General features: G+C 29.0%; 30 protein-coding genes across 37 annotated transcripts; 23 read left to right on the plus strand and 7 right to left on the minus strand.

Annotated features, from left to right (window-relative positions):
* Nucleotides 1-1,090: 1,090 nt before the first annotated feature.
* Nucleotides 1,091-64,003, plus strand: LOC130663554 (unconventional myosin-XV). Of its 2 annotated transcripts, XM_057462833.1 has the most exons (29): nt 1,091-1,435; nt 7,801-7,892; nt 13,493-13,603; nt 17,596-17,684; nt 17,765-17,828; nt 19,519-19,628; nt 19,706-19,990; nt 20,085-20,262; nt 20,349-20,627; nt 20,707-21,036; nt 21,787-22,610; nt 22,715-23,058; nt 24,445-24,913; nt 25,001-25,203; nt 27,137-27,408; nt 27,553-27,735; nt 27,838-29,774; nt 31,034-31,245; nt 31,383-31,581; nt 31,730-32,693; nt 36,197-36,439; nt 52,709-53,121; nt 57,151-57,454; nt 59,248-59,643; nt 59,726-59,910; nt 61,040-61,172; nt 61,245-61,449; nt 61,519-61,658; nt 63,033-64,003. In XM_057462833.1, the coding sequence occupies exons 2-29, from the start codon at nt 7,872-7,874 to the stop codon at nt 63,261-63,263; spliced, it is 9,324 nt and encodes a 3,107-aa protein (XP_057318816.1). In that variant the 5' UTR covers nt 1,091-1,435; nt 7,801-7,871; the 3' UTR covers nt 63,264-64,003. The 2 variants fall into 2 exon arrangements, with proteins under 2 accessions (XP_057318816.1, XP_057318817.1); XM_057462834.1 differs by lacking the exons at nt 1,091-1,435; nt 7,801-7,892; nt 13,493-13,603 and adding an exon at nt 16,615-16,660.
* Nucleotides 64,004-64,021: 18 nt separating this feature from the next.
* Nucleotides 64,022-70,961, minus strand: LOC130663558 (uncharacterized). The gene is made up of 6 exons (XM_057462840.1): nt 70,557-70,961; nt 69,334-69,460; nt 69,119-69,216; nt 67,146-67,365; nt 66,368-66,935; nt 64,022-64,394 (listed from the first exon to the last, which is right to left on the minus strand). The coding sequence occupies exons 1-6, from the start codon at nt 70,593-70,595 to the stop codon at nt 64,076-64,078; spliced, it is 1,371 nt and encodes a 456-aa protein (XP_057318823.1). The 5' UTR covers nt 70,596-70,961; the 3' UTR covers nt 64,022-64,075.
* A 2,695-nt stretch (nt 70,962-73,656) lies between these two features.
* Nucleotides 73,657-81,233, plus strand: LOC130663556 (uncharacterized). Its single transcript, XM_057462838.1, has 4 exons — nt 73,657-73,911; nt 73,995-74,503; nt 75,270-75,476; nt 80,034-81,233. The coding sequence occupies exons 1-4, from the start codon at nt 73,803-73,805 to the stop codon at nt 81,081-81,083; spliced, it is 1,875 nt and encodes a 624-aa protein (XP_057318821.1). The 5' UTR covers nt 73,657-73,802; the 3' UTR covers nt 81,084-81,233.
* On the plus strand, nt 77,941-129,391 carry LOC130663557 (adenylosuccinate lyase). The gene is made up of 5 exons (XM_057462839.1): nt 77,941-78,187; nt 115,557-115,760; nt 122,719-123,001; nt 124,781-124,932; nt 125,014-129,391. The coding sequence occupies exons 1-5, from the start codon at nt 78,044-78,046 to the stop codon at nt 125,674-125,676; spliced, it is 1,446 nt and encodes a 481-aa protein (XP_057318822.1). The 5' UTR covers nt 77,941-78,043; the 3' UTR covers nt 125,677-129,391.
* LOC130663555 (uncharacterized) lies at nt 82,468-90,143 on the minus strand. 2 transcript variants are annotated; one of them, XM_057462835.1, is made up of 11 exons: nt 89,456-90,143; nt 89,216-89,358; nt 88,956-89,126; nt 87,241-87,398; nt 87,069-87,174; nt 85,871-86,071; nt 85,375-85,802; nt 85,108-85,286; nt 84,961-85,020; nt 83,184-83,352; nt 82,468-83,110 (listed from the first exon to the last, which is right to left on the minus strand). In XM_057462835.1, exons 1-11 carry the CDS (start codon nt 89,466-89,468, stop codon nt 82,558-82,560), a joined length of 2,181 nt encoding a protein of 726 aa, XP_057318818.1. In that variant the 5' UTR covers nt 89,469-90,143; the 3' UTR covers nt 82,468-82,557. The 2 variants fall into 2 exon arrangements, with proteins under 2 accessions (XP_057318818.1, XP_057318819.1); XM_057462836.1 differs by having other exon boundaries at nt 82,960-83,110; nt 83,228-83,352.
* LOC130663559 (uncharacterized) lies at nt 92,230-95,503 on the minus strand. The gene is made up of 4 exons (XM_057462841.1): nt 95,197-95,503; nt 94,887-95,090; nt 93,802-93,990; nt 92,230-92,764 (listed from the first exon to the last, which is right to left on the minus strand). The coding sequence occupies exons 2-4, from the start codon at nt 94,974-94,976 to the stop codon at nt 92,543-92,545; spliced, it is 501 nt and encodes a 166-aa protein (XP_057318824.1). The 5' UTR covers nt 94,977-95,090; nt 95,197-95,503; the 3' UTR covers nt 92,230-92,542.
* On the minus strand, nt 97,692-100,869 carry LOC130663560 (uncharacterized). Of its 2 annotated transcripts, XM_057462842.1 has the most exons (6): nt 100,676-100,869; nt 100,300-100,594; nt 99,874-100,228; nt 99,620-99,784; nt 99,437-99,555; nt 97,692-98,324 (listed from the first exon to the last, which is right to left on the minus strand). In XM_057462842.1, exons 3-6 carry the CDS (start codon nt 99,967-99,969, stop codon nt 98,207-98,209), a joined length of 498 nt encoding a protein of 165 aa, XP_057318825.1. In that variant the 5' UTR covers nt 99,970-100,228; nt 100,300-100,594; nt 100,676-100,869; the 3' UTR covers nt 97,692-98,206. The 2 variants fall into 2 exon arrangements, with proteins under 2 accessions (XP_057318825.1, XP_057318826.1); XM_057462843.1 differs by lacking the exon at nt 100,676-100,869 and having other exon boundaries at nt 100,300-100,634.
* LOC130663563 (protein snakeskin) lies at nt 113,031-114,875 on the minus strand. The gene is made up of 4 exons (XM_057462845.1): nt 114,699-114,875; nt 114,045-114,251; nt 113,424-113,543; nt 113,031-113,344 (listed from the first exon to the last, which is right to left on the minus strand). Exons 1-4 carry the CDS (start codon nt 114,747-114,749, stop codon nt 113,243-113,245), a joined length of 480 nt encoding a protein of 159 aa, XP_057318828.1. The 5' UTR covers nt 114,750-114,875; the 3' UTR covers nt 113,031-113,242.
* LOC130663561 (uncharacterized) lies at nt 128,678-134,362 on the minus strand. The gene is made up of 3 exons (XM_057462844.1): nt 134,202-134,362; nt 129,613-129,778; nt 128,678-129,531 (listed from the first exon to the last, which is right to left on the minus strand). Coding segments are annotated over exons 1-3 (489 nt in total). The 5' UTR covers nt 134,204-134,362; the 3' UTR covers nt 128,678-129,210.
* Nucleotides 134,363-144,352: 9,990 nt separating this feature from the next.
* On the minus strand, nt 144,353-167,315 carry LOC130663092 (uncharacterized). 2 transcript variants are annotated; one of them, XM_057462161.1, is made up of 11 exons: nt 167,208-167,315; nt 166,956-167,036; nt 166,207-166,350; nt 161,666-161,811; nt 159,426-159,598; nt 156,931-157,324; nt 155,252-155,422; nt 155,026-155,186; nt 154,696-154,946; nt 150,091-154,178; nt 144,353-146,301 (listed from the first exon to the last, which is right to left on the minus strand). In XM_057462161.1, exons 2-11 carry the CDS (start codon nt 167,011-167,013, stop codon nt 144,919-144,921), a joined length of 6,969 nt encoding a protein of 2,322 aa, XP_057318144.1. In that variant the 5' UTR covers nt 167,014-167,036; nt 167,208-167,315; the 3' UTR covers nt 144,353-144,918. The 2 variants fall into 2 exon arrangements, with proteins under 2 accessions (XP_057318144.1, XP_057318143.1); XM_057462160.1 differs by lacking the exon at nt 167,208-167,315 and having other exon boundaries at nt 166,956-167,170.
* Nucleotides 167,316-183,178: 15,863 nt separating this feature from the next.
* Nucleotides 183,179-185,044, plus strand: LOC130663163 (speckle-type POZ protein B-like). The gene is made up of 2 exons (XM_057462272.1): nt 183,179-184,642; nt 184,715-185,044. Exons 1-2 carry the CDS (start codon nt 183,619-183,621, stop codon nt 184,732-184,734), a joined length of 1,044 nt encoding a protein of 347 aa, XP_057318255.1. The 5' UTR covers nt 183,179-183,618; the 3' UTR covers nt 184,735-185,044.
* A 1,288-nt stretch (nt 185,045-186,332) lies between these two features.
* LOC130663172 (speckle-type POZ protein B-like) lies at nt 186,333-188,166 on the plus strand. Its single transcript, XM_057462289.1, has 2 exons — nt 186,333-187,627; nt 187,699-188,166. Exons 1-2 carry the CDS (start codon nt 186,607-186,609, stop codon nt 187,716-187,718), a joined length of 1,041 nt encoding a protein of 346 aa, XP_057318272.1. The 5' UTR covers nt 186,333-186,606; the 3' UTR covers nt 187,719-188,166.
* An 894-nt stretch (nt 188,167-189,060) lies between these two features.
* LOC130663404 (speckle-type POZ protein B-like) lies at nt 189,061-191,102 on the plus strand. The gene is made up of 2 exons (XM_057462605.1): nt 189,061-190,234; nt 190,312-191,102. The coding sequence occupies exon 1, from the start codon at nt 189,354-189,356 to the stop codon at nt 190,230-190,232; it is 879 nt and encodes a 292-aa protein (XP_057318588.1). The 5' UTR covers nt 189,061-189,353; the 3' UTR covers nt 190,233-190,234; nt 190,312-191,102.
* A 340-nt stretch (nt 191,103-191,442) lies between these two features.
* Nucleotides 191,443-193,028, plus strand: LOC130663208 (speckle-type POZ protein-like A). The gene is made up of 2 exons (XM_057462328.1): nt 191,443-191,456; nt 192,533-193,028. Exons 1-2 carry the CDS (start codon nt 191,443-191,445, stop codon nt 193,026-193,028), a joined length of 510 nt encoding a protein of 169 aa, XP_057318311.1.
* On the plus strand, nt 192,065-194,172 carry LOC130663363 (speckle-type POZ protein B-like). The gene is made up of 2 exons (XM_057462537.1): nt 192,065-193,452; nt 193,521-194,172. The coding sequence occupies exons 1-2, from the start codon at nt 193,053-193,055 to the stop codon at nt 193,538-193,540; spliced, it is 420 nt and encodes a 139-aa protein (XP_057318520.1). The 5' UTR covers nt 192,065-193,052; the 3' UTR covers nt 193,541-194,172.
* A 528-nt stretch (nt 194,173-194,700) lies between these two features.
* LOC130663270 (speckle-type POZ protein B-like) lies at nt 194,701-196,575 on the plus strand. The gene is made up of 2 exons (XM_057462397.1): nt 194,701-196,139; nt 196,207-196,575. The coding sequence occupies exons 1-2, from the start codon at nt 195,116-195,118 to the stop codon at nt 196,224-196,226; spliced, it is 1,044 nt and encodes a 347-aa protein (XP_057318380.1). The 5' UTR covers nt 194,701-195,115; the 3' UTR covers nt 196,227-196,575.
* Nucleotides 196,576-197,857: 1,282 nt separating this feature from the next.
* LOC130663353 (speckle-type POZ protein B-like) lies at nt 197,858-199,522 on the plus strand. 2 transcript variants are annotated; one of them, XM_057462524.1, is made up of 3 exons: nt 197,929-197,962; nt 198,104-199,117; nt 199,195-199,522. In XM_057462524.1, the coding sequence occupies exon 2, from the start codon at nt 198,277-198,279 to the stop codon at nt 199,087-199,089; it is 813 nt and encodes a 270-aa protein (XP_057318507.1). In that variant the 5' UTR covers nt 197,929-197,962; nt 198,104-198,276; the 3' UTR covers nt 199,090-199,117; nt 199,195-199,522. The 2 variants fall into 2 exon arrangements, with proteins under 2 accessions (XP_057318506.1, XP_057318507.1); XM_057462523.1 differs by having other exon boundaries at nt 197,858-199,117.
* Nucleotides 199,523-202,507: 2,985 nt separating this feature from the next.
* LOC130663102 (speckle-type POZ protein B-like) lies at nt 202,508-204,652 on the plus strand. Its single transcript, XM_057462173.1, has 2 exons — nt 202,508-203,759; nt 203,839-204,652. The coding sequence occupies exons 1-2, from the start codon at nt 202,738-202,740 to the stop codon at nt 203,939-203,941; spliced, it is 1,125 nt and encodes a 374-aa protein (XP_057318156.1). The 5' UTR covers nt 202,508-202,737; the 3' UTR covers nt 203,942-204,652.
* A 7,022-nt stretch (nt 204,653-211,674) lies between these two features.
* On the plus strand, nt 211,675-212,500 carry LOC130663209 (speckle-type POZ protein B-like). Its single transcript, XM_057462329.1, has 2 exons — nt 211,675-211,693; nt 211,806-212,500. The coding sequence occupies exons 1-2, from the start codon at nt 211,675-211,677 to the stop codon at nt 212,498-212,500; spliced, it is 714 nt and encodes a 237-aa protein (XP_057318312.1).
* A 9,862-nt stretch (nt 212,501-222,362) lies between these two features.
* On the plus strand, nt 222,363-223,526 carry LOC130663763 (speckle-type POZ protein B-like). The gene is made up of 2 exons (XM_057463202.1): nt 222,363-223,338; nt 223,411-223,526. Exons 1-2 carry the CDS (start codon nt 222,783-222,785, stop codon nt 223,428-223,430), a joined length of 576 nt encoding a protein of 191 aa, XP_057319185.1. The 5' UTR covers nt 222,363-222,782; the 3' UTR covers nt 223,431-223,526.
* Nucleotides 223,527-226,610: 3,084 nt separating this feature from the next.
* Nucleotides 226,611-228,387, plus strand: LOC130663171 (speckle-type POZ protein B-like). Its single transcript, XM_057462288.1, has 2 exons — nt 226,611-227,841; nt 227,913-228,387. Exons 1-2 carry the CDS (start codon nt 226,821-226,823, stop codon nt 227,954-227,956), a joined length of 1,065 nt encoding a protein of 354 aa, XP_057318271.1. The 5' UTR covers nt 226,611-226,820; the 3' UTR covers nt 227,957-228,387.
* Nucleotides 228,388-229,049: 662 nt separating this feature from the next.
* Nucleotides 229,050-230,892, plus strand: LOC130663312 (speckle-type POZ protein-like). The gene is made up of 2 exons (XM_057462456.1): nt 229,050-230,439; nt 230,517-230,892. Exon 1 carries the CDS (start codon nt 229,421-229,423, stop codon nt 230,435-230,437), a length of 1,017 nt encoding a protein of 338 aa, XP_057318439.1. The 5' UTR covers nt 229,050-229,420; the 3' UTR covers nt 230,438-230,439; nt 230,517-230,892.
* Nucleotides 230,893-231,193: 301 nt separating this feature from the next.
* Nucleotides 231,194-233,466, plus strand: LOC130662934 (speckle-type POZ protein B-like). 2 transcript variants are annotated; one of them, XM_057461915.1, is made up of 3 exons: nt 231,195-231,694; nt 231,778-232,788; nt 232,857-233,466. In XM_057461915.1, exons 2-3 carry the CDS (start codon nt 231,948-231,950, stop codon nt 232,874-232,876), a joined length of 861 nt encoding a protein of 286 aa, XP_057317898.1. In that variant the 5' UTR covers nt 231,195-231,694; nt 231,778-231,947; the 3' UTR covers nt 232,877-233,466. The 2 variants fall into 2 exon arrangements, with proteins under 2 accessions (XP_057317897.1, XP_057317898.1); XM_057461914.1 differs by having other exon boundaries at nt 231,194-232,788.
* A 506-nt stretch (nt 233,467-233,972) lies between these two features.
* On the plus strand, nt 233,973-235,892 carry LOC130662935 (speckle-type POZ protein B-like). The gene is made up of 2 exons (XM_057461916.1): nt 233,973-235,405; nt 235,471-235,892. Exons 1-2 carry the CDS (start codon nt 234,382-234,384, stop codon nt 235,488-235,490), a joined length of 1,044 nt encoding a protein of 347 aa, XP_057317899.1. The 5' UTR covers nt 233,973-234,381; the 3' UTR covers nt 235,491-235,892.
* Nucleotides 235,893-242,626: 6,734 nt separating this feature from the next.
* LOC130663149 (speckle-type POZ protein B-like) lies at nt 242,627-244,775 on the plus strand. The gene is made up of 2 exons (XM_057462250.1): nt 242,627-243,878; nt 243,958-244,775. The coding sequence occupies exons 1-2, from the start codon at nt 242,857-242,859 to the stop codon at nt 244,058-244,060; spliced, it is 1,125 nt and encodes a 374-aa protein (XP_057318233.1). The 5' UTR covers nt 242,627-242,856; the 3' UTR covers nt 244,061-244,775.
* A 7,761-nt stretch (nt 244,776-252,536) lies between these two features.
* LOC130663210 (speckle-type POZ protein B-like) lies at nt 252,537-253,295 on the plus strand. Its single transcript, XM_057462330.1, has 2 exons — nt 252,537-252,857; nt 253,191-253,295. The coding sequence occupies exons 1-2, from the start codon at nt 252,537-252,539 to the stop codon at nt 253,293-253,295; spliced, it is 426 nt and encodes a 141-aa protein (XP_057318313.1).
* Nucleotides 253,296-254,155: 860 nt separating this feature from the next.
* Nucleotides 254,156-255,821, plus strand: LOC130663480 (speckle-type POZ protein B-like). Its single transcript, XM_057462725.1, has 3 exons — nt 254,156-254,275; nt 254,358-255,411; nt 255,492-255,821. Exon 2 carries the CDS (start codon nt 254,386-254,388, stop codon nt 255,319-255,321), a length of 936 nt encoding a protein of 311 aa, XP_057318708.1. The 5' UTR covers nt 254,156-254,275; nt 254,358-254,385; the 3' UTR covers nt 255,322-255,411; nt 255,492-255,821.
* Nucleotides 255,822-259,196: 3,375 nt separating this feature from the next.
* On the plus strand, nt 259,197-260,715 carry LOC130663674 (speckle-type POZ protein B-like). Its single transcript, XM_057463039.1, has 2 exons — nt 259,197-260,489; nt 260,570-260,715. Exon 1 carries the CDS (start codon nt 259,453-259,455, stop codon nt 260,485-260,487), a length of 1,035 nt encoding a protein of 344 aa, XP_057319022.1. The 5' UTR covers nt 259,197-259,452; the 3' UTR covers nt 260,488-260,489; nt 260,570-260,715.
* A 1,329-nt stretch (nt 260,716-262,044) lies between these two features.
* On the plus strand, nt 262,045-264,418 carry LOC130663343 (speckle-type POZ protein B-like). Of its 2 annotated transcripts, XM_057462512.1 has the most exons (3): nt 262,045-262,421; nt 262,490-263,734; nt 264,037-264,418. In XM_057462512.1, the coding sequence occupies exons 2-3, from the start codon at nt 262,714-262,716 to the stop codon at nt 264,054-264,056; spliced, it is 1,041 nt and encodes a 346-aa protein (XP_057318495.1). In that variant the 5' UTR covers nt 262,045-262,421; nt 262,490-262,713; the 3' UTR covers nt 264,057-264,418. The 2 variants fall into 2 exon arrangements, with proteins under 2 accessions (XP_057318495.1, XP_057318494.1); XM_057462511.1 differs by having other exon boundaries at nt 262,045-263,734.
* A 1,335-nt stretch (nt 264,419-265,753) lies between these two features.
* Nucleotides 265,754-267,550, plus strand: LOC130662904 (uncharacterized). Its single transcript, XM_057461860.1, has 4 exons — nt 265,754-266,030; nt 266,289-266,552; nt 266,616-266,775; nt 267,124-267,550. Exons 2-4 carry the CDS (start codon nt 266,457-266,459, stop codon nt 267,264-267,266), a joined length of 399 nt encoding a protein of 132 aa, XP_057317843.1. The 5' UTR covers nt 265,754-266,030; nt 266,289-266,456; the 3' UTR covers nt 267,267-267,550.
* The last annotated feature ends 3,337 nt before the right edge of the window (nt 267,551-270,887 follow it).

Genomic DNA, 270,887 nt, shown 5'->3' on the forward strand with positions numbered 1-270,887 from the left:
GACGCAGTTTTTTAACAACTAACGTTAAAATAAACTGTCATCAATCAGTTCAGTGATTTAAATTTTATTAGAAAAAAACACTTTTTCGAAATTTTTTTCCCGGGTCAAAAATAAAACTTGATTCAGGCTCGCTTCACCTTATTTTCTTTTGAAGTTATCGATTTGCCGACGATTTTTCAATAAGATCTTGACTGTTTCGACTTAAATTCAATTTTTTTCAACTTTTTGAACTTTTTTCATCTTAGTTTCAACTTATTCGTCTTTACTTCGAGCACGATGGTCATTTACCTTACTTGGTAAACCAAGTCTAAATCAAGTTTTATTTTTGACCCGGGTTGATAACGATCTTTTTCTGAACAAATAATCCGATTTTGATGGTGGAGGCAGCATTCGGCACGACTTATAACGTTTTACAGCTGATTAGATTTTGGAATCAATCCATCGAGTACATTACAAGTTATAAAAAAAAAACATTTTTGAGAAAGTTTTATTTTTAGAATATCTCCGAATATATTGTGCTGATTATGCTCAATTTCTCAAAAAATTTTGGGATTAGGAAGCCGCTTTAAACGCCATCTCAAAAGACCAAATCGGTTCATTCATTCAAAAGTTACAGAATATTATACACTCGGACATCATCTCGAAATTAGAATAAGTTTCTCGGACCTCAAAACGTCACCTGTTGAAAACTCGGTTATCGAAAATCAGATCGAAGCCAATAACTTCCCTTTTTTTTTTAATTTTCAATTTTCTAAGCGGGAATTTAAAAAAAGTGTGTGATTTAAATTCTTTGAATTTACACAGATTAATCAGTAGTAGACTGGTACACGGGTACAGATTTATTCATAAAGTTATTGACGATTTCTGGTGATCGCACAGCACGTCAACAACCAAAGATCCTAGAGTAAGAGTAAATTTACTGATGATCGTACAGGTACACCAGATACCAGCCACCTGTAATATACTTTTATAACGGTACCAACGCGGACAGTGGCGCCTTGTGGTGGTAAACAAAACTATCTACGAGGCGAGGTCGACTGCATACCTCAAAGTGATCCGTATCCAAGAGGTAGACAGTCGTCGCAAGTCTTTCGATAATTAAAATCGTTACTCGCTGTGCTTAAGTCGCGCTGTGAACTTTTTAAAACTTTTGAGTTTTTTACATTTTATCTTATTCTTTTTAATATATTTAATTTATATTTAACAATTAGTTCAGTGAAGATACAAAGTTTATTTTAAAAAATAAATAAAAAAGTAAAGTGATTTCAAGTGACAGTACTGTGGTCTTACAGTCAAATTTAAAAAAACTTTCGTTTAAAAATAATATTTTACTGTTCTCATATATTTTTATTTCTCTGTCGGTTCTCAAACTGAGTTTGCTTAGTCAGTTGTTACCAGTGGGCAAATTATAAAACGTGCTGGGTAAATCAGCAAGGTAAATAAGATAATAATATATTGCAATAAATTAATTATATATTATTTATTATTTTATGCAAGTGTGCAATTTTAAAAAAAAATATTTAAATTTGTTTTATATTTTGAAGTGAAGTTTTATATGATTATTATTATAAATATTTATATTGATAAGTGATTATAAGGGTGAGTGAAAAATTCACAAGAGACTAAGGTTGGAGACTTCGATGCCACAGTGCTCCCACGAACAAGATCGTCCCACGGAAACTGAATAACTTCCAACGGGAATACCGGTTCTCTCATATTCTTAGTTGATTTCATCGTAAACGATATCGGAATTTCGTTGAGAATTACTTTTACCACCTATCCACTCATTATTATTGTTGTTATTACTCTCGATTTTTTAAAATATTATTTATATTTATATTAATCTATATATTTTTTAAACAAAATATTTAATTCAACCGATTTTACTTTCAACTCAGATCGTTTGTAAAATGGCGTGTTACACGCAAACAGGTCTAGACTATTTTATATATATATATATATATATATATATATATATACATTGTTTAATTTATTTTCTAATATATCACAGATAATTACAATCCACTGTAAAAAATTGGGAGTGAATTCGGAGTGATTACGGATTTTATTTAAATTCGAATTCACTCAGAGTTCCGGAGTTTAAAAAAAAATCACTCCGTATACGGAGTAAATAGAGAGTTTATTTTTCCAGCGGAGTGATCTGGATTTTATTTAAATCCGCATTCATTCCGCTTCGGAGTTTTAATATTTAAATAAAGTGATCCTGAAGCTAACAGACAATTGAAAATTTTTGGATTTTTTTTCCAACAAATCAATTGCAAAAAAGATGAAAACTAAAAATATGCACATGTAGAAAGTTTAAAAAAACTATAGGTGCAATTTTTTCAAATATTTTCTATTTATAATTTATCGCTTTTAAAAAGGTTAAAAAATTATTAGACGTCTGCTAATTTCAGTATCATAAAATAAAATCCCTATAGGAATTAATTTTACTCCGAACCGGAATTTAAATATTAAAATAAACTTCCCTTTAGAGTTAATTTTACTCCAAAGGGATTAAATAATTACATAGTCATCCACTCCGGATTTAATCTGTGTTCACTCCGCAAATTTTTTACGGTGTGCTCAATAATATACTAATTAAATAGAGCTATTGGTTCATTTAAATTGAAAATTTAATAATCAATTACACAAAAAAGAAGGATTTCTTGGCGCGAAAAATTTTTACTCGCGCCAAGAAATTTTTTGCATCATGAATTGAAAACGAAAATTATTTTGATCTCAGATTTTTTAGTTGTCTATAAACTTTCTGAGCTTGATAATATAAAAAATATATATTATTTAAATTTTTGAAAATATTTCATTTTTCATGTGAAATTTTATATAAAATTTATTTAGAGTTAAAATAAATCCAAAAAAATATTTTCCTTCGTTTATAATCTCACTTAAATAAATTGGTCTTTTAAATTAAAAGGTTCATTGATCTTTGAAAGTGGTTAGATTTTAACATCATTCAGTCAAGTAGTCAATGAATTAATGACAATATAAATTTCAAAAAATTTTTTCATGTTTCATTCAAAACGACAATCGATCGTAAATATTTTAAACAATCATTCAAATTTATTTAAAAATCTTTGGATACTCATATGATCTCGCAACGTGCAAATTTATTGAGAAAGTGATTTTGATAAATTGGATCGATGACAATATTAATTTTCTCGATAATTTTGACCGGGAAATTTAAATATCTTACAATAATTTGTTAGTCAGATATTAAATTTTCGAATTGTGGCTTAACATTTTCATCACTATCACAATATAAAATAATTTCCAATATAGTTAAGAAGTTGTTGCGCCTGATGATGAGATGATCGCCTTGAATGCCTTTCTCCATCGACCGCGAGTCTGTCCTTATGACTCTTCTTCTCTTACCGTCATCGTCATTTTGGAATTCTCATAGTCACGTTGTCATTAACTTACAACTATTTTAAAACACTTAGTGTTGTGTAATAAAACATTATAAATCATAATATGCCGTAAAAAAACATCCGCATTTTTTTTATTTTTATTTATTTATTAAACTTTAATAATATCTTGTAACTTTAAATTGTCTTGACAAATAATTAATTCAAACAATTGAAATTTATAAGTTTTTTTAATTAACTTTAATACACAAAATACCAAAGCAGCAAATTGAATTAATAGCTGGATTTAAAAGTCATAATACAAATTATTTAACTGTAGAAAAATTCTCACAGAAAAATTAACGTGACTTTAAATCTTTTATTAACAATGAGAAAATGATAAAATACAAAAAAAACCGTTACTAAAATTATATATTTTTCTATGTAGAATGTACTTGTAGTTTAACGTAACATCAATAATATTTATTATTACTTTTGTAAATAATATTTTTTTTTAATAAAATAATTAATGAAAAGAAAAATTTCCGGGTCAAAAAATTAATTTTATTTTGACGTAATTTTAATATTTGAAAATAGAGCAAGTCTAGATAGACAAAAGTAAGTCAAGCTTAAGTTCTTTCCCAAGTAACACATAGACAACTTTAAGATGTTTTAAAGAAGTCTTTTAAAGGGATAACACAATTTTTTTTTTCTCAGTCACCTTTCTTGGTATAAATACGACATGCAAATGTTGGTTCCGGAGACATAGAAAATTTGTGTTGTTTTTCCTGTCTGATGTCAATTAAAAAATCGTTTAGATGACTTCCCTGATTGAAAATACTCTTTGAAAAGTATTGAAAAAGATGAGAATTGAATAATTTTGAATAAATCCTATTCCACAATCTTTTCATCTGGACATAAAATTAATACTTTTCAATTATATTGAATCTAAAAATAATATAAGAATTTCTAAACTTCCAAAGAATTAAAAAAGATTCGAATGAATTGATATTTTTAATCTTTCTGAATCCTCGTCAATAACAAAAAAGTTTCGAATTTTCGGGTTACGAGTAGCATTGAAAAAAATTCTAATAAATTGACAGTTTTCAATCTTTCTGAATCTTCCTCAATATCAAAATAGTTCCGTATTTCGGGTTAAGAGTTGGATTGAAAAAGATTCAAATGAATTGACATTTTCAATCTTTCTAAATACTTCTCAATAACAAAATAATTTCACATTTCGGGTCACGTGTAGGATTGAAAAAAATTCAAATGAATTGACAGTTTATAATCTTTCTGAATTTCCTTCAATACCAAAATAGTTCCATATTTCCAATTATGACTTGAATTAAAATAAATTAAAATGAATTCACATTTTCGAATCTTTCTGAATCTTTTTCTAAAATGATAGAAGATTGAATTCTTTTCAATACTTTTGAATTCCATTATAAGAATTAGAAAGTATTCAAATAATCGAAATTTCAATTCCGTTTAATATTTTTCAAAATCTCCGTATGGATTGAAAAGAATTGAAATAATTTTCAATACTTTTTAATGAGTATTTATAATCAGGGATTATTTTACCACTATTTGTAATTTACTTTTCGTCGTAACTTGAGTCAAGTCTTTTAAGTATATATTTTTTCGGTGACGTAAATTTCCGATCGTTTTGTCAACATATTGGTGCCTTATCGATATGTCATAAAATAGCCTATAGTAGTCCCGGTGAAAAGTCGTCTTAAAATGAATAGTGGGGGTATAGGTAATACGTGCTGACTAATAGTAGTGGGAGAACAACTTTTTCGCCGGAACTAGTATAAAAACATATGATAATGAAAAACAAATTTTAAGATATGAAAACACATCCGATTAATCGAAAATTTTGGCTAGGTTGTCTTACTTAGTATCAATTTACGCCAACTAAGTCAAATTCAAGTAAAGTTTGACTTATATTTGACTTAAATTTAAGTCATTGAAGTCAAGTCCAAGTCGACGTGACTTTAATTTGACTTACATTTTTTAGTCAAATTCGAATTAGTTGGCTTTAAATTTTTAAGTTAAAGAATTTATACTGACGTTAATTAAAGTAGGTGCAGCCAAAATTAAGTTAATTAAGTCAAAAAAATTATAGCAGTCAAAATCAAGTTAATTAAGTCAAAAAAATCAAAATCAAGTTATATTTTTTGACCCGAGTTTACTCAACATTTTCTATTCTCCGGAAATTAAATATACGTGCGGTTCATTAGTTTTCCGGTATTTGTATACTCGATATATATTTAAATTTTAATATATTAATATAAGAAGGCAATTATGAATTACGTAATGAGTCTTGTATCACCGCAACTAAATTGCTGCTTTCTCTGTCTGACCTCAATATCTGCTCGAGGAAACCCTGATTCTCGTGTTGGACTGCTGCTGCTGCAGCAGCTCCTGCAACGACCACAAACTGTCTAGATTCATCAGGATACCTCGAAGGCGAGTTCTGTCATACTACTGTCGGCCATTCACTAACATAAATTCTCACGTGAGAATTGTGTGCTCATACAAGGCCACTTAAATGTACATAATATTTAATAATTTAACAATAACCATATCTATGAATCATGCAGAGTGTTTTTTTATAATATAAATATAAATAATTACTTATATAATTATAATTAAAATTAAATTGTTACCATTATTATATTTTATCTTTAATTAATCGCGAGTATATTAAGAGTAATTGTAAAACTATTAAATTATATAAATATTAATTTTTCATACATATATAAGTAAAAATAGAAAATATATTAATTACTTAATTTGTCAGAGAAATAAATCAATTTTATTTTATTTTTATTTTTTACTTTCCAATCGAATTGCTATCATGACTTTGAACTTTTCTTCATAAAATACAATTTAGTGTAAATTCATTGTCATAAACTTTCCCTAGATATACTAGACAACAATGAAAAGAAAAAAAAAAGGTTTTTAAGTCAAGATAGCAGAGAAAATAAATTTAAAAAAGGTATTTCTCTATTTGGTTGTTTTAACATGTCGAAGAAATAGTTTCTATATATATTTATATATATAACTGAAAGAATCTTCACTTTCAAAGGTACAATGCACAATCGTGTTGTCGTGACGAAACGACCGGCGATCCAGTGGGGTCTTTTATATATATTTTTATATACTATAGGTACTTATATATAAGGTATCTTAAACCCACTTCAAGACCCATTGTTCTCTGCGTTGATTTTTCAATCTCCGCACTCGTTATATTAACTGCGGCTGCACCTACGTGCCGATCAAGGGTGACCAACCCGAATCACCATAATGTTGTGAAATATTCACTCACTCACTCGCTTGCCTGTTTGCTTGTTGTTGCAATATAAGATTGAGAATGACATTATATTAGTTTATTATATACTCTCACTTAGTACAACTTTGTATAGTAATTAATCATTAAGGCCAAGAATTTGGTTTTTTTGAAAGGGAGAGATAAAAGATGGGAGGAGCTGAATTTCTGATTAGTTGAATTTTTATAGATTTGTATGTGTTTATTTGAATGGAGTGAAAAGAGCGATGAAACAAAAATAAGTTTAATCAATGCAAAACATATATACTAGTCATAGAACCATGTATATTTGTAATCTTGATGTGGAACTTCGTTGGTTGAAACTCTAAAATATACAGTCAACTACATTTTGAATGAATAGAAGCTGTCCAGCATGCAAATGATGTTCCAATTAAGGAAAAATTTTGTAATCCGTCGGCTAAAGTAATATCATCTAAAATATTTGCAAAATAATACCCTTAGTTTAAATTCATTCAAAATATAGTTGGGTGCATATTTTAGAGTTTCAACCAATGAAGTTCCACATCAAGATTACAAATATATATGCTTATGTGACTAGTATATTTGTTTTGCATTGATTAAACTTATTTTTGTTTCATCGCTCTTTTCACTCCATTCAAATAAGCAAATACAAATCTATAAAAATTCAACCAATCAGAAATTCAGCTCCTCCCATCTTTTATCTCTCGCTTTTAAAAAAACCAAATTCTTGGCCTTAATAATCATATAAAAAAAAATAAAAAGAAATTATTTCAAACGAATTTTTTTTATCATATTTTTATTTACGATTAATAGATTTTACACTCTGTCTTATTATAGAATTCAGTATTTTTTACCTTCTCTAGATAAAATTATAAAAACTAAAAACTTTATTTATACACTTTTTCCATTAATTTTTTCACACTTAACAATTGATTTAATAATGCAAAATAATTATGCTTCATAAAAAATTTCTTTTTACAATATCATTGAAGTTCTTTTTTTTTTTTTTTTACTAATAACCGATTTCTATTGTGTCTATAATTATCAAGTACTGGAAAATAATTTTCATCTGTTTTAGAAAACAGAATTTAAATTAACTAATTAATTTTTTTTTAGGCTTCAAAGAAATCGGAAGACTTTTGAACAAAATGAAATTTGACCAACCGGATTTATAATTATCTCCAAAGATGTACAACGAGTGGCAAGTGGTAAGGATACTCTTTATATAGATTTTAATAGACACAAGAACCCTACGTACGTTCCGCAATTAAATAGTTTCCGGCAAATGATTCACAATTGTGTATATAATAGATTGATGAAAGATCTTTAAGAGTTTGTGGACATAAAAAGACTGCATCAATGATTACGCGTGGTATAATAACACTTACTGGAGTCAGAAGTCAATGATCTGTGTAAGGAATTGCACGTCGTTCGCACGTGCCCACTACTTTCCAATGACATTCAGCAATTCTCTTTTTTTTTTCACCGTAGGCGATTATTTTATTTTAATCGATGTAAAAAAATATATAATACACGGAGAAAATTTTATTATATTATCTACGATACTAAATTTTAAATTTAAACTATTTGACAATTAATCGTAATAACGATTACTATCGAAAATGCTTATGGCAACTATTAAGGGGGACCACTGGTATGACCACCTAAAAAAAAGATGATTTTTCAGAATTTTTTAAAAGAAAACTACAACACGGAATGTTTTAATGTTTTAAGGATATATAATGAGTACAAGATTAAATTTTTGGACCAAAAAATTCAAAATTCAGTGAGTTATTCACAATCTTTCGACGGTCAAAAAAAAAAGTCCCCTCACTGCAGTGATAGCGACCTTCGCAGTGCATGAAATCGAAAAGACCAAAAAGTTTATTGAACTAGAAGGTATTTCCCGTACGATGACCCTCGGGCTAAGAAAAAAATTTTAATTTAACACAATGGCGGAGTTTTTAAAAAAAATTTCAAATTTTGCGCGAAAATTTGATGATTTTTGGCCTGTCAAAATTACATTTTTGATTCGATTGGAAAACTAGAGGTTCTTGGTATGTAGAAACATTTATAAAAGAAGCTGCAATTCGAATCAAATCGATCGGATGATTTGTCTTCGAGTTATAACTGCAGCAGTTTTGAAAAGTGTATTTTTGAGAACCGATAAGCGACTGCTCTTCAAAGGGCTGTAACTCAAAAACTATTTGAGATATGCACTTTAAATTTTAGTATGTTATTTTTGAATCTATAGACTATCGAAATATGCAAAAACAAATCGATTTTTTCAAAATTTCACCCTAGTGGTCCCCCTTATAGACAACAATATTACAATCGAAGATAGTAACCGTTATCATTCAAGGTTGTAAAAATTCGGAAAAAAGAAATAAGATAAATTTATGTAAATTTAAATCCTTTATTTACATCCATATTTTAGCTATGAACAGTTCGTCCTTTTAATAATCAAAATACGTAACAATACAATAGTTCAAGTCCGAATATAATAAAAATTTCCAAATATCGGAGCTGTTATTGATAACTTTAAATGATTGTGTATGATTGTCAATGTAACAATCATCCAAATATTGAATGACAAAGAAAACTTTATGGTCATCAATAATCACTATTTTTTTTACAACACAAAATAATGGACTGTCATTTGATCTGTAACGCAGATATTTATATTATTTATTAGTTTAGAGAGTAATTACTTCTTGGGCTGATGGTAACCATTACCATCAGGTCATTAAGAACTACGATGTTGACAATAGTTATAATTAGTTAAGATAAAAGTTGTAATTTCTGATTATCATCAATTGTAGATTTTACCATATAGTCAATAGATACTACAGTCCAATTGCTTATTTAATAATTTAAATGATATTCTCTACTATCGAATTTAGTTTAAAAATTTCACTGTAACTGATAACTTTTACTAAAAAATACTCTCCGTGTACGTGCATAAAAAAAAATAGCAATAATCAAAGAATTTTTTAAAATTTTAATTATTATTTTTTCTTACAACATGAGTAGGGAAATTGGTATATTCTTCAGTTCACTCACTATCATAGGTTTGCATTATAAAATTTCCCGTTCTAATGCACTTGCTGCCCATATGCGTGGTTATTTAGCGCATAATTTATATAAGAGAACAAGTACGCTTGGTTTCACCCCAAAGCACTTCGATCCATTGGCGCCAACAATTATTTTCTTATTTATTTATAATAATATAAATAAAAAAAAAATATATATATATATGTACATATAAGGAAATTATATGTAGTGACATAAGTTTTAATTTATATAGAATTTAGCTTTTATAACCTTTTTAGAAAATAGAAAAGCATAACATTCTGTGCGTTAAACTAGCGAACGAGCTTATGTAGGTGGACATAACTTCTTACGAAGATCCAACGCCTCGATGAACGGCCAATTAACTTTAAGAATTAATTAAACCCATCTACGCCACTGTACAACAGGAGCAATCGTTGTAAGAAAGACTTCGGGCCTCCAGTTGCGTATCGAACATCCTCAAGACTGGATCTTTTAATTTATTTTAATCCATCGATATTTAAAAACCATACTTTCTTTTTTTATTCCTTTACTTCACAGTTTTTATTTCCTAAAAAAGTTATTGTTCATCGATCTAATGGGATAAGATTTAATCGAGTTATAAATTTGAATTCAAGTTCAAAATTTGAATGTGACCGTTATCAAATAGTACGTGATTGGTGTCGAGACCGTGAATTTTTCGAACTAGTGACCCATTGAACCCGATAATCTTTAGTAGTTCATGGTCTCCTAACTCTCGTTGTAAAGTTAATTTGTTGGAGACAGAAAGTATAATATTCCGAATGCGTTATGCGGTTGACAGAACTTACGGCCCAAATCGGTTTGCTCGTGTCTCGTTTATCAAGTGAGTCTAGCTGGTAGCCAAGTTTGTCCATAGACGACGACTCTTTTACTTGCGGGTTTCCGGGGTGCGATGACCCTGATAAAGTGTCATGAGCAGTGCATCGTCCTATTGATGTATTATTATTACTCAACATTTTCAAACCGCAATTATTACTGGTTATTCCATTGTTAACATATATAACACTGTAGGAATAATCTTTGTTATTATGATTACCTCAGATGATGTATGCATGAATCATGTAACTGATAGAGTTGAATTATCAGTGGAAAATAACAAACGATGAATTAATATAAAAAAATAAATAAATAAATGAAACAACAACAAGTTAGTGGAGAGTTGTCGGATTAGCTAGTGGAAAACGCGAAAGAGAACTTCTCTACAAAGAGGCCACTGGTACGGCAATCCCGGTACCAGCTCGTGCAATGACCTCAAAGTGAGCGGAAGTGAGTTGGCTCTCGAGAGTCGTAGCTCGTTTCGATCAAGAAAACATCTCGGCTGCGCCTAGATGTGGAATGTACGCATGTGATACGCAAGTTTACGCACAATATACTAAATGTCAATTTTGGTGAAAGGCCACTTGGTCATTTGACTTTCGCGAGGATTTTTTAGTTATTTCGTTACCAAGAAACTGAGCAATGATCTTCATCACTGTTAAATATTTTTATTTACATTATCATTATGGAATCAACATTAAAGAGAACAAAAATAGAACGTGGAACCAGCAAAAGTTTATCAACAAGAGCAAGAATTCCTCCGCATCTTAAATCCGGTGAATTGAATACTCAGTACGCGGCAACTGCTGGCGGAAAGCCGTTACCGTACATACGTGGATTGCATAATTCTCCTGGCCCAGACCTAGATACAGACGCTCTTAATCTACCACTGGTGAGTTTAAGAGTGACATCAGGTGCCTTGAAGAAACATGATGAGGTCGCCAGGGCTTGTGCTGGTCGTCAAGTTGTTAAACGTTTCAGTAACCCGGAAGCGTTTCGGTCGAATGCCCGAGTTACTTCTGCCGCTGCTACTAATGCTAGCATATCTCGCCGAGAGATCATTGAAAGACGGTTTGAAAATGTAGATGGAAGACTTGCTCAAACTCTCCAGCATCATTGGAAACCATCAGCGGCCGCTATTGAAAATGAACGAATGCGTAGTTCTTATCTTGATTCGCGGCCGCAAACTCTGCCGTCAATTGGTAGAAAATCGAAGAAATTTGCTGATAATTCTTCCGGTTTTCCACCGCTTGAAAATCGTAGAATTTCTCGACAAGATATTTTAAACCGTAGAACTAGTTTCGAAGCACCAAAAACACCCGTACAAGTTGCGATAAGAAAAAAAAGCAACAGTTTACTCGAACCGCCAAGTAGAATAATTATTAATTCAGAGAGAAAGGATGATACAAGACGGATAGAAGGATTTACCAAATCATCCTCCGCGTATCTTAAGAATGCTACTACAAGTACTTGCAATACCGGAAAGAGGAGAGAGGGTTCACTTGATAGAAGAGAAGGTGCCAGATCGGTTGCTGATTTTCTTACAGTTTCCAATCGACTTCGAGACATCACACGTGGTTTAGTACCCAGGCCATCGACTTTACCCAAAATAATTCATACTAGTAAAAATTTAACCTCTGAGTCTCATTACAATATTGGATTTAAACAACCGAGAGAATCAGCAAGCAGAGAAGCTCCAATTTATGGTAAAATTCGCCGGAGAAAATTATCATTACCAGCCATTTCAAGAGAATCTATTTTACGAAAATCAACTAGCAGTCTTCAGTACTATCGTGAATTTGATACCGATTCAGTGGATGAAGAAATACCGATAAGAAATTATCCAAGAAATTTGACACCTAGAAGCAGTGAAATGAAACTTGACTGCAAAAAAATATCCGGGACAATTTTAAGAAAATCTTCTTCATCAAAATTACCACCGACAGTTTGTCAAGATTTCAAGTCTGATAAAAGTTTAATTAATTTATCTGGTGATAAAAAAAGTAAAGATGTGATTAAAGATTTACGCGCTGTTTCAAGAAGACGAATTATAAGCAGCGTTGAAGAACCCAAGGAAATTAAAGATATCGTTCATCATAAATTAAAGAGAACTAAAGACAAGGATTACGTGATGACAGATTTCGCTTCGGGAGTTAAACAGACTCACAGTCCTCAGGAATCGGCCGTGACTAAACGAAGTGTCAATGATAGTGAAAACACAGTTGTCGGTGGTATTAAAAAAACTAAAAATTCAAACTTAAGAGTGTCTACTTGGCATAATGTTAAATCAAGATCTAATGACGGCGTTAGTCAACAGCGAAATAAAACAGAACAGAAAACAAATCCCAGTTCAAAACAACAAACTCATGTTTCTACGACTTTGCCGCTTTATATGAAAAGTGTTCGGAAAACTTCGAGCTGCACAAGCTCAAGTATTCCTTTGAAAATAGCGTCAAGATCAGCAGAAAATCGACAGTCTGATACTAAAACTTCACGACTGTCATCTAAATTAATAAAAGAACGCGCTAATGCTGCTAATAAATCTGTAAATACTCATGCGAGATCATTAAGTGACATCAATAGTACAAGATCAATATCACCAGCAACTACGTCATCAATATTTGGCTTCTGTACTGGAAGAAGAAAAGTTCCGGTTGCAGTAAAAAAAAAAAATGACTCGATAGCGGATAAACCATCTGTAGAATGTGTTGCAACTTTATCAGGAAATTTGAAATTAATAAAAGTGCGAATTATATGATTGAAATCTTATTAATTATAAGTATATGCAATAACTAAAAGAAAAAATTATTTTAATTATTTTTATGATTGAATTTAAATTAAGTGTTGATATATAATTATTAAATGATTGTTAATTAAATTATATAAATAATTTTTATAGGGTGAATTAGTGTGGTTTGACCCAGGTGTCGGTCATGTGCTACCAGGTGAGGTGTTGGAATATCACCGAGCTGCTAATGTACTCTCAGTTCAGGCTGTCATCGCTGGCAAGGTACGATTATTTTTATTTCTTATATATTTTAATTTATTGAGTAGAGTCGACTGTTCGTCATAAGCCTGGTCTTTTATTATTGCCTTTATTTAGACCCAACAGCAAAATTTGCCAATAACAGGGTCACTTCATAGTGATACATTTAAAATACAAAGATGACTTAAAATAAGAATGATATACAATAACTAGTAACTTATGATTACCATCAACTAATAAACATAAGAAAGTCGATTTAAATTATAAATCATTAAGTTTGAATTAACTAACTTAGTTTGAATGATATTATGTGTAGTGAATTTATCGTAGCGAGATCAAAATGGATGCAATTTTGCTAGCTGATAGAGGCTGATTATAGCCTAAAATATCAAGTAGACAATCAGAATTACTCAAAATGAAATTGCATATAGATGTGAGCCTATAAAGCGGTGAGGACTGCGCAAAAGCCGATCTAGCTGTCGAAACGTAAAACAAGTTCGCAGACTTAGTATTACATGGAGGTACACGAAACGGTAATAGAGCCAGAAAACGCATACAATAAACTACGGAAAATAGGGGAAATTTTTATTGGAATTTCAGTCTCCCTGTTACCGTGCGTTTAGTTTTGTTCTAGACTATCCGTCATAAGCCTGTTCTATTTTATATCGTGTCGCTACTTCCAAGAGAACTTATATTATTATACGCTCTTTTGAGTTAATCACTAATTTTAAAACCAAAAGGGCATATAATTTTGTTTTTATTCCTAATCATACGCGGAGAAAAGTGAGCTTAAGAAATTTACGAATTTTTATTATGCTGTCGACGAAACTTGTAACAGGAAGTTGAGTCGCCAAAAAATTATTATGCTATACTACAAAAAATATTATACACTTAAAACTTATTGATAAATTCTAATGAATATTATTGGTCTAAATTAGAAACTATAAAAAAATAAAAAATTTCTAGAGGATCACAATAATAACTATAGTGCAGCAGAATAATTTTTGGTGACTCAACTTCCTGTTTCAAGTTTAGTCGACAAATTCGTACATTTTTTGTCTCTATTTTCTCTGTGTATTGTAAACTTATTCTAAAGTCGAAAATTGAAAAGAAAAGTTTTTCGGACTCAGTAACTGCCGATTGAGGGGAAGAGGCTGATTATGGGCTTATTTACTAACTCAGATAGTTAGTCTACGGAGGAACGGAAATTTCCTGGATATTCCGACTTATCGAATGCCCCTTCTCCTTTATAGAGTAAACTACACGCATGCGCTGTTACATCTACATAAATGATGTAAATATAAATATACACAGACACATACAAATGTATAGCATCGGGTGGGAGACAGCGTAGCTCGTAGTGGGGGTCAAGATTAAGGGGAAGTTCCGAATTAATGAAATTCGACTAATTAATTTTTATTTTTTATTAAGTAAATTATCTAAAATGTTTTATAGTCACTACTGTAATATTCTCACATTCTTTACAAGATTGATATCTTATAGACTTCGATTAGTTAACAACAATTCAGTTGATCTCTGATCTTAAATTCCGAGTGATCATATCCCAGAACAATCGGCAAAAAGTCTGCAATTAAATTTTAAAGATTAATTTAATTTATTCAAATAAATTAAAGAGATAAAAAATCATTAAGTAATTCATTAATAAATATATACATTACACAATACTGAACAATTGATACTAATTTTTATTAATGAATTCTTAGCGATACAACAGACAGTAAATTTTAATAATAAGTTTAATTTTAATTACTTCGTATATTTATTTACTTTAAAAAAAGAGAAACTGCAATTTTTATAAGGACACAACTGTCGTATTTATTACACTAAATTAAAATACCTAGAGAAGATGTAATACATATATAGAAAGTCGAATTTACGGATAAATTATTGAGATACTTTGCGTGCCTCATTAAATATACTTGGACACTTCCGCGAAAGTGATCACTCAGTCATTACTGCAATAAAAAAAAGAAATGTATATTTTAATTACAGCCAATACTTTTAAATATCCATTTAAATTTATCGATTTCTATTGTTACAATTACCATAGTATTATATCAAGTAAATAAATACGACGCAATAATTATAGGAAATAAAACTGCAGTACAATGAGGAATAAGAACTACAATATAAGTTTGATTAAATATTTTTAATTAAATTATACAGCGTTGTAAATTTATACTCAGCGTTTTATTAGTGTCCTATTGTAGATGACGATGCACGTCCAGGATAAAGTGTAATAGTTGCGTGACAGATAAGAAGACTTGTTTAATTGCATGTTGGTACAAAGTTGCATAGTATGAACATAACTTGTAGTACTTTGAATTTTTTTATTTCAATTTTTTTTAATTATACAAGTACAGAAAAAAAAGATTTCTTAGCGGAAGAAATATTTTACTTTAGAAAATGAAAACAAAAATTTTCTTATTTCTAGAAAAAATTTCTCCATACAAAAAATTTTTTTTGCTCTAAGAAAACTTTTTACTGCTCCAAGAAAATTTGTATTTAATATTTCTTTTTATACACAAGCACAGAAAAAAAGTGATTTCTTGGCACCAGAAATATTTTGCATTAGGAAATGAAAACAAAAATTTTCTTATGACTAGAAAACTTTTTATTGCTCAAAGAAAATTTTGGTTTTTAATTTTCTTTAATATACAAACAGAAAAAAGGGTTCTTTGGCGCGAGAAATTTTTTTTGCTCTAAGAAAACTTTTTACTGCTTCAAGAAAAATTTTTTTTCAATTTTATTTAATATACAAGCCCAGAAAAAAGTGATTTCTTGGCGCGAGAAATGAAAACAAAAATTTTCTTATTACTAAACAAAATTTTTTAATACAAGAAATTTTTTCTTGCCCTAAGAAAATTTTTGTTTTTAATTTATAATCTAAAAACTTTATTGGGGCAAGTAAACAATTTTCGCGCCAAGAAATTTTTGTTTTCTATAAGAAATTAAAAGTTAAAAAAAAATATTAATAATAATAAAAACAAGTAAAATAAAATAGAAAAGTGTTTCTACACATGAGTGGCTGCGCCTATGTGTCCGTCGTTGCAAAGTCAGGTAAGCCGGTGCATCCGGTTAAGTTTCACGAGAACGACTCTCGAGTAAGTCTTGTGAATTTAAAAGAACCGTTAATTTTTTTTTGCTATAATTTATATCTTTTTATATTTATTTTATGTACGGAATGAGATGCAAGGATAAAAAATTATGTGTTGAAATAATTGATAAAAAAAAAGAAGCTTGACACGCATGTGTGCATATAAATAAGATTGATTACTCCAAAAAAGTACACGCGATATTAAGATTCGTGTTTCTGGTAATTTATTTACAGTATGCGAGTTACACACTTGTAATAATAGTACTTGATTTCGGTCTATACAAAAGAAAAAAATAATAATTTAAATAAATACTAAAGTTATTATTGTTATACAATTTAAGAAAGTGCGTGAAAGAGTGACACGTAAGGAAAAAAAAGTAGATCAAATCGTGTAAAGCGATGAGGACATTGAGATTGGGAAATATTTGATTACTAGTGTGTTTGGATAATGACTGATAAAAATACTACGTGTCGATTGAATAAAAAATACCATACGTTTAATTGTAAATAATAAAAAATTCAGATGTAATAGAGTATAAATTTAAAGAGGTAAAAATTTACTATTGTTCCCCGTGTGTGCTCGACCTTGGACAACGACACGACTTGCGTGTTTCGTTAAAAGAATTTAAAGTCTCAAATTTTTTAACATAAATGTAATTTAATTTTGTCGGAGTTTTTATTTTTTGTGAAAGCAAAACACGTTTTAAAAATAAATAAATCTAAGTTACGGACATTTAAAATCCATGTCAATGAAAAAACATTTAAGTCATATCGTTTATCTTATTTATTATTGTTGTCTTTGTTATCGTGATAAATGTGATCCGATACAATAAAGCTTTAAGTGAAATCCTTTTAAATTTTATTATAAAGATCTTTAAAGACAACTTTTTTTTTTCAGCCGCAAACTTTTACGCTTACAAACCTGACTGGAGTACGGCCTAGACAAGATCTTGGACAGAATGGAGTTGAGGATATGATTCAATTGAAGTAATAATCATAATAATTATACTGTAAATAATATTTATTATTATTTACATAAGAAATTTTATTATTTATTTTTTTTTTAGTGATTTAAATGAAGCATCTTTACTTTGGAATCTTAAAATACGATATGATAAAGAGCTTATCTATGTAAGTTATTAATATATTTTAAACAATATTTCGCGTTGCAAGTGTCATAAAAGTGTATAGATAATTTACGCCCTTATCGTCCTCATTCTGGGTAAACCTCGTAACTGCAAAATTATAATTTTTTCAGGAATCGATTAAAACTTCTATTCTGTTACACGTGCGTTAATGGAAATATTAAAATTCAAAAGTATCTCAAACATAATTATTAAGACTTGAAGTTTTTTTTAACCAACAGCAGTACTAAAAAATGTTTTTCACCCATAATTTTAATTATGAAAAAAAGTAGTTACGAGGTTTACTCAGAAAGGGGACGTTATTGTACCGGAAAATCTTAAGTACGTGTAGAAAATTTTTTGATAATATATGTACATAATTTTCGTCTATAAGTTTAAAATTAATTAAACAGGTTTTAATTTTTTTATACGCTTTTATAGTTCCTGAGAAAAGGGCCTAAAAAGTTTTTTCATTTTCATACTTCTAGAAAAAAAAATACATCGATTAGAGAAAAAATTTTTGTGTGCCCTTTTGGTTCCCGGTCTCTAATAAGGGCCGGGAACCATAAGAGCGTATAAAAAATTTAAAAATAAGTAGACTGTGTATATTTTTAGATTTTTAGATTAAAAATACAAGGATTAAAAAAAAGTATTCACTCTGCCCGTGCAAAAAAAATTCAGTTCAAAAAGATTTCAAAAAAATTTGAATTGTGAAACTTCTAAACTTGAGACAGATTAGAACTTTTTTTGAACTTCTGTAATTTTAAAAGTAAAAAAAAACAGTATGTAGGACTTTATATGAGTGAATTTTGAGTAAAAAAAGAACCTACCCTCGTTTCGAAAAAATTCAAAAATCTCAAATCTGGAACTTCTTATTAACGTTTTTTGATTCTTTTGGGACTATTGGTTTCTAATGGAAACTTTTTCGGAACGAGGGTACAATAAAGTAATACTACGTTTTAAAAAGGTTCTTTTTTTACTCAAGATTCGCTTATATAAAGTCCTAGATACTTTTTTTTTACTATCAAAATTACAAAAGTTCCACTCAAAGTTCTAATCTGTCTCAAGTTTAGAAGTTCCACATATCGAACTTTTTTGGAATCTTTCTGGAATTACTTTTTTTTACACGGGTAAAATCCGGAGTAAATGTAGAGTGGATAATTTTCTATCCATATCATCCCCTCACCCCTCGGTATGAAATTCACTCCGAAGAGTTTATTTTAACCCTTAAATGCCACACGTCTACAAAATGTCGTATGTGTCACCCAGTGACATTTTGACCCTACCGTAAAAAACGATCAAGAATTTTAAAAATTTCTCTTTGAATAAATTTTGCAAGATATTTATTATCTTTACAAAGAAACTTCAATCTAAAGTATATATTAATTTTATTAAAAAGTCAAAAAAATTTGAAAATGATCTAGGGTCAAAATGGCACTCGGTGTCATTTAAAGGTCAACATTAAAACTTCGGATGCGGATTGAAATGAAATTCATGTCACTCCGAACTCACTTCGCTAAAAAAAAATCTTACTTACTCCGTACGCGGAGTGATTAAAATAGAATCCATATTCACTCCCGATTTTTTACAGTCTGCTTTTTCAGTAGGACAATTTGCTAGGATACGCCCTTATGACATCTGTAACGATACATATTTTTAAATACCCAGTTACTTAACGTTGCTGCTTTTAATTACAGACATATACCGGCAGTATTCTCGTGGCCGTTAATCCGTATAAAATGTTTGACATTTATGGGCTGGACCAAGTTAAATTATATGAAGGAAGAATCCTCGGTACTTTACCACCGTGAGTTTGAATTAAAAATACAAAATAAAGTTTACCTGATATCGCAATAAAAATATTTAAATATTTATTCCAAATAGACATCTTTTTGCCATGGGTTCATCAGCTTACAGTCAAGTTTCAGCCGCGAATAATTCAACCGCAAATCAAGTCGTAGTAATTTCCGGTGAATCAGGATCCGGTAAAACAGAATCAACAAAATTGGTAATGCAATATCTAGCTGCTGTAAATCGAGCACCGAGTAATCTTGTTACCGAACAAATTTTGGAAGCTGCACCACTTTTAGAAAGTTTCGGTAACGCCAAGACACCGCGCAATAATAATAGTAGTCGATTTGGAAAATATCTTGAAGTCCATTTCAGAGAGTGAGTGATTGATTTTTCAAATTGCCGCTTAATTTTTTTTAATCAGAACAATTAGTGACGTGTGATGTTTAATTATTTCCTCATATATTTATAGCGGAGTGATAGTTGGTGGGCGAGTAACGCAATATTTATTAGAGAAGAGTAGAATAGTAACACAGGCATCAGACGAGAGAAACTATCATGTATTTTACGAACTTCTCGCTGGCCTTGATCAACAACTAAGAGACAAATACGGTCTTCTTACTCCCGACAAGTATTTTTACCTTAACCAGGTACACTCTTTTAATAGAAACTCGTAAAAAATATCAACAAGTAACTTGTTAATAATTAATTCCAACAAATAACAAAAAAATTACAGGGCGGGAGCTGTCAAATTGACGGAAAAAATGACACACAAGATTTCAAAGCTCTGCTATCAGCAATGCAAGTTCTTGGATTTACTTCCGAAGAACAAGACACTATCTTTAGAATTTTAGCTAGTGTTCTTCATCTTGGTAACGTGTATTTTCATAGAAAGCAAATGAGACACGGGCAAGAAGGAGTTGAAGTTGGTTCGGACGCTGAAATACGTTGGGCTGCTCATCTTCTTCAGATAAATGTCGACGGTATAATTCGGGCGCTCACGACAAAAACTACCGTACGTTTTAGATGTTTTTTATTTGGCAAGTGTTAAAATTTATGTTACAGTGGATAAAAATATAATTTTATGTATTTAGGAAGCGAGAAATGAAAGAGTGTTAACAGCTTTAAATATTGACCAAGCCTTAGACGCGCGAGATGCCTTTGCAAAGGCTCTTTACAGTTCACTCTTTTCTTGGCTTGTCGCTCGTGTTAATCATATTGTCTATAAAGGAACGAAACAGACATCAGCAATATCGATTCTTGATATATTTGGCTTTGAAAATTTTACAGAGAATAGTTTTGAACAATTGTGTATTAATTACGCAAATGAAAATCTTCATTTTTATTTTAATAAACATATATTCAAATTGGAACAGCAGGAGTATGCGAAAGAAAAAATTGATTGGACGACCATTAATTATACTGTGAGTTATTTAATTTATCATTAAAAAGTTACTGTAGGTGTGCGCTTCAAACACGAGGATTTTGAACAATAAAAAATAAACAAAAACAAAACTATCAAAAATTTTATTTTTTTTTAAATTAAAAAAATTTTTTTTTTGACTAATTTATTACAAAAAAAAATAAAATAAAAATATGCACGTGTAGGAAATTAAAAAAACTATGGGTGCAATTATTTGAAATATTTTTTTTTTTTATAATTTATCGTTTAGAAAAGAATTCAAAAATTATTAAGCGGCTAAATTCAGTGTTATAAATTTTTGGTGACTGGCAACTGGCATAAGTTTTTCAAAATTCATTTGGAGTAAAAAAATTTAAAAAACTCGCAAACTGTATGTTCGACGAAACGCAAGAGTTTATTGTATTTTTTTTTAATACAAAGCGGTGGAGGCTTAAACCCAAAGTATTTTTTAGCAAAAAAAAACCGAGTATATTTTCATTTGAAAATTACAAATAAATAGAAACCTCGCGCCATTTTAAATATATGACTAAAAATTATCTCGTAAAAATTTAAGATTAATTGATTAATTAGAACGTGAAATATGCGAGCTGCCAATACCCGAAAAAGTTTTTAAAAAAATAATTTGTGTCATTAAATTTAATTTTGTTTTCAATCACTTATTTCCAAAACTCGTTTTCGACGCGCGCACTAGAGTAACTTAAATTGAATATCAATAATTTTTATTTTAATTAACTAAATAATTAAACTACAGGATAATCTGCCGGTAATTCATTTGATTGCTAAAAAACCAGTAGGAATTCTCCATCTTCTCGATGACGAGAGTAATTTTCCAAAAGCTACCGATCTATCATTCCTCGAAAAATGTCACTACAATCACGCCCTGAGTGAATTATACTCGCGACCGCGAATGAATTCAGCTGAATTCGCAATAAAACATTACGCTGGTCAAGTCTGGTACAACGTCGACGGTTTTCTCGATAAAAATCGTGACACACTGAGATCAGATGTAGTCGAGCTTCTTATCAGTAGTAAAATTCAAATGGTCAGTAAAATGTTCCAACACGTAAGATCTGCGCACGAGGCAAATAAAACAGTTAATAAACCAAACGGAAGATTTGTCACAATGAAACCAAGAACGCCTACTGTGTCAGCTCGTTTTCACGACAGTCTTCAGCAGCTATTGGAGTCAATGTCTCAATGTAATCCGTGGTTTGTACGTTGCATTAAACCAAACAACGATAAATCCCCAATGAAATTCGACATGCCTTGTGTTCTTGAACAACTTCGTTACACGGGAATGTTGGAGACGATACGAATCAGAAAGACCGGTTACCCTGTACGTCTTCTCTTTGGTCAGTTTGTAGATAGATATCGATACTTGATATCAACGCGGTTACCTAGAGGCGCACCCAATAAGGAACTTTGTCGCATAATCTTAGACAAAGCTGCTCCAGCAGACGCTCATGATCAATATCAATTAGGTTTGACCCGCGTATTTCTACGTGAATCACTTGAAAGAAACCTGGAGTATAATCGGGCATTAATTCTCGAGCGTGCAGCCATTACTGTTCAACGGTAAGTTTATTTAATAATCTTTTCTATAATAAAGAAGAACCTTTTTATTATTTCGCGTTAACTTTATAACTGTTATTATATATTATTAATATTTATTTTGTTAGATATACACGAGGTTTTCTTGCACGACGAAGATTCTTAAACATATCCCGCAGTACAGTATTTCTTCAAGCTGTTTATCGAGGGTATCGTGAAAGAAAAAACTTCCGTGCTTTGAAAAAAGGTGCTATAATGGCACAAAAGTTATATCGCGGTAAAAAAGAACGAGAAAATTTCAAAGTATTGAAAGAAGAAATGGCTAAACGCGCTGAAATTGAAAGGGCAAGTAGAGAGCGCGCTAAAGCTAAACAACAACGAGAAGAACAGGAAAGAACTTCGAGAGCTGTTGCCGGTGTTAATCATCTTGAAATTCCAGCGGAGCTGGCATTTATTTACAGTAAACTTGATGGTAAAATATTTATTATTCTTTTTTATATTTAATTATCTTATAGAAATATGCGATGCACAGTAAAAAAGGATTCGTCACAGTGTAAAAAACCGAGTGTTAACAATTCAAGTGTTGAATTTTTAACACTTTAGAGTGTTATTCAACACACTGTTATTATTTTGCTTGACCAACTTTAATCGATTGATTTTTTTAGCACACAAAAATTTTATTTTAGTTGAAAGTAACACCTTTTAAATGTTACTCTCAAATCAACACACGATATTTGTTAAAAATACTCTTGTTCATCACAAAATAATTCTTAGAAAATTTTTACTGTTAACATATACGCACAGAAAAAAAATTTGAGTCGTAAATATTTTGGAAGACAAACGTTTTTGGGAACCAAGTCAAGATTTTCTCGAGCCAAGAGAAAACTGTTTATTTTACACACGATATGTGAAGATTTTGACGAATTCTTTTTTACTGTGTGGCGCGATTTTTACAAAATTTTATATTCCTGAAGATCGGAACGTGAAATGTAAAAAATCTACTGAATCTAGATTTCTGAAATGTTTCTCATAGGCACTAGTATGTTAGCCGAAAATTGTAGCCACCCCCAATTACCACTCAAGTCACCCTTAAGTAGTAGAATTTCATAAATTTTTTCATTTTCATTGCGCGAAAAACGTTCCGATCTTCAGGTACATAAAATTTTGCCATAATATGTCACTTTGTTGGGTGGTCAAAATTTACCATCCGCTCAAAACTTTATATGTGTCTGCGATATAATGCTTCTTGTTATGGCGATAGTGCCCACGATTCTTAACGGATCGTAACTAAATTTCATACACTTATTCTTTGATTGAATACCTTGATCAAGTTCAAAGATTAACAAAAAACAAAAGCAAATTTTTGTTACACGCATTTCAAAGCTCGTGCGATTAATTTTAATTTCTATTATCCAGTCATTTTTCAAAATTTTTTAAACGTTCTATGGACACAAAAAAAAGGACTTCTTAGCGCAAGGAATTTTTTGCATCATGAATTGAAAATAAAAATTTTCTTAACACAAGAAAAAATGTTTTTCCCGCTCCCAGAAAATTTTTATTTTTAATTCATGATGCAGAGTTTCTTAGGGCGGGTAAAAATTTCTTGCGCCACAGAATCCTTTTTTTTTGTGTATCGTTTTAAAAAATATTTTTTAAATAAGAAGCCTTAAAAATTTTATAAAATATAAAAAAAAAAAGCGAATTTATCTTCTGATAACTTTGGAATATCGCACCATACTACTGCATTTTTTTAAAAATCGTTTCTTTTATTTTTAATGATCTCAATTATGCCCAAATAATAATTGTCACAATATAAAAAATTTAATTTTTATGATAAAATAATAAATATTTATTGTAGATTGGCAACCCGTACATACCGAGAGGAATTTATTAAAAGTAGTTGGTTCAGTTACTCCACTTCCTATAACTTACAGTCTGCCATCAGATATTGATCAACATCAATTTTCAAAATTCACAAACATATATTTCAAAAGTCATATTTTTGGTATGAAACGTGAGCCAATAAAAACACCTTTCTTGGCAAAAGCACGTGATCAAGATTACACAGACTCGTTGATGATATTTAAGTTGATTTTACGATTTATGAATGAAAATAATCTCAGTGGTAAACGAGAACACGCCTTAGGAGATTATATTGTCAACAAAGGAATCGTAAACGAAAAATTACGTGATGAAATACTTTGTCAGCTAGCAAATCAAACATGGAAAAATGATAATGATCCCAATAAAGAACGTGGATGGTTACTTTTAGCCAATTGCTTATCAGCATTTCAGCCTAGTCCAACACTATTCAAATACTTTTTAAAGTAAGTTAAGTCATTAAAACATTTATTTTATTGTAAGATTATAAACAAGTAATAACATTACTTATTTTTTTATTATTATTACAAAAGATATGTCTCGGATCATGCGCATAATGGTTACAAGGCTTATTGTCAACGCAAACTCTTGCAAGGCGAACGTACAGTGATACGAATAATGAACAATAATCAATTGACAGCTCATCATGTGCCTAGAAGTTATCCGCCGTGTGTTCTTGAATGGAGGGCAAATAGAAATCGAGTTAATATGGCTCTCAATGTTGGATTTTATGATGGTAATTAATTTTATTTCATTTCATTTAATTAATTTGGTAGTTATGCCGCTTAACGGCTGCACTAAAATTCAAAGTTTAAAAATATTAGTTACTACTTATAAGAGAAATCCATATGGAAATCCAGCCTAGAGTCCTATACTATGTGGGTTCCCACATGGCGTTCTCAGATAGATCCCCATATGGTTCCCTATAGGAATATTAATCTGTTTTTTATTTATACGCGTATCAATAGACAGTAGACATAGAAATCCAGATACCCCGGATTCTATAGATAATACTTATATGAAAACCCAGATTTCTATATGAATTTCCCATAAAGAAATCCATGTCTAAGTTCCTGTGTCAAGTTCCTATACGGGAATCCCAATAGCCAATTTCCTATGTGGGTTTCCTGCATGGGAATCCAGGTACCCAGTTTTCTATGTAGATTTCCTACATAGGAATCCAGGTACCCACAATTTCCTAAGTGGATCTCCCATATGGGAGTCCAAATACCCATGATTTCCTACATGGATTCTTATATAAATCCATACACTCCTATACTAATTCCTATGGATTCTTATATAAATCCATACACTCCTATACTAATTCCTATGGATTCTTACATAAATCTATACTTTTCTATATAGATTTCTATGGGTTCCCATACGATTTTTTTTTGATAGGGTACAAAATCTAGGGTAAAAAAAAAATTAGTTCAGTTTGACAGCCACATGTCAGTCAATTTTCAATCATATCAATTTATGTTTCATATTTTTAGTATCGACTCAAATGGCTAAAGTAGTATTTTACCTCATCATTGGCAGATTAATAAAAACTTAGTTTTTTATATCAAAATTACGAGCTGTGGCTGTGTTTTTAGAATTATCGATTATATAATAGTCAAGTTGTCATTTTTTTTTTTAACAAAAATAATATTATATAATTTATTTGATCATCCAACGTCGCATCTCAGGTTACCCTTGCAAACGTCGTCGAGACCTGGGTCTCATGTCTCGTCGGTGTTCGCGGAAATCGCTTATCTGCTTTAGTTACTCTGTTGAATAATTTTTCTTCATCAGCCTTACTGATGTCCGTTGGCGTACTCGGCACGAAACCACTGATTTAAAAAGAGTATTTATGGCACAAAATAACATTTTTATGTTTAACTTCTCAATCAATTCATTATAAATTTAAATTCTATCAAAAAAATCCATGTGGGATTGCATGGGAACCATAGGAATCCATATAGACAAGTATGAATTTATGTAAGAATCCATGTAGGAAACCATGGGTATCTGGATTCTCATATGGGAAATCCACATAGGAAACTGGGTACCTAGGTTCCTATGTAGGAATTTGATACTTTTTATGGTATTTGTATCAATAACGTGGCGCTTTTTGTTAATTTTTTAAATTCCTAGCCCACACAAAATTCCCATATGAACTTTGACATGGTGCAGATTCCCATGGGAAATCGAAGTGAAAATTTACATGGAAATCCATACTAGATTCCCATATAGATTTGGCATGGTTTGGATTCCCATAGGAACCCATTTGCGAATCTATATCGCTATCTATATTGGAGTCCTACAGGAAACCATATGGGAATCCATCCGAAAACGCCATATGGGAACCCACATAGAAACCTAGGCTAGATTCCCATATAGATTTTTTTGATAGGGAATTCTATGTCATTTGGCGCATCTTGAAATTCATAAACTTTAAAAATGAATGGACATTTCAAAAAGTGTGGATACTAACATAGAAATAGACCATAAATTTATGCCTAAAAATAATTTCGCCTGAATGAAATTTATTATCCATAAAAGCAAATTTTATAACAAATCCGCTGCTACGCACTTGCTAATGTAATTTATCTAAAAACGATACGTAAAAATTTAATAATTGCTCGAGATCTAAGCAGATAATTGATAACAAATTTGACTGATAGGTGAAACGACAACGTGCGCCATTGATTCTTGGACAACTTGTGAAGAATTAGCAAACCTCGCAATCCAAAATCACGGAGTCGATAATTCCGGTTGGACAATTACACTGTGGAATCAATTCGGAAGTCCAGATACGATGGTCACCGAGACAAATGGCTTTGATTATGTACTTGATTTAATATCAGAAATGGAATTAGCCCCGGCATTCCCAGCAGCCAAGCATATGTTCCTCGAACAGCGAAAGAACAACTTCCCGCCAATTAAAAAGAGAGAGGTAAAGTGGGGGATATTTAATATATATAATATGTATTTTAACCGTTACTGGTGAGAGTCAGCAATGGATCAGCATTGTTTATTATCAGCGAAAATGAGAATGCGAGCGTGAGAACTTAACGTCATAATCTGTTTGATTCCTTAGCACACACAAGTCATTCGTGAACTGGAACAAGACTTGGATATACCAGTGCCTGTATTAAAGACCTTCCAGCCGTTGGAAAGAAAACCGGTGACGAAGGTGGTGGATAAGCCTGTTGAACCGGAACTACAAACACCTAGACGACCAGCAGTACCTCCACCTCAGCCACCTGTAGTAAAATCACCTGTTAGTATATTTTATTATTAATTTATTCTAATATTAAATCTTTGATGTTTTAAATCAATTGAATATATTATTATTATTTTTTTTTTTTGCTATTAATTACAGTCAAGAAAGCAGTCCCACGAACCAGTTTTAGAGTCGTCAGGAGAAATGGGACTATCTAGACAATCGGCCTTGAATGATCGTTACTTTGAGAAAGAAAAACAACGGAGTAGAAGTCTAGACAATTTACTTCAATCAGAAATTGTTTCGCCGCCGAGTAAACTCACAAACTTGGGACTTTCTTCATCGAAATTAAATGAAAGATATCACAGTCTTGAAAGAATTGGTGAAGTATCAGCAGTATCTAATTCTGAGTACATGACCCGTTCTGAAGTATCCCAGGAAAGAAAATATAGCAGAATTGGAAGAACTACTGAGCCAAATATTGTTGAAGAAGAAGACTTGACAATAGACTTTGAGTATCCTGATATACAATCAGTCAGCCAAACTGGAAGATCTGAAGATGATAAGAGCAGTTACATAAGATCTCAAACGAGATTTATTAAGTCTCAGTATCCAAGTAAACGAGCGTTGCCTGGTAGTCAGTCTAGTCGAGCGTACATTGAAAAAAGTGAATATGGTGTTAAATCATCGGCTATGTCCGACACCAGCGAAGCGCCATCTCTGGCTTCACATGTAAGGAGAGTAAGAGTTCCAAGTCAAGCTTCAGATGTTGACCAATTTTTGGATGAATTATTCATGCCAGTGTTGGATGGTAATTTGGATGAACTGTCAGACGCAAGAAGTTTGGCCGCAAGTATTAAGGGGACACACACAAATGACAATTCACAAAATCCTGAAACACTTGATGACTTCTTGGATGCCATTACTGATGATCTTGTCATACAAGAATTATCATCAGCTGATTTATCAGCCAAAATTCGTGGTGGAGGAAATATGGATATTCCGAATCAAAATACTGCATTTAATTTTAGTCCGTTGTCACCAGGTATGATGTCACCTCCAATGATGATGCCGATGTTCTCACCACCACCCAGTGCATCACAACAATTGCCAACAGGACAGAATTCAAATTTAAATATGGGGTCAGGGTTTCTTCCAATCCCAATTTACAACATGCAGGGACTTAATTTACCTCAGTATCCAAATTCGCCACCAAATCAAAGTGCTGATATGGTGGCATATCAACAAAATCTTCAACGAGCCTTCTTACAAAGTGCTATGGCACAAAATCTTCAAATTCAACAGCAACTATTGGCTCAAAATCAAGCATTTCAACAGTTACTTGTACAGAATGGTGTCCAACAACAGCCATTAGGATTTACTGATAGTGAACAAACAAATCGTGCCATTTCTTCTCAACCAACGCCAATAAGCCAACGTTTAGAAACAGTAACAGTTAAAGCTCAAGTTCATCGTTCACAAAGTCCACCTAAAAAAAGTGGCCTTGATTTGAATAGAAAAACAAGCGTTGAATATTCAGCCCGTAAAATAAGCGTTGAAAGAAAAATATCAGCAACACCGGAGTTGAAGCGAACAAGTTCGGGTCGAGGTAACATTCAAAGTAACTTTACAAATGTCTTGAGTGAATTGAAAAATCGTAAAAGCAGTACTGAGTGTAGTCCTGGAATAAATAAAGGAGTGCCACCACCACCTCCAATGCCACCACCACTTGACGCTCATGATCCCTCGGAGTCCAGGCCATTTTTGGATCCCTATGGACGCGCCAAAACTGTCCGCATTGGAAAATGGAGATGGCCACCTCCTAGTGATTCAAATGAACAACAAAACCAGGACAGTTTTACTGAATTTAAAATGCGGCAGCATCAACAGCAGCGTAAAATAACTCCTCAGTATCAGGAGTACAATAATACCAATGGGAATATCAATGGCGAGGGTTCGGTTGACTGGGAGGAATTTGAAATAGAAAATGTTATTGCGGAAACTAAAATTGAAAGTCATGCGACCATTCAAACGGCTGTTATTACAAAACATGAAAATCATAAAGAAGAAGGGGAGAAAAAGAAGAAAAAATCAAAGTAAGTTATTTTAGTAAACAAATTTGATGTTAAGGGGGGGGGGGGGGGCTGCTAGCGTGGCCGCCGGAAATAAAAGTGATTTTAGGGAATTTTTTTAATGAAAAAATTGATATTTTTGGAAACTAGAAACAATTCTGAAACTAAATAACAATTAGTATGACATAAGAAATACATGGTAAAATTTTTGGAGTAAAAAATTGAAAATTCAGAAGTTATTCGCAATCTCCCAAAGATTCAAAATAAAAAGTCCCCCTACTGCAGTGATTGTGATTTTTAGTGCATAAAATCAAAAAGACAAAAAAGTTCATTAAACTAGAAGGTATTTCCCGTACCATGACCCTCAGGCTAAAAAAAAAAATTTTAATTTAAAAAAATTGGCGGTTTTTAAAAAAAATTTCAAATTTTGCGCAAAAATTTGATGATTTATGGCCTCCCAAAATTACGTTTTTGATTCGATCGGAAAACTGGAGATTCGTGGTATGAAAAAACATATAAAAGAAGCTGCAATTCGAATCAAATCGATCGGATGATTTGTCTTCGAGTTATAGCTGCAGCAATTTTTAAAAATGTATTTTAGAACGGCCCGTGTAAAAAAATTTTTATTCACAATGAATTTAGATCTAAATTTCATCACGAAACTTAGATCGTGACACAAATATGACTTTCATCATGAATTTGTATCAACAATTTTAATCACAACAAAAATATGACTTAGTCAAATTTTCATCCAAGTGATCCGAAGTTCATTCACTAAATTAATGTTACAATCGAAACTGATTTACGTTAATCGAGTACTTGATAGAAAAAATTTATTGGTAATTTTTGAGTCGATAAACTTGACAAAAGATTTAATTCAGTAAAAATTCAGTCAATTTTCTATCGAAGTCATCCCAAGTCCAATTCAAAAACGTAATAAATTAATTTTATAATTGGTAATGATTTACTAGACGAAAAGTTGGAGTAAATTCGTGATGAAAGTCATATTTGTGTCACGATCTGAGTTTTGTGATGAAATTCAGATCTAAAATCATTAGGAACAAAAATTTTTGTTACACGGGGGCAGTTCTTCAGATGACTGTAACTTAAAAAAAATATTGAGATATCCATTTGAAATTTTAGTTTGTTATTTTTGAAGCTATACACTATCGAAATATGCAAAAAAAATTTGATTTTTTCAAAATTTCGCACTAGTGGTCCCTCTTAATCAAATTGAATGAATGAATGAATAAATAAATTAATAATTATTTAAAAATTTCCAGAGCCGGTTACGAAGTCGGAGCTCAAAGACCATCGCCAGGTAGTATAGGCAAGTTAAAACTCAGCTCGGAGATGCGCCAACGTTTAGAGAAAGTAACCGCAAATCACAGTGTTCGTTCAACCAAGACCACTGAGAAGCCTGCATTGCCTCGTGAAGATGTAAAGGTCAATCGGCTAGAGGACAATCGAAAGCTCCTGCTCCAGCAACAGTTAGGTAATCATTATTAATTTACTTAATAAATCAACTAATTAACTTTTTCTTTTTTTTTTTTTTAATTTATTTCTTCATTAAATTATTAACTGTCTTGCGTTAATTAAATTTGATTTAATGATCTGTTATGATGATGTCAGGCGGAAGATGGGATGATTATGCTTCCACAGCGGACGATACTCAAAGCGTGACCTCTAAAGGTACAACTGAAATGATGACGCAGGTCCATGTTGTGAGAACACAAATTGAGAGAATGGAAAATCGGCCCGTACCTCCGCCGCCCCCCATCTCACCTCCGCAGCCACCAAGTCCACGAGGTGGAAGTATTTACAGTAACAGGTGTGTTTTTTATTTTTTACCTGAAGTTGTCCTACAGGTTTTATTTAATCGCTGATACAAACAACAAAAAAATGATTATCAGTACAACTATGTAAGATAATTTATAAATGTTACTCGTGTCACTTATTTATATATTTTGTTTTTATAGTCAATCCGGTGTACCGCAACCACGTTCTCCACCGGCGCCTGTAGAACCTAAAAATCGAGATAACTTCCGCAATTCACCTGACTCCGATACTCACGATCATTTCTCTAAGAACCAGAACATGTTTAGCCAAAGTAGAGATATTTTTGCTTCTCAAAAACATTTACGTGAAGGTCAAGATCACAGAGAGCAAAACTCAAAAGATTATTACGGCAAAGACAGTACTGATGTCGCAAGTACGACCCGAGGAGATCGAAGTATTGATTTTGATTCTCGTCGCGATATTAATTCCGATATTTTTGATCCTAAATACGCACGTGATTTATATGACAATTCTAAAAGAGATTCTTTTGGTATGATGAGAGATTTGTCACCGAAATCACGTGATAGTTTTGGAATACCGTCGACACGAGAATTTGGAGTCGTTCCTAATACGAGAGAATCATTTGTTGTTGCGAGACAAAGCTTTAAAAAATTAGACCATGATATGGAAAGACGTTCTAGTATAGCTTCGACTCATCAAACTGACAAATTGGAGAGAATTGAAATTGAAGAGTGGCCGGAATTTCTCAAACCTGTTTTGCCGCCACCGGAAAAACCGGAAATTGAAAAAGCACAAGAAATTGTTGATACTAAACTACACCCGCCGACTTCAAATACGCACTTTACTTATAATCGGGTGTCATGGACTCTGAGAGTTAAAAAAGAAGTCTTTGCACCCAATGAAACACTTTCGAGTCCGTTGGCACTTCATCTGGTGTTTTGTCAAGTCGCTTACGATGTCCTGGCAACTTCCAGCATCAGAATCACTAAAGAAGAACGACACAATATGATTAAATTACTTGACAACTACGGAATTACTCTAGATAATCTTCAAAGTACTCAACATAAAATTACGATGAAGAAAAATGTCGTCGATATGGCAAAACAATGGCCTCTGTACTTTGCCCGGATATTTCCTGTATCTGTAAGTTTTTTATTTTTAACAAAAACAAAAAAAATGCACACCTCAAACGCTAATTTAATAATAGTCCAGTCGAGCTAAAGGTTTTTGTTGGTAAAAATTCCTGGCCGACTAATTTTCTCACAGAATGATTCCGAATGTCCTAAAAGTACATCCGAAGGTTTTTTTTATAACAAATTGGTCAAAATTCCGGTTTTACGCAAATATTTAACAAACTACAGCACATAGATAAATGAAACCTTAACAAAATTTAAAGAAACAAAAAATAATTAATAAAAGGAGCCTATTTTTAGGTTCCTACGAGTTGTAATTCGTAAATTATTTAAATTTCAATTAAGCCCGAGTCAAAATTTAAATCGTAGATTGCACGTACTAGACGTTGAAAACGTAAATAGCTGTAAAAACGTATTTTAGACGTAGTTGACGTACGAAAACGTAAATAAGACTTAATAAGGCGTAATCGTAGATACAGCCTTTCGAAACTTTTAATAAAAAATTAAACTTTATGGAAAACATTTCATTGTCAAAAAAACATGCCTAGCAGCCAAAAGACGAGAAATAAAAATTGTTAGCAGCTTTTGAAAATTATTTTGGACCTTGCAGGAGATAAATTTACTGATGGCTCGTGAGTTAGTTTAGAGAGTCTAGAGCTCTCTCTTGCAAAGCTCCAAAATAATTTTCAAAAGCTGCTAAAATTTTTATTTCTTGTTTCCCAGCTTCTAAGTAGTCTGTAAGACCCAATGGAGCATAAGAAATTAGCCATCGGTAGAGTACTGTCTCACAAGGCCCAAAATATACCACAGCTGTTGAGAATTTTTATTTTTGGTCTTCTAGCTACTAGGTAGTCCATAAGACCCGAAATAAAAAATTTCTATTTCTCGACTTCTGACTGCTAACATGTTTTTTTGACAATAAAATGTTTCCGATATAGTTTAATTTTTTTAATTGCAAGTTTTGAAAGGTTGTATCTACGATTACGTATATCTTATTTACGTTTTCGTACGTCAACTACGTCTAAAATACGTTTTTACGGCTATTTACGTCTTCAAAAGTTGAATTTACGTTTTCAACGTCTAGTACATTCAATCTACGATTTAAATTTTGACTCGGGAGATTCTCATCAACTCCAGTTTTTTTTATACATCAATTGTTCTATAATTGAAATTTTTAACCCTTCGTGCGTCACGCTATGAGCGCAGTGCCGCAATTTTTATTACAAGATTGTTTAAAAAGAAAATAAATTTCCTAGTCTTCTGAAATTTTATGAATTCTTCTACTATACTTTTTAGTATCGAATAAATTAATGATAATTATTTTTCCGATACTTAAAATATTTAATAAATAATTTTTTTTGTTGGAAAAACTGAGAAACGCGGCGATTGGCCGCTGACGCGAGTAAACTCGGACGTGTTATTCGAATATTCAGCGCAATGTAGCCAGTTACCATTAGCGACTCATTTCCAGCTCATTTAATTCATTTCTTTCTTTAATATTTTTATTTAATACAAAATTTTAATTTTAATAAAACGAATCCTAAAAAAAGTGGCAATTGTCTAGTCGTATAAACTTGTGTGGTTTTAATTTTGAAAAATCATAATTATGATACTTGGCAACACTGCAATATTAAATACATTGCGGCGCGACAGACGTAGGATTAAATTAAGATCGTGAGAATTTTTAATTTGTTCATTAACTACTTTTTATACTAAAAATAGCAGACATTCAATTTTTTTTTCAATAAACAAATAAAATACTTGAAGAAAAAAATTTTTTAAAATTAATCTCAAGAACTTTTAAAAGTTTTTTTTTTAATCGCCAGCAATTTATTTACAAAAATACAAAAAATTTGCTGTTCGATGAAAATTAATGATTAACTTTGATATGCAAATTAGAAAAATTCTTACTACCCAAGTAGCGCATTTAACTCAAAGATTAAACGATAGTCAACCGAAAGCTACATTTTATTCAAATTTCACAGTTATCAACATTTAATTTAAAAATTATATATCAAAAGACATCTTTCAATTAACATAAATATTATCTGAATCCTGTTCGCTAATTGAGTCGTTTACTTAAATGCAAAGTCTTGCTTTTATATATTTGTCATATTTATTGTCACACTTAATTGCACACCTCGAAAGCGAAGCTCTATTTTGCTCTCTCTGATATTGCTGTCAAGCAGATGATAGTGCTGCCAGTATCCATTAGAAAGCGAAATAAAAAAAAAAATGGCCGATGAATTTTCGATGCTATCGTATTTAAATTTGTTTTTTTATTAATTACAATTAAACAAAAAGGATTCGAATGATAATTTTCACTAGGATTTTATTCCACAAAAATCGATAGCTTATAAAAAAATTAATAGATCAATTAGTCGTTTTTTTTTTTAGATTTATCGAGTCCGCGAATGTTCATACAAACTAATTGACATTCATCGTTTTTTAAATGAAATCAATTTTTTTTTAAGCAGTATATTAATAAATCAACTTGAAATTGTATCAAAATTAATGAGTATACCTTTCTATGATGACATAAATTTTAGCCGATTTAATTGTTTGTGTAAAAAGTATTCGTTCCAAAAAGATTTCAAAAAAGTTCATCATGTGGAACTTTTAAACTTGAGAGAAATTAGAACTTCGAGTGAAACTTTTGAAATTTTTATAGTAAAAAATAAGTTTATCTAGAACTGTATATAAACAAATTTTGAGTAAAAAATAATTGTTTTAACTAGAAAACAAAAAAAAATAAATAAATAAATATTGTAAACAATTTTTTTTTTATTTTGAATTGCGAAAAAAATAAGTCTTTAAAACGTATTTTTACCCTGATTCCGAAAAAGTTCAAAAACGTCTGATTTGGAACTTTTTATTAACGCTTTTTGAATCTTATGGGACTATTGGTTTCTGATGGACACTTTTTCGGAGCGAGGGTACAACGAAGTATTAATACGTTTTAAAAAGGTTCTTTTTTTACTCAAGATTCGCTTACATAAAGTCCTAGATACTTTTTTTTTACTATCAAAATTACAAATGTTCAAAAAAAGTTCCACTCAAAGTTCTAATCTGTCTCAAGTTTAGAAGAAGTTCCACATGTCGAATTTTTTTTGCAATTTTTTTAAAACGAATTTTTTTTTACACGGGAATGTACTATACAGAAAAAAAAGATTTCTAGGCGCAAAAAATTTTTACTCGCCTCAAGAAAATTCCTACTTATCCCAATAAATTTTTTGCATTATAAATTGAAATCAAACATTTTCTTGAAGCGAGAAAAAAATTCTTGCGCCAAGAAATTTTTTCTAGTCCTAAGAAAAATTTTGTCTTCAATTCATAATGCAAAATATTACTTGCGCCAAGAAATCTGTTTCTTCTGTATACAAAACTGTAAAAATGATTAAGCATGAGTGAAGTAGCCGAAAATTTTGACCACTCATTAACATTTGAGGTGCGCAAAAATAAATTTAAATGAATTTTTTATTAATTATCATGATAAATTTTAATATTTTCTAGATCGGGCCACAGCATCCGGAAGCTCAGCATGTGGCAGTATCTCATCACGGTCTCAGATTAATTAAACGAACATCAAACGGTGAATTGGTTATTCTTGAAACTCTACCCCTTGAAGACATTGTCTCTGTTGGTTCTGCCAGATCTGGAGTTTGTACTTTAACGATCTCATCAGGAGTCCGACTTCCTCTTCATACAACTCGTGCTCCACAGCTCGCAGAAATGATCAGCAATTTTATTCGTGTGGTAAGCTATCAATTTCATCAACAATTATATAAATCTATAATTAAATTTGAAAAAAAAAGAAAATAGTATTTTCTCTTAGTACATAGCTGTTGAAACGTATATACAAGAAAATAATTTAAGTACGTTACTCAATTGTTTATGATCTCGCGGTATTTGTGTAATATTTATCGGTTGCTAAAATATAAAAAAACGTCAACAGTTTTACTCGGCAGTAAAACATTTTTAAATTATACTAATAAACGATTACACAATAATGAATTATTGCGCGAGACATTTATACATATATGAGAGACGCATGTCACTTAGAGCGTAGATATTTGTGTCGTGTAAAGTGCTAGTATAAACCTATAACTTCTGGGGAAAATTAACACTGCGTGCCTTCGGTCGCTATTTAGGTGCGCCCGACCTCAAGATGCCTTCTTACGATCGACTGAAGACATTCCCATACTATATATGTATTACTGTATCGTAATTATTATTAAATTTAATTACGATTCATTAGAATGCTATTTAAAATAAAAGAAAAATACAAGTCAGAAATATTTACAGTACAATTACACTGAGCAAAAAAAATATAAAGTAAATATTCCTTTGAATAAATAATTAGTTTTGAATAAATTGTTAAGTAAATTTATATTTTACATAAAATATAGATTTTTTTTAAAAGAAAGTTGGTAATTATTATTACGAATTCAAATAAATGAAGAAATAATGATTTTAAATTGAAAAAAATTTTTTGAATAATGAAAATTCACAACAAATAAGAATTTAAAAAAAATATTTTATTGATCATCAGCAAAAAATTATTTAATAAAGAAAACTCTAGGAGAAGTACCAGTTTTGGACACTTGAAAAATTTAAATAAAATAATTTTTAAAATACGCAATGACATAATTAATTTTCAAAATTTCTTTAGATACCTTTATCCCACTATTAACATGGAAATTTTATTTTGTACTTTTTCATTATTTGAAATAAAGTATCAAATTTCAAAAAATGGAGCAGTAGCCACAAATGGTACTTCTACCCTATTGTTAAAAATATTTTGTTCCTTGACAGCACACGGAGAAAATGGGCTAAAGAAATTGACGAATTTTTATTATACTATCGAAAAAACTTGAAACAGGAAATTGAGTCGTGTAAAAAAAATTCGTTTCAAAAACGTTCCTTAGAATGAACTTCCAAAATTGAGACAATTCTGAACTTTGAGTTGAACATTTTTGTAACTTCAAAATAATTACAAGTGTGAAAAATTTCCAACTACTGTGGACTTTTCTTGCGAGTTTCTATTTTTTTTTTTATTTTGTAAGCAAAAATGATTTGAATTGACAATTTTTTGAGTTCAGAATTAGTTCCAATTACTCATTTCTTGAACTATTTTTTAACAAGTACGAAAAGTTAAAAAAACTGACCTTCCCAAGTTCTAATAAAATTCAAAAAATGTTCATAAATATTTTCAAATCATTTTTATTTTTTTTGCCTCATACCTGAATAATTTTAATAAGAGTCGTAAATCTTCATAATTCCTTTTTTTTCAATATTCTTCAAACCCAAAAAATTTTCAAATCAAATTATTTTTGCTCAAAAAATAAAAGAAAAATAATCCCGCAGGAAAACCTTCACCAGTTGAAAATTCTTCACTTTCTAATTTTTTTAAAGTTCCAAAAATATTCAACTAAAGTTCAGAATTGTCTCAATTTTGGAAATTCTTTGTCTTGAACGTTTTTGGAACAAATTTTTTTGACATGAGCACTACAAAAAAATTATACACTTAAAACTTATTGATAAAATGCAGTAAATATCATTTGTCTAAATTACGACTTATAGTAGAAAATAAAAATTTTCTAGAGAATCACAACAATAATTATAGTGCAGCATAATACTTTTCTGACGACAACTTCCTGTTTCAAATTCGGTCGACAGCATAATAAAAGTTCGTACATTTTTTGTCTCCATCTTTCTCCGTGTATAATTAAAATTTTTTAATTGTTATCTAATGCTAGTAATTCATACATACTGTCGATTGTCAATGACGAAACCTTCTACAAGATAAGGGCGTTGGCAATTGTTCATCCGTGAAAGTTTATTCGCATTTAATGTGCAATTCCGTTGATACTAACGGTCAGATCGCTCGTGCGTACTTAAAGAATCACCGTAATCAACCCTGACGAGTGCCACCGACGTCTTAACCCCCTCAATTAAAATTCATTCAATTGAAAAAATATGTTTAATATAACATACATGTAAGTACATACATAAAAATAAATGGAAAAAGAAAAAAAAATAAAAGCAAGTCGGGCGGGGTTTTACGGACACGATAGTCTATCTCGTCAACAGTCCGTGACCGATAGTCAGGTTGAAGTCAAAGTAACAGACATACAAGTGTATATATATATATATAAATATATATACAAGTGTACATATTGCCCCGTCGATTTATTTAACCGTTACATTCCCATCGAAATCTTTCCGACCTCCCGACCTCGTTATTCGAAACGCCCGAAAATCATGCTAATTCACATCTCACACGCTTTATTATCTACCTCATAAACGGTATGTATATATATATATATATATGTATGTATGCATGTATGTATGTATGTATAAATAAATAACCTGTGGTTGTAATATGTCGTCGATGATGTGTGAGGAGAAATCGAAAAGTTACGTCTATACTTGTGTATATATATATATATATATGTATGTATGTAACATATATATAAAATATTGGACAAATGAACACAGTGATTAGAAGAGGCTATAATAAAACGATAGCTAAGTTTCTTATCTGGGACTTGGACTCGTGTCCGTTCAAGTGCGCTAAATGTACAAGGACTTTTATAATATATAATAAACATATATATGATATATATATGTAAGAAGGAAGTAAAGCGAGTGGAAGTAACGCAAAGATGAAGTCCATCAATATAAGTAGTGGGAAAAGGAAAATAACCGATCAACATATATAACCACTCATTGGAAAGCCAATTTACACCCGGAGTTACCTTGGCTTCTTGTATTATATATGTCCCAATTATAGATCATTAATGTATATCACAACTTTACATCATTACCTGGATCCTCGATATCTCGGGATATCGTACTCGATCATGACAAATTAGAAAATGAAATAGAAAAAAAAATTTAATTTATAAATAGATATATATAATGATAATAGTGTTATTTTTTTCTATCTACGTGCTTGGGATATTTTCTACGTGGCTATACGATTTCATATAAATAATTTCCGGTCTCGTGCACAAAATTCTCTATAAGCGCACGAGACAACGCACAACACAACACAACACAACAAAGTTGATGAGGCATAATTAAGTTCATTAAAGGGCGTTGATGAGAAATAGACATTTTAATTGCTAACTCCTGCACCTGTGTCGTGTCTTAGAGAATAATAACTTGTGGCTTTTATCATTATTATCATCATCATCGTATTATTATGCATTATTTCTTTTTTTAATGATAATCCAACAGTTTAACGTCTTTAATTTAAAATGACTTTCTTTTATATTATAATAGTTTAAACTTTGAGAAATTGTTGTTATTAGTTGTCTATTTATGTCTCTGGTTCTCTTCTCATTTTGAATATGCACTTAACACACTCCGATTTATCATTAATAAATCTGTGTAGCGGTTAGAGTTGTAGAGAGCCAAACTTTCCGGTTTCTCCCGTTAAAAGATGAGAAAATTTTTAAATTACTATACAGACAAATGACAAGATGCCGCGTCAATTTTACTAACATTCAATAAAATATGATAATTCAAATCGTTTAAGTGAAAAAACTCAAGACTTTAAATTTTTATTTTATTTTTCGCTTCCTTGTCATGCATTTGTTTAAATTTATCAATAATAAATTTTATTTTTATCACCTATGGTATTTAGGTTCAGGTAACTCGTGTATACTTGAGCTAGTACATCTTGTTTATACGGTAATGCGTGAAAAATAAATAAATTGAGAATTTACAGACCGGATATACCACATTTGAATTGGTAATTATTCTTTTCTTGGTCTCTCCGCATCACCTGGCCCAAATTTTATTATTTTTTTTTTTATCTAATACTGTTTTAATTTTTTTTTATTTACAAAAAAAAAGTCATTGGAATTTAATGAAATTTATTTATTTTACATGGGTATAAATTTTTCACATAGAAAAAGTTAAGCGTAACCTTTGATTTAAATACTAATTAAAAATTTATGTCCTAGAAAATTAATCAAGTATTTAATTATTCAAGTATTTAATTTGACAATTAATAGTTTTTCAAATGAATATCACATAAAATTTTAATTATTGAAAATTATTTGACTGATGGAAAAAAATCATTGAAATGTAAAAAAATAAAATACAGTAATTAAAATTCTTTTTTTATTCATTAATCTTGGATTTGAAGTGATGCAATAATCAGGTATAAAGTAAATTCATATTTTATATTTCTAACTGATTTTAATTTATTAATGACTTCAAAAAATTATCTTTAAATTTAAACAGTGTAGAGTTATGTCAATCCTTCAATTTCCAAATTTCTGTAACTCATTTTTCAAGTTTTAAATTCTAAATATTTCAATAAATATCAAGTTTTTAAAAAATCTATAAGATACCTTTTTTCTGGAGAATTTAAAACTCTACAAAAGAAGTTTCTTTCTATTTTTCAGATAACTCAATATTTACGTAGATATTTCCAAAAAACCAATCACACTTTTTTTGATAACTTTCAAATTTCCAATGGAAAAAATTTTTCGCTTTTTTTACACATAAAAAATTGATTTTTTGCCGCAAGAAATATTTTGCATTATGAATGGAAAACAAAAATTTTTTTAGTACTATTAGAAAAAAATTTTTCTCGCCTCAAAAAAATCTTTGCATTTAATTCAAATGACAGAAAAAAATTTTTTGCGCCAAAAAGTCCTTATTTTCTGCGTACACTAAAAAATTTTAGGACTCAGTGTAGTGTAAATGACTCGGTGTAAAAATTTTGATGTAAAAATTACGCCAAATATCGTGTCAAATTTTGGCGGTGTAAATTCAAAATTTGTACACCGTCAAGCCTTCAAAATACTGTTTAATATCTAAATAAAATTAATGTACTTATTGATTAAGTAGTTAAAAATTTCTAATGATCATTTGTTGCTCATTAATCAAAATTATAACGAGTAACAGGGAATGGTTTAAAGAAAGTAGATTACACCATGTTAAAATTACACGGATAGATAATTTACACCAGAATTTTTTACACCGTTATTTCCAACTACACGACCGTGTAAAATTCTCAAAGCCATTTTTACACCCAAATTTTTTACAGTGTACTAAAATAAATTTATTTTTTGGAACTTCTTGTGATCTGCCAAATATGACCATTGAGTTTAATAAAATTTTAAAAATGTCATATTTACAACTTAAACTATTAACAAATTCAGCACCTGTTATTTATTACACACCTCACAATATAGCATTATATATCTCGTGAAAACAGAGACACTTTCCTATTTTTTTCTTCCTTATAAATTCACCATGTGCTTACGATTTAAATTCAATGCATAAAAGATAAATTTTTTTTATTATTTTTTATCTCTCTATTCAAAATCTATTGAGTAGTCGAGTATTGACTTTACTATCACGTGCCAAGATTTATATACCTTAAATAAAAAGGCAATTGTACACATATTACACATATAGGAAGAAATAAAAAAGGCAATACTTGAAGCAAGGCCTTCAAGTATTCAATGCATGCTCAGCGAGAGTTTTCTAAGATCGATCAAGGCAGATCGACCGGTCTTACTGGTATGTGCACGATTCACTTACAAACCTTTTATAGACTTTTATTTTATTTAAGTCAACATCATTTAACATGTAACATACCTTTTTCATTAAATTTTATTACACTTCTAACTATTTTTACTTTCAAACTCCTAAAAATATTTTAATGATTTAAATTTCAACAAAAAAAAAGTTATCTATCAATTATTAGCAGCATTTTTTTTTCTTCTCAGTAAAACAAATAGTTACGTGTATTTTGTAAAAAAAAAATTTAACGGAATTCATTTTTACACATGGTAAGCACGCACCTGCCGTAAAACCGGAAATGAGTAGTTGTCGCATAACAAACTTTAAATAAGGGTCTTCCAAATATTACCGTATGCCAGAAAACAATGAAATGTAACTTCTTACAAACGTTCTTGCGTACACGCAGATTATTTTTTAGTAAAAATTATCCACAAAATTTGGTACTGTAAAGACATCTAGCCAGTAACTAAATTTTTACTATGCTGTTAATAGAAATTGCACTTATTTTACATGCTATCGAGTAGTATATTTTACAATGTGCGTGGGAAAAATTTATATATTTTCCACATGTCCCTAGTAGTATATTTTTCGGGTAATTTTTACTAAAAATTTCTCTGCCTGTAAAGATTACTGTTAAATAAAAATTCAAATTTTATATTTTTGGCAAGAATGAATAATTATCGTTCTTGACAATTTCAGAGTATCCCGTGTAAAAAAAATTGTTAAAAAAAGGGTTAAAAAGTGTTGACTCTTCTAAACCAAAAATAGTTAGAAATCCATTTTTTCTGAACGTATTTTGAACTGAAAAATTTTAATTTGTATTATCAAGTCAATTGTTTTTTTCTGTGCATTTTTGGAAGTTTGAAAATTGTTTAAAAAAAGTTGGTCATTGTGTCAAGTTTTGAAGTTTAGAGTAGTCAACACTTTTTTAAGCTTTTTTCAACAATTTTTGTTACATGGGATGGTATCGATAATTTAAAAAAGTTATTAAGGATAGAAAATTAAAGTTTTAACTCAGAGTCTTATAGGAAACTATAACTTTTTATTTTTCAACTTTATAAAAAAAATATTATTGGAATAGACACAGGGATAAATAATATTTCAAAATACACAGTTAAAAAATTTGTATTGAATTTGACACAAATCACATGCCCCAAACGGTCCACTCAATTTGTTGTGTTAATTTAACACATTATACTTGTTTTAAACAATAATACAGGTTTAAAACTTGTTGAGATCAGATAACACGTTCAACTTTAGTCAACTTCACACTTCATGGTGTCAAATAATTGACACTAAATATTTAACCATTGAATTTTTATACACAAGAACACAAAATTTTCAACGGTGTATCTTTAATTTATGCTAATGATATAATTGTTGTAAAAAAATAGTGTTATCGATGCTTTTAATTATTTATTAATAATTACAATTAGTGAAATTTAAATTATGACGTCATGTTGGTGACCATTTGAAAAACCGGCAACAGCGCACGATAAAAAAAAAACGTTTGTAAAAATAGACAAAGGAGATCGTAAAATTATTAGAGGTCATTATGAAACTGTCAAAATATTTAAGTTATTTTTTCAATCACAAGTAATTAAACAATTACTGTTATTGTTATTATTATGATGTGTTTGAATCTTTTATTGACATATATATGTATATGTCGTGATTTTAAAATCGTGATATTGCCGGTATTAGTATGACAAAACAATCTATCAAAGTATTTGCTAATTAAGAAATTCACATTTTTTTAAGTAACTGTCACATAAATATTTTATGAGTGTAAAATGTAGCAGACATAAGACAATTTTCGAATTACATATAAAAAAATTATACAATTAAATTGATATGATAAAAAAAATGCATGTACTGATTTTAGAATTTTCTACAAGCCCATTTTTGAATTTTTTTATTTAAAAATTTTATTTCATTATTTTAAAAATTTAAAAATTGTCTGATGTCCGCCAACTTTACTCTCATAAATATTTTCGATAGTTCAAAAAAATTGATAAATTATTTAAAAATTATTGAGATATTTTCAAAAATTTAAGCCTCGGAATTAAATTTGAAACACTTAGCCCTCATTTGACTCGAGTCGCGCAAGAACGTCCTCAGGTGATAAAAAAAATAAATTTTATTTAACTAACAAACATATGTGTTAATTTTTTAGTGATATTTGTCTTAACATTTAAGATCAAGGACTTAATTTTTCTTAATGACATTAAAATTTTAAAAAGTTTTGTTCCCACATATTTTAAGCATACAAATGACCTCTCACCTTTTTTTTCTTATTTCCGTCTCTCTTATATATTAAAGTTAAAGTATCTCTTGCATTGTCGATCTCGTCAGCGGCTATCTGAACGCAACAGCACAAGACAGCCAATGAAATCATTGCCTTAGCGATTTAGAAATTACTGCGCAAGAATGCCGCAGGATAATGTGTTATTACGAGAACGCGCGAAAGAAGAAACAAAAAAAAAATGATAATAATAATAGCAAAGACTTTGGCAGTGTTATAACTAAACTGTCCATCGACAGAATATATCTTGTAGAAATATCAGACTTTACTCCTTACACCGGAAGTAAATAAAAAAAATAGTTGTAAAAAAAAAAAGTAATAATAAGTAATCATAAGATTGTTGTACGACTTTCTATTAGCAACTGTACGGCTATTAACATACACTATTTGCTACGTTAATCTTAAGTTATCGCGTAATTAATAACAACTAAATATCTCAGATTTTCATATTTTCTTATATATATGATAAAATTATATCTTCTTATATTTACTTTTAATATTATTTATACAGTAATAATTATGTGGGTTTTATATATACGAGGAAGGATATTAATATTTATATTACTAACTAATGAATAATTATTTAAACGTAAAAATATTTATGAATGAAATATCTTAATAGTATTTTATAAGCAATTATATTTTAAATATTTTATCGTAATTAAAGTATACAAGTTATTTAAGTGATGTAATTTTTCTTAATGTTTAAGAAAATAATAAGTAGATAAATTTTATTATTTGTAGGATTATATAAGGGAAGGGGAGGGGGCAAAACGGGTCGTTGAGAAGAAGTTTGGATAGTGGATTTCTTTTATTAGTTTGAATTTTTTTTTATTCACAAATAAATATTCGGTATCGATATGGCTGGGCCATAAAAAACGTAGGGTAAAATGAACCCTATTGAAAATTAAATTTCCACATAAAAAATTTTATGATACTGAAATTAGACGGCATCTAATAATTTTTGGATCTTTTTATAAAAAATATATATTTGAAAATTGCACCTATAGTTTTTTAAATTTTCTACATGTGCATATTTTTAGTTTTTTTTTCTTTTTTAATTAAATTGTTGAAAGAAAAATCCAAAAATTATTAATTGTTTGCTAACTTCAGGATCATGAATTTTTCTCACTCTAAAAAATTTTTTCTTGTCCTAGTAATTTTTGTTTTCAATTCATAATGCAAAAAGTTTCTTGGGACAAATACAAACTATCTTAGGGCGAGTAAAAATTTTTCGTGCCAAAAAACCGTTTTTTTCTGTGTATGGTGTTGAGCTGATCTCTAATCATTTTTAATTTTTTTTCAAAACGATAAATCACAAAAAAAATATTTCAAAAAATTGCATTTTTAGTTTCTTACATTTCTACACGTGCATATTTTTTTTTTTAATTAAATTGTTGAAAAAAAATTGGAAAAGTGTCAATTGTTTACTGACTTCAGTATCATAAATTTTTGCTTAATATTAAACTAAAGTTTTTTCCTCTAGATAAAAATAATGCTCACAAAATTTTGTTTTAAACAATTTTTAAAAATAAATTTTATCTATAATTTGGCTCAATATTATCAATATCATTTTTTTTAAAATCATGAATTGTATATTCTTTGACTTGATTATTATAATAAAAATTTTTCGTGCTGACTTAGATTTAAAAAATTTTCCTGAGTAATTTTGTGTGTCCTAAATTGTCCCATGACATCTACATAAAACTTTGTAACAAAATTCTGGAGGCCCAAGTTCTCTTGTAATTTAAATTTATAAAAAATTTTGTCGGGTCCAATTACCTCCTCTGTCCCTCTTCATCTAAGTATATATTTTATAAACTAATTATTTATTTCGTAATATTATCATTTTATTTCAACATCAAAATTCCTCGTATCTATTATGACGCACATCATTAAATTTTCTTAACTAATTTAAAAAAATACCCATTTAAAATTAATGTTTTAATATTAGAATATATGAAAAAAATAAATAGATATTAACATATATATTTTGCTTAAGCATCTATAATTATAAATAATAATAACTGTTAAGTATCCAAGTTTCAAGTTAAATATATACATTAAAACTTTTTATAGCACATATATATTTAAAAAAATTTTATTTCAATGACTATTATTATAAATACTGTTCTAATTTTCTATAAACATCGCAAATTATATGAAAGAAAAAAAAAGAAACATAATATTTCTTTTGTTCTTACACTTTTAAATCAAATGTTTTTGCTTCCGGTTCTGATTTCTATTTCGTTACAAGTATGACGGCAAAGTAGTGATGATAGTGATGATTTCAATGATAATGAGCTCTATCACGCACATTATCTTTATTGATGAGAAATTTAATACACAACCGTTTATTTATTAAATTTATTATTATGATATAGAATTTTAAATTTTATTTTTTAAATCCACGTTCTCAATCAACTAAAACGATTTGCAAACTTTCACAATATCTACGAGAATTTTTTTATTTTTCAATGTCTTGATGATGAACTGATGAGTTATTAAAAAATTCTCATGACTTATACGGTATTATATATATATACATATATTTATTATATATAAAATAAGTAAAAGAATATATACTGTAAAAAGAGCGGTGTTAAAAATGGGCTCAATTTAATACCACGTGGTGTTAAAATGAAATAACACTAGTGTAGGCGGTGTAATTTGGTGGTGTTAAATCGGTGTACATACGGAGTAAATTAACTCCGATCGGAGTATGCAATGTAAAAAAATCGGTGTTAAAAATGAACTCGATTTTACACTGCGCGATGTTAAAATGAAATAACACTGGTGTAGGTGGTGTTAAATTGGTGTACATACCCCGTAAATTAGCACTGATCAGAGTATGCACGGTAAAAAAAAACAGTGTTAAAAATGCACTCAATTTAACACCGCGTGGTGTTAAAATGGAATAACACCAGTGTAGGTGGTGAAATTCGGCGTTGTTAAATTGGTGTACATACAGAGTAAATAAACTCCGATCGGAGTATGCACTGTAAAAAAACGGTGTTAAAAATGAACTCAATTTAACATCACACAGTGTTAAAATGAAATAACACCGGTGTAGACGGTGTTAAAATACCTGTGTTAATTCGGTGTAAAAAAAAATTCCACGTATAGAAATTAGAAAAAAAAATGTATTGCATATAAAAAAATATAAAAATTTGATAAATATTATCTGGAGGATATTTAAATTTTGCTATGTACTTATTTAAATTAAACGTAATTTATTTAAAATTTTCACAATTTTATGCCGACCACTTCAATCACCAATAATTTAATTAATTAATAAAAACACTAATTAACTGTAGTGTTCGAGTAAGTAAAAATATTCACAAAGTAAAATAATTTAACACTGGGAAATTTTTTTACCACCGGTAAAAAATATTTAGTCCAGCAGCGGTGTTATTTTAACACCGCTCTCAGTGTTTAAATTTAACACCGAAAACTTTAACACCTTTACCGCCGGGATTTACTCCGATTTTTTTTACAGTATAATTATAAATAATTTTTATTAAAAGACTAAATTACATTAACAATTAGAACAATCAGCGAAAGAGAGAGCAAAAGATAAAGATTAATATGTAGGAGAATGGGTTAATTTAACCCATGATCATCTACAATAATAATTCTTTCCTTTCTCTTGTTGATTAACAGCCGTCGTATTAATTCAATTGATTAAAATCAATTCCTACAATTTATATAAATATATAAACAACATATTTATTTAAATAAAACATAAATTCAATGTCATTCATTATTTAAAAACCACTTAGTCAAGGTCAATATTCAAATGATAAATTACTACTAAAATTTTTCATCTTAAAATTACTATTTACATAAACAATATTTTTTAACAAAAACAAAAACAATAATAATAATATATACACATTCTCCCGTGACTTGATTTTACGTACATATGGCATACCAAAGAAACCACCTGGTGGGGTACGACCCAGATAACAGTCATTCGAAGGCTCTACTACTGAACAGCCGCACGATTCGAGCTCACCAGGGTACCGCGGGATCAACAATCGTGAATCCCCACTAGTTTATCGGCTACCGCCGTGCCGACAACACGTATCTTTTAAATTTATTTATCATTTTCATCAAACCCAATAGTTTTATTTTCATTTATCTAATCATTATTTAATTACTTCATTAATTAACTAACTAATTATTTCAAAAAATTGTTTTTAATTTAAGTGTCAGTGGTTCCGTTATTTTATTCAAATAATTATTACTTATAATAATTAAAATAATTAATCATGTGATTCGGTGAATATCTCATTAATTAATAATTAAAATACGAATTATACTGAAGTTAACTGACGTCTAATAATTTTAGAATATTTTTCAAACGATGAACAAAAGAAAAAAAAATATTTGAAAAAATTGCACTTGTAGTTTTTTAAATTTTCTACATGTGCATATTTTTATTTTTTATTTTTTTGTAATCAATTCGTTAAAAAAAATTCGAAAATTTTTACTTATCTGTTAACCCCAGGATCATAAAATATGACTAATAATTTTTGGATTTGTTTCAAAACAAAAAATTATAAATAAAAAAAAAAAATTTTAAATTGCACCCATAGATTTTTTAATTTTCTACATGTGCATATTTTTAGTTTTTAAAATTTTTTTTTCTTCGTTGAAAAAAAATCCAAAAATTTTTTAGTGTCTACTAACTTGCGGAATAAAATATTATAACATTCTAACGCATCTTTGGATAAATTATTAAAAAAAAATTACAATCATATAATTTACGAAGTAATATGAAAATTATACGATTGAATAGTTGATTTGTCAACGCATTGTATGTAATAATTTCACTGCACGCAAATTCATTCATCCGCGTGGAAATAATTATTACCGTATTATTGTAATAATTATAATTTTAGTGAAACGTCAACGTGAAAACTGGCACGCAAAAAGCGTAAGCGACTATTCTTTGTTGATAAAAAATAATATCACATATATATATGTGCATATAAATAAATATACGGTAATTGTATTGATGTACACGTGTTTCATTGTATACCTTTATATTTAATATATATAATATATAGGGGCGTGCAGTAAAGACCGGAATTTTACAAGAAAGTTTATGCCTTTCTCATTGCCGGTGACGAGTTTTAAGAGAGTTTATTAGCGCTAGATAATTATAATTAAATTCAACCAACCAGTCATTGTGTCTAGTCTCAAAAGTCGCTCCCACGACGTCTACTACGACGCGCAGTTTCCTTACTATACTTTTTTCTCACGATGAATGAAGTGCAGTATGTACACGGCTACAATTTAAACTTAAATTGTTAAAGAAAACTACTACTATAGATACTAGGTACAAGGAAGAGGAAGCTGACAGTCGTTTCGCGCGTGGCCGGAAGATACTAAATTTACCTTTATTTTATTTTTTTTATTTTTATTTTATTACATTTCGTTATTTAAATATTTTCTCAATAACAAGTAGAAATTTTTTTTTTATTGACGAGTAGAATTACCGATTAAGGTCATGATTTACGATTACATATCCTCAATTTGTTAGAAAAAAAAAAACTAAACACCGTCGCGCTCTGTCATTTTCATTAAATAAATATCAATCTTATGACTTTCTATTGCCAAAGAAAATAACTTGCGTGAGAATGTTATATTATATATTATTATTGTTATTGATCATTGACATCAAATCATAATTATTCAATATATAAATATTTATTTTGTATATATTATATTTATTTATAGAATTAAATAATACGAATAGGCGATGTCTTGAAGGTGAAGTGAATAATAAACGCGACATAAAAGTGTAAATATATAAAAAAAAAATAAAAAAATGGAGCGTGAAGTGTCCGATGTGGAAGGAGTATTTTCGCGACGTATGTCAAGTAATTGGGCAGAATTACCCCAGACATTACGTCGTAAACAAAAACATCGTCCAGAAATTTTAAATCAATTTACGGATAATTTTGAATCAGAATTTGAATTTCGTAAAATTGATCCCCATCAAACGTCAATGAACGTCCGACGAATAGTAAAAAGATCTGAGTTGTTGCGTAAATTTGAAATGGATGAGTACAAAAAAGATTCGTCTGGTTACGGTTGGGATAAATCACGAGCTGAAAAAAAAATGATGTACAGTAATAATAATAATGATGATTACAAAAAAAATACAGACAATTATGTGTCAAAATTATTTAGCTCACGTGTCAATCCAAATTTTCCGAGCATGATAATTAAAAATGAGTACCGCAGTCTGTCAGATGAGGAACGCAAGACGAATTCACCAGACAGTTTACTAGTTAAGTCATCAGATTCCGACTCCAGTAGCGACGAGTACGGACACACTGACGACTCTGGTGCTTTTCTTGAGAGCCAAATATCTAAATACGACAGTGAAAAAGTTGTGGGTCAAGTGGGTCAAAGAGGCCGAATAGCAAAATTATTTTCACGAGATGTTAACAATAAAAAGAACAAGTGCAATAGCAGCCAGCAGCAACAGAACCGAAAGTCTTCCGGGTGCGAGTCGCGACTGGACGTGACGCGGAAGACCACCAAAGATGTGCAACCGGTCACGAATAAGAGTTCCGATCATCTTGAACGCGTCGAGGAATCTCGCAGAAGTACTTCCTCGATTCCAATGCCCTACGAGTACGAGAACATTCCTCGGATTGATGTATCAAAGGTCTTAGGAGCTGGTGCTGACCAACAGCAACAACATCAGCAAAAGTTAACGCGTAATGTAAATGATCGCACTAATAGACAACCGACTATTGAAGAATTGAGAATGGAGGTCGGATGTCAGTTGAGAAATGGCCGACATTCTTCAGCATCTTCAAATGAAACTCGTGAAGACACGCGGAAAATTAGTGTGCAGAGTTCAACATCACCAGTCTCTCCTTCATCTCTTCATGCCAATAACAATAATAATAATAATATTGTTAATAATAATAATCGATCCTCGATGGAGGATTTGAGGCTTGAAGGTTTTATCCAGGATATGTGTAAGATAGATCAGACAAATGGGAATCGTGTGAATGGTGAGAAAAAAAAATCAAAAATGGAAACAATCACTGAGGAGAAGCAAGACGGAAGTAAACTCAGTGTTAGGGAAATTCTCAAGAGATTTGAGGAACTGAGAATGCAAAATGAAGCTCAGCAACAACAGCAGCAGCAGGCTGAAGAGAAGAGTAACGATAAAACATTGACGACCATTCAAGAAACGCTGCAAAAATTGGACGAAAAGGTCAAGCGATCGAGTAACCAGGTTGAGACGAGTTTTACAGTAATATTTAAAATATATATGTATATATTTATGGATAAATTATTATATCATGTATATAACAAGGTTGAAAAAAGTTAGATATGTAATATTTATAACACTAGTATCAGTCGAGTAGTCATTCGGGCCGGTATTAAATAAATCATAAAAAATTCATACGAATCCGAGCGTTAATTATTTACTGAAGCAAAATTTACTGACTGTAACGAATAGTATGAGAATATATAACGTATATATGGTAATCCTGTAGGATAACTGTATGTTTGCGCACATCGAACTTTACAAGTTACACTCTCTTTCATCCGTCAATGTCTTATTACGGAAAAAAATTTTTTTAATTTTTATTTACTGTAAGATTAATTTGTCTGTTTTTTTTTTTTTTTTTTTTTGGCTAATAAAATATTTATAGACTTGACTTTTTTATATATTTTTTTCTCAGCTAAATGTATATAAGAGAGTAATTTAAAAATTCAATAGAATTTCGATCGATGCATTAATTCCGTGCTCGCGCGCCTTCGAGAATCGCATTCCGCTCTAAATGACTAAGGGAGCTCTGATGCTCGTACACATTTGATTGCGTGGATAACTTGTTTTCTCGTGTGCGACGAGAGATCGAACCTGGTACATAAGCATCAACGTAAGAGAGTTCCTCATAAATTTTTTAAATAAATAAATTATGAAAAAAAAATTAAAAAGTCGAAAGTTTAAGAAATTTAAAAATTTTTTTAAATATATAATTAAGAGACAATTAATAATATAATTAATTTAGGTCACTAACTTTTAATCAGATGTATTTATTTCATTTTATTTAATTAATTGCACTTTTTTTTCTGTGAATTTCATTTATTAAAAAAATTGTTTTTTTTTTTTTTTAATGCTTCAGAATGGACAGAAACCACAACACAAATCAACTCATCATGAGAATCACGTGTCACAGATTACAAAATCAATCCAATCACAATCAAATTACGGAAATACGCATGTAAATCATAATAATCAAATTCACAATCAATCAAATCACGTCAATCGTGAAACAAATCACTCACCAGTTAATCGAGTTACGGGTGGTCATACATCACCGATAATTCAAACAAATGGCGGGAATAATCATCAAAAAAATCAACGCAATACTCAACATCACAGTAACAGTCAAAATCAAGAATGGCGGCAACCACCCGAAGAGACAAATAATAAATCACCTGAAGAAGGTTTTTATGAGTGCGGACCAGTTGTTAATGATGGGAAGCATTCATTACTTCAATATGCCATGTTAAATTTCCGACAGAGCACTGAAAAGTATGTTTTTAATTAATATATAGATATATATTGTAAGGGGGGGGGGGGCAAAACGAGGTACTTGAAAATACAGTTTTCGGAACTCAATTTCCTTAAATATTTATTTTTTTATTTTTAATGATATTCAATGTGAATACAAAAAATTTTCATTTTTTGCGGGCAAAATAGGGCACTCCTTAAGGGGTAACGGTAACCGAATTTCAATTCAATTTAATTCACGGACAACCCTGGTAGAAATTTTTCGAAATTTTCTCTGAAAAACTCAGTTCTAAAGACTGTTTCAAAGTTCTAAAGACTTTTTCAGTGTTATTCAGAGAAAAGTCCGAAAACTTTCCACCAGGGAAACACTGGAAACCTAAAATAGAGAGTCTTTAGCGTTTTTTAAAACCTTAACAGAAGGCTAGGAATTATGTATTTTCAAAAACTCTAATTCGTCTCCGAGAAAAATTGTTTTAAATTCTCATTTACTCTACGAATTCAACAAAGATAGTCCCGTTTATTTTTCTGAGTGTGAGAAAGAGGTCCGGTAGCGTATCCCCCTAAAAAAGGTGGAAAAAAGATTTCTGGAAATTAAATAAATTTGATTAAATTAAATTTTCTTATAAGTAATTTAGATAAATAAAAAATACATTCCACACAATTATTGGATGCAAAGGAAGAAAAAAATTTGTAATAGTTTATATGATTCATAAAACAAAAGTCATTAACATTTTTCGATATTTTCGATTTTTAAACAAAAAAAATTCAAAATAATGCTCAATTATTTTATTAAAACAAATTTTTATAAAATTTTGGGGGTACCCCATTTTCCTCCCACCCCGTCCCCTACTAGTGACGCGAAATGATTGTAATATTTATGTTCAGTCAGATCAGGCGAAATTAACACAATTTGCTCGTCAATTGACGTCAACTTTGGTCAACTTTTTGGACAATTTTTTATAAAAAAATTTCCTGAAAATATTAAATGTACAATTACTTGTAATTGTAAGTAAACTGCAACTCAAATCACTCAACATAACGACCGATTTGTTCATTCAAAAAAATTCGTAAAAAATTTCTCTACACTTTTACTTAGATGTGAAATGACGTTAAAAATTTTTCAGTAAAGTTTTCACTAAATAATATCCTGGGTAAAATTAAATTAGCGCGGGAATTGCCATAAATTCAAAAAATGACTGGTCGATTAATGTGAAGTGTCAGACAATTTCTCTGCCGTACATCACTAATATATATATATATATACATGTATATATGTTTTTAGTTTGTTAATAAATAAAGTAATTAATTAATTGATATTACATGCGCTAATTGTATCAAATTAGTCGCATTAAATATATCATGATGGAAAATCTTAAACATGAAAAATAACTACCACTCTCGACTACTAACAACTTTCACAAGAAAAATGTCAATGACTTGTGCCATGTGGCCACACGCCAACTAAAGCCCCGTAGCACTAAAAAGTAAACGCGGAAATACAGTGAGAACTCAATTGCTCTGTGAATATCAATAAATTAAAAAAAAAAAAAAAGAATTTTTGACGTGTTAATTTATACGTTTCTTAATACTTAAACATTTAAAATAAAAAAAAGTAGCATAAGTAGTAATTACTCTATTATTATGCATATTTATCAAGACGAGTTATCATGAAAAATGATGAGGGGTTTTGATCTCTTGCGAACCCTGTCCCAAATACATTCAACCGGTCGTTCGACTTTCACGCGAAAAATGTCGTCAATTGATGATGATGATGATGATGATGATCGTGTAGTAGTAGCTAAAGAGAAAGATGAAAACGAAAAAGAAGATGAATATGAATATGAATATGAAAAAATGACATCTGGCAGCCAGAATGGAAGAGATTTTTCTAAAGATCTACAAATTTTGAGTTCTCATAAAAGCAGTAAAATTATCAGTCATCAAAATATTTATCTCGAAAAAGAGCAGTTGAAAAATTACAGTTTCTACAGTAAAAACAGGCCTTCGGGAAAAAAATCTTTAAACATTAAAGCTTAAACTGTAATTTTATAAATTTTTTGTAGTAATAAAATTAAAACAATTTTAAGCGGCAAATTTTACAGTTCAAAATTTAATTTTAGTTAAATACTCCTTCAAAGCAATATTTACTTTTTATTTTAAATTCTTGCTTTATTTAAAAATTAATAGTTGATACGTGAAACTGTAAAAATTATGATTTATTGGTGATGTATTTGTCGCTTTCTGAAATAATACCTCTTATTATGTACCTGAAGATCGGAACGTTTTTTGCGCAACGAAAAAAAAACAAAAATTGGAAAGTAAAAAATCTACTGGATAACTAGATTTTTGAAATGTTCGCATATAGATGTTGGTAAGTCAGCCGAAAATCTTGGGCCACCCCGACCACTAGACTACTCCTTAAGTAGTCGAATTACATGAATTTTTTCATTTTCGTTGCGTGAAAAACGTTCCGATCTTCAGGTAGATCTCTTATTACTATAGTAATTTTCCTGACTTTGTTCAAATTTTCAAGGGTATCAAATAATTGGAAAATAAGTCAGGTTAGTTTAAGGAAAAAAATTGAAGCTCATTAAACAAACTTCAAGAAAATTTTCACAGAAATTGTTAATAGAGTTTAGTTTTAAAGTTATATGAACTTGAGCGTGGATAAAAAATGATTTTTTTGAAAAATTGGGAAAATTTCAAACAGCCATAACTTCTAAACTAATCGACCGATTTAGTCCATCTTCTAACTTTATCAAGATAATTACTCATAGAATAAGTGTAGAAAATTTCATTAGCATCCGATAAGAATTTTAGGCACTATCGTGGCGACAAGGCTTGTGATATTATATAAATATGTACATATTAAGATATTAGACGAATTAAAAAAAGTCGACTATTATTTTTTTTAAATCCCGCATTGAAGTATCTTCAGAGTACCAAAAAAAGACACCTGTGAAAACCAGAGCTTTTAATTTTAATATTTAGAGGCCGAGCATCGCATATTTCTATTTTCCATTTAAATAACACAGGAAAAAATCTTTTTTTTTTTTTTAAATTTTCTAGCTCACAAACCAATCAACGGATTTTTGTGTGCGATAAATATTTTCATAGGAAATTGAATGTTCTACAAAAAACGTCTCTTATGATTTTTAGATAAATCCACTAGTTCAAAAGTTATTTGAGCTCGAAATCAAATTTATAGTAAATTCCGAGATCTTTTTACATTTCCGGCGAAACCATCCGACTTATCACAAAATGTCATAAGAACTTTTTTGTAGATAATTTGATTTCCTACAAATTATTACAAAGAAAGTTTTTCGAAATTCCGCATAACTTCCCAGTTATTTTAATTTTAATGCTGCTTTTAAAAAAAATAGTTTTCTGATTAAAAAAAAAATCTGTCTAATAAAAATAAAATCATAAAGACGGTTCTCAGATAAATTTAAAAATTAATGTCATTGACTCTCCCATGTTAGTGTTTCGCAACGACAATAATTTGCGTAACTACAATGTTATTCATCTTTATATTTATATTTTTCTATAAGTAATGTAACGCATGATTGAGAAAATTTATGTGACGGAATGCGCATCTTCTAACATCAGTACGGTCAGGAATTATGTAACGTTCGTGCGTCGACCGCAGAAATAAACCGTGTTGAGAAAGCATAACACAGCTATAGGTAGATATCATCACTGCCGGCTTTTCATAATGCAACCGATCGTTTTCCCCATACGCTCCTCATAATTTTAAAGCTAGACCATGTACTCGCTCGTCTGTTGTCTGCAGTCTAGACATCAGCACAAGACTATTATCAATAAAATAATACTAGTAATAATAAAAACATATATATCATTATTTAGACAATTTTATTTTTAAAAAAACAAGTAAGAATTTTTTTAAAAATTCAAAATAAATATCGATGGCGCCATGGGATCGTTTGTAAGAAAAACTAACGTTACATTGTTGATAAGTTGTAGAGAAAATTACGAAATAACTGGTATTGTGCTGAGGTTTATATTGTTGTTTTATTGTTGTTGTTGCAGATTCGAGATGATGAAGACTGCTGATGGATCGATAAGTGGCTCATTGAAGGTTATCGAGTCCTTAAAAAATAAAAAGAAGAGTAAAAAGAACAAGGGACAGCAGGACGGCGCAGAATGGACATGGAAAGAACAGGTTGATCTTGTTAAATTTTCACCGGTACCTATTGAGCAGAGTCTGCTGCGATTGGATACTGAGTTAAGTTCACTTGCTGTCGAGTGTTTCTTGTGTCTTATGAGGTACATGGGTGATCAACCGTTACCCCCGGATATGAGTGAAGTCAAATGTGTGTATACGATACTGATGGTGAGTGAAACCTTAAACTTTCTACTTATACTTTTTATTATTATTATTATTTCATTTATAATAAATTAACTGGGCCCATTAATCATAAATTATCTATATTATTAAGAGAATAAGGAAATTTTGTTACAGCCGTATCTCTGATAGAATAAGTTAATGTTATTAAATTTGGTATCGTTAGAGGGATCTTGGCTTGAATTTGTGCCTTGTCATGGTTTCAATTCTATTTTATTGCCAAGTATTGAGATAAATCTATTTATCTATAGCGTTCGAATAAATTTTAAATTGCGCGGGAAAAAAGACGATCGTATTTATTTTCTTTAAGGGGGACCACTAGTGTGAAATTTTGAAAAAATCAACTAATTATAACTATTGTCAACATGGTAATTCTTAATAACCTGATGGCAATAGTTACCATCAGCCCAAGAAATAATTACTCTCTAAACTAATAAAGAATTTGAATATCGGCGTTACGGATCAAATGACGGTCCATTATTTTGTGTTGTAAAAAAATAGTGATTATTGATGACGATAAAGTTTTCTTTGTTACTCAGTACTTGGATGATTGTTACTTTGACGATTATACACAATCATTTAAAGTTATCAGTATCAGTTCCGATATTAGGAAATTTTTATTATATTCGGACTTGAACGATTGTATTGTTACTTATTTTGATTATTAAAAGGACAAAATGTTCATAGCTGAAATCTGGATGTAAATAAAGGATTTAAATTTATATAAATTTATCCTATTCCTTGTTTCCGAATTTTTACAACCTTGAATGATAACAGTTACTATCTTCGATTGTAATATTATTGTCTTTGAGGGGGACCACTAGTGTGAAATTTTGAAAAAATCGAATTATTTTTGCATATTTCAATAGTCGATACCTCCGAAAATAACATACTAAAATTTCAAGTCCATATCTCGAATAGTTTCTGAGTTACAGCCATTTGAAGAGCAGCCGCTTATCGGTTCTCAAAAATACATTTTTAAAATTTGCTGCAGTTATAACTCGAAGACAAATCATCCGATCGATTTGATTCGAATTGCAGCTTCTTTTCTACATGTGTCTACGTACCACGAATCTCCAGTTTTCCGATCGAATCAAAAATGTAATTTGAAATTTTTTTTAAAAACTCCGCCATTTTGTTAAATTTAAATTTTTTTCTTAGCCCGAGGGTCATCGTACGGGAAATACTTTCTAGTTAATAAACTTTTTTGTCTTTTTCATTTCCTGCACTGTGAAGGTCGCTATCACTGCAGCAGTGGGGGGACTTTTTTTTTGGAGCCTTGGGAGATTGTGAATAACTCACTCAATTTTGAATTTTTCGGTCCAAAAATTTTATCTTATATTCATTATATATCCACAAATATCTTCTTAAAACATTCCATGCCGTAGTTTTCTTTGAAAAAATTCCCAAAAATCGCCTTTTTTCAGGCGGTTACACTAGATGAAACTGAAGTTAGCCGACGTCTATTAATTTTTGGACTTTTTTAGAAACAATAAATTATTTTTAAAAAATATTTCAAAAAATTGCACTTGTAATATTTTGAATTTTCTACATGTACACATTTTCAATTTTTTTTTTCTTCAAATTTAATTGTTAAAAAAAAAACCCAAAAATTTTTAATTGTCTGCTAACTTCAGGATCGTTTACACTAGTGGTCCCTCTTAGCATTAAATTAATATTTTAATTATTCTGTGACTAAATATAACTGAATATATATATGTGTGACTGTAGTTTGGTTATTTATAGTTAATTAATTTCCATTATCTATTATTACACACCAGCATTGCCACAAGTTTGAGCCACTGAGAGATGAAGTCTTCTGTCAATTAATGAAACAAACGACCAACAATAAAAGTCCAAATCCCGATAGCTGTCAACGCGGCTGGAGATTGTTCAGTATCGTCGCTGCTTACTTCACTTGCAGCGAAGGACTAAGACCATATTTGATTAAATATTTAGAAACGGCGGCTTATGATAAGAGACGAGCATATCATGGTACTGCGACAGTTTGCCTCCAGAATTTAAGAAAAACAGTTAAATATGGCGGTAGAAAAAATGTACCAAGTGTTGAAGAAATAATGGCTATAAGTGCGGGACGAAATGCTAAGAGACAAATATATAGATTACCTGGTGGTACTGAAAGAGTAATAAATACCAAGTGCACTACTGTTGTTCAAGTAAGTCCATGTCATTTATTTTATTTAAACAAAAAATAAATAAATTTGTATTTAATGAACTTTTTTTTTTCTTAATGATTAGGATGTCATTGAAGAAATGTGCAGCGTCATATCCGTGAGAAATCCACACGAAATGGATGAATTCTCATTGTATTGTATTGTCGATGGTGATGCTTTCACGATGCCACTCGCTAGAGATGAGTATGTCCTTGATGTCACCACGGAATTGCAAAAAAATCATCAAGTATTTTATTTGATATTCTGCAGGTATTGTTAATTTATCATATTTATTATATAAATTAGAAGTGTGCGAATCGTTTTTGAATCGAATATAACTATGCGACTTTTTTAAGTAGTCGTCAATTTTTGAATTATTTGTAACTTTTTAAATTACTCGATTTGAATCAAGAAAATTTTAATCAGCTTTCAAATAGTTAATTTTTAATTAATGTATACCCAAGTGGAACAGAGACAATTTTAAAATGTCATAAAGATGTCTTTTAAAAGAACAAGACAATTTTGTTTTGTCTCAAAGTCAAGTTTTTATATATAAATAAGACGTACAGATGTTGGTCCTACGAGCCGTAAAAAATTTGTGTTATTTTCCATGATCCTAAAGTTAGAAAACAATTAAAAATTTTCGGATTTTCTTTTAACAAACAAATTATAAAAAAACTTAATATATACACATGTCGAAAATAAAAAAAAACTGCAAGTGCAATTTTTGAAAATTTTTTTTTTTTTATAATTTATTTCTCAAAAAAATTCAAAAATTATTAGACGTCCGTAAACTTCAGGATCATTATTTTTCTTATTTTAAAAAAAACATTTAAATTAAAAAATCGTTTAAATTACTTAGGGTAGAGGTACCGCTTTTGGCCACTTCGGGGCCAGTTTTAAACACTTAAAAAATTTACATAAATAATTCGTAACCGACGCAATATCATAATTAATTTTTAAGATGTGTACTATACTTTTATCACACTATTGCCATGGAAATTTTATTTTATAATCATCGAGATCATTATTTATACTTAACATTTCGTCGTCACGTGTCAAGTCATTTAAGCAGATATTTTATGAATGACATAAATGTCGGATCGTTTTGTTGCCTTATCGATCTGTCAAAAACTGACATCTTATAGATGCCACAAAGTCAAGGGTTCTATTCGGGAGTAACAAAAAATAATTTTTTTATAAATTCGTGTCTTAGCATTATTTACCTCTGAAAAAAATTTGAATTATTGGAAAAAATATTACAGTTTTAAGTCGTTAAAAAAAAAATTTAGAAATTATTCGAAAAATTTATAAGTTCGAATTATTCGCACACCTCTTTTATAAATATTAAATTAAAAATCAAACAATTAAAAACAAAACTAATTTAAATATTTTATAGATCGGTCTGGTATTATCCGCTTCGACTAGACGCAGCTTTGTACATAGAAGTAGTTTTTAATCAAATAGCACCAGATTACTTGGAAGGACTATTGCTAGTTATTCCTGATGATCATTTACCCCAGGAAGTTATCGTAAGTTTTAATTTATGTAACTTTTTTATTAATTAACATTCATTTGATTGACAAAAATAATTCTATTTCCAGTACGATATGGCTCAAATAGCAGCTTTATTACACCGGGCAGCTGATATGGCACACGATCCATCGACTAAAGAAATAAAATATTTATTACCAAAACCAGCGCTCAGTTTACGAGAACCTAAACCACAACAGTGGGGTAGTATGGTCCAGCAGGCATGGAATAATATTCAGCACAATACTTCTGCTGTTTGTAAAGCTCAAGTACTAGGTAAGTAAATAAAAAATTTTATATTATTAATTAAATGAAAAATAATAATTATTTTTTTTTTTATTGCAGAAATATTATCAAAGTGGCCGTTATTTGGATCAAGTTTCTTTGCTGTAAAAAGAATACCTGAGAATGGTAAAGAGAAAGGTGGAGATCATATTCTAGCCCTCAATAGACACGGTGTTCACTTCATTGATTTAATGACACATGTAAGTTATTATTATTATTATTAATTAACATTAAATATTATAATTTTATTACAGTCGACTGTCCCTAATAAACCTCCTTCCCTCAATCGGCAGTTACTGAGTCCAAAAAACTTCCCCCACTTGACCACTTTTTTGAATTTCAAAATTATAAACTAAGAATAGGAAAAAATGAAAAAATTAATTATGAAAATTTACTATTGATGTTTCGCGGAATATAATTTAATCGATATTATAAAATATAATTTATATTTCATTGTAATCATGGATTACATTTAAAGTTTCTGTTACAATTTATAAGTTTTATTGAGCATTATGTTAATCAATAATATTATTATTATTACTGTAATTAATACCATCATTATAATTTTTTGCATTATAATTATTTGTGTAAAAAGATAAGTATTTATTCTAGCGCATCTGCACTGGAAAAATCGGGATAGTTGCATGTGTAAGAAAAATTTTAATATGACGTTAAAAATCGTATTAAATAAAACAGGCTTATAACAGGTAGTCGAGAAAACTAAACGCACGGTAGTGAAAAGACTGAAATTCCAAGATAAAATTTCCCTACGTCTCCTAGACCTGACTTATGACAGTTGACTGTACAAAAAAAAAAAATTCTTGGTGTCAAAAATTTTTACTCGTTTAAAGAAAATTTTGGTCCCAAAAATTCTTTGCACTATACATTGATAAAGAAAATTTTCTTGGGGCGAGAAAAAATTTCCTTGCGGCAAGTACACGTGCAAACACATGTATATGTATGAAGTGTCATGGCGCGAGCCTACCGTGTATCTATACCGTAGACATAGTGGTTTTTAGCTCTCATCGTTTTATCCCTAATAGCCATTTTATCCAAAAGTTGATGGAAACTTGAAAATCCAATTTCCCCGAAATCTGCTGCTGAAATTTTACGACAAATTTACAGCAAAAATTTAAAATGAAAATTATCGGTTAATTTTCCGACAATTTGTTTTGTATTTTACTTTTATATTGTAGTCAAAAACCAGATTTATAAAAGTTGACGAATACCTGCTATCAAATTGAATGGCAATTTAAAATTCAATTTACTTTAAACTTATTTCCGGAATTTTACGGAAAATTGAAAAGTTAACTTTCGGTAAGCAACCCTGGCTATTAGGGATAACGGAAAATTTTTCATGACACTGAAGTTAAAAGACAGTTAACAATTTTCCGATTTTTTCAACTATTTTTTTTTATAATTTATCGTGTTCTAAAAAAATTCAAAAATTATTAAACGCCGGCTAACTTCAGTATGATAAATTTTTCTTGCGCCAAGAATTTCTCTTCTGTGCCTCTAAAATATTTAAATAATTATATATTTATTATTATTAATAACATGTTATTTAATTGCAGGTAACACTCTATCATTATCCTTACTCTGAAGTAATATCGACTCGCAAAGTTAAATCCGAAGAAGGCGCTCTCTACTTAGATATGAAATGCGGTAATTTAATGCAGCAACGAATAACAAGATTACAAACGGAACAAGCGCATGAAATTTCACGCCTAATCCGCCAGTATATCACAATGGAACAACGAACAACCAACAATCAAACAACCGGTATGACATACGGATGGAAATAATTTATATTTATTTTAATATTTGGTCACTACTATTTTTATTTTTTTATCAAACGATTTTTAAAAATTAAGAAAAACATTTTAAATTTTAAATAAATGCTCAATTATATCGGTTCTGTAAATAATAATAATAACAAGTAGATAAAAAGTGGCAATAAAAAAAGAGGATATGATTACATAAGTAAAAATACTCTGCATTTAATAATAAGTGTTACTTGTAGCTAAACTTTTAAGATTTAATTGTTGTTATGCCCAATTGTTGATAACATTCGGGCATAAGTAACTCGATAATTATAATTTTATATCACTAGATAATAAGAGTCACTTTCTAAAATAATAAAACAATAATATACATAAAAAATATAATACATTTACTTGCTAAGTCCATCTTATAAGTCATAAGTAAATAAATAATTGTTGTTATTATTAAAAATATAATTTTTTTATCACAAATTATATTATTATTGTTAACATGAGAGTTATTTTTTTTTTTTACAATAACTCAAGTCGATTTTAAAAGCGTTTATTTATTAAGTGTATAATAATAATAATAATTAACACCCAGCAATAAAATTAATGGTGAAAAAAAATAAAAACTTAAGTACTAATAACACGATATATAAATAAAAGGTATTAATGTTGACTAACAAATAATATTTTGTTATGAACACATTTATAATGAAAAGACTCAAATTTTTGTATTAAAGAAGTTATACATATTATATATATATTTTAAAAATTAAGATGATTTTATTTTATTAAAAAAAAAAAAAATTAATTTAATTCCCTTCATTTAAAAAAATAATTTGCAATAATTAATGATGAACCTCGCGATTGGGACTTGATCCTGGTGTCTTAAATTTAATTTCCCGAGGCCAGTTGCTGGCAGTGTGTCTTACATATCCTGGGTCATTAGGAGATGACGGCAACGACGATGGCATTGTTGTCTGTGTTCCAGTTGTTGATTTCCTCAGCACACCAACCCACTCATCAAGTATTTCGATCTCATCTTTAGTTCTATCATTGCTGCGATAACTTCTTCCAGAAGAAGCGTGATAAGCATCTCGTCCTCGCTTTAATATTCCAGGCGCTAATCTTGTCGACATCGTATCAAAATGACTGGAATCTAAGTATCTGATAAGTGATGATAAATAAATTAAAATATATCTGTTTACTAGGGACAAGATTTTTGCCTTAATTTCGAATGAATGGTTAGAATGTTTGGTTTTACGGCGAAAATATTGGTCTTATAAAAAAAGTTTTGAAACAAAAGTTGTAGGAAATTTAATTTTCGAAAAAAAATGTCCTTTATGATTTTTTATACGACCCATATTTTCACCGCAATTCCAAAATTAAGATTCATAATGAATAATTCAAATTTTTGATAATTATGAAAATCTTAATTTTGAAATTACGGCTTTCTTATCAGTCTTATGAAAAAATTATAAGGGATAGTTTTTTTATAAAATTAAATTTTGAACAACTTTTATTTGGAAATTTTTTTTACACGACCAATATTTTCACCACAATTCCAAAATTAAGATTCATAATGAATGATTCAAATTTTGATAATTATGAAAATCTTAATTTTGAAATTACGGCTTTCTTATCAGTGCTATGAAAAAATTATAAGAGACATTTTTTCATAAAATTAAATTTCCTACAACTTTTGTTTAAGAAATTTTTTTATACGACCAATATTTCCATTGTAATATCAAAAATTTGACAGCATCAATCATTATTTGCTACTTTTGAATCACAGCAAGATCCCGGCTCTATTTATTACAGTCGAACTCTGTTAACTCGGAACTTCCCCTTAATTTTGACCCCCACTACGAGCTACGCTGTCTCCCACTCGATGCTGTACTGTATGTGTCTGTGTATATTTATATATCCATCATTCATGTGATGTAACAGCGCATGCGTGTAGTTTACTCTTTAAAGGAGAAGGGGCATTCGATAAGTCGGAAATTCAAAGAAATTCCCGCTCCTGCATACACTAATTGTCCGAGTTAATGGAGTTCGACTGCACTATTACATTTAAAGCCGTAAGATGGACGGGGGATTATAAGGTCCACTAAGGTCATGGGGGCCATGGCAAATTGTTCTCGTAGTTTTCTAATGTCACTTGGAAGTCATCTTGAAAGAAGAACTTCTAAGGATGTACTGCTAAGAGATTTAGTTTCAGAATCTAGTGTATTAGAAAATATCAATTTTTTTTTTTTGCATCATACAACGGATTTATTTCAAACATGACCTTTAAAAAAAGACACGTAGGAAAAATGATCCTAAAGTTAGTAGACAATTGAAAATTTTTGGATTTTTTTTTCGCCACATTGATTACAAAAAAAAAACTGAAAGTATGCACATTAGGGTGCTTCGTTTCCGGCGAAAGTATTTTTTTCGTTGCTCATCAAGCAAAATATTGTTTTTCATGCTGAAACAAAAATTCCTGCCAAGTTTGAGCTCTTAATTCCAATCCTAAGTACTTTCCATTTGATTTCAAAGATTTCCCATTTAAAATACACGTAAATTAAATTAATTTTTTTTAACTTTCTAATACTCGGCTGCGTTTTATGATATCGACGCAGTTTTGGTCGCAAATTGTAGGGCATTTGGTGTTCTTCAAAAGTTCCCATAGTTACTTAGCTGTAATTCAGTTGATTCACTTGCGCCCGGCGCCGAAGTCATTTTTCCTATGAAATTGACCTTTATTGGCTTGCAGAACGTAAACCAATGAAAGTACACTAAAAATGTTAATGGAAATTTAACAGGAAATTTTATTCCCTTCAAAAAAAGCCCTATGAGTCAAATCGCTCAAGTCCATAGTTTCCGAGTTATAGTAATTTTAATAATTTGAAAAATAAAATATCAATTGTAATTTTTTTTTTGATATTTTTTATAATTCATCGTTTTAAAAAAAATCCAAAAATTATTAGACGTCGGCTAACTACAGTATCATCCGAAAATATATAAAATAAGACACCGAAAATTTAATGAATAAAATGTCATTTATGCCAAAAATATAAAAACTTCATATTATGATTATGCGCAATACAAAATATAATGAAAAAAATTACTATTATAATTAAATAATAATATTTTACCTTCCATGATTATCAAAATTGTCTTGATCATCGCGAGCGAGCCTCGAACTTTTCACAGTCGAATTAACAACTTTGGGAAATCTTGCTTCACTTAAATTGTCTCTAATAGAAGAAAATCGAGGCGTGTCGACCTCGTCCGAAGGACGAATGTTCATTTCATGGCTGTGGTGATAAAAAGTCCTTCCGTCATCTCTCTCGTCCCTGTATCTATCCCTGGTTGTTGTCTCGACATCTCTATATCCATTGGGTTCTCTAAACTGATTACGAAGACTTGAAAACTCTTTAGTCAGATGCTCATCGTCAATAAATTTAATATCATCGTCACCATAATCCCTATTGGGTTCTGCTAAAATTCCAACTTCCGTTACGCGAAGACGTTGTGCAGTAACTTGACTCTGACCATCTTGGTCTCGTGAATCACCTGTAGGTTCTTGATGACGCTGCTGTTGATTATTGTCCTTAGTTTCATTGACACTTTCATTTATATTCGTATCTACTGTTTTTGTATTCCCATTGGACTTTGAAGGCTTTGACTCCTTCTCAATCATCAAAGTTGCCATTGGTTTCACTAAATTACGATAACATATTCATCCTGATTTATTAATTACTAAAATAATTGTAACATTGTATCGATGATTTTAATTTATATATTTATTACTATAACTAATATTAAGTATTTTAAATATATATGTAAATACAATAGCATTTAATTAATAATAATATTAAGCTGATGTTTCAATACGAATTTGTGAATTAGTCAAATCGCCAGATGACTTGCCTGCATTTTTATTAATCAAAATTTGTGTCCCGTCATTTTTATTTTGTTCGGGTGTTGTCATCAAAATATCGGCGATAAAAACCAAAGCTGTGATAAGACAAAGAGCGCCAAGTACTGCAGCATTGTCGATTAAATCATTAGGTACATTTTCAATTGAAGCTAATGATAGTGCGCCGACTATCCCAAAGAGAATAACTCCAAGTCCAAGTAAAAATATTTCCTATTAATAAAAAAAAAAGTTGTAAAGAAAAATTCTTAATTCATTACACAGGAATTGAGGATTGGCGCAAAAAATTTTTACTCGTCCCAAGAAAACTTTTACTTGGCCCAATAAATTTTCTGCATTGTAAAGAGAAAATAAAAATTTTCTTGGGGCTAGAAAAAAATTTTTAAGGCGAGAGAAAATTTCTTGGGTAAAAAAATTTTTTCTAGTCTTAAGAAAATTTTTGCATTATAAATCGAAAAATTTTCTTGGAGCGAGAAAATATTTTTTGAGGCAAGAAAAAAAATTCTTGAAGCGAGCAATTTTTTCTAGTCCTAAGAAAATATTTTCATTGTAAATTGAAAACAAAAATTTTTTGAGACCAGAAAAAAATTCTTGAGACAAGAAATTGTTTTAAGTTCTAAGAAAATGCTTGCATTATAAATCGAAACCATAATTTTCTTGGAGCGAGAGAAAATTTTTTGAGATGATAAAAAATTATTGTGCCAAGAAGTTTTTTTTAGTCCTCAGAAAATGTTTGCATTATAAATTGAAAACAAAAAATTTTTGAGACCAGAAAAAAATTCTTGAGACAAGAAATTTTTTCTAGTCCTAAGAAAATGTTTGCATTATAAATTGAAAACAAAAATTTTCTTGGAGCGAGAGGAAATTTTTTGAGATAAAAAATTCTTGTGCCAAGAAGTTTTTTCTAGTCTTCAGAAAATTTTTGTCTTCAATTCATAAAACAAAATATTTCTTGCGCCAAGAAAACTTTTTTTTCTGTGTACGTAACATAAACAAAATAAATAAACATTGAAAATAATAACTAAGATATTAATCTAACGTCGGATAAAACGAGTTATGAGTGTACCGGAAGCCAGTACTTATGTTTAAAAAATAATTTTTTAAAACATGTAATTAAGATGTATCCTTTTTTTTTCTTAATTAGCAGTAAGTAATTACATTTTGAGTCATTGAATCTTCTAAAGATCAATTAGTCGATGTATTAAATCTCGAGCCTATCCCAAGTAATAAAAAAAAACTTTAATTACATTACAGGCTCCAGTAATTATATTTAAATTGTCTTTATGTTAAATACCTGAATAATTAGTCAATTAATCTAAGCCTTGTAATCGATATAATATATATGAACAATATACCGTTCGTTCGGATGAACAAGCGAGTTCATCATATTAAATATTTTCCCACGTATTACATTTTGTCTTCATTAAAAAAAAAAAAATATATATATATATATATATTTATGACCGCGATTCCTTGATCACTTCAGGATCAAGGATTGGGCGAGGATTTTACACTAGTATTTAGTATTACGGTTTACTGGCGATCTAGTTATATGACTCATTACAAAGTCATTGTGAAAAAAAAAAAAAAAATAACACATTACGTGTCTTTCTATTATGCTCAAGTTGTGATTACGCGTTTCTGCACCAGCGCCTATATGTATATAAAATAATAATATTATTTCTTTATATTTAAATGATTTACTATATAGCCTTGTCTCTCAATGTCAACATCATAAGACATTTTTATTTATTGTTTATATTTATATTTATACGTTCTCACGATTTTAAATTGAATCTATTTTATTATTATTATATAATATATGTCATATATTAAATATAAATACAAACTGGCAAATTAAACAAAATAATTAATGAGTTTAAGTATTAAAATTTCAAAATACTTGGCGCGTTATATATAATTTAAATAATATGACAATTAATAAAATAAGGATAATGATCCTTACTGTCTTTCTACCGCGCAATTCTCCAGTTGCTACTGCAAGAAGAAGACCTGCAGTGATTATCACGTAACCACCGCACGTTGCTGTCGCCAGAGCTGCACCTGTAACAAAAAAATAGGTCGAGGATTTAAATATAAAAGAAAAAAAAGTTATGGAAAATACATTTCATTTTATTTTCATAAACTTTTTCTTTTAAAATTATGACTTTTTTACAGTACCTATAGTTCCCCAGGTTACATTGTTTAGGAGAGCCCACTCTCTACTACGATATCTGAGAAAATTGAAGACTCTTCTGCTCTCGTCATCAGTCACACGAAGTGCCACCGTGCATGCAATGCATAGAAGCTAAAAAAAAAAAATATATATATATATATACATATATATGTACAAGTAAAGAGAAACTATTACGAATATGAATAATATTGTGATGAATAATAAAGGCGTTTTTTTTTTCTATTCAATGAATAAATCTTAAAGATAAATTACTTAGAATAGTCATTATTAATTTTTAAAAATATAAATGAATATAAAAATTTTATTTATTTATTTATTTATTTCTTCATAGAAAAAAAATATTTCTTGACGCAATAAATATTTTGCATTAGGAATTGAAGACAAAACTTTCTTAAGACGACGAAAATTCTGTTTTCAATTTAAAATGCGAAAAATTTATTGGGACAAGTAAACATATTTTACGCCAAGAAATATTTTTTTTTGTGTTCCCAGATTATTTTTGCATATTAAGGGGAAGGTTGGACAGTGAAACAATAGTAATTTTTATGAGTGAGAATGTAACAGATACTAGACAATTTATGATGTTTATAAATTTATAGTAAATAAATTAATTAATTAAAATAATGCAAAAAAAAAAGGCGCGTACTGTATTTCAATTACCTAAGTACGCATTTTTTAATCTTTATTCACCTACATTTTATTTATTTATTTGAAAATTTAACAAATGACCAGTTCCCTGATTCAGAAATCTAATTTGAAATAATTCAAACATGATCCGAAACAATTCAAAGTTTAGCATGGATTGAATTATTCCAAATTAGATTTCTGAATCAGGGTTGTCAGTTACGTTTACACTCATTAATTTTTTTCTTTTTGAAAAAAATTTTTGAAGTAATTAACTGATTTGTAAAATTATTGATTTTATAAATTTGTTCAATCAATTTAAATATTTAAAAAAAAAAAGAGTAGGGTAGAGGTGCCATTTTAGGGCCAGTTTGGGCCACTTTAAAAATTTTAATAAAATAATTTGTAATGTACGCAATGAAATAATTAATTTTTTTAATTCGTTCAAAGACAATTCAATTACTGTATACTTTTTCATTAATTAAAATGAAATATTGTCCAAAAATCGGGCAGTGACCACAAATGGTACTTCTACCCTATTATGACTCCCTTGCCATAATAAATAAAAAATTAAAAAACTCACCACTTCAATGATTTTAATAAAAACTTTTTTATTCCACATTATGCCCGGATAAATTTCTCTGTTTTCAAATAATTTAGTATTCAATTTACGCGATGAATTATTAGCATTTGCCTTTAATTTTTTCCACCACGTACTTTTGTCTACAAGTAATCACATATTTAACAATTTTTTAAATTTAAAAACGAAAATCAAAATATCAATTGACTATTGTCTTTTAAATTTAAATTTTGAGCAAAATCAATTTTTTTAAGATTCAAATTATTTATATAAAAAATATATATCAGTCGTCAATAAATTATAGGATTTGTAGACAGGTATAAGAGACAACAATTCAAATTTATTATTAAGAAGACAACAGACACCGATAGATCACAGCGACGAGCGCAGACTGAAAGAGATAGTAAAGTTTATGCTCAAGCTGATGCAGGTGGGCCGATGTCACGTAATGAGACTTGCGTATGTATGCCCAGAACTGGAAAAAAACAATGTAATGTAATTCTATTATCACACAACGCAGTGGCGTGGGATAGCACAATACTTTTCATGGGTCACCATAATAAAAAAATTATACAAGTCACTTGTTGTGTCTACTTTTGGATTCTTTTAACAACCGCGTTTGATAATGATTTAATTAAGTGATAACATAATGAATTTGTTATGTTTTATTTATAGTACTTAATATATACACTATATAATACATCAATAAATCAATTAAAAGTCTTAATTATTGATGAGTATCAGTGTAGTAGATATGAGACAATCTATGAAATTTAAATTGATTTATAAATTATAATAATGAAATAGAAAAAATGCGCGTGCTTATTTTTCAATTATCTAAATACGCATTTTCAAATGTTTATTCTACTTACATTTTATTTATTCATTAATTAATTCATTCAAAAATTTTAAAAGTTGTCAGTTGTCAGATATATTCACACTCAAAATTTATGACAGTTGATTTTATTTATTTATTTATTAAGTTTTCTAATAATTTAGTTACAGTAAATTTAAATTTAGAAAAATAAATTTGAATCTAGAAAAAAAAAATCTAGAATAAGAGAATTTAAATCGAGAACTAGAAAATTTGAATCTAGAAAAAAAAACTAAAATTCTAAATATTTTTAATAAACTTCTAGTTTTTTTTTCTTTTTCAAATAAAAAATTTGACAGAAAAAATTTTAATTTCATGACCTCTTTAAGACGGGAACAAAAATTTGAATTTTATAGAAATTATGTGACATATTGATAATTAGTACATTTAAGTTTTTAATTATCATATAAAATGTCAGTCAATTATATAAAAAAATGTCATGAATTAATTTAAAATTGGTAAGAGAGTGAAATAAAAAAATGCGAGTAAAAAAAAAACGGGTATTGTTAATAATAAATATGATGAATAAATAAAAATGGCTAACGTACTTTTTAAAGTGTCAATAATTGAGGCTTTTATTTATTTATTTATTTTTTCTTTATCTGTATTATTAATTTAAATTTATGTAATGTAATGTAATAAAATATGAATATTAAATAGTCGCAGGTATAACTCTTTTATTATTTGTTTTATTTTTCTCTTGAAATGAAAACTCAGAGACAATAATGTCAACACCACCCGGAATTTCTTCGAATAATCAGAGTAAGTGTTTGTTGTATGAGGTATAATATAACAATCACGACTCTCTCTCTCAATATTCAAAGAATCGAATACGCGTTATACGCAAATAAAGTGACAATCGATGTCATTCATTTCAAATAAAAGAGGTATACTTATTTTTTACTTTTTCAAAACAACAATAATAATAATCATCCATTGTTCATTTATTAATTTTTAAAAAATTTTATGATAGTAAAAATAGCAAGAGTACAATTTTGAAATTTTTAAACAAATAAATTCATTATTAATTAAAAAAAATTTTTAAATAAATGAAAAGTAATTTTTTTATTTCTTTTTAAATTAAATTTTTTTTTTTCAAATAATATTGTAATTGTTTATAAAAATTAAAAATTTTGAAGGCTGATACACTAAACATCATATTACAAATGTACATATATATACATACAGTATATATATATATATATATATATATATATATATATATATATATATATATATATATATATATATGTATACTGTTTTTAATTGTTAAAATACTTAATTAAAAAAACAATATTTATTACATTTTTTAAAATAATGAAAAATTTTAAAAATATTTCAAAAATAATTTTGAAATTGACAGGTAATTAAAATAATAAACAATTGATACAAAAAGAGTTTGATTACAATTACAATACCAACAATAATAGTAGACCTATTTATTTATTTAAAATTTTTAATAATTCAAAATTCAAAAAAAATAAATTGAACACTTTTAATTTTTAAATAAATGAAAGTCAATTTTTTTTAAATTAAAAATTTTTTTCCAAATAATATTTCAATTGTTCATAAAAATTCAAAACTCAAAAGGCTGTCACTTTCAGTATCATATTTTATAAATATATATATATATATTTTTTTTAATTGATAAAATACTTGAAATAAAAAAAACGAAGTATTTATTATTCATTTAAATTAATGACCAAATTAAAAAATAATTTTTAAAAGGACAGATAATTAAAATAAAAACAATTTGATCCGATTACAATACTGACAATAACAATAGTCCTATTTATTTATTTAAAATTTTTTATAATTCAAAATTCAAAAAAAAATAATTAAAAATTTTACTAATAATTTACTAAACAAAATTTTTGTTATTAATAATTTTATTTTATTATTTACCAACAAATGAAACTTTTTATGTGTTTTAAAAAAAAAAAATAAAGTAAGGAAGGAATTAAACTAGACAAAGATTTACGTTTACGTTAAAATTCTCCGGATTTCCCACCACCACTTATACTGATCCAATTTAGTGGACGAAATAAGCGGGAACGAGAGCATCGGAGGTTTATGGGGTACGGGACACTACTGAAATCTATTGGCTGGCAAACCAGAGAAAGATACACCACATGCTCTTTGTCTCATATATGTATCCATACATATATATATACATCACACTGTATCACTTTTCGAGTTGTCATCACTCTGCATCAGTTTATTTCGGCAGTCGCATCAGTCCATTTGCGCGGTGCAGTTCTCAGTCGTTTCTTTGTCTCATTGTCAGTTTCTTTGATTTATTTTTCCATTATTGTCAATAATTAATTTTATTAAACAATCAAGTGAATCAATAATTAAAAATCTCAATAAATATAATGCATAATAATTTGAAAAAAAGTAATCTGTGGAAAAACGAAAACAGTGATAACGCAAAACGGTCTTCAAAAAATTATCGTCATGTCTATCATATAAATAATATGTCAAGTAAATATATTTTTAATTTAAAAATTTAAATTTTAATAACAAAAAAAAAAAATTATTATACTTTCTGGTTTTTTTTTCTTTAGATCGTCGGTGGGATCGTTCGAAAAATAATTCTTACGACAATCAAGATCCGGTTAAAAATGAAATAAAAAAAGAAACTATTGAAGAGTCAATAGAAACTAACAAAAAAGTATTAGAACTTCAAACAACTTCTGGGTTGGACATTACACAAATTAATGGACAGCGAAAATTAGGACCGCCAAGAGACTGGGTCGGGGAACCACCGAGTCCTGAGTGCGAAGTCTTTGTAGGAAATCTTCCAAGGAACGTTTACGAGGATGTTTTGTTTCCTATTTTTCAAAAGGTCGGTGATATTTATGAAATACGACTGATGATGGATTTCTCGGGTACCAATCGAGGGTATTGTTTTGTTATGTACACAAAACCTGAATATGCTACCAAAGCAATTGAGGAACTAAACGAATGGCCGATCCAGCACAAAAAAAAAATAGGCGTCGTTGCAAGTGTTAATAATTGTCGTCTTTGTATTGGACATTTGCCTGCTGACTTAGATACGGAAAATTTTACTAAGGTAATTTATTAATTAATGTAAATGTAGCAGACATAAGACAATTTTTTAATTACACATAAAAAAATTAAAGAATTAAATTTATACAACAAAAAAAAAAAAAATGCATGTACTGATAGTAGACTTTTCTAAAAGTCCATTTTCTAATTTTTTTGTCAAAACAATTTCATTTTATTATTTAAAAATTTTTTAAATTATCAGATGTCCACCAACTTTACTCTCACAATTTATTAATGATACTGATGAAGTTATAGATGAGGTTTAATAATTTTTTGATTTTTTTTATGGCAATAAATTATAAAAAAGAAAAAATTGCCCGTGTAGATTTTTAAATTTCCTACACGTGCATATTTTCAGTTTTTTTTTTTTTTTTTGTAATCGATTCATTGAAAAAAAAAAATCCGAAAATTGTTGATTGTTTATTATGATACTGAAGTTAGTCGACGTCTATTAATTTTTTTTTAACGATAAACCAAAAATAAAAAATATTTTTAAAATTTACACCTGTAGTTTTTTTAAATTTCTACATGTGCATATTTTTAGATTTTATATTTTCGGAATTGAATTTTTGAAAAAAAAAAAAAATCCGAAAATAGTTAATTGTCTGTTATCTTCAGAATCATATTGAATTTTTATTTTTATCCCCTCCCGCTTTTTTTTTCTTCTAAGCGACAACATTCATACAGAATAGATATAATGCATGATAAGAAATCATATTTAACTTTCTCTTTTAAAAAATAAAATAACTATTAAATTTAATTGTTTACAGAAAATTTACGACACTACTGAATACGTCAGTAAAGTTTCTGTCTATCGTTCTGTTAACAAGCAACAAAAAACAGCGCTAATTTCTTTCAAAACTCATATCGCTGCAGCGATGGCAAGGCGCAAACTCGTTCCTAAACGAACAGATTTATTTCCAGGTATTGAACTAACAATTGATTGGGCTCATCCCAATGCGTCAATGTACAATGTTGTAAGTAATTATTATTATTATTATTATTATTAAATTAAAAATATAGTAAAGAATTTGTTGTGTTTGCAACAAACGAGGGATAAAAAATATATAAATTTAAAATGAAAAAGACTAGACCGTCAGCATTAAATACTCGACATGACATCTTTTGTCTTGGCCATGAAGAGTAAACAATGAGACTGTATGGTCACTACGACAACGAGTCTCACGCGAAAAATGGAACGTGGTAACTTTCCCTTCTGAGGATTTTTATTTGATGTAATGATATTTACTTTTTTTTTTTTTTTACTTTAATTGTTTGTTATTTTTGTTTTATTTATCGTAAAAAGATAAATTATTATTTAGTTTTTTTGGTAATCCCGCGTAAAAAAAATCGTTGAAAAAGTGAGGACTATTCTAAACTTCAAAATGTTCACAAAGAAGAAAACAAACTTTTGATCATAAATACAAATTTCGATTCTTTTACAAACTTTTTTCGACTTTACATTAAAAGTGATAAATTTAATCATTTTTTTCAGTGCAAAGTACATTCAGAAAAAACTGATTTTGAATGATCTTGAAGTTATCAGACAATTAAAAATTTTCAGATTTATTTAAAAAAAAAGTTAATTACGAAAAAATAAAAACTAAAAATATGCACATGTAGAAAAATAAAAACACTGTAGGCGCAATTTTTCTAAATATTTTGTTAGAAACGATAAATTTCGAAAAAAGAAATATTTCAAAAAATTTCATCTATAGTTTTTTGAATTTTCTACATGTCTATATTTTTAGTTGATTTTTTTTTAATTGATTTGTTGAAAAAAAAATCCAAAAATTGCTAATTGTCTTCTAACTTCAGGATCATGATTTCGAACTATTTCTGAACGTTTTTTTTTTTTGCATATCTTAATAATATTAGAATATTTATTGACTATTTCTTTTGAGTTTTTAAAAGTTTGCAAAACGTTGAAAAAAAGTTTTGAAGTATAGAATACTCAGAGCTTTTTAAACCTTTTTCAAAAATTCTTTTCCGCGGGATTATAATGTCTTATTTTAAAATTTTTTACATCACCTTTCATATTTATGCACTTTATTGAATTAACGGTGAAAGACTGAAGAGTTAAATTTCCACCTTCTTGTACTAGTCGGTCTTATCACCCCTTGAATATTACATTTGCCTTTATCTTCAATACGCCTATACGTAATATACTTTTTATGTTATGGGCTACTTTTTTATCTTTATGAAGAATTATTTGTATTGAGACTTCAGAGGTTCGCATGGTTTTTAAATATTAAATATACATATTTTTATATTTTAAGTTTATAAATAATTTATTGAAAACTTAAAATATTCAACCTTTAGTTTAATTTAAGATTTATTTATTATGCATTAATTATTCTTGATAATGATGTACTTGGATAAGAGTAATTAGTTAATTATCTAGGATTAATTTTTCTTTTCTTCATAAATTATAAACTGATTATTTTTAAAAAATTTATAGTAAGAAAAATCAGTCAAATGTTTAGTATATTATTCAAAGCTTTAATTGCATGCGTTATTTTTAAATTAATACTAATTGATTATTTTTAATAAAATTTTGGGTAAAAATAATCATCAATTTACATGAAAAAAAAAGTATTTAATTAAATACTGCATGTTTTTAGTAAATAATAATTAAAATTACTTATTTATAATAAAATTCTAAGCATACATTTGGTAAAAATCCTAATTATTGACATTATAATTTATTAATTACATTTAACATTAATTATTAAATTTCATTGAATGCTTCAACTTATTTAATCAATTACTCTTTAAATTAATTGATATTAATTATGAATTACAGTTTCCTCAATTTTTATGGAGTTTTAAATAAACAATTTAAAAATTGTTTATTTATTTATAACTTTTGAAAATATTTAAAAAAGTTATGATCCTGAAGTTAGCAGACAGTTACAAATTTTTGGATTTTTTTTCAACAGATAAATTACGAAAAAAAAAAAAAAAATATACACATGTAGAAAATTTAATAAACTATAGGTGCAATTTTTCAAAATATTTTTTTTTTATAGTTAATCGTTTTTAAAAAAATTCAAAAACTGTCAGACGTCTGCTTATTTCAGTATCATAAAAAGTTCAGTGAATAATTAAAGAAAACAAATTGTCAATAATTCGGATTTTTATTTCAGTAAATAAAAAATTTTTTAATTAAAAATAAAAAAAAAAATTATTCCGGATTTAGTCTTTGATACTGAATTTAAATAAAATTTCTAAGGAAATTATTCATTTGATAAATAAAATAATTTAAATATTTGAAAAGAAAAAAAAATCCCGCGTTTTTCAATGTCGTTAAAGTAGGAAATATAAATTACAGTGTCCTGCTATATTGACATTTAAATAACAAAATTGTTACCGCGTACTAAGATAGAGAGCACTCGACTCGTTTTAATTTACTGTAAATGAAAAGAGCAAAAATTGAATTGCTACAGTGTGCTACAGTTAGTCAGCTGATTACATTCGTTAAATTTAGTCATTGTTTTTTAGTGCAGTGTTTTATTTTTAATTTAAAAATAAACCATCAATAATGTCGAACGTAATTGAATATTCGTCTTGGAGAAGTCCTCTATCAACTCGCTATGCGTCAAAAGAAATGCTTTTTAATTTTAGCGATCAAAATAAATTTAGCACGTGGCGCCGGCTCTGGACTTACCTCGCGAAAGCACAAAAGGTTAGTTTATTTTTATTTATTATATTATTATTAATTAATTAATTGATAGATTTTTTTCTCACCTCCCGGCGGAAAGTGCAACTTTCGTCCCGCTGTGCAAAACGAAGTTGCCACTTTCCGCCTCCGTCGAGGAGAAAAATAGTATACACTCCTCGGGAAGTAAATAAGAAAGCCTCAGATCACATGTTTGTTGACCTCGGCTTCGCCTCGGCCAACAATTACATGTGATCTGAGACATTTCTTACTTTACTTCCCTAGGTGTGTAATATACTATTAATTGAAGTGGCAGTGAAAGCAGCAGACGACAACAAATTTTTTTTTTAAATATACGAATAAACAAATTCATTATCAATTTGGAATAAATTTTAAAAAAGCATTCAATTTTTTTTTTTGAATTTTTCGTATAAAACTTTAACAATAATTTTTTTTGATGGCACTAGAGTCAGCGGACGTCTAGTAATTTTTAGATTTTTTTTTAAAACGATAAATTATAAAAAAAACAATTTCTTTAAATTCCACTAGTAGTTTTTTTAATTCTCTACATGTGCATATTTTGAGGGTTTTCTGACGCAACACGTATCTCAAAAACTACTACTTTTCGGGAGGGACGAAAAAACGTTTTATAATAAACTTCGGCCTTTTTTTTAAATTATTTCTACAAATCTATAAACGATATATTATATTGTTTTTAAATTTGTAAAAAGAATTTAAAAAAAAAAGGCATAAGTTCATTATAAAACGTTTTTTTGTCCCTCCTGAAAAGTAGTAGTTTTTGAGATACGGGGTTGCGTCAGAAAACCCTCGATTTTTATTTAATTTTTTTTTTTGAATTGATTTATTTAAAAAAAAATATTATCCTCAATTTAACATGATCCTGAAGTTAGCAGACAATTGACAATTTTCGGATTTTTGTTTCAACAAATCAATTACAAAAAAAATAAAAATATGTACATGTAAAAAATTTTAAAAACTATAGGTGCAATTTTTTCAAATATTTTTTTTTTTTTATAATTTAACGTTTAAAACAAATCCAAAAATTATTAGACGTCGTCTAACTTCAGTTTCGTGAATTTAACTGACAATTAACAAATTTTGGATTTTTTTTTTTTTTTTTTTTTTTTTTTTTCAATAAATCAATTAGGAAAGAAAAAAAAATAGGCGCATGTAGAAAATTTAAAAAATTTTCTTACAGGTGCAATTTTTTTAAATCTTTTTTTTTTATAATTTATCGTTTTTAAAAAAATTGAAAAATTATTAGACGTTGGCTAATTTCTGTATCATCAAAAAATCCAAAAATTACAATTGTCTGCTAACTTCAGGATCATAATAATTTTTTGATTTTTTTAAAGACGATAAATTGTAAAAAAAAATTGCACTTATAATTTTTTTTTATTTTCTACATGTGTATAATCTTAGTTTTTTTTTGCAATTAATTTGTTGAAAAAAAAAAATCCAAAAATTGTTAATTGTTTACTAACTTCAGTATCATTTTTTCCAATGGATAATTTTTTAATAAAAACAAAAAAAATGAACGTCTACCATTTTCACTGCCACGATTTTTAAATTTATTCAAAAATTATTTTTATTAATATCATTAAGAAATTTATTTACTTTAATATAAATTAAATCTTACGAAACAAAAGGTTGAAATGTTATCTCATACTCAAAATATTTACGAAATAAGTAAATAATTTTATCTCTGAAGTCTTAATAAATAATTAATTCATAAACAATCGATACATAAAACCAAACTAACAAACAATAAATCTCCCCCGATTGTTAGCAAACATCAAGTTCTTTAATTTTTCCTCGAAAAAAGTTTCTAATTTCCTTAATAAATTTAAAGATGGAAGAATCCGGTACCATGAATGAGGATGGTGAGATTCAAATAACAAAGACATATATAGGCCCAAGAAAAAGTTATAATAAATTGAATAAAAATTCAAAATTTACCAACGAAAATTCCTGTGACAAAATAAACGAATGGAATCCCGATAAAGTCGATACCTCTATTAATTTAATTGGACATAAAGCAAAACAAATTGTGAAATCAAATGATTATAATCAACGCGTGGCTAGTGATTATAAAAAAAAAATAATGCCGCTTAATCCCATTTCTAAAAGGCCTTTTTCGATGCACAATGAAAATAATAATAGCAGTATTGGGATAATTGGAGACGTTAATAATAAGTTTGATAGATTTGTTAATCCACCAAATAGTATAAGTACAGTAGCTTGTAATTCACAGTCACAATTTATTAGGCCGCCATATGTAATCTGTAGTGATAACAAAGAAAATATTCCCAGCTCTTATCTTATTCCATATTTTCAAAGTTTAAATTTAAAAACAGAAATGACAAATACTATTGGCAATGGAGTGCCACAAAGTTATACATTAAATGGAATAAATTACAATCAGAATCAAAGTCAAACTCAAAATTTTCAAATGTGTAATCAAAAAAATTTAATCATGACATCAAATGTTCTGCCAATTAAACAAAATTATTCCGATGTTAATTTTAATGTTTATCAGGAAAATTTTGGTATTGAACGTAACCAAACAACACTTGGTTTTAATTTTATCAAAACAAATTCAAATTTTTATAATCAACAATTCTGTCCTATGAGATTAGATAATTTAACCTGCCCAGAAATTAGACTTCCATCTCCATTGGGTATTCAATGTAGTCAACGTTTCCCAATGCCCTTGAATATTAAAAATGATAATTTGAATAAATTTGGTAATCATAGTCAAGAATCATTGGTTAAGAATTCAACGGTTTGTTACCGACCTCAGTTTGACACAAAAGCATTTGGGTTAGGTAAACTCAATTCTATTCCAGTAAATTATTCAGAAAATCAAGGTCCCCGCCCTATTTTTAAATCACATTATTAAATATTTTTATTGTATTTAAATCATTTTTTTTATTACTGATTATTTTTTTTTATTGTCATCAAAAAATTTTTTAAATATTTAATCATTCATAATTTAAAGTTCACTACTTTTTAAAAATTTAAATATTCGAAGCTCCTGTAGGAAAAAATGTTTTACACGAATTCTTTTTTTTTTTTTTTTTTTTTTTTATTTTAAAGTAAATTGATGTAGAAAAATAAAATTAATTTTTCGAAGAATTAAAAAAATTTGTGAGTATGAATGTAGCAGAAAAATTTAAAATCATAAATAAATAGAGAAAAATTGAAAAAATAATATTTATAAAAAATACACATTAATTTTTGAATTTTTTAAACGCGCATTTTTTAAAAATTTTATTTTATTAATTATTTACTGTATTATTAATTTTGAATTTGTCTGTCTGCTACATTCACACATACTCATTTTATTTTATCAAAATTTAAGGATTTTTCTTTTTTGTTTTTAAAAATTATTTATATCAATTTTTTCAGTTTTTTTTAAATAATTTGAAGTACAAATTAAATTAAACATTTTTTTCACTAGAGCTTTTTTTTAAATAAATAAGATAATTTTTTTTAAAATAATTGTGTCGTGTTTTGAAAAAAGAAAAAATATTAAATAATTATTTCTATAAATCTGACTATGATAGAGTAATTAAATCATTTTCATTTGTAAGTAACTCATAAATTTTTAATTAAAAAAAAAAATGATGTATTTAATTAAATATTTTATATGCATGCGAGTTAAATTGATTTTATCAAGGAATTGATGACAAAATAATGATTTTTTAAATCCAATGAACATATTTATATAATTTTTTATTAATTACCATTATAATTATTCCCTTTAAAAAATATATCAACATCACAAATTATTGAAAATATATGAGTGTGAATGTAGCAGACAAACAAATTAAAAATTTTTAATGAATAGAGTTAATAATTAATTAAATAAAATTTTTAAAAAATGCGCATTTAAAAAATTTTGAAACTAATAAGTGCATTTTTTATAAACATTTTTTTTTTAATTACTTGCTCTATTTATTTATAATTTTAAATTTTTCTGTCTGCTACATTTACACTCGTAATATGTAGACTATTTAAGTGTTTAAAATTACTCATATGTCAAACAATTATTGTTTTAATAACAACTTTATTTTATTGACACCTCCACTAGAATAATCACATTCAATGTATAATAATTTCTGTCATTAATTTAAATCTTTATTTCTCTAATTTTTATAAATTATAAAAAAAAAAATAACTTATTATTTTTCTTAAATAAACGTACAAAAAAAATTGTTTTTCATTTTATATTTATTATAATTAATTAATAATTATAATTAAAAAAAAAAGCAAATATTAATTAAAAAAAAAAAACGTTCTTATAAGTTTACAGTCTTAAAATAAATATAAATAAATCTTAATAAATATACGTATCATATATTTTAGTTATCTTAAGAATTTTTATCATCGAATAGACTATCGATTTTTTCCTCAATAGTTTCAAATAATTTATTGGCTATGAGTTCTCTGTTACGTAACGACGACCTATTGCTTTGAGTTCCTGATAAAGGATTATTATTATCATAAATTATGTCATCTTCATTTCTCTTTATCTGTTGATTAGACGAAGTTGGTGTCGATACTGGACTTATTGTATTTCTAATTCTCAAGAGTGATTCGTCACTAATGTCTTCTTGGTTTGATTGTGAATTTCTCCTACTTGTTGTATTTAAATCGTCGTTATTATTACTAATATCAATATTCGCTGTCATATCATTTTTTTCAGAAGATTCTCTGTACAAAGGTTTAGTTCTTTTTCGACTATTCGATATCGATTTGTCATCTTTGTCTGTTTCAATTTTAATTTCATGTTCTTCCTCCTTCTCTTGTGTCGGTTTTGTCGTATCATAATTGTCTTCAAAAGTTTCTTGTATTGAATTTATTTTATTTATATCCGTCGACTCACTATTTTTTGATTTACGTTTTGATTTACTATATCTTTTTCTGAAATAAAAATAAAAAAAAATCATTTTAATTTAAATCTATTTTTAAATAAATAATTATTTTATTTATCAACTTTTCATTTTCATCACTGCTTCCTTCAGATACAGATCTATATACTTGTGATTTGGTTTGTGTCCTCTTATTTTTTTGAACATGAAACGATGATGATGAACCGTCACTCAAAGATTTTGGTATTGAACCCACTGTGGTTGACAACTCAGCAGCTTGCATCATTTGTGGACCTTCAATATCAATTTTAAATTACATTTTTTTTTTTTTTAATAACTAGTCGATACATTGCGTCACTAATTACAAAAAGACATATTTTTATACTCCTTTTTGGCTTTAGTTATTAAGTTTAAATCCAAAAAGGCGTTTAATTTTTTTTTATTTCCTAATCATATTGTAGAATTATTTGAAAGTTGAAAATTTTTATTTTCCAATTTTTACCCGGAAAAAAGAATAGTGGAAAAATTAGTTTCAAAAATCAGCAAAGTCCATGTAGCTAAAGATCGGGACGTTTTTTGCGCAACGAAAAAAAACAAAAATTAGAAAGTAAAAATTCCACTGAATAACTAGATTTTTGAAATGTTCGCATATAGATGTTGGTAAGTCAGCCAAAAATCTTGGGCCACCCCGACCACCAGACTACCCCTTAAGTAGTCGAATTACATGAATTTTTTCATTTTCGTTGCGTGAAAAACGTTCCGATCTTCAGGAACATCAAAGTCCTTCTTTGGAACTGTGAAAATTACATTATTTCTGAGACGTTGCAATTAGTTAACAATTATGACAGTTTCATATAAGACTTTTTTCAGTCCTGGATAGCGTTTCATTCGACTAAAAGTACATTAGAAACTGAAACATTTGGTATTTATAATTGTAATTATTTTATTACAAGAAGTAGTCTCGATTATTACAGTACAAGCTATAATACTTGAAATTTTCAATACGAGGGCCCTGTTTTTGTTCTATAAACTGTAATTTTTCCACTGCTGTTTTTTCCGTGTAGCTATAAAATAAGTCTACAAAATGATTGGCAATGAAAAAAACTTGAACGCTTTTTTGGCTTTAAAGAGTTTCCTAAAGCCAAAAATTTGTATGAAAATATGTCTTTTTGGAATTAGTGACGTGACATATTAGACATATTTAGTTAATTATATAAATATGTTATAACTGAAATAATAAAAAAAAAAACAGAGAAGAAGGGAGAGACCAGTTTAAAATTTAAAATAATTTTGAATTATTTTTTTTTCAAAACAAGAAAAAAAAGTTATAATTTTGTCAAACTTTTCATTTATTTTAAATAAATTTTTTTTTATTGAATACTTTCTAAATAATTTAGGTAACAAAATTTTTCAAAATATTTTTTAAAAACGTATTTTGAAAATTTTGAATGACAGGCATGTTGTATTAATTTTTTGAAAAACTTGAAAAAAAAAAATTTTTTTCTTAATCGGTATGAGTGTTAATTATTTTTTTTTTTAATACAAAATGGTGGGCGTTTAAAATTGAAGTACTTAGTATTCAGTAAAAAAGGATTTCTTAAAAATTTCAAATTAATTGAATAATTAAAATTTTAAATATGCGTAGCACCCATCAGACAGAGTTAAAAAAAATTTTAATGATTATAAAATTAAAAAAAAAAAAAAACAATTAAATCCGCCGTGATTTTATTTTTTAAAAATCCTAATTTTTGGTGCGCCACAGACTTGGGCTCTCAAATAAAATTCAAATTATTTTTCCTTCAAACAATTTTACTTTCTACACATTCATTTAAAATAAAAAAAAAACTGTTAATCATTAACATTTTTTAATGATCGTTATTTATTTAAATAAATAAATCTTACGAGTATTGTAGGCCGCGTTATAGCCCATGGTTGGTTTATCACTCGGGTTTAAACCAGTATCTGTAAAACGAATGGTTTAAATACGCTACGACAGTATTAAATTTTAATTATTCATATTATAATTTTTAATTTGCGTTGAAACCCGACCACATCCAAATTGTTTTCCAGTAGCATCAAAAATAGCCGTTTCTGTTCCTGGAGCCGTTGTAAAACATGCCCAATGTAATTGATTAACTTGTGACGGTTGAGATTGTTGTACTTGTTCTTGTGATTTATTGTGCTGTAGTTTATGCACTTTACCGCAAATCGTCGAGGCACAATTACAGCTACAATTAAATAATAATGACAATAATAATGAATTAACCCTCGAAATTGAGTAATAAGTAAGTAAGTAGGCGATGAATATTATTTTACAATTCACAACAGGGACCAGCTCGTGATGTAGGTTGAGTAGGAGCAGGAGTAGGTGAAGTAGTAGTTGTTGTTATTGCAACAGTTGGTGCAGGTGGAGGAGTAGGTGCTGGTTTTACAACAATTGCGTTAGGAATAGTTGTGGTGTAGGTATGCAACCCAGGACGGTGACCTCTAGTATATTGCAGGCTGGATTGAATACTTTGTCGCACTGGAGACGAGATATGAGAACCATGTGGGGGTGTTGATATCGCTCGAGGTGAACTTGAACGATGAGTATATTTTGGTGAACTTGATGCTAATGGAAATTGTGAAGTATCTGCTTGACCAAAAGTTGTCTCTAATGCTCGCGCTATTTCTGGTAATGGTCGTTGGCAAATATCACAGGTTTGATTTCCCGTTTGATCTAGATCTTCGCTGTACTTAACACTCTGTAAAAGAACGTTTAGAAAATTATAATACTTAATAATTATATGAGAGTTTGTTATTTTTTTTTTACTTGTGTCGTATCATCGGGTCGACTCCCAGTCCTAGATTTATGTGCTACTTCAGCTTGGATTTCTGTTTGCTTTTGCAATGATAATTCTGGTACACTGTGGTGTCGCTCGGTGTATTGAGGTCTTTGAAATACTTGATAATTTTTAGATTCATATGGTTCAATTATTTCAGCTGTTATATTTTCCATAGCACAGCTACAATTCTAATAATAAATAAATATTTGTTAAATTTAAGATAATTTTCTGATAATACCCGCCACTTTTTAAAACGACGACTTGAGACTGTCATAAAAATATTGAAATTTTATTAATTAATTAAACAAAAAATTACTTACAACTTTTATTAATTAGGAATTTTTTATACGAAAATTTTTACATGAATTTTAGTAAAATTTTCATGTCAATATTTTTGATTTGAATTTTCAAATTTTTTAAGCTTTAATTTATTTACCAAATTTTATTTAACTCCTAATTGATGACAACTTTAAGTAATTTTTTTTTAAATCTATATCTTGGGAAAATTTTATTTTTTTCAATTAAGGCCATTCTCAAATAGTGTCCCCCACTTTTTTAAAGTATTCAATGACTTTCAATTGTAATGACTGTATTGAAATTTTGATAATTAACTAAAAAAAAGTTTAAGCATTAATTGAAAAAAGGGCAACGCAGTTACAATTTCGCCGGGACATAGATTAAAAAAAAATTATTTATAGTTGATATCAATTAGGAGTTGGACAAAATTTGTTAAATGAATTTCAGTAAAATCTTCATGTCAATATTATAATTTGGAATGTCAAATTTTTTAGGCTAAAATTTATTTAATAAATTTCGTTTAACTCCTTATTGATTTTAACTGTGAGTAATTTTTTTAAAAATCTATATTTCGGCGAAATTGTAACTGCGTTGTCCTTTTTTTCAATTAATGCTTCATTTTTTTTTAAATTAATTAATTAAATTTTAATACTGTCATGACAGTTCAAGGTCATTGAATATTTCAAAAAATGAGGGGCTTTGTCGGAGAATGCCCTTAATGCTTAATTTTTTTTTTAACTTGTTAAAAAAATTTTAGTACGGTTTTGAAAGCTCAAGGTCATTGAATATTTAAAAAAAGTGGAGGCACTATCTAAAAATATCCTCAACATATTTGAATTTTTTTTTTAAATATGCATATAATTATTTATAAAATAATTAGAAATTTACACCGGGGAAAAAAGGACCTCCGTCATTTTTAAAAAATATTTGACCCGATTGACCGTAAGACAATGGGTGGCATTTTTTCATTGAACAAAATCTATGACGCCATATCCTAAAATAATAAAATTAATCATGAACATATAATTTAGTGGTTGTTGATTAATTTACATGAACTTACAGTAATATTATAAGAAATCCAATAGTGTGAACAACACTTATCATAAAACATAACATAAAAGATGTTAAACGTCCCCAAGTTTGTACAGGCGCAGTATAAAGAAGTGCACATCCCGCAGCCAGATAAAAAATTACACCGAGAAAATTAATAAATACCATCTGTAGAAAAATATTTTTTAAAAAATTAATTAGTCATTTTTACATATTGTTTTTTAAATAACTTTGAGTTTAGATAAGATAGTTTAATTATATTCAATATGAGTCATTTTTAAAGAGTTTTTAAAAAAATACACTATCTCATGTACGATTATTTTAACGATAATTTAATAATTTTAATGTTGTAACTGATAAAATTTACTGGACATAGGTAACGGAAGTGTATAATTAAATTTTACCTTTGAATTTAAATGTAAAAAATAATTAATAATTTATATTCTTAGAAAAATAAAAAAAATTTGGTCCGTAATATGTTTCTATAATGAAGCCAATTAAATTGATTTGGTCTTCAACTTTTCATATTTTTTACTGTTAAGATTTTTGAGAAAAAAAAATGAGGTAGAATTCGACAGTAAAAAAGTCGAGCATGTGATGATTTTTTTTAAGCATTTCATGATGACAATTATCAAAATTAAAGACAGATGAAAAGGTCTGTCATATTAAATAATTAATTAATTTATTTATTTTATCATTAGAAGACTGAATAGTCAAAGACCAATGACAGGGTCTCCATAGATTACAATATTATATGACATAGACTTTAAAATTCTTTTAAGTAAACTTATGAACATCAATCAACTTATTAAACTTATCAATATAAATTACAGTCTAATAATTAGTGAGTAGTGACTAGCCGAGCAAAAATTTATAAACTCCAAGGAAAAAAAATAATAAATAAAAATGAATAGTAAAACATTAATACGACGCAAGTTATCTGAGATCAACTTTCCTGGATGTTAGAGTTCCAGCAGTGGTTTGATAATAAGCAAAAAAATCAATTAATTAATTTTTAATGATAATAATTTGAAAAATAAAATCCGGTAGCCGGAAGAGAGGGTGATTTTCTTAAGATATTTTATATTTCTCAAAAACTATCCATTTACTATAAGAAATATTTATTGGTTACTATTTTGGAAAATTTTATCTAGGGGCCATTCATAAAATAGGTCATGCAAAAAATTTTACCTTTTTAGACCCCCTCCCCCTATTTATATCTCGCTGCAAATGATGTACCTCCCCCCCCCCCTCATACATGACATATGACAATTAATAGTATATTTTAAAAAATTTATTATTTGCAATAATAAAATTTGAATTTTAAAAAACCGATAGAATAATTTTCAAAATTGTTTGATGAGCTCCGACCCCTCTTGTCGCAATAAGCGACACCCCCTCCCCAGAAGTGCCAACGTATTTTTTGAACGGCTCCTTAAATAATTCATTTAATACCCAGAAATTTTTTTTCACTTTCCTTAGATGGTACCCCCCTCCCCCCCATCCGTACGCACACATGTAAACTGTGAAAAAATAATAAATATGTAAAGTTTCCATAATTACATGACTTTTTTTCTAAAAATTTATCGTTAACAATCAATGAGTAAGTGATTCAATAGCAATTTAATTTGAATAGATTTAGTAATTATACTTGAGCAGTTACGCAGTGACTTGATTGCTAGCACAACTTCTTATATTAAATATAATATCACGTAAAATAATTACCGGATATTCTGGAAGATCAGATCCAGCAAAATGCGCGATGATTTGAATAGAATCAAAAAATAAGAAAGCAATTGAAATGCCTATTACAAAAATACTTGTAGTTTGACGAAGTCCTGGGTCTGGTAATGTAATTAAATAAACGACTACACCAAATAATAATAATGTTAATACCTGCAAATAATTTATACAATAATTTAAAAATACATACGTCAATTAATATCAATTATCTAGATCATACTTTTTCTTTATCTCAAACTTACAAACTCAGTTATTTTTATCGGATTTGTTAACATTAAAAACCAGGGCTCGTTTGATGAATCAACACATCCAAATTGTACGGTACTTTTTTCAATAAACTTTCTGTACTTACCATTTTGTTTATCGTTATCAGAATAACTTTTATCTATTTAAAATAATAATGTTTTGCTAATAAATCCGTCAATTGATTATTACACTAGTGTCATTAAGATTTTCAGTAATTAATAGTATTTATAAATTACCTCTCGATGTCATAGTTTATTTAAATATATAAATAAAATATTATAAATAATAGTAAATTTATTTTTTTTTAAACTTATACATCAGCAAAAAAGCTTCAGTTTATTTCTTTTGACGTTTTAAGGTTTTGACAGTCAATCAGACTTCATTTATTTTTTTTATTTCATTCAAATAACTTAAAAATAGAACTATATTTTGAATTTCATGCTCGATTAAATTACAATCTCATATAATTCCAAGACCAGGCGCAGTATAGAAATTTTATTATTTATATTTTGACCCTTAACAGTCACCCGGGATAAAAAAATCCGGGCCATTTTCTCGATTCTCTTAATCCAGTAGTAAATTTTTCTATTCTTTTGCAAATATCTCATCAGCTATTCAGTTTTTGAAAAAAATACACGATACCTTTTTTGTAGAGAATTTGAAGCTCTACAAAAAAGCTCTATTACCATTTTTCGTATAACTCAATATTTACAGAAATATTTACAAAAAACCAATCACACTTTTTTTTTCTTAACTTTTAAATTTTCAATGTAAAATTTTTTACTTCGTTTTCTAAAATGAAAATATTTTTTTGAAATTTAAACTTTTTCATAAATTGTACGTCAAAGTCCGTTCATTTCTCAATAATTTCCCGCCATATTTAATTAAAAATATTGAAAATTACTAAAATTATGTTTATTTTTATAAAAAAAGTCATTTTTTGTGATAAAAATTTTTTTAAATTAAAAAATAAAAATTTACGATAAAAATCGATTTTGACGTTTATTGATTTTAGCCGCGATCCTATAGATCCCTTGTGACAGTTCGATTCTTTCCGGAAGTGGAACCTTGAGAGTCATGTAATAAAATAAACATCAAGTTATTTGTTGCAATGTAATTTTTTATTGATGTAAATTTTTGATAAATATAAACTATTGATTAAGAGATAAAAATATAACATACTTAGACGTTGTAAATACATACATGTATAATATACTATAGTAATACATGGATTAATTGATCCTTAGACTTAATAAAGTTTTTAAATACATGTCAAACTTTTTTAATACTAAACTATTCTATAATATCATAACGCTCGATAAATGGACGGAGTAATTACGGGCTTGAAATAATTTATCATTAATGATTAATCTTTATAAATAAATAGTAACTACAGTCATAGTGCATAGTAATAATTTTTTTTTTTTTTTTTTTTTTTTTTCTATTCTATTTTGCTGAAAAATATATTTTAATAAATATGTATATTTATATCGAATAAAAAAATTTTTTTTTCTTTTTTGTAAAAATCTATATACAACTTTGAGTTTAATAATTCTTACATCATATACAAGCTATTGAAAATCAGTATTAAGGTGATTGTTCCATGATAGTCCAATTCAAAAGTATTTTAGGCAAAAATTTTATCTGAGCCTTCCCGTGTAAAGAATCTTCTTTGTAAAAAGATTCCAAAAAAGTCCGACATGTATAATTGCAAAATTTTTTTGGAATCTTTTTAGAAGCATTGTTATTACATGGGTTTACCAATAGATCTGTTACACAGAAAACCTTACATGCATATACACAATACAATAAAACAATATTCACTGCGCCTGCGCGAATATTTTTCTATAGATAGTGAACTATTTTCCAAAAACGAATTGGTAAAAAATTTTTAACTTTGTTTATTACTGTTATATATTAAATATTTTTCAAATTCCTTTGATACGTTTTGATTTTATTAAAATATTAAAACTGAGGTGGTCAATTTTAATCGAAATAAGCTCATATACGGAGAGAAAATTATGGTGGCCGTTCCTAGTACGTTTATGAAATATCAGCCCATAATGTCATGGTAATAATTACGAGGAATTATGGGTAATACGCCCATAGTTTCTAGAAAAAGTTTCCATAACCATGGTAAAAATTCCTATAATTATGGTAATAGTTCCCATATCGTATGGTAACTTAATTGTGGTAATAATTACCATACTCCTGAGAATAGTTTCTATGTTCGCATCGGAATAGATTCGATATTCACATCGTAACGGTTACTAGGTCCGTATGGGATTAAACCCTATACGCCATGATAATTCTCATAAGATTATGGTAATCATTACCATAACATTCGGAAATTCTTCATATTATGAGAACCATTTCCACAATACATAGTAATTGTTACCATACTATTATAATAATCATTACCATACATTTAGATATTTCTCATATGATGGAAACCATTCCCATAATATATACCCATATGAAAAAATATATATCCACGAATATATGCCGATGAAATAGCATACATACGACAATACTAAAGATATAAGCCGGATATATACTATTTTTCCAGGGTATATATTTTTTCATGCGGGTAGTAATTGTTACCATATTATGATGGTAATCATTACCATAAAATTAGAAATTACTCCTACTTACATTACGGGACCATTCCTATAATATATTGTAATTGTTACCATAAATTTCTCTCCGTATATTATTTGTAATTAATTAAAAAACAATCACGTAAAGTCTCGTTAAAATCTTTTAAAAAATCTTTCCACGCAACAACTAAATTAATACACTGAAACAAAAATACGTTCACTAAAAAATATTTATCAGTTAAAAAAAAAATTTATCGACATGATTAAAAATTTTTTTATTTAATTTTAGTTAAATTTATTTATTTGGATCCGTTAAATAATTAATTTTTTTTCTTTTTTTTTTTTTTTTTTAAGTAAAATAATTATTTATAGTTAATTTAAAAAAAAGTAATTATCAGTGTAAGAGATCCTGTATTATATAATTGAATCAATAAATTCTTAATTAATGGACGGATTTAAATATTAACGAGATAAAACTTTGAACTTTGGGTTACAGCGTTGTACATTTAAGCTTTTTAATGTTTTATAAAGCCCGTTAATATTATTACGAGCATTTTAGTTTTATAATTATTTAAATTTTAATATAATTTACTTTTATAAATTATGACACTTAGTATATTAGTAATTAAAATATACTTAAAATTTCGTAATAATAACCGAGTCGTGCGATCAGTACCGGCCTAATTCATCCATAGAGACCTCGTACTGTCGCGAAATAACGGGCTACGAATATTTTATCGTGACAAAAACTTCACCGGCAAATACAGCAGCGTTGATAAATGTAAATACTGATGCTGATATCATCATGTCATTGTACATTTTACTTGAATATATGTTATTATTTTGTATGTCATAATAAGACCCGACGGCTTTTCTCCAGCCGTGAACCATCAGACTTGCGGCAACGATATGCAAAATGGATCCCACTGCCGAAAACATAACAATCTGAAATAAATTTAATATTTATTATTAATTAATTTAATTTTTTTTTAATATTATATTTATAAACTATAGTAATATCCTATTCATAAATCTCATATATAAAACTTATACATATTTTTTTAAAACGTCAACTTTGTCATCCATAAAAACGCGTTACGTCGTAAATGTCTTGTTCATTTTACCGTGACATTATTTTATAAAGTACGATAATTTTTTTTTTTTTTTTCAAATAAAATTTACAAAAAAAATTTTTTTTTCCATAGAATTTTCTTTTTTTTTTAAATTCACTAAAAACAAATTTTTCATTTTCTCTGGGATTGATTTTTTTTTTCACATTAAAATTGAAATTTTTTTATAACTAAAATTTACAAAAAATTTTTTTTTCTTTTATTAAAATTTACTTATAATAAAAATTTTTGTTTTTCGATAGAATTCTCGTTTCTTAAATTTCCTAAACACAATTTTTTTTTTTTAATAGATTTTTTTTAGTATCAAAATTAACTAAAAATAATTTTTTTTTTTCCATAAAAAATTAAAAAAATGTTTTATTAAATATGACAAATTAATTAGCAAATATCATCGAGGCTTTGATGCGACTGATAGTTAATTACACACGCGAATGCCAACATAAACTCATGACTCAGCTGTGCAAATGAGAGTCAAGGCGTAGTCTGGAACGGTATAAAAAAAACTATTTTATATAAATCAACTATCTATTTACATTTAAATCATACTTTTGTCCACAATACAGTCCATAATTACAAATATTACTTAGCCTTCGTAAATCGAAACATATTTTATTTCAAACAATACCGGAAGTTAATGACAATTAATAACAATCGTTTTTTATTTTCTATAAAATAAGGTTTACTTTACCTATATTTTATCTAGATTACACCGTCAACGTACGGAAATGACATATATAACTATTGCCTAACATCAATGCCGTTACGCAATAATTAGCACATTTTTAAGTGACTTTATTAATTATTACAAAGCCATGATAAATAATAATTAACGGAAAAAAAGATAATAATTACCATTCGCTTTGGAATTTTGTCTCCTAGTGCATGTCCAATAATAAAAAGTACATTGATAATTAAATATCCAGCGACGGTGGTGTAAATCAGAGCGACATCGTCTAATTTCGAACGGGGTCGATTGTACATTCGTTGATGATATGAATTCAAAGGATCAACAATCAAACCAATGGTGAATACCGCAAGGATCTTAAATTAAAAACAACAATATATATATATATACATAAAAATAGGATTTCTTGACGCAAAAAATTTTTACTCGCCCCAAGAAAATTTTTGCACCATGAATTGAAAACGAAAATTTTCGTAATACTGAATTTAGCTGACGTTTAATAATTTTAGGATTTTTTTTTAAATGATAAATTATAAAAAAAAAAAAATTTTTCAAAAAATTGCACTTATAGTTTTTTTGACTTTCCACATGTGCATATTTTTAGTTTTTTATTTTTTGTAATCGATTCGTTGAAAGAAAAGTCCGAAAATTTTTGAATTGTCTGTTAACTTCGAGATCATAAATTTTCATGATACTGAAGTTAGCAGACAATTACAAATTTTTGGATTTTTTTTTGAACAATTTTGAACAATTAAATTTAAAGAAAAAAAAAACTAAAAATATGCACATGTAGAAAATTTAAAAGACTACAAGTGCAATTTTTTTTAATATTTTTTTTTTTATAATTTATCGTTTTTTTTTAAATCCAAAAATTATTAGACATTGGCTAATTTCAGTATCATAAATTTTCTTGGTGTGAAAAAAATTTTTCGGTGCAAGAAATGTTTTCTAGTCATCAGAAAATTTTTTTTTCACTATAATAAAAAATTTTTCTTGCGCCAAGAAATCCTTGTTTTCTGTATATATTTATTTTTTTATATATATATATATAAATAGATATATTTATTACATGAGAAGTAAATAATAATTTTATCATAAAAATTAGTGAAAGTAACGAGTTGTTTACAAGGTTACATTACGTCGCATTAAAAATATTATGTTACAAGGAAAAGATGATATGTAATATATCTTATAAAATCTAATATATATTTTATAAAAAAATAAAATAAGTATATAATAAATTAATACGAACCACTTCGGCAATTTTAGCAATAAGTGTTGTCACATGTAAAGATTTTCTTTCCTTTGCCGCAGGAGCCGCGGGTATATTTTCGTCAGCCATCCTGACTCTTTTAGGTCTACCTCTTCCGTCTCCCAGTTTGATAGATTTATTTTCAAACTCAATCCAAAAATTATTTTTATTTACTCTCCAGAGTCGGGCTTCTGGTTTAAATTTCTATGCAAACAATTTTAAAATATTAAAACACCTGGATATTTCACAATTGAGTTCAACGGCCTTGAGCAAATAGAAAAAAAACGTAATAAAAATAAATTATACGTACTTTACTCCAAACCCTAAATTACAGATAATCTTGATGACAATCCAAGCACGGAAATAAATTCTTTCGTTTATCCACTTTGTGATAATCAACAAATTTTTAAAAAATTAATAATTAACACACTAGATATTTCGATTTAAAATCCAAAAATCTGATTTTCAAAGACGGTAACGCGGTACTCGCGATTTGTATCCAACAACAAAAGACTTGTGGACAAACTAAACGTAGTGAGCACGTAACCGTGTCGCGGTCGGAACTTAAACTGGAACGCGGAGCGTGACACGATAGGCGTCTCGACGTCGACGGGGCACGGCAACTTCTGAAAGGCATAGGCTAGTCCCGGTGTATGGAGTACATCGTGCGTACGCTAAAAAATAGTGGAGGGAAAATTTAACTCGTGTAGGAGTACATAAACACAGTATACATGCATGTAACACGTCATTCAATTTAACTAGTGTAAGTGGTAAACATGCCACTGATATATACGTCGATGCAAGTTTAAGTAGGAAAGAATGATGCTTAGGTCTGGGTGCGGTCATTCATTCACTTTTAAATCCATCATATCTTTTACGGATTATTAATTTGAATTTTTTACCAAACTCATGTATGATAAATTTATATTATTATATGATATAGAGAAATCTTTGGCTGATAACGGACCGAGAAATTCCTCAGTGCGAAAGTTGAGTCCGATTGTAAATATAGAGACCGATACGAGATGTGCTGCAGTGCAGATTATGATGTTTAGCTTAAGCTTAAGCGATAAATAGTAACAGCTTACATTATTTTTATGTTAACTTTTATAGGCTGTGTGGCTGGAGAAGTTTATCGATCCATTTAAAAAATACTACAATACAATACAGCAGCTACCATATTTGATATAATAATTTTTTACATGCAAGTGTTGTAAAGATTGTTGAGGATTTTATAAAACAATAGTGTGGCTATTGGGCTGTGCATGGCCTAGAAAATAGGGTCGCCTTGTGTATATAGAAGTTAAACCGTTCTTATGAACATTAAACTGTACAACTTTACTCTATCTGGTATCGGTACTTATATATTACTTAGTTTTCTGTTGGGTATTACATAGTGTGTGTTAAAACTATAGGTAAATGCATCGAGTAACTGTATGAAGAGTACAGGTCGTAGTATAAACCTCCTCTTCAAGGTTCGCTGCGTTTCTATGCGCTTGGAGAAATCGATTTTTCATTATAATGATTCACCAAATTTAGTAAAAACGTAGACGATGTGATGTAAGAATTATAATGAACACCTGTGTACTTTTTTATGGGGTTTTAGTTTTGGTTTAATTATAATTACACATGAAAAAATTATCTATAGAGATCTGAACGCTGGATTTTACTTTAATTGTAGATATTTTTTTTTATTGCGTAGATATAAAAAGATTTGGGTAATTCGAAACAATTTTTTTTTTTTCCGATTTCGTCTTTTGGAAATTAGGATGTGGAAAACGTTTAATTCTTAATGAGTTTGAGCTCAATAATTCCAATTTTTTTTCTTACGAGTTTTGAAAATATTAAAAAATTGAGTTTCTTTTTTAATATTTTTTTTTTTTTGCTTTCGTTTTTCAAAAAATTAAAAGGTGGGAAAAGTTAAATTCTTATTGAGTTCAAGTTCAATAATTTGTTTCAAGGGAATGCTCAAGAATTTTTAAAATATTGAAAAATCGAGTTGTGCTTTTTCAAATTTTTTTTTTCTTACATAAAAAAAAATTATTTGAAATTTTTATCTTCAAATTTTAATTTCATGAGGTCACGAGAATTTTGATTTTTTGATTTTTTGAGCGACTGAAAAATCCAGATTGTAAAATAAAATTTTGAGAAATTGTCTATTTTATAGCAGTTTGTTTAAAAAAAAAACTTTATTTTTAAAATAAAAATTGAATTTTTTGTATTTCTAAGATTTTTAAAATTCTACAGCGACTTTTTAAATTAAAAAGGAAATGTCACTCATCCTTTTTTCGCCCTCAAAGAAATGAACTGAAAATGTCATCGTTTTACTCGTTCGGTAAATGAGAACTTCAAAATAATTATTGTCGAAAACAAATTAAAATTTTTTTGAAAATACAAAATTTTTAGCTCACTATTAAGTTTTTGGAAAACTGAAAACTTTTCATTTGAAGTTTTCAATTTTTATCTATAAGTTGAATTGAATATAAAATTGTTTTTACTCCGCAAGTTTTTGAACTCAAACTGGGTAAGAATTTTATTTTCACTAGATTCTAATTTTTTGAAAAATAATAAAGACAAAAAACAGAAATTTTTTTGTCACCCTAATGTAGATCGTTAGTGATCTAATTCGTAGATAAAAACCAATGAAAGCCAAAATATCAAACTGAAATTTCGAAATTTTGTCTTGAGAAAAAATTTCAGAATTTTATAAAACAAAAACTTCCAAAAAATTCTAGATCCAAAGAGACTTATTGATATCAGTGTAAATCTAAAATTAAAAAAAAAATCTACGCTGATCTAATCAGATCTCGTTAGATTTAAATTATTTTTCCCGAGTATGATTAATATGGATACAGTTTTAATAATTAATACACTTTTCATTAAATAACAAAACGTGTTTGCTGAGACTTAAGAAGTTAATTAATTCTTAAGTTGGTGAGCAATCGCCTGGTTAAGTATCCGGTGAGCGTGGGTGAGGATGCTCAGAGATAGAGAGAGAAAGAGAGAAAGAAAGAGTAAGAGCGAGTGTTGGTGGATGACGACGAAGATCATAAGGTCATATAGATCAATTGGTTCATGTCTTCGTTACTCATATGGGATTATTTTTATCTCATATCATATATATACATACATAATTTTTTTTAAGTTATATTCATATACAAGAATAATTGTCGGTGATATCAGATGCAAGTTTTAGGGCATATATATTTAAAATAATATAAGTACGTTAACTGTCGTAACTAATTTCTATTTTCAATCTTAAATTGAAATAATTAAATAAAGAATGAGGCTTTATGACGTTTATTTAATTACACTTAAGGCTATATTTCTTCTTCAAGAGTAGCATTGATATAAACTTCACGAATGCAGAATATTAATTGTGTTAATGAAACTATAAAATTTAACAGAGCTAATACTGCTAAGACGAAATATTGAAATCTGAAAATATATAAAATTATTTTATTTTATTTATTAATTAGACATGGAGAGAAAATTATGGTAACCGTTAAAGTTCGTTTATGAAATATCAACCCATAACGTTATGGTAATAGTTACTTGGAATTATGGAATATACGCTTATAGTTTTCAAAACTGTGGAATTGTAGTAATAATTACCATAGTTAGAAGACTAGTTCCCATAGTCACATAGTAATAAATCCTATGTTCACATTGGAACGGTTTCTAAGCGTGTATGGAAATAAACTATACGTTATAGTAACCGCTCCCATAACATATGTGAAATATTCCCATAATATTATGGTAATCATTCCTATATTATGGTAACCATTACCACAATATTATAGTAATAATTCCCATAATATGAAGAATTTCTAAATAATACGGTAATACTTACCAGAATATTATGGCATCTTTTACCATAAATTATAGAAATCATTACACGCTGAAAAAAAAATGCTAACTATCACCATCTTGTAATAGGGAATGATTACCATCTGTATGTGATAATCATTATCATGCTTTTATGTTAACTATTTGTTTCTCATACAGTAATAATAACTATTGCCGATAGTAATAGTTACCATCTGGATAGTAATATTTCTTATGTCTGAAAATTTTTTAAATTTTGCCTTCTGAGATAGTAATGATTATCATCACGGATAAGAATGGTTACCATCTCCGATAGTAATAGTTAACATAAAAGCATGACAATGATTATCACATACAGGTGGTAATCATTCCCTATTACAAAATGGTGATAGTTAGCATTTTTTTTTAGCGTGTATCATAATACATGGTAACGATTACCATAATAGTACGGTAACGATTACTATGATAGTATGGTAACCATTACTATAATGACATGGGAACAACTTCCATAATTTTACAGGCACTATTCCGATATCATATAGGAATGAAATCCATAAAGACAAGAATAGTTACCATAATTTGCAGGGAGCCATTCCTATAATTGATATTAAAAAAAAACCTGCTACCATACGATATGGAAACTATTCCCATAATAAATTGTAACTTTTACCGTAAATTTCTCTCCGTGTATGATACAAAAAAAATTTATGGCTAAATCTTACCCATAGTGATGAGCATAATCTGTTCTCATAATTTTAATGTACAATTCACTCCAGTCTAACATTATATAAACTACAAAAAATAAATTTAGACATACACCCAATGTTGAAAACAATATATCCTATTACAATAAATTAATATAAATTTCTTAGTAATCTTATATTGCTGAGAAAAAAAAGACTTACGGCAATTAAATGAAATTCTTGACGAACATAATTCGATAAAAAACCAACGATATTAATAATTAAATAACCCGGTATAAATGTTGGAAATAAAATAGATGTCGCACAGCAAGAAAGAAATGTAGATGGTAATATTATTAAAGTTAACGTACCTGCAAGACAAAAAATCTAAAAGCAAAAAAAAAATTGATTGCAATTAAATTAGTAAATTTTTTTTAAAAACATTAATTAATTTTTATTTATATTAATTATCTTACTGCCCCACAAAGTTTGCATGTTAATAATAAAGAAATAGTGCGATCTTCTAATGGCTCATTAACGGTCGATTGTACAGTTGACACACAGTCATACATTTTCGTTTTATATATTTAAACATCTTGAAGTTGGGAAATTTTATTTCTCTATAAATATAAATATATGTCTATACATTTCAAACAAATGAACTTTTAATTTTTTTCTTATTAATTTTATTTATCGATATATTAACTAATAATTAATTCAATTAATAAATTTACAAATTAATTTTTTTTAATGCGTTAATTTTTCATCATCACTCATTTCTTTCAGCGTAAATTATTAGGGATACATGTCCTATCATATATAATGCGATAACTGTAATGTAAAAAAAAATTTTTGAATTTCTAATTTCTATTTTTCTTTTTTTTTTTTTTAAATTCACTAACCAGAAAATACAGCAGATAAATATAATTGACTCGGTCCATTAGAAGCATCTGAAGGATCAAGTACAGTTTCTTGGATTATACCTCCAATAGCTCCAATTAAATAAATCGGTACACCGATAGCCGTGAAATAAAGATCAAGGACATAACAATTATCTTGAAATATATATGATATTATAGTAACTATTATTATTATTAAATAGGTTGCAGAATCGATGCAGTAAACTATCCATAACCATGATGGTATCTCGTAACTATAATACTGGCTCATTAAACTAAAACTTACGCATACCAAAACCTGAATGTCGTATCATTTAACCTTGTTAATGTTTATTGAAAATTTTTCATTTTTTATTACGTATTTAATAGATAGTCTTACCAATTGAATAACTTTTATTGTTATAGGATATTCTGTTCCTATTCTTATGAAAAAATCTTTCGCATCATCTGTGCACATGTTTCTGTACTTGGTTTTATTTTTTTTATTTTTATTTTTTACTGTCACTTGTATTGAAAATTAATTGGAACCAAAACAAAAGAATTTCATAATTTTATGTTGAATATTTTGTTCGATTGTGAATAATTACAAGTGAATTAAGGGGGATAGCCACTGTGAGGATCGACAAAATAGAGGATTTTCGGAAATTTTTTTGACTGGGATACTAAAGGAATTTGGGGATCGGGTTTTTTTTTTTGTTTCATAAAGTATTCATTGAAGATAATTCTCCTAAATTTTTATTAAAAAATATTATGTTGTTACAAAATTATAAGCATTTTTGTGAAGCACTAAAAAAATTTCTCCCACCGCGGTCTCACCTCTAACTCAAAAACGAATTATCTGAAACAAAAAAACCAAACTGCGTTGTATTCTGTCCGCATGTGGTTATCGTTGCACATAGGAGATTTTGAAAATTTGGATTTGAAAGAAAATGGCGGCATATTAAAAATTTTATCATTTTTTTGGATTCAAACAGCCCTAAAAATTCTTGAAAATCAAAATTTTCAAAGTCCCCTACGTGCAATTTTAGCTACTGAATAGACTAATACGGGGAAAAAAAAGTTGCGAATCGGTTCATATTTATGAAAATTACAGATGCCACCAGTTCAAAAAAAGTAGTTTCGAGAAAAACGCATTTAAAATTTTTAGTCGATGCAACGGTCAGTTGACACGCTGTCACAAAAATGACTATAACTCGAAAAATATTCGGAATTTTCATATAAAACTTTAGATACATATTTTTGAATATATAAACTTTGATTTCATAAAAAAAAAAAATTTTTTTTTTTTGAAATTACACAGTGGTTATCCCCCTTAATCACTACTTAATTGCTCGAGTATAATTACTAAATTTGTTTAAATTAAATTGCTATCGAATTAGTTACTCACTGGTTCTTAACGATAAATTAAATCCTACCAAAAACAGATTCTCTGTATAAAATCGCGCCAAGTACACGTTTAAAATTTTTTACAATTAAGAAAAGATTCTTTTTACAAAAAAAAATAAATCAAATCGAAAAAATACCAAGTACCTAATATAATTCAAAATCATGAAAAACATTTTCATAGAATTGAAAAAATATTGAAAAAAAAAATTTCAATGTACTTGGTGTGCATTACTAAATTTATTCAAGCAAAATTAATTTCTAGAATTGATTCCGCATATAAATTATTTTCCAATAAAATTGAATGATATTCTTTTTTTCCAGTTTATAGGCACACCAAGTACATTGAAATTTTTTTTTTCAATATTTTTTCAATTCTATGAAAATGTTTTTCATGATTTTGAATTATATTAGGTACTTGGTATTTTTTCGATTTGATTTATTTTTTTTGTAAAAAGAATCTTTTCTTAATTGTAAAAAATTTTAAACGTGTACTTGGCGCGATTTTATACAGAGAATCTGTTTTTGGTAGGATTTGTCTTTTTTTTGTCGTGTTGATTGATAATGATTTTAACATACACTATTAGAAATCGATTTATAATTTAAGTCAAGTGAGCCTATATTGTTTATAGTATTATCTTGTAGAAACAATAAAATTGTTTGTTAACAATTGTAGTAATTTTGTACTGCTAAATATCATAACCTGATTAATTAATTTTTATAAGACAAAGAGCTGCAATTGTTTAACGACAGTTCCCTTTAAAGTTAACGTCAAATATATCCGACAACGTCGGACTTTTCTGTCAGTAATTTAAAACATCAAATGGCTTACTAGTTCGACCTCTCAGCACCTTCCACCTATTACAACTAGCATATGATGCTAACTATTTATCCTCCCGCCCCTCTGACCCAATGGAATGCATTTTTTTCAGAATCTCAATGGATTCAAACTAGAAAAGGGTCTATTCATGATTTTTAAGCGTGTTATTTAGGTTTTAGGTATCGGGTGACAGGAAACATTCCAAAATCACTAAAACTATGTTTCTATTTTTCCGAATACAATATAATGATTTATTCATCTATTTATTCCAACTTTCTTATAATCTAAATAAATAATTTAATAAGTATGTAATACATTGATTTATTATTTAAATTATCGACTAATTATTGATAAGATGCAATAAATGTTGTAAGATCTCAATGTGTAAATTTCGAATGGAAGTTAAATGCACGCCTATTTATGATTTTCAAGTTCACTAATTAATTAATAGGTGGAGGCACTTGAGACCACTGAGGACATAACATGAGGAAACTTCCTTTATAGCACAGCATGGGGACTTCTGAAATCTCCATGTAGCACAGTTTGCTTTGACAAAAGTTTACTTACAAAAGTGTCCTTGAATTTTTCGTCAAATGTCCGTCAGCTTCGGACTTTTCCGTTTTTGACGACAACTTATATACAACCTGCTATACAATTTGATGTAAATTTACTACCCGAATTAGAATGCAAATTTACTTCAAAAGTTAACTAGAAAAAATTTATTGTCAATATTCAGGCAAATTTTTACATCAATTTATTGTTGACTCGGAAAATTGTAAAGTATTTTACCGTCATGTAGACATTTTTATGTATAAATTCGCTTATCTTCAGCAATGGTAAGAACGAACATTACAGACTTTTTTTTGTAGTAACAATTAACCTTTAAATTGAGGAAAAATTAACCGCAAATTTTTCTTTCCAACTTTTGTTGTCAAAATGTCGGCAAATTAAGGCAGAAAAATATTTAGGCAATTTCAATGTCAAATTACTGTCAATTTCAAACTAAAGTGGTTATTAGGAAAGTACCCTGATAGCCACCGTAACCGCAAGTGAACTTCAAGACACTGCCGTATTCTGAAGCCAACTTAAAGGAAAATATTGGAGAGCAAACAGTTACGGTTAAAATGTAACTTTAATTCAACTTGACTACAAGTGTTACCGTCAAACAATGACATTAAGTTGATTTTTCCAACTTTTGCTTTCAAATTGTCGGCGTATTTGGGCAGCGAATTTCGGTAATTTCAATTGTCAAATAACTGTCAGTTCCAAGCTAAAGTGGTTATTAGAATATATATATATATATATATATATATATATATATATATATATATATGTATTAGGGTGATTCAAAAAACAAACAAATTTTTTTTTTCTTCCAAACAGGTTCAAAAGTTTCGTATGGATACAAAAAGACGCCTGTGAAAATTAGAGCTCTTAATATTAATATTAACATTGTCCGCATTGCATTTTTCTATTTCCCATAAGAATAACATGGAAAAAATTTTTTTTACGTCTTCTGATTTTTATAAGTAGCTAACGATGCGTCATAGAAATAATTGACAGGCATATTTTTGTAGGGAATTGAATGCTCTACAAAAAAAATTTCTTATCATTTTTTGAGGAATCGCTTTGTTCAAAAGTTATTTGAGGTTGAAGTCGAATTCATATTAAATTTTAAGATTTTCTTACTTTTTCGGCGAAACTATCAGACCTATTACGAAATATCATTGAACCTTATTTGTAGACAATTTTATTCCCTAGAAGTTATTTCCAATAAAGTTTTTTTGAATTCCGCATTGTTTTCTAGTTATTTTTATTTTAATGTCAAGCTCTTAAAATCGATCAGAAGACTATTTTTTTTATGAGCATGACGTTAAAATGAAAATAACTAGAAAACAATGCGGAATTTGAAAAAACTCTATTGAAAATAACTTCTAGGGAATAAAATTGTCTACAAATAAGGTTCAATGATATTTTGTAATAGGTTTGATAATTTCGCCGGAAAAGTAAGAAAATCTCAAAATTTAATATGAATTCGACTTCAACCTCAAATAACTTTTGAACAAATAGATTCCTTAAAAAATGATAAAAATCTTTTTTTGTAGAGCATTCAATTCCCTACAAAAATATGCCTATCAATTATTCCTATGACGCATCGTTAGCTACTTATAAAAATCAGAAGACGTAAAAAAATTTTTTTCTATGATATTCTTATGGGAAATAGAAAAGTGCAATGCGGACAATGTTAATATTAATATTTAGAGCTCTAATTTTCACAGGCGTCTTTTTTTATCCATACGAAACTTCTGAACCTGTTTGGAAGAAAAAAAAAATTTGTTTGTTTTTTGAATCACCCTAATATGTATATCCTTATGCATACCCTAATAGCCACTTTAGCTTAAAATTACCAGTAATTTGATATTAAAATTGCCTGAAATTCGCTGCCTGAATTTGTCGACAATTTGACAGCAAAAGTTAGAAAGAAAAATTTGCGGTTAATTTTTCCTTAATTTAAAGGTAAATTTTTACTATAAAAAAAAAGTCAGTAATGTTTCTTCTGACCATTACAGAAGGTAAGCAAATTGATACATAAAATAAATTGATGTAAAAATTTGCCTGGAAATTGACGAAAAATTTTTTCTAGTCAACTTTTGAAGTGAATTTGAATTCTAATTCGGGTGGTAAATTTACGTCTAATTGTTTAGCAAGTTGTATGCAAATCGTCGTCAAAAACAGAAAAGTCTGAAGTTGACGGATATTTGAAGAAAAATTCAAGGAAATTTTTGCTAAAGCAAACTGTGTTATTAGGGTAGTTCGGCCAACGACAGCCAATGACAACACCCTAATAGCACAGTTTGCTTTAGCAAAAGTTTACTTACAAAAGTTTCGTTGAATTTTTCGTCAAATTTCTGTCAACTTCGGACTTTTCCATATTGGACGACAATTTGTATGCAACTTGCTATTGAATTTGACGTAAATTTACTGCCCGAATTAGAATGCAAATTCACTTCAAAAGTTGACTAGAACAAAGTTGTCATCAATTTTCAGGTAAATTTTATGTCAATTTATTGTTAATTTGACTTGAAAAATTGTTAAGTATTTTTTTACCCTCAAATTGTAGACAATTTTATTTATAAATATGCTTACCTTCTGAAATGGTAAGAATGAACATTACCGAGTTTTTTTTTCGTAAAAAGTTACCTTTAAATTGAGCAAAAATTAACCGCAAATTTTTCTTTTCAACTTTTACTGTCAAATTGACGCTAAATTCGGGCAGCAAATTTTAGGTAATTTCAACATCAAATTACCGTCAATTTCAAGCTAAAGTGGCTATTAGGGCATCTGTATCTGTCATCGTGCTAAATATTATACGATTTTGATACCACCTAGCGGATATAACTAGATAGAACTTAAGAAAATAAAAGAAATATACTTTTTAGCAACCCACAAATAATATTTCTGTGGTACAATATCGGTCATTAATTCTTGAGCGGTAGCATAGCATCGGGAAAAAAAAAACATCTGAAAAAGAAAACATGTATCACTTTTTTATACAAATAAAAAGTATAAAAAAAAAAAGTTGTAAAAAAAAAATACAATATTTAAAAATATATCTATATTAATTAAATGTAAAATTATAAATATGTATTGTAAAATAAGTGAATAAAAAAAAGTCCCTATAAAAAAAATCTCTAGATTTAAAAATCACTAAAAAAAAATTACAATAAAAAAAAAATTCCTACAAAGAAACATTTGCATATCTAAACATCTACTTAAAAAAAATATGTAAAAATGAAAATCTCTACAAATAAAATATCTATAAAAAATCGGCTGTTTTGGAAAATCTCTATAAATCATCACATGTACAAATAAATATCTGAATAAAGTATAACCTCGAAAACTGGAAGCATTGCCACCACGTGCTCATAATCATGAATAAGTTCGTGTTGTAATATATAAGTATAAATAATAATAATAATAAAAATTATGGTTATTATTATGTTATTAAGAAAAATATAATAAATAATTTTAAACTTATAATAAGTGACTTCGAAAAACGTGAAAGATTCAAATCTGATAACTCCAAAGCACTGAGCCTGTAATAATTCATATAATTTTAATTTTTTTAATTTTATTAGTTAAACTTTATTTGAGAATATCATAAAATTATTATTATTTATTTTATAATTTTTAATTTTGTTTGACTATCAAGCCGTATGCCAGGATTCGATGAACGTCCAAAAATCACTTTTCTTTTTTAACTTCCCGCTAAGAGAATCGACGATTTTCGAAAAATTGGGAAGTTATTGTTTTCACCCCGATTTTCGAAAGTCGAGTTTTCATCAGATGTCGACGTTTTGAGGCCCTAGGAAGCTATTCTAACTATTTTCAGAATGATGTCCGAGTGTATGTATATATATATGTATATATATATATATATATATATATATGTATATATATATATATATATATATATATATATATATATATATATGTATACTAATGCAAAAAATTAAAGGAGCAGAAAAATTTAATAAATTTTTTAGTGATTTTTGGAAGGCTGTAACTTGGTGAAAAAAAATCGTATCGAAAATTTAAAAAAAGCATTTTATAGCTTGAAATCTCTAGTTTAGGTGTATTTTTTCAAAATTTTTTAAAAGCTCCGATTATTGCGCAAACATGACTGTAACTCAGCAAATGCAAGGAAATGACAAAAAAAATGAAAAATTTCCAAAAAATGTCAAAAAAAAAAATTTAGAACACAAAAAACAAGTTTCAATTTATTTTTTTTCTTCGATTTTTTTTGACATTTTTTGGAAATTTTTTATTTTTTTTGTCATTTCCTTGCATTTGCTGAGCTACCAACGCAAAAATTTGAGAAAAGTCGAGAAAAAAAAAATTTTTTCATTTTGATTATGATTACACAATTAAAGGAACAAAACTTGCTCCTTTAATTGTTTAGCTAAACTTTGATCGATGATTCCCAAAAAACGGTACGATACATCAATTTAAAAATTTACAGGGGTCTTGGGGGTACATTAAGCTAAAAAAGTCCCTGGCAACATTATTTTTTTTAATGATATATGCAGAGTAGCGGTTGATTTACTAAAAAACCAAAAAAAGTCATTTTTTTGTACTTTCTTCTAATGGATGTTAAAAATAAAAAAAAATTTTTTTTTCAAAAAATGATGACAGGGTCTTGTAGGGAATTTATTCAAGTTTTTAACGCCGCCCTTCAACTTCCTGTGCGATCATTGGTACCTGAAATATCGAAGATCAAAGCCAAAAGGATCACTTTCTATTTGAAGGCTGATATCTCTGCGACAAATCGTCCTACGAGGTTAAAAAAAAACCAAATTGAAGCTGAATAAATTTGCTAAACGATGTATGCATTCGTTTAGTTGAAAGAATTTTTCCGCGGTCCGTGGGCTCTTCGGAAAAAAAAAAAAATTTAGAAATTTTTTGGCTCGCGGTATTTCTCATGTTTGCGCAATAATCGGAGCTTTTAAAAAATTTTGAAAAAATACACCTAAACTAGAGATTTCAAGCTATAAAATGCTTTTTTTAAATTTTCGATACGATTTTTTTTCACCAAGTTACAGCCTTCCAAAAATCACTAAAAAATTTATTAAATTTTTCTGCTCCTTTAATTTATGGCATTAGTATATATATATATATATACATATATATATATACATACACTCGGACATCATTCTGAAAATACTTAGAATAGCTTCCTAGGGCCTCAAAACGTCGACATCTGATGAAAACTCGACTTTCGAAAATCGGGGTGAAAACAATAACTTCCCAATTTTTCGAAAATCGTCGATTCTCTTAGCGGGAAGTTAAAAAAGAAAAGTGATTTTTGGACGTTCATCGAATCCTGGCATACGGCTTGATAGTCAAACAAAATTAAAAATTATAAAATAAATAATAATAATTTTATGATATTCTCAAATAAAGTTTAACTAATAAAATTAAAAAAATTAAAATTATATGAATTATTACAGGCTCAGTGCTTTGGAGTTATCAGATTTGAATCTTTCACGTTTTTCGAAGTCACTTATTATAAGTTTAAAATTATTTATTATATTTTTCTTAATAACATAATAATAACCATAATTTTTATTATTATTATTATTTATACTTATATATTACAACACGAACTTATTCATGATTATGAGCACGTGGTGGCAATGCTTCCAGTTTTCGAGGTTATACTTTATTCAGATATTTATTTGTACATGTGATGATTTATAGAGATTTTCCGAAACAGCCGATTTTTTATAGATATTTTATTTGTAGAGATTTTCATTTTTACATATTTTTTTTAAGTAGATGTTTAGATATGCAAATGTTTCTTTGTAGGAATTTTTTTTTTTATTGTAATTTTTTTTTAGTGATTTTTAAATCTAGAGATTTTTTTTATAGGGACTTTTTTTTATTCACTTATTTTACAATACATATTTATAATTTTACATTTAATTAATATAGATATATTTTTAAATATTGTATTTTTTTTTTACAACTTTTTTTTTTTATACTTTTTATTTGTATAAAAAAGTGATACATGTTTTCTTTTTCAGATGTTTTTTTTTTCCCGATGCTATGCTACCGCTCAAGAATTAATGACCGATATTGTATATATATCTACATATGTATGCAAAATCAGGAAACATTAAAAAAATACAAGTAAACTTTGAATGCGAAATGAATAAAAAAAATGCATCTTAGCCATTAACGAGGATTTATTTATATCATTGAAATCTAAAACGTTCTTATATTCTATTGATCGTCATCTCCTGATATGATATCGATAATTTAAGTAAGGATTGTTTGAATTTTATATCAGAATTTCTATATAACTCAATGAAACTATAGTAAAAAATACAGACTGAAGCACCGCTAGTGGCGCAAAAATGAATCATTGCTTTGAAAAAGTTTCAATGTTTTATTGAATCATGGCATTTCTTACAACTTTTTATTCTCTGGCAGTGCCCTTTTTGCATGAAAAAATTTATAAAAGTGTCTAAATTGGGGGTGCTATAGTATATGCTGGCCTAATTTCATTATTTAAATTAGTTCCCATTACTAAAATGAATAAAGTTTTATAATTTTAAGACGAACAATCAATCATCTTTCGAATGAAGAAGGAATTTTCTGAAAATTTATTATTTTAAAAAAGTTTTAAAAAATGAGAGCTAAAAAGAGCCAAAAACCACTATGTCTACGGAATAGATACACGGCAGGCTCGCGCCATGACACTTCACACATATACATGTGTTTGAACGTGTACTTGGCGCGAGACACTACCGTGTCTCCTGATTGAAAAAAAAAATCCATGATATAATTATGAAAAAAGTTTCTTGTTCCGTATTAATTTGGATGCCCATGGGTTTTTGCAACGGTTTCTTACGTATTTTCGGACAAGGGTCACAAAAATCTAGTCCATTTTGTACAAAACTAGTGCAAACGATTGTTATTTACAATTTTATTGTGTAAATCATTATAAATTCCGAACCGTTGATTGAACGGGTAAGCTTATTTGAAAAAATATCTCAGTATACTATCTTGGCCTTGGCTCTCGCGAGTACTCTCTATCGACTTTTCTATAAACTAAAATTACTCAAACTTACTGTTCGTGCTGTTCTACAAAATTCAATTTTATTGACTATTGTCATTTAAGTGTCCATTCCATGAACTGTTCTTCCGTTGGTTATGTCAGTTTTTATATTGTAACTTCAGCCAATAGATCGAAAACTCTTCCAACACTCTGTTGCTACAACTGATTCTCACTACTTAATGTTATTATACATTAGATAGAAAAATATTTTCACAGATCAAAATATTATAGTCTGTAGAACGAAAAACAATTAATTTTTTTTAGAATTATTTTTCTATAATAGTTTATTAGTTAAAAAAAATATATAAATAATTATTATTTTTAATAAATAATAAGAGTCAAATAAGTTTTTTTGTCTATGGAGGGAGAGGAGGTAACCAGAGTCAAACGGCAGCGGCAGAAGTAATTCGGCGCTCGCCGCAAGATCGCGCTTAATAATAACAGTGTCCCTGGCAAGAAACTTATCTCAGAGTTTTTGTATTCCATAACTGATGATATTTATACAGTGTTGAAAATACCAAGTTCGAATGTATTTCTACTTCATATGACTGAGCGATTAATAACTACTCCAGTGGTTCCATTATAAATCTTACCATACGTTACAGCATCTTTGAGTTATTCGATATGTTCATTACTAAATTATTTCAATTTCATAAATTGAAGAACTTATTTTCAAAGAAAAAATTGTTGTTCTGAAATAGACGAGATCATTCTCATCCTCGGTGAACAAATCAAGCTTGATGGATTTTCCATTAAACTTGATAGTGTTTTCAGAGACGTCGAAATTATCTGTGTTAGAAACCTTCTCTTTCTACCCTTTACAAATGACACAAGTCCCGATTCATGTCTGGATTTCTCAACTCTTGTGCATTGCCATGGCATATTTTTTCACAAAATTTCACACGTACACTAAATTAATATTTGTTTTTTCACTGATTTACATAGAAAATTGTAAGGAGTCATTACGTTGTTTGTATCAAAGAAAGGCACTTGGACAACAATTTTTCAAATAAATCTGGTGGGTAGCATTTCGTGTGCCAAATGCCAAAAGGGCGTATAATTTTTTTTTTGTGCCAATCGTTTTGTAGACATGTTCTAAGTCTAAAAATGAAGAAAAAAATTTCCAAAGTCAAAAAGGCGTACATTTGGCACGCGATTTATCTATCAGATGATTGAGTAGTTTCATGTAACTTTGATCGGCGATGTTATTCTCAGACGCATCGTCAGATCCACCAGTACTTCTAGAATTGTGTTATTAAGCTGAGTTTTTGAGCGAAAAAATGATATTGCGATGTCTATTGCATTTCGGAAATATAGATTTTCTTTATAAATATCAGCTTTTTTTTTCAGCAGCATTTTTATTAAGTCAAGATTCTTATGTTGGATTGCAAACTGACGCGGCGTTTTACGTTATTCATCACAGCGTTATCTAGTGGAACGTTTCTGGCTAACGGAAAATCTATGATTTTATCGTTCTTAGTTTCGACGGCGATGCAAAGTAATTTATATCTGTACATCCATTTTGATAAATCATCAGATAAGTTTAGCGAGTTTAGAATACTCTCTAGTTTGGCTACACCCTGCTTAAAAAATCCGATAGATTCTTATAGCTGTATGTATAAGGCCCTATACTTAACTATAGCACTTCTCATAGAACTCATTCATTCTTATAAAATCTCTATAAGAATCTGTTGGATTCTATGAGATTTTCTAAAGGCACCTTTTTTACCATCAGCTTCGAGAATTAGTCTTTCTTTTTCCATCTGAATAAACAAAAGAAAAAAAATGCACATGTAGAAAATTAAAAAAACTATAGGTGCAATTCTTTAAATTGATCATCTTTAAGAAAATTTACAATTAGACGTCGGCTAATTTCACTATCATAAATTTTTTAGAGGGAACTCTAATATTCAGTTAAGTTAATCTTCATAAATTTAAAAATCTTTCTAAGTTTATAAATTTTTGCTCGGCTAGTCACTACTCACTAATTATTAGATTGTAATTTATATTGATAAGTTTAATGAGCTGATTGATGTTAATAAGTTTATTTTAAATAATTTTAAAGTCTATGTCATATAATATTGTAATCTATGGAGACCCTGTCATTGGTCTTTGATTATTGAGTCTTCTAATGATAAAATAAATAAATTAATTAATACGACAGACCTTCTCATCTGTCCTTAATTTTCTTGATTTTGATAACTGTCATCATGGAACACTTAAAAAAAATCATCACATGCTTGATTTTTTTACTGCCTAATTCTACCTCGGAATTTTTTCTCAAAAATCTTAACAATGAAAAATATAAAAAATTGATAACATTTTTGTTGTTCACTACCCGTGTAAAAAAAATTCGTTCCAAAGAGTCACAAAACATGTGACAGATTGGAACTTCGAATGTTACTTTTTTGGAACCTTAGTCATTTTGATGGTAAAAAAAAGTTTTTATGAATGAATTTAGAGTCAAAAAAGGACGTTCTTGGAACTTTTTTGGAATTTTTTAAGGACATTTTTTTTTGTTCTATAAAAAATTCCAAAAAATTTCCAAGAACGTCCGTTTTTGACTCTAAATTCGCTCATAAAAACTTTTTTTTTACCATCGAAATGACTAATGTTCCTAAAAAGTTCCATTCGAAGCTCTAATCTGTCCCATGTTTAGAAGTTCCACATGTGGAACTTTTTTGGAATCTTTTTGGAACGAATTTTTTTACACGGGTAAAAGGGTGCGTTTGTACTTAATAAAAAAAAATTCAGACTTTAATTTCAAAATATTCAAAATTAAAATCTCTGTAATTTTGGAATATCATTAAAAGAAAAATGCGCTAACATAAATTATCATCTTTTTGCACAAACAATGAATATATTAATTATTTACAAATATATAACAATATAATTAAACATTTTTGTTATTTAAAATCTTTATTAAAATAAAAAATTTTTTATAAATGATAAAAAAATTAATTCGTGATAAATATTTGTTGACAATAATTATGAAATAAATGATACAACATTTGAATGACGCGTTCGTACCTTGAATATATATGACACAATTATAAATATAAAAAATAATGATTAATAATGTTTAATTAATTAATTAAAAAAAATACAAATTAATAATTTTAATTATAGTCACTCTGAGCGAATTCATAAAAACTTAACAAAGTGTCTAGTAGATATGCTGCGCCTTCTAAAACACACAGCGAGCCCACAGCTAAACCGATCTATGAAAAAAAAAATATTACGTGATAAAATAATTTACATACTTGGAATTTAAATAAACAAATTTTAAAAATCAGTCACCTGTCGTTCAGTTGCAACATGAATATATTTATGTTCGGCTTGATAACCATGCCAGTAATGCAATGCCGTTCCTCCAACGGCAATGAACATAAACATTCCCACAAAATTCATAATTATTTCCTTTAAAAAATACAAAAAAATAAATTACTAATTAATGAGGAAAATTCGTATGATTCTAAAGTAAGGAGACAATTAATAATTTTTGGATTTTTTTTTAAACAATAAATTATAAAAAAGAAATATTTGAAAAAATTGCACTTATAGTTTTTAAAATTTCCCACACGGCATTTTTTTAGTTTTTATTTTTTTGTAATTCATATGGTGAAAAAAAAATCCGAAAATTGTTAATTGTCTGTTAACTTCAGCATCATAAAATTTATGAGTGTGAATGTAGCAGACATCAGACAAATTTAAAATTATTAATAAATAGAGTAAATAATTAATAAAATAAAATTTTAAAAAATGCACATTTAAAAAATTCAAAAATGAATTTTTTATAAATATTATTTTTTAAATTATTTACTTTATTTATTTATAATTTAAAATTTGTCTGTCTGCTACATTCACACTCATGAAAATTTTTCTAAAAATAGAGACTTTAAAAATTAATTTAAAACTTACAACAAGACTTTTTTTATGTTCCGTCCCACCGAAACAATAAGTCAATAATACAACACTAGTATAAATGAAAAAACCAACAAAGACACCGGAAGCAACGATCTCCGCGTCGGGATTCTTGTCCTCATTTAGGTTCCATGTTCCACCCACACCTAAAAATTCTCCTCCATACCCCGTTCGATACAGTATAAGAATAATTAAATTTATTATCTGTAATAATTAAATTTATTATCATAATTTATATCAAAATTATCAAAGTAACAAATAAATAAATAAATAATTAATATGTAAAACAATAATTAAAATAATAATATGAGAAAAAAAGGTATCCATGGTCTATCAGTGCATGTGTCACCACAAAATTATCTCTTAACAAATAACACTCGTTATCTTACTCCGATACGCGGTAAGTGATTCAGAAATTCTTTACGTTATTGCTAAATTTTACTACACAATTATTGATTGTAAAAAAAATTTTTTAATAACTTGGTAAATAAAAATCATTGGACGCAAAAACTATCGGTCATTATTCACTTGAGTATTTAAAAAATTAAAAAAAAACTGCTGACTGCAGTTGCAATTAAATTTTTTGCTGAATAAAATATTAATTGACAGTAAATAAAAAAATTAATGAGGATAATTAAACTGTTTTTTTACCAATTTTAACACTTTTATGCTGATGCTGCCAATTGTCACTACGGAAACCATGTTGATGTTGATAATTGTAATTATTAACCTGTTGTGTCTTGGTCTTTTGTCACCGGTTAACTAAAATGGAATCAACTCTTGATGATAATTGTTTCCACGATGAACCAAGCCCTTTCTTATCTTATCAGATAACATTGTAAAGTGAGAGGATGAATTCTAAGCCAAGAAATATGGAGCACCTGCTTTACTTTTTATAATTTAAATAATTATAGTTTTTTATTTATTTTAATTATCAACGATTACACTTCCGGGATTTGTCATGATGGATGTAGAGGATCTATAGGATCGGTGGTTTAAAAAATTTTATGGAATCTGAAGTAATAAATTTTAGTTTTCAATTAAAAAAAAAAATAACTATGACAAAAAAGCGGAAAAAATGACTGCGAAAAAATAAATAGCTTTGGTAATTTTAAATATTTTTTATTAAATTTGGTGCAAAATTACTTGGAAATAAATGGACTTTGACATCTAATTGATAACAAAGTTTTATTTTCCAATAAATTTATTTATTTTAGTGAATGAAGTGAAAAATTATCCACTGAAAATTTGAAAGTTATCAAGAAAAAAAAGTATACTTGGTTTTTTGTAAATATTTATGAAAATATTGAGTTATATGAAAAATTGTAAGAGACATTTTTGGTAGCGCTTAAAATTCTCTACAAAAAAAGGTATCTTATACTTTTTCAAAAAACTGAATAGTTACTGAAATATTTGGAGTGAAAAATTCCCCGCGGTCTTACGGGCTGTTAAGGGCCATTTGAAAATAAATGAAGTATTTAAATTTATTTATTTAACTTTCTATTCCAGGAATTAGGTTTAGATATTAAACCAGAACAGATAGCAGAAATGGAGGCCCATCTAAATGACATAGATTTTGATGCAGCTGCGAAGGAAGAAAAAGTAACAAGACACGATGTCATGGCTCACGTGCACGTGTTCAGTGAGCAATGCCCCAAAGCTGCAGCGATTATTCATCTTGGAGCAACTAGTTGTTATGTTGGTGATAATACCGTACGTACTTTATAAATTTCATTAATTTTCTTTATTTATTTTACATTAAAATTATTAAACTAATTATTAAGTAACTGTTAAGTATTGAAAGACAAAAGTTGTAGTGATAAGTGCCGAGGATGTGAAGGCCATGAATTTGATCTATTTTCTAGAAATCTAGTCAGATATCAAGTTCAATATAATTCCGGAATAAGAATCTAAGGGAAAATCGAATTTTAGACATTCTGCACTCCAATAAGTATTTTATACAAAATGGTCCCAGAAATGTAATTTTTAAATTAATTAATGACTACTCTCGAAAAATGAATCAGTGAAATTCACGTCGAATTAATGAATATTTATTGGAAACCAGCTATAATTATACCACTGGTTGAATTAATGGTATACTTATAGCTGTAGAAATAGTAACTATCCATCGATTCGCAGTGAATTTCACTAATTCATTTTTAGAGGGTACGCAAAATAGGTAAATTTTTTTGGTGGGTCTTTAAATGCATTCATCAAAAAGTGAATTCGAGTGGAAATGGGAAATAGAGTGAAAACTGAGTCCAATAATAGAGAAGTTGCATGTTTTGTAATTAAATTTTTTTTTTAATTTAATTAAAGTTATTGAAAAAAATTTAGGGAAAAGTATTATAATAATTTATTTCTCGGTTAATAGCCCACAGAAATTAATCAGTTTTACCCAGTTTGGCTGTGCCAACTAGAAATTGATCGAAAAATTATAATTTCTTGAAATTTCGATACCAAGTAGGATAATATGAAATTGTAACAAGTATCTAATGGCGGTCTCAATTTGTTTATAAATAATAGGCAAACAAAAAAAATGTAAATTAAAAATTAAATATCTCTGAAACTATCAATCTGGCGGGTTAAGTTTTCACATAAAATTTGTAGAGCTTAATAAAATTTACAGTTTTGCTTTTGGGTAAATCCCCGTCAGACTGATAGTTTATTAGTTATTAACAATCGAAGTTTTATAAACAAATTGAGCTAGCAAGCTGAAAAATCAACCGATTTCATTTTTTCTTTTTTCCACATATTTCTGGTAATAAAGAGAACATTTTTCAAAATTTTTGTCTCAAAAATTTGATTTTTAAAAATAAAAAAACCGCTTTTTCTTTGGAAGTCAATATCTCCGAAACTAAATTTATTACAGCACTCGCACCTATTCTAAAAAATCTAGAATTTCATTGCGAAAAACTTGGCTATTTTGAAAAAAATTAATTTTTGATTGGGGTCAAATAATAGCGAGTTGAACGCGAGCGGATTTTCGACAAAGCGAGCGCGTTCGCTACCCGTACTGATGGTAGAGGGGGAACTCAACAGTAGTGCTCAACTGATATCGGCTCCTCAAGCACGGTACAACTGTTCTAACCTTATTATTGGTTTATTTGTAAATCATATAAATTTTTATAATAATAATTAACTAAAAAAAATTTTTGGAATTTCTGACGATGATATAGAGGAAAATTTTGTCGCTAATAAATACGCGGACTTTTATGAGCGTAGCGAAGAAGAATCTGATGAAGAAGACGAAAAAAACATAGAAAATATGTAGAAAATAAAGTAAAAATATTATTTTTTAAAGTACTTTCAACAAATTAATTTTTCTAATCATAATTAGTGTTAAAAATAAAAAAAAATTTATTCACTTAGTCTAATTTTTTAGAAAACAATTATTAAAAATTTTTTTTAGTTAATTATTATTATAAAAATTTATATGATTTACAAATAAACCAATAGTAAGGTTAGAACAGTTGTACCGTGCTTGAGGAGCCGATATCAGTTGAGCACTACTGTTGAGTTCCCCCTTTACTATCAGTCCGGGTAGCGAACGCGCTCGCTTTATCGAAAATCCGCTCGCGTTCAACTCGCTATTATTTGACCCCAATCAAATATTAATTTTTTTCAAAATAGCCAAGTTTTTCGCAATTAAATTCTAGATTTTTTAGAATAGGTGCGAGTGCTGTAATAAATTTAGTTTCGGAGATATTGGCTTTCAAAGAAAAAGCGGTTTTTTTGATTTTTAAAAATCAAATTTTTGAGACAAAAATTTTGAAAAATGTTAAAAATGTTCTCTTTATAAAAAGCGGCTGAGACAGCCGTTCGGCACGCGCGTGGCTCAGGCGATCACCGAAGTTAAGTAGCATCGAGCATAGCCACTACTTGGCTGGGTGACCGTTTAGCCACACGTCGGGTTCGAACGAAGGTCTCTGACCGTTAGGCGCGGGATGAAGATCCAGTGATCGGTAAAATGGGAATTTTATCGATCACTGGAACTTCACCCAAACCGAAACTGTACTGGCTAGGTTTTCTCTGTGGTTTTCCTACGCCACTACAACTCCATTGCACGAGAGAGGTTGTAGGGCATCACCGTAATGATGCAGTACAGTATACGCACAAGTCGGGCCACAGCCGCACAATGAAAGGCAGAAAGAAAAGTAAAGCAGTTGCGATATAAAGGCAAAAGGTGTAAAAGGCCGTTACTACGGCTATATACTAGAAAACAAATAAAAAAAATGTTCTCTTTATTACCAGAAATATGTGGAAAAAAGAAAAAATGAAATCGGTTGATTTTTCAGCTTGCTAGCTCAATTTGTTTATAAAACTTCGATTGTTAATAACTAATAAACTATCAGTCTGACGGGGATTTACCCAAAAGCAAAATTGTAAATTTTATTAAGCTCTACAAATTTTATGTGAAAACTTGACCCGCCAGATTGATAGTTTCAGAGATATTTAATTTTTAATTTACGTTTTTTTTGTTTGCCTATTATTTATAAACAAATTGAGATCGCCATTAGATACTTGTTAGAATTTCATATTATCCTACTTGGTATCGAAATTTCAAGAAATTATAATTTTTCGATCAATTTCTAGTTGGCACAGCCGATTTGGCTAATTTCTGTGGGCTGTAATTTTTAAATTAAAAACTGTTTTAAAAATTTTAATTCGAAGACTAGTGGCGTCATTATATCGGTGCTGATGCGTCATCACACAGAGAGATGAAAAAATATTCACGTTTACTCTATCAGAATTACAGCAAGGTAGAAGCCCCTATACCCGCTCAGTACCATTACTCGCTCACTTTAACTATTTGAGACGTTTTTTAAAAATTTTTATAAAAAAAAATTACAACTAATAATATTATTATTGATAAATAATTATTTGTGAATCTAAACATATTGTAATTCACGTATGAAATTATTATCTAATAGATTATAAATTTAAATTAAGTGACTGTTTTCAAAATCGCGCTCAGCCGGTCATTTTTTACTTTAATGTTTTTTTTTTTGAACCCCAAAAAACTTTATTCAAATGAACCGGCAATAATTTCCCATCTTCATCATGTTTGTAAACTATTTCGACATCTAAATTTTTTGTAAACCAACGATTACTATTGGTGTTCAAACAATCCAAATTGACATTCCTAATCGTCCCGTATATCTGATTATTGACCTTTTTTATTTCAACGTCCTCTCCGTTAATCCTAGATTGGTCGAACGTTGAAATTACTGGAGGTAAATTATTTCGATATAAATCTAAATAATAATCTATAGCATTTTCTTTACGTGAATCACAAAGATGTTTTGAACAAAATCGGTCATACATGGCATTAACCGATTCATATTCTGCCATTTTGTTTCTATATATTTGTAAAGTGAGCGAATAAACAAAGAGGATCTGGTTTAACAGTGAAGGAATCTTAACAATTAAAAATTACACCAAATTTAATAATAAATAATTTAGATCTTTATTTACCTTTTATACCCTTGGAACTGTGAGAAATTAACAGTAGAGAGCGAATGCGACGATATGAAATTCACTTATATAAAATCGACACTCGGTCGGTAGCGGTTAAACACATACAAAGCACAGCGAAATTATATCTCAAGAATAATTAGAACACAGCACAGTGGTTTGAGAGCACGAGGTTATACGTTGTAATACACGATGTAGATCTTTAAGCACGAGGTGAAGCAGTTGAACGCCAGAAGCCAAAAGCCATGAAAATTGCGGCGTTGGTGGCAGCATAGCTGCATGGCTGCAGTAAAGAATTTTTCCATTGGCTAAAAAGCGCGCCAATAGGAAGTAGTTAACAGCCAACTTCTCTGATTGGCTGCCAAGCACGCCGGTATTCGCTCCGTGCGCGACAGCAGCGCCAAGTAAGTAAGTAGCTGGGTTGTTTCGTATCCACGTTAAGGATACAGCGGAGTCTGTCCACAAGAAAATTGGTATATTTTCAAGACTTTCTTGACGTAGAGTACCAGTTGAGCGAGTAAGACAGCGACATTGAGCTCTATTCCCGAGTAGAATTAAAACTCATAGGTGGCCAGCCCGTAGCTAACAGATTTGAGTCATACCCCATCACTGCCTAATAGAATTGGCCAGTCATAACCTCACTATGTAACGCCATCTTAACCAATGGCTGACTGATCAGAACAAGCCAGTGGATAGATTCAAACATATCCAATAGGTAGGTTAAAACAATGAGGCAGTGAGTGTGCAATTATAAATAGCTAATCGCTAACTCAGAAATATGAGCTAATGACAAGACATGAAAAGTAGCCAGGGGCTAGCTAAAAAATGAGTTCATGATAACTCGAAAATTGAAAAAAAAAAATAATTTTTTTTTTCTACATTGGCCTTACAATTTTTATTTAGATTGAGTTTTTTATGAGTTTATCATCGAATTAACTGTGATGTCCAGTTAAGCGGTGACGAGAGTTGAACCCGGATCCTCGGGATGATGAGTCTCGCGTATTATCCACTAGGCTGCTACTGCTCATTGGAATCGACTACAATTTGATGATCCATATATGTTTTATGTAGTGCTATCTGTAGCTAATAGCGGCTGGACAACCATGAGATGCTGATGAGTTACAATTATATTTTTATATTGCTCCATCTATAACTATTAGCCATGAAATAGCCATGAGATACTGGTAAAGTGAATTTTATTCTTCATACAGCTTCATCTATAACTAAAGCTAACTGGACAACCATGAGATGCTGATGAGTTACATCTCATCTAGCTAGTGACTGGCTTTAAACTCATCTTCGTTAGTCAGGATTCTACTCGGGTTCGTGGTATGGTTATGGGTTTTAGTGGTGCAACTTGTGTTTCGGCACACACTAGCGAAACATTGGAGCTTCCAGTAGCGTCAGTAACTTTTAAGTAGACAACAACAGCCATAGCGAGTTGAGAAGCGTCAGAGAATTCATGTAATTCGATCGATACATCATTTTTTACATGATTTCAGCGAGGTATCTGAATCTTCGAGATCTGATGTAGTTCATCTCGAAATAAATTCCATTCTTGAAGAAGCAACGGTGATAGCGTAGCATCCCAGTCGAAGTTCTGCAGCCAGAGCTTCTGCATGGACATCTTGGCTCTCATGATGATTCGTGCCAAAAAACCCAGTGGGTCGAACAAGCGAGCAATTTTATATAAAATTGTGCGTTTAGTAGTTGGTAATGCTTCTGGAAGCGAATAACCAAACTGGAATTTATCCTGTGTAGAATTCCGGGTTAACCCGAGCACTTTTACTGTAGTATTTCCAAGTTCTCTTGGTGTATCTTATTGGGTTTCCACTGAAGCGACTTGAGAAAGTAATTCTGTTGAATTACTTGCCCACTTTGCAAGCGGAAAACATCCTGTGGCACACATTTTTTTGTGTCGAGAGCAACTTGAATTGCCTCAGCGAGTTCATCTGCGCCTCCATAGATGTCGTAAACATAGCGTGTATTTGTTAGCGGTTCAACAGTTTTTGGAAATTTATTTCCTTCATCTTCAGCGTTGGGAGGTCATGTCGTTTTCGAGGGGTCAATTAGAGCAGGAAGGATGGAAGTCTGGACATCTCGCCTTGGATTTTGGATCACAAGTCCGCAGTAAGATTATATAAGTGTGTTGTGCGCGAAGCAAACCGTTAATTAAAGTATCGTCATTGTAATTAATTTTTCGGGTAAATTTATACGTGTAAGATGTGTGAGAGTGAGTCAGCCACGTGGGTATGAGTTTTAGTATGCCATTTTGGGCACATGTTACATTGAGTGAAGTAGAGCCCGTTTAATATTGTCGGGATTGAATTATTAATATTATAGAGTGACGTAGATTCTATTCAATGTTTAAATTTAATAAAATTAATAGTTAATCACTTGTTTATATTATAACCACTGAGTATAATTGATCAATTTCTTATCCTTCAATTAATTATTCCTAGTGACCAGGAAACGGGTGAATACCTGACCCGGACAGTTTTATTATCCTTAAGCTAGCTTAGTCAGTTGACTCAGTACCAAGAGGCTGGGCTGACTGTTAATAATAAGAAAATCTTTTGGTGGTGCCTAACCCTGATTAAACAAATGAATTCGATCGAATTAAACAGAATTAAATTTTTAATTCTATTTAATTCAGATAAATTCTGTTAATTCGGTCCCTAACTTAAAAATGAATTCTGTCTCATTCGGCAAGAAAACCAGACTTTGTCTAAAATAAAACGAATTTAAACAATTCTATTCGGTTTAATTCTGATTAATTCAAAAATAATTCTCCAATTTCTAGTTCTGAGTCCGAATTAAACTGAATTGAAACAAATTTGAAATTTTTAAATCGGTTTTATTCTGTTTAATTCACATTCAAATTTTCAATTCAGTTGAATTCTGTTTTGCAGAATTCGACAGAATATAACAGAATTAAAATTTTTAATTCGGTTGAATTCAGATGTTTAATCAGGGAACATGTAATCCTTGCCAGTCGCCATTGTGATCGTGACTTGGAGGTGTGGGTCACCTTAGCACATTGAAGGGCCATGGTTATACTTTGTAGTTTTTTTTTTTGTTATTCGCACTGCGGCAACACGAATATACGTTGTAAAATTTTAAAAATTGCGGAAAGCGTTAAATAAATGAATAAATTTTTTTTTCATTATTAAATTATGGATTAATATTTCAGGATCTTATAGTACTGCGAGAAGCTTTTGATATTCTGCTACCAAAACTCGCAGGTGTTATTAAACGATTATCTAAATTTGCTGAAGAGTATCATGACCTTCCGACTCTTGGTTTTACTCATCTCCAGCCGGCCCAACTTACGACAGTTGGTAAGAGAGCAACTCTGTGGTTACATGATTTACTGATGGACGAACGAGCTCTTCGTCGTGCTCGTGATGATTTGAAATTTCGTGGAGTAAAAGGAACAACTGGGACTCAAGCTTCTTTTCTTCAACTATTTAACGGTAATTATTAAGTTTATGTCAATGAAAAAAAAAAAAAGTCGTACTGCAAAACAACACTTTCTATTATTAATTTACATGGTAATAAATAAATAAATTATCATAAATTAAAGTCAGCTGTTGTTAACAATCGTAATTTTCGTTAGTGGCACAAAAATAGTCAACATTTTTTTTTGTTGCCAATTTTGTGACACTGGAAAATAATTAAAAATTTGTTTTTTTTTTATTGTCTTTTTTTACTCCTCTGTATAAATATTTGACAATAGATTCTAACAGAAAATTTTTTATTGGAATTTATAAAAAATTGAAATAGAAATTTGGAAATTTTTTTACTGAAACTCCCAAGTCGGAATTTAAATTCTACATTGGATTTTTTAAGACGTAAATTGTTATTAAAACGTATTTTAAACGTTTTTGGCGTATGAAAACGTAAATAAGACCCATGTAGTTGTAAAACGTAAATGGAATCTTTTAAAATTTGAAGGAAAAAAAAAAAGGAAATTATTTCACGAGCATTTTACTGTTGATAAAAATTATCAAGAAAATTAAAGACAAGAAATGAAAATTTTCAGCAGCTGTGAAAAAATTTCTGGAATTTTATCGCCTTTTTTTTTAGTCTTACAGACTATACATGTAGATCTAGAAATTCTCACATATTTTTCTACTGTAAAGGTAGGTCTGCAAAGTTTGTAAGATTCAAAAAAGCAGGAGAAAGTTCCAGGCATTTTTATACAGCTGCTAAAAATTATAGTTTCTCGTCTTCTATTCTCTAGGTAATTTTTATCAACAGTAAAATGCTCTTGAAATAATTTCCTTTTTAACTTCCCGCTAAGAAAATCGACGATTTTCGAAAAATTGGGAAGTTAATGTTTTCACCCCGATTTGTGAAAATCGAAATTTCATCAGATGTCGACGTTTTGAGGTCCTAGGAAGCTATTCTGACTATTTTCAGAATGATATCCGAGTGTGGGTGTGTGTGTGTGTGTGTAATCTCTGTAACTTTTTAACTAATTAACCGATTTGGATAGTTAAGGTGGCAATCGAAAAAGCTTGTTGGCCGTCAACTTTCCTGAAAATTTCAGATCATTTGATCAAGTAGACTCAAAGAGCTCGAAAATGTATCCACAGCAATGTTTTCGAGCTCCTCGAGCTCGAGAACAGCGGGAAGTTCTGGGGCTGGCCCGCAGGGTCAACCGATAGACAGATTTTTTTTATTTCGAATTTGAACAGGTCCTATCTACGTTTTAGAAATACTTACGTTTTATTTACGTTTTTGAACGTCGAGTTCGTTTAGTAAACGTTTTGATGATAATTTACGTCTTCAAATTATAAATTATGATAATTGAGTCTCATCAGAGCTTATAAAAATTTATACTAAAATATTCAATTTCAATACGAAGACAATCTTCATACGTTCTGATAAATTTTTATATTAACAGTTCTATTAATTAAAAAAAAAATGTATTATTAAATAATAAGTTTAAATTTGTTTTTAATAAAATTAGCAGTTTATTAAAATAATTATACGTCTATTAAAATTCAATTATTAATTATTAGTTAATAATAATAATATTAATTATTAATTATTAATTAACAATAATAATATTAATAATATTAATTATTAATTAATTACTTGATAAATAAAAATTTTATGTTAAAAAAAAAACTTTTAATTACTTAATAAGTGGGAGCATATTAATAAAACTAATAATAAAATTCTGTATTTCAAAAAATTTTTATTTAAATAAATCCAGCATTAATTAATTGAAATAATTATTGCAGGTAATTCGGAAAAAGTTAAGCAACTTGATGCATTAGTCACTGAAATGGCTGGTTTCAAAAAATATTATTCAGTTACTGGTCAAACATACAGCAGAAAAGTTGACATCGAATGTCTAAACACATTAGCATCTCTTGGAGCAACAGTTCACAAAGTAAAATACACTCTCATCAATTCATTTAAACATCATATCAATATATTTATATATTTATAACATTTGAAATTTTTTATTTAGATCTGCAGTGACATTAGAATATTAGCCAACATGAAAGAAATTGAAGAGCCGTTCGAAAGTACGCAAATAGGCTCCAGTGCAATGCCATACAAAAGGAATCCGATGCGTTCTGAGCGTTGCTGTAGTATTGCACGTCATTTAATGACCTTAGTAAACAATACTTTGCAAACTGCTGCGAACCAGTGGATGGAAAGAACGCTTGATGATTCCGCTAACCGTCGCATTACATTAGCAGAAGCGTTTCTGTCAGCCGATGTTATTTTAATGACATTACAAAATATTACCGAAGGTCTTGTTGTCTATCCAAAAGTTATTGCCCGACATGTAGCTCAGGAGTTACCATTTATGGCTACGGAAAATGTTATCATGGCGATGGTCAAAGCTGGTGGTGATCGACAAGTTTGTCATGAGAAGATACGAGTTCTGTCACACGAAGCTGGTGCTCAAGTTAAGCAGCATGGGTTAGACAATGATCTTGTTGACAGAATTAAAAGTGATTCTTATTTCAAGCCTATTTTTAATCAACTTGATAAACTTTTGGATGCTTCAACATTCATTGGACGGTGTCCAGAACAAGTTAAGGAGTTTATTGAAGATGAGGTCCAGCCAATCATGGAACTTTACTCTGGACTTGATCAGGGACGAGTTGAACTTAATATTTAAAATGTTTTGATTATAAATTACGGGGGTAATTTTATAAAAATTGTTGTTTTTTTATGATTGTAAAATATTTTTTTTTTATATAATAAAAATATACTATTATTCTTCTATAACAATTTTTTTAACAACTTTTTTTTTTTAAGATAAAATATATAAATTTTGTTTAAATCTGTGATAGATCCAGAAAGGAAATATAAGAACACATGGAAGTGGATTTAAAAAATAGATAAGAGATAAGAGATAAGAGTGATAGGATAGTAAAGAAGAAATAAAAAGAGAAAGAAAAAGATTTTTATATTTATATTTTATTTATATTTGGAAATTAAAAAGAACAAGTGATAAAAATAGATAAATAAAGTTTAAGTTTTGTACATTTAGATGAAAATATATTGATATATTATTGTAGGAAATAACAGTTGAGTGAATGATTGACAGTAATTGAAAGTAACAGTATTTAAATTAAAATAAACAGATATCGACAATATAGATTTATATAATTAATTAAAGTTAAGTGGAAATAGTAATTGTTGAAAGTTTACTGATAGACTAGAGGAAACGGTGGAATTGATTAGGAAGACGTGTAGAGATAAGTAAAGAAAAATATGAAAAGTACTTGGAAAGTTAGAAAATGTTGTTGTGAATTGTTGGTAAAGAAAAGTAGACAAGAAATTGATAGAAGAAATAGAGAAGAAAATTTTGCAGAGAATTTTTGATAAAGAAAATTAAAGAAATTGATAGAAGAAATAGAGAAGAAAATGTTGCTGGGAATTTTCGATAACGAAAATTAAAGAAATTGATAGAAGAAATAGAGAAGAAAATGTTGCTGGGAATTTTTGATAAAGAAAATTAAAGAAATCGATAGAAGAAATAGAGAAGAAAATTTTGCTGAGAATTTTTGATAAAGAAAATAGACAAGAAATTAAAGGAAGAAATAGAGAAGAAAATGTTGCTAGGAATTTTTGATAAAGAAAACTAAAGATATTGATAGACAAAATAGAGAAGAAAATGTTGAGAATTTTCGACAAAGAAAATTAGAGAAATTGATAGAAAAAATAGAAAAGAAAATGTTGTTGAGAATTTTCGACAAAGAAAATTAGAAAAATTAATAGAAAAAATAGAAAAGAAAGTGTTGTTAAGAATTTTTGATAAAGAAAATTAGATAAGAAATAGAGAAGAAAATTTTGCTGTGAATTTTCGATAAAGAAAATTAGACCAGAAATTGAAAGAAGAAAATTTTGCTGTGAATTTTTGAAAGGAAATGACAAGATTTTAAGAGGAAAAAGTTGCTATGAATTTTTGAGAAAGAAAAGTAGACAAGAAATTGAAAGAAAAAATAGAGAAGAAAATGTTGCTGGGAATTTTTGAAAAATAAAATTAGACAAGAACTTGATAGAAGAAATAGAGAAGAAAATTTTGCGGTGAATTTTTGATAAACAAAAAATTAGACAAGGAATTAATAGAAGAAATAAAGAATACAAAGTAAAAAAGATAAATTTATTCATAGTTGAGATTTTATAGTTTATATATTTTTGAAACTATAGAGAATTTGAAGAAAGAAGTTGAGAATAAAAAAAGGAGGAAAAGAAAAAGATGAAAGAAGTATAAGAAGAAAGGATGAGAAAAAAGTTTAGAAAGAAAAAAAGAAAAATAAAAATTGAAAGGAAATTTTTTTGTAGAAAAGAAAGGCAGGAAAAAAAATTCATAGCATCGTAAAGAAACAATAGAAAATATTTTTATTTCTATAAAGAAATTTGAAAAAATGAAAATAAGAAGTACAGAACAAAATATAGAACAAGTCGACAAAAAGTGTGAAAGTAAAATAGAAATAAGATTGAAAGAAAGTAATAGAAGTTTTTAGAATTTATTTGCGTTGAAAAGTTGACAGTGTAGAGAAAATAAAAGAAGAGTAGAGTAAGTAAAGAATGAAGTAGAGTAGAGAATAATAAGTTGAGTATACAGAATGTAATAGAAAGTCCAGTGTATTGTTTATTATTATTTTTTTCTAAGTACGTGACGGCAAGAGACGGCGTACAATTTCGAGATCATAATACTGGTGGGTAGAGAAAGTTCTTAGAAAATAAACTGAAGGTAAAATATTATTCAAAAAGAAAAAAAGGCTTAGAATAGTTTTGTTAAGAATATTGAGAAATAAGAGAAGTTTAGACGTGGAAAAAAAAGTAGTGAGAATAAATTGAGCAATAGGCGACTAAATAATAGAAGAAAAAATGTAAGTAGATAAGATATAGATTGAAATTTAGAACAGATAAAAGAGGTCATGTAGGAAATAAAAACGTATAGAGAAAATATTTTTAGTGTGAAAACAAATAAGATGGAAGAAAAGTGAAGAATAAGGTAAAGTATAGAAATTTAGAGTAAGGAAGGAAGAAATAAAATTTTAGAGTAAAGAAGACGAAGTATAAAAGTATAGGAAAGAAAACAAGGGTGAAAGTACAGAAGAAGAAAGGAAAGGTATAATGTAGAAGAAGAAAGAAAAGTATGAAGGTATAAGAAAAAAAGATAGAGAGTAAAAGTATAGGAGAAGGAAGAAAAATTTTAAAAAAAGAAAGGAAAAGTATAAAAATATATGAGAAGAAAGAAAAAGTGTGAAAATATAGGAAAGAAGACAAAGAATAAAAGTATAGGAGAAGGAAGAAGAAGTATAAAAGAAGAAAGGAAAAGTAGAAAAATATAGAAGAAAAAAGTATGAAGGTATTGAAGAAGAAAAAAATATGAAGGAATAGGAGAAGAAAGAAATATGAAGGTATAGGAGAAGAAAGAAATAGTATTAAAGTATAGGAGAAGGAAAAAGAAATATAAAGGAAAATAATTGAAGAAATAGAGAATAGGGTAGAAGAACAAGATTGTAGGAAGAATACTATACAATAATGAAGTTTAAAAGTTAAATAAAATTCTATTAAGTATAATTGACGTGTATGAAAGATAAAGAGTAATAGAGTTAAAGTTTAGGAACTATCACAGTGTGTTTTATCAATCGATAGGTCAGTAAAAATAAATTGTGTATTACAGAACTAAAAAAGAAAAAGAAAAAAAAAAAAAAAAAAAAAAAACCAAAGTGTAAACTCTAATTTTTTAAAGCCATATAAAGGTACATCGGGAGTAGTAGTGTAACAAATCCGGAGTTCGGCATGACAAGTTTTACCCTACTTCATGCTTCGCGATTATCGCTGGGCTTGTCATTTTCCAACCCAAAAATATTTTTACAGTTGTGTGTATAATTCCCGTAAAAAAATATTTTTTTTATTGGGTCAGAGTCTCGCTGGTGATGATGAGATGGTTCCCTCGCAGCATCAATGCGGTTAATTTAAAATCTCGTTAGAAATTTAAAATCTCTCCCTATTGATTTCTCAACAATTATTAACAATTGTTTTCTTTTTGTTATTTAATTTAAACGTTTCTTGGTGGGAATGTTCCGATCAGGCTTACGACGGCCTTATTTTAATCCAGTGACCATATAGATAATATTATTTTTTACCGAGTCGTATTTATATTTTCTGTTCATTTCTGTATAAAAAGTCTTCACTTTTTAGCGACTCGGTAACCAGAGAAAGACGTTCCTTCATTTGATTTGCCAGCGTCAATGAAAACAGCAAACTGATCACCGATTTCCGAATCTATTAAAACTAGATTCGAACCACCGCCTGTTCCCGTGGACACAATGGGAATCCAACTGTCAGATTTATTTTCTTTACGTTTTAATGTAAGTTTTAAATCAGCGCTTCCATATCCAGCTGCACTAAATTGATAAAGTCCGGGGCAATGGGTTGTAAATATTCCTGTTTCAGTTACATATCCGACGCCTCTATTGACTAGCGTCTTTGAGAATTTAAGTTGATTATCCTGTTAATTAATTATGAAATTATAAATATTTGTAATTTAAATAATATATTAAGTAAAATAAACAAATAATGAAATACTTACGGTTTTGACTCCCGAAATAGCGGAAAACGCAACTACTCCCGCACAATCTTCGGCATTTGCTAGTTTTAGTGAGCCTACAGTCGTAATACCGGATGCTGGTGGATCTGGTCGTGCTCCATTAACCAAAAGACTCGTTGTTAGTCCCAGCAATAACGTCCACACCAACCTGAACATCAAATTGTAAATTAATTAATTAACTTTTTTAAAAAATAATCAATATTTTTATTTTTAAGCTTAATCCTCTACAAGTTTCATATGATTTAAAAAATTTTTTGAAAGCTATTATTGATTTTTATCATAAATTTTAATTTTTTGAAAACTTTTATGACAAAACGGAAAAATGACTTTTTGTAAAAAAAGTAAATATAACTTTGGTAATTTTTGAAATTTTCAATTAAATTTTACGGGAAATTATTGAAGAATAAATAGACTTTGATACATAGTCGATGAAAAAGTATAATTTTCTAATGAAATCTATTAATTTTAGTAAATAAAGTAAAAAAATTTAATTGAAAATTTTAAAATCAAGAAAAAAAAGTGTGATTGGTTTTTTGTAAATATTGAGTTATACGGAAAATAGTAAGAGATCTTTTTTGTAGCGCTTTAAATTATCTACAAAAAAGGTATCTTGTACTTTTTTGAAAAACTCAAAAGTTACTGATATATTTTGGGTCGAAATATTCGAAAAATTCTATGTAGAAATTTGGAGCTTAGATTTGTTGGGGTCTTCTGGGTCCTACGTGACCATTAGGGCCAGTAATACTTTCACTTGAAGCATTAAATTATATTAAGTACCGTAGTGTTGATGTTAGTAACTGGTTATGCGCAATAGTCGTTAAACTACTGGGAAAACAACATAAAATAAAATATAAAATACTGCAGTAAAAATTTTACTGACTAAAATAATTGAAGTTTTTAGATAAATAAGCAATTAGAAATTTTTTTGTTCATGGAATTTTATTTTTATTTGTTATGACAATGAGTTACGTAATTTTGTTTGTTCATTTTTATTTTTATTGTCTTTTTTTTAATTTTTTTCTAAATTATTAGTCAGATCATTCCACGGACAAGAAGAAAAAATTAAAAAATATTTAAATAAAAATTACGTAACATAAAAAATGGTATGAGATTTCGCGAACAAAATTTTATTTCTTAAGTTTACGCATTTGGTCATATCTTAATTCATTATTCAAGTAATATAAGTAGGAGAATGTAAAAAGGAAGGCTCGTCTCCTTTCACTCGAGGTCAGACCCAGTCAGATAACCATCAGCATTTACTTGGTCATTCAAAAAATAATAAATAACATTTAATGATAAAAAAAAAAATTAAATTTTAATTTATTTCAAATACATACTTTCTAATAAATTTATTTTTTTAAATTCTAATTCAAATTACAAATAAAAATGACCATTTATTTTATGGTAATTAATGGCTACTTTTTTTTTTCGTTTAAAAGAAAAAGAAAATAAAAATAAAGGTACGATTTCTCCGAGAACCGGAATCTTTTAAAAATGAAAAGTGGAACTTGAGCTGGACGAATAGCAAATCAAACGAGAACATGAACTAATAAGGAAACGCGAGTTTGTGGTGAGTTCACGCACCATCGATTTTACCCCACTTTCTAATCGGAACTCAAGAAAAGAAAGTGATAATAACAGTAATTTATTTGACCTTGTTATACCATTTTTTATATTTTATATTTTATAAATGACACTATTAAAATATCAAAATATATTTATTTAAATATTTTATATTAAATAAACGATCGCTTGCTTTAATATCATTTACAAAAGGTCACATTCTAATTGTGTTGCCTGTACCTATTTATCAATTTTATTAGCATATGTGGGTGTTAAATGTTAAAAAAAATAATTGATAAATCCTTTCAGAGACAAACGGGTTGAAATCTAAGACCCTTTCACTTTTCTAAGGGGGTTTCAAGGCAAAATCGTGTCGTGGAATAGATTAACAGTCTTGTCCACTGAAAACTAGATTACTCTAGACCAGACTCTAAACTAAACTATAAACTATAGACTTTGATACGCAGTCATTTTTTTTATAGAAATTTAAATATGAATATTTATATTTTTTACACTCTAGCAGTCAATAAATTTATTATTATTATCTATATGATAGAATTAGTTAATGTTATTAAATTTGGTATCGTTAAAAAGGTCTTGACTAGAATTTGTGTCTTTTTATGGTTTAAAATCTTTTTTATTGCCAAGTATTGAGACAAATCTATTTATCGATAACATTTGAATTACGCGGGAAAAAAAGATCGTATTTATTGTCTTTAAATAAATTGATATTTTAGTTATTGTCACTGATGACTGACTTTATACAATTAAGGAGGATAAGGAAAATTTAGTTTATGCCATGTCTTCTATGATAATAAAAATTTAATTTGGTATCAGTGAAAAAAAAAAAAATATTAGTCGTCTAATAAAAAAATTTGACCGCGTAAATTTTTTCAAAAATCCCATGATTATACAATCATCGAAATCAATAAGTTTGTGAGTTAATGATGAGATTTGTCTCATTAAATTTCAATGGTAATAGAAATAATCGAAAGATTCTAGAGTTAATTTTAGAGTATACCCAAGTCAAAAAACAAATTCGGATTTAAATCTCATTGAGGTTTTTGAGGATCTGTTTAGAATTTGAAGATTGACAACAGTATAGAAAGTTATTGTAGTTCTCTAGTAGTAGTTACGACCAATTTTACCACTTTGAGGACTAAACTGGAGTAACTTAATATGGATTGGAACCTCAAAATACTCAAAACATACAAGAATAATTTGAGCCTCAAAAGTCTCATTCGATGTATTCTCTCCCCTTTCTTACCATCTAAAATTTTTCAAAGTCTGAAGTATAACTTTTCATTCGTTGAGGATTTTGAGGTCTTAGTTATAATTTAAAATCGATAGATTATTCGCATTTAGATCTCATAGTTCTCATTGAGAATTTTTAGTACTAGAGTTACTTTCTGGGCGGCAAATAAAACATCAAAGGAATTGAGGCTTTTGAGGACTAAACTAGAATTTGTTTTTTGACTCGGGCTAGATTTTAATAAACAGTTTAATTCAAATCATATTTAATAAATTTGGCGGTAACACTTGGGCAGTTATATAGTGACTGTAGGTTGCTCGTTATTATTGGTATTGGTATTATTATTATTATTATTATTATTATTATTATTATTATAAAACAAAATGTAAAACTACTTCCGTCTATAGTCACGTAACAGCAATTTAAAAAAAAACTTGTATAAATAAATTCAATTGATTAAATCATTGATATTTATTAAGTATCTAAGTGATACTTTTTGTATTGACTAGTGTCAAGAATGACAGAGAACAATTAGAGGTCACATGAATAGATAAAATAAATTTAAATAAATTTTAAATAAACAAAAAAATAGTAATAATTAATATAAATAAAAAAAAAAAAGTTATAAAACACGTAGTACAACTAATCATCATAATGTTTCATAATCATGCAATACATTAGCGCCGATTTACGGATAAATTATTTTTACGTAACGTAGATTCCAGTCTACACTTTATATCAGAGAGAGTTTAATTTCAAAACATTATTGACCGTAATTATAAATAAATCTCGTTGAGTTTAAATCTTGTTATTAATTATATGTTTTTTTCTATCTGAGAAATTAGAATAATTATTACACCATAAAATATGCATATTTTAATAAATAATTATACTAATTTATTTTCAATTTAAAATAAATTAATTAATCAATTATTTTTATCATATTTTAATATCTCAGAATTGATGTAAATTTTTATAAAAATTATTTTAAAAATGTCATCCATATTAACACTAAGCCTGCAGTAAATTAAAATAATTCTGATAAATAATACAAATTTTAATCAATTAATTAATTGAAATATATACGAACTATCTTTTAATTTATGAGTAGATTAGTGTTATTGTGAATTAATATTAAATATTTAATGCGTACTTAAAAAATGAGTGTGATTGTAGCAGACATGAGACAGTTTATAAATTTTAAATAAATTAATTAAAAAAATAAGATTTAAAAAAATGCGCGCACTGATTTTTTATCTAAATACGCTATTTTTTAATTTTTATTCTTTTCACATTTAATATATTTATTTAAAAATTAAAAAAATCGCCAACTGTCAGTTACATTGACACTCATAAAAAATAAATTCAAATTTTTCATTAATTTTTTTGATGAATTCCTCACATCGTTCTCAGTAAATGCGAAAAAATTTCTGTTTTAATTAATTAGTACACGGTGCAATTAGTAATTATTTAACTAGTAATTTATGTTTTTTTTTCTGTTCTATTCGTTTTTTTTTAAATCAAATTTAAATTTAAATGTAAGGTAAGAGACCCAGTATCCAATCAGGGAATTAGTACCCGATCACTCATATATTTGTATAGAAATAATTAGTGAATTTTACTAAATATAGACATAAAAATACATGGAGTGATCGAGTACTAGTTCTTTGATCGGGTATTAGGTCTTTTACCTTATAATGTTTATGTATACTTCCGATTGGGGTAAAATAAATAAATAATAAAATAAATTGCTTACATGATGGTATAGCGTGGTGTGGCAGGAACAACACCCTGGCCGGGTTAGCCGACAAACTACGATGAACTTGGTTGTTTCCTGTTCGTCGTCCAGGTGCGTTAAGCTCACTTGGTACCACGACACGCCTTTATATCACTTCCGAACTCAACTACCTGCTGATCCACACTCCGTAGTCTCTATTTTCTCTTTCTCCGTTCTGTATATCAACCATCCCCTCTCTACTATAGCTCACATTTATTTTACACCGCGATTCAAATCTACCCCACTCTTTCTATCAACTCACGTTGCCCCACATGAATAGTGACAGTGGATTTTTTTTACTTTTTCTATATAAATTTATTAGTTCTTTCATTCTTTCTCTACCTTTTTCATAATATTTTAAAAATAATATTTATGGAAATAAATTTTACGTAATTTTTATATTTTTATAATTATTCAAGTTCCTTATTTATTAAAATGTATACTTTTATTACTCAATATAACTTTTTACAAACAACTAAATTTTTTGTAAAACTAGTAAATGTAATAGCAAAATATATTTTAAATATTTAAATTTTTACATAAAAAAAAAAAAAAGTGCAATCTTTGAAAAATTTTTTACAATCCATCATTTTTAAAAAAATAAAAAAATTATTAGACTTCAGTGTCGAAGAAAAATTGAGTTGATCTTAAAAAATAAAATTTATTTTTCTACATTTGAATTTTTACAATTTTGAGTGAATTCCCTCAAGCTATACTAATATAGTTCTGTACTCCTTATTTCTAGCGTGTAATTTTCAAAGCAGGAACTGTTCGAGATTTATTAATAGCATGGACCGTATGTCAAATTAATAAATCTACAAGGTTCTGTTCACTGCTACCGTTGTGTGTAACTTGTTCACACTTTCAGATCTATAACACTGTCATGTTGATCTGCATGACGTAACATACAACTCTATACATACATACATATATATATACATTCAATTTAATTAAAATAAAAATAATGTCGTTAAATTTTTAAGGAATTTTTTCAGTAATTTAATTTAAACGAAATGAATTTAGATTTAAAAAAACGCTTGATACTTTAAAAGTAATCAAGACAAAGTCGTGAGCAACCGAGTACTTGTTTCGCAATTGAATTTTTGTCTCTTTTATTTGGCCTCTCTCCTACTTTACAAAGCAACCAAAGCCACTAACAAAATCTCGGATATGTATCACTGGGTCATTCTGAGCGTTCGCTTTTTATGACATACTTTTTAAACCACAAGAGAACCCACAGTAATCTTCTTTCACCTTTACCTCTTCTTATATTTAATTTTATTTCATTTCTTTGTTGACATGAATTGCTGTATAGTGAAGTGACATAAAGTAAATTGTATAGAAGGGAGTAAGTAGTGCGAACCAGGAAGACGTTACTCACTCACTGGTGCCAAGTAAAATATATATCTTGCTACTTTACATGACAAAAATATATGAATTATTGCATATTATAAAGATAGAAGCGGATAAATCTTTAAATATGTGGATAAGAATATAGATTAGTAAACTACTAAACGGTAATTTGAATTTTTTATGATAATGGAGAGAGTTTGTCATCTTTTTGAAGTAAATTTGTCCCATTTAATGTCTTAATAATTAACAGTTTTGTCTAATTATTGTTATTTAACGATAGATGATTATGTGGATATTTTTATAAGCAAATAAATAAATTTTTATTGCAAAATTGTCGGCAGATTCTTAATGATGCTTGACACCGGGCTGCCTGAGGCGATCGTTGACTTGAGACTTCAACCTTTGATTTTTTATCTCAATAATAATATTTACATTACGTTAATGCTAATAAGTATGTGAGGGTGATTGAAAAAAGTTGACTTTTTTTCAATCACGCGTTTAATAATTGCAGTAAAATAAAAAAAATTATGAAAAATAGGAAGTAATTTTTTATCGCAGAAAGTAATTGAAGTAAGAGACTGAAAATTTAAGCGGCTTTAATTTCTAATAGAACCTACTTATCGTTAACCATCAAGACTTACGCAAACCGCAGACTTAAATTAGATTTAATCAAATTATTAAAACAAAATAGAAATTTTTTTAAAAATATTTTCAATGTTAGCAAGCGGTAAAAAATATATTTAATAATTGAGTAAATATTTTTTTAGATTATGAATATAAATAATAATTTAAAAGCAATCGTTTATTAAAATTTTTTTTAAATTCAAGTAAAGTAAATAATATACTTACCCAGGTAGGAATCGCCAAGGCTGACGATAGGCCGAGCCTTGGCCCTGTTGTCACTTGCCAAGCTTCGGCAGCTGACCATTGGCTCAAGCCTCGGCCAGGGCTTGGCCCAATGGTTTGATTACGTTAAGCCAAGTCTTGGCAGCTAACCATTGGCCCAAGTCTAGGCCGAGGCTTGGTCCAATGGTTTCATTAAATTAAGCCGAGCCTTGGGTAGTGACCATTGGCCCGAGCCTCGGCAAGGCCCGGCCCGATAGTTAAATTTTTGTTAAATCGAGGCTTGGCCGCTGACCATTGGCCCGAGGATCGGCCGAGGCTAGGTCCGATAGTTTAATTTTTGTCAAGCCGAGCCTTGGCAGCTGACCATTGGCCAATGCCTCAGCCTGGGTTAAATTTTTATTTAATATTAAAATTATCAACTTTGCATGTATCTATATATATGTATACAGAGAAGACCAGGGCATAACGGTCTACCGAGTATACGATTAATATCAAGAGTTGATATTTTTTAAAAAGTAAAATTATTTGATATACAATAATTTTCATTTAATTAGTTATTGCTATGCACAAAACTTTAGTTAACATGAAATTTTTATTTTTGGCGGTCAAAATGGAGTATCCTTTAAAAAAGTTGAAAAAAAAAATTCTGAAAGTTGATGAAATTTCATTAAATTCAAATTTTTTATATGTAATATACATAAAGAAAAATTACATTTCACATCATTGGTGGATACGAAGGCAAAAAAAAATTTTTTTTTGTGGGGCAGAGAGGCCCCTCTCCAAAAAATGATAATTTTTTTTTTTATTAAATTGTTTTCAACATTAAGAATATATTTCTTTCTCTTGAATATTATTTTTGGTTTTATAATACTCAAAAAAAATTTTTTTAGGTGTAATAAATCGTTTCCCTTCGATTAGCTTAATTACTAATTGTTATTTAATAAAAAATAACAATTCGATATTTTTTATCTGTCATTATTGTGAACCCAAAAAACGTGTTTTTTGATTTTTTAGATTACAGATTATTTTGCATTAAATTATTCATTTATATCAAATCATAAAATTACAAATTGATATAAATATGTCATTACTCATCAGACAATTTTAAGTTCATTAAATAAAACTACATTTCACCCCATGTTTACGATTTAATATTTTTAAATTAAATTGTATTTAAATAATTAACAAGCAAAAAAATCATGATTATTTGGACATCAGATTTAGCAAAGTGGATAGCGTCCCGGCCTAGTAATCAGAAGGATCGCAGTTCGAACCCCGGTAGCCCCCAAATAATTTTATTCGTTATTTCCCATTAATTCAGTAATTAGTTAATTACAATTCAATGTAATGTTGATAAAAGTGTGATCAAACTTTTTTTAAATTATATTTATTAGTTTAAATAATAACATTTTAGATCGAGCATTGGGTGAGCCTTAGATTTTTTGCTTCCCGAGGTTTGGCCGAGGCTTGACTTTTTGTTTCCCAAGCCTTGGCCAAGGCTCAATTTTTCGTTTCCCAAGACTCGGCCGAGGCTTGATATTTTGTTTCCCAAGGCTGGGGACATGGCTATCATCCAAGGCTTGGACCAATCCTTGGCCCAATGCTCAGCCAAGGCACGTGCCAAGCCTTGCATAATCCTAGTGACGCTTGGCCAAGGCTTGGTCCAAACCTTGCCCAGTTGTTCTTTCCTACCTGGGTAATAATTCATAAACTTAACTGCTTACTAAATAAAGTATATTATTTACTTTGCGTTTAGAGTTATTCCAAAATTAAAATTTTTTTAAAATGTTTTTTTTGATAACTCGTATACTTGATGGATTGATTTCAAAATCTAATCAGCTGTAAAGCTTTATAAGCCGTGTCGAATGCTGCTTCAAACGTTAAAATCGGATTAATTGTTCAAGAGATATCGTTGTTAAAAGAATTTCGAAAAAAGTGTTTTTATCTAATACCCAGATAGCAAAATGACGTTTTGATGAGTTCTGAATTAATTCCTATTTATGATTTGGACTTTAAGAAGTTCTCAAGATATCGAATGAGCCACCTAGCGAGCTCAGTAAGACGTCTTTAAAAAGAGTTCTTTTTCTGACTTCGCAAATAAGACTTCAGTATGAATTTACCATGACATCTTTAAGGAGTTCCTAATTTTTACTTCATAAAGAAGTTTCAAAAAGAATACATTTTGTCGTCACAAAACTAACGTCTTATGTATGGAGTCTTCGAGAACTCTCAGTTAAAGGCTAAATAACGGCGTCAAATTCCACCTCAAACATCAAAATCGGTTACCCAAGTGGTGATATTGATCAGTTCTGGAGCAAATCTTGAGCAAAAATCAAGGAGAATACAGCGAAATTTAATTTGATAATTTACTCTAATTTTCATCTGCAATATTATAAATCCGAAAAAATCTAGTTGCTTGATAATAAATAATTTTTCTGAAGCATAAATATTTAGTTGTTACAGCTTAATTTTATGCTATTAAGGCGACATGAAAATCATGTTGCTGCCACATGATTTTTCTCATGCTACCGCAACATGATTGTCATGTAGCCGAAACATGACAAATCATGTTTATTTACCAAGACTGCATGATGTTGCATTTACTATTTATTTTTTTCCGTGCAATCATTTTTTAAAATCACTGTTTTTGACATTTTCTCCCGGATGTTTCATATATTAACCCGCTGGTTTAATTTAAAGTTTACGTAACTTTTCATCTTGATCATTTCTATTAATTTCTAAAAACATCGAATTTATTAAGCGCAATAGTGAGCAAAACTTAAAATGATAATAAAAGAGAAATAAAAAACGATTCTAATTTTTAATTTTTCGAATTCTCGGAGATTAATTTGAAACGTCACTTCTTTCGAGCTCCATGAGTCCGCAGAGTCAACCATTTTTCAGATTTTTTTTTTTTTTCATAGTATTTATTAATTACTATTTCAAAGATGTTTTTATTTTTTTAATGGTAATTAAAAACGTATATATATTAATTGTCTTTGATCGTTTTTTAATTTTACAAAATAATCGTGTGAAAAATAAAGTGTTTTTTTTTAGTGCTTAGATATACAAATACATGAAGTGATCGGGTACAAGTTCCCTGATTGGGTACTAGGTTTTTTACCTCAACTATTATCATATCAGTAGAAAAAATTGTCTGATGTCTGCTATTTTTAGCATCATAATTTTTTTAGACGGTCATCATTTATTTATTTATTTTTTTTTTCGATATTTCAATAATTGCAAGTGCCGCCCCCATGAAACAAAAACAAACAATTTCATAATACTTTTCCCCTTCCCAAAGGTGAGTGGGTAGAAAGTAGAAAGGGTAGAAACCCCTAACCTTTGGAACTCACCACGTTTTCCAATTTCCACGTTCCACATCCGCGTGGTCTAGCCTGTTGATCACAAGCTAAATCATAGTGTTACAGATACCTCACGTGTTCAAGTGCAGTTTAAATAAAAGTTGTTATACATTATATAATAAGTAATAGTATTTTCAGTTGCATATTGGTATACTAAGGTTCGCAAGCCCTAGTGTATTTATTAATTTGAAAAATAATTTCTGTTTAATTAATATTTGGTTTTACCCCAGGTTAGTATCTTAATTTTTCTACAATCATTACATACATAATTAATGATCCTGAAATTAGCATACATATCGCAATGTTCGGTTTTTTTTTTTGTAACAATTTAATTTAAAAAAACCAAATTAAAAATTTAGCCTATCGATAAAATAGCAATTATTTGTGAGTAGAGTTGTAGCTGAGTAAAGATATAACTGAGTAGTTAAGCCTGAGTACCCTGGCGGTTTTGAATCACCCTGGAAACACCCTGGGAGTGGAAACACGGTGGAATCACGGTGTATCCAGGTGGTTACACAGTGTACCCACCCTGATTTCACGTACACCGCGTAATCACCGTGGAATCAGGGTGGGTACACCGTGTAACCACCGTGGAATCAGGTTAATAAAATGGCACAAACACACCGTGTAACCACTCTGGATACACCGTGATTCCACCGTGTTTCCACTCCCAGGGTGTTTCCAGGCTGTTTTCAGGGTGATTCAAAACCGCCAGGGATAAAAAAAACTGTGAGTAGAGTTGAGGCTGAGTAAAGTTGTAAGTGAGCAGAGTTGAAGCTACTTCTCTTAATTAGAGATGTTGTGAGTAGAAGTGTAACACTGCCAGGAAAAATCTTAAATAATTCATAGATCTTCTTTGAACTCTTAACTATGCGATAGATTTGGTGCCAGCCCCGAAAATCCCTTTTTCAATAAACATTTTCATCAAAATTCGGAGGCATTTGGTTTAATTATAATTTATAAGAATCAAAAACTGCAATCCAGGAAAAAAATAGTCGCCATTTTTTTTATCATTACTTCGATTTTTTTTAAAATAGTTTTTTTGTATATAAGAGCGCGATCTATATTAATAACTTTTTGAATGAGCGAGTGAGTTGTGCACGTTTGGTTTTTTCGACTTTTCTAAATTAACAACTGATGAATAATTATTTTTCCAGGAATTGATAAAAAAATAAATAAAAATGTCTATCGACGAAATACCTGCTAAGAAACGACGCCTTAATATCTCATTATCGCAGTCAAAATCTGATAGGTCATTGAACGAAAGTAATCTATCAGTTGGAGGCACTAATGAACAAACAAAAATGTCCGGAATGATTTGCAGCAAATCTTCGCCACCAAACACTGATCTTAAGTATGATGATATGGTTTCATTCTTAGTCGACGAGTGGACGGAAATGGCTCAAGCTAGGACTCGAGAGGAAATAAATTTGCAACGTCTTCAGTCAAGAAAATGATTTTGAAGACAATCATTTTCGGGAACCAAGTCAAGATTTTATTGAGCCAAGAAAATTCGTCTTGGTCAGAGGAGATTTCTACTTTATCATAGAAAATTGAGATTTTCTAAAAAATTTATTGAATCAAGAACATTTACTTTCAGTCCGCCGCTAATAAAATTAAAAATGTTCAAAATTTTAAAAACGCTTGACTCTTAATTTATTTATTTATTTCGAATAGAATAAACGCCGATCGGCTATATACATATAAAGTTTTTACAAAATTAAATGATTAGATAGCATAATTTTTATGCATGTACTTAATAACTATAAAGAAAATTATTGCACAGACTAACACAGATTAATAGAGTAGCGACAAGTTTTTTACATTACATGTAAAGGAGGAGAGTGAACCACCAAAATAATTTAACTCAGTATAACGATTATGAACTAGACTCGCAATCCTGTTTATTGGTCCATAACATACGTAATTTTTTGTTCTTTTTATTGAACACAGCAGCCTTCGCTATTATTGATGAACTTTCGAGCTCAAAAAACGGCTGGACCGAAAATATATCCATTTCGCAGAAAAAGTAGTTTTTGTCCAGCGATATCTTTGGAAAAAATCGACCGATTTGCATGCCGCAGAGGCAATCGAAAGAGCTTGTTGAGACTTAGATTCGATCAAACTTAGAAACAAATCGGTCGAGCGATTAACGAGTTAGACATACGGAAAAAATTGTAGTTGCTACAAGCAGCTGTAGTTGAGGTTACCACAATTTGGAGTAAATAATTACTCACTCCAACTTGGAATAACCTCAGCCACACGTGTAGTAATACCAACTACAATCATCAATGCTTACTACAATATTTAGTTGTCAGTTCTATGTATGTACTATTTTTTACTACTTATCGGAGTAACTGCTACTACAATATTTTACAGTATTATGGTTGGAAGAACCACAATTTCTTTTTCCGGGTCGGAAATAGTCAGCATCGCTTTCTCGGATCTCAAAACATCGAGATCTGATGAAAACTCAATTTTTGATAATCGGACCGAAACCAATAACTTGCCGTTTTTTGAAGATTTTAAATTTTCTTGGCGGGAAGTTCAGTTTAAACGAAATCTTACTTTTTTCGAGCTCGAAAATGTCAAAAGTACTTGAAAGTTGAGTTCAAAAAACTCTAACATGTATTGACAATAATATTTCCAAGCTTCTTGATCTCGAAAACAGCGGAAAGTTTCGAGGCTGGCCCGCAGGGTCAACCGTTTTCCAGATTTTTTTTGTAATGTTTTAATCGACTTACCATTGGCTACTGTTTAGTTTCTCTAGCTCTATACCCGTTATATTAAATTAAGTAGTGTTGCAACCATGACTTTCCATCAATCGAGAGCAATGTTTTAGAAAATTTTTTTTTACTACATACATATTTTTATTTAAATATATTGTAGTTGATTATTGTATTTATCTAACAATTTTATTTATTTCGTTCGAGTTTACTTTCTTTTTTTCTCTAACACAACATTGGAAGTGCATTTTTATTTATCTAACTATAAAATGAAAGGACAAATATCCACATATTTAATAATAAATGTCTTGTATCAACCGACCTGTCGTACATATACATATGAACATTCGTTTTTATTATCTGCTATCCGAGTATGGAATGATCTGCTATCATCTATTGTGTCAATAGGAAATTATAAAGAATTTAAATCAGTGTTATAATTATTTTCTGCAGAAAGACATCACTTAGGTGGACTTTTACGATTATGTATGATTATTGATTACTATTGTGTTATTAATTTAATATGTTTGATTATTATTGTGCAATTTTAATGCTTTGGTACTGGAGTCTACCTACTTAACTTACTTAATTTATTTAATTTACTAAAATTATATTACTAATTGTATGTTTATATTTAAATATTATTATTATACTATACATTGTAAAACTTTTGTATATTGCGGCCTTTAGGAAATCTTGATTCCAGGGTCGAAAAATTATTAATAAATAAATAAATAAAATAAATAAATGTTACTAATTATTATTATTACCTTACTCGGTACTCTTCAATCCTATAAAAGCGCATAGTCACTCAGCTTAGATTGACTAACCAAGAGCCAACAAAAAAAAAAGAAAAAAAATTAATATTTGAAACAATGAATAAGCAATTTGCTACTTTCAAGTACGAAACTTGAACCGTTTACTGACAATGTATGAGGATAAATCGGGATACATCAGGATTTAGATTTCCACTCACCAAGGAGTCTACAAAATAGACCCAAAAAATAACTGCCAGTTCTGTACTCAAAATCACCCCGAGACAGTCGACCATGTTTTGTTTTCATGTGATTTTTATATATAAAAAGGAATGATCCAGCTTTCTTTACCCATGGCTCCTCTTTCTTAAAAAGCAAAACCTCGGAGATTTCTATTTTAGATTTAAAGTGTAAAGAAGTCCTGAAGGATGTTGTTAAATACATGCAATGCTGCTGGCACAAAAGAAACATTTCTTGAAGTCAGCTAATTCAAAATTGAAAAAAAATTAAAATTAAAGAAGATACCTAATTAATTTATTCTTTTCTTTTTTACTACTTGTAATATTTGTAATTTTTCTGCATTTGCAGCCCCTCAGTTTGTAGTAGAGGCAAGATGTATTCTCTTCTATATGCAATAAAGATTATAATTATTATTACAATCGAACTCCATTAACTCGGAACTTCCCCTCAATCTTAACTCCCACTACGAGCTATGCTGTCTCCTACCCGATGCTATACATTTGTATGTGTCTGTGTATATTTATCCATGCATTATTCCTGTAGATGTAAGAGCGCATTCGTATAGTTTATTTTTTAAGGAAGAAGAAGCATCTGTTAACTCAGAAATTCCAAAAAATTTCCGCTCCTCTGTAGATTAACTATCCGAGTTAATGGAGTTCGACTGTATTATTTTTTATAATCATCAAACCGCTTAAAAAAACGGCACTTATACGTAATTAAGTTAATTTGATAAAAGGTTTTGAAATAATTATAAATTAATATAAAAAAATTCAAGTGTAATATTTAAAATAAAATAAATCAATTTTTTTGAAATAAAAATATAATATTAATTTTTTTTTTTTCTTTTAAGAAATATAGAATGGAGAGTATTACAAAAGGCTTATTATTAATTATTCATGATTATAATATTTACGCAATGACATATTTTAATATATAATATCAATGACATTAGAAAAAAAAATAATAGTAATATTTTATTTATTTTTATTTACAAATTTCGAAAATTCAGAATATTAATAATAAAATTTTATTTACATATATAATTTTTAAATTTCAATCAAATGTTATTTATAATTATAGCATTTTAACTTATATGTATATATTTATATTTATTTATAATTTGATCTATAAGGGATCATGTCAATGTGAATTTGGATCGACAACTTCGATCGACTTTCACTCGATGCGGTGACAGTGACGCGCTTTCGCGCTACTTAATATCAGTTCATAATACAATCACTTATTTATTATTTACCATATACTCAAAACCATAATTATTATTCTCTTTGAGTTTTGTAAAAAATTTCTATCATTTAACTGATGATTAAAGAAAACCCGAAATAAAAAATAGAAATTCAGCGCATCAATAAGAATAGAAATTATCAATCAACGTCTACTATTTTTTTTTTTTTTAAATCAGAAGATTGTTATCTTGACAAGCTGGACCTTTTGTTGGCCAATTACACGCAGCAGCTTTATTGTCAAAGGTCAAATGAATCGGGCAATTGAATATATGAAGTGTAAACTTTTTCTTCCAGTTGTCCCAATGACACGCGTAAAATTTATTACAGTATTTCGGATGTCTAAATAATCCAGGTCGCGCACACTCGGCTTTACCTTCAGGATTTAATTCAAGTACACCAACTTCTCCATAATCAATTCTATCATCAGCAGCAGCTGAGGCTATTGATTCAGTAACTTGATCAGGTGAATTGGTTGACCTAAAAGTACCGATACTTTTACCACTACGAGATCTAGCTCGCGTTGAATATTCTATGTCGCTAGCAGAGACTCGTAAAGATGAAGAGGTCGTAGATTGTTGATTATTTGAAGATGAAGACGAAGTGCGATAGGCTGGTAAGTAAGTCGAAGAAGGTCTTCGTAAATTAGCGGACTTTGTTACTCCATTAAATTGAGCAACAACTGGAGTCACTCGGCTAGAAATTTTTTTCAATGGGGATTTTGTAGATGAACTGTAAACAGTAATTGAATCATCATAATTGTCTAATGACGACTCTTTGCTCTTTTCTAACTCGACATAAATATCTGATTCGTCGTAATTACTTAAATCAACTTTCCCGTTAGATGAATCTATCAACAATGGTTTGTTTCCACGAATGGCAAATGGATCAGCTTTACAAGTACACTCGGCACTTAATTTACCCAATAAAAGCGGATGTAGATCACTGAATTTCACGATTACTTTCCCCATCGCTGTTTTGGTTTGAGCAACTTCACTTGATTTTGAAATTAATTCGGATGTTTGTGTTGTTAAACTTTTTCTGTAGTTACCGGAGTACGTTGTAACTGATGGCTGATTTGTTGTGTAGGTATTTTTAGATAAAGTGCCTACGGATTCTGATACTGATGACAATGATGATTTTCTAATTGACGGGAAATTTGTAGACTGGTAACGATTACTTTCCGTTGGAGATCCGTCTTCGGATAAATCATATTTATTGGAGTCATCGTGAGCATTTGTTTCGTATTCGGGAACATTTGGTTGTGTGCCAGATAATCCAGAAGAGTAACGAATTTCGTCATAGTCGGCCGGAGCGTATTTAACGGTACCGCGGTTATAATTTGAGACTAGTTTTTTAATTTGATCGCGAGTAATCATAGGGTTTGATGATGTTGATGGATACTCTGTTGGCTCGAGAGTTGGAGCTTCAGTACTGACAAATTCAATTGGTGGTTTACTATAACTCACGTCACTTGTATCATATGAGTCTTTATTTTCATCAAATTTAGATGATTCTGTGTAGGATATTATGAATGTTGGCCTCTTCGAGTCCTGAAAGATATTATTATAAATAAATTATATACTGTGTAAAAAAAACTCAATACAAAATTTTCATATCAGAGAAATTTGAGACAATTCTGAACTATGAGTTGATCAGTTTTGGAACTTTAATGCAGGTTCATTAATTGATATCTATTATATTTTTGTGTTTGCATAGAGTCAATATTAGGGTGATTCAAAAAAAATTTTTTTTTTCGCTCTTACCCCCTGAAACGTTAGTGGTTGCTGAGAAAAAAATCTTCCCAAAAGACGGGCTCTCTAGCTCTAGTTTAAGAGGTCGCTATTTTAATTTGAATTTCCCATCTAATTAACATTTAAAAATGTATTTTTTCATTAAAAGTTTAATTACTCATAAGCTACTGAATATTTTTCAAATTTATACATAGTTCTTTAAAGCTGATTCCTCAAGCTTTCCAAAACCTTATGAAGAGTCATAATTATTATAATAAAAACGCCAGTTGAAGCTAACGGAAAAGTGTCAATTTTTTATTTCAAAAAGACATTATTCACTTAATTTTATTTTTTTTTTTGCAACTTAATTAAATTAATTGACATGTCTCGGGATGCGTATCAATAGGAATTGCATGCAATTAATTTAATTAAGTTGTAATTAAAATTGATTATGTCTTTTCGAAATCAAAAAATCGATACTTTTCAGATAACTTCAACTGGCGTTTCCATTTTGATAATTTTGACTTTCCATAGAGTTTTGGAAAGCTTGAGGAATCAGTTTTAAAGACCTATGCATATATTTGAAAAATATTCAGTAGCTTACGAGTAATTAAACTTTTCATGGAAAAATAAACTTTTAAATGTTATAATTAGATGGAAAATTAAAATTAAAATAGCGACCTCTTAGAGTTGAGCTAGAGCCCATCTTTTGGGAAGATTTCTTTTCTCGAGAACCACTAACGTTTCAGGGGATAAGAGCGAAAAAAAAAAATTAAAAATGTTTTTTGAATTATCCTAGTCAATATATATATATATAATCAACTGTATTCTTTAAGATTGTATATTTATATATTTTTATGTGCACAATAATTTAAATATTAGTGCACTATTTGTACACTTTTTGTATCTGCGCACCTTAGAGGACATAAATTTTAGGGCCGATAATATAAATTTATTAAATAATAATAAAAAGAGAAAAGCCAGAAAATTTCCAATCTTCTGACCTCATTTTCTTGAATATGATAAGAGCCGAAATTGTTTAAATCGTACTATTTTTATTTAAAAAATTTCAAACAACGTGACTAAAAATGATGACGTGTTCGACTGTTTGCTCTGAGTTGCTCGAAGCAAGCCCGAAAAAATTCGAAAGTGAACGAGATTTTCCTACTAGTATATATTTATATAATTTGAACAGTTGCCGCTTGAATAAAAGCCGATTGACATATTTATCAAAATCTAAATTGTTTAATTAAACATAGGATATTTTTTAACAAATTAATTTAAAAAAAAAAAAATAGTTTTCGATAACGACGATCTGATCATTGTGACAAATGAAGATATTTTCTGTCATTACGTAAAGATAAGGAAACATATAAATTTGTTCGTCAATAAATTTTTATAATAAAATAATTTTTAATTTTTAAATTAACAATCGGATTGCTTCGGTATTCATTGCCCAGTACTCTGGGGAAAATTTTTTTCCCTTTATCGTAAATTCAAAAAATAATAAATAAAGTTCAAAATTGTCTCGATTTTCGAAATTTACTTATGAAATTTTTTGTAATAAATTTTTTCTATATCGGTAGTATCAGTAATTAAAGCTTCCGCTTAAAATTATATACTAATATCAAAATTTTTATCATAAATCTATTAATTTTCTCGATATTCAATTAAAATCTAACGGTTTATTTGTAATTATACATATTTAAATTACTTTTTAATAGATAACGGTTAATATTAGTTCAAATTTATCAGTATACATCAAATGTATGAGTATATATTTTATATATAATTAAAAAAAAATTAATATGAATATAAATAATTATTTAAAATATGCAAAAAAATAATAGTAATTAAAGTAAATTAATTAATTTACTCCCGATAAGGCAAAAACCCCCATTATTGACAGGGTCCCTTTTGACATATTGACATATTGTTTTAATTTATTAATTTTTTAATTAACTGTATGAATAATCACAATGCTCAATACTTTTTATTGTTTTTTCCATATTTTTAAATAGAAAAATAGTTCAATTTTGCTTCGGGGTATAAACTATTCGCTGTAAAAAAAATATATTTTCCCGAGTAGACCACCATCGCTAGAATGTTGGAAATGTCTTAACAATTTCGTTTAGAGAGATCGTATTTTTAGAAGCGGATGTCCCTATACAGTTCTAATGAAAGTGTATCATTAAAAATTATTTCAGGTTATTTTTAGTCTAAATAACCCCAGAATCATCGATTTAGACTGATAAATCTTAATTGTCATTTAAAAACAGCGAGTGTCAATAATCGGTACATAAAAATTCAAGTGTGTCAACTAGCGACAGGCCACAAACTAAAGTAACTTAACATCCTTAACATACATATCGATATATTTATGTTAACAAGCTGTTTAGTAATTTCATAATAAATAAAACATTACACAAAATATTTTCGAAGCGAGAATAGTGTCGTCGAATTTATGAAAAATAAAACTGTGTTCAGATGAATTTTTAATTGTAATTATCGTATTTTGTCGTTTTTAAGGGCATTCTCAGACAGTGCCCCCACTTTTTAAAAATTTTCAATGACTTTCAACTGTCATAACCGTATTCAAATTTGATTAATTAATTAAAAAAAAATTAAAACCTTAATTGAAAAAAAGGCAGCGTAGTCGTAATTTCGCCGATATATAGATTAAAAAAAAAATTATTTACACATGATATCAATTAGGAGTTAAACAAAATTCGTTAAATAAATTTCAGTAAAATCCTCATGTCAATTTTATAATTCTAATTTTTAAATTTTATTGGCTGAAATTTATTCAACAAATTTTGTTTAACTCTCAATTGATATCAATCGTAAGTAATTTTTTTTAAATTCTATATCTCAACGAAATTACGACTACATTGCCCTTTTTTCAATTAAGGTTTTAATTTTTTTTTAATTAATTAATAAAATTTGAATACGGTTGTGACAGTTGAAAGTCATTGAAAATTTTTAAAAAGTGGGGGGGGGGCACTGTCTGAGAATACCCTTAATTAAAATATTTATAATTTATTTGAACCTAATTGACTGTGGTCTTTACTCATTTCTTATAAACTGGCGCGTATGCACATTAGACCTGTCAATAATGGGGTCTATGGTATGTCAATAGTTGGCTCTGATACTATTTTACCCTGTCAATAATACCTATACTCGCCTTGTTAGTTTTAAATTAATATATTTTTTATTGCTATTTAAGTAAATAAATTTAAATATACAAGTATAGACATCAATTAAAGCGTCCAATGCAAACAAAGTTGATATGATACTGAAGTTAGCCGACGTCTAATAATTTTTGAATTCTTTATAAAAACGATTAATTTAAAAAAAAAAAATATTCTAAAAAATTCCACCTAGAGTTTTTTCAATTTTCTACATGTGCATATTTTTTTTTTTTTTTTTTGGCAATTTATTCGGTGAAAAAAAATAAAAAAATAGTTGATTGTCTGGCAACTTCCGGATCCTAAGTTGATTACATTAATTTTAAATACGATAAAAAAATTCAAACAATCACAGAAATTTTTAGTGTCAATAATGGGGGCTGTTACCTTAGAAATTATAAAAAAAAAACTATTAAGTTACCTCAGGATTAGCTGCAGTTCGTTGGTAAGCAACCGCTTCAGTAGTAGATTCTTTATTATAACTCCTGCCTTCAAAATCGCTATCAGTTCGATCGTAGGTATATCCAGCAAATTCATCGCCCGTTTTCGTGACTTCATTATTATAATTATTTTCTTCAGCGAGTGTTGATTGCTGACCATTAGTTTGTTCGAAGGATACCCTGACATTAAGGGAAGAATCATCGTTACCATTAACCGAATTAGTCATAATATTTTTATTATCAAAATTATTTTGATGAGTAGTTGCTACGGTAACTGGAGCCGCTGTCGGGGATATGACAGTTTTAAAACCGGTATCAATAACCGGTCGAACTCTTGAAACAGTCGGAATTCTCGCGGCCTCGAATAACGTCGTCTGATAATCATCAAGAGGGCCGGTTGTGTAACCAACAGTTGGATACTTTCTCTGGGTAGTTTTAGACAGAGACTCTGAGTATTCTCCGGCAGAGGCAGCAGTAGATGTCTTATCATACTGATACATGTTTTCCTGATACTGCGGACCCGTTGATTTAGCGTAGGAGTACGTATTAACAACCGCCGGTGATGATGTTGCAACACCTGGATTGTTGTATACATCGACATTCAAGAAAGGAGTAAGCGTAGGAACAGAATTATCTTGGCCTTGATAAGAAGCAGATTGCGATTTTGTAGAAATAGTATTCAATTGAGCGGTCGGTTTATCGTACGAGTAACCAGATGTTACAGTATTTGAATCCTGTTCAGTTTTAGTCTTTGAAAAATCGACTGTAATTTTTTCACCTGTAGAATATGATTGTGGATTTTCTTTTTCAGGTGATTGACTTACGGTACCGAAAGCATTCGCGCCAATTTGATCTGGTTTAGAAGTCGGTCTATTGTCAAGCTCAGCAGCGACGTAGCTTCCGGTTCCTCCAACCTGGGCAGTAGTAATTCCTGTTTTAGTCGGACCTATTTTGGTAAATCCCCCACGTGTGTAAAGTCCACCGGAACTCAACGTAACCGGATTTGTCTGAGCGTAGTCTGGTGTTGGATTAATAGTAAAAGATGTATGATGCAGACGTATATCATCTTCAGTATACTTGTGCGTAACTAGGCCATTGTTGTAACGAATTGTACCGCGTCCACCGTTGTCGTGATATTCATTAGTTTTGTAACCAGTGCCATCATCAGCTGTCGTTATTGGAATTTCAAGATTTGTTGAAGTTGGATTACCTGCTTGATTGGGGAAAAATTGATTACCGGCCGATGTTACAGACATTTCAGAAGTGAACAGAGTTCCACGGGATGTACTGATATTTTTATTGTATCCTGGTTGAATTGTGTAATAGGGATTTCCTGGATAACTAGTTGCCATTGATGGAGTAAAAGTGGTTTTACGGAAATCAGTTGTTGTGAATTTATTATTAATATCGTTATTATTATTATAGTATTCATTTTCAGTAGCAATAGAAGTAATTGATGGAGTATAACCGTGCGGTATATTTGAATTACCGTTTCCGTTGTATGAATCACTGGCTTTATTTGTGTAATATTCATTTCCAGTGGAAGTAAATGAAGTAAATGGCGTATAAGTTTGTCCTTTAGATCCAGCAGCTCCATTATAATATTCATTTCTAGTAGAAGTAAATGCTGGCGTAAATGTTTGTCCTTTAGATCCAGCAGCTCTATTATAATACTCATTTCCAGTAGAAGTAAATGATGGCGTAAATGTTCGTTCCTTGGATCCAGAACCTCCGGTGTAGTATCCGCTTCCAGTAGAAGCAATCGGTCTGAATGATGGAGTGAACGTTTGTCCTGGAGAACCAGCTCCTGTGCTATATATGTTGGCTTCGTTGGTGTAGAATTGATTGCCGGTGGTTAAAGATGAGCTTGCTGAGGTAAAAGTCCCTTGATTTTTGAAAGTACCACTTGGAGTAAATGATTCTCTGGCTTGATTGGGATAGAATTCGTTACCAAAAGATGTTGGTCTATGGGGAATTATTGTATTGCTGGTATCTAAGACTCCGGGGAATGTTTTACCTGCAGTAAATAGACCTGGAGATGTGGTTCCGTAATCACTTTTGACGTATCCTGTTTGTGAATTTCCGCTTTTGTATACATCAGTTGTGATGGCTTCTGAAGTATGCGTAGCTTTAGTAAATTTACTAGCATCGCCGCGGTATACAGGCCCTTGAGGAGTCGATAAGCTTCCGGTAAAACCGAAATTACCATCATCGTATCCTTGGTTTATTGTGTGTCCTTTATTTTCTGGTTGAGGATAAGTGTAACCAGAAGTAGTAAATTGTGGCTTTTGTGATCCAGCAATGAGAGTCGAGTGTTCAGAGTCTCCAGTTGAGTAGCCTCCTCCAGCTGATGGAGTGTATCCGCTGTGTAATACTGAAGGGTAGCCGGCTTTAGAAGATGTATGACCGCTAATAGTTGTGTATCCTTCATGCCCAGCTTGATTTTCTTGGTCTTTCATGCCGTAATTAATACTGGTAGTACGGGTTCCATAGCCTCCATCATTTTCAGGAGAAGGCTCGTGGTAGCTACCATCATCTTCGGGTTCTTTACTTTCATGAGTATCGTAACCACCTTGAGAAGATTCATCGTAGCTGCCTTGATTTCCCTCATCTTTACCACTGTTACCATCGTAACCATGATCCATACCCTTGCCTTCATAGCCATCTTCACCTTGTGATTCATCATGTCCGGACTGCTCTGTTCCACCATGGCCACCATTGGAAGATTCATCATAACCTCCTTGATTTCCTTGGTCTTTTCCACCGTTATCATGATCCATACCCTTGCCTTCATAAGAGCCGTCTTCGCCGTGTGATTCATCATGCCCAGACGGTTTTGAACCACCATGACCACCTTGATTTCCTTGGTCTTTTCCATCATAGTCGTAATCCATACCTTTGTTTCCATAAGAACCATCTTCACCATGTGATTCATCGTATCCAGAAGGTTTCGATAAACCATGACCACCTTGATTTCCTTGGTCTTTTCCATCATAACCATGATCCATACCTTTGCCTTCATAAGAACCATCTTCCCCATTTGGTTGGTCGTATCCAAAAGGTTTCGACACATCATGACCACCTTGATTTCCTTGGTCTTTTCCACCATAATCATAATCCATACCTTTGCCTCCATAAGAACCATCTTCCCCATTTGGTTTGTCGTATCCAGATGGTTTTGATACACCATTACCACCTTGGTTTCCTTGGTCTTTTCCATCATAATTATGATCCATGCCTTTGCCATCATAAGAGCCATCTTCGCCGTGTGATTCATCATGTCCAGACTGCTTTGTTCCACCATGGCCACCTTGATTTCCATGACCTTTTCCACCATAATCATAATCATAATCCATACCTTTGCCTTCGTAAGAACCATCATCACCATGTGATTCATCATGCCCAGGTCCTGACCCACCGTTGCCTCCTTCTGAAGATCCATCATATCCACCGTCATTCCCATTACCTTTTCCCCCATAACCACCATGACCATAGGAGCCATCCCCTCCACTTGAACCGTCATATCCTGGGTGTCCTGACCCACCATGGCCTCCTTCTGAAGAACCATCATATCCATTACCTTTTCCCCCATAACCACCATGTCCATCTCCTCCATTTGACCCGTCATATCCCGGGTGTCCTGACCCACCATGGCCTCCTTCTGAAGAACCATCATATCCATTACCTTTGCCCCCATAACCACCATGTCCGTAGGACCCATCCTCTCCACTTGATCCGTCATATCCTGGATGCCCTGACCCTCCATAACCCGAATTATCATTGCCTCCATAATAACCACCACCACCTTGAGATGATTCATCGTAACCACCTTCATTACTTCCATGGCCACCATAACTACCTTGATTTCCATCGTAATCATATCCAGGTTGTCCTGATCCTCCATAACCCCCTTGATTATGCCCACCATGCCCACCCCCAAATCCTTTATTTTCATAATTAGTACCAGCGCACTTAGGAACTAGCCATGGCCATTCGCAGGCTAATTTATTTTCATCAAATACTAATCCGTAAGGACACTGGAATTCGTAAGCCAACATTTTATCTCCTCCTAAAAATATTAATGACATCATATATTTGTAATTTAAAATAATATATAGGGGAGACTGGGGCACGACGGACCATTACAAAAATTAGTCATTAAAATTTCTTTTTTATAATCATCATCATCATATTTTATGATCCTGAAGTTAGAAGACAATTAACAATTTTCGGATTTTTTTTTTTGCAATAAATTAATTACAAAAAAAAAAAATAAAAATATGCATATGTAAAAAATTAAAAAAGCTATAGGTGCAATTTTTTGAATATTTTTTTTTTATAATTTATCGCTTCTAAAAGAAATCAAAAAATTGTTAGACGTCTGCTTACTTGAGTATCATCATATTTTTATGAGTTTGATTAACCCCCTGAAAAATTTTGAAAAAAAAAAAAAAAATTTGTTTCATTGTCTATTAAAAATAATTTTTAATTAAAAAAAAAATTTTTGTTTAAAAATAATTAGCGGCTTATATGGGCCATCGTGTCCTGGTCTCTCCTAAATTAATTATTTTTTAAAAATTTATTACCTAGATCCATACAAGCAAAGAACCATTGGCAGTTTTCAGGATCAGCGTAATAACCTTCTTTAGGACAACTAAATCTTCTTGGAGTCGATGGTGCAATTTCAGGACTTCCAGGACATGGTGAACTTTTCGATAGTGACCCAGGCCATACACAGACGTCAGTACTTTCGTCAAAAGCTAAACCAGCAGGACAGTCAAACTCAAAGACACTATAGTTCTCAACTTGTTGATCGAATTTAACACATCGATAAAATCTATACATGAATATCAACAATAAATTTAACACTCATATTGAATATTTATCAACTAATTATTTTTATTTTTAATAAATACCTGTTGCAACTGTGTGGGTGGACAAAGTATCCTTGTCGCGGACATGAAAATTCCGTTTGAATATTTTCACGCACAGCTTTAATTTGTCCCTGAGTATCAACAATTCGGGAAATCCTGAAGTCTGAAGATTTTAAATTTTTCGGGTATAAAGTTTCCGTACTCTATAAAAAAAGGAATTGATAAATTATAAAATGATAAAGTGATGTTTGAAAAATTAATTACTCACATAAATATCATTTTCTAAAGACGTTAAAACTGCTTCTCGAGTTTTTCTTCTGTTATCAGTTATCGAATTATAGACATCTTCAGTAATTGTATTTCCGCAATCATTTTTCAAATCATTTTCAATATCTCTGATAGCTAAACCCGCTAAATCACGAAGTAAAACATATTTTCCCTGAAAATATAATGATTACGATAAATATTAAATTTTACTTTTGTAATTTACGATGTTGAAAGTATCCGACAATTGAAAACTTTAGTGTTTTTAATTACCAAGTTAAGGGCATTTTCAGACAGTGCCTCCCACTTTTTAAAAATATGCAATGACTTTCAACTGTCATAACCGTACTACAATTTTATTCATTAATTAATTTAAAAAAAAAATATATAAAACCTACCGAGTAGAAATCTAAGGCATACTTTGAACCTAAATGAGCATTGAAAACCTACATTGGACTTTTTAGAACATAATCATGTTAAAAGCTTGAAATGAATCAACTTAGACTTACAAAGGCTTGAATTAGACCTACAAAGACATATATCATGAATCGAATGAACTCAGAATTTTTTTAATCGACTCTCTGTTAGTCTCAGGCTGCTTCTAGGTCTTATTCCACTCCAAGGTGTCATTAATCTACTGACAAAATCGCTGGATCACTTACAGCAATTTTTTACTAGCCTTAGAATTTTTTAAATCGACCCTCTGTTAGTCTCGGGCTGCCCGTCAGATCTAATCCACCCTCGGGTGTCATGTCTCTATAACTTTAAGTAGGTTTAATTCAAGCCTTTGTAAGTCTAAGTAGGTCCATTTCAAGCTTTTACAATGATCATGTCCTAAAAAGTCTAAAGTTTTCAATGCTCGTTTAGGTTCAAAGTATGCCTTAGATTTCGATTCGGGTTAATTGATAAAAGGACAACGTAATTGCAATTTCGCCGAGATATTGAATTTTAAAAATATTACTGACAGTTGTTATCAATTAGGAGTTTAACAAAATTCGTTGAATAAATTTTTGTCTAGAAAATTTGAAAATTCGAAGTATAAAATTGACTGGAAGATTTTACTGAAATTTATTTAACAAATTTCGTGTAGCTCCCAATTAATATCAACTGTAAGTAATATTTTTAAAATTCAGTATCTCAGTGAAATTGTAACTACGTTGTTTTTTTTTTCAATTAATGCATTAACTTTTTTTTTAATTAATTAATAAAATTTTGATACAACAGTAAAATTTGCTTATAACAGTTAAAAGTCATTGAAAATTTTTAAAAAATATATACAATAAAACTTTTAAAAATTCTTCACATGCATTTTTTAAATTTTCGCCTGTCAATATTTAATATGTTAATTAAAAATAAATAAAATTTTTTAATGTCTGCGACTTTCAAATGCATTTTAATTTAACCCTTAAAGCTCACACTTCCCTTAGTTTTTTTCAAATATTTCTGTAAATATCGAGCTAAACAAAAAATTGCAAGAAAACTTTTTTGTAGCGTTTTAAATTCCTTACAAAGAAGCTCTCTTGTAGATTTCTCAAAAACTTGATAGCTATTGAGATATTTGCAGTTAAAAATTAAAAAAATTAGTTGATAGAAATTTTGAGTCTAAAACTTTTTGCGCTCTACTGGATTTCATGTGACCGCTAAGGGTTGAATGAAAAAAAAATGATGTCGTTGATAATAAACCTTTATTTTAGCAGATATTTTATCTTCAAACGCAATCCAAGTGTTATTTGTGAATGCATAAGGCGCAGTAAGATCTTCGTCTCGTTCAATAGTCCATTCATCTTGACTAATCGCTTGACAAAGTTGGATCCGATTGATAGACACAGGATTTATTTGCTGAGTTGGTGCTCGCGGTGTGTTGAGATCCTTGATCTTCAGGGTAAATTTATAACCACTTGCTGGTAAGGAAACAAGAATTTTTCTCTTGGTAGCACCAAGGCCGTGAACAAGATCAACCAGGCTGTCGGTATTCAGTAAATCAAAGAGTCCCATAAGACGGGATGGATGAAATGTCTTGTAATTTTCCTCGTCATCAGTTAAATAATGGGTCGGAATAGTAAACAAGTCGACAAATCTATTTAAAGGAATAATAAATACAAATAAGATGAGTAATTAGTAACTAAATAATAAATCATGACGTTATGAGTTAGTTTTATTGCGAGTATTTATCTCTATATTTGGAAAATTAAAAAAAGTATGAAAGACAGCTGATGGAAAATATAAAAAAAAACCGCGCAATCCTTTCCAATTGAAGAACTAGTGCGTCGATTATTGCGACAACTGGTCAACTAAACATCTGGCTCAAGGATATGAAGAGCCAATTAATCCTACTAATTGTTGTTGTTAAATTTAAATTATCAATAAAAATTAATATCGTTGGAGATTTATTACTTTGATGGCTAAGTAATTCGTCTTAAATGGTGAAGAAAAATTACTTGTTATTTTATGTTTCAATCATAATCGATTTCTTGCTAATAAAGTGTGAGTTTAAATTTTCTGAAAATTTATTCAGAAGAAAAAAATATTTTCAAAAGAGTACATGAATAAAATTTATGATACTGAAGTTAGCCGACGTCTAATAATTTTTGAAATTTATTCGAAACGATAAATAATAAAAAAAAAAATATTTGAAAAAATTGCACTTATAGTTTTTTAAATTTTCTATATGTGCATATTTTTAGATTTTTTTTTTTTGTAATTTATTTTTTAAAAAAATAAGTCCGAAAATTTTTAATTGTCGGCTAACTTCAGGATCATAAAAAATTTACGTATTAAATGCGTACTGGGTGTTTTTTTTTCACCCGTTCAGAGTAAAGTTTACGGTCTGTAAAAAAAGAGGGGGCATGTTGATCAGCCTGAGCTGTGCCACCGATTCAAAATTTTGAGTAAAAACAAAAAAATACATTTCTTTTTTCAATTGTTTGCTCTCTGGATTATTAAAATTTTTTATTTATTGTTTTTTTTTTTTCATTCCTTTAGTTGAAGTTCTACGAATCATAACTAAAAATTTTTAAAGAAAAATTCGGATTGAAAGTTCACTCCTGATTTTTTACCTCATAGTAACTCAATTTTTGAGCTAAAAAAATTGTTTTATTAAAAATTTGTAATGAAATCTTTACTTGATACAAAAGTTACTCTTTTGACCAAAGAAAAATCGATTTAGCAATAGAACATTAGTTTAACTAAATAAATTTTTCGATTGTGAAAATTCAAAAATTTGTCAGAATTAGTTTTTTATGAAGTGAAGATAATTGTATAAAAGTAATTAGTATTTTCTTCTTCGCGCTCAAGTCGACGAACAGTATTATCTTTATTGCGCTTGAACACTAAATCAAAATTTTATCTACGTACTTCTTTTCATCAAAAAAAATTTGCAAAAGATAAAAACGTTGATCGCTAGATTATCGAGTATTGCATTGAGCTTCACGTTTCAATTTGCGATTAGAGTTTTTGATTGAGAACAAAGCTTGAAGAAAAATAACTGCAAGCTCGTCGTAAAACAAATTCACCCCCCATTCAATTCATATTTTTTAAAGTACGAAACAAAAAATATTAGCTCAAGTCATTTTTTTTTCTTTTTAAGAAATTTTTTTTCACAGTCTAATGGCCTGTTCGGCTGCTTGCTGTAGGCTGCTCGGGGCAAGCCCGAAAAATTTTGAAAGTGAAAAAGATTTTCCGAACATTACATATCGAGACAAGAAAAAATAATCTTATAAGAATATATTCGGCAATAAATTTCCAGAAAAAAATAATTTTTAATATTTAAATTACCAATCGGATTCTTTCGATATTAATCGGCTCTGCTCCAAGCAACCCAGAACAAGCAACTGAACACACCTTTAATAATTTTTTTTCGTTTATAGTTATCAAATATATTTATCTATCAATAATACTATAAAAATAAATGTAACTGATAGATTTTCATACTGAATCGTTATATAAATAAATTCTTATCATTAAAATGTAGAACGTTGGGATCCTAAGGCAAAATAGAATGCCTCTGAAAAACATAGTTTTATAAATTAAATTGAATTTGATTATCATAGTTTTTTAATGCACTGGCACTATGAATTATTATAGAAAAAAAAAACGATTTCAATCCATTATTCTGCTCTACAATCAATTACATAATTTATGATATAATTAATTACTTAAATAAATAAAATAAATCTTACTTTGAAAGTTCCTTAATGTCAAACTGCTTGGCAAGCTGCTCGGACTTGGTTGGCAAAGCTAAAATAATTCTTTTCTTCAATGACTTTCTTGTGATTTCATTTTTCAACCCTTGAACGAAGTGAACTAATCGTTCTTTAGTTCCCGCCGTCACATTGAGTTCAACGCCATCCACCTCAAGCAATAAAACAAAATAATATTATTATTATTTTAAAACTTATGCCGGAAGTTTGTTGGTATAGTATATGATATTGCCATGAGGTTAGAGAGATTAAAGAAAGTAAGAACATTGAGCGATATCTAACAAGTATAAGTGAACGTTCAAAAGCCTTTATACTTTCGTTCTATTTTTACATTCTCTTAAATCGGTTCTTCAATTTTTCTAACCATCTGTCAAACTTTCATTGTCATTTATTAAATATTAAATAAAACCTTCCCGCTAAAAAATTGAAATTTAAAAAAAAACAGGAAGTTATTGATTTCGGTCCGATTTTCGAAAACCGAATTTTCAACAAATCTTGACGTTTTGAGGTCCTAGGAAGATATTCTGACTAATTTCGAGATGATGTCCGAGAATATGTATGTTCGTGTACGCATGTACTTCTGTACGTATGCATGCATGTAAATATTCTATCTTTTCAACGGATCCACCGATTTAGATCGTTGAGTGGCATTTGAAGCAGCTTATTAATTTCTACAATCTGCGAAGAATTGAGCTTAATCAGCACAGTATGTTCAGAGTTATTTGAAAAATAAAATTTTTGAAAAAATGTTTTTTCAAATAACTTCCAACTTACTCCATGGATTGATTTCAAAATCTATTGGGCTCTGAAACTCTATAATCTGCGTCGATTGCCACCTCAACCATCAAAATTGAATTATTTGCTCAAGAGATATCGTCAACGAAAAAATTTCAAAAAAGTGTCTTTTACGAATATACACGGAAAAAAATTAATCGTGAATGCAACATGATGCAGTCTTGGTGAATAAACATGATGAAATCATGTTGCATTCACATGATTTGTCATGTTTCGGCTACATGATAGTCATGTTGTGGTAACATGAGAAAATCATGTGAATGCAACATGATTTGTCATGTTTCGGCTACATGATAGTCATGTTGCGGTAACATGAGAAAATCATGTTGCATTCACATGATTTGTCATGTTTCGGCTACATGATAATCATGTTGCGGTAACATGAGAAGATCATGTTGCATTCACATGATTTGTCATGTTTCGGCTACATGAAAATCATGTTGCTGCCACATATTGTCATGTAGCCGAAACATGACAAATCATGTTGCTTCCACATGATTATCTCATGTTACCGCAACATGATTATCATGTGAATGCAACATGAAAAATCATGTGAATGCAACATGATTTTTCTCATGTTACCGCAACATGATTATCATGTAGCCGAAACATGACAAATCATGTTGCATTCACATGATTTTCTCATGTTACCGCAACATGATTATCATGTAGCCGAAACATGACAAATCATGTGAATGCAACATGATTTCATCATGTTTATTTACCAAGACTGCATCATGTTGCATTCACGATTAATTTTTTTCCGTGTAGTCGAAAACGTTTGAACGCCTATTTTAAAAAAAATTTCAGTATTAGAGACTAAAATACTGCGTCGAATGTCACCTCAAACGTCAAAATCGGTCAATTAGTTCAAAAGATATCGGCTATGAACTATTTAAAAAATAACAATTGTCCTCATTTTTCTTGGATAACTCGCTATATAAATTATCAAGTGTACCTAAAATTGAACCAAATCTACCATTTTTTAGTCTCTATTCGTCACTACAGATTTTATTGCAATCGTTTCGTTAGTTTAAGTGATATTATCAAAAAAATTTAAGAAAAATAACTGTTTTTTTACACTTTTCTTGGATATTTGATATATTAATGCTCTGATCTGCTTTAAATACTCATTTAACTTTCTATTTTAATCGCATTTATTGTTTTTTATTCGAAATCATTGATTTCGTTAAGCAAAATCATGAACTAGAATTAAAAAACCACTTATTGGAGCTCGAAGAGCTCAAAAATACTAATATAGTAAAACATATTGTCGAGCTCTTGAAGCTCGAATATGTATTTTGACGAGCTCTTCGAGCTCAAAAACAGCGGGAAATTTTGGGCTGACTTGCAAGGTCAGCCGGTTTCCAGATTTCTTACTATTATCTAATTGCTCATTTATAAATAATAAATATTAAAATTACTTGATTTAATATTCTTGCTATTCGAGCAACACCTTCTTGTCGTGCATCAGCTGAAGTCTTTAATCTGCCTCGAGCATCATTTATACTTATAACAAACTGGAGCACAGGATTTAATTGTACCAAGGACTTGTGAAGATCCGCAAGACCTTAAAAATAATTTTTTTTTCATTAATTACAAGCAAGTTAATAAATTATTTAAATATTTACAAAAAAAAGTCATGAATAAATTACTAGACAAACAATTTGTAAGTGACAAATAAATAAATAAATTGAATCATTACAATAACACTTATGTTAAATGTCACGGTGACAATACTTGTCAATATAATTTGAATACATACAATTTTTTTTTTAATATAATAACAATTGTTTAAGATATCTACAACAATTTATATTGTAATGTATATGATATATTTATCTAATACTCTCATCGCGTTGAGTTCAATGCCAACACGTTTATAAATGAAGATAATTGAGAGTAAAAGTGAGTAAGAGAGTACGGTAGGTATTGAAGAATAAAAAAAACATAAAAGAAAGAGATGTCGATTGAATAATATAAGGCGGCGACCTCGTCTTGATAAATTAACATTACATCGTCTCTCGAGAAACTTTTACGTGTACTGAAGTGCATTAAAGTAAATGAAACTGTGATCTAAATTATCACTTAATGATTCGCGCTTAATTATATGTAACATCTATTTAAAATATATCGCGTGTTCAAACATACTTTCAATTTTAAGATCAACACTTCATGTTAAATTAATGAAAATGAAAATTGAATTTCGAAAAATTATCAAACAGTTTTTATTTTTATTCATTGAATGATAAAATCCGGTTTCGCTGAAATGATGTAAAAAAAAACCACGATCTTGATACTTGATCTCAATATCAGTATCTGCTATTTTATGGCCTGTAACATTTAAAAGTTTAACGTAAGTGCACTGGCTATGTATTTAAAATTTTTATTTATCCATTCATTAAAAAGTTAATTGTAGTTTGTTTTGCATTTTGCATAGTCATATTACCGGAGTAAAAAAAATTTTTGGAAAAACGTTGACTATTCCAAACTTCAAAACGTGACGCAACGAGCAACAGTTTTTAATCTTTTGAAAATTTAAGAGAAAAATCAAAGAAAATCTTAATATTATTAAGATATGTTTAAAAAAACGGTCAGTAATAGTTCAAAATCAGCTTTTTATGAACGTATGGCACTGAAAAAAATAATGAAACCTTGTACTTTTAATGGAGAGTCATAAAAGTTTACGAAAGAGTCCAAAAACGTTCATATATAATAAGTATTAAGTCAATTGTTTTTTCTTTGTACCCAAAGTAGCACAGAGGCAACTTTAAAATGCCATAAAGATATCTCTTAAAAGGACAAGACAAATTTTTTTTGTCTCAAAGTCAAGTTTTTTATAAAAATAAGACATACAGATGTTAGTCTTAGGAGCCATAGAAAATTTGTGTTATTTTTCCTCTCTCAAAAAAGACATTTCAATTGAAATATCGTTTAGATGACTTATTTGATTATTATTTGTACTTAACTTTTTGTCGTCGCTTGTGTCAAGTCTTTTAAGCAAATATTTTTTCGGTGACATAAATTTCTGGTCGTTTTGTCAGCATTATGGTGCCTTATTAATATGTCAAAAAACAGCTTCGAAATTGAAGTCTTATAGATGTCACAAAATCGTATGCTACTTGGGTATTTTCAGAAGTTTAAAACTCGTTTTGAAATATTTTGTCATTGTGTCACATTTTGAAAATTAGAATAGTCAACGCTTTTTCAATGATTTTTTTTCTACACGGGTACTCTCTAAAAATGAATCAGTGAATTCACTTCAAATTAGTGAATATTCACTGGGAACTAGCTATAAGTATAGCACTGGTTGAATTAGTGGTATCCCTTATTAAAAGAAACGATTTAAAGCGATTAAAAAAAAAAATTTTAAATACTTTTGAATACTTTGAATACTTTTAAATCATCCTTCTTATGGGTATTGAACATTGCAAATTTTTTCGAACCGTTTCTCTTAATCAGGGATACTTATAACTGCAGAAATAGTGACTATCCACTAATTCGCAGTAAATTTCACTAATTCATTTTTAAAGGGTAGTATGTTATATTTTTCGGTTTAGATGACCTGGTCATTATTATTAAGAAATTTGATGTCTTATTATTATATTGGAAATCACCAGGACCTTCACTAACATAATATATATTACAAGATTTTTCTCCGTTCCTTTCTGTTATATACATTTACTTTATTCATTAAATCTAAAAATTAAACGTTAAATTATCAAATAAATCCAAAACAGTAACAAACGATCGTGTTAATGTTTTATTGTTTTATAAATTAAACAATCAATTACGTTACTTAATTAAGTTTAGTCATGATTAAGCAAAACTTTTGATGTATTGCTATTAAACATCCACTTTGTCAATGTTACGAATAAAACAAGTAGCCCGATCGGCAAGTATAAAAAATATATATATGTATACATATATAAAAAGGGGTGTGGCAAAATTTATTTCGTAAGATTTAACATGTATGTTACATCGTTATATTTAAAAAATGTTTATAAATGTATGAATGTAGAACCAGGCATCAACCGAAAGTCCCTTTGTGAAATATATATATGTCTATTTGGATTTACGCAATTGATCACGATCTCATGTATCTTATGATGCCAACTTACATTATTTGTAGGGGCGGGGCGCGTGAAATTCCTTATATGCGAATCGTTGAGGTTCAACAAGAACAACAACGACAACGACGACGATAAAGACTACAACATAACGGTGAGTACCAAAGTAGCATTAAGATTTAAAAGTTGGAATGAGTTTATGTTTAACTCTTTGATATAATCCCCCGACGAGCAAATACACTTGGTCAACCAAAAGCGAAAGTAAACTTGTAAATCCCTCGGGGAGCTTTACGATCCGTATCGTATATATAATCATAAATAACAATAATAATTATAATTATTATGATGATCAACTGAACCGGTATCGTTTAAATAAGCTTTTAAAGGTTTGATGCACGCTATTTTTATTAACAACAGAAAAAGATGTAGTATGCACGCAAAAATTGAATGGAATATCATTTTTACTTCATGGAGCGTGATTTTTACCAAAAAAAATTTACTATGCACTGGTAATTGATACCGTCTTGGGATTTCTAAGGTCTTTAAACTTTTTCAACGTTTACTTTCGAATTATTGAGCAAATTCAAGTAAACTATTTTCTTCCGTAGTAAATGAATGTGTAGATTGAGATTGTTAATTAATTTATTGTAAATATAAGTAAATAATGCTAAAATATGTTGCTCGGAAGCATGTTTTTACTGTGTAGTAATAAGTTATCATTTTATTACTTGTGATTTAACATTTTTTTTTATTTTCTGGTATTTAGTTGATTAAGGTGTGGACAAATGAATCTCGTAATTGGTTTTTATGATTTTGTACTCTGTAATTTTTAAAATCTTTCACTGTAAAAAATTGGGAGTCAATTCGGAGTGGATATGTATTTTATTTCAATCGGAATTCCCTTTGTATTCGGAGCTCCAGATTTAAAAAAAACCACTCCTCGTACGAAGTGATTAAAGATTTTTTTAAGTGGGTGATTTTGAAGTGATCTGGATTTTATTTTAATCCGCATTCACTTCAATTTAGAGTTTAAATGTTAAAATAAACTCCACTTCGAAGTGAATTTCACTCCGAAGATTTAATAAATAAAAAAATCATCTGCTCCGCATTTACTCCGGAATCGATCCGCGTTTACTTCGCAAATTATATATATAAAAAATATTTTTGATTTTTTTCAAAATAGTGTTAGGTAACGTCAGAAATTTTATTATATATATTTTTTTGGAAAAATTCAAAATTTAAATCACTGAAAATTAAGTTAAAAATTATGATTTTAATTTTTTTTTGAATATTTTATGAAATTCTATGACTGTTAGTTTATTTTATATAAACCTCAGTATATCATACAATTATTTTGATTTTCTGCTAAATCAAATCAGTTATAAAAATTTATCTCTTCTTTTTTTATTTCCTCAAAAACTGGCTAAAAAATAAAAATTTTTAACGTCTTAGTTTTTTGACAGTAAAAAATATGTCCCAAAAACTTAAAAAAATTCCACCGACAAACTCAAAATTTTCCGGATTACCCCTTTGTAATCCGGCCATCTCGCGTTACCTTCTCTAATATATCATATAAATTATTTTAGAAATGTATCAATAAATTCTTGCTTTTGACAATTTTTCCAAATCATTTTCTATCTCAGTAATTTTCTGCTCTCTTCGACGCAATTTAACAAACTCGATATCCGGTTACAAGTGCAAGGACATACCAGCAATTACATAATTTCCTGAGGATATTATTTCACAAGAGTTTTGTATTGTCAATTATAAATAAGATCAAATTTCAATACATTCAATAATAATTAATAAATATTATTTTCACATAATGAAATAATATTACATTTATAAGCTGTAGGTAATCGATAAAATGAGAATGTCAATAGTTAAACACTTACCAGTAGCTGCAAGATCTTGAAGATCATGACCTTGATGAACAAGAGTCGTGCACCTGCATATAGAATCTTCAAGCTGTTTTATATCAAAAGTTGACGTATAGCAAAAAATCTCCCTTCCAGGAGACTGTCTTTGCTCAGGACATTCTGAAAAAAAAAAAAAAAAACTTTGTTTAATTTAAGAATAAGTAAAACATAAATATTTAATATAAGTAAATAAATATCATCAATAATTAATGTATCAGTAGTCAAGACTTTTCTAAAGTTGACATCATCGGCTGCTTTTGACCTATGCAATAACTTCTATAATAATAATTAACATAATCACAGATACTTCCATCATATATAAACAGCAGCGATGGGAAAAAAGCATTAGGTCTTTTAAATATTACCACTAGTTTACATTTAAAATTTTTTATGTTACTTATATTTATTTCTTAATGCAGAGTAATACTGAACGTTGAAATCGCGTTACTGTTATTATTTATATATCATATATTTTACTGTAATTCGAAGTGTGAAATATTTTTGACCCACGAGTTATTTTGGTAAATAAGAAAAAAATTATTCATTTTAATGAAATTTTATTTGCGTTAATTGTCTGATCTACTTGTTAATTGCACAATTCCCTTTAATAATTAAAATCCAATTTAATCTTATCAATAAAAATATTAAAAAGTGTGCGTCATACTGGTTCACCTTTTTATCATCAATTGATTGCGGTAATAAATATTAAAAAAAAAACATCTTACTTGCTGCACATCCAAGGGCGAGTAGTCCCAATAAAGGCAGAATCAAATGTCCTCTCATGGTTAATTGAGAGTCCACACTCTCTGAAATATGAATTTTTTGTCACCAAATTAAAAGAAAAAAGTCACTGCTACGAAAAAAAAAATTAAACACTTATAAAAATATAAACTAATGAGTTAATTAATTTAGATAAAAGTTCTATTGAGTTTGAGAGCACAATCGATACTGGATCCTCGAATGAACAACGTGCTTACCTAGTGTTTGTTAAGTCTTGGTGTGGATGGAACAACGAGCGCCAAAGTAATCCTCCCGTACGTGTCTCTTTGCAACGAGGGGCCGCAAAGAGGGACCGAATGATCGCGATCCAAAGTGGGGTGGGGCCTTTACTTACATTTAAGTCCCCAGATCGTTGATGTCTGTGCCCCAGAATAACTTTTGCCATACTTATTACAGTATTCTTTTTCTTATTTATCTGTAAGTCACCAAATATGTTATACATCTGTATTTGCTACTAAATCAAATGTTTGTATGTCACTTAATAAAATCAGTATATATATATATATACATACATATATGTGCACACACATACATATTTATCTGAATGTAATTTAAAATGTGTGAAGTTGCTTGTGGCGGTTCTCGTGAGTCTGCCACAAAGACTTTTAAACTCAATGACTCTGAGATGGAATGAAAAGAAAAATAAATGTTCCCATACGCCACTTTTGGGCGATGATTTTATGTAATAGGGTGAGGTATATAATAACGATCGAGGTAGAAAGTCAATGAGTAATACCAATAATATATATAATAATAAATATATACTTTTTGATATTTTTAATATAAACTAAATAACAGTTTAAGGGACTGAGTGGGCAAAACGGACTCTAAAAATTTTTTTTATCGTCAATTGCTATTATCGACACGCAAAAAAATGAATTATAAAAATTAGTAATTGATAACTAAATATTTAGAATGTGGTCACAATTTAATATCATTTCAAACAGTAATTTTGTAGTTTTATAGAATCAATTATAATAATCTTAATTTAAATATTGAAATTTAAAGTTTATATGTAAATAAATCATGTTACAAGTAATAGAAATTACTGTTTGGTAGATTAAAAAATGATATCATAATAATTTAACGTTTCAGCTTCAAAATTCGATGTTTGGAACATTTAAGTTTATAGTAAAAAAGTAAAAAAGCATTCAGTATGATAAAAAAAATTTTCAATGTCGAACAATTGATTTTATTTACAACGGTATATAATTATTACTTTCTTCAAATTGTCAAAAAGTATATCGTAAGCGCATCAGTTTTTATAGTTTGAAACAATAAAATTTGACTTGTGTTTGTAAACTTTGAATGTATATGAAAGAATTAACCTAAAGTATTACTGATGCGCGGCTATATCTATATGGCAAGATGACGTATTTTATCATTTCAAACAATAAAATTTAAAGACCAAGAGTGACTATTTTTTTTTCATATCAATATATTTTAGAAAATCATTCTTATACTTTTTCGCTTTCAGTATTATATTATTTATGAATTACCTTCTTTGATGCGGGTTTATTGTTCAAACAATAAAAATCAATTGAAAATCCGAATAAAATTTATCATTAATTTTTTTGCGTTGACTCTTATCATTATTTATTTAGAAATTTTTCAATGAACTATGTTTTGTTGGCCACAAAAAAATACGTACGCTGTTATCTTCGCTGTATTTAAACTTTATTGAAATGATTTATCTTCACTAATTTTGTTTTTTCTGCGTCTTTATTTACTGACAGTATTGCAAATCTTTTTTACTTGGATTAGATATAAGCAATTTTGGTGGTAAAAATTTTTTTTACTGTAGTTTTGGGTGGTCCCTTTTACCCACCCGAAAAAAAATTATTTTTCTGGCAACTGGAAATTTTGTTTAACTTCGAATGGAAGTCAAGAGAAGTATCTTTGGATTCAAATGCACAAAAATCCATTATTTCTTCAGCGATCCCATTTTTCCCACCCACCTTTACATATATTCTTTCTTGTTTTATGATAATGAGTTGATTGAACCCAATACTATTTTTGGATTTATTAGGAAGAAAAAGATATTTCAATTTCATTAATGCTTTCTAATCTTATCAGGAGTAACAAAAAAAAAAAATTTCTAATTATTAATTTTAAATAAATAACGGCCGTAGAGTTACGATAGTCATTAGTTGTAGTTGAATAATTATTTAATAGACTCATAGGAATTATATATATAATTTTAATAAAAATAAATTTTTCACAATGACGTAATTTACCGTGTCTAGTATTGTAAATAACAAGTTATCGAAATAGTATCGGTAACAAGTTACTACCCTTTTTAAATGGCAATTAGACAACAATTTACACCTCATTATAGCGATCATGAAATTCATAAACTTGTGTGTCCAGTTTGATACTCAATCATTTGCTTCAAATGCGTCAAAACAATTTGTCAACGAGTTTTATTATAAACTTCCTTTCTCTGTTTTTAATCTAAAAAAACTCGTTATAATTTATCAGTTATTAGTTTTCAACAACTTAATTTATTGATAATTTATTGTTACATTTTCGTAAGCTTATTAAAAAAAATAAAAAATGTAATTAAACAAACAAAAAAAAAATAAACTTATTTGGTATGATGATTAAATCTTCACGCGTACGTGTAACCCAACCATCCTTTACTTATTTCCTCTCAATTTATACTGATATACTCATGAGCATTCCACATTACAATTAACTATAAAGCCATTAAAGTTTTAAAAAAATTTTATTTGCATGCATTAATACTTAATGTAAGTATGATAACATTAATAATCATTTAATTTATCATAATTCAATGGAATAATTAAGTATTACCATGAAACCATCAGATCATCAGAAATAAATACAAGATTACATGAAAAAACATCAGTGATAACAATCAAAGATGAGATTTTTTTGTAAATTAATTACCATTATGATTATCAATAATTTAATAAAATAAACTTTAAATATGCACTGAGGCTGCATTTTTGAAAAATTGAAAGATTGAGGCCATGCGATCGACACTCAAAAATTAATTGCATAATTTTAATTTTTGAATTAATTGCGAGGATTTTAAAAGTGGGAAAATTTGAAAAAAATTAGCTCGTTAATTTGAGACCTCGATAAATTTTTTTAATTAAAGAAATTTTTTTTTATTGTTCAATTTGCCGCGAAAAAATTTTAAAGCTGAAATAGGTTTTGAAAAATAAATAATTAAGATCTCAAACTTTAGAAAGAGAGACAAAATAAATTATCTTTATTTTATTCGTAAAAAAAATTACCTCATTAAAAAAATAACGATTTATCAAAGCATTGAATTCAATAAAAAAAAAAGACTAATCGATTGGTTCGTAATAAATCTCTTTAAGATTCGTGAGATTAATTATAGATTTCTAGTGGACATTGGACAATAAGTAGTGAAGAAAATATTAACTTGTAATTTAGTTGGGAAGTAAATAAAATAAAATTTTTCATGTATTTATGTTTTTACACCGTGAAAAGAAGTGGTGTTAAAATACACTTACACCGGTGTAGAGGTGCTACAGCGGTGTTAAAACGGTGTACGTGCGGAGTAAATTAACTCCGATCGGAGTATAAATTTTTTCAAATCTACAAACAGAAAGAAATAAAAATAGTAGGATGTTTCGTTTAAATTACGAAATTATCATTAATTGAGATAAAAAAAATTTTATTGCCTACAAAATAAGAAATGTCGCTTTTTTTAAACTGAATAAATTGCATAAATTTTTGATCACTTATCAAATTAAATATTTCGGAACAATATGATAATTATTTTTATTATAACTCTGATGTTTTTCATGAGGTAATAACTGATTTAGAAATGATAAATTAATCATTGATAATTTTAATTTATTTTTACCGCTGATTTAGTTTACAAAGAGACTTTAATCATAAAAATCTGTCATATTTTATACAGTAACATTAAGAATTCGTTTTGCCTTGAGTAAGAAAAATTATTTGAAATGATTCAAAACAATTTGAATCGACTAATATATAGATATACACTTAGCATGGAGATAAATATTCTTTGCATTTTTCAAAATCAATCAAAATTTTTTTTTTGTATTTGAAATACAATTCAACTTCTGATACTTCAAAAATAAAACTACTTTTTTTTCATCACTACTTAACACCGGGAAAAATTTTAACACCCTACCGGTATTATTTTAACACCGATTTCGGTTTTAAATTTAACACTCTGATAGCATGGACACACCGTTTTTTTTTACAGTGTATCTATATGTAGTATAAAATCAAACTGATTGATAAATTAGATAGTAGTGGTTACAGTGATATATATGATGTATCACAAAATGAAAAATATTGAAGAAAAGTCACGATACGTCGGTCATCTGATCGCTGCGGGCAATCTGGTGCAACAGAATTTACAATTATATGATATGATGACCACGCCATTCTCGTGTTCTAAGGGAAAGGAATTTGAAATACGTCACGAAGAAAAATATGGCCTCGTGTACGATTAAGGATTGTATATAGCGTGGGTGAATTTACGAATTTAGATTATAAAAGATTAATGGTTTTAAATTTAATAAAAAAAAAAATAAATAAAATAATGTCTTTAGATCGCGGGAACTTATTGTTGTGAAATATTTAACTATAATTGGTTGGATATTTTACCCTCGTTGATTGCACTTATAGTTTCGATGAGATCTACTTGTACATTTATATAAATACATTAGAGTTTTATAGATTTATATATAATGAAATAAAAGTGTTGATCACAAGAGTACGCAAACGCCAAGTGGATCTCTCTTGTATTTGCCAGCGGCTATTTAGTGACTTAAAAGGAAGTTAAGTCCGTGATCATACTACTTCTTGGACTATTATCACACATTTTATTTAACACAATGGAGGATAAAAAATTGTATTGACTTGTGAGCGTGTATAAAAAAAATATACAATGCTGATGTTTTGTATTTTTTTTTTAAACCTATAACACCTCAACGTGTATTATTAATCATAGATTAATAGCTTTTTTGTAAATGCAGGTATTGAGTAACGCTCTTCAAGGAATTAAATCTTCAGATACGGTAATTAAAGTTTAAAAAAATTAATCTGTCAATTTTTTTTTAGACAACGTGTGACACAAATTTTTGTTTTCTATTTTTAGTATTTTTTTTGTTATTAAAGTGCGCAGTATTCCGTGTGAATGTTTAAATCGTTTATTTATTACATATATCACAATTATATATTTTAAGTGGGTGGAGTTTCACACAAAACACAACGTTCCGCAGGCAATATTAACAATATTACTTTTAAAGACGCACGGAAGCCTGAGGACATGCTTTCCCTTTTGATAACCTACGACGTCAATTTTCTTTCTGTTTATATATAATTCACTGTACACTTTTTTTGCCTCAATTATAACGGATACTTCTGGTTTTATTTATCATCTATTTAATTTTTTTTTAAATTATTGTGTGTAAATAATGAAAAAAAAAATTTGTAATTTTATTGCGGGAAAAAATAAAAAATTCAAAAAAACACTTAATGCAATAAACGATAGAGAATAATGAATAATTACGTTTCATTAACACTTTTGCATTGTCAAGGTTGCTGTACTAAGAAGTTAAATGATGTAATAGAGCATATATTATTATAGCAATTCATCAAATTTCCTTCAGTAGTAATTAATAACCATTAGATTATAGTACTACTATTGAAAAATTACTTGATGATGATAAGATGATAAATATTAAATAAAATTATATATACTTAATTTAAAATTACGGTAATATCCTTTGTAATGATAAATTTATAAATTAATCATAGTCTTTTAAAATTTTAAATATTCAGTTACACGGAAAAAAAATTTTTTGGCGTAAAAAATTTTTATTTGCCCTAAGAAATTTTTTCTAGTCCTAATAAAATTTTTGTTTTCATTTTATAAGGCAAAATTTTTATTACGCCAAGAAATCTTTTTTTTTCTGTGGATGTAAATTTTCAAAACAATTTTTTTTTTAAATTGTCGGGACCTAGAAAAAAATAATTTAGGTCTCCGTTAATTTACTGTAGGTCTACGAAGATTTGTGGAAATTCACGGAAATCTGCGATCTCTGTAGCCCTAATAAGAAGAATTGATTTTTACAACGAAGATCTGCATAAATTTAAGTAGATCTTCATTGGTATTATTGTGAAATCTTTCAAGATTTGCAGAGATCTAAAATTTGAGATCATTAGAGATCTACATATAGGGGAGGGTGGGGCAGAGCGGCCCCCCTAAGCCAATTATTATTTTTTGTGGCTTTCAATCATAAGATCACTTTACTTTTGTCCTATATCGAACAAATTTATGGACATTTTGCCAAAATTCTGAAAAAATTTTTTTTTTTTTTGTGGGGCAGAGCGGCCCCCCTCCAAAAAGTGATAAAAAAAATTTTTTTTTTTCGTTTTTTTTTTTTTAAATTGTTTTCATCATTAAGAATGTATTTCTTTCTTTTGACAACTATTTTTGGTTTTATATTACTCGAAAAAAATTTTTTAAAGCGTAAAAAATCGTTCACTCTCGATTACTAATTGTTATTTAATAAAAAAAAAATCAATTCTATAATTTTACTTTATTTCAAAAATTTATCAACTAAAAAAAAAAAATTTAATTTTTATAAATTTTTAGTGACCAAATTTGCCTCTTACATAGAGAAACGGCCGAAAAAAATGAAAAAATAATTTTTTCGGAAGTTTCGGCTGGTCTATTTTGCCCTAGGTGTTATGCGTAGGGCTAGAAATGTGGAACTATAATCATTTTTTTTTAACTTGACGATAAAAATATGAAAAAATCACTTTTTCAAAATTTTGGGCTTGTCCATTTTGCCCCAAATGTCATGCGTAGGGGTAAAAATGCGCAAACATATCGGATTTATAGTAATTAGGCAAAAAAAAAAAAAATTTTTTTTTGATCAAAATTTCAGGGGGGCCGCTCTGCCCCATGGGGGCCGCTCTGCCCCACCCTCCCCTATTCGATCTAAAATCATTGACAATCTGCCGAAATTATCAGAGATCTTCTGAGATCTATTGTGAATTTTAGATCTAACGAGATCTATATAGTAGTAGATCTACATAAATTCAAATTATTTTTTCCCCGGTAATATATAAAAATAATAAAATTATTTTATAAAAATCGACTCGAAATCCAACAAAATAAATATAAAAAATCAATTGTGGCTTAATAATGATATAATTGAAATATAAATATATATAAATAAGCGTAATAGGTTTAATAATTTATGAAGTAATTAATTCGTTAAAAGATACAGTACTAGCCCTACTTTCCCTTTAGTTGAAAAAAGTAAAATATATAACAATTAAATATATATATAAAGTCCACTAAATAAAGTAAAGTACATATACATTTAACATTATTGCATTATCGACGAATTTTTCATAATTGTTAAACGTTAAGAATCTTAATCGTTAAGACGTGACATGCTTTCGCTTTTCATACCAATCATACGTCCGATTCTCAACTCGTACAATTTTCAAACACACAGCGAGTCATTTAATTATACTTTTTTTTTTATTATTTATTTATCTTTCATTTCTTTCTTTTAAGACATTAAGCCTAATAATAAAAACCGGTATATAAGTCGAAAGACTTATGACTTGAGTGCCGTTAAATTGTACGGATACTCTTTTATTTAACAGATTTATTGCACATTGGTAGTTATTTTGTGTTAAGGCTTTAAGATGCTTATAGATAACATTTAATAGCGTGTATGACCAAATCAATTATGCATTTTACGCAATAATTTTCACCTTGCGCGCTATATGTCTTAAACGTTAACCGAATTGTGACAGGTGAACCCTTTATATTGGACATGAATGACATTATGATGAACACACGTCATCATTTTTAAGTTTTTGTCACATACTAAACAAAGGAACAAAAAAATTATTAAATTTGTGCGTATAAATAAATATGTATACGTATACGTGCAATTTTATTTTAAAATATTATACAGGAAACTTTCTCCGGTAAGAAATTGCATCATTGTAACAAGTACTGTTGCATCCGCCCCATGTAATTTAAGATGCTGCGGTAGGTAGTATTGTAATTCGTTAAAAAAAAAATTAAAATTTAATGGATTTTGTTTGTTGAGTTAATTTTTTTCTCAGAAATTTCAGGGATAAGTGCCGAAGATAAATAAGATCAAATAAAATAGTTAAATTGTTGACTTCGAGGTCACGCCTTTAGAGGAACAAGAACGAGTAGCGCACTTGCCTCAATAATTAACTGGCTCGTCTTGCAGCCTCTTAAAAACCGCAGGAATCTGTACAAGTACGTGACCGCAGTGATGACAAATCGTAAATCTATTTATACGTCATTTCACTGCAAACATGTTCTACCTCATTTTAAAACTCGTTTAAATGATATAACTATTTAAATAGATTTAAATCACATAATTTCATGTATTTCCGTTAAAATAATAAAATTGTTGTTGGGAAAAAAGAAAAAAATAGGTATGTTGAAAATTATAATAAATCTTTCATTTCAATCATTTCCTATTTAAATAATTTTTTATCTGCTCTATTACATCAATTATTGATCATTAATCTTTATAAATAATAAACGATTGTGAATGGTAAAAGTGATTTATTTATATTTAAATACTTATATAAATTATTTTAGAAATCGTGATCACAAATTGTAGAACAAAATGTGGATATTGTTAAATAAAAAATTTATTAATGAGTTCATGTAATATTGCAATTTTATTAATTTAATATTACAATGAATTCATATATATTTATATATATAACGACAGTCTCAGTAGAAAACCGCCTAACTCCACATTTTTGAGACAATGATTTCTTTGCATCTTCTGTTGGCTACCCTGATTAAAAGAAACGATTTAAAACGATTCAGTTTCACGACTATATAGATATAAATTCGTCATTGAGTGAATCGTTTTGATTAATGAGGGAAGTGTCATATAATACACATAATTGATGCTTACCCGGAAAAAACGAATCATATCTGGTTATGTATGACCATATATGTAGATTGGCAATACATGGTCATTTATCGTCATGTATAACAATATATGGTCATTAGGGTACTTCGTTTGAGACGACTATTTTTTTTTTCTAAGTCTAATGTCAAAATATCATTTTACACATTAAAAAAAAAATTCCCACCAGAGATGAGCTCTTAATTTTAACTTTAAGTACTCCTTAAATGAATTTGAAATTTTCCCACTTAATTAACACGTAAATTTTAATTTTTTATTTCAATTATCTATAGCATCGCGGCATTTCAAGATATTTAATTGATCATAGGTGGAAATTACAGAGGAATCTTTCCTCTTTAAAAGTGCTTGTAGCTAATTTATGTTTTGTAACCGGCCTCACCAATAAAAAATCTTAAAGCCAATTTTTTCTCGAATTTCATGGTTTTATCTATTTTACTCGCAAACCACTAACTTTATGACAAAAATGTATGGGACTTTTTTTGTAGGGAATTTGATTTCCTACAAAAGAAATTATGTAAGCCATTACCGTAGAACTAGTAGATTTCGGGATAAAGCCAATTAAACATCTCAAAATTTGAAAAATCGCTGTTTGATCCAAGATTTTAGTACTTTTTTATAAAATTATGGCCGAAGAAATATATAATATATCCTGGTCAATTGGGTGAGAATTTTTTTTTCAACGTGTAAAATGATATTTTGACGTAGGACTTGGAAAAAAAAATATTAATCTCAAATGAAGCACCCTAATGGCTATATATTGTTATACATGACGACATATGACCATATATTGCCAATCTACATATATGGCCATAAATGGTGCATCATATATGGCCATATAATATATGATCATATATGATTCATTTTTCTCGGGCATGGGTTTATATTTTTTTCAAATTTTCAAATTATGGAAGTTGTTAAACGACAACTGCTTAACTCCTACAAAAACTGGGAGAGGGAACTGATTTTTTGAAAAATCAAAATCAAAAATATTTTTCCTATGCTCATTAGCAAAAGAAATCATATCCAGAACAAAAATATCTGCATAGCAGGGTAGCAATACCATTTGTAGCCACTGCTCAAATTTTGGACACTTAATACACCATTTTAATTAATAAAAAAGTATTATATGAACTTTCATTGTACTCGTGTGATAAAACCATCGTCGTACACATTTTAAAAATTAATTACAATCGAACTCCATTAACTCAGATTCCATTATCTCGGAACTTCCCCTCAATCTTGACCCCACTACGAGCTACGCTTCTCCCACCGAACGCAACACGACCCGGTACAAATTAATGTCGCTAATTGTAGACGTAAGAGCGCATGTGTTATAGTATACTTCTTAAGGAAGAAGGGGCATCCGTTAACTCGCTAATTCCAAGAATTTTTCGCTCCTCCATAAACTAACTGTCCAAGTTAATGGAGTTCGACTGTACGTCTTTCTAAAAATTATTTCAAGTGTCCAAAACTGGCCCTAAAGTGACCAAAAATGGTACCTCTATCCTATGAATATTTAAATATTATTTTTTTTCAAGTTGAAAAAATGATTTTTTTACTTTTTTTTTTAGCTCTTATGTATAATTTACAAAAATGGAGTTAAGTGATTGTTTACTAAGAATGAATATATATGTATATATAAGTATAACAGTCAAGGTAAAGTTATAAGATCAATCTTAATGTATAATAAATTTACTCGTATCGAGTGTTGTTACGCTCAAATGATCGTCACGGTCGATCGATACGCTCGACAAGACACCACTGCCAACAAATTTATTATTTAATATATATATTTAATAAACCGCAAATTATCTTACTCTCCACATATAATTTAACTAAACAATTCATCCAAATTGAGTAATTGCCAAAAATAAAAAAAAGTTAATTAATGAAATTGATCATATATTTTTAAAATCAATTGTATGAATATAGTTTTAATTTCGTAATAAATAATGATAATAATAGTAATAATAAAAAAATTAATAGAGAGTAAATTACGAGGGTGATATATCTTCACATGAACAATATCCTCAGGTATAATAAAATTAATAAATTTGGCCCAGAGGCTTTTTGTGTGTTGTCGTCAGGCGAAAGTAAAAGAAACTTTTGATCTCGATCGTTGCCTTAAGGCGAGGCGAAGTTCACAGGACCACACCCCCGCTTTACTTGTTTAATTCTCATGGACGATAGTTCGCGTAATACAACAATCGTCGAGGTCGAGGAAATGTTAAATTATTGCCAGCAGACTCATTATTTTTCCGGTTATTTTGCAACCATTCGGCGGCGCAAGACTCAAGAGTAATAAAAAACGGACTTAACTCGAGATAGATTTCGTGGAAGGGATTAAATGATGGATAGCTAGTTGTTACACTGGTTAACCCTTGGGAAAGAGAGGGTACTTGTGACGTTCACTGATCTCAATCTCTATCTAGCTATCTATATTTATTAGACACGTGCCTGCCTCTATCAGTAGCCATCGTAATAAACAATACCAGTAATTAATTCAAACCTGATTGTTATTTACTTCATCATCAGAAGGCTAAGAAAGCCTGTAATCATAATTGTACTGCAGTGTGTTATTATAACTTTGGAGATATCAAAGAGGCAAGTAATTGAAAAGGTTGATGAGTAGTATGCCTTGCAGAACGTCTTTATTACTACGGTACAATAGAATAGTTTCGACAGTTGCTTTGTTTTTTTTTTTTCTTTATTTTACTTTGGCAAAATTCTTTATACGGAAAAAAATTGTTTGCTATACTACAAGATAAGATAACTTATGATAACAAAGCTTTGCCTTAATAGACAACGAAGTATTCGTTGTGTTGACAATATTTTTGTAATCTCTGATTAAAAATTCCAATTCAATCCGATTGAAACTCAATCGGATTTTTATCGGATTCAGTCATGAAATCAGAGCGTTCTGATTAACTGATTGAATTGCAATCAGATTCGATCGGAAAAAAATGTTTATTATTTTCCAACTAAATCCGATTGAAACATTTTAATCGGATTCAATCGAAAAATGATAATTTTTTATCGAGCATTTTTCCGTTTGAATACGATTTAATCTGATTAGAATTTTTCAATCAGATTCAATCGAAGTTTTTAATCAGTGATGCTAGAAAATTGTTTGTTAGGTCAAGCAATGATTTGAGACTGCAGCAAAACTGTTGTGTTTCAGTAAAAAATTGATTTTTTAAAGTAACAAAATAAATTTGTAGCACTGACAAAAATTTTTTTTAATCATAAGCTAAAATTACTTACGGTTACAGAGGTCTGCTTTAAATTACAACGATGTTGTTATAATGAACATGTGTTTCCATAAAAAATCTACTTCTTAATTACGACACAAGTTCATTTGTTAATCCGCCTTTTGTTATGATGATGAAACTCATTTTTTTCATGTATGCACAGAAAACTCCATAGCATTTCTCTACCTAAAATATTTTTATCGTAAAATAAAACTATTCTTGAACTGATTACTCCAAAACATCTCTATCCAGATCAACTTTCCTCAAGCTCAAACTACTCCGAAACTTTTCTATTCAATGACAATATCCGAAATAACACCAGGTACTATCCATATCCCTGATTAAAAACTCCGATTGAAACCAATGAATTCCGATTGAAAGTCTATCGGATTTCAATCGGAACCAATCGGATTCAATCGGAACTCAGCGGTTTAAATCGGAGTTTTTAATCAGGGATTATTGACTCCGCTAAAAAATCATCGGTAGCTGCGAGAAAACACATTAATTTCCATGTTAACTAACGTGTTTTCTCAGCTACCGATGATTTTCTTATCATTGAATAGAAAAATTTCGGAGTAGAGTTCGAGCTCGAGAGTTGATCTGCATAAAGGTGTTTGGGAGTAATCAATTCAAGTATAGTTCTATTTTACGATGGACATATTTTCGGTAGGAAAATACTATAAACTTGTCTGTACATAAAGAGATTCTGGAGTGACTTATCACAATGCCTTTACTTTAACTTGTAGATAAAAATATGTATCCAGTATATCCTAGAAAAAAAAATATGTCATATGAATAATGTTTATTGAATAGACATGAGCCATAGGCGCAGAGATATAAAGATAATAATTATAGTAATAGGGGGTGGAGTTGTATTATTATTATTACTATTACTATTTTTTTTTATATCGTGATATGGTAAATTCATTGTATAATAGTATTATATTTGTAACCCCTAGGGCATCGGTCGTGTTTGATTCATTGGCACGATCGGATAGGAACGCCCGCGACATAAGATTACTGTACGTCAAATCACTTAAACCAGTAAGATAAATTAAGAATAAAAAGTCGGGATATATGTATGCAAGATATAAAACTGGGCCAAAAGGAGAGGCCAGAGGGAGAAAGAGAATGGATGAAAGGGTATGAGTTGTCCTTCATTGGTATATTTATTCAGCTTTTTTTTTTTATTATTATCGTTATTATTATTATTTGACTTTTATTTATTTATTTTAGTTTTTAAATTATCGTTGAGGTAAATTGTATGTACCTTGATAGTCTCAATTGCCTGTGTCCAATTTACCAGAATGGCCTCATTGAATGACCTTCAGGTGATAAGTATTATGAAATGTCTGCAAAGGCGTGAGTACTTTCTTTTAAAGCTTTTATTAAGCTTGTAATTTATGATTATTTATTTTTTAAATTTTATTTATTGAAATAATTTTGATTTATTATTTAAATTAATTATGAGAAAGTGTTTTATCGTTCTGCAATAAATATATGCTCGAGATAAAAATTTTTGGAGTAATTTTGATTGCCTTTAGGTATTCACTTTTAAATTGATAGATTGATATTTGATAGAAAAATTCTATTTCTTAGAAGGAGGAGGGGAGACGAATGAGATACTCCCAAAATTTCATAAAAAAAGTTCGTTTTTTTAAAATGTTTTTTTAACATTCGAAAATCACTTTTGTAAATATAATTGAGTATCAATTTGTTTGGTAAACTTTTTCAAAAATCGAAGTGTCAGTCGAAAAATTTTAATGACTTTTGTTTCATGACATAAACATTAAAACTTTTTTTTCTTCCTTTGTAAACGTGGAATTGAAGAAGAAAAATGATTAGCGGGAATGTTAGCAGACATCAGACAAATTTAAAATTATTAATAAATAGAGTAAATAAGTAATAGAATAAAATTTTTTAAAAATGCGCATTTAAAAAATTTTGAAATAAGTAAGTGCATTTAAAAAAAAAATTTTTTTTTTAATTATCTACTATATTTATTTATAATTTTAAATTTGTCTGATGTCTACTACATTCACACCCATGAAAATAGTATATTACATACCTAGGCCAGTAAAATAAGAAAAGTCTCAGAGCACATGTAATTGTTGGCCGAGGCGAAGCCGAGGCTGACAAACATGTGGTCTGAGGCTTTCTTTTTTACTGGCCAAGGTGCGTATACTATTTTTCTGCTCGACGAAGCCGGAAAGTCGCAACTTCGTTTGGGGCAGCGGCCCGAAAGTTGCCACTTTCCGGCCAGAGGGCAGAAAATGAATTTCAAAGTTTCCAATTGCTAACTAATCAAGAATATTTATGAAAATTTATCAAGATCACCAAAGCAAATTTTATGATTTAAAATTTTAATTTTACAACGCATTATTTTATTATTCTTATATTTTTTAAATTAATTTGTATAAAAATTTTTAACAAATCGATTGAAAAAAAAAGACAGAATTACAAACTGAAATTTTATTAAAAAATTTTATTTTATTTAATCGCTAAGATAAAAAACATTTTTTCATCCATAATACTTTTACGTAAATTATATAAATTGCTGTAATTACCTGGTTTGAAAAAAATTTATACCTGATGAATAAAAGTTATTTTAATTGGAGTAAATATAACTATTAAAATATTTAACTTTTACGACTCACCCTGATTAAACAAAATGATTAAAAATGATTTCACACGTTAAATGTCCATAAGAGACAGGATTAGAAATGATTTGAAGGATTAAAAAGTATTTAAAATGATTAAAAAACAAATCATTTTTAATCATTTTTAATCATTTTGTTTAATCAGGGCAATAACTTTTCAATAACTCACACAGGCATTTCATCAGAAAAAAAAATAATTCATGTAAAATTTGTATCTAACAGGATAGTCCTGATACGTTCTCTCTAAAAGTGAAGTAGCAAAATTCATTAGCAAATAGTAAATGTTCACTATAATTCACTAATTCAGTTTTAGAGTTGAACTTTTTTTCCCGCTTCAAACCACAATTTGAACATTTAATTTCCACACTGATAGGAGTATTTTTTTGATATTAATAAATGTATTTATTTGAAACAGTTTTTCAGCATTACTTGGCTGAAATAAGTATTTGTTTGCTTAAATATAGATTTATCAAAAGTTAATAAGTCTCATATTTGAGTGAACATCGCCACGATTTTTAACTACCGATTTTTTGTTTATAACCTCGAATGAAATGAGTGCGATCGTTAGTAGAGATTTATTACAATATGTACTTTTTTATATATTTTGTATAATAATTTTTATTCTCAATTCAAATTAATTGTGTGTATATTGTTCTTTGAAAAAATGAAATTAAACAGTCCTATAAATTATCTGTCATAACCTTGCTTAATTGAATTCATGTGTCATTTCTTTCTATTCAAATAAGCCATTTATTAACAATTAAGAAATATTTATTTGGCTCAAATAAATCTCGTTTAATAAATCATTTGTTAACATAAATACTTCTATCAGTGCACCAAACACTTTTCGTTACTCGCGATAGCATGCCCGACAATTTTCATCACGTAGGTAAAAAAAAATAAAGATGCAAAAATTAGAGTAAAAGTATTTAGTTGAAAAATTTTTAATTATAATAGACTGCAATATTATTGTTGAGTGTTCAGTAAAAAACCAATTCTCCAAAGTAAATTAACTAATAGTTGTAGCATAATAAGAGTTTCAATTCATTTTTAATTTGGATATTCAAATAAATTTGAACTGCTAATTACTAAAAAATCTTGTTTTTTTTTTTTTAAATAATTTTTTTAAAATTACTGTTCAATGTGTTTTTATTTTAAGCAATTGGAAAAATTTGATGTAATTTGAAAATCGCGCGTTATCTTTCATTACCATTAAAAGATGACGCTGACGTGAACTTAGTGAGGCTGACGCTGAGGTGCAGACGAATTATTGCGATAAGTTTGACAGATCGTCGGTGGAGAGCGGAAATTTCCTCGAAATTCGGACATCCAATGCTCCTTCTTCTTCAAAGAATAAATTACGCGCACGCGTTGTTACATCTCCATGAATGAATCTGTATATGTATACAGGGTGTACAAATGTGTAGTATTTCATGGGTGACAGCATCTCTCGTAGTGGGAATCAAGATTGAGGGGAAGTCCAAACCTCCAGACCTAATGGAATTCGGCTTCAAGTTACGATGTTATGAAATCAAAAGTCGACATATTTTTTCTCAGTAGTTAGTTATACAGAGTGATTAATATTATATCAGTGTATATTGTTATGATAATAAACTATTGATAAATAAATATACTTAAATAATTATAAAATAAATTTAATTAAAAGAATTAAGTTTCAAGTATTTGTTATTGTTTGACAAAATGGAAATTTTAGGTTATTCCCATTCCAAAGAGCACAAAGTAACTTATAAATGGAAAATTGATCAAATAATTCCATTTATTAAGTATACTGAAAGCAGTGATGAACAGAAAGTGACGCTCGACTCACCTAACTTTACCACAAATGACGAAACCAAAAGTTCATGGCATTTACATTTGCGACTATTAGAGGAAAAAGGATGGGTATCATTATTTTTGGTCCAAAATGATGGAAAAGACAAAGTAAGAATAAAGTATTCACTATTTCTTTTAGACAACAAAAATGAAAGAAAATTTATTAAAACTTCTTATCACCATCGCGACTTCAATCTGGGACGGGGATATTTACAATTTGTTGAAATAGAACAGTTACTAGACAACAAAGATGATTTTTTACCTAATAATGCCTTAACTGTATGTGTTGAACTAACTATTTATGACAATTATGAATCACTTACTACTGAATATCCATTGCAAACACCACAGCGTCGAATAACTGATGACCTTAAAGAACTCTATGATAGTAAGTCAAACAGTGACGTTATTTTAGTTGTGGGTAATGAAAAATTTAACGCTCACAAGATCATACTGTCAGCTCGCAGTCCTGTATTTTCCGCAATGTTCACCCATAAAATGAAGGAAAATAGAGACAACGAAGTTGCAATACCTGATATAGAACCTGAAATTGTCAATAAACTGTTGGAGTTTATTTATACTGACGAAATAAATGATTTAGATATGGATGCTGCGAGTTTATTGGACGCTGCAGATAAATATCAATTGTTAAAACTAAAAAGTTTATGCGAAGAATCGTTATCTAAGTCGGCCAGTATTGATAATGCGATTGAATTGATGATTTTAGCAGATCTGCACAATGCTAATCAATTATTCGAACGTGTGCTTGAATTGGTAATAAAAAATATCGAAGATGTCATTAATACTCCAGAGTATAAAATATTAGAAGAATCTAAACCACTGTTATTAACGAAATTAATTAAAAAACAAGCGACTTTGATAAAGAATAATGGTACGTAATATTATTTTTTTTAATTTTATTTATTTGTTTATTTGCAATTCAATCAACTCATTTTTTTTATAGCTTCAAAAGATAAGAAATAATTGGGATGTTGTTTACTAAGTACTCAATTTATTAGAGAACGGCTTTTGAGCAGAATATTGACCTAAAATATTTGGGTTTTATGATTTGAAAACGATACATACTTATTTTGCAAATCTAATAATAATTATTTTTAGAAAGTAAGATTTAAATAGATCAGATATTTACTGTTTCTAAATATGCTATTTTTAGATTATCAACTCAAATATATATTACCATATAAATATTTTTCAATACTAAGTACAAATTAGTTTATATAGATTAATATTATTTTTCGAAATTACTGTCAAATGTAAGCGTAAGAAATCGTTAGTGACGATTGTAAACTTATAGAAATTTTTGTACTTTCATATCTTTTTTCTAATAAATATTTTTTAAAAACTGATTACATTGTTTGAAAACATATTACGTAATATTTTTTTGCTTCTTATTATCTCAATATTTTATGCCAATTAAATGCGTACATCATAAAATTAGCATCATTACCTTATAATTATTCACGACAATAAACAGAAAATAATTGTTTACTTTTCTTCGTATAGTTTTCTAATAATTGTCATTGAATATCGCGTGGGTGGAAAAAAAATTAATGTGTGAAAAAATAATGAGTAAGGTAAAAGCCCCTATATACCCGCTCACTTTTCATTAGAGTGAGATTAAATCACTTAATATAAATTAATAAATAAAATGAAAAGCCATATTTTTTTTATAGTTATTTCTTGAAGTTTCGAGTATTAGAATAAAATTTTAGTTTGAAGAATAATGTTGATAATTAATTATTACTAATTTTTTAAATAAGGTCCTTGAGTGTACCCATAGTCACCCACTAAAAGTTGTGATGACCATTACTCGATCAACACATGGCCCTATAGTCGCTCAGAGACAATATCAATTAAACTATGATGAGTTTATTGATTTCGAAAATAATTTATGAATTATACTACTTTATTCTTTCATAATATAAATTTTCATGAATGTAAAAAATGTATTTAATAAGATATAGTTATAACAATTCTTAAAAAATTTGACGTAACAAAAATTTAATCTAACGAATGAACGTTAAAGTAAAAAATGCCCGGCTAAGCGCGATTTTGAAAACAGTCATTTACATTAAATTTATAATCTATTATAAAATAATTTGATACATCATATTTCAATATATTTAGATTCAAAAATAATTGTTTTTCAATAATAATATTTTCAGTTGTTATGTTTTTTTTTTATAATAATTATATCAAAATGCCTTAAACAGTTAAAGTGAGCGACTAATGGTACTGAGCGGGTATAGGGGCTTTTACCTTAATTACTAAAAAATCTTGTTTATTTTTAAATATTTTTTTAAAAATTACTATTCAATGTGTTTTTATTATTAAACAATTAGGAAAATTAATTTAATGTAATTTAAAAATCGCGCGTTGTCTTTCATTACTATTAAAAGATGGCACTGACGTTAACTTAGTGAGGCTGACGCTGAAGCGGAAATTTCCTGTAAATTCGGACATTCAATGCTCCTTCTCCTTCAAAGAGTAAACTACACGCATGCGTTGTTACATCACCATGAATGCATTCTGTATATGTATACAGCGTACACAAATGTGTGGTATTCGATGAGAGACAGCATCTCCGGTAGTGGGAATCAAAATTGAGGGGAAATCCAAACGTCCAGCCCTAATGGAATTCGGCTTTAAGTTTTAAGTTATGAAATCAAAAGTCGACATATTTTTTCTCAGTAGTTAGTCATACAGAGTAATTAATATTGTATCAGTGTATATTGTTATGATACTAAACTATTGATAAATAAATATATTTAAATAATTTTTAAATAAATTTAATTAAAAGAATTAAGTTTCAAGTATTTGTTGTTGTTCAACAGAATGGAAATTTTAGGTTATTCCCATTCCCGAAAGCATCAAGTAATTTATAAATGGAAAATTGATGAAATAATTCCATTTATTGAGTCTACTGAAAGCTGTGATGCAGGGATAGTGACGCTCGACTCACCTAACTTTACCACAAGTGGCAAAAATAAAATTTCATGGTACTTAAAACTGCTATCGAGGGAAAAGGGATGGATATCAATCCTTTTGCGTCGAAAAGATGGGAATGATGAAGTAAGAATAAAGGTGTCAGTATTTATGTTAGACAGCAAAAATGAAAGAAAATTTATTAAAACTAACGACGAACAACGTGATTTTGAAGAAGTCGGGAGATTTCTGAAATTTCTTGAAATTAAGAAGTTATTGGAAAATAAAGATGATTTTTTACCAAATAATACCTTAACTATAGGTGTTAAACTAAGTATTTATGACAATTATGAATCATTTACTTTTGAATATCCATTGCAAGGACCACAGCGTCAAATGACTGATGATTTTAAAAAACTCTATAACAGTCAGATAAACAGTGACGTTACTTTCATTGTGGGTAATGAAAAATTCAAAGCTCACAAGATCATACTGTCAGCTCGCAGCCCTGTATTTTCCGCAATGTTCACCCATAAAATGAAGGAAAACAGAGACAATAAAGTTGCAATACCTGATATAGAACCTAAAATTTTTAATAAACTGTTAGAGTTTATTTATACTGACGAAATAAATGATTTAGATATGGATGCTGTGAGTTTATTGGAAGCTGCAGATAAATATCAATTGTTAACACTAAAAAGTTTATGCGAAAAATCGGTATCTAAGTCCGTCAGTATTGATAATGCGATTGCATTGATGATTTTAGCAGATCTGCATAATGCTAATCAACTGGTCGAACGTGTGCTTGAATTAATAATAAAAAATATCAAAGATGTCATTGATACTCCAGAGTATAAAATATTAGAAGAATCTAAACCACTGTTGTTATCAAAATTATTTAAAAAACTAGCGACTTCGATAAAGAATGATGGTACATAATTTTATTTTTTTTATTTCATTTATTTATTTATTCGCAATTCAATTAAGTCATTTTTTTTATAGCTTCAAAAGATGAAAAATAATTGGGATATTGTTTACTAAGTAGTCAATTAATTAGAGAACGACATTTGAGCAGAAAATTGACCTAAAATATTTGGGTTTTATGATTTGAAAACGACGAATTCTTATTTTTCAAATCTAATAATTATTATTCTTAAAAAGTAAGATTTAAATAGATCAGATATTTACTGTTTCTCAATTAATATTTTTAGATTATCAACTCAAATATTCATTACCATATATATATTTTTTAATACTAAGTTCGAATTAATTTATATAAATTAACAATATTTTTTTTTTAATAATTGTCAAATGTAAGCGTAAGAAATTCCTAAGTGACGATTGTGAACTCGTAGAAATTTTTGTACTTTAAAATTTTCTTTCTAATCAATATTTTTTAAAAACTAATCAAATTGTTTGAAAAGATATTATGTATTATTTATTTAATTACAACTACCCTAATATTTAATGTACAATTTTTGTACTTTCAGATCTTCTTTCTAATAAATATTTTTTAAAAACTAATTAAATTGTTTGAAAACATATTACGTATTACTTATTAACTTTATATTATCTTAATAATTAATACAATTTAAATACGTGTAGCATAAAATTAGCATCAATACCTTATAATTATTCACGATAATAAACAGAAAATAAAATAACTGTTTACTTTTCTTCGTATAGTTTTCTAATAATTGTTGTCATTAAACATCGCGTGGGTGGAAAACAAATTAATGTGTGAAAAATTAATTAATAAAATTAATTTGAATTGGAATATTCAAATAAATTTTTGATGGCTAATTGTTAAAAAATTTATTTTTAAACATATACTTTTGTTTATATATATTGATTATGTAATAGTTCGTTTAAAGTCAAAGTAAACGCAAAAATTCATAAATAATTTTTACCTCTAACTTTATATTAACTGGTACAGAATTTTTCATTTATTTTAAATTTATATGTGTTAAAAAGATAAATTATTTACCTGTAAAAATATTTTCAATTTCAATTGACTTCTGAGTGATGCAAAAATTGAAAAAATCAAGTTACATTCAACGTAAAGTTAATAAATAAATGTTCAACACGAACACTCGCTAAAAAAATTAATCATCCGTAGAAGTTATATACTAGTAAAACTTAAAAAATGATTAATGTTTCGGTAATAAGTATTTTCAAAATTAGTGTTTAATTCATTTTTATTATTGGATATGGTTATTATAATTGATTCGTTATAATTCGAAAATCGCGCTACATTTTGTTGCCATTTAAAGATGCCGCTAACGTTAAATACTCAAATTGATATAAAAAAAAAAGCTTCAGATGCTTAGGTTATAAAGTTTAAAAACATCAAAAGTTGTTATATTTTTCATCACAGTGATCTAATTTAATAGCACCGTGATTAATATTTTTCCAGATATATATTGTTATAATAATAAGCTATTGATATACTCAACTAATTTTTTAATAAATTTAACAAAAAAAATTAAGTTTCAAGTATTTGTTGTTGTTGAACAAAATGGAAATTTCATGTGATTCATATTCCGAAAAGCACAAAATAATTTATAAATGGAAGATTCATGAAATAATACCATTTATTAAGTCTACTAAAAAAGATAAAGATCTAGTAGAGCTTAACTCATCAAACTTTACTGCAAATGACAAGGCTGAAAATTTATGGTATTTACAACAGACTATCAGAAAAAAAAGAATGGATATCATTATTCTTGCGTCGAAGTAATGGAAAAAATAAAGTAAGAATAAAGTGTTCACTATTTTTTTTAGACGGCAAAAATAAAAAAGTAAATCGGACAAATTCCTACGTAAGTTACGCCTTGGATGATGCGTACGGAGCGGAACAATTTCTTGAAATAAAAGAGTTACTGGAAAAGGAAGATGATCTTATACCAAATAACACCTTAACTGTAGGTGTTGAGATGACTGTTTTTGACGATTACAGATCATTTACTACTGATTATCCGTTGAAAAAACGTCAGCGTAAAATAACTGATGATCTGAAAGAACTCTATGAAAGCAAAACCAACAGTAACGTTATTTTCGTTGTGGGTAATGAAAAATTTAAAGCTCACAAGTTCATACTGTCAACTCGAAGTCCTGTATTTTCCGCAATGTTCACCCATGAGTTGAAGGAAAATAGAAACAGTGAGGTTGATATACCTGATATAGATCCGGAAATTTTCAATAAAATGCTAGAGTTTATTTATACCGACGAGATAAATAATTTGGATGAGGATGCTGAGTCTTTATTAGAATCGGCTGATAAATATCAATTGCTGAACCTAAAAAGTTTATGCGAAGAATCGCTATCTAAGTCAGTCAGTATTGATAATGCGATTGAATTAATGATTTTAGCAGATCTGCATAATGCTGATACGTTACTGGAGTTTATTTTTGAATTTATAATAAGAAATTTCAAAGATGTTGTTAAAACTTCAGAGTATGAAGTATTGGATGAAACTAAACCATTGTTATTATTAAAATTATTAAAAAAACAAGTAGACTTGAATGAAAATTAATGGTACATTACTTTCTTATCTATTTTATTCATTAACTTATTTATGTTACAAATCAGTTTAGTTTTTTGTTTTCTTTTAGCTTCAAGAAATAAAAAATACTTGGTATAATAGGAGCTATTACCGAAAAGGACTCGGTTAATGAGAGGACAAGATTGGAGTAGAATGACGTATGAAAACTTTGATATTTTATTTTAAAGAGGATTAATACGTGTTTCGTAAATCTGATAATTTTTATTTTTAGAAAATATACTTAATATACTGTCATTAAATTAACAATTGGAATAGATATTGTAGTGTGAATAGCTTTTAATTTTTTTCCACCACTAAGTATAAATTAATTTATATAAAGTAACACTAGTTTATTTGTAGTTTTTTAAATTTCCATCAAATGTAAGATGAAAAAATTCCTCAGTGACGATTGTCGACTTGTAAAAATTTTTTTACTTTTGTATCTTTTTTTTTTTCAATGAATATTTTCAAACATGTAATCAAATTGTTTGGAACCATATTACGTATTATTTAATTAATTCTTATCATCCCAAAATTTAATGCGAATTAAATACGTACATCAAAATTGACATCGATACCTTATTCCCAAAAATAAACAGAAAATGATCGTACAGTTATGTCATAATCATCGTCATTAAACATATCGCGGGGGTGAAAAACCAATGTGCGAGAAAATAATAAAGAGTAAAAGTAATTAGTTCAAATTCATTTTGAATTGGAATATTCCAATAAATTTTTGTATGGTTAATTTTTAAAAATTTATCTCTTAACGTTTGTTTGTATACATTGTGTTAAGAGTTTGTTTAAATTCGAAGTAAATGCACAAAAACTAAAATAATTTTTACCAATAACTTTAACTGGGGCAGTATGTTTCATTCATTTTAAATTTACATACGTGATAAAAATAATTATCTGTAAAAATATTTTTAATTTTTTTTGGCGTGAAATTTTTTTTGCGCCAAAAAATCCTTTTTTTGTAGTCAAATAATAATTATCTTTAGAAAGTAAGATTTAATTACATTAGATATTTACTATTCCGTAATATACTATTTTTAGATTGACTATTTAAATATAAATTGCAGTATTGATATATTTTCATTTTATTCAATACTAAGTAAAGATTAATTTGTGTCAATTAACATTATTTAATTTTCATGTTTTTAAATTACTGTCAAATATAAGCATAAGAAATTCCTTAATGATGACGGTGGACTGGTAAAAATTTTTATACTTTCATATCTTTTTGTTTTAATAAATATTTTCTAAAAATTAATTGAACTGTTTGAAAACGTATTACGCATTATTTATTTAATTACAACTACCCCAATATATCATACAAATTAAATACGTACATCATAAAATTAACATCGATACCTTATAATTATTCACGAAAATGAACAGAAAATGATAGTTGATATTTTTTCGTATAGTTTACTAATAATTGTTGTCATTAAACATCGCGTGGGTAGAAAACAAATTAATGTTCTAAAAATAAGGAGTAAATTTATAAGTTTACATTTATTTTGGATTAGAATATTCAATAAAATTTTTGAATAGCTAATTGTTAAAAAATTTATTTTTAAACATATACTTTTGTTTATACATATTAATTGTGTGATGGTTTTTCAAAGTCAAAGTAAACGCATGAAATCAAAAATAATTTTTACCTTTAACTTTATATTAACTGGGACAGAATTTTTATGTATTTTCAATTTATATGTGTAATAAAATTAGTGAGGCTGACGCTGAAGTGCAGACGAATTATTGCGATAAGTCTGACAGCTCGTCGGTGGAGAGCGGAAATTTCCTGGAAATTCGGACATTCAATGGTGCTTCTCCAAAGAGTAAACTAAACGCATGCGTTGTTACGTACATGAATGAATTCTGTATATGTATACAGGGTATACAAATGTGTAGTATTCGATGAGAGACAGCATCTCTCGTGGTGGGAATCAAGATTGAAGGGAAGTCCAAACCTCCAGACCAAACGGAATTCGGCTTTAAGTTACGATATTTTAAAGTTAAGAGTCGTCATATTTTTTCTCAGTAGTTAGTTATACAGAGTAATTAATATTGTATCAGTGTATATTGTTATGATACTAAACTATTGATAAATAAATATATTTTTAAATAATTTTAAAATAAATGTAATTAAATGAATTAAGTTTCAAGTATTTGTTGTTGTTTGACAAAATGGAAATTTTATGTTATTCCCATTCCGAAGAGCACAAAGTTATTTAAAAATGGAAAATTGATAAAATAATTCCATTTATTGAGTCTACTGAAAACAGTGATGAAGGGACGACAGTGAAGCTCGACTCACCTTACTTTACCATAAATGACGAAACCAAAAGTTCATGGCATTTAGACCTGCGACTATTAGAGGAAAAAGGATGGTTATCATTATTTTTGTTCCGAAATGATGGAAATGACAAAGTAAGAATAAGGTTTTCACTATTCATTTTATACAACAAAAATGAAAGACAATTTTTGGAAACTTCCTGTGGCATTCGCGATTTTACAATTGGACGGGGAATTTCTAAATTCGTTGAAATAAAAGAGTTGTTGAAAAACAAAGATGATCTTATACCAAATAACACCTTAACTGCAAGTGTTGAACTAACTGTTTATGAAGATTATCAATCATCTATTACTAAAATTTCGTTGCAACCACCACGGCGCCAAATCACTGACGATCTTAAAGAACTATATGATAGTAAAACAAACAGCGACGTTACTTTCGTTGTGGGTAATGAAAAATTTAAAGCTCACAAGCTCATACTGTAAACTCGCAGCCCTGTTTTCTTTGCGATGTTCACCCATGAGATGAAGGAAAAGAGAGACAGCGAAGTTGCAATACCTGATATAGAACCTGAAATTTTCAATAAAATGTTGAAGTTTATTTATACAGACGAAATAGATAATTTGGATGCGGATTTATTAGAAGCTGCCGATAAATATCAATTGTTGAAACTAAAAAGTTTATGCGAAGAATCGTTATCTAAGACGGCCAGTATTAATAATGCGATTGACTTGATGATTTTAGCAGATCTGCATAATTCTAATCAATTGTTAGAATATATGCTTGAATTCATTGTAAAAAACATCGGAGATGTCATTGCAACTTCGGAGTATAAAATATTAGAAGAAACTAAACCAGCTCTAGTTTCAAAATTAATGAAAAGATTAGTAACTTCAATAAAGATTGACGGTATATATTTTTTTTTATGTAATTTATTTTTTATTTGCAATTCAAATAACTCATTTTCTTTTTTATAGCTTCAAAAGATGAAAAATAATTGGAAAATGGTTCACTAAGTACTCAATTGATAAGAGAACTGCGTTTGAACAGAGTATTTACCTGAAATTTTTGGGTTTTACGATTGGAAAACGATACATACTTATATTGCAAATCTAATAAGAACTATTTTTACAAAGTAAATACATTCGATAGTTACTGTTTCTTAATATACTATTTCTAGATGATCAACTCAAATATTCATTACTATATAAATATTTTTTAATACAAAGTACAAATTAGTTTATATAAATTAACATGATTTTTTAAAATTATTGTCGAATGTAAGCGTAAGAAATTGGTCAGTGACGATTGTGAACTTGTAGAAATTTTGTTACTTTCATATCTTCTTTCTAATAAATTTTTTCTAAAAACTAATTAAATTGTTCAAAAACATATCACGTATTACTTATTTAATTCTTATCATCGCAATATTTAATACAAGTTCAATGCGTACATCATAAAATTAGCATCAATACCTTATAATTATTCACGACATTAAACAGAAAATAACTGTTTACTTTTCGTCGTATGGTATTCCAATAATTGTTGTCATTAAACATTGCGTGGGTGGAAAACAAATTAATGTGTGAAAAAATAATAAGGATCAAAAGTTATTAGTTAAAATTAATTTTGAATTGGAGTGTTCGAATAAATTTTTGTATGGCTAATAATTAAAAATTTATCTCTAAACATATACTTTTGTTTATATCTATTGTGTAACAGTTTACTTATATAGTCGAAATAAATCCATAAAATCATAAATAATTTTCACCTCTAACTTTATATCAAGGCTCGGCCGCACCTAACGAAATTTCGAATTTAAGAATTCTAATTATTTATTAAATAATTATCATAACAACAATTTTCTTAGTTTCCGATCAAGAGCAGAAAACAAACTTCCTCGGAAGATTTTCATCATCCTAGTCTCATAAATATTCAAAAAGTAATTAGAATTCTTAAATTCGAGATTCCGGTAGGTACGGCCGAGCCTTAACTGGGACAGAATTTTTCATTTATTTTAAATTTCCATGTGTAATAAAAATAAATTATTTACCTGTAAAAATATTTTTAATTTCAATTGACTTCTTAGTGATGCAAAAATTTAAAAAATCAACTTACATTCAATGTGAAGTTAGTAAATGTTGACCATGACCAATCGCTAAAAAAAATTAATCATCCTTAGAAGTAATATACTAGTAAAAATTATAAAATGGTTATTTTTTCTGTAATAAGTATTTTCAAAATTAATATTCAATTCATTTTTATTATTAGATATAATTATGAAAATTGATTTGTTGTACTTCAAAAATCGCGCTACATTTCGTTGCAATCAAAGATAGCGCTAACGTTGAATAGTCAATTGATATGAAAAAGATGAAGCTTCAGACAGTTAGGGCGCTTAAGTTATATAGTATCAAAAGTTGTTACATTTTTTATCTCAGTGAACGAAAATCTGTAACACCGTGGTTAATATTTTATTATAATAATACTAAACTATTGATATATTGATGATTTTGAAATACATTTAATTAAAAGAATTGGCTTTCAACTATTTGCGTTGTTGTTAAATAATATGGAAATTTTAGGTTACTCCAATTCCCAAAAGCGGCGAGTTATTTATAAGTGGAAAATTAATGAAATAATTCCATTTATTGAATCTGCTGAAAACAGTGATGTAGAGATAATAAGACTGAACTCATCTAAATTTACCACAAATGAGAATAATGAAATTTCGTGGCATTTACAGTTGCAACTATTGAGAGTAAAGGGATGGATAACACTATTCTTGTTTCAAAACGATGGAGAAGAAGAAATAAGAATTAAGTTTACACTATTTATGTTAGACAGCAAAAATGAAAGACAGTTTGTCGAAACTGCCTGTGGAAATGGTGATTTTAAGAGTGGATGTGGATTTGACGAATTTCTTGAAATAAAAAAGTTATTGGAAAATAAAGATGATTTTTTACCAAATAATACATTAACTATAGGTGTTGAACTAACTGTTTACGAAGATTATGAATCACTTACTACTGAATATCCATTGCCAAAACGACAGCGTCAAATGACTGATGACTTTAAAGAACTCTATGATAGCAAAATAAACAGTGACGTTATTTTCGTTGTGGGTAATCAAAAATTTAACGCTCACAAGATCATACTGTCAGCTCGCAGTCCTGTATTTCTTGCAATGTTCACTCATGAAATGAAAGAAAAGAGAGACAACGAAGTTACTATACCTGATATAGAACCTGAGATTTTTAATAAACTGTTGGAGTTTATTTATACCGATGACATAAATAATTTAGATATGGATGCTGCGAGTTTATTGGAAGCCGCAAATAAATATCAATTGTTAAAACTAAAAAGTTTATGCGAAGAATCATTATTTAAGTCGGCCAGTATTAATAATGCGATTGAATTGATGATTCTAGCAGATCTGCACAATGCTAATCAATTATTCGAACGTGTGCTTGAATTAATAATAAAAAATATCGAAGATGTCATTGAAACTCCAGAGTATAAAATATTAGAAGCATCTCAACCACTGTTATTATCAAAATTAATTAAAAAATTAGCGACTTCAATGAAATTCAACGGTATTGTATTTTTTTTTTAATTTATTTATATATTTGCAATTCAATTAACTCACTTTTATTTTTATAGCTTCAAAAGATAAAAAATGATTGGGAAATTGTTCACTAAGCACTCAATTAATTAGAGAACGACATTTGAGTGGAATGTTTACCTAAAATTATTGGGTTTTATGATTGGAAAACGATACATACTTATTTTGAAAATCTAATAATAATTATTTTTAGAAAATAAAATTTAAATAGATTAGATATTTACTGTTTTTAAATATACTATTTTTAGATTATCAACTCGAATATTCATTACCATAAAAATATTTTTTAATCCTAAGTACAAATTAGTTTATATAAATTAACATTTTTTTTTAAATTATTGTCAAATGTAAGCGTATGAAATTGGTCAGTGACGATTGGGAACTTGTAGAAATTTTTTTACTTTTATATCTTCTTTATAATAAATTTTTTCTAAAAACTAATTAAATTGTTCAAAAACATATCATATTGACATTTTTTGGAAATTTTTTATTTTTTTTGTCATTTCCTTGCTTTTGCTGAGTTACCAACGCAAAAATTTGAGAAAAGTCGAAAAAAAAAAATTTTTTCATTTTGATTATGATTACACAATTAAAGGAACAAAACTTGCTCCTTTAATTGTTTAGCTAAACTTTGATCGATGATTCCCAAGAAACGGTTTGATAGATCAATTTAAAAATTTACACGGGTCTTGGGGGTACATTAAGCTAAAAAAGTCCCTGGCAACATTATTTTTTTTATCGATATTTGCAGAGTAGCGGTTGATTTACTAAAAAACCAAAAAAAGTCATTTTTTTGTACTTTCTTCTAATGGATGTTAAAAATAAAAAAAATTTTTTTTTTTAAAAAACGATGACAGGATCTTGTAGAGAATTTTTTCAAGTTTTCAACGCCGCCCTTTAACTTTCTGTGCGATCATTGGTACCTGAAATATCGAAGATCAAAGCCAAAAGGATCATTTTCTGTTTGAAGGCTGATATCTCTGCGATAAATCGTCCTACGAGGTTAAAAAAAAAACCAAATTGAAGCTGAATAAATTTGCTAAACGATGTATGCATTCGTTTAGTTGAAAGAATTTTTCCGCGGTCCGTGGGCTCTTCGGAAAAAAAAAAAAAATTTAGAAATTTTTTGGCTCGCGGTATTTCTCATGTTTGCGCAATAATCGGAGCTTTTAAAAAATTTTGAAAAAAATACACCTAAACTAGAGATTTCAAGCTATAAAATGCTTTTTTTAAATTTTCGATACGATTTTTTTTCACCAAGTTACAGCCTTCCAAAAATCACTGAAAAATTTATAAAATTTTTCTGCTCCTTTAATTTTTTGCATTAGTGTATATTAATTATGTAATAGTTTTTTAGTCAAAGTAAACGCATAAAATCAAAAATAATTTTTATCTCTAACTTTATATTAACTGGAACAGAATTTTTATGTATTTTTAATTTATATGTGTAATAAAATAAGTGAGGCTGACGCTGAAGTGCAGACGACTTATTTCGATGAGTCTGACAGCTCGTCGGTGGAGAGCGGAAATTTCCTGGAAATTCGGACATTCAATGCTCCTTCTCCTTCAAAGAGTAAACCACATGCATGCGTTGTTACATCCCCATGAATGAATTCTGTACATGTATACAGGGTATACAAATGTGTAGTATTCAATGGGAGACAACGTCTCTCGTAGTGGGATCCCAGATTGAGGGGGAATCCAAACCTCCTGACCTAATGGAGTTCGGCTTTAAGTTACGATGTTATGAAATCAAAAGTCGTCATATTTTTTCTCAGTAGTTAGTTATACAGAGTAATTAATATTATATCAGTGTATATTGTTATGATACTAAACTATTAATAAATAAATATACTTAAATAATTATAAAATAAATTTAATTAACAGAATTAAGTTTCAAGTATTTGGTGTTGTTTAACAAAATGGAAATTTCAGGTTATTCCCATTCCCGGAAGCATCAAGTAATTTATAAATGGAAAATTGATGAAATAATTCCGTTTATTGAGTCTGCTGAAAACTGTGATGAAGAGACAGTGAAGCTCGTCTCATCTAACTTCAAAACCACATATGACAAAAATGAAACTTCATGGTGTTTACAGCTGCAACTAATGAGAGAAAAGGGTTGGATATCACTATTCCTGCATCGCAATAATGGGGCAGATAAAGGAAGAATTAAGTTTGCACTATTTATGCTAGACAGCAAAAATGGAAGAAAGTTTATTGAAACTGCCTATGCAAATCGTAATTTTAAAAATGGATGGGGATTTTCGAAACTTCTTGAAATAAAAAAGTTATTAGAAAATAAAAATGATTTTTTACCAAATAATACCTTAACTGTAGGTATTGAACTAACTATTTACGAAGATTATCAAACATTTCCTACTAAATTCCTGTTGGACACACCACAGCATAAAATAACTGATGACCTTAAAGAACTCTATGACAGTAAAATAAACAGTGACGTTACTTTAGTTGTGGGTAACGAAAAATTTAAAGCTCACAAGATTATTTTGTCAGCTCGCAGTCCTGTATTTTTCGCAATGTTCACCCATGAGATGAAGGAAAAAAAAGACAGTGAAGTTGATATACCTGATATAGATCCGGAAATTTTCAATAAAATGCTACAGTTTATTTATACCGACGAAATAAATAATTTGGATATAGATGCTGTGTATTTATTAGAAGCCGCAGATAAATACCAGCTGCTGAACCTAAAAAGTTTATGCGAAGAATCGTTACCTAAGTCAGTCAGGATTGATAATGCAATTAAACTGATGATTTTAGCAGATCTGCATAATGCTAATCAATTATTCGAATATGTGCTTGAATTAATATTACAAAATATCGAGGATGTCATTGATACTCCAGAGTATAAAATATTAGAGGAATCTAATCCTTTGTTTTTAACGAAATTAATTTAAAAATTAACGACTTTAATAAAGATCAACGGTATTTGTTTTTTTTTTTTTTTTTTCATGTAATTTATTTATTTATTTGCAATTCAATTAACTCATTTTTTTTTATAGCTTCAAAAGATGAAAAATAATTAGGATATTATACTCTAAGTACTCAATTAATTAGAGAGCGGCATAAGTGGAATATTTACCTAAAATATTTTGGTTTAATGATTTAGACGACGAATACTTAATTTAAAAATCTAATAATTATTATTCTTAGAAAGTAAGATTTAAATAGATCAGATATTTACTGTTTGTAAATTAATATTTTTAGATTATCAACTCAAATATTCTTTACCATATAAATATTTTTCAATGCCAAGTACAAATTAGTTTATATAAATTAACATTATCTTGTTTTTATTTTTTAAAATTATTGTTGAATGTAAACGTATGAAATTCCTCAGTCACAATTGTGGAGTTGCAGAAATTTTTATACTTTCATATCTTTTTTCTAATAAATATTCTCTAACAAATAATTAAATTGTTTGAAAACATATTACGCATTACTTATTTAATTACAACTATCCCAATGTTTAATGCAAATTAAATACATACATCGTTAAATTATCATCGATACCTTATAATTATTCAGAAAAAATAAGCAGAAAATGATAGTTTTCATTTTTTCTTATAGTTTTCTGATGATTGTTCTCACTAAACATCGTGTGGGCGGAAAACATATTAATGTGTAAAAAAATAATGAGGAGTAAATGCTATTAGTTTAAATAAATTTTGAATTGGAGTATTCAAATAAATTTTTGTATGGCTAATTATTATAAATTTATCTTTAAACATATACTTTTGTTTATATCTATTGTATAACAATTTGCTTATAAAGTCAAAGTAAATCTATAAAATCATAAATAATTTTCACCTCTAACTTTATATGAACTGGGACAGAATTTTTCATTTATTTTAAATTTATATGCGTTGAAAAAAAATTATTCATCTGTAAAAATATTCTGAATTTAACTTTTGACTTCTTAGTGATGCAAAAATTAAAAACATCAACTTACATTCATAGTAAAGTTAGTAAATGTTCACCGTAAACACACGAAAAAAAAAAATTAATTATCCATAGAAGTAACATACTAGTAAAAATTAATAAATGATTATTTATTCGGTAATAAGTATTTTTAAAATTAATATTTAATTTGTTTTGATTATTAGATATAATTACTAAAATTGAATCGTTGTAATTCGAAAATCGCGCTACATTTTGTTGCCATTAAAAGATGGCGCTAGCGTTAAATACTAAATTGATATAAAAACGGTAAAGCTAAAAGTTTCGGCAGGTATACGACCTAGCCATAAGCGACCCAGGCAAAAATAAAACCCTAACCAATTGAAGTCAGCCGCATCATACCTACCTAGAAAATTCCCGCTCCAATAAAATATTCTACTATCCCAAAATCTCCACCAATGAAAAAATTTACCATGATATAATCACTGCTAGAAAAAAAAACACTACCATGTTGCATTTATGTGAATAAAATATATCGTTAAAAATCCTTACCATCAACTTTAGAATGTATATTTTACAGACATCAAATTTATTTTTAATTAATTGGAAATCATTTGGGAAGATTTAGGAATATGACTTTATTATTTAGGACTTAATAATTGATGAATAAATAGCATTTGGAATTTTTAAAACCAAAACAATTCATAACTTTTTTCCCAAATAGTTTCCTATTAACTAACGAAAAAGTCGTGTTAATTATATTTTCTAACACGTGCACTAAACGCTCAAACCGTATTAAATGATTACTCTTTAATTAATTAGTGCTGAATTATAAAATTATATTCCTAAATCTTCCTAAATGATTCTCAATTAATTAAAAATAAATTTATTGTCTGTAAATATACGTTTTATAGTTGATAGTAGGGATTTTCAAACGGTAGAACTTATTCATAAATGCAACTTGGTAGAGTTTTTTTCTGGTAGTGATTATATTATGGTAGATTTTTTCATTGGTAGAGATTTTGAGATGGTAGAATATTTTGTTGGAGCGGGAATTTTCTAGGTAGGTATGATGCGGCTGACTTCAATTGGGTAGGGTTTTATTTTTGGTCGGGTCGCTTATGCCAGTGATGCCAACTTGGGGGTTTTCCCCCTAAATTTAGGGGAAATAATTTAAAACAGGGTTTTTTTAGGGGAAAATTTCTTCTAGGGAATTTTTTAGGGGGAACGTAAATAATCTTTTTATGACTGAAAATTTTTTTCATCAAACTCATGTCAAATTAAGACCTATGCAAGTCTTTGTTCCCCACGGTCTCCAACTTACTTAATGACCTAGGCAGTAGCTATGATTTCGAGTGCATTGCTAAAAATATTACACGCCCAGACATGAAGGACGTACGAGAGAGATGCAAAACGTTTTTGATTGTGTTATCTGAAAACATACAATTACGATTGCCTGATAATTTATCAGTACTTAAAACTATGGCCGATCTTCACCCGAAAGTTGCAACATCACAACTCAAACCTAGTCTCAATAATATTCTAACTCAGATTCATAGAACTGATTTATATGGCAATAAAAATGACATCGAGTCGGAATGGAATAAAGTGCATAACAAGTCATGGTCTAATCTCGGAAATTCGGTCGATTTCTATGCTGAAGTATCTGACGATTGTGATGCTGCAGGACATAAACGGTTTAAAAACATTGCAAAGTTTGCTATGGCTTTATTATCGGTTCCAATTTTCAACGCAAGTATGGAACGCGCGTTTTCAATTTATAACATTTTCAAAAATAAACTAAGGAATAAGTTGACACTTGAATTGTTGCAAAGTTTAATGATGGTTAAATTTAGCATACAGAGAAACTATGGTTCGTGTGTAAATTTTATTCCATCTTCTAGTATGTTAAAACTGTTTAATGTAAAAATGTATGACTTTAAAACTACTGACACTAATGAAGAACAAGCAGCTCATGAGTTCTTTAAAATTATTATTGAGTTGGGAATTAACATAGTCTGAATATTTATAATTATGAATATATATATTTTATTTATTTATAAATTACACGTACTGATGCCTATTCAGCAAATATAATAACTTTTTCCTATCAATTTCGTGTACTAATTGAATAAAACCTATCTACTTTTAATTTTCTGATTTAACATGAAAACTTATGTAAGTAAGTTAATTTATCAAATTTTAAACAACTAAAAATATTTGACTAATTTTTTTTTATTTAATTAATTCTATTAAGCAAAATAATATAAAATGAAACTCTCAATTCAAAAAATTTTTTCACGTTCGAGTTTAGGGTATTTTGGTTTGAATTCAGGGGATTTTAAAATAAACTTGGGGGAAAAAATTTCGACGAGTTGGCATCACTGGCTTATGGCTGAGTGACTCAGCCTGAGTCGTATACCTGCAAAAGTTTCAGACCGCTTCAGACGCTTCCGTTATAAAGTATCAAAAGTTGTTATATTTTTCATCTCAGTGATCTATAATCAGTGACACCGTGATTAATATTTTATTAGTATATATTATTATAATACTAAACTATTGATAATTAAATATAAGCAAATAATTCTAAAATAAATTTAATTGGAAGAATTGAGTTCCAAGTATTTGCGTTGTTGTTGAATAAGATGGAAATTTTAGGTTATTCCCACTGCCAACAGCATCAAGTGATTTATAAATGGGAAGTTAATGAAATAACATCATTCATTGAGTCTGCTAAAAACGAGGAAGAGACAGTAAAGCTTAACTCATCAAACTTTGCTACTAATGATAAGACTGAAAATTCATGGTATTTACAACTGAGTCTATCAAAAGAAAAGGAATGGGTATCACTATTCCTGCTACGCAATAATGGGAAAAATAAAGTAAGAACAGAGATTTCACTATTTCTATTAAACAGCAGAAATGATAAAAAATTTCAAAAAACTGCCTTCATAACTTACGACTTGAATAAATCGTACGGAACAGAACATTTTCTTGAAATAAAAGAGTTACTGAAAAATAAAGATGATCTTATACCAAATAACACCTTAACTGTATGTGCTAAACTAACTGTATATGACGATTATAAATCAATTACTACTGATTATCCGATGCGAAAACGACAGCGTAAAATAACTGATGATCTGAAAGAACTCTTTGATACCAAAATAAACAGTGACGTTATTTTCGTTGTGGGTAATGAAAAATTTAAAGCTCACAAGTTTATACTGTCAACTCGAAGTCCTGTATTTTCCGCAATGTTCACCCATGAGATGAAGGAAAAAAAAGACAGTGAAGTTACTATACCTGATATAGATCCCGATATTTTCAATAAAATGTTGAAGTTTATTTATACCGATGAGATAAATAATTTAGATATTGATGCTGTGTATTTATTAGAAGCCGCAGATAAATACCAGCTGCTGAACCTAAAAAGTTTATGCGAAGAATCGTTACCTAAGTCAGTCAGGATTGATAATGCAATTAAACTGATGATTTTAGCAGATCTGCATAATGCTAATCAATTGCTGGAGTTTATTTTTGAATTTATGATAAAAAATATCAAAGATATTACTAAAACTCCAGAGTACGAAGTATTAGGAATAACTAAACCATTGTTATTATTAAAATTAATCAAGAAAATAGCAAACTTCAATGAAAATCAATGGTACATTACTTTTTTTCTATTTTATTTATTTATTTATTTATGTTACAAATCACTTAAGTTTTTTTATTTTTTTTTTTAGCATCAACAAATGGAAAATACCTGGTACATCAGGAGCTATTACCGGAAAGAAGGCGGTTCGAGCGATTCCAAGAGGACAAGATTTGAGTGGAATGACTAGTTAATATTTTGATATTTTATTTTTGACCTTTCGTTACTCGCGTCCACTCGCCCGGCGATTTTCATCACGCGGCGAGCACTGTGCCGCCCATGCTAAAGGAAATGCGACGTTGCCAAATTATAATGCTATGATAAATTATTTCTTACAGTAACAACAGTAAGTTTGCCAACGTGGTCACAAAAATTGAACCGACGATTTAACTCGTATAATGAGCACTGTGCCGCTTTCTCACATTCTCGTAATACATAAATATACTTCTTTTATATTTAAAATGGATATTTATCAATTATAATCATATTTAACAAAAATATAGATTTCAAAAAGAAAATTGGTTAAGTATTAAATCACAAATACCTATACAGTAATTTTTATTGCAATTTTAGTCAAAAAGGCGGCGTTACGCTCATAGCGCAAGTAACGAAAGGTTAAAATGATTAATACTTGTGTTGTAAATCTAATAATTTTTAGTTTTAGAAAATAAGATCTTAATACATACGATACCTCCTGTATCTGAATATACTATTTTTAGATTAAGAATTATAATAGACATTACAGTATAAATGTCTTTTAATTTTTTTCAATACTCAGTAAAAATTAATTCATATAAAGTAACATTCTTTTATCTTCAGTTTTTTAACTTTCGATCAAATGTAAGTTTAAAGAATTCCTCAGTGTCGATTGTGGAATGTAGAACTTTTTATACTTTTATATCTTTTTGTGTGAATAAATATTCTCTAACATATATCCAAATTGTTTGAAAAAATATTACGAATTATTTATTTGATGACAACTACCCCAATATTTAATGCAAATTAAATACGTACATCATAAAATTATCATCGATACCTTGTATTTATTCCCAAAAATAAACAGAAAATAATAACTGATGGTAAGCAAATTGATACATAAAAATGTCTACAATTTGATAGTAAAAATATACTTATCAGTTTCTCAAGTCAAATTAACAATAAATTAATGTAATAATTTGCCTGAAAATTGACTTAACAAATAACCGTAAATCATGAATGGATAGAAGATGAAAAATTTAAACATAATGACACCTTAATTTGACTTGAAAAATTATTAAGTATTTTTTTACCGTCAAATTGTAGACAATTTTATGTATCAATTTGGTAACCTTCTCTAATGGTATGAATGAACAATACTAATTTTTTTTTTTCTAATAAAAAGTTACCTCTAAATTGAGGAAAAATTAACTACAAATTTTTCTTTCCATCTTTTGTTGTCAAATTGTCAGCAAATTCAGGCAGCGAATTTTAGTTGATTTTAACGTCAAATTACTGTTAATTTCAAGCTAATGTGGTTGTTAGGGTTGGTCGTAAACTAATGAATACCAACTTTTTGACGAGCAACTCGTGCTATCAGGATGAGGGTAAAAAAATACTAAACAATTTTACAAGTCAAATTAACAATAAATTAGTGTACAAATTTGCCTGAAAATTGACAACAAATTTTTTCTAGTCAACTTTTAAAGTGAATTTGTATTCTAATTCGGGTAGTAAATTTACGTCAAATTGTATAGCAAGTTGTGTATAAATTGTCGTCAAAAACGGAAAAGTCCGATGTTGACGGACATTTGACGGAAAATTCAAGGAAACTTTTGTAAGTAAACTTTCGCTGAACCAAACTGTGCTATTAGGGCTGATTCTCCGAGGTCACTACCGTCGAGCTCTTCGGCAATTTGTCGTTTCAGAGGTTGGCTAACCTGGAGCTAGAAGGGTCCGAGGCCCACAGTACTCCGCCTATTGGTTCGCAGCAACCAACGTGGACGAACGTGTTCTGACATCAACTATTGCACTGATTTTCTACGTTGCTACTAACATTGCTGCTAGTTCATCTATTTATATATTAGGGTGCTTCAAAAAAAAAAATTTAATTTTTTTTTTCGCTCTTACCCCCTGAAACGTTAGTGGTTGCCGAGAAAAAAATCATCCCAAAAGATGAGCTCTCTAGCTCAACTCTAAGAGGTCGCTATTTTAATTTTGATTTCCCATCTAATTAACATGTAAAAATTTACTTTTTCACTAAAAGTATAATTACTCGTAAGCTGCTCAATATTTTTCAAATTTATACAAAGATCCCCAAAGCTGATTCCTTAGGATTTCCAAAACCCCATGAAAAGTCATAATTATCATAATTAAAACGCCAATTGAAGCTATCTGAATAGTATCGATTTTGTATTTCAAAATGGAATTGTTAATTTTCATTTTTTTTGCTAGCTTCGATTGGCGATAATTTTGACTCGTCATAGGGTTTTGGAAAGCTTGAGGAATCAGCTTTGAAGATCTTTGTATAAATTTGAAAAATATTGAGCCACTTACGAGTAATTACACTTTTAGTGAAAAAGTAAATTTTTACATGTTAATTAGATAGGGAATTAAAATTAAAATAGCGACCTCTTAGAGTTGAGCTAGAGAGCCCATCTTTTGGGAGGATTTTTTTCTTGGCAACCACTAACGTTTCAGGGGGTAAAAGCGAAAAAAAAATTAAATTTTTTTTTTTTGAAGCACCCTAATATATATATATCTATTGAGCCAAGAGCCTCCGTGAGATCATTCTTATTTTCTAAGTTTTATTGAACCATTAATTAAAATTATTCAACACCAACAACTGATGGAGTGGATAGGGAACATCATTTGAATTTGGCACGTAGACAGGAAAAAGATTTGGAGAAAAAAAGAACGGTTGGAGTTTGAATAAGAAGGTCAGAGAAATTATTGGAGTAAGTGATGATTTGCTAATAATTGTTGGTTGAATTTATTTAATCATCTAGTCAATGAAATTACGGAATTGTTTTATAATTTTATTTACTCGAATCACACAATAGATCTTAATTTATTCAGTCAATCATTTTCATATCAATTTGTATCGTCAAGACAATTAATAGTCACATCTGGAGTTTTCAATAAAATACTGGAGTTTATCTATACAGACGAAATAAATCATTTGGATGCGGATGCTGCGTATTTATTGGAAGCTGCAGACAAATATCAATTGCTGAACCTGAAAAGTTTATGCGAAGAATCGTTATCTAAATCATGCAGCATTGATAATGCAATTAAACTGATGATTTTAACAGATCTGCATAATGCTAATCAATTACTGGAGTTTAATTTTGAATTTATGATAAAAAATATCAAAGATGTTGCTAAAACTCCAGAGTATGAATTATTAGAAATAACTAAACTATTGTTATTAATAAAATTAATTAAGGAAATAGCAGACGATGGATGGTGTGGCTCAATAACTTATAGATCAAATTGAACGGAATATAGTATAATGCCGGATAGCTCAACTGGTAGAGCACTCGGCGCGATACCGACATGGTCTGGGTTCGATTCCCATTTCGGGCTATTTATGTCTTTCTTAATTTATCTATAATTTGTCTTATTGAGAAGGTTAATTGTAAGTTTAGGTTTCACTATATTTAAAAAATTGGACAATAGAGGAGGATTTAATAATGCTTTGACTAAATATCAGTGGTTTTTTATTTTAAATAATTTCCAACTGAGATACAGTGCTCACCGCAAATGGTCTATTTTAAAAGACGTTCTGGGAATTGCTCCGTCAGCGACTTGATTGTGGATACTTTTGCAAAAAAAAATTACTTAATGTTTTTGAATCTATACTTAATAATGTTCAAAAGGTTGCAATAAATTAGCTCCATCCATAACCCTAAAAAAATATGATCCAGAAGTTAGCAGACAATCAACAATTTTTGGATTTTTTTTTCACAAAATCAATTGCAAAAAAAAAAAAAAAACTAAAAAATGCACATGTAGAAAATAAAAAAATCTACAAGTGCAATTTTTCAAAGTATTTTTTTTTTAAATTTATCATTTTTTTTAAATTCCAAAAATTATTTGACGTTTGCTAACTTCAGTATCATAAAAAAATTCGTAAAGAAAGCGTTTCTTTCACTATTAAGCCCTTACCCCCCCCCCCCCTTTAAACATCACTTATTCCAAAGACGTCCAGCTTTTAAATGATCTCTGAGCATGCTCACTAGTCTAATTACCCTAAGCATCTCCACTTTCTAATTCGAGGTGGCACTTCATACTCTCCACAGCCTCCCCAATAGCACAGTTTGCTTTAGCAAAAGTTTCCTTGAATTTTTCGTCAAATGTCCGTCAACTTCGGACTTTTCCGTTTTTGACGTCAATTCATATACAACTTGCTATACAATTTGACGTAAATTTACTACCCGAATGAGAATGCAAATTCACTTTAGAAGTTAACTAGAAAAAATTTGTCGTCAATTTTCAGGCAAATTTTTACACTAATTTATTGTTAATTTGACTTGAAAAATTGTTAAGTATTTTTAAATACAAGCATTTTCAAAACCATTACTATAAATTTGCGTACTTGGAGTTCATTAATGAGATTTTGCGCTGTGCAAATGCCCATTTCATAACTTTTTGTATTACTTTAATTCAAGTAATGATAAGTATATTTAACTTTATTAAAGGTATGTCAGTTTCACGGAGTATCTAGCATCAATCAAATTTCTACATAGGAAATAAGAGCAATTTAAAAATCATTATGTTAATTTGGCGTACTAGAGTTCTTTAGTGGGGCCTTGCATTGTGCAAATTCCCACTTGATTTATCGCATGATAAAATAGGAAAGGCTTTTATCAACATCTATAGTTTAGTATCATATGACAATGCTGCTAACCAGGTGAGACTTTTTACAATTGAGAGTTTGCGTCACTCCCCTTTTAGGTTATAAAGTGCCAGAAGTTGTTATATTTTTCTACTCAGTGATCTACAATCAGTAGCACCGTGATTAATATTTTGTCAGCATGTAAGTATATTATAATAATAATAAAATTTTGATAAATATATACTCAACTAATTATAAACTAAATTTAATTAAAAAAATTAAGTTTCAAGTATTTGTTGTTGCCGAACAATATGGAAATTTTATGTAATTCCTATTCCCAAAAGCACAAGGTAATTTATAAATGGAAAATTCATGACATAATACCATTTATTGAGTCTACTAAAACCAATAAAAAGAAGGTAAAAGTTAACTCATCAGGAGACACGGTTGTGTCTCGCGCCAAGTACACGTTCAAAGACACGTATATGTGTGAAGTGTCATGGCGCGAGCCTAACGTGTATCTATACCGTAGACATAGTCGTTTTTGGCTCTTTTTAGCTCTCATTTTTAAAAACTTTTTTAAAATAATATATTTTCAGAAAATTCCTTCTCTATTCGAAAGATGATTGATTGTTCGTCTTAAAATTATAAAACTTTATTCATTTTAGTTATGAGAACTAATTTAAATAATGAAATTAGGCCAGCATATACTATAGCACCCTCAATTTAGACACTTTTATAAATTTTTTCATGCAAAAAGGGCACTGCCAGAGAATAAAAAGTTGTAAGAAATGCCATGATTCAGTAAAACATTGAAATTTTTTTATAGCAATGGTTCATTTTTGCGCCACCAGCGGTGCTTCAGTCTGTATTTTTTACTATAGTTTCATTGAGTTATATAGAAATTCTGATATAAAATTCAAACAATCCGTACTTAAATTATCGATATCATATCAGGAGATGACGATCAATAGAATGTAAGAACGTTTTAGATTTCAATGATACAAATAAATCCTTGTTAATGTCTAAGATGAATTTTTTTTATTCATTTCGTATTCAAAGTTTACTTTTATTTTTTAAATGTTTCCTGATTTTGCATACATATATAGATACATATACCACAGAAATATTATTTGTGGGTTGCTAAAAAGTATATTTTTTTTATTTTCTTACGTTCTATCTAGTTATATTCGCTAGGTGGTATCAAAATCGTATAATATTTAGCACGATGACAGATACAGATGCCCTAATAGCCACTTTAGCTTAAAATTGACGGTAATTTGATGTTGAAATTACCTGAAATTTGCTGCTCGAATTTAGCGTCAATTTGACAGTAAAAGTTGAAAAGAAAAATTTGCGGTTAATTTTTCCTCAATTTAAAGGTAAATTGTTACTACAAAAAAAAAGTCGGTAATGTTCGTTCTTACCATTGCTGAAGATAAGCGAATTTGTACATAAAAATGTTTACATGATGGTAAAATACTTTACAATTTTTCAAGTCAATAAATTGATGTAAAAATTCGCCTGAAAATTGATGATAAATTTTTTCTAGTTAACTTTTGAAGTAAATTTGCATTATAATTCGGGCAGTAAATTTACGTCAAATTGTATAGCAGGTTGTATATAAGTTGTCGTTAAATACGGAAAAGTCCGAAGTTGACGGACATTTGACGAAAAATTCAAGGACACTTTTGTAAGTAAACTTTTGTCAAAGCAAACTGTGCTACATGGAGACTTCAGAAGTCTCCATGCTGTGCTATAAGGGAAGTTTCCTCATGTTATGTCCTCAGTGGTCTCAAGTGCCTCTACCTATTAATTAATTAGTGAACTTGAAAAACATGAATAGGCGTGCATTTAACTTCCATTTGAAATTTTCATATTGAAATCTTACAACATTTATTGCATCTTATCAATAATTAGTCGATAATTTAAATAATAAATCAATGTATTACATACTTATTAAATTATCTATTTAGATTATAAGAAAGTTGGAATAAATAGATAAATAAATCATTATATTCGGAAAAATATAAACCTAGTTTGAGTGGTTTTGGAATGTTTCCTATCACCCGATACCTAAAACCTAAATAACACGCATAAAAATCATGAGTAGACCCTTTTTTAGTTTGAATCCATTGAGATTCTGAAAAAAATGCATTCCATTGAGTCAGAGTGGCGGGAGGATAAGTAGTTAGCACCATATGCTAGTTGTAATAGGTGGTAGGTGCTGAGAGGTTGAACTACTAAGCCATTTGATGTTTTAAATTACTGACAGAAAAGTCCGACGTTGTCGGATATATTTGACGTTAACTTTATAGGGAACTGTCGTTAAACAATTGCAGCTCTTTGTCTTATAACAATAAATTAATCAGGTTATGATATCTAGCAGTACAAAATTACTACAATTGTTAACAAACAATTTTATTGTTTCTACAAGATAAGACTATAAATAATATAGGCTCACTTGACTTGAATTATAAATCGATTTCTAATATAGAGTGTATATTAAAATCATTAACAATCAACACGACAAAAAAAAGACAAATCCTACCAAAAACAGATTCTCTGTATAAGATCGCGCCAAGTACACGTTTAAAATTTTTTACAATTAAGAAAAGATTCTTTTTACAAAAAAAATAAATCAAATCGAAAAAATACCAAGTACCTCATCTAATTCAACATCATAAAAAACATTTTCATAGAATTGAAAAAAAAAATTTCAATGTACTTGGTGTGCCTATAAACTGGAAAAAAAAGAAAATTCGATTTTATTAGAAAATAATTTATATGCGAAATCAATTCTAGAAATTAATTTTGCTTGAATAAATTTAGTAATGCACACCAAGTACATTGAAATTTCTTTTTTCAATTTTTTTTTCAATTCTATGAAAATGTTTTTTATGATTTTGAATTATATGAGGTACTTGGTATTTTTTCGATTTGAGTTATTTTTTTTGTAAAAAGAATCTTTTCTTAATTGTAAAAAATTTTAAACGTGTACTTGGCGCGATTTTATACAGAGAATCTGTTTTTGGTAGGATCTGACTTTCTCATAAATGGCAGAACTGAAAATTCATGGTGTTTACACTTGCGCCCATTGAGAGATAGGAAATGGATATCACTATACTTGGTACGAAATAATAGGAGACATAAAGAAAGAGTAAGTTGGATAATATTTCTTTTAGACTGAAAAAATAAGAGAAAATTTGAAAGAATTTTCTACAAAAGTTACGACTTAAAAGATGGATGGGATGTTACAAAATATCTAGAAATAAAACAGTTACTGAAGAACAAAGATGATCTTTTACCAAATAATACTTTAACCATATGTGTTGATCTAACTGTTTATGACGATCATGAATCATTTGCTGGTGGAAATTCGTTGCAAATACCACAGCTTAAAATAACTGATGATCTTAAAGAACTCTATGATACCAAAATGAACAGTGACGTTATTTTAGTTGTGGGTAATGAAAAATTTAAAGCTCACAAGCTCATACTGTCAACTCGAAGTCCTGTATTTTCCGCAATGTTCACCCATGAGATGAAGGAAAATAGAGAGAGTGAAGTTACTATACCTGATATAGATCCGGAAATTTTCAATAAAATGTTGGAGTTTATTTATACCGACGAGATAAATAATTTGGATGCAGATGCTGCGTATTTGTTAGAAGCTGCAGATAAATATCAATTGCTGAACCTTAAAAGTTTATGCGAAGAATCGTTATCTAAATCATGCAGCATTGATAATGCAATTAAACTGATGATTTTAGCAGATCTGCATAATGCTAATCAATTGCTGGAGTTTATTTTTGAATTTATGATAAAAAATATCAAAGATATTACTAAAACTCCAGAGTACGAAGTATTAGAAATAACTAAACCATTGTTATTATTAAAATTAATCAAGAAAATAGCAAACTTAAATGAAAATTAATGGTATATTACTTTTTATCTATTTTATTTATTTATTTATTTATTTACGTTAAAAACCACTTTAGTTTTTTGTTTTCTTTTAGCTTCAACGAATGAATAATACTTGGTACATTAGGAGTTATTACCGGAAAAGACTCGGTTCTAGAGAGGACAAGATTTGATTGTATTATTTATAAACTAATTTACTTATTTTGTAAAATTAATTTACTTATTTTGTAAATGTAATCATTTTAATTTTTAAAAAATCAAACTTCAACATATAATTATACTTTTCCTGATTAAAAGAAACGATTTACAATGTTAAACTTCCATAAGAAGATCGATTCAAAAGTATTCAAAGTATTCAAAAGCATTAAAACGTATTTAAAATTTTTTTTTTCTAATCGTTTCAAATCGTATCTTTTATGAGGACTGGCTGTTTCTAAATATACTGTTTTTAAATTGATGATGATAGTATAAATTACTGTACAGATATTTTATTAATTTTTTCTATACTAAGTAAAAATGTTTAAAAAAATATCACGTATTCTTTATTTAATTACAACTATCCCAATATTTGATGCCACTCAAATACGTACCTATATATAAAATTAGCATCGATACCTCATAATCATTCACGAAAATGAACAGTAAATAATAGTTTAAATTTTGTTGTATAGTTTTTTAATAATTGTCGTCATACAACATATCGCGTGGGTGAAAAACAAATAAATGTGCAAGAAAATAATAAGGAGTAAAAGTAATTAGTTTTGATTTATTTGGAATTTGAATATTCAAATAAATTTTTATATATTGGGTAATAGTTTAGTTTAACTCAAAGTAAGTCCATAAAATCATCAATTATTTTTACCAATAACACTAACTGGGACAGAATTTTACATTTATTTTAAATTTATATGAGTAATAAGTTAAATTACTCACCAGCAGAATTATTTTGAATTTAAGTTGACTTCTTTCGTGATAAAAAAAAGAAATTTAACTTATATCCAACGTAAAGGTTGTAATTCTTCACCACGGCCACTCGCCAAAAAAATAATTAATTATCCTTAGAGTTAATATAAGGTAAGGTACCCGATCAGGGAACTAGTACCCGATCACTCGTGTAGATGTATATATATTAGACTGGGCCAAAAAAATTGACTATTTGTAAGCTACCCGTTCCTGAATATCGAGCCTTTTGCTCGATAGGCATCTTGAGGCCTGTAGCCTCTGACGTCAGGAGCTACCCCCGGCCTGTGACAAGGCTCACCCCCACTAGAGAAGGGCGAGTTGGACATTGAGGCTGACGAAGAAGAGGCATTCCGACGGGGCCCTCCGAGAGGACCCAACGTGACGTCATCTAGCTACTCTTTCTCCCTGTCCCTTATTATACTACTTATTGTTTACTGTTCATATTATACGATTAGTTGTCGGGTTAATAATGTTTAATTGTTAAATAAATATTTGGTTCTATCTACTAGCAAGTGAAATATATTAAAGTGTCCTTCTTACATATCAGAAGTGGGATTGGAAACCCGGGTGCCAGTATAAAGTGCAGTGTGGTTACAATAAGTTAATAATAAAGTACACTGAGAGAAAAAAGTGCATATTTTCAAGTAAAAATACTTGATTCAAGTATTTTAGATACTTAAATAGTACCGATGTAGTTATTTTACAGAAAATATCATTAGATCACATCCAGGGAAAGTTCAATTCGTTATGGTAAGTGCCATTCCGTGGCACAATGGATCCTGTGTACTACGATGGGAAGCAGCGATAAGTCAACAAATAAGTTCAAATTACATCTGAATACATCCTCGCAATATGTGCAACTCCTGCAAGTACAGAAGTTATGACGGGAATAGCCATGATTATTATTGACGAGTACATCATCTGAATCTTCACATCATCATGAAAGCAGTAGCAGGGATTGATGAAAATTGTTGAACTCATCGCTAAAGTAAACTGTATACAGACAGTACAATGACTACATAAATGTAGTGTATCATTGAACAGAAGTTCAGTGTCACGAGCTGGTGAAACTATTATTGCTCAGGTTGCAATGGGACACCGAGTGTCATTGGGTTTGTTAACTTCACAAGTTTGGTAATGTAGAAAAATATATCTTATTAATGACTTGCATGTTGAGTTAGTGTACTGGGACAGATTATCAAAAACGCAGTAATGTAATACTTGCTAGATATCTAAGTAACGCATATAACAAAATCAAGAGAATAGTTATATAATTTGTATTATTGTTAAAATAAATAAATGTCAACGAAAATAAATGAAGTACAACGTTGAAACCGAGGAAAATAATAAACGAATAGAAAAATACATAACCGACCTTCATAAGACATGCCCAGGTATCTAAATGGCCAGGTAGTAAGCCGAGACGTACTGTAACCATAATCGGTGTTGCCGCATTAACATCATTAGATCGGTAGAAATCACAAACATAAGTTTATTAAATATAAATCATCAGTAAGCTTTAACGCGTTGACTCTTCAATATTTAAAAATGAGATGATCAATTATTTTTGAAAATACGAATTCAGTAATATAATCAAATACATTCAGTCAGAATTTATGTATGCGTTATCTATATGAATTTTACAGTAATAAACCTAAGTTACAAACACATTGGTTATTAAAGAATTTCTGAAAATAGTAGGCTTGAGGTAAGCAAAATATGTTGAGAACAATATACAGAAGTTGAAGGTTGAGATCGGGTTTAGTAGTAATATAACAACCCAAAAATGTTAAACTGCACATGTTTAGTATTTGAATTCTTCTTGACGCTAGTCGTTTTAAGATTCTGGTAAAAGCTTGTCCTTAAATTCTGCGTTGAAAATAAATGTCACTATTAAAGTAACGAGTAAAACTTATGTTCATAGAGAATTCACATAATGCGGGTTATAGTAAAATATAAAAACTTAGGTACACATAACAAATGGCTTCAAGGCCATAGTACAAAGATTTTTACTAAATTAAGAATTCTCGAATACAATCGTTCGTTCAGTCCGCATCTTACAAGGACCCTAATTTTTATTGCTTTATGACGGTACGAGAGAAAGTTGACTAGAGACCAGATGTTAAAAAACTGAGGATTATGAAAAACCCAAAACTACAAGTCCTAGTCAGAAATGCATTTGTCCTTTCCAAAGATTTTATATTATTCATGTAAATATGCCAATATTTTCAATGCTTGACAATATTAATGAAAGGAAAAATAAATTGAGTATTAATTTTAAGTCTTTTACTAATTGAGTGTTTATACAAATAATCTTCACGATAAATAAATTATTCTTGAACTGGCTCAAATATTTAACAAAACTTCAACTAGTAATTAAACAATACTTTCGACACAAAATATTAAATTCAACCTTAAACATTGATCGGTACAAACACACCAATCATTAGTTATTAAAATTATAATTTAAATACATTGTAATACTCGTAAGTCAGAAGAATAGATAGTTTCCGAAAACTAACCGAGTTAATAACGAGTCGATTGAAATGACTGGGTTAATTGTGTCAATTAAATTAGCTTATCGTATTGACCGAAAAATTCGGGAGGAAGATAACTGGTTAATCATGAAGCGCTACAATTCTTCTAGATACTTGTAAATTGAAATTAGCCGCAAATTAAGTATATTTCTGAAGAAATACATTAACATATGGTATCAGTAATAAATGCATAAGTCAAACATTAAAATTGTCATTAACTTGAAGATACTGCTTTAGAAATTATTATTACAAGTTGTACTGTACAATCTGTTTTATAACAATTGATTGATAAATGGATAAAAATGGAATGGTTGATCGCACATGATAGAATTTGTGATGAAACTCCATGTATTGAATATTAATAATTAAGGATTTCATGATAGTTGCAAAATAATAGTTGTAATTCTTCTGGAATAAATAGTTACTGTAGACTAGAATTTCATTGGGATTGTACTGCTATTGGAATCAGTTAGTAGGAGCTCACTGGGTTAGTCTTTAGAAGGTTGCGTACAATACTTATGGGTTTAGTTATATACCAGTCACATGATGTGTATCATTTTACTGCATAGTTAACTTAGTTCAGCGTTGAATACATTAAGTACCTTGACAATTGCTTATTGAAAAAAAGTTATGTTTGACTTAATATTTTCTTAAGTAAATTGGGTGTATCGTAAATTTTAAAGAGTTGAAATTAATTCGGCGGTATTCAACTATAATTGAAGGTGGAGTTGCCACCATTGTCTTACGGACATGTAGCAGGTGCCAAAGTAAAAGATTAATCGTTGACTCTTATTCCTGCAGAAAACTAGGAATTGATAGTTACTGTACTAACTATAACGTTAAATCTAAATAAAATAAATGTTTAGCGATAACGATGGTTACGATTAACAAAACATTCCCAAGTACGCTGGCTCGTATCAAGTCATTAGCATTCTCGACGATGAGATTCATACGTCGTCGGGGACATTGTTGTTTCAGGTGGAACGTTGATTCGAACTGTCAGCCTCAGTCAAGTTCGAAAACAATTTGGAAGGATTGTCGCAATTACAATCTTACTTGGTGTGCAATGGCGTAAGATACAGCAAAGGATTATTACTTTGCTTAGAACTACTTCTCTGACCAGCCTCAGGGATTGTAAGAGGATCTTACTTCAATTAACAGTAGTTCTAGGAGGTTCGCCTACACACGGACTTACGGTATCATGGGTGATCACCAAGTCCTGATAGCACAGTGATCAGCAACCCAGAAAGAAATTCTGATGGTGAGATACTTAAGTCATTGAGAGCTTTAAGTTGTTTCAGGTAGAATATTCATTCACATCATGGAAGTTGACAGCTCAACTTCAAGGATGCGCAGATAGGATTGTCACAACAATAATCCTATCTGGTGTGAAATTGTGTGGAATATTGCAAAACAAAGCTAACTTGCGTGAGGCTACTGTATTAAACAAATTAGAAGACTGCAGATGGTTTTGGTGCAGTAAACGGCAGTATTCGGAGGCACGCGACGAATGGATTCGTGGGATTACATAGAAGCACCGAGTGGTCAGTAATCCAGAAAATCGTTAATTCCAAGGGAGATCATACCCCAGATGAGGATCAACTACACTAAGGCGGGTACCTTGGCGTGGAAATATCGGACCATACTTGCTCTGATATCAGAATGACTTCGAGAATTGCGAAACATCGTGAGGACGATTTGCGCCGGTTGGCGGTGATTCTCGAAGACTTAAGGCCTACCTAGAACTGCGAAAAGTCGTAAGATACGACCTGCACCGGTTGGTGGTGGTTCTAGAGAGGCAAGGTTACACTAGAATTGCGAAAAGTCGTGGAGTACGACCTGCACCGGTTGGTGGTGATTCTAGATGCAGAATAAGACGTTGACAGAACTGCGAAGGGTCGTCCATACGATCACACCGGTTGGTGGTGGTTCTGGAAACGGAAAGGGGCCTCTAGGACTGCGTCTCTAGAGGCTGAACTATCGGAAGAACTGCGAAAAGTCACACTTTGTGTGACCTGCACCGGTTGGTGGTGGTTCTGACGAGAGTAACAAGGCACTCGAACTGCGAAAAGTCGTAAAGTACGACCTGCACCGGTTGGTGGTGGTTTGAGTTGCGAGGCCCGAGGCTGACAGAACTGCGAAGGGTCATGGATCCGACCACACCGGTTGGTGGTGGTTCTGGAGGCTGGCAGAACTGCGAAGGATCGTGAATACGATCACACCGGTTGGTGGTGGTTATGAGGGCGGACAGTCATCTCGAGTTGCGAAACGTCGTGAGATACGACCTGCACCGGTTGGTGGTGGCTCGGGTGACTGTAGTTTTGATGATCTGGCAACATGATAACGTTGCCAAGGTCAGCAAGACGAACGCATGGTGCTACTCGGAAAACGTCGAGTAGCCACTTATGACTTAAGCATGTTGCATTAAATTAGGACAGTTGGGCTGCACCCACAGCTGTCTATCCGCATGTTATGTTTACTAGGAGCAAAAATTATTAATAATTTCTATTGATATAGAGTTTTATTTATATGTTATGAATGCAGATAATGTTTTATCCAGTTTTTACGGAAGAAGTGGCAGCATGATATTGCATGATAAATTACACTGAAATAATACTAATAAGGTATGAATTAATTTTCTAGATTAAAGGTAAAAACGGAGTTGAGGCGCAGTGATGAAAACACTTGGAGCTTCAACTGACTATTTGCCGCGAGGACGCGACCATCATCAGGACGGCCGACTGTAAGCTACCCGTTCCTGAATATCGAGCCTATTGCTCGATAGGCATCTTGAGGCCTGTAGCCTCTGACGTCAGGAGCTACCCCCGGCCTGTGACAAGGCTCACCCCCACTAGAGAAGGGCGAGTTGGACATTGAGGCTGACGAAGAAGAGGCATTCCGACGGGGCCCTCCGAGAGGACCCAACGTGACGTCATCTAGCTACTCTTTCTCCCTGTCCCTTATTATACTACTTATTGTTTACTGTTCATATTATACGATTAGTTGTCGGGTTAATAATGTTTAATTGTTAAATAAATATTTGGTTCTATCTACTAGCAAGTGAAATATATTAAAGTGTCCTTCTTACATATTTTTATTTTTTTTTCGATACTGTGAAAATATTATTTCTGATGACCAAAAAAAATTATTGTGCAAGTTTAAGCCCTTAATTTTGATATTAAGAGGTGTATCTTTATGACTATTAGTTTTTTGACAGAAATTTCATTTTTTATCCAAAACTCGTTAAACATATTGAATCCCCTACAAAAAATCTCTCTCAGTAAATTCACGTAAAACGAGCCGTTTCCTCGTAACCGTGCCTTAAACATTGATTTGTTTTTTAAATTCTTTGTTTCTATTTTGGATTTTTGTAACTACTAGAAATATTAAAATTTTTTTTAGTCAAATTACATATTCTTGAAAGAAATTTAATGTTCTACAAAAAAGGTTTCTCAACGTTTTTTGCTAAATTCATTTCTTCAAAAGGTATTCAAGGTTGAAGTTGAGTTGAAACGACTTTAATAACCTGAATAATTTTCGAAGGAGTGAATTTAACAAAAAATATTAAGAAGCCTTTTTTGTAGAGCATTAAATTTTCTTCAAGAATATGTAATTTGACTAAAAAAAATTTTAATATTTCTAGTAGTTACAAAAATCCAAAATAGAAACAAAGAATTTAAAAAACAAATCAATGTTTAAGGCACGGTTACAAGGAAACGGCTCGTTTTACGTGAATTTACTAAAAGAGATTTTTTGTAGGGGATTCAAATTCCTTTAAGAATATACATTGCTCAAATTTTTCAGATAGATGTTTAACGAGTTTGGGTAAAAAATGAAATTTCTGTCAAAAAACTAATAGTTGCAACAATACACCTCACGGAGAGAAAAAAATAGTTATAATTCCTATGTAGAATGGTAACCATTACTATGTTACATAGAAACGAGGATTTTTTAACGTCGAGAGTCAGCGGGCAGAGTAATCCCCCCCATTCTAAATAGTAACGGTGGCTATGCTAGCATAGGACTGATTACCATTTTACATTGACGAGAGAACTATGTAAATGGACATGACTACAATGTTACCTAGTAACGTTTACGATGTTTTATTTATTTCATTTTTAGTAGATAAGGTTATGACAAAACAAATAACTCAGGTTACTATAAATAGAATGTGACGTTTGCTACGTAAATATTAAAATCATTGGGTGTTTGATGTCGCAACACTGAGATCTCTAACGAAAAACAACCCTGGGACCCAGATCTCTCGGATGTCCCACTTATGGTGAAAGCATTAGAGAGATTTGGTGGCGTCACGAAGTGAATGTCCAAGGGTAACCTACCCCATTTGGTACCATACATTCACTTTACCTTCTAAAACATCCCTTCCAGAGACTCAGGGTGCGCAGTAGACCCCTAAAATCTGTATATAAACTCCCGAGAATCTTCCCAAGACAGTCAGTCGCTCTCAGTTGTAACCAAGTAAAGACTGATCTCAGTAGTGCAAGCAAGTCTGTTCTACGCTCAAATAATACCATCATCGAGGTCTAATTGGCACAGAGAAGTTGATTCACCAAGCGAATTGAGCCCCATGGTGGCAGCAGCAACGCTCAACTTGTGAGTACCCTGCAATTGATTCGCTAATAAAAGAATTACGCTCAACTTGTGAGTACGTTCTTCGGTGATCAAAACACTGATCTGTACCCCATTTGGACTCTGTGGCGAATTAACGCTCCGTGTGAGTAGTATTTCCGCACACAACGCTCAACTTGTGAGTACGGTGCGGGAGTCGATTCGCTAAAAAGGAATTACGCTCAACTTGTGAGTACGTTCCGAATCGGATTCGAGTCGCGAATAGACTTGTTCATTGCAAGTGACTAGAAGATTCACGGGTCACACCCAAAAGGGGTAAGCAAACGCACTACTTAAAACCCTACCGCATTACTAACACTAGATTGTAACAGGAATTAATAAGCATTGTAAACACACTGGTAACAGAATATATTCTTCTCTTTCTCTAAAACAAGTTTCATCATTTCCACAAAACCTTTCACTTTCCCAAATCGTAGAGAATAAGACTTCTCGAGGTCTATCCGGCAGCCCACCTCTCTTTCATTCCTAATACCCTAATAGCCACGCAGGGTAAATAAATTGGGAACCCGGTAGAATTCGCATCCGCTCGGCGAATTACTATCAAACTAATCACGTCCATCTAGGTAGGCAAATAAAATACTAATCATAATAAGCGCGAGTTACGACACATGTATGCAACCACCCTCGATACTGAGTACGTTGCTTTAATATATTTTTAACGTCTAAATTGACGCGTATTAATTAAACGGGAACAAGGTAGCCCGCTATTTTCTTTGATTTCTTTATTGTGCATCGATAACCGCGAATTATCTAATTTAAGTATTAAAATACCCACCCCGGACGTGACAAGAACAAGTCACAGGCTGTCGAAAAAAAAATCTAACGTCCATCGCTATTTCAAAAGCCTGTGACTTGTTCCAAAATAAAACAAATGGCAATTTTTTTTTTCATTTTCTTTGTTTTCAGGCCTAGTTTTTGAAAAAAAATTATAATAAAATTATTTATGTATCTACAATTTTTTTTTCACTTTTTTGAAAAAAATCCAAATTTTTTTAAGAATAACCACTATCAATGAATTTATGCGTCTCAATTCTTCAAAGTCGGACGTCATCTATAAATCCTCAAAAATTTCCAGACTGATGTTTAGCAAAATTAGCCCAACTAGGCAAAAATTTTTTTTTCAATTGATAAAAAAAATAGAAGGAATAGTCGGTCCACTCTAGGATTGGCAGGAAAAATTGCAGAGTTAAATGATGTTTTTTTTGAGAAAATAAAAAAAAAAATAAATAATGACGAACATTAAGAAAATCACGGTTTTTTTCAAAAAAACTGAAAATTTCATAGAGTTTATCATCATAAAATTTTTTTGTATTTTTTTTTGAAAAGTACATTCAATGACAAAAATTTTGAAAAAAAACACGTCCCGATTAGTCAATTCTTGAAGAAGTTATAGCTATTTAATAAAATAAAAGCCTTATTTTTGAAAAACTCATAACTTTTTTTGGGTTGGGTAAAAAAATTTGAAAACTTTCTGAAAAATGATTTTAATAGGGTATAAAAGGAAAAAAAATTTTCAGTCAAATCGAAAGGGGTCGGGGTCAAAAGTGGTCGATTTGGCGTGGAATGCCCCATATATTATTATAATACTAAACTATTGATAATTAAATATAAGCAAATAATTCTAAAATAAATTTAATTGGAAGAATTGAGTTCCAAGTATTTGCGTTGTTGTTAAATAAGATGGAAATTTTAGGTTATTCCCACGGCCAACAGCATCAAGTGATTTATAAATGGGAAGTTAATGAAATAACATCATTCATTGAGTCTGCTAAAAACGAGGAAGAGACAGTAGAGCTTAACTCATCAAACTTTGCTACTAATGATAAGACTAAAAATTCATGGTATTTACAACTGAGTCTATCAAAAGAAAAGGAATGGGTATCACTATTCCTGCAACGCAATAATGGGAAAAATAAAGTAAGAACAGAGATTTCACTATTTCTATGAAACAGCAGAAATGATAAAAAATTTCAAAAAACTGCCTTCATAACTTACGACTTGAATAAATCGTACGGAACGGAACATTTTCTTGAAATAAAAGAGTTACTGAAAAAGAAAGATGATCTTATACCAAAAAACACCTTAACTGTATGTGCTAAACTAACTGTTTATGACGATTATAAATCAATTACTACTGATTATCCGATGCGAAAACGACAGCGTAAAATAACTGATGATCTTAAAAAACTCTATAATAGTCAGATAAACAGTGACGTTACTTTCATTGTGGGTAATGAAAAATTCAAAGCTCACAAGATCATACTGTCAGCTCGCAGCCCTGTATTTTCCGCAATGTTCACCCATAAAATGAAGGAAAACAGAGACAACAAAGTTGCAATACCTGATATAGAACCTAAAATTTTTAATAAACTGTTGGAGTTTATTTATACTGACGAAATAAATGATTTAGATATGGATGCTGTGAGTTTATTGGAAGCTGCAGATAAATATCAATTGTTAACACTAAAAAGTTTATGCGAAAAATCGTTATCTAAGTCCGTCAGTATTGATAATGCGATTGCATTGATGATTTTAGCAGATCTGCATAATGCTAATCAATTATTCGAACGTGTGCTTGAATTAATAATAAAAAATAACGAAGATGTCATTGATACTCCAGAGTATAAAATATTAGAAGAATCTAAACCACTGTTATTAACGAAATTAATTAAAAAACAAGTGACTTTGATAAAGAATAATGGTACGTAATATTATTTTTTTTAATTTTAATTATTTGTTTATTTGCAATTCAATTAACTCGTTTTTTTTATAGCTTCAAAAGATGAGAAATAATTGGGATGTTGTTCACTAAGTACTTAATTAATTAGAGAACGGCTTTTGAGCAGAATATTTACCTACAATATTTGGGTTTTATGATTTGAAAACGATACATACTTACTTTGCAAATCTAATAATAATTATTTTTAGAAAGTAAGATTTAAATAGATTCGATAGTTACTGTTTCTTAATATACTATTTCTAGATTATCAACTTAAATATTCATGACTATAAAAATATTTTTTAATACTAAGTACAAATTAGTTTATATAAATTAACATTATTTTTCTAAATTACTGTCAAATGTAAGCGTAAGAAATCGTCAGTGAAATGAATCCTTTCGAATACTTTCTATACCCCAAGGTATTCATTTTGACACAAAATGAATACTTTTCAATCCCAAAATAATAAAAGAATTTCTGAACTTCCGAGGAATTGAAAAAGATTCAAATGAATTGATATTTTTAATCTTTCTGAATCCTTCTCAATACCTAAATAATCCGAAATTTCGGATCAAGTGTGGGATTGAAAAAGATTGAAATGAATTGAAATTTTTGAATCTTTCTGAATCCTTCTCAATACCTAAATAATCCGATATTTCGATCAAGTGTGGGATTGAAAAAGATTGAAATGAATTGAAATTCTTGAATCTTTCTGAATCCTTCTCAATACCTAAATAATTTCACATTTCGGGTCATGAGTGGGATTGAAAAAGATTGAAATGAATTGAAATTTTTGAATCTTTCCGAATCCTTCTCAACACCTAAATAATCCGATATTTCGATCAAGTGTGGGATTGAAAAAGATTGAAATGAATTGAAAATTTTGAATCTTTCTGAATCCTTCTCAATACCTGAATTCTTATCATTACTTTCGAATTCCACTTTGGAATTGGAAAGTATTCAAACGATCGAAATTTTAATTCCATTCAATACTTTCCAAAACCGCCGAGGGATTGAAAAGAATTGAGATAATTTTCAATACTTTTCAATTCAATTTTTTAATCAGGGGACGATTGTAAACTTATAGAAATTTTTGTACTTTCATATCTTCTTTCTAATAAATATTTTTTAAGAACTGATTACATTGTTTAAAAACATATTACGTAATACTTATTTACTTCTTATTATCTCAATATTTTATGCCAATTAAATGCGTACATCTTAAAATTAGCATCATTACCTTATAATTATTCACGACAATAAACAGAAAATAATTGTTTGCTTTTCTTCGTATAGTTTTCTAATAATTGTCATTGAATATCGCGTGGGTGAAAAAAGAATTAATGTGTGAAAAAATAATAAGGAGCAAGGTAAAAGCCCCTATATACCCGCTCTCTTTTCATTGGAGTGAGATTAAATCACTTAATATAAATTAATAAATTAAATGAAAAGCCATATTTTTTTTATAGTTATGTCATGAAGTTTCGAGTATTAGAATAAAATTTTTGTTTGAAGAATAATGTTGATAATTATTACTAATTTTTCAAATAAGGTCCTTGAGTGTACCCATAGTTACCCACTAAAAGTTGTGATGTACCATTACTCGATCAACACATGGCCCTATAGTCGCTCAAAGACACAATATCAATTAAACTATGATGAGTTTATTGATTTCGAAAATAATTTATGAATTATACTACTTTATTCTTTCATAATATAAATTTTCATGAATGTAAAAAATGTATTTAATAAGATATAGTTATAACAATTCTTAAAAAATTTGACGTAACAAAAATTTAATCTAACGAATGAACGTTAAAGTAAAAAATGCCCGGCTAAGCGCGATTTTGAAAACAGTCATTTACATTAAATTTATAATCTATTATAAAATAATTTGATACATCATATTTCAATATATTTAGATTCAAAAATAATTGTTTTTCAATAATAATATTTTCAGTTGTTATGTTTTTTTTTTATAATAATTATATCAAAATGCCTTAAACAGTTAAAGTGAGCGACTAATGGTACTGAGCGGGTATAGGGGCTTTTACTTTAATTACTAAAAAATCTTGTTTATTGCACGACTCGTTCGTGCTTTACGATCGAAAAATTTTTTTTCGCCTCACTTCGGTAACTAATCAATTATTATACCCTTGTTAGTTTACGGAATTAAGATGGTTTGCATACTATTTTGAAGAAAATTTAATGGAGATTAATTCCATACTTTTCGAAAATTTATTTAGTTGAATAAAAACGGAAAAAACATCAAAAATAGTTTTAAAAAATTTCCTGTCCGTTAAGTATGAAACCCGTATACACGATAACTTGCGAAAAAATGCAGTAATTGAATCAAATTTTTTTTAAAAAAATTCTTTGAAATAATTGTAGGTCTCCTATTGCAAATGGCTAGGTAACTCAGTGTCGTTTAATTACAATTAATAAAAGAATAAAAAAGGCTGTATAACTATATATCTATATATCTATGTAAAACTAACATGGATGGTGATATATCTATACATTATACGGACATTTATTCCGCTAGGGGCGCTTGTGCATTACCGTCCTAGAACAGCTGTTTTTTTTGCTAATTGGTAGGCCTGAATTTTTTTTCAATTCAATTTTTTTTTATTTTTGTTTTCATTTACGTTTATTTTTTTTTTGTTATTAATCGAGATATTTTGAATAAGTTCTTTTATAATTATAAAAAAATAATAACATAATAAAAAACAAGACAAGTTTTAATGAAAGAGAATTGTATATATTTTAAATTTATTCGCACTTCCCGCCATTTTTTTTATTGTTATTTATTATTTCATAATATATGAGCATTACGAGTCGTGCACTTTTGGATTTTCCAAATTTTTTTAAATATTTTTTTAAAAATTACTATTCAATGTGTTTTTATTATTAAACAATTAGGAAAATTAATTTAATGTAATTTAAAAATCGCGCGTTGTCTTTCATTACCATTAAAAGATGGCACTGACGTTAACTTAGTGAGGCTGACGCTGAAGTGCAGACGAATTTTGCGATAAGTATGACAGCTCGTCGGTGGAGAACGTAAATTTCCTAGAAATTCGGACATTCAATGCTCCTACCCCTTCAAAGAGTAAACTACGCACGCATGCGTTGTTACATCTACATGAATGAATTCTGTATATGTATACATGGTATACAAATGTGTGGTATTCGATGAGAGACAGCATCTCCGGTAGTGGGAATCAGGATTGAGGGGAAATCCAAACCTCCAGCCCTAATGGAATTCGGCTTTAAGTTACGATGTTATGAAGTCAAAAGTCGACATATTTTTTCTCAGTAGTTAGTCATACAGAGTTATTAATATTGTATCAGTGTATATTGTTATGATACTAAACTATTGATGAATAAATAAACTTAAATAGTTCTAAAATAAATTTAATTAAAAGAATTGAGTTTCAAGTATTTGTTAGTGTTCAACAGAATGGAAATTTTAAGTTGTTCCTATTTCCGAAAGCATCAAGTAATTTATAAATGGAAAATTGATGAAATAATTCCATTTATTGAGCCTACTGAAAGCTGTGATGAAGGGATAGTGACGCTCGACTCACCTAACTTTACCACAAGTGGCAAAAATAAAATTTCATGGTACTTAAAACTGCTATTGAGAGAAAAGGGATGGATATCAATCCTTTTGTGTCGAAAAGATGAGAATGATGAAGTAAAAATAAAGGTGTCAGTATTTATGTTAGACAGCAAAAATGAAAGAAAATTTATTCAAACTAACGATGAACATCGTGATTTTGAAGAAGTCGGGAAATTTCTGAAATTTCTTGAAATACAACAGTTATTGAAAAATAAAGATGATTTTTTACCAAATAATACCTTAACTGTAGGTGTTAAACTAAGTATTTATGACAATTATGAATCATTTACTTTTGAATATCCATTGCAAACACCACAGCGTCAAATGACTGATGATTTTAAAAAACTCTATAATAGTCAGATAAACAGTGACGTTACTTTCATTGTGGGTAATGAAAAATTCAAAGCTCACAAGATCATACTGTCAGCTCGCAGCCCTGTATTTTCCGCAATGTTCACCCATAAAATGAAGGAAAACAGAGACAGCAAAGTTGCAATACCTGATATAGAACCTAAAATTTTTAGTAAACTGTTGGAGTTTATTTATACTGACGAAATAAATGATTTAAATATGGATGCTGTGAGTTTATTGGAAGCTGCAGATAAATATCAATTGTTAACACTAAAAAGTTTATGCGAAAAATCGTTATCTGAGTCCGTCAGTATTGATAATGCGATTGCATTGATGATTTTAGCAGATCTGCATAATGCTAATCAATTATTCGAACGTGTGCTTGAATTAATAATAAAAAATATCGAAGATGTCATTGATACTCCAGAGTATAAAATATTAGAAGAATCTAAACCACTGTTATTATCAGAATTATTTAAAAAACTAGCGACTTCGATAAAGAATGATGGTACATAATTTTTTTTTTATATTTCATTTATTTATTTATTCGCAATTCAATTAACTCATTTTGTTTTATAGCTTCAAAAGATGAAAAAAAAATTGGGATATTGTTTACTAAGTAGTCAATTAATTAGAGAACGACATTTGAGCAGAAAATTGACCTAAAATATTTGGGTTTTATGATTTGAAAACGACGAATTCTTATTTTGCAAATCTAATAATTATTATTCTTAAAAAGTAAGATTTAAATAGATCAGATATTTACTGTTTCTGAATATACTATTTCTAGATTATCAACTTAAATATTCATTACTTATATATATATTTTTTAATACTAAGTTCAAATTAATTTATATAAATTAACATTATTTTTTAAAATTATTGTCAAATGTAAGCGTAAGAAATTCGTCAGTGGCGATTGTGAACTCGTATAAATTTTTGTACTTTAAAATCTTCTTTCTAATCAATATTTTTTAAAAACTAATCAAATTATTTAAAAACATATTATGTATTATTTATTTAATTACAACTACCTTAATATTTAATGTACAATTTTTGTACTTTCAGCTCTTCTTTCTAATAAATATTTTTTAAAAACTAATTAAATTGTTTGAAAACATATTACGTATTACTTATTAACTTTATATTATCTTAATAATTAATACAAATTCAATACGTGTAGCGTAAAATTAGCATCAATACCTTATAATTATTCACGACAATAAACAGAATATAACAGTTTACGTTTCTTCGTATAGTTTTCTAATAATTGTTGTCATTAAACATCGCGTGAGTAAAAAACAAATTAATGTGGGAAAAACTAATTGATAAAATTAATTTGAATTGGAATATTCAAATAAATTTTTTATGGCTTATTGTTAAAAAATTTATTTTTAAACATATACTTTTGTTTATATATATTGATTATGTAATAGTTCGTTTAAAGTCAAAGTAAACACAAATTCATAAATAATTTTCACTTCTAACTTTATATTAACTGGTACAGAGTTTTTCATTTATTTTAAATTTATGTGTTTAAAAAATAAATTATTTACCTGTAAAAATATTTTCAATTTCAATTGACTTTTGAGTGATGCAAAAATTAAAAAAATCAACTTACATTCAATGTAAAAGTAGTAAATGTTCACCATTAACACTCGCTAAAAAAAATTAATCATCCTTAGAAGTTATATACTAATAAAAATTAAAACATGATTAACGTTTCGGTAATGAGTATTTTCAAAATTAGTGTTTAATTCATTTTTATTATTGGATGTAATTATTAAAATTGATTCGCTGTGATTCAAAAATCGCGCTGCATTTTGTTGCCATCAAAAGATGGTGCTAACATTGAATACTAAAGTAAAATAAAAAAGATAAATAAGGCTTCAGACGCTTAGGTTATAAAGTATCAAAAGTTATTATATTTTTCATCTCAGTGATTTATAATCAGTAACACCGTAATTGATATTTTATTAATATATATTATTATAATATTAAACTATTGATAAATATATACTCAACTAAGTTTCAAATAAATTTAATTTAAAAAATTAAGTTTCAAGTATTTTTTGTTTTTGAACAAAATGAAAATTTTATGTGACTCCTATCCCGAAAAGCACATAGTAATTTATGAATGGAAGATTCATGAAATATTACCATTTATTGAGTCTACTAAAAACGATAAAGGTCCAGTAGAGCTTAACTCATCAAACTTTACTGTAAATGACAAGGCTGAAAATTTATGGTATTTACAACTGAGTCTATCAGAAGAAAAGGAATGGATATCACTGTTCTTGCGTCGTAATGGAAAAAATAAAGTAAGAATAGAGTGTTTACTATTTTTTTTAGACAGCAAAAATAAAAAAGAATTTATATCAAATTCCTACATAAGTTACGACTCGAATGATGCGTTCGGAGAGGAACGATTTCTTGAAATAAAAGAGTTACTGGAAAAGAAAGATGATCTTATACCAAATAACACCTTAACTGTAGGTGTTGAGATGACTGTTTTTGACGATTACAGATCATTTACTAGTGATTATCCGTTGCAAAAACGACAGCGTAAAATAGCTGATGCTCTGAAAAAACTCTTTGATACCAAAATAAACAGTGACGTTATTTTCGTTGTGGGTAATGAAAAATTTAAAGCTCACAAGCTCATACTGTCCACTCGTAGTCCTGTATTTTTCGCAATGTTCACCCATGAGATGAAGGGAAAAAAAGACAGTGAAGTTGATATACCTGATATAGATCCGGAAATTTTCAATAAAATGCTGGAGTTTATTTATACCGACGAGATAAATAATTTGGATGCAGATGCTGCGTATTTGTTAGAAGCTGCAGATAAATATCAATTGCTGAACCTTAAAAGTTTATGCGAAGAATCATTATCTAAATCATGCAGCATTGATAATGCAATTAAACTGATGATTTTAGCAGATCTGCATAATGCTAATCAATTGCTGGAATTTATTTGTAAATTTATGATAAGAAATCTCAAAGATGTGGTTAAAACTTCAGAGTATGAAGTATTAGAAATAACTAAACCATTGTTATTATTAAAATTATTAAGAAAACAAGCAGACTTGAACGAAAATTAATGGTACATTACTTTCTTATCTATTTTATTCATTAACTTATTTATGTTACAAATCAGTTTAGTTTTTTGTTTTCTTTTAGCTTCAATAAATTAAAAATACTTGGTATATTAGGAGCTATTACCGGAAAGGACTTGGTTAATGAGAGGACAAGATTGGAGTGGAATGACATTAAAAATTTGATATTTTATTTCAAAGAGGATTAATACTTGTTTTGTAAATATAATAATTTTCATTTTTAAAAAATATACTTAATATACTGTCATTAAATTAACAATAGGAGTAGACATTATGGTGTGAATAGCTTTTAATTTTTTCCACCACTAAGTAAAAATTAGTTTATATAAAGTAACACTAGTTTATTTGTAGTTTGTACAAAAGTAAAGATTTGTGTACTTTCGAATCTTTTTGTTTTGAAAAATATTTTTTAAAATTTAATTAAATTCTTTGAAAACGTATTACGCATTATTTATTTAATTACAACTATCCAAATATATCATACAAATTAAATACGTACATCATAAAATTAACATCGATACCTTATAATTATTTACGAAAATTAACAGAAAATGATAATTGATATTTTTTCGAATAGTTTTCTAATAATTGTTGTCATTAAACATCGCGCGGATAGAAAACAAATTAATGTTCTAAAAATAAGGAGTGAATTTATGAGTTTACATTTATTTTGGATTAGAATATTCAAATAAATTTTTGAATAGCCAATTGTTAAAATATTTATCTCTATACATATACTTTTGTTGATATATATATTTTGTAATAGTTTTTTAAAGTCAAAGTAAACGCATAAAATCAAAAATAATTTTTACCTCTAACTTTATATTAACTGGGACAGAATTTTTATGTATTTTAAATTTATGTGTAATAAAATTATTGCGATAAGTCTGACAGCTCGTCGCTGGAGAGTGGAAATTTTCTGTATATTCGGACATTCAATGCTCCTTCTCCTTCAAAGAGTAAACTACACACGCATGCGTCATACATCTACATGAATGAATTCTGTGTATATATATATATACAGGGTATACAAATGTGTGGTATTCGATAGAAGACAGCATCTCTCGTAGTGGGAATTAAGATTGAGGGGAAATCCAAACCTCCAGACCTAATGGAATTCGGCTTTAACTTATGATGTTATGAAGTCAAAAGTCGAAATATGTTTTCTCAGTCGATAGTTATACAGTAATTAATATTATATCAGTGTATATTGTTATGATACTAAACTATTGATAAATAAATGTACGTAAATAATTCTAAAAAAATAAATTTCATAAAAAGATTAAGTTTCAAGTATTTGTTGTTTGACAAAATGGAAATTTTAGGTTATTCCCATTCCCAAAAGCATCAAGTAATTTATAAATGGAAAATTGATGAAATAATTCCATTTATTGAGTCTATTGTAAGCAGTAATAAAGAGAAAGTGAAGCTCGACTCATCTACCTTTACGACAAATGGCAAAAATGAAATTTCATGGCATTTACAGCTGCAACTAATGAGAGAAAAGGGTTGGATATCACTATTCGTGATACGAAATAATGGGGAAGATGAAGTAAGAATTAAGTTTTCACTATTTATGTTAGACAGTAAAAATGAACGAAAATTTATTGTAACTTTCTGCCAAAATAATGATTTTAAAAATGGACGAGGATGGGTAAAGTTTCTTGAAATCAAACAGTTATTGGAAAATAAAGATGATTTTTTACCGAATGAAACTCTTACTGTATGTGTTGAACTAACTGTTTATGATGATTATGAATCACATACTACTGAATATCCATTGCAAACACCACAGCGTCAAATGACTGATGATTTTAAAGAACTCTATAATAATCAGATAAACTGTGACGTTACTTTCGTTGTGGGTAATGAAAAATTCAAAGCTCACAAGATCATACTGTCAGCTCGCAGCCCTGTATTTTCCGCAATGTTCACACATAAAATGAAGGAAAATAGAGACAACGAAGTTGCAATACCTGACATAGAACCTGAAATTTTCAATAAACTGTTGGAGTTTATTTATACCGATGACATAAAGAATTTAGATATGGATGCTGCGAGTTTATTTGAAGCTGCAGATAAATATCAACTGTTGAAACTAAAAAGTTTATGCGAAGTATCATTGTCTAAGTCGGCCAGTATTGATAATGCAATTAAACTGATGATTTTAGCAGATCTGCATAATGCTAATCAATTGTTAGAATATGTGCTTGTATTCATAATAAAGAATATCGGAAATGTCATTGAAACTTCAGAGTACAAAGCATTAGAAGAAACTAAACCAGTCCTATTTTCAAAATTAATGAAAAGATTAGTAACTTCAATAAAGATTAATGGTATATTATTTTTTTTATGTAACTTATTTTTTATTTGCAATTCAATTAACTCATTTTTTTTTTTTCAGATTCAACAGATGAAAAATAATTGGGATATTGTCCACAAAGTATTCAATTAATTAGAGAACGGTATTTGAGCAGAATGTTTACCTAAAATTTTTGAGTTTTATGATTAGAAAACGACGAATACTTATTTTGCAAATCTAATAAGAACTATTTTTAGAAAGTAAGGTGTAAATAAATTAGATATTTACTGTTTCTAAATATACTATTTCTAGATAATCAATTCCAATATTCATTACTAAATAAAAATTTTTTAATCCTAAGAACAAATTAGTTTATAAAAATTAACAATATTTTTTAAAATTATTGTCAAATGTAAGCGTAAGAAATTCGTCAAAGACAATTGTGAACTTGTAGAAATTTTTTTACGTCCATATCTTCTTTCTAATAAATTTTTTCTAAAATCTAATTAAATTCTTCGAAAACATATAACGTATTACTTATTTACTCCTTATTATCTCAATATTTAATGCCAATTGAATGCGTACATCATAAAATTAACATCGATACCTTATAATTATTCACGAAAATGAACAGAAAATGATAGTTGATATTTTTTGAGTAAAAGATATTAGTTTAAATTAATTTTGAATTGGAGACTTCAAATAAATTTTTGTATGGCTAATTATTATAAATTTATCTCTAAACATATACGTTTGTTTATATCTATTGTGTAACAGTTTACTTATAAAGTCAAAATAAATCCATAAAATCATAAATAATTTTCACCTCTAACTTTATATCAAGGCTCGGCCGCACCTAACGAAATTTCGAATTTAAGAATTCTAATTATTTATTAAATAATTATCATAACAACAATTTTCTTAGTTTCCGATCAAGAGCAGAAAACAAACTTCCTCGGAAGATTTTCATCATCCTAGTCTCATAAATATTCAAAAAGTAATTAGAATTCTTAAATTCGAGATTCCGGTAGGTACGGCCGAGCCTTAACTGGGACAGAATTTTTCATTTATTTTAAATTTCCATGTGTAATAAAAATAAATTATTTACCTGTAAAAATATTTTTAATTTCAATTGACTTCTTAGTGATGCAAAAATTTAAAAAATCAACTTACATTCAATGTGAAGTTAGTAAATGTTGACCATGACCAATCGCTAAAAAAAATTAATCATCCTTAGAAGTAATATACTAGTAAAAATTATAAAATGGTTATTTTTTCTGTAATAAGTATTTTCAAAATTAATATTCAATTCATTTTTATTATTAGATATAATTATGAAAATTGATTTGTTGTACTTCAAAAATCGCGCTACATTTCGTTGCAATCAAAGATAGCGCTAACGTTGAATAGTCAATTGATATGAAAAAGATGAAGCTTCAGACAGTTAGGGCGCTTAAGTTATATAGTATCAAAAGTTGTGACATTTTTTATCTCAGTGATCTATAATCAGTAACACCGTGATTTATATTTTATTATAATAATACTAAACTATTGATATATTGATGATTTTGAAATACATTTAATTAAAAGGATTGGGTTTCAACTATTTGCATTGTTGTTAAATAATATGGAAATTTTAGGTTACTCCAATTCCCAAAAGCGGCGAGTTATTTATAAGTGGAAAATTAATGAAATAATTCCATTTATTGAATCTGCTGAAAACAGTGATGTAGAGATAATAAGACTGAACTCATCTAAATTTACCACAAATGAGAATAATGAAATTTCGTGGCATTTACAGTTGCAACTATTGAGAGTAAAGGGATGGATAACACTATTCTTGTTTCAAAATGATGGAGAAGAAGAAATAAGAATTAAGTTTACACTATTTATGTTAGACAGCAAAAATGAAAGACAGTTTGTCGAAACTGCCTGTGGAAATGGTGATTTTAAGAGTGGATGTGGATTTGACAAATTTCTTGAAATAAAAAAGTTATTGGAAAATAAAGATGATTTTTTACCAAATAATACATTAACTATAGGTGTTGAACTAACTGTTTACGAAGATTATGAATCACTTACTACTGAATATCCATTGCCAAAACGACAGCGTCAAATGACTGATGATTTTAAAGAACTCTATGATAGTAAAATAAACAGTGACGTTATTTTAGTTGTGGGTAACGAAAAATTCAAAGCTCACAAGATCATTCTGTCGGCTCGCAGTCCTGTATTTCTTGCAATGTTCACTCATGAAATGAAAGAAAAGAGAGACAACGAAGTTACTATACCTGATATAGAACCTGAAATTTTTAATAAACTGTTGGAGTTTATTTATACCGATGACATAAATAATTTAGATATGGATGCTGCGAGTTTATTGGAAGCCGCAAATAAATATCAATTGCTGAAACTAAAAAGTTTATGCGAAGAATCATTGTCTAAGTCGGCCAGTATTGATAATGCCATTAAACTTATGATTTTAGCAGATCTGCACAATGCTAATCAATTATTCGAACGTGTGCTTGAATTAATAATAAAAAATATCGAAGATGTCATTGAAACTCCAGAGTATAAAATATTAGAAACATCTCAACCACTGTTATTATCAAAATTAATTAAAAAATTAGCGACTTCAATGAAATTCAACGGTATTATATTTTTCTTTAAATTTATTTATATATTTGCAATTCAATTAACTCACTTTTTTTTATAGCTACAAAAGATGAAAAATAATTGAGATATTGTTCACTAAGCACTCAATTAATTAGAGAACGGAATTTGAGCAGAATATTTACCTCAAATATTTGGATTTTATGATTGGAAAACGATACATACTTATTTTGAAAATCTAATAATTTTTATTTTTAGAAAATAAAATTTAAATAGATTAGATATTTACTGTTTTTAAATATACTATTTTTAGATTATCAACTCGAATATTCATTACCATAAAAATATTTTTTAATCCTAAGTACAAATTAGTTTATATAAATAAACATTTTTTTTTAAATTATTGTCAAATGTAAGCGTATGAAATTGGTCAGTGACGATTGGGAACTTGTAGAAATTTTTTTACTTTTATATCTTCTTTATAATAAATTTTTTCTAAAAACTAATTAAATTGTACAAAAATATATAACGTGTTACTTATTTAATTCTTATTATCTCAATAATTAATACAAATTAAATACGAGTAGTATAAAATTAGCATCAATACCTTATAATTATTCACGACAAATAAACAGAAAATAACAGTTTACGTTTCTTCGTATATTTTTCTCATAATTGTTGTCATTAAGCATCGCGTGGGTAGAAAACAAATTGATGTGCGAAAAAATAATAAGAAGTAAATTTATAAATTTACATTTATTTTGGATTAGAATATTCAAATGAATTTTTGGATAGCTAATTCTTAAAAAATTCATCTCTAAACATATACTTTTGTTGATATATATTAATTATGTAATAGTTTTTTAGGCAAAGTAAACGCATAAAATCAAAAATAATTTTTATCTCTAACTTTATATTAACTGGAACAGAATTTTTATGTATTTTTAATTTATATGTGTAATAAAATGAGTGAGGCTGACGCTGAAGTGCAGACGAATTATTACGATAAGTCTGACAGCTCGTCGGTGGAGAACGGAAATTTCCTGGAAATTCGGACATTCAATGCTCCTTCTCCTTCAAAGAGTAAACCACACGCATGCGTTGTTACATCCCCATGAATGAATTCTGTACATGTATACAGGGTATACAAATGTGTAGTATTCAATGGGAGACAACATCTCTCGTAGTGGGAACCAAGATTGAGGGGAAATTCAAACCTCCGGACCAAATGGAGTTCGGCTTTAAGTTACGATGTTATGAAATCAAAATTTTTTTATCAGTAGTTAGTTATACAGAGTAATTAATATTATATCAGTGTATATTGTTATGATACTAAACTATTAATAAATAAATATACTTAAATAATTATAAAATAAATTTAATTAACAGAATTAAGTTTCAAGGATTTGGTGTTGTTTAACAAAATGGAAATTTCAGGTTATTCCCATTCCCGGAAGCATCAAGTAATTTATAAATGGAAAATTGATGAAATAATTCCGTTTATTGAATCTGCTGAAAACTGTGATGAAGAGACAGTGAAGCTCGTCTCATCTAACTTCAAAACCACATATGACAAAAATGAAACTTCATGGTGTTTACAGCTGCAACTAATGAGAGAAAAGGGTTGGATATCACTATTCCTGCATCGCAATAATGGGGAAGATAAAGGAAGAATTAAGTTTGCACTATTTATGCTAGACAGCAAAAATGGAAGAAAGTTTATTGAAACTGCCTATGCAAATCGTAATTTTAAAAATGGATGGGGATTTTCGAAACTTTTTGAAATAAAAAAGTTATTAGAAAATAAAAATGATTTTTTACCAAATAATACCTTAACTGTAGGTATTGAACTAACTATTTACGAAGATTATCAAACATTTCCTACTAAATTCCTGTTGGACACACCACAGCATAAAATGACCTTAAAGAACTCTATGACAGTAAAATAAACAGTGACGTTACTTTAGTTGTGGGTAACGAAAAATTTAAAGCTCACAAGATTATTTTGTCAACTCGCAGTCCTGTATTTTCCGCAATGTTCACTCATAAAATGAAGGAAAATAGAGACAATAAAGTTGCAATACCTGATATAGAACCTGAAATTTTCAATAAAATGCTAGAGTTTATTTATACTGACGAAAAAAATAATTTGGATATAGATGCTGCGAGTTTATTGGAAGCCGCAGATAAATATCAATTGTTAACACTCAAAAGTTTATGCGAAGAATCATTATTTAAGTCGGCCAGTATTGATAATGCGATTGAATTGATGATTTTAGCAGATCTGCACAATGCTAATCAATTATTCGAATATGTGCTTGAATTAATATTACAAAATATCGAGGATGTCATTGATACTCCAGAGTATAAAATATTAGAGGAATCTAATCCTTTGTTTTTAACGAAATTAATTTAAAAATTAACGACTTTAATAAAGATCAACGGTATTTGTTTTTTTTTTTTTTTTCATGTAATTTATTTATTTATTTGCAATTCAATTAACTCATTTTTTTTTATAGCTTCAAAAGATGAAAAATAATTAGGATATTATACTCTAAGTACTCAATTAATTAGAGAGCGGCATAAGTGGAATATTTACCTAAAATATTTTGGTTTAATGATTTAGACGACGAATACTTAATTTAAAAATCTAATAATTATTATTCTTAGAAAGTAAGATTTAAATAGATCAGATATTTACTGTTTGTAAATTAATATTTTTAGATTATCAACTCAAATATTCTTTACCATATAAATATTTTTCAATGCCAAGTACAAATTAGTTTATATAAATTAACATTATCTTGTTTTTATTTTTTAAAATTATTGTTGAATGTAAACGTATGAAATTCCTCAGTCACAATTGTGGACTTGCAGAAATTTTTATACTTTCATATCTTTTTTCTAATAAATATTCTCTAACAAATAATTAAATTGTTTGAAAACATATTACGCATTACTTATTTAATTACAACTATCCCAATGTGTAATGCAAATTAAATACATACATCGTTAAATTATCATCGATACCTTATAATTATTCAGAAAAAATAAGCAGAAAATGATAGTTTTCATTTTTTCTTATAGTTTTCTGATGATTGTTCTCATTAAACATCGCGTGGGCGGAAACATATTAATGTGTAAAAAAATAATGAGGAGTAAATGCTATTAGTTTAAATTAATTTTGAATTGGAGTATTCAAATAAATTTTTGTATGGCTAATTATTATAAATTTATCTTTAAACATATACTTTTGTTTATATCTATTGTATAACAATTTGCTTATAAAGTCAAAGTAAATCTATAAAATCATAAATAATTTTCACCTCTAACTTTATACGAACTGGGACAGAATTTTTTATTTATTTTAAATTTATATGTTTAAAAAAAATTATTCACCTGTAAAAAATATTCTGATTTTAACTTTGGACTTCTTATTGATGCAAAAATTAAAACATCAACTAACAGTCATCGCAAAGTTAGTAAATGTTCACCATGACCACTCGCTAAAAAAAAATTAATTATCCGTAGAAGTCATATACTAGTAAAAATTAATAGATAGATAGATAGAAATTTTGTTTATTTGGCCATGGAGTCTAGGCTCCTTGCGGCCATCCTTTATACATTCGATTACAATTTTTGTATAGTATAGATATTGAGTTTCATGCATCATACATCATTGTCATTATTAAGTAATTTACATTTATAAATAGATAATTTTAATCTTAATTTAGTACAATAACTGCTATTAATTATTATTATTAATAATAATAATAATATCAACTAACACTATCAACTACAATTTTATGTATTGACGTGTATAAATCACTATTTATTTTATGTGTACTAACAAATATTATAGCATTATTAAATTTAAGTACATTTTTAGAGCACCATAAAACAATGTTTTCAATAATTTTATTAATTTTTATAACACACTGATTAACTTCAACGATTTTGATTAATTAAATTTAAATTGATTAAAATTACTAATAAGTGATCTAATATTAATATGACAGACTTTTAAATTACTCAAAGATGATGAATGTCCCTGAAAATTTATAGTGTATGATGATGATACTGCTGATCGGTAGTTAAGATGCTTACTAAGCGTCTCTATACCAGTTGATGGAAGTAGTTTAAGAGGCTTTTTATCCAACGCATATCTAACAAAAACTGATGATGAAGCAATCCAAATATTACGTGGTGATAAATTAGGAAATTTCTTAATTATATTTTGTCGGAATTTGTATAAAGCGGGTGCATGTATTCGGTGTAATCTAATATTATCTGAAGAAGATCCATGATCTGGCACCAATATTTTACTAGAAATATTTCCTTTTTTTTTTAACTTCCTGCATTACAATATCTACTGACTTTTTCGAGTCTACTTTTATTAGAATATCACGATGACGATGATTAGATTTTTGTTGTTGACCAGGATTAACTTTACCAAGTCGCTTGACAAATTTGACACATAATTTACTTGAAGGTATTTCCAAGAAATTTAGTAATTTATTAGTAATATCATTTAATTTTTCCCCTGGACGTTCCACGAGGCCCGAAATAGCAAATTCATCAGCAAGTGCAGATGTTTCCATTTGAAGTGCTCTCATCTCAAAATTCACATTGGAAATAATTTCAGTCGCCTTAGTAATTTTTTCCACAATATCAGTATAATCTTTCGGATCTGTAGTTTCAAGATGAACTACTCGTTCGTCCAGTTTATTAAATTTCTCAAGTAAGTCATCATGCATTGCCTTCATATCATAAAATTTGCTATGTAACGATTGAACTGACTTATCAAGGCTATCTAGTTTGTCTAATTTATCTAATTTCGCAAAACAGGATTCCAATTTGTTAATTAAGTTGATAGTTTTACTATCTTTGCATACAGGACACCCATGCTTGACAAAAGTCACTGCTTCAGTTGCTGATTTCAAATTATATTTTACTTTGAGACAATGTATATCAAATTTATGTTTAATGGATGATTATTTATTCGGTAATAAGTATTTTTAAAATTAATATTTAATTTGTTTTGATTATTAGATATAATTACTAAAATTGATTCGTTGTAATTCGAAAATCGCGCTACATTTTGTTGCCATTAAAAGATGGCGCTAACGTTAAATACTAAATTGATATAAAAACGGTAAAGCTAAAAGTTTCGGCAGGTATACGACCTAGTCATAAGCGACCCAAGCAAAAATAAAACCCTAACCAATTGAAGTCAGCCGCATCATACCTACCTAGAAAATTCCCGCTCCAATAAAATATTCTACTATCCCAAAATCTCCACCAATGAAAAAATTTACCATGATATAATCACTGCTAGAAAAAAACACTACCATGTTGCATTTATGTGAATAAAATATATCGTTAAAAATCCTTACCATCAACTTTAGAATGTATATTTTACAGACATCAAATTTATTTTTAATTAATTGGAAATCATTTGGGAAGATTTAGGAATATGACTTTATTATTTAGGACTTAATAATTGATGAATAAATAGCATTTGGAATTTTTAAAACCAAAACAATTCATAACTTTTTTCCCAAATAGTTTCCTATTAACTAACGAAAAAGTCGTGTTAATTATATTTTCTAACACGTGCACTAAACGCTCAAACCGTATTAAATGATTACTCTTTAATTAATTAGTGCTGAATTATAAAATTATATTCCTAAATCTTCCTAAATGATTCTCAATTAATTAAAAATAAATTTATTGTCTGTAAATATACGTTTTATAGTTGATAGTAGGGATTTTCAAACGGTAGAACTTATTCATAAATGCAACTTGGTAGAGTTTTTTTCTGGTAGTGATTATATTATGGTAGATTTTTTCATTGGTAGAGATTTTGAGATGGTAGAATATTTTGTTGGAGCGGGAATTTTCTAGGTAGGTATGATGCGGCTGACTTCAATTGGGTAGGGTTTTATTTTTGGTCGGGTCGCTTATGCCAGTGATGCCAACTTGGGGGTTTTCCCCCTAAATTTAGGGGAAATAATTTAAAACAGGGTTTTTTTAGGGGAAAATTTCTTCTAGGGAATTTTTTAGGGGGAACGTAAATAATCTTTTTATGACTGAAAATTTTTTTCATCAAACTCATGTCAAATTAAGACCTATGCAAGTCTTTGTTCCCCACGGTCTCCAACTTACTTAATGACCTAGGCAGTAGCTATGATTTCGAGTGCATTGCTAAAAATATTACACGCCCAGACATGAAGGACGTACGAGAGAGATGCAAAACGTTTTTGATTGTGTTATCTGAAAACATACAATTACGATTGCCTGATAATTTATCAGTACTTAAAACTATGGCCGATCTTCACCCGAAAGTTGCAACATCACAACTCAAACCTAGTCTCAATAATATTCTAACTCAGATTCATAGAACTGATTTATATGGCAATAAAAATGACATCGAGTCGGAATGGAATAAAGTGCATAACAAGTCATGGTCTAATCTCGGAAATTCGGTCGATTTCTATGCTGAAGTATCTGACGATTGTGATGCTGCAGGACATAAACGGTTTAAAAACATTGCAAAGTTTGCTATGGCTTTATTATCGGTTCCAATTTTCAACGCAAGTATGGAACGCGCGTTTTCAATTTATAACATTTTCAAAAATAAACTAAGGAATAAGTTGACACTTGAATTGTTGCAAAGTTTAATGATGGTTAAATTTAGCATACAGAGAAACTATGGTTCGTGTGTAAATTTTGTTCCATCTTCTAGTATGTTAAAACTGTTTAATGTAAAAATGTATGACTTTAAAACTACTGACACTAATGAAGAACAAGCAGCTCATGAGTTCTTTAAAATTATTATTGAGTTGGGAATTAACATAGTCTGAATATTTATAATTATGAATATATATATTTTATTTATTTATAAATTACACGTACTGATGCCTATTCAGTAAATATAATAACTTTTTCCTATCAATTTCGTGTACTAATTGAATAAAACCTATCTACTTTTAATTTTCTGATTTAACATGAAAACTTATGTAAGTAAGTTAATTTATCAAATTTTAAACAACTAAAAATATTTGACTAATTTTTTTTTATTTAATTAATTCTATTAAGCAAAATAATATAAAATGAAACTCTCAATTCAAAAAATTTTTTCACGTTCGAGTTTAGGGTATTTTGGTTTGAATTCAGGGGATTTTAAAATAAACTTGGGGGAAAAAATTTCGACGAGTTGGCATCACTGGCTTATGGCTGAGTGACTCAGCCTGAGTCGTATACCTGCAAAAGTTTCAGACCGCTTCAGACGCTTCCGTTATAAAGTATCAAAAGTTGTTATATTTTTCATCTCAGTGATCTATAATCAGTGACACCGTGATTAATATTTTATTAGTATATATTATTATAATACTAAACTATTGATAATTAAATATAAGCAAATAATTCTAAAATAAATTTAATTGGAAGAATTGAGTTCCAAGTATTTGCGTTGTTGTTGAATAAGATGGAAATTTTAGGTTATTCCCACTGCCAACAGCATCAAGTGATTTATAAATGGGAAGTTAATGAAATAACATCATTCATTGAGTCTGCTAAAAACGAGGAAGAGACAGTAAAGCTTAACTCATCAAACTTTGCTACTAATGATAAGACTGAAAATTCATGGTATTTACAACTGAGTCTATCAAAAGAAAAGGAATGGGTATCACTATTCCTGCTACGCAATAATGGGAAAAATAAAGTAAGAACAGAGATTTCACTATTTCTATTAAACAGCAGAAATGATAAAAAATTTCAAAAAACTGCCTTCATAACTTACGACTTGAATAAATCGTACGGAACGGAACATTTTCTTGAAATAAAAGAGTTACTGATAAATAAAGATGATCTTATACCAAATAACACCTTAACTGTATGTGCTGAACTAACTGTTTATGACGATTATAAATCAATTACTACTGATTATCCGATGCGAAAACGACAGCGTAAAATAACTGATGATCTGAAAGAACTCTTTGATACCAAAATAAACAGTGACGTTATTTTCGTTGTGGGTAATGAAAAATTTAAAGCTCACAAGTTTATACTGTCAACTCGAAGTCCTGTATTTTCCGCAATGTTCACCCATGAGATGAAGGAAAAAAAAGTCAGTGAAGTTACTATACCTGATATAGATCCCAATATTTTCAATAAAATGTTGGAGTTTATTTATACCGATGAGATAAATAATTTAGATATCGATGCTGTGTATTTATTAGAAGCCGCAGATAAATACCAGCTGCTGAACCTAAAAAGTTTATGCGAAGAATCGTTACCTAAGTCAGTCAGGATTGATAATGCAATTAAACTGATGATTTTAGCAGATCTGCATAATGCTAATCAATTGCTGGAGTTTATTTTTGAATTTATGATAAAAAATATCAAAGATATTACTAAAACTCCAGAGTACGAAGTATTAGGAATAACTAAACCATTGTTATTATTAAAATTAATCAAGAAAATAGCAAACTTCAATGAAAATCAATGGTACATTACTTTTTTTCTATTTTATTTATTTATTTATTTATATTACAAATCACTTAAGTTTTTTTATTTTTTTTTTTAGCATCAACAAACGGAAAATATTTGGTACACCAGGAGCTATTACCGGAAAGAAGGCGGTTCGAGCGATTCCAAGAGGACAAGATTTGCGTGGAATGACTAGTTAATATTTTGATATTTTATTTTTGACCTTTCGTTACTCGCGTCCACTCGCCCGGCGATTTTCATCACGCGGCGAGCACTGTGCCGCCCATGCTAAAGGAAATGCGACGTTGCCAAATTATAATGCTATGATAAATTATTTCTTACAGTAACAACAGTAAGTTTGCCAACGTGGTCACAAAAATTGAACCGACGATTTAACTCGTATAATGAGCACTGTGCCGCTTTCTCACATTCTCGTAATACATAAATATACTTCTTTTATATTTAAAATGGATATTTATCAATTATAATCATATTTAACAAAAATATAGATTTCAAAAAGAAAATTGGTTAAGTATTAAATCACAAATACCTATACAGTAATTTTTATTGCAATTTTAGTCAAAAAGGCGGCGTCACGCTCATAGCGCAAGTAACGAAAGGTTAAAATGATTAATACTTGTGTTGTAAATCTAATAATTTTTAGTTTTAGAAAATAAGATTTTAATACATACGATACCTCCTGTATCTGAATATACTATTTTTAGATTAAGAATTATAATAGACATTACAGTATAAATGTCTTTTAATTTTTTTCAATACTCAGTAAAAATTAATTCATATAAAGTAACATTATTTTATCTTCAGTTTTTTAACTTACGATCAAATGTAAGTTTAAAGAATTCCTCAGTGTCGATTGTGGAATGTAGAACTTTTTATACTTTTATATCTTTTTGTGTGAATAAATATTCTCTAACATATATCCAAATTGTTTGAAAAAATATTACGAATTATTTATTTGATGACAACTACCCCAATATTTAATGCAAATTAAATACGTACATCATAAAATTATCGTCGATACCTTGTATTTATTCCCAAAAATAAACAGAAAATAATAACTGATGGTAAGCAAATTGATACATAAAAATGTCTACAATTTGATAGTAAAAATATACTTATCAGTTTCTCAAGTCAAATTAACAATAAATTAATGTAATAATTTGCCTGAAAATTGACTTAACAAATAACCGTAAATCATGAATGGATAAAAGATGAAAAATTTAAACATAATGACACCTTAATTTGACTTGAAAAATTATTAAGTATTTTTTTACCGTCAAATTGTAGATAATTTTATGTATCAATTTGGTAACCTTCTCTAATGGTATGAATGAACAACACTAATTTTTTTTTTTCTAATAAAAAGTTACCTCTAAATTGAGGAAAAATTAACTACAAATTTTTCTTTCCATCTTTTGTTGTCAAATTGTCAGCAAATTCAGGCAGCGAATTTTAGTTGATTTTAACGTCAAATTACTGTTAATTTCAAGCTAATGTGGTTGTTAGGGTTGGTCGTAAACTAATGAATACCAACTTTTTGACGAGCAACTCGTGCTATCAGGATGAGGGTAAAAAAATACTAAACAATTTTACAAGTCAAATTAACAATAAATTAGTGTACAAATTTGCCTGAAAATTGACAACAAATTTTTTCTAGTCAACTTTTAAAGTGAATTTGTATTCTAATTCGGGTAGTAAATTTACGTCAAATTGTATAGCAAGTTGTGTATAAATTGTCGTCAAAAACGGAAAAGTCCGATGTTGACGGACATTTGACAGAAAATTCAAGGAAACTTTTGTAAGTAAACTTTCGCTGAAGCACACTGTGCTATTAGGGCTGATTCTCCGAGGTCACTACAGTCGAGTCCTTCGGCAATTTGTCGTTTCAGAGGTTGGCTAACCTGGAGCTAGAAGGGTCCGAGGCCCACAGCACTCCGCCTATTGTTCTGACATCAACTATTGCACTGATCTTCTACACTGCTACTAACATTGCTGCTAGTTCATCTATATATATATATATATATATCTATTGAGCCAAGAGCCTACGTGAGTTCATTCTTATTTTCTAAGTTTTATTGAACCATTAATTAAAATTATTCAACACCAATAACTGGTGGAGTGGATTGGGAACATCATTTGGATTTGGCACGTAGACAGGAAAAAGATTTGGAGAAAAACAGAACGGTTGGAGTTTGAATAAGAAGGTCAGAGAAATTATTGGAGTAAGTGATGATTTGCTAATAATTGTTGGTTGAATTTGTTTAATCATCTAGTCAATGAAATTACGGAATTGTTATATAATTTTATTTACTCGAGTCATACAATAGATCTTAATTTATTCAGTCAATCATTTTCAAATCAATTTGTATCGTCAAGACAATTAATAGTCACATCCCAGTCAATATTAAATTAATTCAATTGTATCTGTTAATAATCAGTTTTACTATAATAATTATACATACTTTCATTGAATTAATTGGGTTTAATACCAAATTTGTTCTTTGTAAAGCGACTTCGTTCAATAATTAAGTTGCTACATACCATTCCTATGATATTTATCCTTTGGAGTTTGCTATTAGAAGATGTCGATATGATATTGCTGAATTTCTTATAAATCGTGGTGCAAATTTTAATAGTTTATCCAGTTTGATGTCAAACAAATTTGAACACTTGCGTATTGCTGTAAAACAAGATTGTGAAGATCTGGTAAAATTAATGATTAAAAATAGTGATGATATCTGCAAAAAAAGTGAAGATTATGAATCATTGCTTATCGATGCTATACGTTGTCGTAGTAATAGAGTTTTGGAGACTCTTTTGGAAAGAGATATTAATCCTAATACTGTGAATGCTGATGGCTGTAATTTGACAGCTTTGCATATTGCGGCTGATGTTCAAAATGCAAAAGCCGTTGAATTATTATTAAATCATGATGACATTGATGTTAACAGATTATCATCTCATAGAAATTCTGTGATCGATTATGCTTTTTTAAAAGATAATTTTATCCTACCAAAAACAGATTCTCTGTATAAAATCGCGCCAAGTACACGTTTAAAATTTTTTACAATTAAGAAAAGATTTTTTTTACAAAAAAAATAAATCAAATCGAAAAAATACCAAGTACCTCATATAATTCAAAATCATAAAAAACATTTTCATAGAATTGAAAAAAAAATTGAAAAAAGAAATTTCAATGTACTTGGTGTGCATTACTAAATTTATTCAAGCAAAATTAATTTCGAGAATTGATTTCGCATATAAATTATTTTCTAATAAAATTGAATTTTCTTTTTTTTTCCAGTTTATAGGCACACCAAGTACATTGAAATATTTTTTTTCAATTTTTTTTTCAATTCTATGAAAATGTTTTTCATGATTCCGAATTATATTAGGTACTTGGTATTTTTTCGATTTGATTTATTTTTTTTGTAAAAAGAATCTTTTCTTAATTGTAAAAAATTTTAAACGTGTACTTGGCGCGATTTTATACAGAGAATCTGTTTTTGGTAGGATTTGTCTTTTTTTTGTTATGTTGATTGTTAATGATTTTGATATACACTATTAGAAATCGATTTATAATTTAAGACAAGTGAGCCTATATTGTTTATAGTATTATCTTGTCGAAACAATAAAATTGTTTGTTAACAATTGTAGTAATTTTGTACTGCTAACCCTATCCAAAAATTCCCATAGAATCCACTCAACTGCGACAAAAACCGCATAGAAACCACTACAGTCTATAGGATTCTATGCGGTTCTTGTCGCAGTTGAGTGGATTCTAAGGGAATTTTTGGATATTTCAATATCATAACCTGATTAATTAATTTTTATGTATAAATTCGTTTATCTTCAGCAATGGTAAGAACGAACATGACAGACTTTTTTTTTGTAGTAAAAATTAACCTTTAAATTGAGGAAAAATTAACCGCAAATTTTTCTTTCCAATTTTTGCTGTCAAAATGTCAGCAAATTCAGGAAATTTCAATGTCAAATTACTGTCAATTTTAAGCTAAAGTTGTTATTAGGGAAGTACCCTGATAGCCACCATAACCGCAAGTGAACTTCAAGCCACTGCCATATTCTGAAGCCAACTTAAAGGAAAATGTTGGAGAGCAAAGTTACGGTTAAAATGACAGTAAATTGTCTGTGACTTGTATTCAACTTGACTACAAGTGTTACCGTCAGACAATGACATTAAGTTGATTTTTCCAACTTTTGCTTTCAAATTGTCGGCGTATTTGGGCAGCAAATTTCAGTAATTTCAACTGTCAAATAACTGTCAGTCCCAAGCTAAAGTGGCTATTAGAATATATATATGTATATGTATATCCTTATGCATACCCTAATAGCCACTTTAGCTTGAAATTACCAGTAACTTGATATTAAAATTGCCTGAAATTCGCTGCCTAAATCTGTCGACAATTTAACAGCAAAAGTTAGAAAGAAAAATTTGCGGATAATTTTTCCTCGATTTGAAGGTAAATTTTTACGATAAAAAAAAAAGTCATTTATGTTTGTTTCTACCATTTCAGAAGGTAAGCAAATTTATACATAAAATTATCTACAATTCTACGGTAAAAAAATGCTACACAATTTTTCGAGTCAAATTAACAATAAATTGATGTAAAAATTTGCCTGAAAACTTACAAAAAATTTTTTCTAGTCAACTTTTGAAGTGAATTTGCATTTTAATTCGAGTGGTTAATTGACGTCTAATTGTTTAGCAAGTTGTATGCAAATCGTCGTCAAAAATAGAAAAGTCCGAAGTTGACGGATATTTGAAGAAAAATTGAAGGAAATTTTTGCTGAAGCAAACTGTGCTATTAGGGAGGTTCGGTCAAAGACAGCCAATGACAACACCCTAATAGCACAGTTTGCTTTAGCAAAAATTTACTTACAAAAGTTTCGTTGAATTTTTCGTCAAATTTCTGTCAACTTCGGACTTTTTCATATTTGACGATAATTTGTATGCAACTTGCTATTGAATTTGACGTAAATTTACTGCCCGAATTAGAATGCAAATTCACTTCAAAAGTTGACTAGAAAAAAGTTGTCGTCAATTTTCAGGCAAATTTTATGTCAATTTATTGTTAATTTGACTTGAAAAATTGTTAAGTATTTTTTTATCCTCAAATTGTAGACAATTTTATGTATAAATATGCTTACCTTCTAATATGGTAAGAACGAACATTACGGATTTTTTTTTTGTAGTAAAAATTAACCTTTAAATTGAGAAAAAATTAACCGCAAATTTTTCTTTCCACTTTTTGTTGTCAAACTGTCGGCAAATTCAGGCAGAAAATTTCAGGCAATTTCAACATCAAATTACCGTTAATTTCTAGCTAAAGTAACTATTGGAGCATCTGTATCTGTCATCGCGCTAAATATTATACGATTTTGATACCACCTAGCGGATAGAACTTAAAAAAATAAAAAAAAAAATTTTTAGCAACCCACAAATAGGTATTTCTGTGGTATAGGTATATATGTATCTATATATGTATGCAAAATCAGGAAACATATGAAAAATACAAGTAAACTTTGAATACGAAATGAATAAAAAAAATTCATCTTAGACATTAACAAGGATTTATTTGTATCATTGAAATCTAAAACGTTCTTACATTCTATTGATCGTCATCTCCTGATATGATATCGATAATTTAAGTACGGATTGTTTGAATTTTATATCAGAATTTCAATGTTTTACTGAATCATGGCATTTCTTACAACTTTTTATTCTCTGGCAGTGCCCTTTTTGCATGAAAAAATTTATAAAAGTGTCTAAATTGGGGGTGCTATAGTATATGCTGGCCTAATTTCATTATTTAAATTAGTTCTCATAACTAAAATGAATAAAGTTTTATAATTTTAAGACGAACAATCAATCATCTTTCGAATAGAGAAGGAACTTTCTGAAAATTTATTATTTTAAAAAAGTTTTTAAAAATGAGAGCTAAAAAGAGCCAAAAACGACTATGTCTACGGTATAGATACACGGCAGGCTCGCGCCATGACACTTCACACATATACATGTGTTTGAACGTGTACTTGGCGCGAGACACTACCGTGTCTCCTGATTATTTGTAAGAATTTGCTACGTGCTTATATTGATTTTAATAAAGTTAAGGATCATTATTTTGATAATTCCCGTGATAGATACGGTGTTATTTCATTAGTAAGACAGCATATTATTAAGATAAATGCAGCTAAAATGTATGTTATGACTAAAAAATTAAATAATTTTCTAAATACTCACGAATATGCAAAAAAATTTTAGTAAAAAATTTTATGATGAAGTTGAATTCTTAAAAAAATTTAAAGTTTCCAAATCTAATATGAGTCTTTATGGAATTTTGGAAAGAAGTGTGCATAGAATTGCAAACTTTTTAATTTATGGATTACCGTAAATTACGGCGGGTATACCGTAAATTTACCGTCGAATACGATAAATCTACCGTAAAAAATTCGGATGGATTAACGAATTACCGTAATTTACGGTGGATTACCGTATTTCCGTATTTTACGGTACATCCACCGTAAATTACGGTAAAACCACCGTAATTTACGGTAAATCGGCATTTTACGGTGGATTACCGTAATTTACGGTGGTTTACAGTAATTTACCGTAATTTGGGTCCGTTAGGGAGTGAACAGATATTGATATCATTGTTGCTCTTGCACAGTGAATTAAAGTGGTATTCCCACTTTTTGCTTTAACAAAGAAAAGTTTCTAATTTGGTAAGGCTTTGATAAACAGTTAAATTTAGATCATAAGTACTTTCCTAGTGATATATACTAATGCGTTTACGTGTAGTGACTGCTGGGTGCTAGTGTTATTTTAAATTAATTACTAATTGTAATTACGTCCTAAAAATCTTTAATCTTTCAGAATCGCCCGGGTAAACAAAGTTACATGCAGTTATATCTAATTATATGCAAATCATATCTAATTATATATAATCCATATATAATTTGATGTAATTATTTGCTTACATATATACTTATACGTAGAAAATGGCCCGATGTAATTATATGGAATTACATGTAAATATCTTGGTGACGTACATACAATAACATCCCTAGTAACACCTGTTTGAGCAAGATTCTGGAGTAAGTATCTTGAGCAAGAACCCTAGCTGCTAGTGTCTACTGTCTACCGGCAACCGAGAACTGTAATGTCCCATCGCGGTCCACCTGTCCGATTGAAATGACCCCTCGCGGAATTAAGATATAAACCCTACGCGGGCTATTCAAATATAATTATATTTATATAATTTAAATAAATCGTGGAAAAATCTTGGATTTTCCGAACTTCAAATAATAAAACATCTGGTCACTCGAGGCTCGCGTAGAATAAATTATAAATGGAAAATTATAAAAGGAACCTATGTTTAAAACCTTTTAAGCGTGTTGTTCGCTAGAATTAAGAGAAAGTTGTATAGACGTTTGTTAGTTATTTATAAATATTCTGTAAATTTCGTATTTAAGTAGTTTTAAGAGATTCAAGTACCCTGTCATAAATCAGTAAGGAAATTCCTCGAAACCCTTAAATAAAACCTTGAAAAACGGAGGATAAGCCGGTTGGAGGCGCAATAAAACTCGAGCGGTCTAAGCATTGGGTAACGCAGCAGCTGTTGAAAAGTCGACCAAGCGGCGGAGGAGAAGATTCAACCTCGAGGGGCGGAAATAGTGGCTGTGACGTCATCAGGCCCCGACTACGTCCCCACAGCTAGCCGATAAGGAAAACTTACCCCGCTATAGTCCCCAAGGCTGACGCCCTTCAAACTTAAAATAACTTTTAAGATTAATTTTTGTAAAGCAGAATAAGCAAGAAGCTCGAGCGAGACAGTCACCTCTTGTAACAATTGTTGAATATATTTCTACGCCATTTGGCTAACCAAAATATAAGCATTTTTGTATTGAGAATCCTTCCCCAATTCATAGTCGATACCAAAGCTGAGTATTCAAATACTCCCGGGCGAAGTAGCCCAGTATAGACAATTTAATTTATAGTGAATTAACTAATCGACCTCCCGATAGGTGGAGGTCATAACAGAACGACACAACGTATAGCCAATTTAACTATACGGATCCTCACGCTGGCAAAACAGATACTTAATGAAAAATTTGAAGCTCACAAGTTCATACTAGAGGGGGGTAGTTCCGGGAACATTCCGGATTGAACCTGGAACGTTTCCGGAACGAAAAGGAACTAGTTCCTGGAATCATATCCGTGAAACTATTTAATGTTTTTAATTCTCATGAAGGTTCAGTATTTAAAACGTAGACATACAAAATATTATAGTATGCACAACATTATGCTATGCGACCTATGTGTTTAAGACGCATTCACGTTGAACTATATCATTTTATACTCCATAGAGAATTAATTATGATTGGTATTCAACTCAAAGTTCCATAAGAAATCACCAATCAAAAATTATTCTGCTGCTTTACTGCTTTTTGGTAATGACGGCAGTGGCAGACAAAAAATAACTAGTGAGTATACTACAGTGAATTTTGAGGAATGATCGGATACGTATCCGACAAAAGACATAGTTCATGGAACTATACAGATCCGGAACTACCCACCTCTAGATCATACTGTCAACTCGAAGTCCTGTATTTTCCGCAATATTCACCCATGAGATGAAGGAAAATAAAGACAGTGAAGTTGCAATACCTGATATAGAGCCTGAAGTTTTCAATAAACTGTTGGAGTTTATTTATACTGACAAAATAACTAATTTGGATGCGGATGCTGCGTATTTATTGGAAGCTGCAGACAAATATCAATTGCTGAACCTGAAAAGTTTATGCGAAGAATTGTTACCTAAGTCAGTCAGTATTGATAATGCGATTGAATTGATGATTTTAACAGATCTGCATAATGCTAATCAATTACTGGAGTTTAATATTGAATTTATGATAAAAAATATCAAAGATGTTGCTAAAACTCCAGAGTATGAAGTATTAGAAATAACTAAACTATTATTATTAATAAAATTAATTAAGAAAATAGCAGACGATGGACGGTGTGGCTCAATAAGTTATAGATCAAATTGAACGGAATATAGCATAGTACCGGATAGCTCAACTGGTAGAGCACTCGGCGCGATACCGACATGGTCTGGGTTCGATTCCCATTTCGGGCTATCTATATCTTTCTTAATTTAAATTGTCTTATTGAGAAGGTTAATTGTAAGTTTAGGTTTCACTATATTTAAAAAATTGGACAATAGAGGAGGATTTAATAATGCTTTGACTAAATTTCAGTGGTTTTTTATTTTAAATAATTTCCAGCTGAGATACAGTGCTCACCGCAAATGGTCTATTTTAAAAGACGTTCTGGGAAGAGCTCCGTCAGCGGCTTGTTTGTGGATACTTTTGCAAAAAAAAATTACTTAATGTTGTTGAATCTATACTTAATAATGTTCAAAAGGTTGCAATAAATTAGCTCCATCCATAACCCTAAAAAAATTCGTAAAGAAAGCGTTTTTTTCACTATTAAGCCCTTACCCCCCCCCCCCTTAAAAATCACTTATTCGAAAGACGTCCAGCTTTTAAATGATCTCTGAGCATGCTCACTAGTCTAATTACCCTAAGCATCTCCACTTTCTAATTCGAGGTAGCACTTTATACTCTCCACAGCCTCCCCAATAGCACAGTTTGCTTTAGCAAAAGTTTCCTTGAATTTTTCGTCAAATGTCCGTCAACTTCGGACTTTTCCGTTTTTGACGTCAATTCATATACAACTTGCTATACAATTTGACGTAAATTTATTACCCGAATGAGAATGCAAATTCACTTTAGAAGTTAACTAGAAAAAATTTGTTGTCAATTTTCAGGCAAATTTTTACAATAATTTATTGTTAATTTGACTTGAAAAATTGTCAAGTATTTTTAAATACAAGCATTTTAAAAACCATTACTATAAATTTGCGTACTTGGAGTTCATTAATGAGATTTTGCGCTGTGCAAATGCCCATTTCATAACTTTTTGTATTACTTTAATTCAAGTAATGATAAGTATATTTAACTTAATTAAAGGTATGTCAGTTTCACGAAGTATCTAGCATCAATCAAATTCCTATATAGGAAATAAAAGCAATTCAAAAATCATTACGTTAATTTGGCGTACTAGAGTTCTTTACTGGGGCCTTGCATTGTGCAAATTCCCACTTGATTTATCGCATGATAAAATAGGAAAGGCTTTTATCAACATCTATAGTTTAGTATCATATGACAATGCTGCTAACCAGGTGAGACTTTGCACAATTGAGAGTTTGCGTCACTCCCCTTTTAGGTTATAAAGTGCCAGAAGTTTTTATATTTTTCTATTCAGTGATCTACAATCAGTAGCACCGTGATTAATATTTTGTCAGCATGTAAGTATATTATTATAATAATAAAATTTTGATAAATATATACTCAACTAATTATAAACTAAATTTAATTAAAAAAATTAAGTTTCAAGTATTTGTTGTTGCCGAACAATATGGAAATTTTATGTAATTCCTATTCCCAAAAGCACAAGGTAATTAATAAATGGAAAATTGATCAAATAATTCCATTTATTGAGTCTTCTGAAAACAGTGATGAAAGGACAGTGAAGCTCGTCTCACCTTACTTTACCATAAATGACGAAACCAAAAGTTCATGGCATTTAGACCTGCGACGATTAGAGGAAAAAGGATGGTTATCATTATTTTTGTTCCGAAATGATGGAAATGACAAAGTAAGAATAAGGTTTTCACTATTCATTTTAGACAACAAAAACGAAAGAAAATTTTTTAAAACTTCCTGTCACCATCGCGACTTCAGTGAGGGACGGGGAAATCTAAAATTTCTTGAAATAAAACAGTTACTAGACAACAAAGATGATTTTTTGCCAAATAATGCCTTAACTGTATGTGCTGAACTAACTGTTTATGACGATTACAAATCATTTGCTACTGAATTTCTGTTGCAAACACCACAGCGTCATATGACTGACGATTTTAAAGAACTCTATGATAGTAAGTCAAACAGTGACGTTATTTTAGTTGTGGGTAACGAAAAATTTAAAGCTCACAAGCTCATACTGTCAACTCGAAGTCCTGTATTTTCCGCAATGTTCACCCATGAGATGAAAGAAAATAGAGAGAGTGGAGTGACTATACCTGATATAGATCCGGAAATTTTCAATAAAATGTTGGAGTTTATTTATACCGACGAGATAAATAATTTGGATGCAGATGCTGCGTATTTGTTAGAAGCTGCAGATAAATATCAATTGCTGAACCTTAAAAGTTTATGCGAAGAATCGTTATCTAAATCATGCAGCATTGATAATGCAATTAAACTGATGATTTTAGCAGATCTGCATAATGCTAATCAATTGCTGGAGTTTATTTTTGAATTTATGATAAAAAAATATCAAAGATATTACTAAAACTCCAGAGTACGAAGTATTAGAAATAACTAAACCATTGTTATTATTAAAATTAATCAAGAAAATAGCAAACTTAAATGAAAACTAATGGTACATTACTTTTTATCTATTTTATTTATTTATTTATTTATTTACGTTACAAATCACTTAAGTTTTTTGTTTTCTTTTAGCTTCAAGAAATGAAAAATACTTGGTACATTAGGAGCTATTACCGGAAAAGACTCGGTTATAGAGAGGACAAGATTTGATTGTATTATTTATAAACTAATTTACTTATTTTGTAAAATTAATTTACTTATTTTGTAAATGTAATCATTTTAATTTTTAAAAAATAAAACTTCAACATATATTTATATTTTTCCTGATTAAAAGAAACGATTTACAATGTTAAACTTCCATAAGAAGATCGATTCAAAAGTATTCAAAGTATTCAAAAGCATTAAAACGTATTTAAAATTTTTTTTTTCTAATCGTTTCAAATCGTATCTTTTATGAGGACTGGCTGTTTCTAAATATACTGTTTTTAAATTAATGATGATAGTATAAATTACTGTACAGATATTTTATTAATTTTTTCTATACTAAGTAAAAATGTTTAAAAAAATATCACGTATTCTTTATTTAATTACAACTACCCCAATCCTTGATGCCACTCAAATACGTACCTATATATAAAATTAGCATCGATACCTCATAATCATTCATGAAAATGAACAGTAAATAATAGTTTAGATTTTGTTGTATAGTTTTTTAATAATTGTCGTCATTAAACATATCACGTGGGTGAAAAACAAATAAATGTGCAAGAAAATAATAAGGAGTAAAAGTAATTAGTTTTGATTTATTTGGAATTTGAATATTCAAATAAATTTTTGAAAAAGCAAATTATTGTAAAATTTATCTCTAAACATATACTTCTGTTTATATATATTGGGTAATAGTTTATTTTAACTTAAAGTAAGTACATAAAATCATCAATTATTTGTACCAATAACTTTATCTGGGACAGAATTTTACATTTATTTCAAATTTATATGAGTAATAAGTTAGAATTTTCACCAGCAGAATTATTTTAAATTTGAGTTGACTTCTTTTGTGATAAAAAAAAAAAAAGTTAACTTGTATTCAACGTAAATCTTTCAACGTAGAGTTCGTAAATCTTTACCACGGCCACTCGCCTAAAAAATAATTATCTTTAGAATTAATATAAAGTAAGGTACCCGATCAGGGAACTAGTACCCGATCACTCGTGTATATGTATATACAGTCAGAACAAGCAGTCAGCCAGATCGCGGACGAAAAGTTCCCCTTCCCAAGCACCGTTTAAGCTGTGAGCGATGCTAAAATGACGCGAAGGAAGGGGAACTTTTCGTCCACGATCTGGCTGCACAGAGAACAAGTGATTCATACCGTCCATGGTTACAAGCGTACCAACTGATAAATCTATGATGCGATAACTCCCTGCAGTAGATTTCTTGCTAGCATAGTTATATGAAGGACATTTATGTTATAAGATAAATCTATGTTAAAACTTTCCTATGCATAATATTTCTATTGCCGGACATCTCTATGTAGGACATATCTATGCAAGAAAAATCTATATAGGACATTTCTGTTGCAGGACATCTTTATGCAAGATATCTCTATGCAGGATATTTCTATGCAGGATATCTCTATGTAGGATATCTCTATGCAGGACATTCCTATGTGGCAGATTGCTATGCTAGACAAACAAATGTCTAATTACATTTCTCCATAGTAAAATAACTTTAACACATAGATCTTAGTTTAAAAAAATAATAAATAGTGGAATATTTTTTTTTTTTATTGAGGCTTAAATTTATGAAATCGGTGATATTAATAATGAAAATTTAAGTCAAGAAGCGTGTATTTTTTTTTTTAAATTAAAAAAAAATTTTGAAAGTTGATCAAAATTGTCTCGTTGTCAATCGAGTAATTTAAAAAGTTACAACTCGTAAAAAAATTTTCGGATAATTCTTAAATATTCAAATAATTCGGAAATTCGAATTTAGAATTGAATAGTTATATTCGATTCGATTCGAACGCGATTCGCACATCCCTAGAATTCGTTTTATTACCTCATAATATATATTATAATTTCATAGTATAATTTATAAACACATTGTTTATTTACTAAATTTATGAAAATATAACTATGCGATTGACACTAAAATTTTTGAAGTATGTAAGTTTAGAAAATTATTTTACAGCATTAATGAATAATTGTATTTTTGTATATTTACTCGTGAAGCCATAGTTTTACATATATTTGTCCTACATACAAATGTCCTGCATAGAGATGTCTTGCATAGAGATTTCCTGCACACAGATATCTTACATAGAGATACCTTGTATAGAGATATCTTGCACAGAGATGTCCTGCATAGAAATATTCTGCATCGAATAATTTTGACATCGAAATATCTTGTAATATAATTGTTCTTAATTATAATTATGCCGACTCAGAAATTTACTACAGAGAGATATCCGAGCATAAAAATTTCTTGCATAGAGTTTTCTGTCGGTACGCTTGTAACCATGGACGGTATGAATCACTTGTTCTGACTGTATATTAGACTGGGCCAAAAAATTTGACAACTTGTTGTTTTTGACAACTTGTATACAACTTGCGATACAATTCGACGTAAATTTACTACCTGTATTAGACCGCAAATTCACTTCACAAGTTGTATACAAATTGTCGTCAAAAACAGAAAAGCTCGAAGTTGACGGACATTTGACGAAAAATTCCAGGAAACTTTTATTAGGGTTTTTTTCTAGTAATAAAAGTTACCTCTAAATTGGGGAAAAATTAACCGTAAATTTTTCTTTCCAACTTTCGCTGTCAAATTTTCGGTAAATTCGGGCAGCAAATTTCGGGCGATTTTAATTGTCTAATTACTGTCAATTTCAAGCTGAAGTGGCTACAGTGTAACTCCATTAACTCTAATTCCATCGTTTCGGAACTTCCCCTCAATCTTGACCTTACTACGAGCTACGCTATCTCCACCGAGGGCAACACGACCTGGTACAACAAAATGTCACTTATTGTAGATGTAAGAGTACGGCCGAATGTGGGAACATCCACAGCCTCAAAATATCTATCTATCTAGATGCAAGAGTGCATGCGTTATAGTTTACTTCTTAAGGAAGAAGAGGCATCCATTAGCTCAGTATTACCAAGAATTTTTCACTCCTCCGTAAACTAAATATCCACGTTAAGGCTGGGCCGCACCTAACGGAATCTCGAATTTAAGAGTTCTAATTATTTTTTAAATAATTATCATAACAGCAATTTTTTAAGCATCCAACTAAAAGCTGAAGACGAACTTCCTCAGAAGATTTTTATCATCCGAGACCTATAAATGATAAAATCTATGACTTTGCATTAACGCGCATGCGCAGGAATGATTTAGTTGTAGAAAAACGGTGGAAGAAAAGACCATTATTCTGCAGGCTATTCACAAAATAAATAGACTTAAGGCTCAGCTTCAGTCATCAACTCGTGTTTAACTGTTTAGCCTCGTGATTCATTACCACTACGCTTTCTTGGTTATTTTGTTAAATATTTTGACGCTTTATAACGGCTCTGCGAGTTCAATATTTTCTCAATAAATAGCTTGTAAATTAAAGGCAACTATTTATTGAGTTAGTATCCGTTTTCCGCCGTAAATTCAAATATATTTAATTTAAATTTCTTAGGGCGCATTTGCTCAGACCACGTGTCTAAACTTACACGTGAATTATTTCAAACGCATTATACTATCGTCTTATTCGCTCTATAATAAATTATTTCTAATAATTTATAGTGTACAAAGTGTAAATAAGTTATATAATTATTTATTGTTAAAATTTTGTGTTTAATTTTTAATTATCAAATCTAGCAGACCTACACCAGAAATCCATTAAGTGTTCGCTCACTCAACAGAGCGCTTAAGTTATAAAGTCAAAAGTCGTTATAGTTTTCATCTCAATAATCAGTAACACAGAGTAATATTTACTCAGTATATATTATTATAATATTAAATTATTGATAAATAAATATAGTCAACTGATTCTGAAATAAATTTAATTAAAAGGATTGAGTTTAAGTGTTAATTGTGAAGCAGCATGGAAATTTTAAGTTACTCCGATACCAAAGAGCATCGAATAATTTATAAGTGGAATATTAAGAAAGCAACATCATTTATTGAATGTTCTAAAAACGATCCCGACTCAGTAATACTTAATTCAACTGAATTTAAAACAACTGCTAAGATTGAAAATTCATGGTATTTACGCCTGCGAATTAAAAATGACAAACTTTCAAGAAGAAAGGAATGGATATCATTATATTTGTGCCGGAAAAATGGGGAAAAAAATATAAAAATATCGTATTCACTCTTTATTTTAGACAACGAAAATAAAGAGAAATTTAAGAAAACTTATTATAACACTCGCACTAAATCTAGTGAACGAGGATGTTCATGGTTTCTTGACATAAAAGGTTTGCTACAAAATGAAGATAGGTTTTTACCGAATGATACATTAACTATAGGTGTTGAACTAACTGTTTACGAAGATTATCAATCATTTCCTACTGAATTTCTGTTGGAAACACCCCAGCGTAAAATAACTGATGACCTTAAAGAACTCTATGATAGTAAGTCAAACAGTGACGTTATTTTAGTTGTGGGTAATGAAAAATTTAACGCTCACAAGCTCATACTGTCAACTCGAAGTCCTGTATTTTCCGCAATGTTCACCCATGAGATGAAGGAAAAGAGAGACAGCGAAGTTACTATACCTGATATAGATCCGGAAATTTTCAATAAACTGTTGGAGTTTATTTATACTGACAAAATAACTAATTTGGATGCGGATGCTGCGTATTTATTAGAAGCTGCAGATAAATATCAATTGCTAAACCTGAAAAGTTTATGCGAAGAATCGTTATCTAAGTCAGTCAGGATTGATAACGCTATTGAATTGATGGTTTTAGCAGATATGCATAATGCTAATCAATTTCTGGAGTTTATTTTTAAATTTATAATAAAAAATTCCAAAGATGTTATTAAAACCCTAGAGTATGGACAATTAGAAAAAACTAGACCATTGTTGTTATTAAAATTGATTCAAAAATTAGCAGACTTGAATGAAAATTAATGGTACATTACTTTTTATCTAATTTATTTATTTATTTATTTACGGTTTAAATCACTTTAGTTTTTGGTTTTTTTGTTATTAGCTCCAACAGATGAAAAATAATTGATATATCGGAAGCAATTAACCGAAAGGACTCGATTCAAGAGAGGTCAAGATTTGATTGTATTATTTATAAATTGATTTACTTATTTTGTAAATTTAATCATTTTAATTTTTAAAAAATAACACTTCCACATATATTTATACTTTTCCTGATTAAAAGAAACGTTTTGCAATGTTAAACTTCCATAAGAAGGGCGATTCAAAAGTATTCAAAGTATTCAAAAGCTTTAAAAAGTATTTAAAATTTTTTTTTTCTAATCGTTTCAAATCGTTTCTTTTATGAAGGCTGGCTGTTTCTAAACATACTGTTTTTAGATTAATGATGATAATATACATTACTGTACAGATATTTTATTTATTTTTTCTATACTAAGTAAAAATGTTTAAAAAAATATCACGTATTCTTTATTTAATTACAAATACCCCGGTATTTAATGCCACTCAAATACATGCATATAAAATTAGCATCGATACTTCATAATTATTCACAAAAATGAACAGTAAATAATAGTTTAAATTTTGTTGTATAGTTTTTTAATAATTGTCGTCATAAAACATATCGCGTGAGTGAAAAACAAATAAATGTGCAAGAAAATAATAAGGAGTAAAAGTAATTAGTTTTGATTTATTTGGAATTTGAATATTCAAATAAATTTTTGAAAAAGCAAATTATTGTAAAATTTATCTCTGAACATATACTTCTGTTTATATAAATTGGGTAATAGTTTATTCTAACTCAAAGTAAGTGCATAAAATCATCAATTATTTTTACCATTAACTTTAACTGGGACAGAATTTCACATTTATTTTAAATTGATATGAGTAATGTTAAATTATTCACCAGTAAAATTATTTTGAAGTCAAGTCGACTTCTTTCGTGATGAAAAAAAAAAAAAGTTAACTTACATTCAACGTAAAGTTCGTAAATCTTTACCATGGCCACTCGCCAAAAAAATAATTATCCTTAGAATTAATATAAGGTAAGGTACCCGATCTATCTATCTAGATGTAAGAGTGCATGCGTCATAGTTTACTTCTTAAGGAAAGAGAGGCATAAATTAGCTCAGTAATACCAAGAACTTTTCGCTCCTCCGTAAACTCAATGTCCACGTTAAGGCTGAGCCGCACCTAACGGAATCTCGAATTTAAGAATTCTAATTATTGTTTAAATAATTATCATAACAGCAATTTTCTAAGCTTCCAACTAAAAGCAGACGAACTTCCGCAGAAGATTTTTATCATCCGAGACTCATAAATATTTGAAAAGTAATTAGAACTCTTGAATTCGAGATTTCATTAGGTACGGCCGGCCTTAATGGAGTTCGTCTGTATTAGGGTCTTTAAGCCTGCAAAGAATAGGCTTCCTTACTAATTGGCTATGATAAAATCTATGACTTTGCATCAACGCGCATGCGCAGGAATGGTTTAATTGTAGAAGAATGGTGAAAGAAAAGACCATTATTCTGCAGGCTATTCACAAAATAAATAGACTTAAGGCTCAGCTTCAGTCATCAACTCGTGTTCAACTGTTTAGCCTCGTGATTCATTACCACTACGCTTTCTTGGTTATTTTATTAAATATTTTGACGCTTTATAACGGCTCTGCGAGTTCAATATTTTCTCAATAAATAGCTTGTAAATTAAAGGCAACTATTTATTGAGTTAGTATCCGTTTTCCGCTGTAAATTAAAATATATTTAATTTAAATTTCTTAGGGCGCGCTTGCTCAGTCCACGTGTCTAAACTTACACGTGAATTATTTCAAACGCTTTATACTATCGTCTTATTCGCCCTATAATAAATTATTTCTAATAATTTATAGTGTACAAAGTGTAAGTAAATTATATAATTATTTGTTGTTAAAATCTTGTGTTTAAATATTAATTATCAAATCTAGCAGACCTACACCAGAAATCCATTAAGTGTTCGCTCACTCAACAGTGCGCGTAAGTTATAAAGTCAAAAGTCGTTATAGTTTTCATCTCAATAATCAGTAACACAGAGTAATATTTACTAAGTATATATTAATTATAATATTAAACTTTCGATAAATAAATATAATCAACTGATTCTGAAATAAATTTAATTAAAAGGATTAAGTTTAAGTGTTTATTGTTGAGCAATATGGAAATTTTAGCATATTCCCATTGCCAAAAGCATCGAGTAATTTATAAATGGAAAATTAATGAAATTACATCATTCATCGAGTCTGCTCATGACGATGAAACGACAGCAAAGCTCAGCTCACCTGACTTTACGACAAATGGCAAAACTGGAACTTCATGGTTTTTACAACTGAGTCTATTACAAGAACCGGACTGGATATCTCTATATTTGTGTCGAAAAGATGGGAATGATAACAGAAGAGTACAATTATCACTCTTCATTTTAGACAACAAAAATAAAAGACAATTTTTGAAAACTTCCTGTGGCATTCGCGATTTTACAATTGGACGGGGAATTTCTAAATTCGTTGAAATAAAAGAGTTGTTGAAAAACAAAGATGATCTTTTACCAAATAACACCTTAACTGCATGTGTTGAACTAACTGTTTATGAAGATTATCAATCATCTCTTACTAAAATTTCGTTGCAACCACCACGACGCCAAATCACTGACGATCTTAAAGAACTATATGATAGTAAAACAAACAGCGACGTTACTTTCGTTGTGGGTAATGAAAAATTCAAAGCCCACAAGCTCATAATGTCAACTCGCAGTCCTGTTTTCTTTGCGATGTTCACCCATGAGATGAAGGAAAATAGAGAGAGTGAAGTTACTATACCTGATATAGAGCCTGAAGTTTTCAATAAACTGTTGGAGTTTATTTATACTGACAAAATAACTAATTTGGATGCGGATGCTGCGTATTTATTAGAAGCTGCAGATAAATATCAATTGCTAAATCTGAAAAGTTTATGCGAAGAATCGTTATCTAAGTCAGCCAGTATTGATAATGCGATTGAATTGATGATTTTAGCAGATCTACACAATGCTAATCAATTATTCGAACATGCGCTTGAATTAATAATAAAAAATATCGAAGCTATCATTAAAACTCCAGAGTATAAAATATTAGAAGAATCTAAACCACTGTTATTATCGAAATTAATTGAAAAATTGGCGACTTCGATAAAGAATAATGGTACATAATGTTTTTTTTTTTGTGATTTATTTAGGGAAAAAGTACCGTTTGTGGCCACTGCTCCATTTTTGGACATTTAATACTTTATTTTAATCAACGATAAAGTATAAAATAAAATTTCAATTTTAATAATGGGATAAAAGTATCTTTGAACAGATTTTAAAAACTAATTATATTATTGTGTCTGTTACTTTATTTAAATTTTCCAAGTGTCCAAAACTGGCCCTAAAGTGACCAAAAACGGTAACTCTACCCTATGTATTTGTAATTCAATTGACTCATTATCTTTTTTTTTTTTTTAGCTTCAGCAGATGAAAAATAATTTGGATCTTGTACACGAAATACCCAATTAATAAGAGATCGGAATTTGAGTGGAATATTCACCGCCAATAAATCTTTTTTTTTTGTATAATAATAAATAGTTTTAGGAATTAAGATCCAAATACGTTAGATATTAACTATCTCTCAATATAATTTTTTTAGATTACTGATCAAAATATGCATTACTGTGTAAATATCTTTTAATGTCTTTCAATACTAAGTAATGATTAATTTATATCGATTAATATTATTTTACTTATATATTTTTATATTAGTGTCCAATGAAAATGTAAGAAAGTCCTCGGTGATAATTGTGGATTGGTAGAAATTTTTATACTTTCATATCTTTTTGTTTTAATAAATATTTTGCAACATATATTCAAAGTATTCAAAAAAATTTTACGTATTAAGTATTCAATTACAATACCCCAATATTTCATGCAGATTAAATACGTGCATCATAAAATTACCATATTCGTTAAATTTCCTTTCAGTGATCAGTAACACTGATCAAGATTTTGTCAATAAAATAAACCATTATAAAAATAAACTATTGATAAATATATACTCAACTAATTCTCAAATAAATTCAATTAAAAGAATTGAATTTCAAATTATTTGTTATAAGACAAAATGGAAATTTTTAGTGATTCCTACTCTAAAAAACGCGCCAAGTAATTTTATGAATGGGAAATTAATGAAAGAATGGCATTTAATTAGTCGATTGAAAACGATGAAGATACAGTAAAGCTTAATATAAATTTATATAGAGTAGAGGTACCATTTGTCGCCACTGCTCCGATTTTGGACATTTAATCCTTTATTTTAATTAATGAAAAAGTGTAAAATAAAATTTGGATTTTAATAGTGGGATAGACGTATCTTTAAATGTATTAGAAAAATTAATTGTTATTGGGTTTTTTACAAATCATTTTATTTAAATGTTTCAAGTGTCCAAAACTGGTCCTGAAGTGGCCAAAAACGGTACCTCTACCCTATGCGATGAAAATAAATTCCCAAGCGGCACGATAAAAATTTGTTGACTTTAGGTTAAATTCAAAACGACAATTTGTTATCATGAATTCAAATTAACCAATTAATGACTTAAATTCAACAAAAACTCAACAATTTTTTTTTTTTTGTACCGCTTGAGTTATTTACTTGTAAAAATGCATTGAATTCTAGTTACTTTTTAATAATAAAAGATAAATATTATTACCTTACATTCAACTGAACATCTTTTGAAAAAAAATAATTATCTTTAAAAGTAATATACTAGTGAAAATTATAGAATAAATATTTTTTCTATAATGAGTCTTCAAAATTACTTTTCAATTTGTATTCAATGAATACTATTCATTATTAAACAATTGGTAAAATATCCCAAGTGGCCAGCTCAGCTTTTTGTTGGCTTTTAGTTATCTATTCCAAGTCAACTTTTTGCTATTTCTAAATGTTATCAAAATGGTAACAAAAAGTACTTTTGAAAAAGATAACTTTTAAAAGTTGTCTTAAAGTTAACATAAAAATGTTAACAAAATATAATATGAAAATGTTAGCAAAATGTTACCATAAAATGTAGTTATAAATGGTGACTTTTTAGAGATAAATAAAAGTTACCAATTTAATGTTGATAATTTATCATCGCTAAAATGTTACATATATGTTGACTTTTTAGTATTATTCAAAAGATAGCATTTTATTGTTAACATTTTACTAACAATTTTGGGTTAACATTTTGCTAATATTATAGTATTTCATTTTGTTATCAATTTGTTGACATTTAGATGTTTTCAACCACAAAAAAGGCGGTAAACGCTGTACAAGCCGCCATTTCGGATATATATATATATATAAACGCTCGAGTGTGATGTGAACAACATAACCTAATATTATTTTGTCTTTTAATTACTGTGAAATAATTTATAATATAATTTATAGCTATTGATTAACAATACTCAACGGTTCATAAAAGGTAAAATTTTATATATAAGTATGGAAAATTTTCGACAGCGGATACGAAAACCGCTTGATTTGCTTGGACCACGACAACTAAAACGACGTACGCAACAAATACTTGCACTGGAATATTTGTTATCTAACTTAAATAATAATAATAATAATAATAACACTAACATTAATATTTACAACAATAACAATAACGACAACGACCATGACGACGATAACAGTAGCCGCGATTCAGACGTTTCAGATGATCCTAGCCGTTTTTCAGGAGCTGTCGATCAAGCTAATGATGAGCCTTTGCCATTGATTGATGGGCTTAACTTTTTTGATCAACCAGTAACCCGATCAGAGTATTAGTTACTTAATTTCCATGTAAACAATCAAGTTGCTAGTGGTGATAATGATTCGATTCTTACTGAGTTCATAAAAGAGTGGCATGTTAAACATAAAATCACACGTGAAGCGACTGACGAACTTTTACGCAAACTTCAATCATAGTCTCAAGAACAATGTTTCTATGCAAAATGAATTTGTAAGTACTAATTAGCTGTTGATATTTCATAATTTTTGAATAACTATCATAAAAATATTACAGAAAGACATGATACGGAAAGCTGGTGGTCGCAATGTACAAAAAGCCACTCGTTTTGCATTGGAATCATTCATTTCTGATGAGTTGGCAAAACAAGTGACATGGTCCGGATTACACAGTGAGATTAAAATCTCAGCATGTTTCTTCGTAGAAATTATTAGTGGTAATAGAGCGATAAATAATATTGTAAGATTAACTATCCTGCTTAAAAAATCCGATAGATTCTCATAGCTGTAAGTATAAGGCCCTATACTTAACTATAGCACTTCTCATAGAACAAATTTATTCTTATAAAATCTCTCTAGGAATTCATGAGAATCTATTGGATTCTATGAGATTTTTTAAGCAGGGTATCTACTCTTCAAGTTCTAGCAATAACTTGCTTTTTGAAGCCTTTGATTGATCTTTCTACTGTCAAAGTAAAATAATTTACAACCAAACAAGCTATAAATAAATGCTGTATTTAAATTATTATGTTCATTAATTTTTCTTCGTTTTTTTTCTTTTTTAGAAATTTTATTAAGCACTTTGAACGTTACAAAACCTGATGTTGAACATCAAATGAAAGCCTGGTTTCAACGCGGTAGTGACCGAGCCAATAAGAATACCGATCCTACAAATGGTTCTGTCAAAAAGCAAAAAGTTGCCAAATAATTTGTAGTTACGATCTTTATATTTACAAGTTGTTTTCAAAAAACTTTTTTTTAATAGTATAAAGAGTTTTCTGTTCTCTAAGCCTAAATTAATGATCTCAAAACATAAAAGTAAGCTTATCAGATAAAAATAAAACTATAAGTTAGTGTCACCAGTGCGCTAGTCACAACAACTAGTCTTGATATTAAGCTCACAATTATTATTACTATTATTGTTATTAATATAAAACCTATGAATGTTGTAAAGAAATTGTTAATAAATTTAAGCATTCCAATTATAAAAAATTGTATATTTGTCACAATAAACTGCGAGTGATTACAATTTACAAATAAATAAAAACACAATTCTAAAAATATTCTATCATGAAATGAAATATTTATTTTTTCTTGTTTAATATATGTATATAAACAAGAAAAAATAAATATTTCATTTCATGATAGAATATTTTTAGAATTTGTGTTTGTTTATTTGTAAATTTTCAAATTTCCCGCGGTTTATACTACCCCTAACCTCTAATGATCCTTAAAATTGTTAACATTAAATCAACTAAAATAAGACTGATTTGTTAAATTAAAGTCAACTTTTTTCCATCAACTTGTTACCAATAAAAAGTTAACAATTTGTTATGTTTTTGGTAACCAAAAACACATTGTGATTTGTTAACAAAAAGTTGAAAAATGTCAACATTAAGTTATGAAAATGTCAATAAATAGTTAACAATTTGTTACCAAAAAGTTATCTTTTTGAGACAGAAAAAAGTTAACATTTTGCTGGACATTAGTAGTGATATTTGTTGATAAAAATTTGCCTTTTTACATCTCAATATAAATGTTAACATTTTTTTTGTTAACTTTTTCGATACGAAAAAGTTAACATTTGGCCACTTGGGATAGTGGCCAGATCGTGAGATATTTTTACCCCCACCTGGCATTACACTCCATTTGCTATTTCACCACAAGAAGAGATGGAATATCCCACGATCTGGCAGCACTGTATACTGGTGCAAAATAATCCCTATCACACAGTTTGCTTTAGCAAAAGTTTCCTTGAATTTTTCGTCAAATCTCCGTCAACTTCGGACTTTCCCGTTTTTTACGACATTTTGTATGCAACTTGCTGTTCAATTTGACGTAAAATTAGTAACCGAATTAGAATGCAAATTCACTTCAAAAGTTGACTAGAAAAAAGTTGTTGTCAATTTTAAGGCAAATTTAGTGTCTAACTATCGTTAAGGCTGGGCCAGTAGTCAAAGTAACGGAGTGATTATTATTTTAACAGTACATATTATTGCACACCTCAAGCGCGAAAGCGCTAGGGGTGCTTTACTGACGGTTCTTCCTCGTTGACAATTTCTCTCATACAAAAACATTTCTACACCCTTTTCATAGCACAAAAAATTATTAAATTGTGTATTCACATGCAGATAATTTATTAAAGAATAATTTAAACCCAACGTTGAGTCGATTTGTTAATTCATTGATTTTAAAATTATTATTTTGATCCAAGAAACTAGTGCTGTCAATTGTTACGTATGAATCTTCGTAAGCTTGATAACTCTCGATAGATACCATTAATTGGCCTAACTTTTTTTTTATTGTCTTTGTATTTTTTATCACAAGAACCCTTATGAAAATTACTATCTGAATCTTTTTAGTTTAATGGTAATTAATTAACGACGTAAAAGTGATTATTCGTGAAAAATTTAGCTGCTATTTTTACTGTTGTTATTATTTTTTTTTTCATTGTTTCTCTTTATCAACTACTGGTGGCAGCACTAGCGTATTAATATGTTTGAAAAAAAGTGACATCTAAGACAAAAGACGGAATATTTAAAAAAAATGTTACTAAAAACATATTAAACTGAAAATAAGAAATAAAAAATTCAAATTGATAATTTGTAAGTTGAATAAAAGTTCATAATAAAAAAAAACTGCATTAATATTATATAATAAAAGTGATGATTAAAAAGAAGATGACTTTTTACCAAATGATACATTAACTATATGTGTTGAACTAAATGTTTATGACGATTATATATTATTTCCTACTGAATTTCAGTTGCAATCACCAATGCATCAGATAACTGATGATCTTAGAGAACTATATTATAGCAAAACAAACAGTGATGTAATTTTAGCTGTCGGTGATAAAATATTTAGAGCTCACAAGCTCATTTTGTCAACTCGCAGCCCGGTATTTTTTGCAATGTTCACTCATGAGATGAAAGAAAAAAAGGAAAATGCTGTAACTATTCCTGAAATAGATCCGGAAATATTTGAAAAAATTTTAGAATTTATATATACTGACAATATTGATGATTTGGATGCGGATGCCGCGTGTTTATTGGAAGTTGCAGATAAATATCAATTGCTGAAGCTGAAAAGTTTATGCAAAGAATCGTTATCTAAATCATGCCGTATTGATAATGCAATTCAATTGATGATTTTGGCAGACTTGCACAATGCTGATAAATTACTGGAGTTTATTTTTGAATTTACAATAAGAAACTTCACAGATGTTATTGAAACTCCAGAGTGTGAAGTATTGGATAAAACTAAACCATTGTTATTATTAAAATTATTTAAAAAAACAAGCAGATTTAAATGAAAATTAATGGTACATTACCTTTATATTTATTTATTTATTTATTTACGTTTAAAATCACTTTAGTTTTATGTTTTCTTTTAGCTTCAACAGATGAAAAATATTTGGTATATCGGAAGCCATTACCGGAAAGTACTCGGTTAATGAGAGGACAAAATTTGAGTGGAATGACTTATTAAAATTTTGATTTTTATATTGCACGCCTCGAAAGCGAAGCGGCGAGGTTGCGCTTTATAACGGACCTGTCAAGGTCACTTGACTTTTCCTCATTAAACTGTTTATATTATGTTTGTGTCACACTCAGACGTTATAAAAAGCACATTAACCTAAAGAGGAAACACTAATTAATAATATAAGACTGATACTTTCATTAAGTTGTCCGATACGTATTATAATAAAAAAAAGTTCAATTAAAAATATGTATCGTGGACGTCAGTTAGTCTGTAGTCCAAAAAAAGTCTGTGGCACGGATATTTCGTGAATGGCTTGACAAAATGACTTTATTTTTTTTTCACTGTCTTCAGAATTATGCAAAGAAAGTTCTTTTCGAAAATCACTACTGTAGACCCTCTTGTTTTTTTTTTTATAAATCATTTCTGTTAAAACCGGCACTATTCCATGTAAACAAACACACACTGTAGCCATTATTTTATTTTATCGGGAATTTTTTTTTTTTTGATCATCGAACTTTGCTGATATCATAAGGTTCTATTTTACCATCAAATAATGTTTTTTTTTATTACCAACTGTCATAGAATTAACTAAATTAAAAAAAAAAACGACGAATTTCTTTCTAGATATTTATTAAAAAATTTTGTAATTAAAAAGAAAATCAATAATTGATATATTTCATTGTAACAAGAGCGTTTGAGGTGTGCACTTTTGGATTTTCCCAATTTTTTTTTTTTATCATTTATTATTTAAAAAAAAATCCAAAAATTATTGGACGTCGGCTAACTTCAGTATCATTACAGTTTTTTGTATAGTTTTCTAATATTTGTTGTAATCAAACATATC

Source organism: Microplitis mediator, chromosome 2, assembly GCF_029852145.1.
Source record: "Microplitis mediator isolate UGA2020A chromosome 2, iyMicMedi2.1, whole genome shotgun sequence".
Lineage (NCBI taxonomy): Eukaryota > Metazoa > Arthropoda > Insecta > Hymenoptera > Braconidae > Microplitis > Microplitis mediator.

Excerpts from the sequence above, each read along its gene's own strand:
- LOC130662904 (XM_057461860.1), top strand. The coding sequence starts at position 266,457 with ATGTTAAACATAAAATCACACGTGAAGCGACTGACGAACTTTTACGCA. Across the intron at positions 266,553-266,615 it reads TTTCTATGCAAAATGAATTT|AAAGACATGATACGGAAAGC; the intron begins GTAAGTACTAAT and ends AAAATATTACAG. Across the intron at positions 266,776-267,123 it reads CTTCGTAGAAATTATTAGTG|AAATTTTATTAAGCACTTTG; the intron begins GTAATAGAGCGA and ends TTTCTTTTTTAG.
- LOC130663554 (XM_057462833.1), top strand. The coding sequence starts at position 7,872 with ATGTACAACGAGTGGCAAGTG. Across the intron at positions 13,604-17,595 it reads AGGCTGTCATCGCTGGCAAG|CCGCAAACTTTTACGCTTAC; the intron begins GTACGATTATTT and ends TTTTTTTTTCAG. Across the intron at positions 61,450-61,518 it reads TTGTAAAGCTCAAGTACTAG|AAATATTATCAAAGTGGCCG; the intron begins GTAAGTAAATAA and ends TTTTTATTGCAG.
- LOC130663171 (XM_057462288.1), top strand. The coding sequence starts at position 226,821 with ATGGAAATTTTAAGTTGTTCCTATTTCCGAAAGCATCAAGTAATTTAT. Across the intron at positions 227,842-227,912 it reads GACTTCGATAAAGAATGATG|CTTCAAAAGATGAAAAAAAA; the intron begins GTACATAATTTT and ends TTTGTTTTATAG.
- LOC130663092 (XM_057462161.1), bottom strand. The coding sequence starts at position 167,013 with ATGAGAGGACATTTGATTCTGCCTTTATTGGGACTACTCGCCCTTGGA. Across the intron at positions 154,947-155,025 it reads CACCCACACAGTTGCAACAG|ATTTTATCGATGTGTTAAAT; the intron begins GTATTTATTAAA and ends ATTCATGTATAG. Across the intron at positions 154,179-154,695 it reads CTTTGCTTGTATGGATCTAG|GAGGAGATAAAATGTTGGCT; the intron begins GTAATAAATTTT and ends TAATATTTTTAG.
- LOC130663555 (XM_057462835.1), bottom strand. Across the intron at positions 89,127-89,215 it reads CGATAAAAATAACTGAGTTT|GTATTAACATTATTATTATT; the intron begins GTAAGTTTGAGA and ends AATTATTTGCAG. Across the intron at positions 85,021-85,107 it reads TGGAAAACAATTTGGATGTG|ATACTGGTTTAAACCCGAGT; the intron begins GTCGGGTTTCAA and ends TTCGTTTTACAG.
- LOC130663312 (XM_057462456.1), top strand. The coding sequence starts at position 229,421 with ATGAAAATTTTATGTGACTCCTATCCCGAAAAGCACATAGTAATTTAT.
- LOC130663102 (XM_057462173.1), top strand. The coding sequence starts at position 202,738 with ATGGAAATTTTAGGTTATTCCCACTGCCAACAGCATCAAGTGATTTAT. Across the intron at positions 203,760-203,838 it reads AACTTCAATGAAAATCAATG|CATCAACAAATGGAAAATAC; the intron begins GTACATTACTTT and ends TTTTTTTTTTAG.
- LOC130663404 (XM_057462605.1), top strand. The coding sequence starts at position 189,354 with ATGACAAGGCTGAAAATTTATGGTATTTACAACAGACTATCAGAAAAA.
- LOC130663163 (XM_057462272.1), top strand. The coding sequence starts at position 183,619 with ATGGAAATTTTAGGTTATTCCCATTCCAAAGAGCACAAAGTAACTTAT. Across the intron at positions 184,643-184,714 it reads GACTTTGATAAAGAATAATG|CTTCAAAAGATAAGAAATAA; the intron begins GTACGTAATATT and ends TTTTTTTTATAG.
- LOC130663763 (XM_057463202.1), top strand. The coding sequence starts at position 222,783 with ATGCGAAAACGACAGCGTAAAATAACTGATGATCTTAAAAAACTCTAT. Across the intron at positions 223,339-223,410 it reads GACTTTGATAAAGAATAATG|CTTCAAAAGATGAGAAATAA; the intron begins GTACGTAATATT and ends TTTTTTTTATAG.
- LOC130663353 (XM_057462523.1), top strand. The coding sequence starts at position 198,091 with ATGGAAATTTCAGGTTATTCCCATTCCCGGAAGCATCAAGTAATTTAT.
- LOC130663561 (XM_057462844.1), bottom strand. Across the intron at positions 129,532-129,612 it reads CTATTTCGGGAGTCAAAACC|GATAATCAACTTAAATTCTC; the intron begins GTAAGTATTTCA and ends ATTAATTAACAG.
- LOC130663558 (XM_057462840.1), bottom strand. The coding sequence starts at position 70,595 with ATGTGGAATAAAAAAGTTTTTATTAAAATCATTGAAGTG. Across the intron at positions 69,461-70,556 it reads TTATTAAAATCATTGAAGTG|CTTCTATGCATTGCATGCAC; the intron begins GTGAGTTTTTTA and ends TTTTTTTTTTAG. Across the intron at positions 64,395-66,367 it reads AATTTTGATAATCATGGAAG|ATACTTAGATTCCAGTCATT; the intron begins GTAAAATATTAT and ends ATCACTTATCAG.
- LOC130663556 (XM_057462838.1), top strand. The coding sequence starts at position 73,803 with ATGCATAATAATTTGAAAAAAAGTAATCTGTGGAAAAACGAAAACAGT. Across the intron at positions 73,912-73,994 it reads TCATATAAATAATATGTCAA|ATCGTCGGTGGGATCGTTCG; the intron begins GTAAATATATTT and ends TTTTTTCTTTAG. Across the intron at positions 75,477-80,033 it reads ATGCGTCAATGTACAATGTT|ATGGAAGAATCCGGTACCAT; the intron begins GTAAGTAATTAT and ends ATAAATTTAAAG.
- LOC130663363 (XM_057462537.1), top strand. The coding sequence starts at position 193,053 with ATGTTCACCCATGAGATGAAGGAAAAGAGAGACAGCGAAGTTGCAATA. Across the intron at positions 193,453-193,520 it reads AACTTCAATAAAGATTGACG|CTTCAAAAGATGAAAAATAA; the intron begins GTATATATTTTT and ends TCTTTTTTATAG.
- LOC130663149 (XM_057462250.1), top strand. The coding sequence starts at position 242,857 with ATGGAAATTTTAGGTTATTCCCACTGCCAACAGCATCAAGTGATTTAT. Across the intron at positions 243,879-243,957 it reads AACTTCAATGAAAATCAATG|CATCAACAAACGGAAAATAT; the intron begins GTACATTACTTT and ends TTTTTTTTTTAG.
- LOC130663674 (XM_057463039.1), top strand. The coding sequence starts at position 259,453 with ATGGAAATTTTAAGTTACTCCGATACCAAAGAGCATCGAATAATTTAT.
- LOC130662934 (XM_057461914.1), top strand. The coding sequence starts at position 231,693 with ATGTACGTAAATAATTCTAAAAAAATAAATTTCATAAAAAGATTAAGT. Across the intron at positions 232,789-232,856 it reads AACTTCAATAAAGATTAATG|ATTCAACAGATGAAAAATAA; the intron begins GTATATTATTTT and ends TTTTTTTTTCAG.
- LOC130663557 (XM_057462839.1), top strand. The coding sequence starts at position 78,044 with ATGTCGAACGTAATTGAATATTCGTCTTGGAGAAGTCCTCTATCAACT. Across the intron at positions 78,188-115,556 it reads ACCTCGCGAAAGCACAAAAG|GAATTAGGTTTAGATATTAA; the intron begins GTTAGTTTATTT and ends TTTCTATTCCAG. Across the intron at positions 123,002-124,780 it reads TTTTCTTCAACTATTTAACG|GTAATTCGGAAAAAGTTAAG; the intron begins GTAATTATTAAG and ends TAATTATTGCAG.
- LOC130663172 (XM_057462289.1), top strand. The coding sequence starts at position 186,607 with ATGGAAATTTTAGGTTATTCCCATTCCCGAAAGCATCAAGTAATTTAT. Across the intron at positions 187,628-187,698 it reads GACTTCGATAAAGAATGATG|CTTCAAAAGATGAAAAATAA; the intron begins GTACATAATTTT and ends TTTTTTTTATAG.
- LOC130663343 (XM_057462511.1), top strand. The coding sequence starts at position 262,714 with ATGGAAATTTTAGCATATTCCCATTGCCAAAAGCATCGAGTAATTTAT. Across the intron at positions 263,735-264,036 it reads GACTTCGATAAAGAATAATG|CTTCAGCAGATGAAAAATAA; the intron begins GTACATAATGTT and ends TTTTTTTTTTAG.
- LOC130662935 (XM_057461916.1), top strand. The coding sequence starts at position 234,382 with ATGGAAATTTTAGGTTACTCCAATTCCCAAAAGCGGCGAGTTATTTAT. Across the intron at positions 235,406-235,470 it reads GACTTCAATGAAATTCAACG|CTACAAAAGATGAAAAATAA; the intron begins GTATTATATTTT and ends TTTTTTTTATAG.
- LOC130663560 (XM_057462842.1), bottom strand. The coding sequence starts at position 99,969 with ATGTATGACTGTGTGTCAACTGTACAATCGACCGTTAATGAGCCATTA. Across the intron at positions 99,785-99,873 it reads CATGCAAACTTTGTGGGGCA|ATTTTTTGTCTTGCAGGTAC; the intron begins GTAAGATAATTA and ends TTTTGCTTTTAG. Across the intron at positions 98,325-99,436 it reads GATTATGCTCATCACTATGG|ATTTCAATATTTCGTCTTAG; the intron begins GTAAGATTTAGC and ends ATATATTTTCAG.
- LOC130663563 (XM_057462845.1), bottom strand. The coding sequence starts at position 114,749 with ATGGTTTCCGTAGTGACAATTGGCAGCATCAGCATAAAAGTGTTAAAA. Across the intron at positions 113,544-114,044 it reads AACATAAAAAAAGTCTTGTT|GAAATAATTATGAATTTTGT; the intron begins GTAAGTTTTAAA and ends TATTTTTTAAAG. Across the intron at positions 113,345-113,423 it reads ATGTTGCAACTGAACGACAG|ATCGGTTTAGCTGTGGGCTC; the intron begins GTGACTGATTTT and ends TTTTTTTCATAG.
- LOC130663270 (XM_057462397.1), top strand. The coding sequence starts at position 195,116 with ATGGAAATTTTAGGTTACTCCAATTCCCAAAAGCGGCGAGTTATTTAT. Across the intron at positions 196,140-196,206 it reads GACTTCAATGAAATTCAACG|CTTCAAAAGATAAAAAATGA; the intron begins GTATTGTATTTT and ends TTATTTTTATAG.
- LOC130663559 (XM_057462841.1), bottom strand. The coding sequence starts at position 94,976 with ATGGCTGACGAAAATATACCCGCGGCTCCTGCGGCAAAGGAAAGAAAA. Across the intron at positions 93,991-94,886 it reads TTGCTAAAATTGCCGAAGTG|ATCCTTGCGGTATTCACCAT; the intron begins GTTCGTATTAAT and ends TTTTAATTTAAG. Across the intron at positions 92,765-93,801 it reads ACAAAATTCCAAAGCGAATG|ATTGTTATGTTTTCGGCAGT; the intron begins GTAATTATTATC and ends AATTTATTTCAG.
- LOC130663210 (XM_057462330.1), top strand. The coding sequence starts at position 252,537 with ATGAAGGAAAATAAAGACAGTGAAGTTGCAATACCTGATATAGAGCCT. Across the intron at positions 252,858-253,190 it reads CTAAAACTCCAGAGTATGAA|CTGAGATACAGTGCTCACCG; the intron begins GTATTAGAAATA and ends AATAATTTCCAG.
- LOC130663480 (XM_057462725.1), top strand. The coding sequence starts at position 254,386 with ATGGAAATTTTATGTAATTCCTATTCCCAAAAGCACAAGGTAATTAAT.